The 288,358-nt window shown below is 41.7% G+C and overlaps 2 protein-coding genes, 1 long non-coding RNA gene, 2 other non-coding genes and 1 pseudogene across 9 annotated transcripts; 4 read left to right on the top strand and 2 right to left on the bottom strand.

The window, feature by feature from the left end:
• Nucleotides 1-52,464: 52,464 nt before the first annotated feature.
• Nucleotides 52,465-52,578, bottom strand: LOC116458123 (U6 spliceosomal RNA; annotated as a pseudogene).
• A 6,086-nt stretch (nucleotides 52,579-58,664) lies between these two features.
• On the bottom strand, nucleotides 58,665-58,771 carry LOC116458207 (U6 spliceosomal RNA). The gene has a single exon (XR_004245255.1). It is a non-coding gene; the product is annotated as a U6 spliceosomal RNA (small nuclear RNA).
• Nucleotides 58,772-72,174: 13,403 nt separating this feature from the next.
• Nucleotides 72,175-221,736, top strand: NR5A2 (nuclear receptor subfamily 5 group A member 2). 2 transcript variants are annotated; one of them, XM_032136512.2, is made up of 8 exons: nucleotides 72,175-72,376; nucleotides 84,185-84,322; nucleotides 88,309-88,427; nucleotides 89,981-90,122; nucleotides 92,821-93,467; nucleotides 154,749-154,868; nucleotides 164,314-164,461; nucleotides 218,290-221,736. In XM_032136512.2, exons 1-8 carry the CDS (start codon nucleotides 72,313-72,315, stop codon nucleotides 218,535-218,537), a joined length of 1,626 nt encoding a protein of 541 aa, XP_031992403.1. In that variant the 5' UTR covers nucleotides 72,175-72,312; the 3' UTR covers nucleotides 218,538-221,736. The 2 variants fall into 2 exon arrangements, with proteins under 2 accessions (XP_031992403.1, XP_031992404.1); XM_032136513.2 differs by lacking the exon at nucleotides 84,185-84,322.
• On the top strand, nucleotides 98,749-98,853 carry LOC116458130 (U6 spliceosomal RNA). The gene has a single exon (XR_004245204.1). It is a non-coding gene; the product is annotated as a U6 spliceosomal RNA (small nuclear RNA).
• Nucleotides 221,737-232,752: 11,016 nt separating the features above from the next.
• Nucleotides 232,753-239,107, top strand: LOC131381777 (uncharacterized). 3 transcript variants are annotated; one of them, XR_009210716.1, is made up of 4 exons: nucleotides 232,780-232,882; nucleotides 236,064-236,137; nucleotides 236,950-237,095; nucleotides 239,019-239,107. It is a non-coding gene; the product is annotated as an uncharacterized LOC131381777 (long non-coding RNA). The 3 variants fall into 3 exon arrangements; XR_009210715.1 differs by lacking the exon at nucleotides 236,064-236,137 and having other exon boundaries at nucleotides 232,753-232,882; XR_009210717.1 differs by lacking the exons at nucleotides 232,780-232,882; nucleotides 236,064-236,137 and adding an exon at nucleotides 232,914-233,085.
• Nucleotides 239,108-251,975: 12,868 nt separating this feature from the next.
• LOC116457527 (cyclin-Q-like) lies at nucleotides 251,976-252,930 on the top strand. 2 transcript variants are annotated; one of them, XM_032136777.2, is made up of 2 exons: nucleotides 251,976-252,632; nucleotides 252,693-252,722. In XM_032136777.2, exons 1-2 carry the CDS (start codon nucleotides 251,976-251,978, stop codon nucleotides 252,720-252,722), a joined length of 687 nt encoding a protein of 228 aa, XP_031992668.1. The 2 variants fall into 2 exon arrangements, with proteins under 2 accessions (XP_031992668.1, XP_058286872.1); XM_058430889.1 differs by having other exon boundaries at nucleotides 251,976-252,930.
• The last annotated feature ends 35,428 nt before the right edge of the window (nucleotides 252,931-288,358 follow it).

Genomic DNA, 288,358 nt, shown 5'->3' with positions numbered 1-288,358 from the left:
TGAAACGCAACAGGAATCAGCATGCCACTTGACATTATGAATGCATTCCATCAGGTGCCCAGGCATATGAAAATTAGGTGTTCCTGCTTTATTCATAAGTTAGACATCAACTAACATTACTCTGCAGCAAATTCCTCTACACAAGGAAATCTATCTAAATCCTTCCAAAATGTCCTAATACGAAAATAAGTAGAATTAAAGCTGTACTAGGCTAGGGCACATTTATATTACTGACAACTATAGATTATTTTGTAATACCTCTCAGTGCACCAGTAAGCAGAGAGCATGGAGAGCTAATAAAAGTAATGAAGTCTTCGTAGTACGTGAACTCACTGCTATTAAATCTCTTCTGAGAAATGGGATGAGCCTGCCAAGTTTGTTGGGAGGAAGGCTGAATGTGTAGGCTGTTGAAGTGAAAATAAGTAGAGCCATACGGCAACGGTGGCTGAGAGAGATAATGGGCATTAATGCCCAGAAACTGAGTGCTTTACCTAGCCTTCAACTTTATTAGGAATAAATGATGCCATAAAGCTGGATAGGGTTTATCATGTTTGTACTTGTCAGCTAAATCTACAGATAAAAATTATAGTTTTATAATAATCCAAAGCTTAAGTGTACCATATGGCTATCAATATTGAGGAGCCAATAGAGGTATAGCTACATAATATAAACGTCATATTTTTCATGTGATGGCTGACCATCATTTGCCATGACTGTTTAAGGAGAGGAAAGCCTATTGAAGCATCCTAGTTATTCAGAATCCCTGAAAGGCCATGATGATGTTGAGGTCTATAGAAAGTGCTACTCAAGCCGGGCGCGGTGGCTCACGCCTGTAATCCCAGCACTTCAGGAGGCCAAGGTGGGTGGATCACAAGGTCAGGAGTTTGAGATCAGCCTGGCCAATATGGTGAAACTCCGCCTCTACTAAAAATATACAAAATATCTTGGCGTGGTGATGAGCTGCTGTAGTCCCAGCTACTCGGAAAGCTGAGGCAGAAGAATCACTTGAACCCGGGAGGCAGAGGTTGCAGTGAGCCAAGATCACGCCACTGCACTCCAGCCTGGATGACACAGCGAGACACCATCTCAAAAAAAAAAAAAAGTGCTACTCAAGTTGTGGGTCAGTCAAGGATTAAGAAGACAACACAGCATGCCGGTACAGTATCCTGAGGTAGTAACAGTGGGGCACATCTACCACTCCTGGGACTGAAGGGTCAAGGGAAGGGAGATGTTACTGAAATCCGGAGACAGAAAAGGCTGTGCAGAAAAGATCACGCTACAGGAACTGTAACCTTCAGAAGACGGACAAAGTCAGCTACAGCCACTCTACAGGGAGGGAGATGGAGGAGTAATGCCCCAACCCCTCTTCCCTCTGCTCTCCAGCAGGGGCCGCCCATTGACTGAACCCAACCAAAAGCCAGGTGACAGCAGAGTCCTGGGAAGTGGTCTCAGGGGCACTAAGCAGGGTGGATGGAGTAGGAAGGATAAAGATCTGAAGGGGTAAATGGAAGATACCCCTACTGTCTCCCTAGTTTTGCCTAAGTAATTATTTTGTTAATAATTCCCTATATTATTTGCTTGGTTTTCTCTCCAGGAGGAACAGTTCCAACATAAGAGTGGGTGAAGGACATTAAACCCCAATAATCAACTTCCTTAAGCATTTCCAAGTAACATAATCTCCTACTTCCCTACAAAAAGAAAAAAAAAAATCAAAAATTCTCACTTAAATCCCCAGGAGATATTTATTTTCATCCTACAAAGAATGCCTGTTGTTGAGTGATGATGTTTCTTTAAAGAGAATAATTAAGGCTCTCTGTTTTTTTTCCTTTTACAAATCAGGTGAGCAATGTACTCACACTGAAAAATGACAGTGTTTTGGCTGCTTGTGAACCCTGGAAATATTGATCAGTTAAAAATATTCGGACTCTTGCATCTCTTGAATTTGCTTACTGCAGCCCTTCTTCCTGGTGGGCCGGGAGAGCACCAGCAATTTCGTTATCATGATAAATTACCCTCCCTGGTAGGTCACTCTTTTTTACCTAAAGTCACAATTTGCTCCTTCCGTTAGGTCATAACCTGATTTTTTTCAGGGTGACAGATTTATTGCTTGCTTTGTGCTCCAAAAAAACAAATCACCAACATTGCTCAAAATATAGTTCTGTCACAGTAACTTTGGATATTTCCCAGTGGGAATGAGACTCAGCATGTATATTCCAGTTTGAACATGGTAGAGTGGGCATTCCCACGTTTCCCTGGATTGAAGCTGGGAGGATAGTACTTAGGTTTAAGTCACACTGCCAGTTTGAGGAATTAATAAGCAAGTATTAATATTTGTTGACAGAGTCTTAGGGGATCTTTTCTTCTTTTTTAGGAAACTCAAAAAGCCAACCAAACAGCTATTCGGATCTCTAAAGCAAGCCTTTCTCATGGCTAGGATACTTTCCTTGGCCATTACAAAAGCGTAAATCCCCCATAAATGTCCCTAAAACCTGAGAATGAAGCTGTGATGTATTTGTGGTTCAGTAGATCATGTCGCAGAGCTCTCACAGTGCAATGTGGACTAAAGTTATGAACAACAAATAATTCCAGGCCTGGTCCATAAAAAGAAACCTACACTCGGCCCTCCATGCTTCCTTCATCAACCTGCCTGCTGAGTGTGCTGCAAGTCTCCAACCTGCATCCAGTCCCACTCCTGCACCGCACACTTTCAAATGCAGTTCTTCCAAAGAAAGTCCCAGCTCTGTCCACACTGGGGCCCCTAATTTCAACTGAGTCTTTAACACAGGCCAGCATTCTAAGGTCTATTCCTAGTCAGCTGACCACTCCTTCTTTAACCTAAACTCATCCTCCTCCCCAGAGAACTAATCCTCTCCGGATCTCAGTCAACAGCACCACAATCATCACAAAAATCCTTTAGACCCTTCCCCCTCCCTGACTCATCCACCTGAAAAGTTACATTTCCTAAATATGCCCCAGATCCTTAAGAGTGTGGTGTGATCCTACAGTGGAATACCATTCAATGGTTTTAAAAAACACTAACAATAAATGAGTAAAAAATACCTGCATGTTTCATTATAGATAAACCTCAATAACATAATATTGAATGAGAAAAGTCACAAATAAATATATATGGTATGGCCAGGCACAGTGGCTCATGCCTGTAATCCCAGCACTTTGGGAGGCCGAGGCAGGCGGATCCCCTAAGGTCAGGAGTTTGAGACCGGCCTGGCCAACATGGTGAAACATGATCTCTACTAAAAATACAAAAATTAGACGGGTTTGGTGGCAGCTGCCTGTAATCCCAGCTACTTGGGAGGCTGAGGCAGGAGAATCGCTTGAACCTGGGAAATGGAAGTTGCAGTGAGCTGAGATCACTCTAGCCTGGGCGACAGAGCCAGACTCTGTATAAAAAACAAACAAACAAACAAACAAACAAACAAAACACATATTGTATGATTCTGCTTATATATAGTGTGAAAACAGGCAAAATAAAGCTGTATTTCACCTGTCATGAATGGCATTCTATGGCAGGTTGTATGAGAAGGCCAAATATAGGTGGCCATTATCTATATGTTAGGGACTGAATGTTTGTGTCCTCCAAAAATTCGTATGTTGAAACCTAATTCCCAATGTGATGGTATTTGGACAAGGTGGAGCCTTTGGAAGGTGGTCAGGTCATAAGAGTGGAGCCCTCATGAATGGGATTAGTGCCCTTAAAAGAAGTGGCCAGCAAGCTTACTTTCTTTCTGACAGATGACAATTCAATGAGAAGACAGCAGTCTACAACCAACCATGCTGACATCCTGATCTGGGACTTTCAGGCTCCAAAGTGTGAGAAATAAGTTTCCATTGCTTATAAGACATCCAGTTTATGGAACTTTGTTATAGCAGTTCCAAATGACTGAGAAAATACTGCTTCTTCTCTATATTATTACTGGTTTCTTAAAAATAGAACCTACTTAGGTGCAGTGAGCCAAGATCGCACCGCTGCACTCCAGCCTGGGAGACAGAGCAAGATTCCGTCTAGGGAAAAAAAAAAAAAAATAGAACCTACCTAGATGGCTGACACTACTATCTACACAGGTAGATGAATGGAACACAGAAAACCTGGTCAAACTCCTTTATTTGATGCCATAAAAACTAAAAACCTCTCCAAAGTTATTACTTTACTTTCAAAATGAATTAAATTTAATGTTATGGTAGGTATACATAACTCAAGTGATTAGTATTCTCAGGCTCATTCTAGAGCATGCTTTCTGCATCATCTTTGTAAGCATTTATTAAACTCCTACTGTGTGTCAGGCACTGTGCTAGCTCTAATAATACAAATATAACAGAACCAAAAAACTTTCCATTTTCAGGGGATTCACTGCCCACTGGAAAGGGGACAAGGAAAGGAAAACAAACATTTAAAAATTACAAGACCAAGAAGAAAATGCTATACTATATATAAGTGTCTAATAATGGAAGTGCTATAATAGAGTTTCTGTGGGAAAAGAAACAAGCAGGCAAAAAAAAAAACACTTAATTCTTCCCGGAAGTAAATCTGGGAAGGCTTCACTGTGAGGACTGGTTTTGTTTTGTTTCTGTTTGGGGTTTCTTTCTGTTTTTCTTGCAGATGCATACGAGTTCACAGGTAGGAAGAAGTGGAAGGATACTTTCTAGAAGCATGCAAAGGAAAACCAGCATAACACATTTGGGAAATGAAAACATGGGAGAATCTGGCTGGGTGCAGTGGCTCACACCTGTAATCCCAGCATTTTGGGAGGCCGAGGCGGGCAGATCGCTTGAGGCCAGGAGTTTGAGACTAGCCTGGGCAACGTGGCAAAACCTCATCTCTACCAAAAAAATACAAAAAATTATCTGGGCATGGTGGCACAGGCCTGTAATCCCAGCTACTCGAGAGGCTAAGGTAGAAGATCGCTTGAACCCAGGAGGCGAAGGTTGCAGTGAGCAGAGATCCCACCACTACACTCTAGCCTGGGTGACAGAGCGAGACCCTGTGACACAAAAAAGAAAAGAAAATATAGGAGAATGAGGCCAGTTGTGGTGACTCATACCTGTAATCCCAGCACTTTGGAAGGCTGAGGCAGGTGGATCACTTGAGGCCAGGAGTTTGAGACCAGCCTGGCCAACATGGAGAATTCTTGTCTCTACTAAAAACACAGAAATTAGCTGGGCATAGTGGCAGGTGCCTGTAATCCCAGATACTCAGGGGGCTGAAGCACAGGAATCGTTTGAACCCGGGAGGCAGAGATTGCAGTGAGCTGAGATCGCACCGCTGCACTCCAGCCTGGGCGACTGTCTCAAAAAAAAAAAGAAAGAAAGTAAAAGAAAATATAGGAGAATGAAATCAGAATACGAAGGGTATAATATGACATGTCCTTTGATATTGCAGATCATTGATCTGCTAACTACAACCAGTTTTATAAATAAAGCTTTACTAGAACACAGCCATGCCATTCGTTTACATATTGCCTATGGCTGCTTTCACACTACAATGACATAGCTGAGTAGTTACAGTAGAGACCCTTGACCACAAAGCCCAGAATATTTACCATCTGGTCCTTTACAGAAAACGTTTGCCAACCCTTGAAATAATGCAGAACTACATAATGGTTGTAAGAGAGAGCACAAAGGCATAAATCCCTGTTCGCCCTGTTTTCCCTACACTATGCCATTCATTCATGGTGTCAAACATATCGTACATATTGGGCAACTTTATCCATTAAAAAAGATTACCTAATTTCTGTAGAAAAATACGGTTTCTTCATAATAGTTGCTTGAGATTTTCAAGGATCTTTCCATGTAAGTCCTGAAGGATAAACACAAGGGTTTTTGTTTGTTTGTTTATTTAAAGTAGAGGCAGAAGCCTCCCTATGTTACCCAGGCTGATAGGCATCAGCCACCACACCCAACCCACAAGTTGGTCTTAATTACCTTTATTCTTGTTTTCTTTTCTTTTTTTTTTTTTGGTGATAGTGAGAGGTGACAGCTTGCTGGCAGCCCTCACAGCCCTCGCTCGCTCTGGGCTCCTCCTCGGCCTTGGTGCCCACTCTGGCCGCGCTTGAGGAGCCCTTCAGCCCGCCGCTGCACTGTGGGAGCCCTTTTCTGGGCTGGCCAAGGCCGGAGCCGGCTCCCTCAGCTTGCGGAGAGGGGTGGCGGGAGAGGCGCGGGCGGGAACCGGGGCTGCGCGCGGCGCTTACCGGCCAGCGCGAGTTCCGGGTGGGCGTGGACTCAGCAGGCCTCACGCTCTGAGCGGCCGGCCGGCCCTGGCGGCCTCGGGCAGTGAGGGGCTTAGCACCTGGGCCAGCAGCTGCTGTGCTCAACTTCTTGCCGGGTCTTAGCTGCCTCCCCGCGGGGCAGGGCTCGGGACCTGCAGCCCACCATGCCTGAGCCTCCCCCCACCCCGCCGTGTGCTCCTGCGCGGCCTGAGCCTCCCCGACAAGCTCCGCCCCCTGCTTCACGGCGCCCAGTCCCATCGACCACCCAAGGGCTGAGGAGTGCAGGCTCATGGAGCAGGACTGGCAGGCAGCTCCACCTGTGGCCCCAGTTCGGGATCCACTGGGTGAAGCCAGCTGGGCTTCTGAGTCTGGTGGGGACTTGGAGAATTTTTATGTCTAGCTAAGGGATTGTAAATACACCAATCGGCACTCTGTATCTAGCTCAAGGTTTGTAAACACACCAATCAGCACCCTGTGTCTAGCTCAGGGTTTGTGAATGCACCAATCCACACTCTGTATCTAGCTACTCTGGTGGGGACCTGGAGAACCTTTGTGTCCACACTCTGTACCTAGCTAATCTAGTGGGGACGTGGAGAACTTTTGTGTCTAGCTCAGGGATTGTAAACGCACCAATAAGCCCCCTGTCAAAACAGACCACTCTACTCTCTGTGAAATGGACCAATCAGCAGGATGTGGGTGGGGCCAGATAAGAGAATAAAAGCAGGCTGCCCCAGCCTGCAGCGGCAACCTGCTTGGGTCCCCTTCCACACTGTGGATGGTTTGTTCTTTTGCTCTTTGCAATAAATCTTGCTGCTGCTCACTCTTTGGGTCCACACTGACTTTATGAGCTGTAACACTCACCGCGAAGGTCTGCAGCTTCACTCCTGAAGCCAGTGAGACCACGAACCCACCAGAAGGAAGAAACTCCAAACACATCCGAACATCAGAAGGAATAAACTCTGGACCCGCTGCCTTTAAGAACTGTTAACACTCACCTTGGGGGTCCGCGGCTTCATTCTTGATGTCAGTGAGACCAAGAACCCACGAAGTCCGGACACAATAGGGTCTCTGTCGCACAGGCTGGAACTCAGTGGCATGATTACTGCTCACTGCAGCCTCGAACTCCCCAGGCTCAGGTGATCCTCCCACCTCAGCCTCCCAAGTAGCTGGGACTACAGGCATGTGCCACTAAGCCCACTTAATTGCAAATTTTGTAGAGACAGGGTTTTGCCACTTTGCCCAGGTTGGTCTTGAACTCCTGGACTCAAGCAGTCTGCCCACTTCAGCCTCCCAAAGTGCTGGGATTACAGGCTTGAGCCAGCACACCTGGCCTTATTTTTTCTTTTTATAGAAACAGGCTCTCACTATGTTGCCCAGGCTGCTTTCCTGGGCTCCTGGGCTCAAGTGATCCTCCTGACTCAGCCTTCCAAGTAGCTGGGACTACACATGGGTGTCACCATGCCTGACTCCAAGTGTCACTATTCTAGTCCAAGCTGACATCCTCTGTTACCTGACATTTTGCCACAGTTTCTTAACTACTCTCCTTTCTTCCCCACCTCCTCACAATCTATTCTCTATGTTGCATCCAGAATGGGTTTTCTAAATCATAGATATAATCTAACTTTTTTAAATGGGCTTCCTGATTCCCTGTTGTCTTAAGGATAAAGATCAAATTTTTGGCCAGGCATGGTGGCTCACACCTGTAACCCCAGCACTTTGGCAGGCCAAATTGGGCAGATCACCTGAGGTTAGGAGTTTGAGACCAGCCTGGCCAACATGGTGAAAGTCAGTCTCTACTAAAATACAAAAATTAGCTGGGCATGGTGGCGGGCACCCGTAATCCCACCTACTAGGGAGGCTGAGGCAGGAGAATCGCTTGAACCCAGGAGGCAGAGGTTGCAGTGAGCCGAGATCATGCCACCATACTCCAGCCTGGGCGACAGAGCAAGATTCCCTCTCAAAAAAAAAAAAAAAAAGTACAAAAAATTTATTGCGAGGTCTGGCGCGGTGGCTCACGCTTGTAATCCTAGCACTTTGGGAGGCCGAGGCGGGCGGATCACGAGGTCAGGAGATCGAGACCACGGTGAAACCCCGTCTCTACTAAAAATACAAAAAAATTAGCTGGGCGTGGTGGCGGGCCCCTGTAGTCCCAGCTACTCGGAGAAGCTGAGGCAGGAGAATGGCGTGAACCCGGGAGGCGGAGCTTGCAGTGAGCCGAGATTGCGCCACTGCACTCCAGCCTGGGCGACAGAGCGAGACTCCGTCTCAAAAAAAAAAAAATTATTGCGGGTCAGGCACAGTGGCTCACACCTGTAATCCCAGCACTTTGGGAGGTGGGCAATCCCTTGAGACCAGGAGTTCAAGATCAGCCTGGTCAACATGGCGAAACCTCATCTCTACTAAAAATACAAAAATTAGCCCGGTGTGGTGGCATGCACCTGTAATCCCAGCTACTCAGGAGGCTGAGGCATAAGAATCACTTGAACTTGGGAGACAGAGGTTGTAGTGAGCCAAGATTGTGCCACTCTACTCCAGCCTGGGGACAGAGGGTCAATAAATAATAAATAAATAAATAAATAAATAATAAATAAATAAATAAAGTGTACTGGAGAGTAATACCTGTGAAGAAAATGGAGAAGAAGCCAGATAGGCAGAAGGAGATGTCAGGCTGAGATGTACACCTGACATTCTCTCTGCCAGCTCATCAGGGAGAATGAAACAAAGAAGTCCCGTTAAAGGAACCCCACCTTGGGGAAGAACACTGGACCACGTAGGCCTTGTTTACTCATTGTCTGGAAACCATTCCAAAAGTTTGACCCCAACTCCAAAACTGAGGCTGACTCTGACCAAGCCCACCACTGGAGCTATCAGAGAATGGAACTCCACCCCTGGCAGCTGGGTGACCAGCCTTTTCTTGAAGATGTATCTGAGCAGCACCTGTCAGAGTCTACTACACCAATGAAGCTATACAGAAGGGTTTGCCTGGAGCTTTGAAAGCAATATCAAAAAGATGGGTTCCAAAAATAGTTTGAGCACTGACAGCATCATTGCATTAAGTAAGTTTCTCCCAAGATAACCATTTTTGAGGAAAGGGTACTTATTTGAATACATTGGCCTGGCCCATTTGACTTTCAAAATTTAAGCCATATTACTTCAGAATCATTAGTGCTACATGTACAAGATGTCAAATTCTTTTTTCATTTTATCAACAGAAATTACTAGAATTCCTGAATGGACCATTTTTGACCTAATATTTGTGAGGTTTATAAGGTCTTTTTCTTTTTTTTTTTTTCTTTTTCGTTATTTCTGCACAGAAATTTTTAACATCTTGCATAAAAATAGGAATAGGTAAATTTTTATCATAATATGCTAATATAATCTAATTTGAATTCATGCCAACCAGACTGTGCAAAACATAGATTATTTAATGGTAACAGTGTGATAAACGAGTAGAATGAAGTGTCTGGGCACGGTAGCTCACGTCTGTAATCCCAGCACTTTGGGAGGCCTAGGCAAGTGGATCCCTGAGGTCAGTTCAAGACCAGCCCGGCCAACATGGTGAAACGCTGCACTGTCTCTACTAAAAACACAAAAATTAACCGGGCGTGGTGATGCATGCCTGCAGCCCCAGCTGCTCAGGAGGCTGAGACAGGATAATCGCTTGAACCCAGGAGGCAGAGGTTGCAGTAAGCGGAGATTGTGCCATTGCACTCCAGCCTGAGCAAGAGAGCAAGCCTCCATTCTCAAAAAAAAAAAAAAAAAAAAAAAAAAGTTTTACTAGAAAATTCAAGCGTTTTTGTTTTTGGCATTTTATGTATATATTCGACTTGGTAACTGAAAATGTAAAAATAAGAGTTAGCTGGGCACAGAGGCTCACACCTGTAATCCTAACACTTTGGGAGGCCAAGGCAGGAGGATAGCTTGAGCCCGGGAGTTCAAGGCTGTAGTGAGCTAGGATTGCACCGCTGCCCTACAGCCTTGGTGACAGTGCAAGACCTTATCTCTGTTTGTTTGTTGTTTATTTTTATTTTTTTGTTTTATTTTTTAAAAGCCAATAACATCTAAAATATGTTTTGCTAAATTTCTGGAAACTGTAGGTAGTAGAAATAACCACAAATATTTCAGAAAATCAATATTCTTTTTTATTTTTTTTGAGACGGAGTCTCACTCTGTCGCGAAGCTGGAGTGCAGTGGTGCGATCTCGGCTCACCACAACCGGGTTCAAGCCATTCTCCCACCTCAGCCTCCCCGGTAGCTGGGACTAGTGCGCCACCACACCCAGCTAATTTTTGTATTTTTAGTAGAGACATGATTTCATCATGTTGGCCAAGATGGTCTTGATCTCTTGACCTCGTGATCTACCCGACTCGGCCTCCCAAAGTGCTGGGATTACAGGAGTGAGCCACTGCGCCTGGCAGAAAAATCAATATTCTAAGTAAGTTGTTTCATGGGACCTACATTAGAAAATTCCATTTTAAACATTTTGTGTGGAACACACTATGTTCATATTAAGTTAGCAGTTTCACTAACCTTTAAAACTTATATAGCAAAATAGTTTAACTATTGCCAGAATTTTATTTCCACATCATTAAGTATTTTGCAGTTTCCCTCCTAAATTAATTATCTTTGTAATTGTTCAGTCCTTTTTTTTTTTTTTTTTAAATTCTTGGCTTTTTCTACTCCCTATACACATTCTCAAACCTCGTTTTCTTTTTTAATTGAGACAGGGTCTTGCTCCGTCACCCAGGCTAGAGTGCAGTGGTGCAACCATGGCTCACTTACAGCCTCAACATCCCAGGCTCAAGCAATCTTCCCAAGCAGCTGGGACTACAGGTCCATGCCACCATGCCCAGCTAATTGTTTTTATTTTTTGTAGAGACAAGGTCTCACTATGTTGCCCAGGCTGGTCTCAAGCAATCCTCTTGTTTCAGCCTCTCAAAGTGTTGGGATTACAGGTGTGAGCCACTGCACCAGATCTCAAACCTTATTTCTAAAAGAATAGATTCTACATCTTCCCTCACAAGAAAAGGGTTCTGTGGCTTGTCTATATTTGTCTTGGTTGGTTTGTTTTTTGTAGAGATGGGGTCTCACTATGTTGACCAGGCTGGTCTTGAACTCCTGAGCTCAAGAGATCCTCCTGCTTCAGCCTCCCAGAGTGCTAGGATTACAGGCAAGAGGCACTACATCTGTAATCCATCTATATTTGGAAAACAAAAATTGTCCAGGGGAGATGAGCAAAATTGATTAAGCCAAACAAGCATGTGCTGAACCTGACTCTATACAGAACTCTGAGGTATGGAATACCCGGATGCACAGACTAGCATCTGGCCTCTAGCAGCTTGCAATTTAGTGAAGGAGAGAAAGACACATATGAAACTTAAAATACACCTTTATAGAAAACTGAAAATGCCTGTGGTATAAACATGAGCCTATCAGAAAAAAGAACAGGAGATTTTAACTTTAAATATGGGCCTTTTAAAATAAATGGCCCATGCAGTGGCTATAATCATATAATCCCAGCACTTTGGGAGGCCAAGGCGGGAGGATCACCTGAAGTCAGGAGTTCAAGACCAGCCTGGCCAACATGGCAAAACCCCATCTCTACTAAAAATACAAAAAATAGCCAGGCATGGTGGCAGGCGCCTGTAATCCCAGCTACTCAGGAGGCTGAGGCAGAAGAATCGCTTGAACCCAGGAGGCAGAGGTTGCAGTGAGCCGAGATCGCGCCATTGCACTCCAGCCTGGGCAACAAGAGCAAAACTCCTTCTCAAAAAATAAATAAATAAAATAAATGGCCCTAAATTACAAAAGATAGAAAACAGATGCCTTTTGAAGGTGTGGTTGCAAAATGAATCTTATTATCATCATCATCACCATCTTCATCATCAAAAAAGGATCACTATGTGGCTATCAGTCCATGATTATTTTACAAGGTTCCCTGGGTTGTTCAGACTTTTAGAAGTCCTAGGCCTCAGAAGTCATATCATCTCTTTCAGATGTGTAAATTCACTCTAGATTAGCACATTTCAAATAGTTCTCCACGTAATGGTTGACTTCCTCCTAAAGCTGTGGTTCCTGTCTCAGGAGAACATTATTCATTCAATCACCATTTACTGAAAGCCTACTAGGCGTCAGGCCCTCAGGAAAAAAAGTCATATCAATTCTCAAGGAGTTCTTCTTTTCTTCTGGGGTACAAAGCCCAGTTTGCAATTAAATGTGTTTGTGGCCAGGCGCAGTGGCTCACGCCTGTAATCCCAGCACTTTGGAAGGCCAAGGTGGGTGGATCACCTAATGTCAGGAGTTTGAGGCCAGCCTGACCAACATGGTGAAACCCCGTCTCTACTAAAAATACAAAAATTAGCCAGGCGTGGTGGTACATGTCTGTAATCTCAGCTACTCAGAGGGCTGGGGCAGGAGAATCACTTGAACCTGGGAGGCGGAGGTTGCAGTGAGCCATAATCGTGCCATTGCACTCCAGTCTGAACAACAAGAGCAAAACTCCACCTCAAAAATTAATTAATTAATTAACTAAAACAAATATGTATTTGTGGAGTGATTATTTATTTGAAGTCTGGCTCCCTCATCACACTGTAACTACCTTGAGGCAATATACTAACTTACAGTACTGTGAAATCATACTGCGTGGGTTCAACTCCTAGCTTTGCCATTTACTTGCTCTGTGACTTTGGACAAGTTACTCAGCCTCTCAGCACTTCAGTTTCATCATCTGCAAAGTGATACTAATTCCTACCTCTTAGGGTAATTGTGAGGTTTAAACGAAATATGATCCATGGCCGAGTGCGGTGGCCCACGCCTGTAATCCCAGCACTTTGGGAGGTCGAGGCAGGTGGATCACCTGAGGTCAGGAGTTCGAGACAAGCCTAGCCAACATGGTGAAACCCTGTCTCTACTAAAAATACAAAAAGTTAGCCAGGGGTGGTGGCAGACACCTGTAATCCCAGCTACTCAGGAGGCTGAGGCAGGAGAATCACTTGAACCCGGGAGGCAGAGGTTGCAGTGAGCCAAGGTCTCACCATTGCACTCCAGCCTGGGCAACAAGAGGGAAACTCTGTCTAAAAAAAAAAAGCCTGGGCGTGGTGGCTCACACCTGTGATCCTGGCACTTTGGGAGGCCGAGGCAGATGGATCATGAGGTCAGGAGTCCGAGACCAGCCCGGCCAAGATGGTGAAACCCCGTCTCTACTAAAGATACAAAAATTAGCTCGGCGTAGTGGCTGGCACCTATAATCCCAGCTACTCAAGAGGCTGAGGCAGAAGAATCGCTTGAACCCGGGAGGCGGAGGTTGCAGTGAGCCGAGATCGCACCACTGCACTCTAGCCTGGGCAACAGAGCAAGACTCTGTCTCAAAAACAAACAAACAAAAAAACCATAAAGCCCTTAGTGTAGTGCCTGCCATATAGAAATGCTTAATAAAAGGTATTTTTAGGGCAGGAAGCTTTCATCTTTGCTTACTAGTATAGTCCTTGTGACTGGCACCCACAGGTGCTAAATGTTCATTTTGATCATGTAAGAGGACATAGAGTAGCTACAGAAATCACTGTCAAATTCCTTAATTCAGTCAACAAAAATTTGAGTGCTTACTATACACCAGGCACTGTTCCAGGCACTTGGGGTACAGCAGTCAATAAAACAGTCAAAGATCCCTGTTCTTGTGGAGCTTATAATATAATGGAAGAAACACAGTCCACAAACAATGTATATATTAGGTTGATGCAAAAGTAATAGCAGTTTCTGCCATTAAAATTTGCAAAAAACAGCCAGGCATGGTGGCTCATACCTGCAATCCCAGTACTTCGGGAGGCCGAAGTGGGTGGATCACCTGAGGTCAGAATTCGAGACCAGCCTGGTCAACATGGTGAAACCCTATCTCTATTAAGAATACAAAAATTAGCCGGGTGTGGTGATACACCTCTGTAATCCCAGCTAGTTGGGAGGCTGAGGCAGGAGAATCACTTGAACCTGGGAGGAGTTTGCAGTGAGCTGAGATCACGCCACTGCTCTCCAGCCTGGGCAACAGAGTGAGACCCCAATCTCAAAAAAAAAAAAAAAATTGCAAAAACTGCAATTACTTTTGTACCACCCTAATAGAAAAGCTATAGTTGGCTGGGCACAGTGGCTCATGCCTATAATCCCAACACTTTGGGAGGCCAAGGCAGATGGATGGCCTGAGCTCAGGAGTTCAAGACCAGCCTGAGTAACATGGTGAAACCCTGTCTCTACCAAAAATACAAAAAATTGATGGCACACACCTGTAATCCCAGCTATTTGGGAGGCGGGAGCATGAGAATCTCTTAAACCCAAGAGGCAGAGGTTGCAGTGAGCCAAGATTGCCCCACTGCACTCCAGTTTGAGCAACAGAGCAACTCTGTCTCAAAAAAAAAAGAAAGAATTAGCCAGGCATGTTCGCACCTGTAGTCCCAATTACTGGGGAGGTTGAAATGGGAGGATTGCTCGAGCCTGGGAGGTGGAGGTTGCGGTGAGCTGACATTGTGCCATCGCACTCCATACTGGATGACAGAGTGAGACTCTGTCTCAGGAAAAAAAAAAAAAAAGAAAAAGAAAGAAAGAAAGAAATGCGCCAGGACAGCGGCTCACACCTGTAATCCCAGCACTTTAGGAGGCCCAGGCAGGCGGATCACAAGGTCAGGAGTTTGAGACCAGCCTGGCCAACATGGTGAAACCCCATCTCTACCAAAAATACAAAAATTAGCTGGGTATGGCGGTATGTGCCTGTAATCCCAGCTATTCAGGAGACTTGAGGCAGGAGAATCGCTCGAATCCGAGAGGGGGAAGTTGTAGTGAGCCGAGATCGCACTGCTGCACTCCAGCCTGGGCAAAGGAGGGAGAAATAAATGCTACAGTTGTTTCTTGTTTTGTTTTGTTTTGGTTTTGTTTTTGGAGTCAGGGTCTTGCTCTGTTACTGAGGCTGGAGTGCAGTGGCGTGATTATAGCTCACTGCAGCCTCAAACTCCGAGGCTCAAGCAATGCTCCCACCTCAGCCTCCCAAAGCACAGAATTACAGGCATGAGCCACAGTGCCCAGTAAAATGCTATAGAATGTTTGACAGTGACAGATGCTAAAGTACAAAACAGCATAGGGTAAGGAGGATTGGAAGTGTAGGGGAATGGGTTGCAAGTTTAAATAGGGTGGTAATGGTAAGCCTCCTTGACAAGGTGCTATTTGAGCAAAGACTTAAAGGAGGTGAAAGTGCAAATCATGCATTCATCTAGGTAGGGAATAGCCAATGAAAGGATCTGGAGCAGGAGCATGTCCAGCCAAAGAGCAGCCAAGGGGACAGTGGCTTGAATAAGAAAGATGGCAAGGAGTACAAGATGAGATGAGACAGTTAAAGGTAGGGTGAAGGAGAGGCAAAAATCAAGTAGGTCCCTGTAGATACAGACCATTGTGAAAGCCTTGGCTTTTACGAGGTGAAATGGGAGCCCCTGCTGAGCAGAAGAATGACATGTTCTGTCATATATAGAGATGTAGATATATAGATGTATATTTAAGAATCCATCCAGTTGTATTCCTGATAATAAGTTGGTAAGGAAAGGAGACCAGTTAGGCAACTATTATTTAAAATAAAAATTTCTAAAAAACAGATGGAAAATGATGGTAATATGTACCAGAGTTGATGGTAAGTACTCAGATTCCGGGTGTATTTGGAAGGTAGAGTCATCAGGATGTCCTGACAGATTGGTGTGAGTTATAAGGGGAAGAGAATGAGAAGGATGTCACCGACTGAAAGGATGAGGTTGGCATCAACCCAAGTAGAGAAGTCTGTGAGTGGACAGAATTGAGGCTGAGGGGGTGAGTGGTCCTGAGATCAGTTTTGGGCATGTGACATGGGGGCTATTAGATATTCAAGTAGAGAAGCTGAGCAGGCGTTTTGCAGTAGAGAAGCTAAGCAGGCATTTTGCAGTATACAGGAGAGTTCACGAGGAACTTGTAAAAGTGTAGGGAAAGATGGAGGAAAAAATAAAATCGTGAATGTTATAGGATATGAGCAAAATGCTACCAGAGCTCGGAATAATAAATGAGCTCTGCCAAGGAGGGATGAGGGAGCTTTAGGATTTTGAAGAATGAGCAGGATTCCTGAGTGAAGAAGGGAGAAAGGGCGTTCCTGAAAGAGGGAAGAGCCGGGAGTCAGGAAGGGGACAGGGAATGGTGAGAAGCTTCCATGGTTGAAGCCTCGACAAGAGAAGGCAGCAAGGGCTGGGCAGAAGACATGAGTGAAGATTTTAGCCAGATTATAAAGGGATAAACCAAGTTAAGGGAGGAAAAAAATATCAAGAAACTAACATGAAGATCTGTGTTCCTGGTGCTCTGCTTTTTGCTTTATATGTCATTTAATTTTCGTTGTTTATGATCATTTAAAACAACACTTCAGACCAGGCACTGTAGCTGACACCTGTAATCCCAGCCCTTTGGGAGGCTGAGGCAGGAGGATCAATTGAGCCCAGGAGTTTGAGGCCAGCCTGGGCAGCATAGAAAGATGCTGTCTCTTAAAATTAAAAAAAAAAATAGCCAGGCACCGTGGCATATACTTATAGTCCCAGCTACTCAGGAGGCTGAGGTGGGAGGATCACTTGAGCCCAGGAGCTCAAAGCTGCAGTAAGCCATGTTCATGCCACTGCACTCCGGCCTGGGCAACAAAGTAAGACCCCTCTCAAAAATAAATAGATGAAATAAAATAATGCTTCAGTTCTTCCTGATAAAAAACAATGAAAGAAAAAAATTAAAATAATGCTAAGGATTGACATTTCTAATGAAATCAAATATCCAAGAGGGCAAACTATTTTATTCACTCCTGATTTGTTGAATTTTCACCCATAACTTAAATATAAGAACAAACATTCTTTACCACTCAGCTCACTTGTCCTTCTATAGTAAAAGTAGAAAAGAGGTTTTCTTGAAAGGAGATTTAAAAAAAGAAACAAAGAAAACATGGTCGCAGACGCCTGTAATCCCAGCTATGCAGGAGGCTGAGGCAGAGAACTGCTTGAACCCAGGAGGCAGAGGTTGCAGTGAGCCAAGATTGCGCCACTGCACCCCAGCCTGGGCGACAGAGTGAGACTCCATCTCAAAAAAAAAAAAGAAAAGAAAAAAAGGAGAAATGCAGTCTATAGTAGGCTGCCTCTTTGAGTCGGTCAGAATTCTCTCAGGGTTGTTTTTCTTGAAGGAGAAAATCACATAGAGGAGGAGTTAGAGGAAGACTGTCTTTTAGATTTTTCTACCATTAATTTATTCAGCTGATGTTTATTTTATTGAGGGCCCTTTACTGCTAGGTATTATTGAAAGTATTCATACAAATGCAAAGAAGAAAAAGTCTGCATGCACGAGGCAAATTTAAATTCTTCAACGCTATGAGTATGCAAAATGATCCATTCAAAGGCTGGAAATCTGAAGCCAGGCACGATGGCTTACGCCTGTAATCCCAACTACTCCTGAGGCTGAGACACAGGAATCGCTGGAACCCAGGAGGCAGAGGTCGGCCGCCCCGTCTGGGAAGAAGTGAGGAGCGCCTCTGCCCGGCCGCCACTCCGTCTAGGAAGTGAGGAGCGCCTCTGCCCGGCCGCCCCGTCTGGGAAGTGAGGAGCGCCTCTGACCGGCCGCCCGTCGTCTGGGATGTGAGGCGCGCGTCTGCCCGGCCGCCCCGTCTGGCAAGTGAGGAGCGCCTCCACCCGGCCGCCGTCTGGGATGTGAGGAGCACCTCTGCCTGGCCGCCCCGTCTGGGATGTGAGGAGCACCTCTACCCGGCCGCCCATCATCTGGGGTGTGAGGAGCACCTCTACCCGGCCGCCCCATCTGGGAAGTGAGGAGCGCCTCTGCCCGGCAGCCACCCCGTCTGGGAAGTGAGGAGCGTCTCTGCCCGGCCGCCCCATCTGGGAAGTGAGGAGTGCCTCTGCCTGGCCGCCCTGTCTGGGATGTGGGGAGCGCCTCTGCCCAGCCGCCCCGTCTGGGAGGTCTACCATGGAGGCCAGACACAATGTGGGGTCTGGACGTGGTGGCTCACGCCTGTAGTCCCAGCACTCTGGGAGGCCGAGGCGGGTTGATCACTTGAGGCTAGGAGTTCGAGACCAGCCTGGCCAACATGGCAAAACATGTGAAAAATACAACAAACCAACCAACCAAGCGACAACAAAACAGGTCTACCCTGGAGTCATACTCTAATTTTTTCTATTTTCCTCCCTTTCTGATCCTTTATCCCACTTGCTTTTTCTTCCTCTTCCTTCTCCTTCTTCTTTGTCAAATAGAGGATTGAGTTATTATCATTGATCCATACAAAGTCCCTCTCTCATTTATTTTCTTTAATTCCCACCCCCCATTTCTATTCCCCGTCTTCCCATGTGCAACCTTCCTAATATGTTTGATATGCAAAATAAATAAATAAATAAATAAATAAAACAAAGCCTAGAAATCTGAGCATTCCAAGGGTTAGTTAGAAATAAGTGATCTGTTTTTTTAAAAAAAAAAATCTATTTTGTAGTCCGGCGCAGTGGCTCACGCCTGTAATCCCAGCACTTTGGGAGGCTGAAGCGGATGGATAACGAGGTCAGGAGATCGAGACCATCCTGGCTAACACAATGAAACCCCATCTCTACAAAAAATACAAAAAATTAGCCAGGCGTGGCAGTATGCGCCTGTAGTACCAGCTACTAGGGAGGATGAGGTAGCAGAATCGCTTGAACCTGGGAGGCGGAGGTTGCAGTGAGCCAAGATCACGCCACTGCACTCTAGCCTGGGAGACAGAGCGAGATTCCGTCTCAAATAATAATAATAATAATAATATAAAAATAAACAAAAATTAAAATTAAAAAATCTATTTTGTTTGTTCATTAGTCCCATTTAAAATTACCCAGTGCAGAATGTGAACCACCTAGTCAATATGACTGCTTTCCTGAGCATCAACCTGTGAGAAATCAAGATAGAAGATAATTCTCATAAAAATTCCCTCTCTAGGGAACTCCCGGAAAGAAATTGTCAGAACATGAGTTTTCTAGTTAAACGGAAACAATGTTGCAACTAACTCAAATCAATAAATGACTACCTCCATCATCCCTGTAGCCACGTGTGTGGAAATATGCTGGCAGCACAGCCAGTATTTGTGCTAACATTAGCACACTCAAGGAAAATCAAACTGTGCTCCTTAAGGCTGTCAGGCCCTCTTAAAAGCTTTCCCCTCCCACCATCTCTTAGATGAGACTGGCATCTATGCAGAGTAATGGAAGAAGGCAAAGTCCTTTTTCATCTCCAAGGACTATGGCTAATATCGGCTACTCCCCAGATAATTGTATATTGTATCTGCCTAGATTAACAAACAGGAGATTGAGTAAAATCGAGGAAATCCAGTAGATGACACAGCCAACCTTTCCAGAATCAGGATCTTTACACCTGGTGTTCCCTCTGCCTGAAACCCAGTTTTCCCCACATATTTACATAGCCAGCTACTTTTCACTGAAGCTCCCTGGAGGGGCCTTCCCTGACCACTCCTTGTAAAGCAAGATCCACACGCCCCCAGACTCCGTGCCTTCCACAGTGATGTAACCTCCCATCTGATAATAACCACATGCTTCTAAAAATCTTGATTCTTTCTTTTTGCTCTCTATCCCACTTGAATATAAATCCCGTGAGAGCAAGCACCTCGTTTGCCTAGTTCCCTGTTGCAGGACCAGGTCTCAGACAGTGCCTGGGAGGAGGTGGGTGCTCAATAAATATTTATGATCTAATGAGCAAATGCAGGACCTGAGTAACCCAAGGCAGTGGGCCCACAGTGCCTGAAGTCTGAAGACCATTTCTCAATTGCTTCTTTTTTTTTTTTTTTTTGAGACGGAGTTTTGCTCTTGCTGCCCAGACAGGAGTGCAATGGCGCAATCTCAGCCCACTGCAACCTCGGCCTCCTGGGTTTGAGCAATTATCCTGCCTCAACCTCTCAAAGAGCTGGAATTACAGGTGCCCACAACCACGCCTGGCTAATTTTTTTGTATCTTTAGTAGAGACGGGACTTCACCATGTTGGCCAGGCTGATCTCAAACTCCTGCCTCAGCCTCCTAAAGTGCTGGGATTACTGGCGTGAGCCACCGCGCCCGGCTGCTCCATTTCAATGGGTTAAATCCCCCATGAGCAAGTTAAAAGCAAGTATTGTGGCAATTAACCAGAGAATTCAGATGCAAAAAAAAAAAAAAACCCACTTTGACCTCAAATATCTGTTTCAAGAGAACGTTAATCTTTCAGTTCCTTAAATTCTTGACTTTACTTTGTATGTGTAAATCTGGCTAGAAGCGGCTTCTTTTCTACTGACAGTGAGCAAAAGATTTTTTTCTCCTTCCTCAATGATTGGGGAATTTTCAAGGCCAGGCGTGGTGGCCCACACCTTTAATCCCAGCACTTTGGGAAGCCAAGGCGGGTGGATCACTTGAGGTCAGGAATTCGAGACCAGCCTGGCCAACATGGCGAAACCCCGTCTCTACTAAAAATACAAAAAATTAGCCAGGCATGGTGGCACATGCCTGTAGTCCCAGCTACTCAGGAGGCAAAGGTTGCAGTGAGCCGAGATCACTCCACTGCACTCTAGCCTGGGCAACAGAGTGAGACCCTGTCTCAAAAAAATAAAGTAAAATAATAATAATAATAATAAAAACATTGAATGTAGAGGAATGTAGAGAGAAAAAAAAAGAGCAGGAAAGAGAGAGAACTAAAAATGTAAAAATTAATCCTATCTGAATCCATTAGCTGAGTTTCCCTAAAAGTGCTAGTGTCCTTACGAGAGGTGTACAATAAACATGATAACATCATGAGATGTAGTATTCACCTTGAAACTCAACTTTAAATAATTCCTGAAAGAGCTCCTTTCTTTATGATGTCCCAGAATCTTAGAAATAAGGCATTTGATCAAAAGAAGGCATTATAGACTCCAAGTTCCAGTGGCTTAGGGGTACCACATGAAAACAATGTGTCAAGCCTCTGCAGGACAATAGGGTCCTGCTGGCCACAGGTGACGTAATTTAGCTTCAATAGCCTTTTCAGATCCGAGGCCCACAGGAGAACACTGGCCGGCAGCCCATGTGTGAGCATGCGGGCTTTTCCTCTTGAACATATTGCATGATTATGGAACAGTCCCTGGAGGATTGAGACTTTATAAACAACAAAAATAATTTTGACAGCTGGCGACAGAAATAATCATTTCTCTTTGTATTTCATTAGTATCAATGTCCACTTTGTTTGTTAATGTTCTTTCAAAACAAAATCTGCATGACTCAACTCAGCAAGTATATATTATACTTTTTTCTCTGGTTAGCAACTGACTATTCAGAGTTTGAAGGTGGACAAGATGGTCACAGTTGTCTCAAAAATACTCCACTTTCCCAGATGGAAGAAATTTGGAAAAATTCAACAGAATGTCAAAATGTTTATAAGAAGTCTGAGATGAGAGAACTTTGTGACACAGAACAGATAGACAAAATAAACAAATGTAGTCCTTTGCCACCTCTTAGGTCTCATTATAAACCCCTTGAGTCCCTGAACAGTGCGCCTGAATTTTCTCAACCAGGGAGAGAGTTGAGGTCAACCAAAAACTAACACCAAAAACGTAAGGAAAACCTCATCTTGATTGAGATCTAACCTGCTGCCTCCAGCTGTTGGGTTTCCAGGGACCTCTGCATCAGCTTGCCAAATGTTGAACTGTAAGTGCCCAGGTGGCAGGAAATAGAAGCATTGTAACTTGCTTTGCAGAGTAAAACACTGACATATGTGACTAGTTGACAAATAGAACTTGGTGAGTGAAGGACACATCATGGCTGAGATGATATATTTTAAGGTATATTTGAAAGATGACAACCCAGTTAACAAATAACAAATACAATTTCTAGGCTACCACTAGTCAAATTATTATTTTTTTTTTTTATTTTTTTTTTTTGAGACAGGGTCTCACTCTGTCGCCCAGGCTGGAGTGCAGTGGTGTGATCTCTGCTCACTGCAAGCTCCGCCTCCCGGGTTCATGCCATTCTCCTGCTTCAGCCTCCTGAGTACCTGGGACTACAGGCGCCTGCCCACACGCCTGGCTAATTTATTTTTTTTTTTTGTATTTTTAGTAGTGACGGGGTTTCACCATGTTTCGATCTCCTGACCTCGTGATCCACCCATCTCTGCCTCCCAAACTGCTGGGATTACAGGCGTGAGCCACCGCGCCCTGCCCAATCAAATTATTTCTAAGAGTACGGTTTGAAAGAAGCAGAGATGAGCTTTTAGGCCAGGCTCACATCTATAATCCCAGCATTTTGGGAGGCCGAGGCAGGCGGATCACTTGTTTCATGCGTGTCCGTGTGAAGAGACCACCAAACAGGCTTTGTGTGAGCAATAAAAACTTTTAATTACCTGGGTGCAGGCGGGCTGAGTACGAAAAGAGAGTCAGCGAAGGGAGATAGGGTTGGGGCCGTTTTATAGGATTTGGGTAGGTAAAGGAAAATTACAGTCAAAAGGGGGGTTGTTCTCTGGCGGGCAGGAGTGGGGGTCTCAAGGTGCTCAGTAGGGGAGACTTTTGAACCAGAATGAGCCAGGAAAAGGACTTTTACAAGGTAATGTCATCACTTAAGGCAAGGACCGGCCATTTTTACTGCTTTTGTGGTGGAATGTCATCAGTTAAGGCGGGGCAGGGCATTTTCACTTCTTTTGTGATTCTTCAGTTGCTTCAGGCCATCTGGGCGTATATGTGCAAGTCACCGGGGATGCGATGGCTTAGCTTGGGCTCAGAGGCCTGACAACTTGAGCCCAGGAGTTCAAGACCAGCCTGGGCAACATCATGGTAAAACCCCGTCTCTACCAAAAAAAAAAAAAAATTTGCAGGGCATGATGGCGCATGCCTGCAGGAGAATGGCTTGAAACTGGGAGGTGGAGATTGCAGTGAGCCGAGATCGTGCCACTGCACTCCAGCCTGGGCAACAGAGCAAGACCCTGTCTCAAAAAAAAAAAAAAAGAAGAAGCAGCAGAGATGAGCTTTTAAATCATAGATTAAAAAATTAGGCCACACCTGTATAGTGGCTCACACCTGTAATTCCAGCACTTTGGGAGGCCATTGTGAGAAGATCGCTTGAGGCCAGGAGTTGGAGACCAGCCTGGGCAACATGGTAAATCCCCGACTCTACACAAAAATTGTTAAACATGTAAAAATTAGCCAGGCATGGTGGCACATGCCTAAAGTCCCAGCTACTCAGGAGACAGAGGTTGCAGTGAGCCATGATCCCAGCATTGCACTCCAGCATGGGCGACAGAGCAAGACCTTGTCTCAAAAAAAAACTAAAATAAGGCCGGGCGCGGTGGCTCTTGCTTGTAATCCCAGCGCTTTGGGAGGCCGAGGCGGGCGGATCACGAGGTCAGGAGATCGAGACCACGGTGAAACCCCGTCTCTACTAAAAATACAAAAAATTAGCCGGGCGTGGTGGCAGGCGTCTGCAGTCCCAGCTACTCGGAGAGGCTGAGGCAGGAGAATGGTGTGAATCCGGGAGGCGGAGCTTGCAGTGAGCCAAGATTGTGCCACTGCACTCCAGCCTGGGTGACAGAGCGAGACTCCGTCTCCAAAAAAAAAAAAAAAAAAACTAAAATAAAATAAAAGTTCACCTTGGTTATCTCAATTTAATTTTTTTCTTTGTAAAGATATCTGGTTTATTTAAGTTGTGATCTTCCTGAGAAACAGTGGAAGTCAGTGCAGACCAGCATTGTCCAACAAACAGAACTTTCTGGCATGATGGAATAGCCCATAGCTGCACTGTCCCCTCATGTGGCTATTTGAGCACTTGAAATGTGTCTAGTGTGACGGAGAAACTGAGCCTTTTAATCTTAATTTAAATTTGTTTAAATAGCCACATGTATTTAGTGGCTACCATACTGGACAGTGCATGTCTAGACCAGTGGTTCTCAATTGAGGGCAATTTTTAGTCCTCAAAAGCAGTCCTCAAGGGTCAGAGTCACGTTGCAGGAGTAGGGGGAATCACAGCCTGTCTTCAGCTGGTGGACAACCCCTCCAGCCATCCAAGCTCCCGTTTTCCCACTACACATGGGCCTACCTGAAGAGGTTACTTCCTCAATTTAAATTTTTAAGAGAAAGAAACCTATATAGATCTATTAGTCTCTTACGTTTCTTTCTTTCTCTTTTTCTTTCTTTCTTTCTTTCTTTCTCTCTCTCTTTCTTTCTTTCTTTCTTTCCTTTCTTTCTTTCTCTCTCTCTTTCTTTCTTCCTTTCTTCTTTCTTTCTCTCTCTTCCTTCCTCCTTTGCTCTTTTCTTTTCTTTCTGACAGGGCCTCACTCTGTCACCCAGGCCAAGTGCAGTAGTGTGATCACCGCTCACTGCAGCCTCAACCTTCTGGGCTCAAGTGATCCTCCCACCTCAGCCTCCAAGTAGTGGGGACTACAGGCATAAGCCACTGCACCAGACTATTTTATTTTATTTTTTTTGTAGAGACAGAGTCTCGCTATGTTGCCCAAGCTGGTCTCGAACTCCTGGATGCAAGCAATCTGCCAGCCTCGACTTCCCAAGGTGCTGGGGTTACAGGCTATTTTTACTGTCTCTTTTAGGGCAGTGAAATTACTTTGTTAGTATATGATGTTATACAGGTGGATACCTGTCACATTCGTCCAAACCCACAGAATGTATAACACCAAGAGTGAACCCTGGTATAACCTATGTTTGTGTAATAATGATGCATCAATGTTGGTTCATCAATTGATTAAAAGGCTTTTTTTTTTTTAAAGAGCAGCTTTAGGTTCACAGCAAAATTGAGTAAGTACAGAGATTTCTCATATACCTTCTTCCCTCACACCAGCACAGCTTTCCCATTATTAATATCCCCCACCAGAGTGGTACGTTTGTTACAATCGATGAACCAGCATTGATGCATCATTATTACGCAAACATAGTTTATACCAGTGTTCACTCTTGGTGTTGTACATTTTGTGGGTTTGGACAAATGTAACAGGTATCCACCTGTATAGCATCATACACAGTAGTTTCACTGCCCTAAAAGTCCTCTGTGTTTCACCTTTCTTGTGTTCTTAAAAATCCAAATGAACCTCTCACTGTTATCCTGCTCAAGAAAAAAACAGGGCAAAATTCCAATGAATTTAAAATGGTATCTAGCTTTCAATTTCAAAGAGCTGTTGAATAAGATTAATGTGTGAATAAACAGTTTTCCTTTCGTTATTCAGGGAAAACGTCTGGTATTTAAGGCTATTTGTAGTTAGACTCAAATTTCCTCCCTCTAATCTTCTCTGCACCAGCCTGTCTTAGCTAAATTGATGCTGCTTCAGCACATTTTGTTCTTCTATGTCCCTTTATTTTCTCTATTTTTATTTTTGTAGACAGGGTCTCACTCTGTTGCCCAGGTTGGGGTGCAGTGGTGTGATCTTAGCTCACTGCAGCCTTGAACTCTTGGGCTCAAGTGATCCTCCCACCTAGGCCTCTCAAGCAGCTAGGACTACAGGTGCACACCACCACACCCAGCTAATTTTTTATTTTTATTTTTTAGAAACGGGTCCTGCTATGTTGCCCAGGCTGGTCTCAAACTCCTGGCCTCAAGTGATCACCCCACCTTGGCCTCTCAAAGCACTGGGTTTCAGGCATGAGCCACCATGCCTGGCCTCCTTTATGCTTCTTCCTTTTTTTTTGAGATGGAGTTCTGCTCTTGTTGCCCCAGGCTAGAGTGCAATGGCATGATCTCGGCTCACCGCAACCTCCACCTCTAGGGTTCAAGCAATTCTCCTGCCTCAGCCTCCCAAGTAGCTGGGATTACAGGCATGTGCCACCACGCCTGGCTAATTTTGTACTTTTAGTAGAAACGGGGTTTCATCATGTTGGTCAGGCTGGTCTCGAACTGCTCACCTCAGGTGATCCACCCGTCTCGGCCTCCCAATGCACTGGGATTACAGGCGTGAGCCACCGCACCGGGCCCTGGCTTCCTTTATGCTTCTTTAGACTACTTCTCACCTGAATGCTCTCCATTCTTCCCTCCTCCCCACTCATTTATCTTTTAAGAGCCCGTCGTGTCCAGCCTCACCTAGGAAGCTGCTACTGATTCCTCCAATCCACAGTGACGCCCCTCCCTGTGTTCTCTGAACTCTCACTGTTCCATCATTTGGTTCCAGTTTACAAACTAGTTTTTACTGCTAGTTAAATTTTCATATGTGTAAGTCTTGTCTCTCCAGCTGAACTGTAAACATCTAAAACACAGGGGCTCTGTTCTCCTCTCAAAGGAGGTCACAGTTTCATGCAAAGAGATGTAGCTCACTAAATTCTCGGCACTTTTGACTAAATGGCATCTACCTGAGAGTCCATGGTATTTCCACTATAAGAAAAGTAGGAAAGCGGCTGGGCAGAGTGGCTCATGCCTGTAATCCCAGCATGTTGGGAGGCCGAGGCAGGCGGATCACTTGAGCCTAGGAGTTCAAGACCAGCCTGGCCAACACGGCAAGACCCCATCTCTACTGAAAATACAAAAAAATTAGCCAGGTATGGTGGTAGGCACCTGTAATCCCAGCTAATCGGGAGGCTGAGGCAGGAGAATCACTTGAACACAGGAGGCAGAGGTTGCTGTGAGTCGAGATCGCACCACTGCACTCCAGCCTGGGTGACAGTGCAAGACTGTCTCAAAAAAAAAGAAAAAAAAGAAAAGTAAGTAAGCTGGACAAGTGCAGTGGTGTACACCTGTCCTCCCAGCTCCTCAGGATGCTGAAGTAGAAGAATTGCCTGAGCCCAGGAATTCGCGTACAGCCTAGGGAACATAGTGAGACCCCCATCTCTTAAAAAAAAAGAAAAAAAAGGTAGATAAGCTCAGGAGACCATGAAGACCATCCCTTTACGCTTCAGCTGAACTCGAACAGAGCCAGAATGCTGGATCACATCAATTCACTATGGCTAATCCAGACTTATTTCCAAACAAAACTTCCCAACTGAGATCTAAACACACTAATTCTACCTTCACTAGGTGATTAAATGACCTAAAGCTATCCAGGCTAGCCTTCCCTCAACAACACATCCAGCTGGTTTACCATGTTCTACAAACAGATTATTGGAACTGTATATGGAGGACAAATTATCAGCACTAGGGCAAATTTCCTCTGACACCAACCTGCCCTGACAAGCTTTAATGAAAGCCAGCTCTTGGTTGTTCTAGAAAATAAAGTATTTTTACACTATTTTACACTATTTTTGTACAAACAAAAATATATTGTTTGTATTGATTGTGCAGTGGCACAATCTCGGCAACATCCACCTCCCAGGTTCAAGTGATTCTCCTGCCTCACCCTCCTGAGTAGCTGGGATTACAGGCACCTGCTACCACACCCAGCTAATTTTTTTGTATTTTAGTAGAGACGGGGTATCATCATGTTGGCCAGGCCGGTCTCGAATTCCTGGCCTCAGGTGATCCACCCACCTCGGCCTCCCAAAGTGCTGGGATTACAGGCATGAGCCACGGCAACATGCCACAAATATATTTTTGGTATAATATCTCATGGAGCTCTATAGATGTGGAAACAATTGTAACATAAAAGGATTCAACCGAGGAAGGTGCTTGTTTAATGAAGAAAACCTGTCCGGTGACATAAGGCCACTTTCTGCTTAAAAGCTGTTTTAGTGCAGTTGTGAGAAACCCCCTCTTCTTGTTCAAGCCCATTCCTTAGAAGAAAAGAAAATATGGTTGGTGATCATTAGCCAGTTTTATTTTATTTACTAAGATAAGATTTATACCTTTCAAGTAAAACTAAACTCCTGTGCACTACCCACAATTATCTTGTGACAGAGAATAAGGATGCCAAGCTTCGCTGTAAAAGCTGGACTCTTTCAAGACAGTGAAAATTCCTGGACACCACTGGCTCTAATGACTGCAAAGAGATGTCTAAATCACAGTTCATTACTGAATATAACAGTTGCATAACAGAAGGTAGCATTTGAAAAATAAATTATCATAAAACAACAGAAAAAGGAAGATTGGGGCACATGTTCTCAGGATCTCCTGAGGGCTGTGTCATGGGCCATCATCACTCATATTTGGCTTGGAATAAATTTCTTCAAATATTTTACAGAGTTTGACTCTTTCTATAGACAACTTTAATAATCATTAGTAATTTTTAAGTTATTAATAAAATTTTTTAAATCTTCAAAACTTAATGTAGACATTTAGTCACTTTATTAGTCAGATAGGTCAAGTACTGTATCTACTAAATATTTTAAGGCCATAAACTATTACTTCTGTAATATTTCTAATAATTGTTTGGCTTGTTTATGAACATATTTTAGAGCCATTAGATTTTAGGCTCTAAACCAGGGGTGTCCAATCTTTTAGCTTCCCTGGGCTACATTGGAGGAAGAATTGTCTTGAGCCACACATAAAACACACTAACACTAACGATAGGTGATGAGCTAAAAATAAAAAAAAAATTAAAAATTGCAAAAAAATCCCATAAAATTTTAAGAAAGTTTATGAATTTGTGTTGGGCCGTATTCAAAGCCATCCTGGGCCAAATGTGGCACATGCTCTAAACACATGGCCGTGATAAGGCCTGGGGACATATGAGATCTTACCTGGCCCAGCTGTGCCTCCTGGCTGTACTAAAAGAAGTCTGATATTATCTCTACAGCTTTGTCCTTTGTCCTGGGCTCCACATCTAATAGATAATCACAATTACTTACTTCCTAGGGTTTTCACTAAAAATAAGGGTTACTGGCCAGGCATGGTGGCTCATGCCTGTAATCCCAGCACTTTGGCAAGCCAAGGCAGGCAGATCACTTGAGATCAAGAGTTCGAGAACAGCCTGGTCAACATGGCAAAACCCCCTCTAATAAAAATACAAAAATTAGCTGGGCGTGAATGGCACATGCCTGTAATCCCAGCTACTTGGGAGGCTGAGGCACGAGAATTTCTTGAGCCCGGGAGGCAGAGGTTGCAGTGAGCCAAGATCGCACCACTGCACTCCAGCCTGGGCAACAGAGTGAAACCCTGTCTCAAATAAATAAATAAAGGTGTTTGCTTTTTTAAAAAAGAAAAAGAACTATTATCTTCAAATGGCAGTAAGATAACTAGATAATTCGGTGGATAGGAGAAAAGACAATGATTTATCTTACTACAAAAAATCAGACACCAAAATAGGTTACTCAAAATAGTTTTAAATCCTTAAAAATTAGCAGAAAACCAAGCTGGGCACAGTGGCTCACACCTGTAATCCCAGCACTTTGGGAGGACAAGACGGGCAGATCACCTGATGTCAGGAGTTTGAGACCAGGCTTACCAACATAGTGAAACTCCGTTTCTACCGAAAATACAAAATTAGCCAGACATAGTGGTGGGCGCCTGTAATCCCAGTTACTGGGGAGGCTGAGGCAGAAGAATTGCTTTAACCTGGGAGGCAGAGGTTGCAGTGAACTGAGGTCATGCCACTGCACTCCAGCCTGGGCAATAGTGCAAGACTCTGTCTAAAAAAAAAAAAAAAATTAGCAGAAAACCAAACACATATGATAATAAGTTCCTTGGAGCTGATGAAATAGAAGAAAATATAAATGACAGAAAATGAAATCAAATAAAATATTTAAATTTCTAGATAATAAAAAGTTCAAAATTAGAGGAAAATCAGATAAATCTCCAACAAGGAGTGCTATCAATATCTCATCTTAATGTTTAAGAATAACAAATGTCCACTTTGGGAGGCTGAGGCAGGTGGATCACTTGAGGTCAGGAGTTCGAGACCAGCCTGGCCAACGTGGTGAAACCCTGTCTCTACTAAAACTACAAAAAATTAGCTGGGTGTAGTGGCAGGCACCAGGCTTTGAGACTCCATCTCAAAAAAAAAAAAAAAAAAAGAATAACAAATGGCCAGACATGGTGGTTCACGCCTGTAATCTCAGCACTTTGGGAAGCCAAGGTGGGTGGATCATTTGAGCTCAGGAGTTTGAGACCATCCTGGGCAACATGGCAAAACCTCGTCTCTACAGAAAATACAAAAATGAGCTGGGTGTGGTGGCATTCACTTGTAATCCCAGCTACTCAGGAGGTTGACATGAGAGGGTGGCTTGAGCCTGAGAGGCAGAGGTTGCAGTGAGCTGAGATCTCACCACTGCACTCAAGCCTGGGCAACAAAGACAGACCCTGTCTCAAGATAAAATAAAATGAAATTTAAAAAGAGTAACAAGAGTTAGCTATTGAGGAGGCTGAGGCGGGAGACTCACTTGAGCTCAAGAGTTTAAGGCTGTAGCTGGGAGTGGTGGTTCATGCCTGTGATCCCAGCACTTTGTGGGGGGAGGTGGGTGGAACACCTAAGGTCAGGAGTTCGAGACCAGCCTGACCAAAATGGTGAAACTCCGTCTCTACTAAAAATACAAAAATTAGCTGGGTGTGGTGGGGGGCGCCTGTAGTCCCAGCTACTTGGGAGGCTGAGGCAGAAGAATTGCATGAACCCGGGAGGCTGAGGTTGCAGTGAGCCAAGATCCTGCCACTGCACTCCAGTCTGGGTGACAGAGTGAGACTCCGTCTCAAAACAAAACAAAACAACAACAACAAAAAAAAAGAGTTTAAGGCTGTGGTGTGTTATGATTGTGCTTATAAATATTCACTGCAAGCTAGTCGGGGCAACATAGCAAGGCACTGTCTTTTTTTTTTTTTTTTTTTTTTTGAGACAAAGTCTCACTCTGTCACCCAGGCTGAAGTGCAGTGGCTCCATCTCAGCTCACTGCAACTTCTGCCTCCCGGGCTCAAGAGATTCTCATGTCTCAGCCTCCCGAGTAGCTGGGATTACAGGCACCCACCACCATGCCTGGCTAATTTTTGTATTTTTAGTAGAGATGAGGTTTCACCATGTTGGCCAGAAATGTCTCGATCTCTTGACCTCGTGATCCGCCCACCTTGGCCTCCCAAAGTGCTGGGATTACAGGCATGAGCCAGTGCACCCAGCCTATTTATATTTTTGAGACAGGATCTTGCTCCGTCAACCAGGCTGGATGGAGTGCAGTGGTGCGATCACGGCTCACCACAGCCTCAATTTCTGGGCTTAAGTGATCCTCCTGCCTCAGCCTTCCAGGTAGCTGGGACTATAGGCATGCACCATCATTCCTAGCTAATGTTTTATTCTTTATTTTAGTAGAGATGGGGGTCCTGCTTTGTTGCCTGGGCTGGTCTCCACTTCCTGGCCTCAAGTGATCCTCTAGCTGGCCTCCTAAAACGCTGGGATTATAGGCCTGAGCCCCCAGGCCCACCCTGCCCTACTTTAAATTTAAATAGCTAATGACTATCGTATTGGACAGTACACATTTAAAGAATTTTTATTCATTGCTAGATTGAGTACTTGTTATCTTTTTACGCTTGAGATTCTCATCTCTAGAACTAAAAAAATTATCTTTATTAAACATATACATATTAAAGCAACCTCACTGGCCGGACACAATGGCTGATATCTGTAATTTTAGCACTTTGGGAGTCCAAGGCAGGTGGATCCCTTGAGCCCAGGAGTTTAAGACCAGCCTGGGCAACATAGGGATACCCTGTCTCTACAAAAAAGTATTTTAATTTTTTAATTTATATTTTATTTATTTATTTATTTTGAGATGGAGTTTCACTCTTGTTGCCCAGGCTGGAGTGCAATGGCGCGGTCTCGGCTCACCGCAACCTCTGCCTTCCAGATTCAAGTGATTCTCCTGCCTCAGCCTCCTGAGTAGCTGGTATTACAGGCATGCGCCACCACACCCGGCTAATTTTGTATTTTTAGTAGAGACAGGGTTTCTCTGTGGTGGTCAGGCTTGTCTCAAACTCCCGACCTCAGGTGATCCACCTGCCTCGGCCTCCCAAAGTGCTGGGATTACAGGCATGAGCCACCGTGCCCAGCCCCCAAAAATTACTTTCAAAAAAATTAGCTGAACACAATGACATGCGCCTGTAGTCCCTGCCACTCAGGAAGCTGAGGTGGGAGAATGACTTGAGCCTCAGGGGGATGGGGCTGCACTGAACCATGATTGTGCCACTGCACTCCAGCCTAGATGACAGAGTGAGACCCTGTCTCAAAAAAAAAAAAAAAAAAAAGGGTAGGGCTTATCTGTCATACCCATTACTCACAGCATTTGGCACAGTGATAAACACACCAGAGGCTGGGCACAGTGGCTCACACCTGTAATCCCTGCACTTTGGGAGGCCGAGGCAGGCAGATCACCTGAGGTCAAAAGTTCAAGACCAGCCCGGCTAACATGGCAAAACTCTATCTCTACTAAAAATACAAAAATTAGCCAGGACTGGTGGTGTGTGCCTGTAATTCTAGCTACTCGGGAGGCTGAGCCAGGAGAATTGCTTGAACCCAGGAGGCGGAGGTTGCAGTGAGCCGAGATTGTGCCATTGTACTCCAGTCTGGGAGACAGAGCAAGACTCTGTCTCACAAAAACAACAACAACAACAAAAAACAAACAAACAAAAACAACAAAAAAAAAAAAACCACAGGAGACACTCTACAGAATGCTTATGGGATCAATTGGTTCTTTAAAAAAAAAACAAATTATTGGCCGGGCGCGGTGGCTCACGCCTGTAATCCCAGCACTTTGGGAGGCCAAGGCGGGTGGATCACCTGAGGTCGGGAGTTCAAGACCAGCCTGACCAACATGGAGAAACCCCATCTCTACTAAAAACACAAAATTAGCTGGGGTGGTGGCACATGCCTATAATCCCAGCTACTCAGGAGGCTGAGGCAGGAGAATCGCTTGAACCCGGGAGGCGGAGGTTGCAGTGAGCCAAGGTCACGCTATTGCACTCCAGCCTGGGCAACAACAGTGAAACTCCGTCTCAAAAAAAAAATTATTTACAGCTGGGCATGCTAGCTTATGCCTATAATTCTAGCACTTTGGAAGGCCAAGGTGGGAGGAATACTTGAGGCCAGGAGTTCAAGACCAACCTGGCCAAAATAGTGAGATCCCCTCTCTATTAAAAAAAAAAAAATTCTGTTTATAAAAAGAAAAAAAAATTTTTTTTCAGAGACAGGGTTTCACACTGTTGACCAGGCTGGAGTGCAGTAGTGCAATCATGGCTCACTGCAGCTTCAGCCTCCTGGGCTCAAGCAATCCTCCCATCAGCCTCTGGAGTAGCTGGGACTATAGGCATGGACCACTATGCCTAATTAATTTTTTTCTGGAGACAGCATCTTGCTCTGTTGCCCAGGCTGCAGTGCAGTGGCATGATCTCAGTACACTGTAATCTCTGCCTCCTGGGTTCAAGCAATTCTTCTGGCTCAGCCTCTCAAATAGCTGGGACTACAGGTGCCCACCACCACACCTGCTAATTTTTGTATTTTTAGTAGAGATGGGGTATCACCATCTTGGCCAGGCTGGTCTCAAACTCCTGACCTTAAGTGATCTGCCCACCTCAGCCTCCAACAGTGTTGGATTATAGGCATGAGCCACCATGACTGGCCTTTTTAAAAATTTTGTGTAGAGACAGGATCTCACTGTCGCCCAGGCTGGTCTCAAACTCCTGGGCTCAAGCAGTCTTCCCACCTTGGCTTCCCAGAGTGCTAGGACTGCAAGCATGAGCCATAGTACCCTGTGAAAAAACATGTTTTGAAGTATTTCACTGCTAGTATTAATTGATGCATCACTGAAATACAGCTCCTTAGCTGCCTAGTTAGCATCAAAGTAATAAAAAGTGACTTTATTTATTTATTTATTTAGATGGAGTTTCACTCTTGTTGCCCAGGCTGGAATGCAATGGCGGTGCGATCTTGGCTCACTGCAACCTCTGCCTCCCGGGTTCAAGTGATTCTCCTGCCTCAGCCTCCTGAGTAGCTGGGATTACAGGCGCCCTCCACCACGCCCAGCTAATTTTTGTATTTTTAGTAGAGTTGGAGTTTCACCATGTTGGCCAAGCTAGTCTCGAACTCCTGACATTGTGATCTACTCGCCTTGGCCGCCCAAAGTACTGAGATTACAGGCGTGAGCCACTGCGCCCCGTCAGAAAAGTGACTTTATAGTCAAGAGATGCAGGAAAACCTAGACATTTTCTCACACATCTACTGCAATGCCTGTTTCAGGAGTTAAAGAATAATTCCCACTCTTTAAAAGTCAAGGGTACAACACATGAGTTGTCATTATGATTTTAGTCTGTAGGCAAAGCTATGAAGGCAGATTTTTACTGGGTACAGACTGCCGGGAACGACCGACCAAGTCAGAGTACTCTTTATAATATTGTTATTATTACTGATAACTATGAGAGTGAATGTTTCTTGATCATCGTTCTATGCCAGACATAGTTACACAAGTGTTAAATCAAGTAATTTTCATGGCTTCACAATATTCCTGTAAGGTAAGTACAGCTAGAGCACCCCAATCCAAAAATCCAAAATGCACCCAAATTTGAAACTTTTTTTTTTTGAGACAGAGTCTTGCTCTTGTCGCCCAGGCTGAAGTGCAATGGCTGGATTTCGGCTCACTGCAACCTCTGCCTCCTGGGTTCGAGCGATTCTCCTGCCTCAACCTCCCAAGTAGCTGGGATTACACGTGCCTGCCACCATGCCCAGCTAATTTTTTTTTTTTTTTTTTTTTGAGACAGAGTTTCACTATTGTTGCCCAGGCTGGAGTACAATGGTGAGATCTCGGCTCACCACAACCTCCGCCTCCCCGGTTCAAGTGATTCTCCTGCCTCAGCCTCCTGAGTAGCTGGGACTACAGGTATGCGCCACCATGCTCGGCTATTTTGTATTTTTAGTAGAGACGGGGTTTCTCCATGTTGGCCAGGCTGGTCTCGAACTCCCGATCTCAGGTGATCTGCATGCCGTGGCCTCCCAAAGTGCTGAAATTACAGGCATGAGCCACCGCGTCCAGCCTAATTTTTGTATTTTTAGTAGAGATGGGGTTTCACCATGTTGGCCAGGCTGGTCTCAAACTCCTGACTTCAAGTGATCCACCCGCCTTGACCTCCCAAAGTGCTGGGATTACAGGCGTGAGCCACCAGGCCTGGCCAAATTTGAAATTTTTGAGTGCCAATGTCATGCTACAAGTGGAAAATTCTACAACTGACCTCATGTGATGAGGTTGTAGTCAAAACACAGACAAAATTTTGTTTAATGAATAAAATTATTTAAAATATTGTATAAAATTACTTTCAGGCTATGTGTATAAGGTGTATATGAAACATAACTACACTTTGTGTTTAGACTTTAATCTTGTCCCCAAGATATTTCACTATATATATATATATATATATACACACACACACACACACAAATATTCCAAAACTTTTTTAAAAATCTGAAATCTGAAACACTTCTGGTCCAAAGCATTTCAGATAAAGACTACTCAACCTGTATTGCTATTATGTCATTTTACATATGAGGAAACAGAAGCTCGAGATGCTAAGCAATTTACCTGAGACCACACAGCTAGTAATCAGGCAGTCTGGTTCTAGGGCCGGAGCTTCACATTCTAAAAAGCACAACATCTGAGAGAGAATGGGGGACAGAGGAAGCTGAAAGCAGAGATAAAGCTTGACCTACCCTCAACTTCCTCAGAATTTTGTTTAGGACAGAATTTTTAGTATGATATATTCCCTGAGGGTCAGCCCTAAGATAGATAAAGCCATGTGATGAGAGGAAGTCAGGTCTTTCCAGAATGTGGTATAGGTTTTTCATTTGTTTTTGTTTTCTTTTTTTTTTTTTTTTTGAGACGGAGTCTTGCTCTGTCGCCCAGGCTGGAGTGCAGTGGCGCGATCTCGGCTCACTGCAACCTCCGCCTCCCGGGTTCACGCCATTCTCCTGCCTCAGCCTCTCCGAGTAGCTGGGACTACAGGCGCCCGCCACCACGCCCGGCTAATTTTTTGTATTTTTGGTAGAGATGGGGTTTCACCGTGGTCTCGATCTCCTGACCTCGTGATCCGCCCGCCTCGGCCTCCCAAAGTGCTGGGATTACAAGCGTGAGCCACCGCGCCCGGCCTGTTTTTGTTTTCTTGAGACAGGGTCTCACTCTGTCTCCCAGGCTGGAGTACAGTGGTGCCATCATGGCTCACTGCAGCCTCAGCCTCCCAAGCTCAAGCAATCCTGTCACCTCAGCCTTCTGAGTAGCTGGGACCACAGACATGCACCACCATGCCCAACTAATTTCTGTATTTTCTGTAAAGATGGGGTTTCACCATGTTGCCCAGGCTGGTTTTGAACTCCTGGGCTCAAGTGATCTGCCTGCCTCAGCCTCCCAAAGTGTTGGGATTACAGGCATGAGCCACTCCATCCAGCCTTGTATTTTTTATTAGTAACAGTGTTTTTGCTGGTGGAAGTATGGGTTGAGTATCTCTTATCTGAAATGCTTGGGACCTGGAGTGTTTCAAATTTTGGATTTATTTCAGATTTTGGAATATTTGCATTATATACTTACCAGTTAAGCATTCCTAATCTGAAAATCTGAAATCCAAAATGCTCCAATGAGCATTTCCTTTGAGTGTCAAGTTGGCACTTACAAAGTTTCGGATTTTGGAGCATTTCGGATTTTTTATTTTTGGATTACAGATGCTCACCTATAGCAGTAAATGACCCAAAGGAGGAGATTCTGATTCCATTTCTCAACCCATAGTCCCCCCAGCAGATACAGCAGGAAAAAGACAAAATGAACTAAATGTTTAAGTAGCAAAATGTAGTCATTTCAGTTGGGGATGGAAATTCCATGTGTAGGAAGCTTAACTGAAGCAAAGTTGAAGGTAGCAGTTCATACACTCTTTACTACTGTAACTGCTCAACTTCATGTAATAATAACCAGAAAACTTGCCAAATGAATCAGATTTCTGGATATTTTTCCTTCTCTTTATTTCATTTTTCTTTTCTTATTTTTTGAGACGGAGTCTCGCTCTGTCGCCTAGGCTGGAGTGCAGCGGCGCGATCTCGGCTCACTGCAACCTCCGACTCCCTGGTTCGAGCGATTCTCCTGCCTCAGCCTCCTGAGTAGCTGGGACTACAGGCGTGTACCACCACGCCCAGCTAATTTTTGTATTTTTAGTAGAGACGGGGTTTCACCACGTTGGCCAGGATGATCTCTCTCCTGACCTCCTGATCCACTCACCTAGGCCTCCCAAAGTGCTGGGATTACAGGTGTAAGCCACTGCGCCCAGGCTTCATTTTTATTTTCTACTCCTAAACATGAAATCCACCCTGAAATGTTTAAGACAATCAGGTGAATTCATTCATCTGCTCTAAATTTTTCACTTAAAATCATACTAATTTTGGCCAGGTGTGATGGCTCATGCCTGTAATCCCAGCACTTTGGGAGGCTGAGGCAAGAGGATCACTTGAGCCCAGGACTTCAAGACCAGCCTAGGCAACATAGTGACACCCCGTCTCTATAAAAAAATTAAAAATTAGCTGAGCATGACGGTGCTGCCTATGGTTTCAGCTACTCAGAGGGCTGAGGTGGGAGGATCACTTGAGCCGAGGAAGTCGAGGTTACAGTGAGCCATGATCTCGCCACTGAACTCCAGCCTGGGTGACAAACTGGGAACTTGTCTGAAAAAAACAAACAAAAACCCAGGTTTTCCCAAACAACAAATGAGATCAGTTCAAATTTCAACACAACTGTGTATGAGGTGCTATGCATTCAAGAGGCTGCAAAGAATTACAAGCCATGGACCCTTTGCTCCTGAAATTCACAAATAGCACAGGCTTTCTTAAGGAATTCAATTTTAAATATACAAGAATAAATAACAATACAAAAGAATAACAAAATGGCACATTATATACTTAATTGCTAGATGAGAGGCACAGACAATAAAGTTGACAAAACAGTAATGAAGTATATTAAATAATTTAATCAAAAGCAGCTCATATATTTGTGAATCAGAGATTTGGCTCTGAAAACAATTACTGGGGAAAAGCCTCATGACTCAGAGATTAAAGTCAGGATTGAAACCAATAGACTGTGGCTTCTGCTAACTTCTAGATGGTGCCGAACCTATCACTTAGTCGTGCTGTGTTTCTATTTCTTGATCTGAAGACTGAGCTCAGTAGATTAAGCCAGCCTCTATAGACACTGAAAAATAATTAATGTATTAGAAAGACAGAAAAAGGCTTTTCTAACATTAAAGAAAAAAATTGACACTATGCCATGAGTTCAAGTGATTCAAAACAGGATGTGGAAATTAAACTCCATGAAAAAATAAAAATTAGTAACTATGAAAGACCCCAAACTGGCTACTATGTTAGCCACCATGCCCAGCTGACTGATAGCATTTCATAAAGCAATGCAAATAAGAGTTCACTACTCCAATGAGATAATCCTTTTATTTTACATTAAATCTTTTTTAAATTAATTAAGCACTCAGGCATTATCTAGATTGTAGAGCTTACCAGAAAGCTACTTTTTTTTCTTCTGATTGTCACTCAAATAAAAAAATGGAAGAGAAAATTCATCGAAGTAATTATGAATCTAAGTGGGCAGGGTTTCGGTGACTCTCTTTAGTCCTGTCACTTGAGAAAATAATGTATCCTTTGTAGCTTGTAACTTTCTCAAGGACCTCCAGTAAGGGTCCTGGAAATAGGTATCTAACATCAAATGATGCCTTAATAGACACTAAGTATTGAGACAGATTGAGGGATTTTCCTCAATGAGTACAAGGAATTGCCACAATCTAACTTTATTTTCAGCCAAACCGACTTAGGAATGCATTATGTTTTTCAGGGACACTGGAATGTCAACTAAACAGTGTTATCTGACATAGTCAGGTCAAGGCAAATTATCTGCTTGGTCTAGGGGCATCCTAACCATCAACTCCCAGTTCCTTAATAACTGAGTTCAACTGAGTCCTTTTCTTGTTTCCTCTAAGCAACCAGTGGAAGCCTATATAATTCTCATCTTATAAAAGAATTCATTTAAAGGCGGTTTGAAAGTTAATGGTTAAACCCATTGTTTGTGGTTCCATGAATATAGGTCACAATAGTAACAAGCCTTTAGACAGAAAGTACATAAAGAGGTAGTGAACAGTTCAGGACCTTATTACAACACGTCCATCAAGCCCAAGGGGGCAAACAATGTGTCTGATTGATTTTTTTTTTAAAGGGGGGAATCTCACAGACAGCTCTGCTCTCATTATGCCACTAGCCTGTAAACCTTGCCCCAAATATAAGACTGGAAGTTAAAGCAAAAGCTTTCTTGATTCAACTCCCCAGGACCACCTTCCTTAAGGGCAAAAGTCACAGTTACATTCAAGGTTCTCATCCTTCCTCCCATAGGTTCAGCTGCTTGAGATCTAGAAATGTCGATGCGTAAATTATCCCAAGGATAAGTAGACTTAGGGAGAATAAAACAAGACCCACCTGCTGTGCCCCCAGCAACACACTTCAATATTTATTTATTTATTTGATTTTTTTTTTTTTTTTTTGAGACCAAGTCTTGCTCTGTAGCCCAGGCTGGAGTGCAGTGGCATGATCTCGGCCCACCACAACCTCCACCTCCCTGGTTCAAGTGATTCTCCTGCCTCAGCCTCCAAAGTAGCTGGGATCATAGGCGCATGCCACTGTACCCGGCTAATTTTTTGTATTCTTAGTAGAGATAGGGTTTCACTATGTTGGCCAGGCTGGTCTTGAGCTTCCAACCTCGGGTAATCCACCCGCCTCAGCCTCCCAAAGTGCTAGGATTATAGGCGTGAACCACCGCGCCTGGTGGAAAAAGATTTTTTTTTAGAGACAGGATCTTGCTGTGTTGCTCAGGCTGGAGTACCTGGTTATTCACAGGTGTAATCATAGCTCACTGTAGCTTCAAACTCCTGGGCTCAAGCAATCCTCCCACCTCAGCCTCCTAAGTAGCTGGGACTACAGGTGCCCACCACCACCCTCAGCTAATTTTAAGAATTGCTTTGTAGAGGTCAGGTGTGGTGGCTCACTCCTGTAATTCCAGCACTTTGGGAGGCCGAGGTGGGTGGATCACGTGAGGTCAGGAGCTGGAGACCAGCCTGGCCAACATGGTGAAACCCCATCTCTACAAAAATACAAAAAGCAGAGCATGGTGGTGGACACCTGTAGTCCCAGCTACTCAGGAGGCTGAGGCAGGAGAATCGCTTAAACCCAGGGTGCAGAGGTTGCAGTGAGTCGAGATCATGCCACTGCACTCCAGCCTGGGCAACAGAGCGAGACTGTCTCAAAAAAAAAAAAAATTGTTTGGAGAGATTGGGTCCCACTATGTTGCCCAGGCTGGTCTCAAACTCCTGCCCTCAAGTGATCACCCTTCCTCAGTCTCCTGAGTAACGGCAACTATGCACTCACACAACTGTGCCTGGCTATATATTTTAAAAGAGATTAAATCCTCTCAACTTTACTCATTTTGATCATATTTTAAATTTTAAATCATATTTTAAATTTTTATTTATTTTTTCAGTTAACCATTAATCAAAGGGACTCATTCACATTTAAAGAAACAGTATAGGCCAGGCGTGGTGGCGCATGCCTGTAATTCTAGCACTTCAGGAGGCCTAGGTGGGCAGATCACTTGAGGCCAGGAGCTTGAGACCACCCTGGTCAGCATGGTAAAACCTCATCTCTACTAAAAATACAAAAATTAGCCAGGTATGGTGGCACATGCTTGTAATCTCAGCTACTCCAGAGGCTGAGGAACAAGAATCACTTGAGCCTGGGAGGCAGAGGTTGCAGTTAGCCAAGATCAAACCACTGCACTCCAGCCTGGGCGACAGAGCAAGACTCTGTCTCAAAAACAAACAAACAAACAAAAAAACAAGAATCAGTGTAACAAACATTTAGATAGGGATACTTCATAGGACTAGATGCAAGTTATATTTTTAAATATAGTAGACTGATCACTCAGCTTATCCTCTGACTAGCTGTGTCTAGCCCAGCCTGTGAGCTGTTCATCAAATGCACAGTTACTGAGCACCTCTTGTATGACACACACTGAATGTGGTGCTGAGGATAGGAAGAGCAACGGAACCCTTCATGGTTATGTGGGAGACAACAATATGATGATACAAGCCGCTATAGTATTACCAATGGGCTTCAGAGAATCCAAACGGCTGATATTGAGTGACTTTAGATGTAATATTAATTTGGGAAATACAATTACAGCATCAGGATCAGGTGTGGTGGTTTGAGGCTGTAATCCCAGCACTTTGAGAAGCCAAAGTGGGAGGATCACTTGATCCCAGAAGTTCAAGACCAGCCTGAGCAACATAGTGAGACCCCATGTGTACAAAAAATACAAAAATTAGCTGAGTGTGGTGGTGCACGCCTGTAGTCCCAAGTACTCCGGAGGCTAAGGTGGGAGGATTGCTTGAGCTGGGAGATTGAAGCTGCAGTGAGCCAAGATTGCAAAACTGCACTCCAACCTGGGCGACAGGGTAAGACCCTGTCTCAAAATCAAATAAATAAGGCTGGGCAAAAGAGCGAGACTTCGACTAAAAAAAAAAAAATTGCTTCAAACACAGACATTCTTACTGTGACACTTTGTGGTGGTGATAAACTATAAGGATTGATGGTCAGGTGAGGGTAATGCTCTCAAAGATGCTCCTGTGGCATGAGTGCATCTTGGTTTCCATTTTGCTTGCAGCATCTTGCACAAATTAAAGTACTTGGGCCAGGCACAGTGGTTTATGCCTGTAATCCCAGCACTTTGGAAGGCCGACATGGGCAGATCACCTGAGGTCAGGAGTTCAAGACCAGCCTGGCCAGCTTAGTAGCGACAGGGTTTAGCTCTGTCTCTACTAAAATACAAAAAAATAATCCGGGTGTGGTGGTGGGTGCCTGTAATCCCAGCTACTTGGGAGGCTGAGGCAGGAGAATCGCTTGAACGTGGGAGGCGGTGGTTGCAGTGAGCCAAGATCACACCACTGCACTCCAGCCTGGGTGACAGAGTGAGACTCCCGTCTCAAAAAAAAGCAAAAACAAAAAACAAACAAACAAATTACTCAATAAATACGAACAATACCAAAGAATAAATACTTAAATATCAGCAGCTTGGTTATCAAGTCTAATAAATTGAACACCTATCTTTTTTGGATTTCACCTTCTCTCTCTTCTTACTTTTGGCACTAAAATATCACAAGGCTATCAAATGCTATCATTAAAAAAAAAAAAAAAACTTGCCAGGTGCAGTGGCTCATGCCTGTAATCTCACCACTTTAGGAGGCCAAGGAGGCTGGATCACCTGAGGTTGGGAGCACGAGACCAGCCTCATCAACATGGAGAAACCCCATCTCTACTAAAAATACAAAATTAGCCGGGCATGGTGGCACATGCCTGTAATCCTAGCTATTCGGGAGGCTGAGGCAGGAGAATCACTTGAACTCAGGAGGCAGATGTTGCAGTGATCCAAGGTCGCACCACTACACTCTAGCCTAGGCGACAGAGAGGGACTCTGTCTCAGAAAATAATAATAATCAAGCCAGGCATGGTGGGTCACACCTGTAATCCCAGCACTTTGAGAGGCTGAGGTGGGTGGATCACCTGAGGAGGTCAGGAGTTCCAGACCAGCCTGACCAACACAGTGAAACCCTGTCTCTTCTAAAAATACAACAAATTATGGCTGGGTACGGTGGCTCACGCCTGTAATCCCAGCACTTTGGGAGACAAAGGGGGGTGAATCATTTGAGGTCGGGAGTTCGAGACAAGCCTGAACAACATGGAGAAACCCTGTCTCTACTAAAAATACAAAATTAGTCAGGCGTGGTGGTGCACGCCTATAATCCCAGCTACTCAGGAGGCTGAGGCAGGATAATCACTTGAACCTGGGAGGCAGAGGTTGCAGTGAGCCGAGATTGCTGCCATTGCACTCCGGCCTGGGCGACAAGAGCAATATTCTGTCTCAAAAAAAAAAAAAAATTAGCTAGGCATGGTGGCAGGCGCCTGTAATTCCAGCTACTAGGAAGGCTGAGGCAGGAGAATTGCTTGAACCCAGGAGGCAGAGGTTGCAGTGAGCCGAGATCGCGCCACTGCACTCCAGCCTGGGCAACAAGAGCAAAACTCCATCTCAAAAAGAATAAATAAATAAACCCAGAAACATGTGGAAGAGGAAAGTGCAGGGAGCTATTGATATTTTGTCAAAAATGTGAGAGAATAGTAGAGAAATTAAAGAAATTGAGGTTTTTTTTGTCTTGGATTATACTTTCTAGCCTTTCATTTTAAAATAAATCAGAAATTATAATTTTATGAGATTTTAATTAAGCCTAATATATTTTTCTGTTTCTAAAGTTACAAGAATGCTTTGATCTTAAAAAATTTTATACTACTATACCTATTTTTCTTTTTTAATTTATGATTTATTTATTCATTCATTTATTTATTTATTTATTTATTTTTGAGATGGAGTCTCACTCTGTCGCCAGGCTGGAGTGCAGTGGCACTATCTTGGCTCACTGCAGCATCTGCCTCCCGGATTCAAGCGATTCTCCTGCCTTAGCCTCCCGAATACCTGGGACTACAGGTGCCCACCACCACACCCAGCTAATTTTTGTATTTTTAGTAGAGACGGGGTTTCACCATGTTGGCCAGTATGGTCTCCATCTCTTGACCTTGTGATCCACCTGCCTTGGCCTACCAAAGTGCTGGGATTACAGGCGTGAGCCACCACGCCCGGCCTTTTATTTATTTTTTTGAGACAGAGTCTCACTCTGTCACCCAGGCTGGAGTACAGTGGCACAATTTTGGCTCATTGCAGCTTCCCTTCCTGGGTTTAAGCAATTCTTGTGCCTCAGCCTCCTGAGTAGCTGGAATTACAGTGGTGCACTCCCTCGCCCAGCTAATTTTTGTATTTTTAGTAGAGATGAGGTTTCCCTGTGTTGGCCAGGCTGCTCTCAAACTCCCGGCTCCAAGTGATCCAGCCACCTTGGCCTTGCAAATTGCTGGAATTATAGGCATGAGCCACTGCGCCCAGCCCTATGCCCATTTTTCTAAAATGCTAGGGTTTTTCTTTTTATGCACAATGGTATTTTTAGTAGAGACGGTGGCTTTAAAATTCTGGATATTTTATCTGTCAGTTTTTTGACTACTCAGGTCAAAATCAAGATATTATAGTGATTGAAACCCAGGCAGGTTGGGAGCAGTGGCTCATGCTTGTAATCCTAGGACTTTGGGAGGCTGAGATGGGAGGATCACTTGAGCCTAGGAGTTCTAGACTAGCCTGGGCAACATGGTAAAACCTCGTCTCTATAAAAAAAAATACAAAAACTAGCCTGTCATGGTGGCACACACCTGTAGTCCCAGCTACTCAGGAGACAGAGGTGGGAGGATTCATTGAGCCCTGGAGATCAAGGATGTATGCAGTGAGCCATGTTCTTGCCACTGCACTCTGGCCTGGGCAACAGAGTCTCAAGGAAAAGAAAGGAAGAAAGAAAGAAAAGAAAAAAGGAAGGGAGGGAGGGAGGAAGGAAGGAAGGAAGGAAGGGAGGGAGGGAGGGAGGGAAAAGAAAAGAAAAAAACCACAGGCAGCAGGATGTGCCATGTGATGCGCTTTCTTTCTCTTCTGGACAGGCGACAAAAATTGGGACCAACTTGGCCATATCTCAGGGAGAAAATGGGCCTCGTTGTTAACCAGTCCCAAATGCCAAAAGATTCATTCGGGTCCTGAAGACATAGGGCGGGCACAATGGTCTTCTCTTTTCTGTGGTTTCTCTTAACGATAGAAAAAGGAAAAGAAGAAATCTTAAACCCGGTGCGACTAAATGGAAAACCTTGCAAATCTCCTGATAAAATGATCTGGGGACTCTGGGACTATGAAGGTCTCTTTAACAAACCATAGTGGACTTTCCCAAAAGCCTGATACTCAGCAATATCTTGAAAAAGATTTTAGAAGATTCGAGGCAGAGATACAAACATGTTTCCACTAAGAGAAACGTTGAGCTGTTTAAATGTGTTGTTGGCGCAAGAGAATTTTGTTTTAATGTAACAGTTTTGGCATAAAAGATTTGATGGGAGTTGTTTGCTCTTTGAAAGCCATCAGCGGAGAATCTACATCTGCTGGTTTTCAGAGATAAAATGGCAAGGAATAACCAAGTTCTTAACATTAAGCCAGTGTAAAAACTCAGCCAAATCAATTTCAGGGTACCGGCTTTTCCTGCAGTGTGGAGGCGACGCCTTTGGAGAGGCCTACCCAGATGCCCGGGCAGAGATAGCTGAGCATGGCCATTCCCCTGTGGGGTCGTCACCCACGCAATCTCAGCTCTGTTGTTGATTTGTTACTCTGACTTTTACATCACCACTCATGCCTGAGTTTTTCTATTCATTAAGTGGAGGTAATAATATTTGTCTTTTCTGCATAGTACGATGAGGAGTGTAAGCAAATGGAAGGGAAGTTTTGAAATCTTGGCAATCTAAAGTATATTCTTCAGGCTCCCTAGAACACACCTCAGTAGAAAATGTGTAAAATACACATAAACAAAATCAAGTCATCCAGAGCAACATTAGGTAAGATTTTCATTCCCAAATTAAAAATAGAAAAGAAAAGCAATGATAAAAATTAAACACTAGCTATTTTTCAAAGTTATAAAACTGTAAAATTCCAAGAGAGTATATTAAATGTTTTTAACACACATGTGTGGGGGGGCACATGCTAGCCATAGAGACAGATCTTAAGGTAAGCCAAGAAGAGGAAAATATTTAATGTAGATTACAAAAGCTATAAAGAAAAATTCTCTAAAGTTATAAAGCATAATACATTTTATATTGGATGTAGGAAAGTATTAAATATTCCATAAAGGGCTTTAGAATCATTTTTCTCTATCATCCTTTCAGAGATCTGATAAGGCAGATTTATAATTGAAATCAGTTACACATGAGGTAACTGAAGTTGAATAGAGGAAAAAAATATCATCATGAAAAGAATTCAGACAAGCTTTTGAATTCTATTTCTCAGTCTCTGGGTATAACAAATGAAATTTACTTTCAAGCTTGCCAATTTATTGCAAATTCAAATAAGAGACTAGATATTTAGAACCCGGTTTAGAAATGATTTTAAACACTGTATTTTTTAAAGAAACTTCACTTGAAGAACATTATATGTAATGAAGTATTTTGAAAGTGTTAACATAATAGCAATTACCATAAAACTTTAAAAGTTGTCAGCACAATAGGTCTCTTGTGCCTCTTAGTGACTTTAGGACTAACACAGATCATTGTAGCAATTCAAAATTGTCCAACTTGGTGTGGCACGGTGGCTCACACCTGTAATCCTAGCCCTTTGGGAGGCCAAAGCAGGCGGATTACTTGAGGCCAAGAGTTCAAGACCAGCCTGGGCAACATGGCAAAATGCTGTCTCTACTAAAAATGCGAAAATTAGCCAGGCATGGTGGCATGTGTCTGTAGTCCCAGCTGCTTGGGAGGCTGAGGTGGGAGGATCACTTGAAACCGGGAAGTGGAAGTTGAAGTGAGATGAGATGGTGCCATTGCACTCCAGCCTGGGCAACAGAGTGAGACCCTGTCTCAAAAAAAAAAAATTGTCCAGCCATCTTTTAGAACAATGACAGCTATCAAACTGAGGCTTAAGATGGGTACAAAGTACTTTGAATTCCTAAATTGGGCCAACTTTTGATAATGCTTTTACTGATGTCAGATAAGATGCAGACAAAACACCTCATTTGTTACCAAACTACTTTGAAACCCACTCTTTAGGAAAATAATTTTAGTCTCCTAAGTCATTTCACATGTGCAAGCATTTCCTGCAGACAGGCTGCCTTTTGCCTTCCACTTTTACACTTAGACAAATCTCACATGCCTTCATTGATCAAATAATTAATGGATGGGTACTTTCTATAGAAAATATAACTTCAGGCTGGGCAAGCCGGGCGCAGTGGCTCACCACTGTAATCCTAGCACTTTGGGAGGCCAAGGCAGGTGGATCACAAGGTCAGGAGTTCGACACCAGCCTGGCCAACATGGTGAAATCTCATCTCTACTAAAAATACAAAAATTAGCCAGGCATGGTGGCGTGCGCCTGTAGTCCCAGCTACTCGGGAGGCTGAGGCAAGAGAATCACTTGAACCCAGGAGGCGGAGTCTGTGGTTAGCCGAGATCATGCCACTGCACTCCAGCCTGGACAACAGAGCGAGATTTCATTTCAAAAAAAAGAAAGAAAATATAACTTCAGGGCAGGCTCGGTGGCTCACATCTGTAATCCCAGCACTTTGGGAGGCTGAGGCAGGTGGATCACAAGATCAGGAGTTCAAGACCAGCCTGACCAACATGGGGAAACCCCGTCTTTACTAAAAATACAAAAATGAGCCAGACGTAGTGGCGTGGACCTGTAATCCCAACTACTTAGGAGGCTAAGGCAGGAGAATTGCTTGAACCCAGGAGGCAGAGGTTGCAGTGAGCCGAGATAGCACCACCGCACTCCAGCCTGAGCGACAGAGCGAGACTCCATCTCAAAAAAAAAAAAAAGAAAAGAAAAAGAAAATATAACTTCAGCGTTTATAGATGAGAGATACATGTGTAGCCCAGAGTACATGCAGATGCCTGCTATGCTTTGCCAACAACACCTACTTCTCACAAGCTGAGGCCAAGTCTGTGAAGTCAGTGACACTCTCCAAGACTCTAAAAAAAAATCCCAGTATACACTGTCCTCCTTCACCAGTCCACTCTCTATATTTCATTTTATGGTATATCAACTTGATATCAAGAAAAGAACTGCAAAAATGGTCTTTACCAAAATTGTCTTTTCCACGATACTTCCCAAGCAAATATTAGGGTTTTTTTTTTCCTATTAAAACATATGTTGGGCCGGGCGCGGTGGCTCACGCTTGTAATCCCAGCACTTTGGGAGGCCGAGGCGGGCGGATCACGATGTCAGGAGATCGAGACCACGGTGAAACCCCGTCTCTACTAAAAATACAAAAAATTAGCCGGGCGTGGTGGCGGGCGCCTGTAGTCCCAGCTACTCGGAGAGGCTGAGGCAGGAGAATGGCATGAACCCCGGGGGCGGAGCTTGCAGTGAGCCGAGATTGCGCCACTGCATTCCAGCCTGGGCGACAGAGCGAGACTCCGTCTCAAAAAAAAAAAAAAAAAAAAACATATGTTGGTTTAAAATAAATAAATGATTGCTTAAATCAATTTCAATCAGTAATTTTCTAGCTCTTGTAAAAAAAACTTTCACCTTAGGATACATAAGTAGTGTGCAAACAATGGGGAGAAAGTAATGACTAACATTCACTGATACTACGTGCCAGGCTTTTGATAAAATTAACTCACTTGATCCTCACAACTCTAGGACATAGGTACAATTACTATCCTTACTTTGCAAAGAAATTGAGGCACGGAGCAGTTAAGTAACTTGCCCAAGGTCATCCAACAAAGCTTAGCTTAAATCAATGCAGCAGCCCTCCAGAGCCAGCCTCCTGAACCCAGGCACTATTTGTACATACACACACACATACACACACACACACACACACACGCAGAGAGAGAGAGAGAGAGAGAGTTCTTCAACTCCAAACTAGCACTCTCTTTCCTGTTTGATGCTAGGAATGTAACTTCCTTGTGGACATGCAGGGGACAATGTGATCTAAACACACAAAACACAAGTAGAGACAAAGTTAATTAATATATACTATAGGCCTGAGTGCAGCGGCTCATGCCTATAATCCCAGCACTTTGAGAGGCCGAGGCAGGAGGATCTCTTGAGCCCAGGAAGTAGCAGCTGCAGTGAGTTATGATTACACCACTGCACTCCAGGCTGGGTGTCGGAGTGAGACCCCATCTCTAAAAAGATATAGATATAGGGCTGAGCATTGTGGTTCTTGCCTAAATCCCAGCACTTTGGGAGGCCAAGATGGGAGGATTGCTTGAGGCCAGGATTTCAAGACCAGCCTGGTCAACACAGCAAGAGCCCCATCTCTAAAAAAATTAAATTTAATTTAATTAAAATACAGACATAGATATAGAATAGCCCCAGCATTTCCTTGGTCATGAGGAACTGGCCATTTTCTCCTAGAGCAAATGTGTCTGGTTCCTGGAAGATTCCCTCATAATCTCTCCTTACTACACAGTCTTAGATTATCAAGAAGAAAACACCAGAAGGGGTGTTTACAGTCCAGTGCTCTGATTAAAGACGGGTTTATATGGCTATATGCTAATGACATACGGATGACACATCACAGCTGATGGGTAGTAATGGAGCACTCAGAACTTCAGCATCTCATTTAATCATCACCACCGTCCGTCCACTGAGCTCAGCATTATTATACTTGGTGTACAGACAGGCCATATTGTCCAGTACACAGAAAAACTGGGATTCCTATCTTCTACCTCCAAAGTAGGTTCTTCCCCTCACCACAGGACTTACTGTGACAGAAAAACGAAGAACCAAAACCATGTAACCAAACACTTGGAGCATCTATTCTGCCCATGTTTTTAATCCGTCCACATATTCCTCTTATGAATTCCATGAAAAATGACTGGTTTTCAATTCATTTGGAAGTTAGCTATATATGGCCTTGGTATACCACCTCTACTATTTTATTGCAACTTAATTTGCATATGGGTATATTATTCCTCTCTCAGTAATAAGTAACACACCATTCCTCACTTGGCTTTTTCCTGTTTTCACCCATCCCACAAGACTCAGGTCTTGCAGTACTTACTCCCAGAAGGCTTCCTTGCCTCATCCCCACCTTGAATTTGTGTTTGGTGCACTTCCTGGGCCACCACAGCCGCCTGAGTTTATCCTCGTAAGGCCAGGCACAGTGGTTCATGCCTGTAATCCCAGCACTTTGGGAGGCCAAGATGAGCCGATCATTTGAGCACAGGAGTTTGAGACCAGCCTGGCCAACATGGCAAAACTCATGTTTGTTTGTTTTCTTTTGTAAAGAATATTTTTACAGTCCTTTTTTGATATCAAGTTGACACAGCATAAAATGAAATACAGAGGGTGGTCTGGTGAAGGAGGACAGTGTATCTTGGGATTTTTTGCGGGGGGTGCCTTGGGGAGTGTCACTGATTTCGCAGACTTGGCCTCAACTTGTGACAGAAACCCGTCTCTACTAAAAATACAAAAAGTAGCTGGATGTGGTGGCACACGCCTGTAGTCCCAGCTACTTGGGAGGGTGAAGTAGGAGATCACTTGAGCCTGGGAGGTTGAGGTTGCAGTGAGCCGTGATCATGCAACCGTACTTCAGCCTGGGTGACAGAACAAGACCCTGTCTCAAAAACAAAATAGGCTGGGTGTGGTGGCTAAGACCTGTAATCCAAGCACTTTGGAAGGCCGAGGCGGGCGGATCACTTGAGGTCAGGAGTTTGAGACCAGCCTGGTGAACACGATGACACCGACCCCGTATCTACTAAAAATATGAAAACTAGCCAGACATGGTGGCGCACGCCTATAATCCCAGCTACTCTGGAGGCTGAGGTGGGAGAATCGCTTGAACCTGGGAGATGGAGGTTGCAGTGAGCCGAGATCGCATCACTGCACTCCCGCTTGGGCGACAGAGCGAGGCTCCATCTCAAAAAATAAAAATAAAAACCATAACAATTAAAAAAACAATTAAAAAAAAACCCCACTGCACTGATTTCACTTGCATCCTGTTTTCCCCAGAAGGGAAAGTCCTTACCTTTCTCCTGGAAGGCTTTTATTTCTGAACCTCCAGTACCCTACACAGTGCATGCCATGAAGCAAACGCCTAAGTATGTTCCTGTAATCAGGTAATAAATAACCATCTGAGAGTCCAGAGCTGCAGGCTCCACTCCTGGCTCTGTGACTGCATGTGGGCTTTTCAGTGAGGCCCTACACCCCTCTGGTTATCAGGTTCTTTAACTCTAAATCAAGGAGGCTGTACTGAAACTATGATGACCCTTTCAGCTCCAAAGTGCCACTGCTCTGTCATTCTGATTCTTTGTGTCTCCCACAAAACCTAGGACAATTCTGGAAGGACACAGTAGGTTCTCAATAAATGTCTATTCATTTGACTGTAGTAATACTGGATAGTGGATGACAGACTTAAAAAAAAAATCAGCCTAACGCTAAAATTTTCTGTAGCTGCTAGGAGTCCAGCTAGATATTCTGGATAACAGACACAGTGGGGACCAAATACCCTGGGAGCAAAGAAGTAAGATGTGACTGCAGAGTTGCTTCTGTTGCAATTTAAGAATTTTTTTTTTTTTTTGAGACGGAGTCTCACTCTGTCGCCCAGGCTGGAGTGCAATGGTGCAATCTCGGCTCACTGCAACCTCTGCCTCCAAGGCTCAAGGAATTCGCCTGCGTCAGCCTCCTGAGTAGCTGGGATTACAGGGATGCCCCACCGTGCCCAGCTAATTTTGCTATTTTTAGTAGAGATGGGTTTTCACCATGTTCCCCGGGCTGGTCTTGAACTCCTGACCTCAGGTTATCCACCCACCACCGCCTTCCAAAGTGCTGGGATTACAGGTGTGAGCCACCGCACCCAGCCTAATAATTTTAAAAATATGGCCCAAAGACTTCAGATGTATGGCAATCAATCTTAGGTAACTTATTTGGATATGCACTTTGTTCAAGTAAGTGAGCGAACACACAAAAAAAGTTGGAGAGGGATAGAAAATGAGAGAAGAAAAGAGGAGAAAGGATTCAACGTTGCAAACTTTAAGACACATCAATCAGAAAGTAGATATCAACACTGCAGAAGGATTTTCCATTTTACACAAGGAATACAAGCTTGCATCAAACAGTAAATAGGATGTTTTTATTTTGCTAAATTTGGCTTACATCTAAATATTTAAAAACAAATCTATCAAATAAAGCAAAGTATGTATTTAATCACATTTGCAAAAGATTATCTGAATTATTTCCAGTTGTTGAAATAGCTACCATGAGTACCATGCCATAGCTCCATTGCATTGCTAGGTCACTTAAAAATTGAGGTTGACCTTTTGTGTGTTTTGGGGAGTATTTTATTTATTTATTTTTTCAATTTGACAGTAATTTATTTATCTTTTTTTTTTTTTTTTGAGATAAGGTCTCGCTCTGTCACCCAGGTTAGAGTGGAGTGGCACAATTATAGCTCACTGCAGCCTCAAACTCCTGGGCTCAAGCAATCCTCCTGCCTCAGCCTCCTGGGTAGTTGGTACTACAGGCATGTGCCACCACACCTGGCTAATTAAAAAAATTTTTTTTTTTTTTAGAAATGGGATCTCTTTATATTACCCAGGCTGGTCTCAAACTCCTGGCTTTAAGCAATCCTCCTGCCTCAACCTCCCAAGGTGGTGGAATTACAGGTGTGAGCCACTGCTCTCTACCTATATTTTTTAATTTTTAAAAATATATATTAAAAAATTTTTAATAAATATGGGACACTTCACAGATTTGTGTGTCATCCTTGCACAGGGGCCATGCTAATCTGATCTGCTCTGTATTGTTCTAGCTTTTAGTATAGGAGAACTTTTTTTTTTTTTCTTCTGAGACAGAGTCTCACTTCACCACCCAGGCTAGAGTGCAGTGGTGGAATCTTGGCTCATTGCAACCTCCACCTCCCGAGTTCAAGTGATTCTCATGCCTCAGCCTCCCGAGTAGCTGGAATTACAGGTGTGCACCACCACACCTGGCTAATTTTTGTATTTTTAGTAGAGATGGGGTTTCACGATGTTGGCCAGGCTGGTCTTGAACTCCTGACCTCAAATGATCCAGTCTCCTTGGCCTCCCAAAGTGCTGAAATTACAGGCGTAAGCCACCACACCTGGCCTGAGCACTATTTTTTAATTGATACATATTAGAGATGCATATTTCGGAGTACATGGATAACTTGATACCTTTACACAATCAAATCAGGATAATTGGGATATTCATGACCTTAACTAGGAGCATTCAAGTTATTCTCTCCTAGCTATTTTAATTATTCTATCCTGGCCGGGTGTGACGGCTCACCCCTGTTATCCCAGCACTTTGAGAGGCCGAGGAGGGCAGATCACTTGAGCCCAGGAGTTTGAGACCAGCCTGGGCAACATGGTGAAACTCCTTCTCTACAAAAAAAAAACAGAAATTAGCCAGGCTTGGTGGTGCACACCTGTAGTCCCAGCAATTTGGGAGGCTGAGGCTGGAAAATTGCTTGAGTGCAGGAAGTTGAGGCTGCAGTGAGGCCTGATTGTGCCACTGGACTGCAGCCTGCGTGACAGAGGGAGACTCTGTCTCAAACAGAAACAAAAACAAACATAAAATGTGCAGTCAGTTAATGTTAACTGTAGTTACTGTACTGATCTATCAAACATCAGGTCTTATTTCTTTTAAGTGTATATTTGTACCCATTAATTGACCTCTCTTCATCCCCCTCTCCCTGCTACCCTTCCCAGCCTCTGGTAACCACCAATCTACTCTCTATCTTTATAAGAGCTACTTTTTTAGCTCCCTCATATGAGTGAGAACATGAGATATTTGTCTCTCTATGCCTGCCTTATTTCGCTTAACATAATGAGCTCCAGTTCCATCCATGTTGCTGCAAATAACACAACTTCACTCTTTTTTTTTTTGAAGTGGAGTCTCACTCTGTCGCCCAGGCTGGAGTGCAGTAGTGTGATCTCGGCTCACTGCAACCTCTGCCTCCTGGGTTCAAGCAATTCTCCCACCTCAGCCTCCTGAGTAGCTGGAATTACAGGTGCCCACCACTACACCTGGCTAATTTTTGTATTTTTAGTTGAGACAGGGTTTCTCCATGTTGGCCAGGCTGGTCTCGAACTCCTGACCTCAGGCGATCTGCTCACCTCAGCCTCCCAAAGTGCTGGGATCACAGGCATGGGCCACCAAGCGCAGCCGACTTCATTCTTTTTAATGGCTGGATAATATTCCATTGTGTATATAGGCCATATTTTGTTTATCCATTCATCCATTGATGAACAGACCTTTTCTAATTAAACATTTTTAGAATATAAGAATAAAAGACCCAATTGTGTGTTTAAAGGTATTCTAGAAAAACAGTGACTTGCACATTCAAATATAATTATCATTGCCTCTTAGATTATTTATTGTCACAGTAGAAAGTCTCCCTGTAACATACACACACACAAATAAACAATGTATGATTTCTAGCTCTATATTTGTCAGTGGTGTTAACCGAAGTCTTGCTTGAATTTTCTATTTAAACTTAGAGAACGTTGTAAAACACAAAACAATCATTAAAAAAAACTAGTAAGAAAACTAATGGTGAAAGAATTATTTAACATGCTCATGTAGTATAACATTCTTTACTAGAGTTAAGTGAAATAACTTGTTAAGGCAAAAGCTTATCAAACTGGCATATTTGACAGGCTCAAGTTTCCTAAAAGAAGCCATAGGGAATAGTGGCTAGGGGCAAAAAATAAATAATGGAGTCTCCGTTTCTTCCACTTACGATCTCTTCACAATCTCTCTGTGCCTCAATTCTTTTTTTTTTTTTTTTTTTTTTTGAGACAGGGTCTTGCTCTGTTGCCTAGGCTGGAGTGCAGTGGCATGATCTCAGCCCACTGCAGTCTCTGTCTCCCGGGTTCAAGTGATTCTCATGCCTCAGCCTCCCGAATAGCTGGGACCACAGGCACGCACCACCATGCTCAGCTAATTTTTGTATTTTTAGTAGAGAGAGGTTTCACAATGTTGGCCGGGCTGGTCTCGAACTCCTGACCTCTGCCCACCTTGGCCTCCCAAAGTGCTGGGATTACAGGCGTGAGCGACCACGCCTGGCTGTTCCTCAGTTCTTCCTTCTTAAAATGGGAGTGATGATAATAGTAGTACCTTACAGGGTTGTTGAACAAAGTAGTTAATATAAAGTGTGTAGGACAGCGTCAGGTCCCCAGTAATTCCTATTTAAATGTTGCTTTTTTTTTTCTTTGAGATAAAGTCTCACTCTGTCACCCAGGCTGGTATGCAATGGTGAGATCCTGACTCATTGCAACCTCCGCCTCCTGCGTTCAAGTGATTCTCCTGTCTCAGCCTCCTGAGTAGCTTGGACTACAGGCGCACACCACCACGCCCAGCTGATTTTTGTATTTTTAGTAGAGACAGGGTTTCACCATGTTGGCCAGGATGGTCTCGATCTCCTGACCTCGTGATCCACCCACCTCAGCCTCCCAAAGTGCTGGGATTATAGGCGTGAGCCACCGAGCCCGGCCAACATTTGCTATTATTATTAGTGAGACAGAAGATAGGACTGGAATATTCAAATGAGATAATATCTATATATAAGGATCACATACATTTTTATTCTACTTTCTGCCAGCTCTCTGTGAATGTTCTGACAAACCCAATTTTCTTTTATCTTTCTTTTTTTCTTTTTCTTTTTGTTTTTGAGACAAGGTCTCACCCTGTCACACAGGCAGAGTACAGTGGCCCAATCACAGCTCACTGTGCCTCCATCTCCCAGGCTCAAGCCATCCTCCCACCTCAGCCTCCCAAGTAGCTGGAACCATAGGCGATTGCCACTACACCTGGCTAATTTTTCTTCTTTTCTTTGTAGAGACAGAATCTTGTTACGTTGCCCAGGCTGGTCTTAAACTCCTGCATTCAAGTGATCCTCCTGCCTTGACTTCCCAAAGTGCTGGGATTATAGGCATGAGCCACCATACCCAGCCACCAATTTTGTTTCCTTTCTGCAATTTCTCTGTGCATTATGATAATGACTGCCCAGGTCATTATGGTGCCCTGGTCAGTTGGTGGCAGTTTTTACAGCTTCTGTATTGCTGGCATAAAATCCTAGGGAAATACAGGCTTTCTAAGGTTTTTGTAGGGCTTCAGGTTTATTTCTGGTTACCAGGGCTTTTGTCTGTTGTACATCATATTTTAACACAGTTGGTTAAGAAATGGTGGTTCGTTGATAGGTTTGAACTCAAGCTAACCCTCCTCGATGACCCACATACATTTCTCTTGCCTCATTGCATGTAAGCCTCCTTTCTGCCTCAGAATGTTAAGTCCTCCACAAACAGACTGTCCCATTCCAACTCTGCAAACTCTGTCCTGCCTACTTATGTGAAATTAATGATTGCTAAAATGTCATAGGTGTTACCGAGGGCAAGATAAAAATATTTAAGGGACATGGCACACAGTATTGATTGCTTACCCCAACCTATTCTCTTTCTTCCTTGCCAACAGACACCCAATTTTTCCTCTCGAGAAAAGTAACCCTATAAGGCCAGGCGTGGTGGCTCATGCCTGTAATCCCAGCACCTTGGGAGGCTGAGGCGGGCAGATTATCTGAGGTCAGGAGTTCGAGACCAGCCTGACCAATATGGTCTAACCCCTCTACTAAAAATACAAAAATTATCTAGGTATAGTGGCGTGTGCCTGTAGTCCCAGCTACTCACGAGGCTGAGACAGGAGAATAGCTTGAACCCAGGAGGTAGAGGCTGCAGTAAGCCAAGATTGTACCACTGCACTCCAGCCTGGGCAACAAAGCAAGACTCCATCTCGAAAAAAAAAGGAAAAGGAAAAGAAAAAGAAAACTAACCCTATAGTGAGCTCAGCTCAGGAATAAGTCCTGAATATTCTAATGGCCATTCCATTCCCCTTCCCAGTGACTGGTTTATGGGGTGGGCATATGACTAGTATCTCATCAATGATATAGAGAGGAACCTGGCTGGGCATGGTGACTCACTGCTGTAATCCTAACACTTTGGGAGGCCAAGGCAGGTGGATCACTTGAGGTCAGGAGTTTGAAACCAGCCTGGCCAACATGGTGAAACGCCCAATTCTACTAAAAACACGAAAAAATCAGCCAGGCATGGTGGCAGACACCTGTAATCCCAGCTACTCAGGAGTCTGAGGCAGGAGAATTGCTTGAACCTGGGAGGCAGAGGATGCAATGAGCCGAGATTGTGCCACTGCACTGTAGCTTGGGTGACAGAGCGAGATTCCATCTCCAAAAAAAAAAAAAAAAAAAAAAAAAAGGATCCTTCCAGGGGGTTTATTTGGAGTATTTCTTTTCTGGAATGAAAAAAGAGGGCTAGGCACGGTGGCTCACGCCTGTAATCCCAGCACTTTGGGAGGCCGAGGTGAGTGGATCACGAGGTCAGGAGATCAAGACCATCCTGGCCAACGTGGTGAAACCCCATCTCTACTAAAATACAAAAAATTAGTTAGGCATGGTGGTGCATGCCTGTAGACCCAGCTACTCAGGAGGCTGAGACAGGGGAATCGTTTGAACCTGGGAGGCAGAGCTTGCAGTGAGCCGAGATTGTGCCACTGCACTCCAGCCTGGTGACAGAGCAAGACTCTGTCTCAAAAAAAAAAAAAAAAAGAAAAGAAAGAAAGAAAGAAAAAAAGACAAAAGAGAAAACAGAATACCGAATACCCTAATTTCTTGCACTGGACATTGTTTTAGTTTTTGTTGTTGTTCCAATGTGATTCCTAGAACTGCTGCAGCCACCCCGCAACAACGAAAGCTATCAGAGGATAAGTCAACAAGTTGACAGCGGCAGCGATAGAAAGAAATAGGGCCCTGATGAGGTCACTGAGCCATGGATTAAGCAGCACTGGGGCTGCCCCACCTTTGAACCTCTTATTGAGTGAGGGAGAGTATATTTTTCTTATTGCTGAAGACAGTTGTCTGGGCTTTCTGTTACTTGAAACTTACAAAAACCAAGGGTGACTCAGCAGAGTGGCTCCTGAGGATAATCGCAGCACTTTGGGAGGCAGAGGCAGGCAGATCCTTTGAGCTCAAGAGATCAAGACCAGCCTGGGGAACATGGTGAAACTCCATCTCTACAAAAAAATACAAAAATTAGTCAGATTGGCCGGGCACGGTGGCTCACGCTTGTAATCCCAGCACTTTGGGAGGCCGAGGCAGGCGGATCACGAGGTCAGGAGATCGAGACCACGGTGAAACCCCGTCTCTACTAAAAATATAAAAAAAAAAATTAGCCGGGCATGGTGGCGGGCGCCTGTAGTCCCAGCTACTCGGAGAGGCTGAGGCAGGAGAATGGCGTGAACCCGGGAGGCGGAGCTTGCAGTGAGCCGAGATTGCGCCACTGCACTCCAGCCTGGGGGACAGAGCGAGACTCCGTCTCAAAAAAAAAAAAAAAAAAAAAAAAAAATTAGTCAGATATGGTGGTGCGTGCCTGTAGCCCAGCTACTAGGCAGGCTGAGGTGGGAGGATTACCTGAACTCAGGAGGTCAAGCCAAGATTGCACCACTGCACTCCAAACTGGGCAATAGGAGTGAGGCCCTGTCTCAAAAAGAAAACCAAAGGAAAAGTGATGTCTTCAAGAGGAAAATAACCTAACGATATGCCTGCAGATTAAGACAGGGAGAGAACATGAGCTGCTTAATGATGGATTCAGGATATATATATTTTTAATTTTAAATATACATTTTAAATTAAAAAAAGAATTAACAAAAAAAGAGAAGGGGTTTCAACATGTTGCCCAGGCTGGTCTGGAATTCCTGAGCTCAAGCAATCAGCCTGCTCCAGCCCCCCAGAGTGATGGGATTACAGGTGTGTGCCACCACACTTGGCCAGATTCAGGATATATTTTAATCCATTGGGGTTTTTGTGCATGTGTGTGTGTTTTGTTTGTTTTAATTTTTAAAATATGGAATGCTTCATGAAGTTGTATGTCATCCTTGCGCAGGAGCTATGCTGATCTTCTCTGTATTGTTCCAATTTTGGTATATGTGCTGCTGGAGCGAGCACTTAAATCTATTGTTTTAATTGAAAAAATAACCTGTCCAGGCGAGGTGGCTCACACCTGTAATCTCAGCACTTTAGGAGGCCGAGGTAGGCAGATCATTTGAGATCGGGAGTTCAATACCAGCCTGGCCAACATGGTGAAACCCCGTTTCTACTAAAAACGCAAAAAGTAGCTGGGTGTGGTGGCATGCACCTGTAATCCCAGCTACTTGGGAGGTTGAGGTGAGAGCATTGCTTGAGCCCAGGAGTTCAAGGCTGTAGTGGGCTATGATTCTGCCACTGCACTGCAGCCTGGGCGACAGAGTGAGACCCCATCAAAAGAAAGGAAGGAAAAGGAAGAAAGGAAGGAAAAGGAAGAAAGGAAGAAGGAAAGAAGGAAAGAAAAGAAGAAAGGAAGAAGCAGAAAGGAAAGGAAAAGGAAGGAAGGAAGGAAGGAAGGAAGGAAGGAAGGAAGGAAGGAAGGAAGGAAAGAAGGAAGGGAGGAGGAGAGGGAGGGAAGGAGGAGAGGGAGGGAAGGAGGAGAGGGAGGGAAGGAGGGAGGGAAGAAAGAGAGAAGGAATAACCTGGCTGAACACAGTGGCTCACGCCTGTAATCCCAGAACTTTGGGAGGCCTCGGTGGGCAGATTACCTAAGATCAGGAGTTTGAAACCAGCCTGGCCAACATGGTAAAACTCCCGTCTCTACTAAAAATACAAAAACTAGCCAGGCCTGGTGGCAGGCACCTGTAATCCCAGATACTCAGGAGGCTGAGGCAGGAGAATCGCTTGAACCCGGAAGGCGGAGATTGCACCATTGCACTCCAGCCTGAGTGACAAGAGCAAAACTCATCTCGAAAGAAAGAGAAAGAAAGAGAGAGAGAGAAAGAAAGAAAGAAAGAAAGAAAGAAAGAAAGAAAGAAAGAAAGAAGAAAGAAAGAAAGAAAGAAAGAAAGAAAGAAAGAAAGAAAGAAAGAATAACCTATCCTTTTACTTACATAAAGGCTGATTTTTAAAAATAGTCTCTCAATAAACTGTGTAAAGAATATTTAGTGCTGTGCTAAATACAAAACTAAGGACTTTATTCAAAGATGGTGTAGACCAAAGTCACATTAATTTTTTTGTTAAATGCCTCTAGTTCATCAGATAGCCAAATCAGAAGTCAAATCTGGCATCCATCCTTTATCATAAAGGTATGGAGCTTACCTTAGGCGTTACTATGAAAAGAAATTCAATGTCAACTGTTCAAACCATTAGCCCATTAACTGACACCCCAAATCTCTGATACAATGATTAGCTGCAGACAAGCCTAACTAACCACAGTACTGAGACTGGATTTGGGAAAGAACGCAAAAGTGTTTACTTTTAATGAACTAACTAAAGGGAAAGTGTTCCTTAAACCTCCCTCCAGTTGGGCAGCCACTTCATGAAAATTAAAATTTCATCATATCAGAACAAAGAACTGCAGAATCAGGGCCAGCAAGAATGTGCAGTTATTTGTCATTCTGCTCTAATTCCTCTACCAAAACGGACTACTCACGGCCATTTTACTAGAACTGTGATTAGAAAGCTTGGGCATCTCAGTTAAAAAGTGCACATTGGCCAGGTGCAGTGGCTCTCACCTGTAATCCCAGCAATCTGGGAGGCCAAGACAAGAGGATAATTTGAGGCCAAGGGTTCGAGACCAGCCTGGGCAACACAGTGAGACCCGCTCCCCCCCATCTCTACCAAACTTAAAAAAAAATTAGCCAGATATGTTGTTTGCTTGCTTGTAGTAGGAGGCTGAGGCAAGAGGATTGCTTGAGGCCAGGAACTCGAGGTTGCAGCGAGCTGCGATCATGCTACTGCACTCCAGTCTGGGTGACAAAGTGAGACCTTGCCTCTAAAAAAGAAAAAGCTCATGTCTTTAAAGTAGTTTGCTCCTGGAACTCTAGGTTGTGGTTCTCTTGAAGCCTATAAATTTGGGATTGTACAAAATATATTCTCAAGCATTTTAACTTTTAGCTTGTCAACTGTTGGAGTTTCAGGATTTATATCTCTTATTTAAAAATAACATAGGTTTCAGTGTTGTCATGTACCTGGTTAATGTCACCTGTCTGTTTAATGGACACTGTACTTCCTTTCCACCATTAATTATAGAAAATCCCACCCCTTGTCCCCTGCGTCTACTGATTGTCCTCAATTTTCTGTTCACTGATGATTCAGAAGCAAAGAGATGATGGATGTAACTCTCAGACAGCCTAAGCCTCACAACTGGGGAGGAAAAAGGGCATGACCACATTATATCTTTAGCTTGGTACACAGAAACCAGGCTCTTTCTACTGACTCTCAAAGGACATTCTGACCTTTTTGATTTGGTTTCCTACTACAGGATTTGTCTCAGATCACTGTATAGTACTATGTCAATAACCATCTGCCAAACTGTAAAAGGAGAAAAGACTAGGAGCCAAACTGGCTATGTAATTTACCACGGTGAGTGACAGGACACACTGACCTTATTTGACAAACCCTGAAGCCAGATCGGGTCCCAGCTCAATAAAGAAGAGAGTACAGCAGAGTGATGAGCACTCGAGCTCTAGGACTAGATAGACCCACGAATCTCAGCCCCAGTCCCTCCTAGCCAGTGGACCTTTGGAAAAAAATTTAACTTTACAACTCTCTGCTTTTCTTGTCCCTTTTTTTTTTTCTTTTTTTTTTTTTCTGAGATGGAGTCTCACCTCACTCTGTCACCTAGGCTAGGGTGCAGTAGCACAATCATAGCTCACTACAGCCTCGAACTCCTGGGCTCAAGCAATTCTCCCAACCTCAGCCTCCTGAGTAGCTGGGGCTACAAGTGTGCACCACCACACCTGGCTAATTTTTGTATTTTTAATAGAGACAGGGTTTCACCATGTTGGCTAGGCTGGTCTCAAACTCTTGACCTCAAATAATCTGCCCACCTTGGCCTCCCAAAGTACTGGGATTACAGGTGTGAACCAGCGTGCTCAGCCTAAAATTTCTTTAATAGAGAGGAGGTCTCTCTATGTTGCCCAGGCTGGTCTCAAACTTCTGGGCTCAAGTGATCCTCCTGGCTCGGCTTCCCAAAGTGCTAGGATTAGAGACATGAGCCATCCAACCCAGCCACGGTAACTGTTTTAAACAGCGGGATATAAAACAATATACACAATATGTTACAGTTTTGTCTATATTTAATTTGGGGTTTTGCTTTTGTTTTGAGACAACGTCTCACTCTGTCACCTAGGTTAGAATGCAGTGGAGTGAACAGGGCTCACTGCAGCCTCAACCTCCCAGGCTCAAAAAATCTTCCTGCCTTAGGCCCCTGCCTAGCTGGGACCACAGGTTCATGCCATCACACCTGGTTAATTTTTTTAGTTTTTGTAGAGATGGGGTCTCATTTTGCTGTCCGGGCTACTCTTGAATTCCTGGGTTCAAGTGATCATCCTGCTTTGGCCTCCCAGAGTGCTGGAATTACATGACCAGCCAATATTTAAATATTTAAATACATAGATATCTGCTAGAAGAAAATACTTTAAAACATGATCTCAGAATGTCAGGATTACAGGTGATTCATATATCTTTCCTTTTGCTTGTCCACTAAATTGTTTTAATCTCTCTTTTTTTGCATACAGACTTTTATATAAATGCATAAATGTGATCATATATTTATACTTTATTTTCTCCTTTTTTGCTTGATTCTTTCACTCATATAGTTGCTTGATTGCTCATGCAACAATAAATTCTTCCCATGAATACTTCACTTTTTTTCCTTCTAGAATACGAATCCTGATATTTCACTCTTTTTTTTTGTTCCAACACAAGGTCTCAATGTCCCCCAGGCGGGAGTACAGTGGCATAATCACTGTACTCACTGTAGCTCACTGTAGCCTCAAACTCTTGGGCTCAAGTGGTCCTCCCACCTCAGCCTCCCAAAGTGCTGAGATTACAGACATGAGGCACTGCGCTCAGCCTATTATTCTTTTTTTTTTTTTTAAGTGGCATTCAAAATGAAAAATATCTGGCCAGGCATGGTGGCTCACACCTGTAATCTCAGCACTTTCGGAGGCTAAGGCGGGTAGATCACCTGAGGTCAAAAGTTCGAGACCAGCCTGCCCAACGTGGTGAAAACCTGTCTCTACTAAAAATACAAAAAATTAGCTGGGTGTGGTGGCAGGAGCCTGTAATCCTAGTTACTTGTGAGGCTGAGGCAGGACAATCATTTGAACCTGGGAGGCAGAGGTTGCAGTGAGCTGAAATCGTGCCATTGCACTCCAGCCTGGGCAACAAGAGGAAGACCCCATCTCAAAAAGAAAAAAAAAAGACAAAGAATGAGTTTCATTTGGGGCATTATGCATATGTTTACTGAAGGACATATATAAGGACACAATGCATTACCAATTCTGTTTACAGTACTTTGAGTTTCTCCAGTGTATACCAGCAATATTAATATTGATAGCAAATGTATTGGCTGCCATGTGCCAGGCATACATATCATTAAATTCACAAAATAATTTGTCAAGCATTATAATAGCATTTCAGGCAATATAATAGCATTGAAGTCAGACATGGATCTGAGTCCAGCTCTATCAATCATATACCATCTGTGTAGCATTGGTCAAATTACTTAAAATTTTCAAGCATTAATTTTTCTCATGTATAAAATAGAGGTAAATAAATTTTTTTTAAACTAAGTGATAGAATGTATGTAAAGCACTTAAAAGAGTGTCTGGCATAATTATGTGCTCAATAAGTGTAGAAATGGCCAGGCACAGTGGCTCATGCCGGTAATTTTAGCACTTTGGGAGGCTGAGATGGGAGGATCACTTGAGGCCAGGAGTTCAAGACCAGCCTGGGCAACATAGTGAGACCCTCATCTCTATTTTTAAAAAAGGCAAAAAGAAAAAATGAAGATAAAAAAGTGTAGAAATAATATGTGAGGGTATAGATGTAAAGAAGGCTTAAAATGTAGTCAGAAATCACATTTCTAATAACAGAGCTGCTCCAATTCTAATGTATCCTAATATTAGTATAAGTAAAATAAAGTTTTAAGATCATTTAGTATGATCTTAAAGCTTGAGATTATACTAAATGGTCTTAAAGCAAAAAGTCACAATTTTTTTTTTTTTTTTTTTTTTTTTTTTTTTAGACAGAGTTTCACTCTTGTTTCTCAGGCTGGAGTGCAATGGCACGATCTTGGCTCACCACAACCTCTGCCTCCCGGGTTCAAGTAATTCTCCTGCCTCAGCCTCCCGAGTAGCTGGGATTACAGGCATGTGCCACCATGCCCAGCTAATTTTGTATTTTTAGCAGAGATGGGGTTTCTCCATGTTGGTCAGGCTGGTCTCAAACTCCTGACTCAGGTGATCTGCCCGCCTCAGCCTACCAAAGTGCTGGGATTACAGGCGTGAGCCACCACATAAGCCTCTTTTTTTTTTTAATTATTAGGTAAATATAGAAAAAGTGGATAGGTTGTGACCTTCTGAAAAATGCAAGCAGATCAGGAAAATCTAAAATGCTAATATTTAGTATCAAAATAATGCTTGAGGGTATAAGTTGTCAGATTCATGGAAATAAAAAAGGTAGCAAGTGAGCCTATCTTTTTGAAACTCTTTTTGTTTTTACAATTTCATATACTATAAAGTGACCTTTTTAGGTATCCTCAGTGTCTTTTAATGAACTCTTTCTTTCTTTTCCTTTTTTTTTTTTTTTTTGAGACACTTTGTCACCCAGGCTGGAGTGCAGTGGCCACATCTGCCTCCTGTGTTCAAGCAATTCTCGTGCCTCAGCCTCCCAAATGGCTGGGATTACAGGCGCACACCACCACACCTAGCTAATTTTTGTATTTTTAGTAGAGACAGGATTTCACCATGTTGGCCAGGCTGGTCTCAAACTCCTGACCTCAAGTAATCTGCCGGCCTCAGCCTCCCAAAGTGCTGGGATAATAGGCGTGAGCCAACACGCCCAGCCAATTAACTCTTTCCTTTTTGGTTTTATCCTTTCTTTCTCAAATATAATAGAACATATAACATACGTGCATTTATGCTATTATCCTATTACAGTTAGTAGATTGATATTTTGACTGATCACAGATCTACAGGTGTGTGCCACCATATAGCTAATTTTGTTTATTTTTTATAGAGATGAGGTCTCATTACGTTGTTCAGGCTGGTCTTGAACTCTTGAGCTCAAGTTGTTCTCCTGCCTAAGCCTCCCAAAGTGCTGGGATTACAGGTGTGAGCCACCATGCCCAGATACTTTATTTTTTTTATTAAAAATAATATTATTTGTATTTTCTTACTTCGCAAAAGACTGAGAGGGCAAAAAAAAAAAAAGTCGATTAAAATAACTGAGACATAAATCAAAATTGAGTTATATAGCCCCACGTAAGTTTCACCCACATAAAATATTTCAGTCTAGAGGAAAATCTATTATTTGAATGATTGTTTTATTTATGTAGTCTGCCAGACTATTAGGTAATACATAACATTCAATTTCATGAATTAAGAGTGCCTGAGATGGCTGGGTGTGGTGGCTCATGCCTGTAATCCCAGCACTTTGGGGGGCCAAGGCAGGTGGATAACCTGAGGTCAGGAGTTCGAGACCAGCTTGGCCAACATGGCAAAACCCTATCTCTACTAAAAAATACAAAAATTAGCTGGGTATAGTGACGTGTGCCTGTAGTCCCAGCTACTTGGGAAACTGAGGCAGGGGAATAGGTTGAACCCAGGAGGTGGAGGTTGCAGCGAGCCAAGATTGTGCCACTGCACTGTAGCCTGGACAACAGAACAAGACTGTCTCAAAACAAAACAAAACAAAAATATATGCCTGAGATCTATTTTGTAGCTTTGTGTTTTAATAATAATTATGCTGTGTTTCCTAGGGAAGTCACTTTGGATATGCTACAGTTTCCTCTTTTAAAAACAATTTAGATCATTTAGTTGTTTGCTTAAATGTCTTTAAAGGCCTTAAATTGAAACAAAATGATATTGAGTTTATTTCTTGTACTCTAAATAAAGATATGAACTATGAGCCATCAGACACAGATCATAGATTGTGATAAACGTGGGGAACTCAGCACAAGCCTGCAAGAGAGTAAAGTCTTAAACATTTCTTTTTTTTTTTTTTTTTTTTGAGACGGAGTCTTTCTCTGTCCCCCAGGCTGGAGTGCGGTGGCGCGATCTCGGCTCACCGCAACCTCCACCTCCTGGGTTCACGCCATTCTCCTGCCTCAGCCTCCCGAGTAGCTGGGACCACAGGCGCCCGCCAACACGCCCGGCTAATTTTTTTGTATTTTTTTAGTAGAGACGGGGTTTCACCGTGTTAGCCAGGATGGTCTCGATCTCCTGACCTCATGATCCACCCGCCTCGGCCTCCCAAAGTGCTGGGATTACAGGCTTGAGCCACCGCGCCCGGCCAAGTCTTAAACATTTCAATTGCCAAAAGATTGACTAAGGCTCTGTTTAATTATTAGTGTTATAAAAAGTGAGTAATATTTACCTGGCCATAATAGTATTGTGTAAAAGTCACTTATCTTTCCGCCAGGTGCCACATTTCTCACAGTTATTTAAAAGAATGAGAAGAAATCTTTACTTAGTCACTCCTTTCAAAATGTACCATTCCATCATCTTATATAATTTGGCAGAGGATTATTAAGAAAGTTGATTAAAAAAAAAAAGTGCCAACCCTAGCTCAGGTTCTATACAAAATCAGTGACAAATGCCTATGTTAGCAAAGGGTATAAGCAAAAATGCACTATTAAGCAATGGTTTGGCAGTAACTAACTGGTTCAGTACTTACAAGACTTCTGTTAAAAACTCCTCCATATCTGATGCAATCAGTCTATTTGAATGATGAAAATTTTAAGGTGTTTGTTCTTAATAAACACATATTATAAACATACTGAAAGGGCCTTTCTAGTTTGTTCATGCAAGGGGTTCATGATAAATCCAATTTTGCAGGAATATCACTTCCTAATAGATATGTCATAATGTCTTGGAATAGTGTTGTCAGGAAGTTTACAGTGACTGTAATTCATTAACTAAACTTTAACATCATCATGCAGTATGGGTTCAGGTGACATTGTTGAATACTTTTTGGATTTTGGCAAAGATGCCTTAGAGTCATTAGTTATCTGTCAATAATTTACGAATCCTTTCTGAAATCTGTTAGCAAATATTTTTTATCATTATAAACATATTCTTGTAAATGTGAGTCATTGTAAGTATTCTATGTTGTGGTATCGAATGAGTTCAGTGGGGTAGTGAAGGTGTTTAAAACAGAATGTTGTAATGGAAAATGCCTACACTTGCCAAATGGAAAGGGTCAGATGATACCTTGATTGAGAAAAAATAAATACAAAAACTGAGGGTGTGATTTGTTTTGTGTCCTCCCCCCAGCATGGCCAGAACATAAATTGCTTGTTAACTGTCACTGAGGCTGAGTTCCAAGCATCTATTATTTGTACCACATGTGAACATTACTCTAGCCTCACTTTCAGAAAAATATGTTCATTTCTCACAAAGTACTGAGTACCTATTTCTATTCAATCAGCCTGATGGATAAGCTTCAAAGGACCAAAGTAACTCATTAATATAATGTTTCCTCAACAAGCCAGTGAGTTTTGTAGGAAAGCAAGAGAGTGGCAAATCGCAAATAGTGTCTTTTAAAGATTCTGTTAGGAGTTATTAGGAAAGCTGGTAATACTACCACCCCCAATTTTTTGTACATTCTTAAAAATAATTATGTCTGATTAGAGGCAGACAGTATAGCATGAAATTCAATCTTTGTGCTGTTACATGCTTTGTTAACCATATACAATAAGGAGGAGAAGAAAGGCAAATCACTTTATTATTTGTATTTATTATTATTAATAAATAATTATTTATTCCTTATGCCTTATTATTTATTATTATTTCATTTATTATTTAAGAGATAGAGTGTCACTATATTGCACAGGCTGGTCTCTAACTCGTGCCCTCAAGTGATCCTCTTGTTTCAGCCTTTCAAAGTGCTAGGATTTCAGGTGTTAAGCCACTGTGCCCAGCCACAAATCACTTTATGATGCTGTTTAATTATATGAATCCTACGAGGTCTTCTATAAGGTCTCTAATAGTGTATGTGACTAGGATAGAACTGGTGTCAGAAACAAAACCCAAAAACAGAAACTTTAGTATGTCTTCTAAAATTCCACTAAGGAAGACGTGTCTTTCACTTAAGATCCCAAGTCACATAGCCCATAATCACTTTTTTTTTTCTTTTGAGATGGAGTATCACTTTGTCACCCAGGCTAGAGTGCAGTGGCATGATCTTGGCTCATTGCAACCTCCGTCTCCTGGGTTCAAGCAATTCTCCTGCCTCAGCCTCCCAAGTAGCTGGGATTACAGGCGTGTACCACCTTGCCCAGTTAATTTTTTGTATTTTTATTAGAGACAGGGTTTCACCATGTTGGCCAGGCTGGTCTTGAACTCCTGATGTCAAGTGATCCACCTGCCTCAGCCTCCCAAAGTGCTGGGATTACAGGTGTGAGCCACTGCGCCCAACCTCCATATTCACTTTTGATGACACGTTGAGTACTTTCTTTCTCTGACATGACACTGAGTATTTTATTTCTCATTTACATCTTACCACAAAAACTACTGGATTTCATCATTTTTGTCATTTTTACTTATGAGGAATTCAAGTTAAAAAAGCCAAGCATTACTTTGCCACCAAGAAGGAGGCAAAGTACAAATGGAAGACCTGAGCTTTCTGACCTCAAATCCCAGGCTCTTAATGACCCTGCTACCCTGCCTTCATTCTTACCATGATTTCATAATTTGTGCTTATATAGGCTGCATTCAGCAACCAAAACTGACTGGTTTCCTCAGGAAAACTGTTAGAGCTACAACCAGTGGATTGAGAGGATCTGATGGACAATGTAATATTATGGACTGAATGATATGAAAGGCCTCAGGAAATGTGTATCCAACACTTTGGCAGGTGTAAAAGAAGGCCTACATATTTCAAAGCAGTTACAGATGCAAAATACGTCCATAGAAATATATGTTCCACATACTTGGAAGGCCAAGGCAGGAGGATCGCTTGAGCCCAGGAGTTTGAGACCAGCCTGGGCAACATGGCGATACACTGTCCCTACAAAAAAATACAAAAATTAGCTGGGCCTGGTGGCTCACACCTGTAATCCCAGCACTTTGGGAGGTCGAGGTGGGTGGATCACCTGAGGTCAGGAGTTTGAGACCATCCTGGCCAACATGGTGAAACCCCATCTTTACTAAAAATACAAAAATTAGCTTGGCATGGTGGTGGGTGCCTGTAATCCCAGCTACTTGGGAGGCTGACACAGAAGAATCACTTGAACCCAGGAGGTGGAGGTTGCAGTGAACCGAGATCGTGCCACTGCACTCCAGTCTGGGTAACAGAGTGAGACCCTGTCAAGAAAGAAAGAAGAAAGAAAAGAGAAAGAAGGAAAGAAGGAAAGAAAGGAAGGGAGGGAGGGAGGAAGGAAGGAAGGGAGGGAGGGAGGGAGGAGGAGAGGGGAGGAGAGGAGAGGAGAGGAGAGGAGAGGAGAAGAGAGGAGAGGGAGAAAAAGAGAGAGAGAAAGAGAGAGAGAGAAGATGGAAGGTCCTTTCTGGGTTTCCATCTAAAATCAAAGTCGTCATTGGTTTCAATAATAATACTTTAAAATCCACCCTATGATTTTTTTTTCTTTAAAAGAAAAATATCAATCTAAGAAAATAATATCTAACATGGTGTTAATGAAAAGTAGGTTGGATTGGTTATGTGTACATAAGAACTTAAAGCTCAAAGGAAAAACAGCATGTATACCAGCATGTTGACCTGGCTCTGCTGACAGCCAGGATTACCAGTTATTTCACTTGGTGTGTACCAGTGCCACTTGGAAACTACCCACCTTCCATGAGCAGGTCTACTCAATAAAATTTACTTTCATGAGGCTGTGAGGATATCCAACTGGGGACATTTCTTATACTCAGAAGACCACAAGTCACAGCTGTGGCCACTTCTGATTCTGACTTCAGGGGTCACCCAGACCCCAAGCGACCCCAACCTGATAAAGGCAAGTTCGCCTTGGGCAAAGTTCAGAGCCAGCAGCACAGCTGAAAGGCAGTGGACAGCACTTTCAGATGCTGCATTCCAACATTTCAACTGACATGAAGTGAGGCAAGAGGGGAAATAACTAACAGTAATCTGAATAAAAAACAAAAGAAGAAAAAAAAGGGCCGGGTGTGGTGGCTCGTGCCTGTAATCCCAGCACTTTGGGAGGCCGAGGCGGGTGAATCACCTGAGGTCAGGAGTTCGAGACCAGCCTGGCCAACATGGTAAAATCCTGTCTCTACTAAAAATACAAAAATTAGCCAGGCATGGTGTCACGTATGTGTAATCCCAGCTACTAGGGGGGCTGAGGCAGGAGGATCGCTTGAACCTGGGAGGCGGAGGTTGCAGTGAGCCAAGATTGTGCCACTGCAGTCCAGCCTGGGCAATGGAGCAAGACTCTGCCTTAAAAAAAAAAAAAAAAAGGACTGGCCTGGGTTTACAGGTAGCTCACACGTGTAATCCCAGCACTTGGGGAGGCTGAGGCAGGAGGATTGCTTGAGCCCAGGAGACCAACCTGGGCAATACTGTCTCTACAAACACACTGTCTCTACAAAACATTTAAAAAATTAGCTAGGTGTGGTGGTACACACCTGTAGTCCTAGTTACTCAGGAGGCTGAGGCAGGAGGATTGCTTAAGTCCATGAGTCTGAGGTTGCAGTGAGCTATGACTGTGCCACTCCATTCCAGCCTGGGTGACAGAGTGAGATCCCATCTCTAAATAAATTAATAGACCATAAATTCTGTAATGTGAATCTTTAGACAAAGACCACTAAATCTATCATCTGATGCATGAAGTTTTGTTACAACAAATGTTTATATATTGAGTTAAAAATTATCTGTACCCATACACACAACCTGCATTTACTTAGTTTAAAAGGAGTGTCAATATTAAAATTGGGGGTTTTGGCCGGGTGCAGTGGCTCATGCATATAATTCCAGCACTTTGGGAGGCCGGGTAGATCACCTGAGGTCAGAAGTTTGAGATCAGGCTGGCCAACATGGTGAAACCCCATCTCGACTAAAAATGCAAAAATTAGCCGGGCATGGTGGTGTGCCCGTTAATCCCAGCTACTCGGGAGGCTGAGGCAGGAGAATTGCTTGAACCCAGGAGACGGAGGCTGCAGTGAGCCAAGATTGTGCCACTGCACTCCAGCCTGGGTGACAGAGCGAGACCCCATCTCAAAAAAAAAAAAATTGTTATTTTGTTGTTATTGTTGTTTTTGAAAACAGAGTCTCACTCTGTTGCCCAGGCTGGAGTGCAGTGGCACGATCTTGGATTGCGTTCTTCCAGGGTTGCAGAGAGAAGTGCAACAGCGTCTCAGTGCAACCTCTGCCTCCCAGGTTCAAGTAATTCTCCTGCCTCAGCCTCCCAAGTAGCTGGGATTACAGGGGTGCACCACCACACCCAGCTATTTTTTGCATTTTTAGTAGAGATGGGGTTTCACCATGTTGGCCAGGCTGTTCTTGAACTCCTGACCTCAGGTGATCTGCCTACCTTGGCTTCCCAAAGTGCTGGGATGACAGGTGTGAGCCACCATGCCCAGCCTAAGAATAATAACTTTATAACTATGAAAAATGTATTACATATTCACCATTTTGCCAGCATTAATCTCAAAGCATAAGTTTTACTTTTTGGGGATAAAGAGATAGACTGTGTTTTAGCCACATGACCAATGTAGAAACAAGCTAAGGTTAACTCCTCATCTAATGAATAGGCCCGATAAAAAAGTTGGTTGACCACAACATGAATAAATAAATGACCATAAGCTTGGAAATGCTACCTGTAGTATTTCAGAGTGTCGATCACATTTGTAGTCATCACTTTAAGAATTAATGTCTGCCAATGTTATCATCTAAAATGTATTTACAGAGGTCAGAAGAGCTATGTCTGTCCTCCTCTATGCAAAGAGGTGATGACATCAAGGGGTATGTCACAAGCCAAAGTTTAGTTAGCCTGTTAGTTAGCTGGTTTGCAGTTTTATCCACTAAGTCTGATCTTCTGACCCCTCAGTTTTACAACTTTCCACTCTCTGTGCTGCATAGCACCTCTCCACTTCTGAGTTAATCATTTCTTTGCCATTATCTGGCAAGAATTCTTATCTCTTTTGCTGTCACTTTATAACAGGGTCCTCTTATCAACCTGCATAGAGTCATGTGATGAGTCAAAGCCTATCAAAAGTTTCCATTCTTCTGATTAGAAACCATCATGAAACTGGATACATGGTTTACAGCAGGTCACTAATGTTGGAAAAAGTACAGAGTCCAGGGAAAGACTTGTTTGTAACTTTATGAATTCTGGATTTTTTTCTTTTTTTTCCTTTGCTTTTTCTTAACTTTCACTAAGGGTTACTGTAGTCTGATGTGTCCTTCCCAAGGCCACGAAATTTGACAAGCTGCACTTTTCTTTTGCTCAATGATTTCTGCTTTAAGCCAAAGAACTACCTATAATTTCACAAAGAATGTCTTCTAATTCAGATACTGGGGATTTACAAGAGTCTTTAAAGCACGGACTTACACCTATTGGTAAGTAGGAATTTCTCTATTGATCATCTATTTATTCTGCTACTACATACATATAATTTAATCTCGTTGATGGATTTTGCATTTTAAGTCATGGCTTTTCCTATTATGTTTATTAAAAGCACATAATAAGCCTAAGTATATATATCTCACATTTATCTTTCTTGCAGTTCAAAAAAAGCAAATGGATATTTCAAAATATGAATATTATTCATTATATCTAGTGTTTACTGGTGTCATTCTAATAGTCTAAACAGCCAGAAAATATTATTTATAATTTATCAATTTCAACTTTAATATTTTCTGATAATTTTTAATCAGAAATAATAAGCTAAAATTTGAACAATTTGAAACAAGTTAATCATATTGAGTGATCATTGATCAAACTCTAACAGATAGCTGTCAAGTATTTGTTACTTTTCAACCCACACAAAAGTATGGTGTCTCATTCTCTGCTTATACCGTAAAAAATTTTCATTTTATTTTCCTGGGGAATGAAAGTCATGCCCCCACCTCCAAAAAAAAAAAAAACCCCCAAAAAACTAGACCATCATTAGTAAAGGATTTGAAGTTAAGAGCTACTGTTTTTCACAACAATTAGTATATTTTGTTTTTACAAACAGAAATAATAAAGCTACTTTTCATTTAAAAAAATAGAGTTACAAACTTGTGAATTTTATAGCAAGACTACATTCAATTAATCCTAAAAGTAAAGGACTAAAGGGAAGTAATTCCCAGTGTTCTGTAATCATTTGTCTGTTGGAAGTCAAGCCCTTCTGCCTTTCCCCAGTTTTTGAAGGACCTGTGCCTTTTCTGGTAGCATTTGCCGAGGCTTTCGGACTGGAATTTCCCTCCGAATTTGCAGGGGCCTGCCATGAGCTCTGAGTCTCAGCTCCATTGTAACAAGAAAGAAAATCAAGGCTTGAGTTTTTTCTCTTTTTTCCTTCCTAGTCAGCTGACTCCACAGAATACAGTGATTGCTTTTTTTATGGGCCAACTACACCCTAAAGTATATCACTTGAGGAAATGTTTACCAAAAATGTTCTATATTTACGAAAAAGAAAACATGGGGAAGGCAAGCAGGGTGTAACACACAATCAATTGTTCTGCAGATAACACAGAAAATACAGGCACAAGAAAGATGAGAGAGAAGCACAAAACCATTTCGCATCTTTTTCGTCGGGCAGAACCCCGCGGTGCGCAGGCGAGGAGTCCTTCCCGGCAGCTCCGGGCAGCTCCGCGCAGCTCCGGCTCAGCGTCCGGGGCCGCAGCCAGAGCGCGCTCGGGCCGGAAACGCGGACTGCGCGCGCACGGGGGACGCGCGCTCGGGGGCTCGCACCCGCGCGGGCGGTCTTGGGCTCCTGCTGCGCGCAGCCCCGGCTGGTCGCTGCCAAAATAGAGTTGAGCTGGGTCGGGAGACCACACACGCCGACCCCCTGCAGTCTCCCCCAGACCCCATGGGTGAATTAAAGAGGGTAACGTAGGGGAAAGAGACGCTGTTGCACTTCTCTCTGCAACCTTGGAAGAACTGTATTTCCACCCTCCGCACGCGCAACTCACATCGCAAGGGACCGAGGCGGGTACACTCTGAGCGTAAACAGAGAACACCTGCAGCTCTGGAATCGGTCCCACCGCAGAGAGCTGGGAACCGGAGGACTGTCGGTCCAGCCCATAAGGGGCTGCTGGGGACTACACCTCAAGAAAAATACCGAAGAAGGCTCTCCCCTGGCCTCAGCGAGACTACCCCAACATCCTAAACCTGTGCAGGCACTTCCGGGCGCCGGATTCCGGGATAACAAAATTCCAGTCAATTTTCCGGTAAAAGAGACCTCTTTCAGGATCTTGTTCGCAGCCACCAGTCCCTTCCCAACCCAAGCACAGCCCCTCCGCCTCCTGGTATTGGAGCCCCGCAGGTGGTTGTGAGGTGTCCACATCTGCAACATCTTAGTGACCCCGAGGCGGCTGTGGCACCGAGAGACAATCTGTTTACCTCGTAGCCTCCACGAGGGTGCTGACGGTCGTTCCCAGGGTGAATGGCTGGACGGAGCCACCCAAAGTGCTGAGGGAGAGGAAGAGAGGGCGGTGAGGAGCCTTCGGACTGAACTGTTGGATTGAAGGGCCTGACCCGATTCCTGAGGGAGAGATGCCCCTTGAATGGGTCTTTCTGATTGCCCAGGGCAGCCCCACTGGGAAGAACCCACGGGTGCAGCTGTAGAGAGTGTCTGAGGGTCTCAAGGGTAGCTTTCAGATGGCAAATTGCAAGGTGGGCTGTGTTGAGTGGTTCACAAAACCGAGCCCGGTGTATGTAGACATCAATCAGGGTTTACAATTCTACATTTAATTCAGTTGTGTTGTACTAGGAACTGAGCCTCCTTTTGTTTGAAAAGGTGTCTCCATGGTTTTTAACTAGGGGCTACATCTTGTACGCACACTGATGGTTACATGAAAGTTTTGTATAGATGTCTGTGCTTGTATAGAAAAGCAGAATTAAGATAAAGTTGTTCCTTCTGCCTACCTGCAAGATAATCATTTATTGTAGTGTAAAAGCAGCACACTCAGGTTATAACTAGATTGTTCCCTTAAAGTTAACTAACTCTGGGACACTGGCCAGACTCTTGGTTTCTGGTCTTGGTTTACTTCTTTCTCCCAGGTGGGATGATTTTATTGAATAATATGCAGTACTAACTTTAGAGGCTTTTTATACTTACCTATATCAAGAAAAGAGCCATATCTGTGTAATAGGAAATATGTTATACATAAAACAAATATTTATTGACCACTCTCACAATGTGCCCAATATTATGCTTTGATTTATATTAAATTTCCGTAATCCTTCAAATTAACTGCATTTGCAGAATATTTTATGCACTTAGTATAATATTGCATATTATCCACAGAAGGTTATGTCTGCATACTTAGGGGTACATGATACACAGTGCAAACACTGTATTGAGTCTGTAATGTGAGTCTTGCTATCTGGTCCCCTGAACACTCAGTCTGATTTTATTTCAGTGATAACCTCCAGCAATCTCTGTGCTTATAAGGATCTCTGAAAGTAGACGTCATCAGTGGAAAGTGTGATAGCCGTTATGTCACCCTAACCTCCAGCGAGCTTTATTTAGAATGCCAGCCATCCAAGCCCATGTTCTGATTCTCATAGTTGGGGCTTAGGCTGCCAGTTTCTTCTATGAAGCTAAACTCTAGAGCCTCCCTTCTTTCCATGCCCCAGCCCATCTCCAAAACAGTGCTTCTCAGATTCCTCTTTTCTGGCCTGGATCCACAGGTAGTGACCAGAGTTAAAAGAGTTCTTGGGCCAGGCACAGTGTCTCAAACTGGTAATCCCAACACTTTGGGAGACTGAGGATGGAGGATCACTTGGGTGCAGGAGATCCAGACCAGCCTAGGCAACATAGTGAGACCCAGGCTCTACAAAAAAAAAAAAAAAAAAAAAGAAAAATTAGCTGGGTGTGGGTGTGGTGGCATGTGCCTGTAGTCCCAGTGACTAGGGCTTGGGGGTTGAGGTAGGAAGATCACTTGAGCCAGGGAGGTCGAGGATGCTGTGATTGTGCCATTGAACTCCAGCCTGGGCAACAAAGTGAGACCCTATCTCAAAAACAAAACAAAACAAAACAAAACAAAAAAACAAAAAAGGATTTCTTTTTCTTTAACACCTTTTTTTTTTTTTTTTGGAGGTGGAGTTCCGCTCTTGTTGCCCAAACTGGAGTGCAATGGCATGATCTTGGCTCACTGCAGCCTCAGCCTTCTGGGTTCAAGCCATTCTCCTGCTTCAGCCTCCCAGGCAGCTGGGATTACAGGTGCACGCCACCACGCCCGGCTAATTTTTTGTATTTTTAGTAGAAATGGGATTTCACCATGTTAGCCAGGCTGGTCCCGAACTCCTGACCTCAGGTGATCCACCCACCTCAGCCTCCCAAAGTGCTGGGATTACAGGTGTGAGCCACCGCACCCGGCATCTTTAACACCTCTTCTAACAAACCAAGAGAGATTTATAGAGGAAGGGAGAACAGAGGCTTGTTAATGCTTCTCTCCTTTACTTGACCCCTCCACCAGACACAATGTCTAGGATTATCTTGGATTCAGCCTTGAACATAAGTTGAGCTAGAGAAGGGCATATTGTCAGACTTCCACCTACAGGCCCAACCCAATCCCCACCCCCAGGGATGCACTAGGCAGGCAAGACAACTTCACTCCACAGCTCTAGAGTCTACCTTAGGATAGAACTAGTTCTTTTGAGTTGCACTTCCTCATGCTTCACCTTATTGGAACAGACTTCTCGGAAAAATCCAGTTGGCTTCAAGGAACTTCAGGAGGGCATTGTGCTCTGGGGAGGCCCTGGGGAAGAGTTGAAATATGACCAATATGATCTTGAGAGATCAAGCTTGAGAAAACCATGTGAACTGAAACTGACCAGGCAAGTTGATAAAGGTTGCCTCTTCTTTAGTGTTTTGGGAAGCTGTTATGTATGTTTTTGTGTGATTGATAAGTAAGAAAAGATATTTGGAGTTTAACTATTAAACACCAAATAACCTGAATGCAGATGACCATGAGCACTTATATGAGCAGTTTTATCTGGTCATAATGTAATTGTCCCCAAGGACTTTGTCAAGCCCTGCAAGACAATCAAGTTAGCAAGCACATCCCACTGGAAGGTGGTCCTAGAATGGTTAGTGATTCCCTTTTTAGTTTTCTTACAGAATGATGAGTTTGAGTGAAGCTAAGGGGAAAGACAGAGGGGAACTGATTATATATATATATAGATCTATCTATCTATCTATCTATCTATCTATCTATCTATCTATCTATCTATCTATCTATCCAGCATAGTATATTTCTTTCCTGGCGCTGTCTGATTTAACTATAAAGTTTACTTTGTTAACCCAATTTTACTGATTTAAAAAATGGAATCAGAGGTCAAGCAATTTACTCAGCTTGTCAAGAGAATGAACTATAAATAGAACCCAAGAAATATTCTGAAATACATACTCTTTCTCCAAAGTGGTAACCACTTGTTCTTGTTGACATAAAGGAGTTATGATTTAATACAATGTTGGTCTATGCAGACTTTCCTCCAAGAGACATTTCGAGCTTTAGAAACATATTTGTAAGTGGTTTTTTAATCTTCATTTCCATTCCACAGTAGAAATCACACTTGGATCCTTCTAGAATTCAGAAGGGTGGCATAGGGAGTGGTGTATGGAAAGCAGAGTGGAAATCACATCTGGGAGGACTGAGGTCTGAGTGGGGTGGGACGAAGACACTTCTGGTCCCCTACTCTGGAGTTTCCTGTAAAGGATCTCTGGAGTTTGGATGAAGTTTAGCTTGTGAATTTGTGGTATATGGTAGCAACTCGCAGGGCTACCAACAGATGGTGAGAAGGAACTGAGAGGAAATTCAGAGCATGTACTTGTTATAGAGTCAGTGGGTATGAGGAGGGCAGGGAAATCACTCAAACTGAGTGACCGAATTAGATAGCATTAACAAACATACTGTTGTACCATGAGAGGAGGGTATAGGGAAAGACAATTTAGGTGTCAATTAAAAAAAAAAAGCACCTTTGACAAACCCAGCTGTGCCTCTTGCAGTGAGATATGCTAGTCCCACACCCATGCTAGCATTTTTCACGGTAAGTGCTGGATTCTTTGCTCAGGGTTTGGATGCCTGCAGCCCCCGCTTCCCGGGCCCCTGCAAGCTCCACCTGCTCCCCCGGCCTCTACAGGAATGGAAAGAAAATTGGTCGGAATCCACTGCTTGGTCCTGGAATCAACTTTCCAGTTACCAGACAAGAAACTCTGGAGAAAACAAGTGAATCTCTCTCAAGCCTTGGCACACACTGTACACCAATCTCTTAATCGCGAAAGTTATCTCCATGTTGGAAAAGCCCACGCCCTTCTAATTGTGCAACCTCTGTAACTGCCCAGACCATAACACTTTCTCTAGTTCCACGCCCATGCTTGAGTGTGACGGTACCACTGTTAAGTCTTGCCTTTCCAAGCTCCCATTTTCTTTGCTGACCAAGTGAGACCCAAATTGCTGGACCCCGCATCTCTGCGGTCCCGGCACTCTTTGACCTTAAGAATCGGAAGCTCAGGCAGGGGCTTTTCTGAACGAAGAAGTTTGGTTTGGATCAATCCCCTCGCTGCAAAAGCCGAGGAATTCTGAAGCAATGCAGGACGTTACCCCTTCCATCAAGAAGTTTCCAGTATCGCCGGATACATTTAAATGGCAGCCTAGAATAATCTCGTGCTAAGGATTTTGTTCCTGACCCAGGTTGAAGCGGAGGAGAGGGTGTAAATGATGCAACTGCAAGTGTTCAGCTAGTTTCACAAGGTGCTTTGTGGCCTGCTAGCGCCGGGATCGTCGTTCTGTTGGCCCCGAGGCTGGACAGGATTGATTCCAATGGATGGAGTCTCAATAGTTTTGAACTGGAGCTGGCTCAAATTTCCATTTCAATTACAGAGAGGAAGAGATAGATTAGACTGGACCACCTACCCGAGATTATTTCCCCTGCCCCGCTCCTTTCTTAAGACCGGATCTCCCTGTTACACTCTTCTAAGGGCACCGGCTATACCCTGGCGGGGCGCTCCAGGACCCCTGGGTTGGGACAACTTGCTGCAAAGAAAATAAGTGAAAAGGTTCTTCAGTGAACTCTTTTTATACAAAGAGCCGTAGATTCTGATACCCAGGCCAAATTCTCCAAAAAGCCCTCCTTTCCTCTGGGGCAAGGGTGGGAGGTTGCCCGGGGGGGTGGGGGTAGGTTGGATTACCCAGACAATTGCTTCGGCTTTCGTTTTCCTCCGCGATAAAAACCGCGCCACGCCAGGTCGAGATACTCTCCTAGTGATTGTGAATCAATCGCCATCCTGCTCTAGGGGCTGATGTTGATGTCTTAAGTAGTTATTCACACGTGCAGCAGAAAGGCTTTTTTTCTTTTTTCTTCTTCTTTTTTTTTAACAAGGCACGACTACTCACCTATTCAGGTTTGCTTTTTTAAAGCTTCGGTCAACACAACGCTCCCTGGTAATTCCTATGCCTGTACTGAAATTTAACCCATCTCTTTCTAATACAAAGCGCTCAGAATGAGGGCGGGTGGAGCCTACGGGCGTGGGCGGGTAGCCCAGCCCTCTGAGCCGGGGAATGAAACTGGAGTTCTGGCTAAACTTTTCAGAGAAAGGCAAAAGCAGCTTCTGATGGGCTTTTCGGTTGGGAGGGGCGGAAAAATTAGGCAGACCCGGAGCTTCCGTAGGCTGAAAAACTTGCTCCTCTTCCCCTCGGGCTATCCCGGCCTAGTAATAGAGATCTGAAAAAAATCTAGACTTCTTCCGGGGTCTAAAAGGTAGATATGTGGGACGAAAAAACTAATTGTCCTGGTTTCTTAAAAAGCACCAAAAAGTGGGAATGGAAGAGAAGACGGGAGAAATTGTTTCGAAGGAGGAAGGTTTTGCAAGTTTTGTGCAAGTTTGGGTGGGTCATCTACCCAGGCGCCGAGGAAAGGTGTGTCTGTCACACCTTTTGCGAGCCCAGGAAACCTGAACCGCTCCTGAAAATCCTGATATTTTTTTCCCGCTGCAGCCGGCACGGGTCAAGCGAGCGGGGGCTGAACAACACTTTCCAGGTCAGGTCGAGCTGATTGCTCGCAGCTCACGCTCCGAAATGCGGTGCTGAACCACGGGAAGGAGGAGGTGGGGAGGAGGGCGGGCAGTTGCATCCTCGTGAGTGGGGAGTGCGAGGCCTCCTCAGCTCCAGCCAGCTGGGTGAATGGGGCGTGCACGGCCCCGTAACGCCGAGCGTGGATAAAATATGCTAGGACTGCGCTTCTCGGGCTCATCAAGGCTGCGGGAGCCTCCCCGAGCCATCATCCTTCGTAATTGCAACCGTCAATCAACACTTTAAGACAAAGTCAGAACCGGGAAGGGCGAGCCCCGGAGACCAGTCTCGTCGGAAAGAAGGAGGTGGAGGGGAGGTGGGGGAAAAGGAGAGAAGTTTGCCAGAAGTTGGCAGAGGGAGTGCAAAGAAATTGAGAACGCGCAAGGTAGTTGAGCAGAGCTGTCCCCCGGTCCCACCACCGACTCCCAGGCCTCCCGGGTTCTAGTCTCTGGTCTCCGCCACCAGTTACAATTCCCGCAGCGGTAAGTACGGGGTGGGTTCCTAAGTGTGCTTCCACTAAGAGGTACAGTGGCAGTTGCTAAGATGTCCCCGGCGGAGGATGAGATGCGTCTGTCCAACTGCGGTAGGTGTATTTATGGGTCAGTCCAGACCACCGCTGGCGCCGGCGTTTAGACCACACAGACCCCGTTCCACCTACTTACATCTCAACTGCTTTCCCTTCCCGCAGCCACTTGGCTGTCTTCATATTGCGGCCTCGGGAACCCAGAACCATTCCCAAATAACCCATCTTAGACACCGCGAACTCGGGTTCCTCCTCCCACAGCTTCCTTTAGCAGAGGGCTTTCTGGGGGACGCCCAGACCCATCCAAGGTCACTGAGCTGGCGGGTCCCCGGCTTCAATAGGGGTCCCTTGTCCAGCCGAATTGAAGGGTCAAAAGACGAGAGTGAGTGATCAGAAGGAGGAGGGAGTTCTGAGGGAGAAGAAAGGGTGTACTTGGAGGGCAGTAATGAGCTTGACGCTGGAAGCCTGGTGCCGCCGCCCCTGCCTCTGCATCTGCCTCTTGGATGGAGAACCCGCTGCTTCCTTAAATCCCTTGCGGAGCCACCTGAGGAAGGTTTGTGTGCCCTCGGGTCTCTGGCAAGAATCAATTCCAGGGGAAGATTTCCTTGCCTCGTCCACTGCTGGCGGGGATATTGACATCCTTCCAGGGGATCTGAAATAGGGCTGCCCCCAGGGAGCGTTTCCCGTCGTCGAGGTAAAGGCCTGGAGCGCCGAGGGCTTAGGCTTCTGAGCTAGGGGTTCCCTTGGTTCTTAGGAAAGGCCGTTTTCTCTCGCTCGAGACTTTCTGCTCTTTCAGTCCCCCTCCATTCGCTGCTACGCTTGGGTGTTGGCCTGGACTAGACTTTCAAAGCAGAGGAAAGGGCTTCCTTCCGTGATACAAGCTCCTCCGTTAATTTTTTTAAAGCACGGATTTTTAAAACCTAGTCCCCAGCCACTATTCCCTCCCGCACCCCTCCCATTGAGGATTTTTCTTTCCTGGAAAGTCTACCTGTGGAGAGATAAATGAGTGCCAGCTGGCCTTTTGCCACCACCACTCTCCATCTTTCGGGGATGTGGTGGGAGGGTAGACTGGCATGGACCAAGAAGTCGCTAGTGTGGCCTAAGCAAGTCCCTTCTGGCCCTGGCAGCTGGCGTTATGAGCATGGTCACAAAGCTTGCCTCACTAGGTCAGCCTCAGCCTCAGTTTCAGCCTCAAGTCAAGGCAGGGTTTCTTGATACACTACAATTTCAAGGTCCTGTCAGACCCTCTTTCAACTTCTTTCAACTCTCCTAACTTCCCCCTGCTTCACCAAGCAGAGGTGAAATCACCACCACACACTGAGGGTTGGAGGTTTCCTCTTAGGACCAAGGGTTTGGAGTCCTGCATCTTTGCCAGGCTAGGATCTGGGAAAGGTGCTGTATCATAAGTGCCTCCATAAATTCTTCGAATTGCTGTGGGAGGAGGTTCTTCTTAATTAAGGCTTTGAAACAAACTGATTTTCAAAGTTCACGAGCAAAGCAGGGCAACCACTGCAGTGAGCCCTGAAACTGACTCCCTTTCTTTATTTTCTTAGTTCTCAGTGATATTTAAAACAACTAGGAATACTGAAATGTAGTGACAGTGATACTTGATACTATCACAAAAATTGGAGCTTTTGGCAACTTCAGCCCACTTCTCCATATAAACTAATGGACAGGCCTTCATAAGTTTAAATGTTTCAATGAAACCTGAAGTTGCTACTAAAGCTGGAGTCTAAATAACTTTGATCCTGAATATATATTGAAGAGCAAAATGACAAATCAATTAAGAGAGTCGGTAGTACCTGAATTGCCAGGTGTGGGTGGGTGATGAACAACCCATTTTATATACATTATACACTGCAAAGATTGGAATAATTTCCAACTCACCAAATACCGGACTGGGCAGTTTCAATGTGTAATCTCTATACCATTCAAATAGAATAAACTTAGATCTTTTGAGATTCAAATTCACCCCCTTGTGGGTGGACTCTGATAATTACTTCGTTGCACAGCAGACCCTAAATATGAGACATTTCGCATGCAGTCAGGAGGCTGGAAAGAATGTTTTTTATCTTGTTGGGAGGAGATCTGAAAACTTTGAATATGCGGCTGGGCTGGTGGTCGAAGAGCTTGCATAACAGATGGTTCTTTAAAACATTTTTTAAATGCTGGGCCTCGGCCTCAAGTGGTTGGTCCCATCAGACAACAGAATGAAAAAGTAAAGCCTGGACTGATCCTTGTATTCTGTGTGGAAACACAGGTCACTAAAACTGGAAAGTCTGTCGCTTAGATGATCTTGGGCTCCAGTCGAGGGTCTTTTAAAAGTGAAAGAAGGGACTAGGGAGCAGGCTGGGGAAATAGGAGTCGCTGCCCCTTCCTCTAATTCTGAGTGAGCTCTTGGCTTGTGGCCCGCCTCTCATTGAGCCGGGACCCTCGGCCCCTTCAGGGCGCCGGGACCCACGTGTCGCCTCTTCAGGGTCTCAGTGCCCTGGGGAGTTGAAGCTGGAGGACCCTTGACCGCAGACCAACTCTGCATGTAAGAACGGTCAGCTGAATTTTCTCCTTTCAGTGGTTTAAATGGGTGTTTAACTCCCCTTCATCTCCTCATCCGACACACTAGCGAGGGCACACGCCCACACGCGCCCCCCATCCCTTCTTGTTTCCCCTCAGCTCGAGGAAATTGCTGCTCTGGCTGCTGCTTCTTCGCCGCCACGCTCAGACAGAGGTCGCTTCTGACTAGCTGTAAGACCCGGCTGCATTTACATCCCCCCCGCCCCGGGCCAGGGTGGGGTGGGAGGGGGTGAGGCGGGGTGAAGAGGTTGGGGCAGGCCGGGGGACTGGAGCCTGAGCCTCATCCTTATTGGCTGGCGGCTAGTGTCCGACCTGAGTCCGGAACCCGCGTCCCCATTCACTATCTTCACCCCTCAACCCAGCCTTCCCCCCACCCCCGGCCCTACTTACCTTCTTCTCCCCCTCGTCTTCCCGCCTGTCCTTCCCAGCACCGTCACCCTCGGGGCTGGGAAGGGCCGTTCTCGGACCCGCGCGGGGAGTGGACCAGGCAGGAGAGGGAGGTTGGAACTTCACAACTCCACACTTGCGATAGTGAGCGAGAGCGAGGCAGAGAGAGATAGGGGGAAGGGGCGGAGAGGAGGGGAGAGAGAAGGGAGGCGAGAGAAAGAGGAGAGAGACCCCTGCCGATCCTGAGCCAGAGGGCAGTGGAGGGAGGGGAAGGAGTCGCCCAAGACGTCCGGGAGCAGTGGCAGCGGCACAGCCGGGGAGGCAATAGCAGCCCCGCGGTAAGCCTCCGCTGCCCTCCGGGAGCTCGGCGGTTCACGGCTCCGCGCCCCGGGCAGCTGCGTCCTCGCCACCGCCTCCGCCCTTGCGGAGCCGAACCAGAGGGCTGGGACGCTGACTTCCTCGCCTCCTTTCTTAACCCTGACCTCCTCCTCGCAGCTCGGGGGCGGCTCCGGAGCTGCGAGACCGGACAGGGCTCAGAGGTCCTGCCCGGCAGCCCCGAGGAGGGGGAGGCACGCTCCGGCGAGGCGAGAGGGTTGGGTGAGCGGGCACCCCGGTCGCCCCTTCCTTCTTTTCGCCGGAGTTGAATCTGTGCTGCCCGTGTCCAGGTGCTGGGCTTCTGGACCGACACGGATCCCCCATCCCCGCCCGCGGTCGGCTTGTCATGCTGCCCAAAGTGGAGACGGAAGCCCTGGGACTGGCTCGATCGCATGGGGAACAGGGCCAGATGCCGGAAAACATGCAAGGTAAGGAGGCGCCGCGCGGCGCTCCGGCTCCGGCTGCTTCCCCACCCCCGGGCTCGCCCTGCAGGCTTCAGCCTCCCGCCCCGCGCGGGCGCGGGAGTAGCTCGGCTGAGCGCTCGCAGCCGCGGGAGTCGAGCCCCCTCCCCAGGTGCAGGCATAAAAGTTTATGGCTCTTGAACAATGCGGGGCAGAGGTTTTTCCAATCAACGTCTAATTGGCCGCTTCTAATTAAGGAAAGAGAGGCTTCCAGCTCTATGGCAACCCAAGCAGGGCAGCTTAAGGCTAAAGGTACTTTAGAATAATAAGATCATTCTAAGAAGAAATGGAATGTCTCATTGGACACCCGAACAGGTTCTCCGTCATTGGAATTGGTGTGTACTGTACTTCAACCAGTACTCTTGTGTGGAGGGAGGCGACCCAGTCTAGGAAAGTCAACTACAGAAAGAGGTGACCTCCGAAAGGATTGTCTTAGCGGTATTAGAATGTATGTGACCACACCAAAAGCCCAGGCGGACACCCGCAGCCAGCTCGGATTTGGACAATTCAAAACTGCTGGCAGAACTAAAGGGAAAAAGTTACCCCAACCCCCATCCCCTGTACGCGTAGTGCTGAGTGAGTCGGGGGGGGGGGGGGTAGCGGTTCGTTTATTGCCCCCTTTTAAAATCTGAGATCTGAAAATATGGAAGTCCCATTCGTTTTCCCAGCTCTTGATTGCCAACAAAAAAACAAATCCCGCTGGCTGTATTTTCTCCTCATTCCAAAATAACAACTCTAGATCTGGCTTGTATTAAGCCCTTCAGAAGTTTATCTCATTTGCTCTGGGCCGGGGAGGGAACAATGCTAGGAAAAGTCACCGGTGCTCTTCCATCCTCGCCCCTTCCAGGGTGCAGGATGTGCGGGCCGGCGGGCCTGTGATCCCGGAACGCTTCCTGCCATCCCCTTGCGCGAACTTGAAAGGGCTGGGAGGTGTTGAGAGCAGAGTTCAGAGCTGGTGCACTCCGCGGTGCTGAGAGTGGGCGGCGCGCGCGGGCGCTCAGGCCCGGGGACCTGTAGTCGCCCTACAGCGGAGGGGAAAATACGTAGCTGGAGGGCGTGCGCCGTGCGGCTGTGATCCGTTACCCCATCGGTCATCCTGGGGGTCTCTCCAAGCCTCTAGGTAGGGCTGTGAGAGTCCCCTAGAGCTGAGGCCCCAGAGGCTGACCTGTGGGTCTGGCTGCTATGGGAACCCGGCTGGTCCAAAGAAGCCTTTCTTCCGGGCACCTGGAATTCCAGCTTAGTGTGGGGCATTGAGGAAGTGGCGCGGGGGGGCTGGGTTGGGGGACCTCAGCCGGCAGCTCCGGAGAGGGCCTAACCTTGGGGTCGCTGGGTGAGGCCCGCACGCTTCTTGGCTCCAAAAGGAAAGTTTCTGCTTCTCGTTCTGGTGCGAGAAGCCAAAGGCTTATTTTGGGAACGGAGAGAGAAATGTTATTGGTAACATTTTCTTTGGAAAGTTCCAGGGGGGTCTTCTGGACACACTACCTAGTGCCCCCAAACCAGAGAAGTAGTTTTTCTTTGGTGCCTGGACTCAGAAGTCGCCACTCACTCAGCCCATGGTTCGAAATCAGCATGGGAAGCGCCGGGGCAAGCCTTCGTCGGAGACTAGAGGCCTGCCTGTCGGGAGGAACCCCTGGGGATGGGGACCCCATTCTCCCGCTTGCTCTGGTTCCCACCTGGGACGCCTCCGTAGGAGCCCAGAAAGACGATCCACTACATGGCCCGGGACAGCGCAGCGCGCCCAACTTTGAGGGAACTTTGTGCACCTCTCTGAGGCCCTAGCTTTCCAAGGCACCGCCGTCCGTTCTTCTTTCTCTAGACCGAAACTGGGGAAGAGTGTGGGCGCTTCTTTGCCCTGATGGTTTCGCCTCTCCAAACGCCTACTTCGGCTGCACCAGGGCATCTGGGAAACTCTGAAAGGCGCCCAGGCCTCACACAGCAGCGTCTCCCTACTCAGCCTCTGTCTTTGGGTTTTTTCAAGAGGGTCTCTACCTCATGCCTCGGTCTTTCTTCGATGTCGGGTCTCCGAGGTAGGCACGGATTCCCTCTGAAAGCAGTTGCCTATCTGTGCCCCTTTGGTGTAAAGTTAGAGTTTACTTTGTTGGGGGAAGGGGAGGTAGAAAAGATCACAGCTGGGAAAGTGCGCTTTAATCCTTGTTCCTAAAACATGCCTCAAGACTGTCATCGCGATTGTTAGGAGAGCTATCAACGTCTAGGGGCTATAAAGGAATTTCTGAACCCTCGGCCCTTCCCAAACCCCCAGGTTCCTAAAACCCTAGCGGGGGTCTCTTGGGGCTGGGATTCAGGCTGGCACCGCTGGGAAGACCGCGCCTAGCATCCCTTTATTAATATTTCACGAAGGCAGGCTCCTGCCTCCTCTGGAGCCTCTTTTCTCGGAATGTTCCCAAACTCTGGCTAACTCACTCCCCTGTAAGCGCCAGCCTAGGGCTCTGTGGCCCGGGAAGAGACGGGTCAACTCCACGGGTCTGCGCGCAGTCCTCAGTCGCGAAGTGCTGCAAGTGAGCCCCCGAGGGCCCTTTCCGACCGAAGATCTCGGGAACCAAAGAGAAAAAAAAAAACTTTATTTTCAAAAGAACAAGTATCACTGCGGCGATACTGTGGCCGAGGACTTTGGCGATGGGGTGGGGGCTATTTCTCTTTCCTTTTTGGTAAACAAATCAGAGGAAACTTCTGCCCGGCCGTGGCTTTCCCATCCCCCACCTGCCCCACCCCCTGCAAACGCCACTGATTAACTTAAAACAAACGCGGCTCCGTGTTTGTGCGCCGTTGGGTAGCAGGAGGTAGAGCCTAGGCGAGAGCCTGGTGCGCCCACGGGTTTCGCCGAACAGTGCCCGGGGGAGTGCGGGCAGGGTCCCGGCTGCGCAGACCTGCGGGTGCCCGCCCACCCGCGCCCCGCGCTCCCATACTTGTCCTGTGTGGATGTGGAGTCTCCGGGAAATACCGGATCAGGCACTTCCTGGGGTCTCCTGGTCACTGCCCTTCCTGTGCATAGTTTGTCATCTTTTTAGCTGCGAAGACGCCTTCGTGGGTCTGCGTCCGGAGCAAGGCGGTTACCCGATCCCGTCAGTGAGCCGCGCCGCGCGTCGTGGCGGCCTGATTTCTGTTTAACTTTAACAGGGCGATCTCGAGGTGTTTATATTTTGCTATGATGATCGGAAACATGTGAGGTTCATTACAGGGCTTCAATACTTTGAAACCAAAACCCTCCTGTGTGTCTTTTACTCTTCTGGTATTTTTCCCCGTACGGGCGTCCTCTATTTTCTTTTTCCTTCTTTTTATTTTCACAGATTTTCAAACGTGAGGAGATGAAAGTATCCAGAATAGAAAAGTACTGTCAATACGGAACTGAATGTTTCGATTATTCTAACAGATCTGAACGTTGGGAGCCTCAGGCTGTTTAGTTAAAGTGGGCTGCCGCTGAGAAGCGGGTTTCTGGGGCTTTAGTTTCTCTGTCGGACAGAGTTTGCAAATTGGTGCTGCTGTCCCTGTAAGCAAGGTGCACTTGCAGCAAACCACTTCAAGAGGGAGGCAATAAAGCCTGCGCTTCTCTACCTTAGGCGAAGGTGACATTTTGGAACTTAACTTCATAGGGATTTAAAAGAAATTCTAAACTGTTACCTTATGCAATTCATGTCTCTATTTGTTGCTTTGTGGAGTTATGAGACTTGTGTTTAAAAGTGGTCAGTTTAAAATGTTAACAAAAGAAGTTGGGAATTTTTTGTGGCACATGGAATTATGTGAGGTGCATGCTCATTGATGACAAAAGATGTTTTACTTGTAAAAATAATTCAGTAAGACCTTGCTAAAAATTGTTTTTATTTTATATTTTACCATGTGATATTTGCCCAGCAATCACCAAAATGCTTTTTGTTGCAGGATTAACACCTACATGTAAATTAATTGAATATATGTATACATTTCTCTTTTTGTTTTAGTGTCTCAATTTAAAATGGTGAATTACTCCTACGATGAAGATCTGGAAGAGCTTTGTCCCGTGTGTGGAGATAAAGTGTCTGGGTACCATTACGGGCTCCTCACCTGTGAAAGTTGCAAGGTTTGCTCACACATTGCTACCTGAAAAATATAATGTCCAACACCAAAATAAACCAGCGGATTACTTCTTTTAAGCTAAATTTAGGCTCCCTTTTTAAAGACTCAACTAAAAATGACAAACAGGGAGAAAGAGAGAGTCTTAGGGAGATGATTCTTAGAAGTGTGTGTCTGATTTAGTTCAAAAGGCAAAGAAATTTATGCTGTTTAGAAAACTTTGCCAGTCTCATGGTTCTAAAATACTTTATTGTAGTAAAGTGATATAGCTGTAGAAAGACTTCCATTTCTAACAGTCCTAAATATTGATTTTGCTTGACTTATATATATTTAAAGCATCGTTGCTCTTGAAAGGGAATATGACAAAGTATTCCCCAAATACATTTTAACTTCAGAGTATTTCTGTGCTATAAGTCTAAACATTTTTTATCCACAGACATAAAAGCCTAAATTCCCAACTGTGTTATTTCATCTTGATTTATTCCAAAATAATTTAAAGGATTTTTTGAAATTTATATCATAAAGACCAAGAAATCAGATTTTAGTTTTTAATATAATAATTTTTATAAATATATCATATGACCTATTTAAATGCATGGGTTTTAATATGTAAAATATGCTGTATTGTTACCAATAATATAAATTATACTTTAAGAATTTATCTCAGGACTTTTTAATATATTCCCAGTAAATTCAATATTCACTATTTTTCAAAGTTTTTTTGTTTGTTTGTTTTTGTTTTTAAGTGGAAAACTCAGTACAATTACTTAAACCACCACCAGGAAAATCCCTCCATTCTCTATAACAAAGTAAGAATGTTTCTCTTTGTGGCAAGTGGGTTAAATATGAATACTATCCTGGTAAATCTCTTATTATAAAGCTACACATTTTATTTTTGATTAATTTTTTAATATAAAATATAAGGAAAGCTCATACCGTGTGTGCTACAATTCAGCTATCTGTGATACGTGCTTTTTCCTTCCATTAGTTTTGCCTTTTTAAAAACAGTTCCCACACTTGAATGTATTCCAGTGGAATTATGAGCATTTTCCCATTTTACTCTTTAAATCCTTTTGCTTTTAACTATCCAGTGTTGACATTTGTTAAAAATTCTGAGGTGTTTTGCTATTCAGTTTTTTCCACTGGTATTTTGCAATGGTTCATCACTGAAATTATATCAGACTACTTAAAAACAATGCCAGGACTTCATGAGCACCTCTATCTGGAACACATGGGATAATAGGAAAATAGATTTAAAAAAATAATTTGATCAATATAGAGTGTATTTTTTCTGACTGTTGGGATGAAATGGTGTGTAGCCAAATCTCCCCAGGATTTGACGGATTCTTCAAGAATATAACTGATGCCAGAAAAACCTCCACCATGGCCTGGCACAGTTTGGGAAGGTTGATGTTGCTGAAATGTAAAATAAACCACAGAACCACATAAGGGCTCAAATAGTGCAATGAAAGGATTTACTGGTGATTTTCTAAAAATGAAACAATGGAAAAGACAGGTGTTAGATTTATAATACGTCTCACTATTTTCTCTGTCTTATAGGGATTTTTTAAGCGAACAGTCCAAAATAATAAAAGGTACACATGTATAGAAAACCAGAACTGCCAAATTGACAAAACACAGAGAAAGCGTTGTCCTTACTGTCGTTTTCAAAAATGTCTAAGTGTTGGAATGAAGCTAGAAGGTAAGATTCTTCTAAAGACTACTGCCTATTAAAACTCTCCAAGGACATGGACTTTAAAACAACATTGTGCTTACAGCATGGTAACATTATTTTCCCAGCATTTTAACACTACTGACAATACTGTAAGATCTTTCTATGTTTCATCTGCAGAATAGTCTGAGTCTCATTTAATCATGGTGACATCTAGTAGGAAAAAAATTTAAAATATTAGTTGTCTTTCCCCCCTCCCATCGCTTTTTTTTTAGTCTGGGGGGCAGATGCATTTGACACAAAAAAGGGAAAAATACCAGGTTATGAAAATAAGACTAAAGCAATCCAACTGAAAACAAGAATAATTTGTAAAACTATTAAAAGTAAAATATCCTTTGAGTTTTTAAATCAAGATACCCTAGGAAAAGTTTGATTTAAATTCTTTTTAAAATAGGTGTGCTTGTCATAAGTGTTAACTACTAATTTCATGATTCTTAAGCAAGAGTTAAAGCCTTTAATGGTGAAAAGGAGTTTCTCACGTAGGATATTATTTTTGATAATGTAGAAACGTATTTTTTTAGAAGATAATGACTGAGGCTGCAAAATAAAAAATTGAGAATCAGGAAACATGAAAAATAATGAACTATTAAATCATCAGCAAAGGTCTGACAAGAACAAGAAAGTGGCTCCTGAAAAGCCACACTTGAACTTTGTTGAAAGAGCAGACCCTATACTAAAATGTACAGATTGGCAGGCAGTAAAGTTAATATGTGACTGCTGTAAATAATTTGTAGTTCATGGACTACTATGGTATGTTGCTGCTTTCTAGCCTCTGACCTACTGGCTTTCCATGGATTAAATATACTGCAAATAAAGCAATAACAGGGATACAGATCACCGATGGTGCTAGATACAAGAGTGCATTTTATTTGATCAATGAGGCACAGGCTATTTTTATTTGGAATTTTCTGTTATATGGAACTCATACTTGATAGAAATACTAAAAAAAAAATCATATAAATCTGCTGAATAACTAACACACTTCTTCTGAATAGAGGTAGCCACTTTGGTTATTATGAGGACTGTTAATGTCAGTATCATTTTTAAGAGATCATGAAAGGAAATAATTGATGCTTATTAATTTTCTTGTTACCAATCACTATTATTTCCCAATAACTATTATTATATTATTATTATTATTATTATAACTACTATTATTCCCAATCACTATTATTTGGGAATCACTATTATTCCCAAATAGCAAAATATTATGGTAGATGCTTACTACAGTAAGAGACTCAGAAGATAAGTAAATGTTGTGATTTTGCATGATGCCCTTTAATTCCTTTTCAACAAAAATAATAAGGCTGCATTTCTTTACCTTAAATAATTAAACTTTCTTTTTTTTTAAATTAAGCTTTCACAATTGTAAATCACTTGTGGTACATGCTCATGCTTCCTTAGGAATGATATGAAACAGCTGAATATTCAATAAATTATCATCCAGATGAAAAACTCTTTATAATCTTGTGCAATATTCTGTATACCTAGAATTTACAATAAATTTTTAATGTGATACTAATCCTAAGATAAAAAGCTCAAAAACTTAACCTCCAGCAAGTTCAATATGTCACAAGCTATCAGAGGTCTCTAGTTTCTGTCCAATTGCCATTGGCCACTATGGACTTAGAGGGAACTGCTAACTAACTTATTAGTCATGGCTGCAGACTCCACACACCACTGTGGCAGAAGACTCTCTTGACAGCTTCTGAAATGAATTAATTTGTTTTAATTATGTCCAGTTCTACTTAAATTAAAAGCAGTAACTGGTGGTCATCTGATGTGGGCTCATCAAGTCCAGGTGAAAGTGATTTTCCAAGAAGAACATGTCCCCACCCCTTTTGTAATTGCAACAAGGTAGCCAAAATGGCTTTCAGGGAGGAAGATATCTTGTGGGAAAGTATTCACAATTTAATCCTAAATTGGGTAACTCAATTCCACACCTCGGCAAAAGAAAACCCCAGAGCAGTTTGGGTTTCCATAAGGAACTGGCATAATAAAAGCATATACTCTTAGTAGAACGACTGATACTCTTTCTTAGCAATGTGAAATATTTATTTTTATTTTATTTTATTTATTTATTTTTTTGAGACAGGAGTTTCGCTCTTGTTGCCCAGGCTGGAGTGCGGTGGTGTGATCTTGGCTCACCGCAACCTCCACCTCCTGGGTTCAAGCGATTCTCCTGTCTCAGCCTCCTGAATAGCTGGGATTACAGGCACCCACCACCACGCCTGGCTAATTTTTTGTATCTTTAGTAGAGACGGGGTTTCATCATGTTGGCCAGGCTGGTCTCGAACTCCTGACCTCAGGTGATCCACCCGCCTTGGCCTCCCAAAGTGCAGAGATTACAGGTGTGAGCCACCGCACCACGCCTATGTGAAATATTTCTACGTCTAACAAAAATTATGAACTCTTCCTCCGTCCACAAAAGGGTTAATATGTCCCTATGTGCCCAAAATATTTTTTTGATGACAACACACACTTGGAGGAAGGAATTCATAAATAAAGAGGACATGGTTTTTTGGGAAATCTTTGTGGGCTATTGTAACGAAAACAACCACACACATACCACTTCTTGTCGATTTACATTTCTAAATATCTGAAGAATGCTAATAATTTGCACCTTATTTATACCTTTCCTTCCTTCCCCCCACCCCACCCCCAACAGCTGTAAGGGCCGACCGAATGCGTGGAGGAAGGAATAAGTTTGGGCCAATGTACAAGAGAGACAGGGCCCTGAAGCAACAGAAAAAAGCCCTCATCCGAGCCAATGGACTTAAGCTAGAAGCCATGTCTCAGGTGATCCAAGCTATGCCCTCTGACCTGACCATTTCCTCTGCAATTCAAAACATCCACTCTGCCTCCAAAGGCCTACCTCTGAACCATGCTGCCTTGCCTCCTACAGACTACGACAGAAGTCCCTTTGTAACTTCCCCCATTAGCATGACAATGCCCCCTCACGGCAGCCTGCAAGGTTACCAAACATATGGCCACTTTCCTAGCCGGGCCATCAAGTCTGAGTACCCAGACCCCTATACCAGCTCACCCGAGTCCATAATGGGCTATTCGTATATGGATAGTTACCAGACGAGCTCTCCAGCAAGCATCCCACATCTGATACTGGAACTTTTGAAGTGTGAGCCAGATGAGCCTCAAGTCCAGGCTAAAATCATGGCCTACTTGCAGCAAGAGCAGGCTAACCGAAGCAAGCACGAAAAGCTGAGCACCTTTGGGCTTATGTGCAAAATGGCAGATCAAACTCTCTTCTCCATTGTCGAGTGGGCCAGGAGTAGTATCTTCTTCAGAGAACTTAAGGTATGCCACCAGCTATTACAACTTACAGTACCCCTTTTAAGAGAGACCTGTGTTCCTAATTAATACATTCTTGGTGCTGAAAGTACGTGTTCGTTAATTTTCTACTTTGTATGATTTACAGAGTAGACGTAATTTTATTACCTTGACTTCAGGACTATGGCAGCTTAACTTTACGGGGCTTTGATTTTGTGTAGTTCTTAATTGGGGGGGGATGGCATTTAACATAAAGTATAAGAAACTTGGGCTTTTTTTTTCTAAATAGTAGAATATCTGTATTCCTTTTAATTCAGATGGTTTGTGGCTTAAAACATTTCAAGTCAATGTGAAATAGCGCCTAGTAAACTATTTTTCTTGAAAATTACCAAGTGAAGAGCTATATTATAATGGTGTCATCTTGAAGGTTTCTTTTGAAGGAAAAAATGCCAACATTTAGTAGTGTTTAGACTCTAAGGAATGAAAATGATACGACTGGTTAGTAGTATCAAGTAGGTATTTACTACTGTTTGCCTTGACATTAGGTTGGTAAAGCCTTTGTTTTCGGAGCAGATTCCAATAGGATGTTTACTGTCATTGGATGGGGAATGGGCAAATGGTGAGTGCTAGTTTACTTGGTTTGGGTTGTAGTTCTCATAATCTATGTCTTGTTGATTTTAGTGGACTGGTACATTGTAAACATAGTACTTGTTTGTATAGGGATCTATGTTTAAATTCATAATTATTTTATTTCCTGAAACTTAAGTCTGAATTAATGTGGAAAGTTATTTAGAAGTTTGGAATCTAAGAGGGGCTACCAAAACACATTTGGTAGTCAGTGGTTTCATTCCTATTTTAAAAGTGAGTCTTGAGTTTGATTTCCAAGTATATTTTGTCACAAAATCAATTTCTTCCTTTTGCTGTCACGGGGAGAGATGCAGCTGCTAAATATCTGTGACTTGTGATTACCTAGGACAGGAGATTGATTGTAAAATTTCTGAGAGAAGGAAAATGCAAAGCCAACTTTTAATTTTAAGAGTTGCTGTTAAAAATCGTCTGTGTAAGTAGATGGTCTGGGGAATGTGGAAGCCACAAACAAATGGAAAATAATGCTTTCATAGCAGTCTACATCAAGCACTGTTCTTTGTAAATGGAAGCAAAAAAGTTACCTGAACAGACCTAAATAAGTTGATACGATTCCATCAGCACGCTCTTAAGACTGTGGACACATCCAGCTCTTTATTTCCACGTCCTTTATAGCTACACTTAAAAATGGCTGAACGATATCTCAGGCTGCAAAGGGCAAGCAGAATGCACTGCATTAGCACAATTAGGCCAGATATTTTCCGAGTATGTGTTAGGGTCTGTAACCACTCTATGATAATCAGAACATTTTTCATGATAAAACAAACCACGCAAACACTTTCCTGATATTCTTACATTCAAAACTGTGTCCTTAATAGAACAGGTAAAGTGTTTGAAAATGAAAATTAAAATGATAATTTTAGATACTGTCGAAAGGTTAGGTAATGTAAAAATGAGGAAAACACAGACTTTTTACAATCCAATGAACTTGATCTGAACTCTATCTTCACCGCTTAATAATTATGTCTTCATAGGCAGGTTGTTAGACTCTCTGAGCCTTGGTTTTTCTCATGTGTAACTTGCATATGTGGTGTTTGTGGAGGAGTATCGGGAGCACAGATGTAACAGTACTTATATTGGGGAGGTTTTCAAAGGAAAATGAGAATATGCAGATTAAGCACTCAGTACTGGGAGTCTGGCATATACTACATACTCAATAAAGTGTGGTGCTGTTTTAAATTGATATTATTGGGGCCGGGCGTGGTGGCTCACGCCTGTAATCCCAGCACTTTGGGAGGCCGAGGCGGGCGGATCACCTGAGGTCAGGAGTACGAGACCAGCCTGACCAATATGGAGAAACCCTGTCTCTACTAAAAATACAAAAAAATTAGCCGGGCATGGTGGCACGTGCCTGTAATCCCATCTACTAGGGAGGCTGAGACAGGAGAATCGCTTGAACCTGGGAGGCGGAGGTTGTGGTGAGCCGAGATCTTGCCATTGCACTCCAGCCTGGGTGACAAGAGTGAAACTCCATCTCAAAAATAAATAAATAAATAAATAAATAAATAAATTGATATTATCATTGTTGTTTTATGAAAAATGTGCAGAATCTACACAAGTTTTATATTTAGGATCAAAAACATGCAATTATAGTCTCTTAGTTTAACATTGGTTAAAAACTATTACGTGTTATAGAGTAGTATGATTGTATTATAATTAACAGTTATTAATCAGTACTAATTAAGGACCTAAAATTGGCCAAGTGGTAAGTTGGGTATAAGGTAAATACAATGTTGAATAAAACAAGATGTTTCCTCTCAGAGTTTATAATAAGCCAGTTTCATAAATAATTATTTTAAAAAATAAAGACAGCCGCAGAGAATAAAAATATATTTTACAAATCAACAAGGAAAGAAATAATGCATATTATTTTCATGTAAAAAAGGAAACATTATGAAGTAAATATAGCTAGTGGCTGTAAGGCATCAAGAGGGCTGGGAAAATTTGTTTTTTCCACTATTCCTCTCTTTTGCCTCCTCTGTGGATAAATTTTACAGTGAGCTTCTTTATATAGCATGAGGTTAAATATTTGGCTAAAACATAAATATCTTTGAGAATGGGGCATATAAAAGCATTTTTCAATCAATTATGGTGTTGTTTAATGCGTTTACCAGTCTTTCATAGAATACGAAACATGGAAAAGGGAAAAAAGTACAAACACGAGGGTCATCTGCAAGGGGTGGGAGATATTCTCAGAAGAGAAAGATAATTTTGACCCACTTCACAGTTTGCCTTGGGCTTACGTTGACCAGGAGTGATTCAAGTATTTTTCAGTGAACAAAGAGTAGAATTCAGAAAAACTTAAGGATAGTTTCAGTAGAGAGTTGGGAGGTGACTATTGACATTTGGAAGAAATCCTTTTCCTTTCGTTTATAAATTTACTTTGTCAGAAAGCAAACCAACTCATTTGAAGCCAGGATTGAGACATCTCTAGGGCTGTGGCTTTCAATTTTTTTAATCATGACCCGCAGTAGGAAATGTATTTTACGGCGGGACATAGTGTACCAAACACATCACATGGGCACACACACACAGAGATGCACAAACACACAAACACATACACACAACTAAAACAAAGTTTCACCAGATAGTACATAACCTACAAGCCACACACTCTGATATTTTCTATCTATTCTACTTTAGTCTAATTTATTTTATGTTTTTAAAAAAATTCTGGTCACGACTCACTAAATTGATTTCACGGCCCATTAATGGGGCGTGACCTGCAATTCAGGAAACCTTGCTGCTCTAGAGGAGGTTTCATCGGCCATCCATTGGCGTTGCCTACCTGCTACGATTAAGGATAGTAACTCCGGAAAAAGGTCTCTTCCTCCTGGCATGGCCTATAAGACATCCTTGAAACCCACAGTCTGAGTCCCCACCCTATCTTTCTGTAAAGGTTGTAATTTTAAAATATCATTTGGGAAGATAAATGCTCTTTTTTATTCAATTTGATTTTAATTATTTTTGTAGAGACAGGGGTCTCACTCTGCTGCCCAGGCTAGTCTCAAACTCCTAGGCTCAAGCAATCCTCCTACCTTGGCCTCCTAAAGTGCTGGGATTACAGACAGGAGCCATTGTGCCTGTTTTATTCATTAAATATCTGTCCTTTTCTTGGTAACTTCACAGCAAATTACCTATCAAGTGATATACTTATTGGACAGATTTTTTATACCTCTAAAACCCAAAGATGAAAAATCACATATTTGCTCCTAATTAGGCAATTTTGAAATGACCTCTTGCTCACTCTCTTTTTTTTTTTTTTTGAGACGGAGTCTTGCTCTGTCGCCCAGGCTGGAGTGCAGTGGTGCCATCTCAGTTCACTGCAAGCTCCGCCTCTTGGGTTCACGCCATTCTTCTGCCTCAGCCTCCTGAGTAGCTGGGACCACAGGTGCCCACCACCACGCCTGGCTAATTTTTTGTATTTTTAGTACAGATGGTGTTTCACCGTGTTAGCCAGGATGGTCTTGATCTCCTGACCTTGTGATCCGCCTGCCTCAGCCTCCCAAAGTGCTGGGATTATAGGCATGAGCCACCACACCCGGCCTACCTCTTGCTCACTCTCTCAGGACAAATTACACTCTCTACCACGTAGGAAAAACAGAGAATTTCATTTGTTTACTAGTTAAGGGAACAGAAGGGCCAGGAAATTTGGTAGGTTGTTTTGTTTTTCTATACATCTACAAGGTGCAAAAAAAGGTATTCTGGTTTTCACTCAAAAGATTGGAATGAAAAAGAAGAAATTACAACTCCCTAACTCTCATAGAAACCATAGAATTTCAGAGCTGGAAGATGAAAGGGAAAAGGGCTAGAGGACACATAAGTGAGTTGCTTTGTTTTTTTAACACACTTGTAAAGGACAATTCTGGTCTTCATCCAAAATAATGGCTTGAGAAAGATGAAATTAATACTCTGAAACTTGTAGCTTTTGCAACAGCAGATGTGCATCAAACGATACTCATTGCCTAGAAATCACAAGGTTTTTCAGAGCTAGAAGAGATCACTGAGATCATTTGACCCTGCCTCTTTTTACATATGAAGAAACTGAGGCAGAAGGGAATGTAATCTGCCCAAGATTATCCAGCTACTGAATGGCAGAACTGGGACTGGTAGATTCAGGTTCAAAGAAGCAGTCCTCTTGTACGCATTCCCTCATCCCCCCAGCACACACACACACACACACACACACACACACACACACACACACAGAGACAGTGTAACCTTTGACTCCAAAGAAAACAGTCCTTTGCCAGTGAAGCTAAAGCAAATCTCTAGGTTATCAGAAGCCCATCACTACCATCCAATTACCAAATCACTAATAATCAGTGAGACAGATTTTCCCTGAGTCCAGATGACCCCCTGGGAGTGAATGAGTCACTTTAAAAAGCTACAGTAATTCTTTCAGGCCACTGGGGTATCATTCAGTACAGTGGATTCAGCACTTCTGGGCCTTGAAAGAGTTTCTGAAGCATTCTCTAGTGCCCTACCCTCTGCGGATAGTTTACTCTCCGGGAGAATCTGGTTCAGTGACGGCATATGGGCTGTACTCTGCAGTTAAAGCAGCCAAACATGATTATATCCTGTGCTCTACTAGAAGCTGGGCATGTTCAGTATGGGTTTCTTGTTATGTATGCTTGTCGAGATAGCAGAAAGAGACTGCAGGGCGCTCACTTTGGCAGCATATACAATAAAATTGGAAAGATACAGAGATTAGCATGACCCCCTGCACAAAGATGACACACGCATTCATGAAACTGTCCATAAAAAAAGAGAACACAGGATTGTAACCAGGTGATAGGTGATCGACTAATTATAAAATTTTCTGATCTTTAAACCAAATCTGTTAAGTGGCCTGTGCTCTTGACTGTTTCCTTGTGTTTTTAGAAATTAAGAGCTAATTCGAGACTTTTGTATTCTGCTGAAAGAGCTGTCCTTGTGAGTCAAGAAGATTGGCTTTTTTTTCAGTTATTTTTTTTTCACCTGTGTCTTGAATATCTCACAAATACAAGAGCAGTGAGAAAATAATTCCCACTTTGTTAAACAACTAATGAATCTGGAGGATCTATTTGATCTTCTAATGAGACCAGATGTCTTAAGAGAATTCTGGGAATGGATATATAAGAACTTCCCCTAGAAGAATGATTCTGATACATGTACTTATTAAAAAAAATCTAAATTAATCCTGACTGAAACTCCCAACTAGCATTTCTGTGGAAAATAGGTCTCAGAGACTCGGGGAGTTTGTGCCAAAGGAATTTAGCCATGCTGAAGTTGGTTTTTAAGTACAGCTTTATCTAAAGCGAGGGCACAAGGGGAGGAGCAAACCTTCTTTTTTCTCTAGCCCATTATGGAAGCTATCTGAGCAGTGTTATTTATTTATTTTTAACATTCTAGATCCTTTTTCCTAAATCACAGTTACCTTTCCCAATACAGGCCTATAATCTTAGACTTTATTGAATCTGCCCCAATTTTAAGCTATATTCTTTAGTAACTTTACTTAGTCCTACTTTTTTTTTTAAGATAGGGTCTCCCTCTGTTGCCCAGGCTGGAGTGCAGTGGCATGATCATAGCTCACTGCAGCCTTGACCTTGTGGCCTCAAGCCATCTTCCCACTTTAGCTTCCCAAATAGCTGGGACCACAGGCGCATGCAACCATGCTAGCTAATTTTTTATTTTTTGTGGAGATGGGATCTTGCGATGTTGCCCAGGCTGGTCTGGAACTCCTGGATTCAAGCAATCCTCCCACCTTGGCCTCCCAAAGTGCTGGAATTACAGGCATAACCTGCTGTGCCTGGCAGCCCTACTTTTTTTTTTTTTTTTTTTTTTTTGTGTTGGAGTTTCGCTCTTGTTGCCCAGGCTGGAGTGCAGGGGCGAGATCTCGGCTCACTGCAACCTCCGCCTCCCAGGTTCAAGTGATTCTCCTGCCTCAGCCTCCCGAGTAGCTGGGATTATAGCGCCTGCCACCACGTCTGGCTTATTTTTGTATTTTTTAGTAGAGATGGGATTTCTCCATGTTGGTCAGGCTGGTCTCGAACTCCTGACCTCAGGTGATCCACTCGCCTCAGCATCCCAAAGTTTACAGGCGTGAACCACTGTGCCCGGCCAGCCCTACTTTTCTATGGGAGAGAAAGAGAAACTGAGAGAGAGGATCCTGCTTGGTGTCTACCACATTTACTTGCCATGTAGCTCTCCTTTGCCTTCTCCTGAGAGTTGGGGTCGGGAATCATGGGTCCAACACAGCACTCCTCATTGCCATGTGATGTCACAGAGCAATAGCCACTTTACTTACCTTTGTTTTCACTTCTCTGGATGCAAAGTAGCTAATCTGGGAAGCACAAGGATGACACAAAGAAAACAAACATTAAAGTTTGTTTTCCAGTCAAATTTTTCAATGAAAATTTTCCAATCAAAATTTGATCTCAAGGCACATCAAGCCATCTATTTCCAGTTCTCATACTCATCACAAAGTTGCCAGAATGAAATAAATCGAACCTGCATAGGTTTACAAGGAAATGATAAAACTGGTTTTTCTTCTGCTGAAGGTAGATATGAAAGTGTTCTTTGTGAATTTGGAGAGAATGTTGGAATCAGCAGGTTTGATTCACGGTCTCTAAGGTCTCTTCAGGTGTTAAGCGTCTGCTTTTATATCTTTTTCCAAGCAGACCTGAAACAGAAGGCTTTGGTATGGCTGGTAGTGTTGGGTGAGAATTTGTTATTTCAGCCTTTCTTGCTTATATACGTATATTGCATGTGTCTGTTGTAGACTCAGAAAGCCATTATCTTTCCTCTTGCTTTCTTCTGAGCTTTCTTCTTGCTCACAATTCACTGAAAGAATCAGCTCTTCTCAGCCAATGCCTGTTTGTGCTATGGCCAACTCACTGTGGGGCAGTGGAACATGCCCACTTACTGTGGAGATGTGTATTGTTCTTTACTGGGATATCTTGAAAGTACACCAGTCACCTCAAAACTCCCATGCATTAGTTACTTCTACTAAGATAAAATTTACTCTCCCTAAAATTTACTGTTTTTAATGTACAAATAATAAAACAGCTCTTTCACACTTTAAAATTCTCTTGTGTCCCTTTGTAATAAACTCCTCTCCCCACCCCAGTCCCTGCCAGTCCTGATCTGTTATTGTTCTTACAGTTTTTTTTGTTACTTTTAAAAAGAAGTAAATTTGCTTTATTCGTTGAGTATACATTTACAAACTGTAAACTCAGTTTAAGCTCCCTGAAACTTATGGTTTCAGCATAGTTGAGCACTAATAGTTTCCATGGAAACATATCCTCCATGGGGTGCTGGGATATTTGGTAAGAGAGTAGTGATGATCATAACTTCACACTGGGTCTGCTTGTTCACATGTTTTATGAGCTTCCTGTTCGTATTAACCTGTATGTTATCTACTGGAACCATGGGGAGAACATGAGAATAGCGAGGCACACCCAAGAAATCCATGTTTAACTAGCTTGGCCATCGTCAGGTGTCTGAATCTGAACAGTGAGAGTAGGACCACACTGCTACTGCATACCTGACTGCCTCATTCTGTGCCCCTCCAGTTCGATACAGCCTGGTTTTGCAAACTGAGGCTTAAGCCTCGGCAGCCAAGAGCAAGCCCTTGTTCCTGTTCTGATGAGGATGTACTGAATTATTTTGTATTCAGTTTCCTACGATGACCTTCTCTAATTACACAAAGGAAAACATAATGAATTTACATATCTTCGGGTCAATTTATGAAAAATCATTCTCTTCAGTGATACGAGTCCTTTAAGACCTGTTGGAAAATGGTACAGACGTGAGCATTTTCCTTGCTCTGCTCAAGGTCATATGGTAAAGGAGAAGAGAAGTAACTTTTCTTGGGTACCCACTAAGCACCTACTCTAGTGCTAGGTGCTTGCAGGCCATTTTCTGGTTTGATCTTTAGGACAGTCCAGTGATGTAAGCAGTGTATGGTCATTTGGTCAGAGTGGGAGTAAGAGGCCATCGCTCTCGTATAACATGTTCTCTGTAGAGGATAGGTCTGTCAGTCATAATGACTCAGAGAGATGTCAAGTTAATTGATTAGTAAAAGTTTGCTAAATCAATTTTTTTTTTTTTTTTTGGGACAGGCGACTCTGTCGCCCAGGCTGGAGTGCAGTGGCACAATCTTGGCTCACGGCAACCTCCGCCTCCTGCATTCAAGTAATTCGCCTTCCTCAGCCTCCTGAGTAGCTGGGATTACAGGCACGCACGACAACACCTATCTAATTTTTGTATTTTTAGTAGAGATGGGGTTTCGCCATGTTGGCCAGGTTGGTCTCGAAACTCCTGACCTCAGGGTGATCTGCCTGCCTCAGCCTCCCAAAGTGCTGGGATTATGGGCATGAGCCAGTGCGCCTGGCCGTAATTGTACTTTTTTTTTTCCTTTTTCCTTTTCTTGAGACAGAGTTTCACTCTTGTTGCCTGGGCTGGGGTGCAATGGCACAATCTCAGCTCACTGCAACCTCCGCCTCCTGGGTTCCAGCAATTCTCCTGCCTCAGCCTCCCGAGTAGCTGGGATTACAGGCATGCGCCACCATGCCCAGCTAATTTTTGTATTATTAGTAGAAACGAGGTTTCACCCAGTCAGCCAGGCTGGTCTCAAACTCCTGACCTCAGATGATCCACCCGCCTTGGCCTCCCAAAGTGCTGGGATTACAGATGTGAGCCACCATCCTCAGCCAAATTGTACTTTCAGTAAAGTACTTTACTGTTTACAAAGAACTTCCATATACATTTTTTTGGTCCTGGTCTCTGTCTTTCATTTTGGGAGCATGGATGTAACTGGCCTTTCATCAATGGTTCAGTAGTGTTGTTTTTTAAAGCCTACAACGGAACCATCTCCTATGAATTGACTATCACCTGTCTAAATGCCCTGTTTACAGCATGTTTTACCTGCAAAAGCAGGATATTTAAAGTACTTTATAATTGATAATTGCCATTATCAATATGCTCACCTCTTTACCATATTCCAACAGGTCTTAAAGGACTTGTATTATTTTTTACTGAAGAGAGTGGTTTTTCGTAAGTTTACCCAAACATACATACATTTGTTATGTTGGTTTTTTGTTTTTTTGTTTTTGTGTTTGTTTTTGAGACAGAGTCTCACTCTGTAAGCCTGAGCCCCCGGCTCCCTGTCTGCACACTGTCATACAAAGTCACAGAATGGGTTAAACACACACACACACACACACACACACACACACACACACACACACACAGAAAACATGACTCATATGTGACATCCCTCAACACACTTTTGAAGGACTTTGCCCTCTGAACCTATAAGGTAAAATAGATCTTTTTTATTTTCCAGGATAAATAAAGAATGATTTTGCTCTGACTTATTCTTCTACAGCTTGGGAAGTAGATCATACAAATCTTTGAGAGTTCAACATCCATTTGCAGAATGGCTCCATGGAAATTGGCCATTGAAACTATTCTTCACGTTAAAGACATTAAGCTCTAACCCAAGGAAACCACCCACAGCCAAGAACAACAAAAATGACATAAACCACGTCACCTAACCCAGCAGCTAGGTATTTCTTCAATATCTGATACTTAAAACTTAACTCCCCTCTACACCTGTGTCCTCTCCATACAGTAGGCTAAAATCAGGCAGCCAGTGGCATGGGTGCCCTGGCTGGCTCCATGGGGGACACTAACCTTGCACATCATTTTCTTTATCTTCTCCTCTCTCCTCCTTGTCCACTTTGCTTCTGTCCCAATTCACTTTTTCCTTTCTTACTTAATTAACTTTTTTCCCTTTCCTTCTTATATCTCGGGAAGCACCCTTAGGCATTAGCTTGTCCTCAGCTGCATCTTCATTTACCCTTCAGGTGAAATGTGGTTGAGCAAGGAAGGCAACTCATTCCCTACAAGTCTGAGAATGGGTGGAGCAGGCCAGAGAAATGGTTAACTAGACCCCAGAGATGGGCTGCAGTTAATGATAATAGGATTTCTATCTGTCCTTCCACTGTGCCAAGTGACTTCCACACAGTGGCATTTTCCAAGGGTGAGTGCAGAGGGAGTAGCTGCTCAGCTTGGATGGGTATGGGCAGGAGAGGTTACTGAGGCTACAGGCTTAGCAAGGTGAGTATGCACGGATCCCACGATGTCAATGCAAAAGCAATCTGAAAATCCCTGCTTTTCAAGTATGTGTAAGGGTTTCTGTCCATGACAAGGCTGTTCTGCTTCAGTCTTTTAACCACGTCCCCACACAGTGCCACAGATGGTCACTAGTGTCTTCCTCACCTTTAACTTCCTCCTTGGAAATAATTTTCACATGCTATGTTCTTGACCTACCAGGACAAATTCTATGAATTCTTCACGTATTGTGTCCTGGGAAGGAATAGCCAAAAGCTTTGACAAGAATAAGTCTGGGCCGGGTGCGATGGCTCATGCCTGTAATCCCAACACTTTGGGAGGCCGAGGCAGGTGGATCATGAGGTCAGGAGTTCGAGACCATCCTGGCCAAGATGGTGAAACCCCATCTCTACTAAAAAAAAAAAAAAAAAAAAAAATTAGCCTGGCATGGCGGCGGGCACCTGTAATCCCAGCTACTTGGGAGGCTGAGGCAGGAGAATTGGTTGAACCTGGGAGGCGGAAGTTGCAGTGAGCCAAGATTGCACCACTGTGCTCTAGCCTGGCCAACAGAGCAAAACTCCATCTCAAAAAAAAAAAAAAATAATAAGTCTGAAGTACCCAGGACTTGTTGAAATGCTGCCTGATCATTTCTCTGAGAAAACTAACAGAAAACCACATTATTTTGAATATTTGGAAATGTCAATGTCACTCAGAGTGTACAACATTTGGGATTAACTTTTTTTTTTTTTTTTTGGAGACAAGAGTTTTGCTCTTGTTGCCCAGGCTGGAGTGTAATGGTGCGATCTTGGCTCACTGCAACCTCTGCCTCCTGGGTTCAAGCGATTCTCCTGCTTCAGCCTCCAAAGTAGCTGGAATTACAGGCATGTACCACCATGCCTGGCTAATTTTGTATTTTTAGTAGAGACAAGGTTTCTCCATATTGGTCAGGCTGGTCTTGAACTCCCGACCTCAGGTAATCCACCCACCTCTGCCTCCCAAAGTGCTGGGATTACAGGCGTGAGCCACTGCGCCCGACCCGAGATTAACTTTACAACCAAACTTGATCCAACTTCTAATTCTGTAAGAATACCATTTCTTTACATGACAGATGGAATAATTGGCCAATAGGTCTAAAATCTGTCCTTTATTGTGCAATAAGAGCCTCACAAAGGTGGAATGCAACCTGAGATCTTAAGGTCCTGGTCTCTGTCTTTCATTTTTGGGAGCACGGATGTAACTGGCCTTTCATCAATGGTTTAGTAGTGTTCGTTATTAAATTCTATAACAGAACCATCTCCTATGAATTGACTGTCACATGTCTAAATGCCCTGTTTATAGCATGTTTTACCTGAGAGAGCAGGATAATTACTTCAATTAAATTAAAATCATATTTTTATGGGAATGACCTGTGGTAGACACTGGATACATGTTGAATTAATGTGCTCAAGACTTAAAGGATGGATACAGATTTCTCAATGGTAAAGGCAATATGTAGACATCTTTGCTTTACTTTTAAGCGACATTCCATAGATATTGTCAATAACCTGAAAATTCTCAGAATAATGTTTTAAATGACTTCTTAATTAGTGTTCCTTATTTTCATATAGGCACACTCATGTTCATTTGCTAAAAACAATTACCTGCATGCACAAGTTTGGGGTCCCAAATAATTCTCCCTGGCAGATTGTGTGTGTGTGTGTGTGTGTGTGTGTGTGTGTATCTGTGTCTGTGTTTATCACAGTGTTTTGAGTGCATATCCTGTTTTCACACACATTCTCTGAAATGTTGGCTCATTCTGAGGGCTGTTGTTTCATTTTGATCACTGTATCCTGTGGACTCTGAAACTGCTACAAATGCTTCTTTACCACGCATCTTATCATCACAGTTGTGTGCCTTTTTGATCTAAAGTTGTGATGAATAAGAGGCTTTACATGTTGCCTAATTTTTAAAAAACTTACTAAATATTACATTTCCCCTTATAAAATAATGATATAGATTAGTGTTTGTGCAGAAGTGTTGGCAACAGAATTCTTCAAAAGTTTTCCTTTGGGTGATGAAAAGCTGTTATATTATTTTGACTAGCTAATCAAACGTAATTGGGGAGCTTGAAGTGCCTTAGATTTTCCTTGTACCGTTATCAAAGCAGGAAATGTAACTCGTGGAGCTGATGAAAGGCATCTCTCATGGTATTCTTTCAATTATAGATCTTACAGAGCAAATGAAAGAAAAGCTCTACTGCTAAAAACTCAGAGGCTTGAAATGCCCCTTAATGTTAACTGCTGTATTAGCTAGTTAACACATTATTATGTACTTTAATTGATTCTTGCTCCAGCTTTGGAGAAAAAAATTATGGATCTGTTTGGCACGTAAATTAAGGTGGGGGGAAGACACCTGAGTGCAGTAACAGCAATATTGCTATTAACACTTGGTTCAAGTAACATCAGATATCTGCAGTGTAAACAATGGCCCTGGTTCACTTTTGCATTTTTTTTTTTTTTTTTTTTTTTTTTTTTGAGATGGAGTCTCGTTCTGTCACCCAGGCTGGAATGCAGTGTCGCGATCTCGGCTCACTGCAACCCTGGCCTCCCAGATTCAAGCATTTCTCCTGCCTCAGCCTCCTGAGTGTGCCACCATGCTCAGCTAATTTTTGTTTTTTTAGTGGAGATGGTGTTTCACCATGTTGGTTAGGCTGGTCTCGAGCTCCTGACCTCATGATCCGCCTTCCTCGGCCTCCCAAAGTGCTGGGATTACAGATGTGAGCCACTGCACCCAGCCTAACTTTGGTATTTTTAGTAGAGACGGGGTTTCACCATGTTGGTCAGGCTGGTCTCGAACTCCTGACCTCGTGATCCACCCACGTTGGCCTCACGAAGTGCTGTAATTACAGGTGTGAGCCACTGTGCCTGGCCTAAAAGCATTAATATGTTGCACTCATCTGTTGGTATTCCTGCTGATGAGTGTTATTGAAGGAGTTTTATTTGACCATTGAGAATTGCTTTTATGATTTTATCAATGAAGTGTTATAATCTAGTAAACATAACTTCATTTCAGTCATATTTAGAAGGGTCCAACTGAGATTTTTAGCTTTTGAAAGGATCAAACCACATTACACCTGCATTTTACTGGGGTGTAGTATTTTTCTTTATTGTTGAATCACACTCTCAAAGCTGCCCCTAACACATTTCAGCCATAAATGGGTAGTCCTGACCTAGGATCAGGCCAGATTCAAATTTTATTCACATATTCATTTATTCACTCACACATTCATCAAACATTTATCAAGTTTGTACTGTGTGTCAATCCCTATGCTAAATTGCTGGAGACATGACAGAAGCAAGTGCTGTAATCCCAGCACTTTGGGAGGCCGAGGCAGGAGGATCACCTGAGGTCAGGAGTTCAAGACCAGCCTGGCCAACATGGCAAAACCCCGTCTCTACTAAAAATACAAAAAGTAGCTGGGTATGGTGGCTCATGCCTGTAATCCCAGCAACTCAGGAGTCTGAGGCAGGAGAATTGCTTGAACCTGGGAGGTGGAGGTTACAGTGAGCCAAGATCACACCATCGCACTCCAGCCTGGGCGACAGAGTGAGACTCCATCTCAAAAAAAAAAAAAAAAGACGAGAGCCATCTTCACTTTACAAGTTAAGTCTCCACGGTAGTTTTCTCAATTAAAGTAGAACCCCTCCTGACATTGATGCGGCACTAAACACAATGGCAAACTCTGACCCTGAAATCTTGTGCAAGTACTTGGTTATGACAGCACACTAATAACCCCAGCTATGTTTATGCCAATGTTTAAGATTATGTTTGAACTGGAAGGGACAACTTAATTCCCATAGACAACAAGGTGGGAGTAAGGGAGGGTTCAGGGAGGCATCACTAGGAGAGAACAGCTCGTGTAAAAATACAGAGGCATTGACATTGCACTTCTTGGAAACTTCAAGTAATTCCTGTGGCTGGAAGGACAAGGATAGGGAAGGGGCAAGGGGTAAAGCTGGACAGGTGAGCAGGTCATTTATACATACGGTTCTAATATGGATTTTATTCAAGGCAAAGGGGAGCCACTGGAAAAACTTAAGCATCAGGGTCCAGAAGGATTGAAAGTGTACCAGGGGCATATGCCCACCACATAATGTCATGATTTCGGTCCTGGTGTAGGATTTCCCTTAATTGCCAGCATTTAGCTTAAAGTGCATTTCAATATTGTTTTGTTTTAATTTACTATCTTAACTTGTACTAAAGGAGTTGATATCTTTTATGTGCTTAGTTATTTTTGTTATTGTCTCCAACAGACCTTTTTCCTCTAGGTAAATTTTGGTGATTGATGACATGTATGTATTTGAGGTCCTGGTCCTTGTTTCATATTTAATTTTAAAAAATGTAATGTTTTAAAAATTATTTATTTATTGTAGATATGGGGCCTAGCTATGTTGCCCAGGCTGGTCTCAAACTCCTAGGCTCAAGCAATTCTTCTGCCTCAGCCTCCCAAAGTGTTGGGGTTACAGGCTTGATCCACCATGCCCAGGCTTCAGATTTCTTCAGTATAACATTCTTTTTGACTAGAAAGTTTTCTTTTTCTTTTTTAATTTTAATTTTTATTTATTGTTTTGAGACAGAGTCTCACTGTCACTCAGGCTGGAGTGCAGTGGTGTGATCTTGGCTCACTGCAACCTCTGCCTGGGTTCAAGAGATTCTCCAGCCTCAGCTTCCTGAGAAGCTGGGACTACAGGTGTGCACCACCACGCCCAGTTAACTTTTGTATTTTCAGTAGAGGCAGGGTTTCACCATATTAGCCAGGCTGGTCTCTAACTCCTGACCTCAGGTGATCCACCACTCGGCCTCCCAAAATGTTGGGATTACAGGCGTGAGCCACCATGCCCAGCCAAGTTTTTCTTTTTAACCTTGAACTGATTTATTGCTGATTATTTCATAGTTATTATTTTAATGACACCAAATAATCCTTCCAGTATATGCACACATTGAGGGGGCAGTCTAGCCCAGTGTGCCTAAAGTGATTCCACACTAGCTTTTTAAAATTATGTATTCCCAAGTTCCACCCCAGACCTGATGAATTGCTCATCCATTCATATATTTATTAATTCAACATACATTAATTAAGTATCCAGTATGTGTCAAGCCCTGTTCTAGAAGTGGGAAGAAACAAGTGAGGAGGGAGGGAGCAGTTAGAGGGGTTCAGAGAAGACCAATGTGAAGAGCTGACATTTCAGCTGAAATCCAAATAACAAGAAAGAATACAGCCTTGATAAATCTGGACACACAGCACTACAGGCACAGGAATAGCATATGCAAAAATCCTGAGGTAGAAGCTAGCTTAATATTTTCAAGAAAATAAAGGAAGGTCACTACCTAAAAAATCAATGATTGTGGGGGAAATAGGGCTCTTGAAAACGTCAAACAGTTTGACAAGGTCCAGCTCCTGGTGGGCTTGGATTTTATTGTTTGGAATAGGAAGCCATAGGAGGATTTTAAGCAATGGAGTGATTTCATCGAATTCTCAGTAGAAAAACTATTGCACTGGCTGCAGATGGGAAAAAAGTTGAAGGGAAGCAAGAGAGTATACAGGAGGTCCATCACCCCAGGGGAGAGATGGAGAGATGGTGGCTTAGATCAGGGCATGAGAATGGAGATGGGGGAGAAGTTGATGGACCCAGGATATATGTTGAGGTAAAGCTGATAGAATTTGCCAAAAGGACTTTGAGAGAAGATGAGGCAGGCAGGACTCAGGTTTTTGGCTTAAGCCTTTGGGAGCCATTTGTGGAGAAGGGGAACCAGACCATCTAGGGGAAAATCCTGCACATGTTCCAAAACTTCCCTAAACAGATAGATCCAGGTGCCAGAGCCAGTTCTCAGATGTCACCTTTGGGAACTATTCATTTATTCTAATCCTTATTTTTATTCAAGAAGGCACAGCTAGACTTCTCCACGCAGATATAAATTCAAGCTCTTCCCAAAGATTTCTCAGGGGTGGGGATCCTCTATACGTTCCCTGCCATCTATTTGATTAATTATTATTATTATTATTATTATTATTTTTGAGAGAGAGTCTCACTCTGTCACCTAGGCTGGAGTGCAATGGCACGATCTCGGCTCACCGCAACCTCTGCCTCCCAGGGTCAAGTGATCCTCCTGCCCCAGCCTCCTGAGTAGCAGGAAGTACAGGCGCCCACCACCATGCCCAGCTAATTTTTGTATTTTTAGTAGAGACAGGGTTTCACCATGTTGGTCAGGCTGGTCTCAAACTTCTGACCTCCAGTGATCTGCCTGCCTCGGCCTCGGGATTACAGGCATGAGCCACCACGCCTGGTCCCTGCCTTCTATTTTAAAGTTTGGCAGTAGTCAAGACATTCTTTTATGTACAACTTAAATCCTTCCTTCTGCACCACGTATCATTCCCTGTGGACCTGTCAATAGAGATGGGACACGTGGCTACCCCTTGCTTCATCATAACCCTTTACATGATGACTTGCTGAATTGCAGCTATGTGAAAACCTAAAAAATTTAGACATTAGGGAATCTAAATTTCTTTCAGTAGTTAAGACAGAGGGTATAACTAAGACTGATCACCTATCTATGCAGCCATAAAAAAGAACGAGATCATGTCTTTTGCAGGAACATGGGTGGGGCTGGAGGCCATTATCCTTAGCAAACGAATGCAGGAACAGAAAACCAAATACTGCATATTCTCGCTTATAAGTGGGAGCTGGCTGAGTGCGGTGGCTCACGCCTGTAATCCCACCACTTTGGGAGGCCGAGGTGGGGAGATCACTTGAGGTCGGGAGTTAGAGACCAGCCTAACCAACATGGAGAAACCCCGTCTCTACTAAAAATACAAAATTAGCCTGGCGGGGTGGTGGGTGCTTGTAATCTCAGCTACTCGGGAGGGTGAGACAGGACAATTGCTTGAACCTGGGAGGTGGAGGTTGCAGTGAGCCGTGATCGTGCCATTGCACTCCAGCCTGGGCAACAACAGTGAAACTCTGTCTCAAAAAAAAAGTGGGAGCTAAATGATGAGAACTCACAAACACAAAGAAGGGAACAACAGATACGGGTCTGCTTGGGGCTGGAGGGTGGGAGGAGGGAGACAGCAGAAAATATAACTACCGGGTGCTGGACTTAATACCTGGGTGATAAAATAATCTGTACAACAGACCCCCATGACAAGAGTTCACCTAGGTAACAAACCTTCACATGTACCCCCGAACCTAAAATAAATGTTTAAAAACACACAAAAAAGACTAAGCACCTATGCAGACACCAGTGTGCAAATTCAGTTGGCTACGTATGCAGAGAAATAATGGCTGAGAACATTTAGTGCTTCCTCCCTTGAAGTTCCTGATTCTGAGGCTGGCTCTGAGCTCAGGAAACTTTGGACTCCTTGTATTTAAAGTGTGAAATATTACCTTTAAAGGTATTTTTCCTCTTCAATATGAAACCTATAGATGAATTTCATCCGATGTTTGCATCAGTGCCTTGGCATAGACCCAATTTGTTTTCCTCTGTTGTCCTTTTTATGAGGGTAAAGTTGCTACTTATTTTACATATTTTTGTAAGCTTTATCTTCAATTCTTTAGTGATCTTTGTTGCTTTTTAAAGAACTCTTTCAACTTTCTTTTCTATAGTAGCACACGAATCCAAGCTATAGTCTTTCCAAGGCTTCTCTCCTCCTGGGGCAGAGCAGTGTCAGGGTTTGGATTAGAAAACAAATCCAGGGATTTATCTGCAAAATTACAGATGAGCATAAATATGTCATACATATCAGAATCAATAACCCTGCTAATAGCAATGAGTGTTTCATCTATTATAATTCTTCAGTCTCCCAATATTCCAACAGGACTTAGTTTCCCACTACTTCGAACCTTACTTAATTTACTTCTAGTCATTTGAAAAAAAAAAATTGATAATATTTTGTCTGATATCTTTGAAGTTGAAAAGGCTTCTTGCCAGTTTACTTATTAGCCCAAGTCAGTGGTCCCTTGCAGCAGAGATTAATCCCAGCTTTGTGGACCCTAAATTTTATACAATTTAGGAAGCTCTCAGTGAAAAAGACCACAAAAATCTCTTTTGCACATTTTACAAAAACATTAGACCTCGAGCATACACATTGCTTGAGTCCCTCAAAAAGCCATGGAATTTTCTGTGCAAGTAAAGGCTGCCGAAGCTGAAGCTCATTAGTTTCAGGTAAATCTGCTCCCGATTTGCAGTTCTGCTAAGGTATTTCTTGTGTAGAGTATCATTTGGGCTAGGAGGAGGTAGAAATAAAGATAGAAATCTACACAGATGATGATATTTTAAAATTTGATAAAATAGAATTTAAGTCTATATTACCCAAACTGACTGAAAATAAATATTAACCCCAGACATCTGTAGTGAGTTTTTCTTTCTAAAAATAATTTCTCATTGACCCAGGGACTATCAAGAAAGTCATGCTTGGAGAGTAAAGAAGTAATTTTTCTCTGAGCTAAGCTCAGCATTTATAGCCTCATTAGACACTCCGTGGTTATTCAGTCTTAAGCATTCCACCTTCTCCTAAGCTCACCTAGACTAGCTGATACCAGGCATAGTCCCATTAGTTCAATTTCACTCTCCTTACCCTGAGAAATTTCTAATATGTATATGAAACAAATTTAAATGGAAAATGCTGTAAGTTCTCTTTCAGTTCTGATGAAGAATTTATAAACAATTCATATTCTTTTTTTTTTTTTTTTTCTTTTGAGATGGAGTTTTGCTCTTGTCACCCAGGCTGGAGTGCAATGGCACGATCTCGGCTCACTGCAACCTCCGCCTCCTGAGTTCAAGCAATTCTCCGGCCTCAGCCTCCCGAGTAGCATGGATTATAGGCATGTGCCACCATGCTTGGCTAATTTTTGTATTTTTAGTAGAGACGGGGTTTCACCATATTGGTCAGGCTGGTCTCAAACTTCAAATGATCCACCCACCTCAGCCTCCCAAAGTGCTGGGATTACAGGCATGAGCCACCACACTTGGCCAAACAATTCATATTCTACAATAGCAATAGTATTGCATATAGATACAAGTTTTACTATTATCTAATTAGGAAGGTGTGGGGTTTCCTATGGTAAGATTATAAAGTATGTCATAAAGGTTTTGGAGGTCCTCATACTGCAGTAATTTAATTTTTCTATTTGTAAAAGAAATCACATTAAAAACTACTAAATTATCTTACATTTCCTATTTGATTTTATTTACCCAGTCTTGCCCTTCATGCCAAAGTAAAAAGATTAGAATTCTTAAGTGACTAATTAAGAGGAACATTGGAAAACATAATCTCTAATTATGTCTCAATATTACACGTGTCCATGAATAGTTATCTCTAAGATGAACTCTAGTTGGCTTTAAAATGGGATGTTAGAGATATTTTTATGAAAAATTTGCTCTCCAGAGCTCTAAGTTCAATATAAATTTAGAAGGCTAAGGGAAAGTTTTTTTTTTTTTAAGTAGTCTTTATTCACTTCTAATTTTGCCCGAAAAATAAAGTGACATTCTTAAGTACTTTTCATTTGTGAGGTAGTTTGACCGATATAAATTGTACAGGGTAGTAGTTTTGTACACAGTTGGTTTTAGGTAATTTTTCCCAGGCATCTACTTTCCTGTTCATAATAAGCTGTCAGTATATGTTAGTTAAATGAATGGATGGCAGAGCCCCTTTGTGCATTTGCTGTGGGCTTCGGCTTTCTCAGTCTTTTGGTTTGAGGAATAGTTAAGGCACACAGAAAGGTAGCCTAGCAAATCTTATGAGCCAGTCATATTTTGGAGTGTCTGATGATTTTTTTTTTTTATTGTACTTTAAGTTTCAGGGTACATGTGCACAATGTGCAGGTTTGTTACATATGTATCCATGTGCCATGTTGGTGTGCTGCACCCATTAACTCGTCATTTAGCATTAGGTGTATCTGATGACTTTTATTTTTAAATCATCTACAAGTCAAGCATATATATTTTAAATGAAATGATCAGCCAGGTGCCATGGCTCACACCTGTAATCCCAGCACTTTGGGATGCCAAATCAGGAGGATCACTTGAGCCTAAGACAAGGAGTTTTAGCATAGTGACCCTGTCTCTACCAAAAATTTAAAAATTAGCCAGATGTAGTTGCACGCATCTGAGGTTTTAGTTACTTGGGAGGCTGAGGCAGGATGATTGCTTGAGCTGAGGAGGTCCAGGCTACAGTAAGCCGAGATTGCACCACTGCACTCCAGTCTAGGTGACAGAGTGAGACTCTGTCTCAAAAATAAATAAATAACTCACTGTTCCTGCATAATAACATTTAATCAAAAATCTGTTCCAACCCCCCAGCCCCGCCCACCCACCCCAAATATATACACAAACCTGATTTAGAGCTGGTTTAAGTGGCTGGCTTTTGCTCTGTGGCAACGTGCCACACCTGTGTATGTACCTGAGCAGTTAGGATACATAGCAGAATTTCAGTTTATGTGTGCAGGCTCTCAGATAAAAGGGAGAATTCTGGAAGAATCTGTAGGGAATACTAGAAACATGTTGGCAATACTTTATAAGAGAGAGTAAAAATGAATTTATCTTTTGAAATGGGAGCAAAACTACCTATTTTTCCAGATATATATGTCTTTTTACAAGACGTCCTTTTTAGAGCAATTGACTTCTTTGGTTTGAAATTATTTACCCAGATGGCTGCCTAACGAGAATTTGAGATTAGGTCAAATCATTTGTAGGACTAATTTGATTAATGTTCTTTGATTTCTAAATCAAATGTACCAGACCAAACACTTTCAGAGAGAGGAATTAATATCCACAAAATATTATTTCATATGCTTTTGCTCTGGGTTTTTCCACAGTTTTCAGCCTTGTCTCATTTCACCTTACGAGGTAGAGAAAAATAGCTAACACATCAATAATTAGTTTAGACCTGAAAACACTCTGCTGCACAGATGTAATGTTTCACAATGGTTTCTGAGCTAAGAGGTGTTTATGTAGCATCAACTTTATTGAAACAAAACCCTAGGTAAAAACACATTGAAATGGCACTTAAAACAACAACAGTGCCCAAAATCTGTTGTTTCATTACACTTGAGTATAAGGCAAATCTAGAAGTTAAATTGTCCCATATTGAGAATGACTGAATAAATGTTTACATAATTGCTCCCACTTTTGCTGAATCTTTTGATTTGATCAGGTTTAGAGCAGAGGAGTAAAAAATACATTTATTAAAAGAGAGCTTTTGAGATTGAATGCTCTAATTAACTGCTAATTATTTCTCTAACTAGGCTATTTTAGATTAAAAACCTAATTGTCTCAATTCTAGTGGATTTTGAGGTTGTGATGAAGAGCAGAGCCGATATTTGGTGTGACCACAGGATCCAGCACTGCCTGTGTTACTCAGTATTTCTCTGCTCAGAGACAGAACGAATTATATTATTTAGCAGATTTTTTTTTCTGAAAGTCTTAACAATCGATCAGTTTTAAAATAGATGCACACAAACTACCTTGAGCTTTACTTTCTGATGAAAACAATCCATACTATGTGATAAAGAGCATGTTAGATATGGAATGCTGGTTCAAACTGACAAAATATGCACTTTTGTTGTCTTAGATCGAGTGAGGAAATTGATTCATGTTTGGTATGACTATCTTCACAAGGAATTGCTTATAAAGGGGTAGGGCCTAACTCATTTATATTAATTGAGGTAAAGGAATACCACGAGTAAATCTAGGAAAATTAATTTTTCTGTTTTTGGGTGTTTCTAATACTGGGAAACTCTATTGGTTTCAAAGGGAACTCCTAGGTGGGACCATTTTTAGAGAACTTGTATTCCAGCAAGCAATCTTTTATGGAGCAAACGAAACATTTTTAACTATTATATATTCTAACCGTATTATATAGCAATCAGATAAATTTAAAGTTAGAATCTGTTGATTAATAAATTCATGGTGGGTTGGCTATAATAGCAATTTTGCTTCAGTATCTAAGACAAAATTTGAATGATTTGAGAATGCATGATTTACCTCATAATGTGACACCCTTTTAATCAAAACACCTGAAGGCCAAATAATTAGATCTTGTATAAAACTTGGAAAGAAAACACAGTTGTATACCCCTACCCACCATTGAAATCTGTTTTTAGTTAATAAGGAAGTGGGAGTAAAATATTTGAGTGAGCCTATATATAGGCTCTCATGTATTAAAAGAAAAGCTATTTACAACTGATTTGTTGCTAAATAAAATCTTGGATGAACACTTTTAATTACTAAAAAGGTAAGGTTACAATAAACACAGGAAATATAAATGAATAAAGTGTGCACAGAGTCATGCTGCTTTCAGGACTATAAATAGCACCTCCATCTCTGCTACTATTATTAGCAAGTATGAACAAAAGAAGATGTCCAGAAATAGAAAGAGGAAGAGCATCTCCATGAGCCTTGTATTCCATGGCATAGGAAATGTTTCTAGCAAGCCCATGAATTTAGAGGGTTAATTGATTTTTAGAAAGGACATTTCCATGCTGTCAATTTGCCAAGGAAATTCTTTTACCAGCATGTTTGTAAAATTGGCAGGCTGATGTTTCCTCTAGGTGACACAAGATGTGATGAAGAATTTTATCTCTACTTCCTTACGAAAATCAGCATTGATTGCTTGCCTTTTTGTTAACTTATTTGGTTACTATTAGTTTGCATCTACAGAGGATCAGTTAACATAGTTGAAACTGGAAGAACTAGTGCATCGTGAACAGCCCTGAACCAAAAGTCAGGTTTCAGTTTCACCTGAGCCACTAATGTGCTCTATGACTTTGGCCAAAGCGTTTACATATATATATATATATATATATTCCCCTTTCTATATATATATATATACACACACACACACACACACACACATACCGCTGTCCCTTGGTATCTGTGGGGGATTGGTTCCAGGACCTTCCACAGATATTAACATCTGAGAATATTCAAGTCTCTGGTATAAAAATGGCACAGTATTTACATATAACCTCCCATGTACTTTAAATCATCTTAAAATTATAATACCTAAGAGAGTGTAAGTAGTTGTTACACTGTATTGTTTAGGGAATAATGACAAAAAAGTCTGTACATGTTTAGTACAGACACAATTTTTTTTCTCCAAATACTTTTGATCCATGGTTGAATCCATGGATGTAGAAGATACAGGATCACAGATATGTAGGCCCCACTGAAACACACACACACACACCCACCACACACACACATATACACACACATCTTCTCTGAGCCACAGTTTCTTGATTAATTAATATAGCAAACATATATGGAGCGCCTCAATATGCCAGGCACATTGCTAAGCAGCAGGGATACGAAGTCAGTTAAGATACCCAGTCCTTGCTCACTAGCCTGGCACTGCTGGGAGACAGACTTTTGAACTTGTAATTAGAATTGACAATGGGTGTATAACAGAGACGATAGCTGTTATAAGAACACAGGGCAGAGCTTTTCTGTCTGTGGAGGGGGCACCAGGGAAAACTTTGCAGAGATGGTGCCATTTGAATCAACTCAATCTTAAAGAATTCCTCTTGACTTTTTCTTCAGGACTGATTTGGATGAAAATGGCTATACTTGGTCCTCGTGAGGAATCAGTGATGTAATAAAAGTATGCTAAAAAGCATAAAAAACAATATAGTCTATTAGTAATGAAATGATTCATGGGCATGAATATTACAGATCTAGTTCTAATTTTTGATTACCTGTTTATTAATGTTTTTTTCCTTTTTGATAACTAATTATGAGTGCAGTTATTTGAGAACTGATTATAAGACTGTAGTTAAAAGTGGGAGAGGCCAGGCACAGTGGCTCACGCCTGAAATCCTAGCACTTTTGGAGGACAAGAAAGAGAGAAAGAAAGAAGAAAAAGGGCTGGGTGCGGTGGCTCACGCCTGTAATCCCAGCACTTTGGGAGGCCGAGGCAGGCAGGTCACAAGGTCAGGAGATCAAGACCATCCTGGCTAACACGGTGAAACCCCATCTCTACTAAAAATACAAAAAATTAGCCCGGTGTGGTGGCGGGTGCCTGTAGTCCCAGCTACTCGGGAGGCTGAGGTCAGGAGAATGGCGTGAACCCGGGAGGTGGAGCTGGCAGTGAGCCGAGATCGCACCACTTCACTCCAGCCTGGGCGACAGGGCAAGACTCTGTCTCAAAAAAAAAAAAAAAAAAAAAAAAGAAAGAAAAGAAAAAAAACGTGAGAGAAACACAAATCTCAAACACTTTAATTTTTTTTTTTTATTTTTATTTTTATTTTTTTGAGACGGAGTCTCGCTCTGTCGCCCAGGCTGGAGTGCAGTGGCGCAATCTCGGCTCACTGCAAGCTCCGCCTCCCGGGGTTCACGCCATTCTCCTGCCTCAGCCTCTCCGAGTAGCTGGGACTACAGGCGCCCGCCACCACGCCCGGCTAATTTTTTGTATTTTTAGTAGAGACGGGGTTTCACCGTGGTCTCGATCTCCTGACCTCATGATCCGCCCGCCTCGGCCTCCCAAAGTGCTGGGATTACAAGCGTGAGCCACCGCGCCCGGCCAATTTTTTTTTTTTAATCACTATGGACTGGAATTAAAAAAAAGAAAAAACTTCTCCAAATATGGATATATTTTCCCATAAGTAGTAATGATAGACCGAATGATTATTTTTAAAAGTTACATTTTTAGGGGTTTACACCATGTGAAATTATGAAGATATGGAATTTAGTAATAATTCTTTTTAAAAACATATTTATAAACTATATGTGTATTCTGGTGAAAGATCGTCCTCTAGGAAAAATAAGTCTTAGAATTATTTCTCTGCAGTAGGAATTTGTTATTGTCCAATCTTCAGCCAGACAGCTCTGTGGTAATTTGATTTGGTGATCTCTTTAACAAATATTTTTTGAGTGCCTATTTTGTGTGATGCCAAATGAAGTAAACAGTGTTTTATATAATATGTTCCAATATATAATTTTTAGAATGAACCGTTTACCAAGTATACATAAGTCAGACACTGACTGCACATCCCACTGAACATTTCCATTAATATAAGTGGAAAAAGGAAAGCCGCTTTGCAAAAAAAGGAGGCTTTTTTGCTTCAGCAATATGCAAATTAATTTGAAGCATGCCACTAGTTTTAATATAGGTTGATTTAGAATTACCATTGTGAATAACATTCACTTCTATTACTGCTTTTGTTAAAACTAAGCGCCAAAAAAGGAAGCCTCTTTGCTTCAGCAATATGCAAATTAATTTGGAGCATGCAAATAGTTGGAGCATGCAAGTAGTTTAGAATTAGACTTTCAGTAAAACTAAGTGCCACACAGAGAAGAGGTGTAAAACAGAGTAGTAATCTGTTGTGTGTACTTGAAGGGTTCTTGAAAGATGTGCATAAACCATTACCCTTATAGCACAAGTTGAGCAGCGAAGGCCAAAGTCGCACATCTGTGTCTTGTCGCCACCTCTCCACTTATCCACTCATACTGGCTTTTGTCCCAGCAGCTCTTTGCCCTCCTCCTTTTAACACTGTGGCCTGAGGTGAGGATGTTCTAGTCAAGAGTCTTTACGAGCCTTATATCGCCAGGCTTTCAGAAAATATGAAGCATGATAGTGTGAATTTAGAAAAAATAGAAGTGTATATAAAAGCTCTTCTGTTTTCTTTTCTTTTCTTTTTTTTTTTGTTAAGAAACAATAGTGTTTATTTATCATGTTTTGCTTAGAATTCCTTTGGTATTCTGTTCTCTCGATTTTAACAGAAGCTAAACTCAATAACATCTTTTAAAAACAAAACAATTTTCGGTTGAGGGTGGGTGAGGAAGTTATATGAAGATTGAGTGGGAACCTCAACCCAAGGACATAATAGACAAGAAACAGTTTTTTTCCTCCCCTTTCTTCAGAAGTAGTCTTCCGCATGGTTTAATGTGCTAACATAACCCCGGTTTCAATATTTCAAAAGATACAGAACTTCCCAGCATGATGATAAAGTTTTCCTGTGTTCCAATAATAAAACCTCAACGTACCAGTGATTTCCAGTTCCTTTGTGGCTCAGCAACTTGTGAAGACCGACTAAGTCCTAAGTACCCAGCCTGCAGTATCAGTGTGGGAGTCGGAAACAGATGTTCACGGGACAATGCCATTTGTTGTCACTGTCGATACTATGTGGCAACTTTCCCAAATGAAATTGTTTGTGGATGGAAAAGAATGTAAGCAGTGATTCATGCCCAGGAATTTTTTTTTTTTTTTTGTCTGCAGGCTAACCGTATCTTATTTGTTTTAAATCGCAGAGCGTTAGTGGATTAAAAATTTTAGGTTAACTTACTATTATAGTATCTTTTTCATTTTTTGTCCTGTACTTCTAAAAGGAGTGACTAAGTTAGGTAGCTTACTGAGAATAGTAAATATCTTACTTGATTTGAGAATTCAAAAGCAGCTGACATCTTTTCAGATTTAGTGTTTTTACTGTTGAGTAGGTACAGAATTGCCATTTAAATGAATAGCATAACTTGCTTAGCATTTTTGTTAATAATTTGGAGGTTTGGAGAATTCAAAATAAACATTAAGTAGAAACATATTTTTTGGTAATAGGTGGCATTGCATGATCTTGGTTTGAGATTTTCATAAATATTGCAAAGGAACATCCACTAACTCACTGTTAGAGATAATGGATTAATTTGTATAAATTAAATATTAATTATAGAGAAGTTTAAAATGTACTTACAAAGAATTTGATTCAACAAAGCTACTTAAAAGTTAGGCAGACCATGTCATGTGACATGTATACAAACTATCCTTTTTCAAGAAAAAACCTAACAAGCGTTTAAGACATAGTATCTACTACTTTAGTGCCGTTTTTATAAAACACAAATTTTAATTTACAAATGAAAGTCTTTTAAACATTTATTCATACCAACAGATGCCTAAGGCCAGAATTATAAAATGCTTTATGTTCTTTTAAAAACATATATATTTCTCATAATTAGGTTTCGGCATCACAGAAAAATTATTTTAAGAGTCATGCAACAAAATCTGACTTTTAAACAACAGCCAAAGGAAAGATTGGCATCATATGTAGAGGAAGACGTCCTGAATTAAGAAGCAAATTCTGGAGTTTCAGTAACTCATTTTCACTAGCTAATGTTTAATAAATTGTATTAGGTTAGTGCAAAATTAATTGCGGTTTTTGCCATTAAAACCGCAATTAGGTTGAGCTGGGTGGCTCAAGCCTGTAATCCCAGCACATTGGGAGGCCAAGGCGGGTGGATCACCTAAGGTCAGGAGTTCAAGACCAGCCTGGCCAACATAGTGAAACCTCGTCTCTACTAAAAATACAAAAATTAGCCAGGCATGGTGGTGGGTGCCTGTAATCCCAGCTACTCGGGAGGCTGAGGCAGGAGAATCACTTGAACCTGGGAGGCGGAGGTTGCAATGAGCAAAAATCGTGCTACTGCACTCCAGCCTGGGTGACAGAGCAAAACCTGGTCTCAAACAGAAACAAAAACACAAACAAACTGGCAATTAATTTTGCATCAACTTAATAGTTGTGTGGCTCCCTCTTCCTCGGACTTCTTTTTCTCATTTGCAGGATGGTACTTCAGTCTGGATGACCTTTAGGGCTCTCGCAGTTTTTGATTCTAGTTTAGGGCTTTGAATTCTGTTCTCTAGCAGTCACTGTTAACATTCTTTGAGTATCTGATGATAGCTTGTACTAATTTTCCCAGAAAAATGCATAAAACAGAAATTTTGCATGCAATCCCAGGGCTTCATGGACCCGTTGAAGCCTAGTGACAGTCCCAGGTAAAGAAGCTAGTTAAAGAAAGTTAGTATCCTCATGTTTCTGTGAAGATTCAAGCAAGCATTTCAAATTGCTCCAAACATGGGCATCAGAACTTTCTGATTATTAAACAAAGTTGATTGCTTTTATTTTGTAACATATCCACATGTTAGAAATTTGGCATTGGTATCAGCACGCTTGGAAAAGGCAAAAACACATGAGTTGGTCCACTAAAGACTGCAACAGCCCTTGGAAAGAGATACTCGTGTGTGTATGTATGGCATCTCAAGGGAAGTTACTTACATCCCAGCTACCTTGCTTTAGAACAGGAAAGAAATGAACTAAGGTGCACTTGCCTCTCTCAACCAGTGAATCAAGACTGATTGTTGTTAGTTATTTTAATTTATGAAAAAATCAAAATTTAATGCTACAGAAAAGACAAAGGGCCTAGGGAGGACTATGTTAAAGTCTTGTTCATTTTCTAGACCCAACAGAGAATACTTGAATGCACAGAACAACTGAGGAAAGTCATACTTTAAGTAACAAATACAAACTAGAAATTAATTCTTTCATAATTAAGACTGTTTCAACTGTTAATTTTCTTCCATATACCCCTCTACTTTTTTTAGCCATTCATGGGTCATTCTACATTTTCCTAAGTTCTAATATGATCTGGAGAATGTCTTGGACTTTTTTAAAGTAACTTCATGCATATGATCTCATTAGATCCTTTATTTACTACCTTACTTTAATGTTATACATAATACATAATAAACGTGAAATTCATTTTAATGAATAGTGTAAGCCTCAAAAAATTTACTTAACCACTTCTTTGACCTAGCAAATTTATAAGCGATAGTAAAACTTTCCTTTTACCTTTACAATAATAGCTTTTAAGTACTCAGGCTGACAAATTCTTCATGGACTCACTTTTATGTTTTTCGAATTCTATTAATTTCTCTGTATTAAAGTTGAATTAGATGGATTTATGTTGCCTATTCCTGGCATTCATAGCAACTATAAGGCATGATCAAGAAAACAGAAATTCTAATCCTCATGTTACAGAAATGGCCCCAATTCTACTTGACAGAAATGATTTCAATTAAAGAGTCTCTGGGCTACCTTTTCTGTTTCGCCAGAACAAATGTTATTGATATAAGGGGAAATCCTTGGATACAATATAACCTGCTCACTCTGTGGAGCAGAGTTACTTAGAGTGCTCCGAATCCCATCTTTGATCTCTGGCGATATTTTTCTCTGTTATGTCACTGAGGTCACCTGGCTCATGTGTGACAAACTGCCTGCATAAGTCACAGTGCCAGTGGCAGAGATTTGTAACCATGCCCCTGGTCCATTGCCTTTGAATTATTTCACAGGCCCGCTGCTTTACATTTACACTCTGTCGGAAGATGAACAGGGGAAGGGAGTAAAATCAAGGGCAGGGTCTCATCCTGAAGGACAAGGGGAAACAGGTGGAAGGTTAATGGCCCTGGAGCGATTCCACAAGCCTCTCAGGCTTGATATATGGGCCTCGAGCCTAAAACGGGCATTGGCTTTCAAAGATATATTATTTCATTTGAGGAGAGACATTCTGGAGTTCCTGCATTTGTCTGCTGATAGATGATCCTCTGTCCACAATTGGTTATGGCGTGTGAGTTTTCCTTGGGCCTGCTCCCGTACATAAAAATTTTGCTGAGCTCTCCAACCTTTTGCATGCCTTTAGGAATGGGACCGGTGCAAGCCCGCTGGCAGGCTGTTGGATTTTTGTTGCTGCTATTTTAGTAGTTCCTTTTGAACCATGAGGCAAGTGGGGAATGAAAGACACTTCTGTTCATTCATACATGACTTGATAAGGGTGGCCTTGTTAAAAAAAAAAAAAAAAATGGTGAAAGGGATGTTGGGAATCAAACATATGTGTCATTTTGGGAAGACAGGCTCAGTCCAAAATTTAGTCATTTGGGTTTCAAAAAAGTTGCTTACATAAAAGCCTAGATACTATCAAATAGCTTTTGACTTTATTTCTGTTCTGCACTCCCCAGGCTTTTAGCAAATGGCTTACTCTATTTTTCTTTATTGTTTCCAAAAAGTTTGAGGTGATTTGGGGAAAGAAGGAGAACAGACAGTTGGAAAAAGGTGCTTTACACAGAGATCCATGATTAATTTGCCTAACAAGAACCATCAGGCAATGCTACCAAGAAATATGTCTAATGGCTCAAATGTTACAATCGAATAGAACTGGTCACTAGATTAATGGAACCAGTCACTCGAATTAACCTTGTGTGGCCTCTCAAAAGTTGTACTATAGAGTCTAAGACTGCAAAAATCATTTGCCTCAGCCTCTTAATGTTCATAGACTTAATATTCATGAAAATATTTGGATTCTAATATGCTTTGATTTATAGTATTTTGAAATTTAATTGTTAACTCTGGTTTGATATATATATATGAAATCTTTGATTTTATAGTTCCTGGTAATTGTGATACTAGCTTTGTCAGAGAGATAATGCTTATTTTATGGCAAGCATTAAGGAAAAATGAGCTCTGTAAACTCACTGTCTAAACAAAAGGCAATTTTTCTTTCCAGTTCTTTTGTGTTCCATTACCCTTGTGTTTGAATTCTCACACCACCGTATGAAATATCAAAACCCTATTTGTGGACATTTTATCTTGAATAGCTTTGTCAAAAACAAATTCTTCACCTGGAGAAACTTTCCATTATCATCACAGATACACTGGCATTTAACTACAAGAAGTTAATATTGGACAAATGATCAGATAATATCTGAGTATCAATAGGAATTTCATTCTTGGATGAGAGGCAACAAATTGCAAATACTTTTCACATGTATTTACAAGGGATCCTTATCACAATCCCTATTCATATTGCCCTCAGTAGAAACATGCAGCATCTGGCCATTGGCCCCTGTTAATAATGATTACACAGATGTCCTTTTCTTTTCCTCTGGAATATTGCAGAGTAGAGGTTAGACCAGAAGCAAGAAGACTGGAGAGGCATGTGTAGTACCTGCAAGAAGATATTTAATAACTTTCTTAGAGGAAAGATTCAGAATCACCAATTACATTGAGTTGAATGAGGAGCATTAGCCGTCAAAAGAATCTGTTTTCCCACTTGTTGCTTCGATAAATGGATAAAAGCCTGCCACGGACTTCAGTCCACCAGCTGAGGGTACCATAGCTAAAATACTCCCAACAGAAGAGCAGGTCCCAAACCACACAGGCATGCTTTTCAATCACAGAATAAAATGTTGTTTTCCTCATTTCAGCTTATGATCTAAATGCCTCATTTTCATGTTTGAAAAGTTACCAACTTTATTTCAGTCCTATTTCCCTTCCTCTGTGGTATTTCCCAGTCAGTAGACCACAGTCCTGTGGGTTATATCAATGCCTAAAGCAGAGATCAAATCAAAGCATACCACATAACTGGTTAAAATGAAAGCTCATTCCGAATTAGTAAATAATGCCCGCCTGTCTTCCACATCTGTCAAAGTCTCCCAGCTCAGATGGACACCTCCATAAGCTGATCCATAGGAAGCCAAATACTTGCAAACAGCCTCTTAATTGCTCATGTGCAGTTGGACAAAATGCTAAATGCAGAAAGACTTCAAAGGCAATGGAATCTGCATTGAAAACAGGATCTCAATACACATAGTCGCTTATTGTTGCAAAATTAGAATAACAAATGTTCCCAGCATGAAGCCAACATAAACTTGCCTGAGTATTATTCAACCTGAAACATAGTCTACCTTTTTTTTTTTTTTTTAACAGCAATAGAAGAGGCATACTTAGCACTCTGTTTGTTATTCTATACTGTTCATTTTAATGATATATTTAGGTCTCCATAACACTTTGTATTTTTATGTGTAATTACCCATATTAAAAAAAAACACTCATTAGTGTTCTGTTCCACTGACTTAATTATGCCCCTTAATTAAATCTCAGCTAACAGGGGGTCACCGCAGTGTCAGTGGGATTTGTCACTGTTTGTCAGCAGGTGTCTGGTTGCATCTATTTCTGGTTTTCCTATGGTTTGAATCTATTTAAGATCTTGCTACAACCCCATCCTCCCTTCCACACCAACTCCAAATGCCAGAGACAGCATTCTCATTGGAGGGAAGAAGCAGTATCTATTTGACAGGCAACTGCTTCCCAAAAACTTGTTTGTAAGAGGAAATTTTTGTTTTCATTACTCTGGAAAAAATCTCCTGATTAGGGGAAAGATCCTTAAAACAGACTTGGAAAAAACAGATGCACTATTTAAAAGATGAATAGGTTTACATTCTAAAAATTATGACCATATTTTTGAAGACAATTCTAAAAGTTCCTTGAAGAACAAAAAATATATTTTATTGCTGCTGTTATGAGAAGAACATCACATTAGGTGTTTTGCATCATCTGGCCATTGGTGTCTTTGTACAGAGTACTTTGTATCAATTATTCGATTCACGTTTTTCATTTTAAGAATATAAAACAAATTACAAACATATGAGTCAAGCTGAAAAAAATATCTTTTGTGTGACTAATGTAGGGTCAATAGGAATTTAATTCTTGAATGAGAGGCAACAAATTACAAATACTTATTATTTGGAATAAGTCTTAGTATTAAGACTTGTATGTCTTCACATTTCACATTAGAATGTTTTAAACTCATGATTTTAGTATATTAATTAAGGGAGATATAATTCCCATGTTTCTGTATATAATAGGCATCTAATGTTGATCTGAATAATTGATTAGTCCAGTCGGGCTTTTATAATTAGTTGTCAGCTTTTCAATGTAAAGCCCTCAAAACACCTGCTGTGAATCTACAAAGGTCTTACATATTTATTAATGTTTTTAATCTAAAAAGGCATGCAACCTACCTGAAAAGCATCTAATTTTTTTTCTGGAACTAAGATGACCCTTCCAACATATGCCCTAAGAAACTAAGACTATATGTCTCTGAGTTTTTCAGTCTAGAAGATTTTGGACTGAAATTCTGATTTTTAAAAAATCATAACACTTATCTTTACTTAAAGACAAAAATGTCACAGTTTTTCTATGGAAGTTTTTCAGAACTCAGATTTCTAATGGTAAGGTTAAGCAAGACGATGGGTTACAGATATCAAACTATCAACATTGTAAGGCAGTTTTGTGACCTCACTGTCATTACTGTATAAGCAATTTTATTTTTCAGGGTTTATCTACAAATGTGGTAGGCACAGAATAAAAAAATAAAGAAAAATTTATAATACTCAGCTTATTTATTTCTGAAATTCAAATCAATTCATTTCATCCTAAAAGTTAACTCTAACTGGCTTTTCTTAAGTAACAAATGTCATCATTTGCTGTCCAAGTAATTTTCAATACAATGCTCATTTGACGTTGCCTCTAAATTTCTTATCACACAAGTAATAAGTAATCCATATATTACATATATGTGTACTTTTTAAAAACCATTTCAAATGGTGAGATAAGAATTTTTATGCATTTTATGGATTCCTGTACAGCCTCCTCGTTGTCATTAGATAATGAAAGGCATTAGATAATGTGTGTATCGTAAAGACACAATGTCATTAGATAATGTGTGTATTGTAAAGACCTACTAAGCAAAAAGAACTCTCCAGATTGCCTTACATTTATACAGTTGAAGTATATATATGTACAGTATTGTACAGTATTGTACAGCAATATTGTATAGCAATGTACAGTATTGCCAGGCACAGTGGCTCATGCCTGTAACCCCAACACTTTGGGAGGCTGAGGCGGGTGGATCACCTGAGGTCGGGAGGTCGAGACCAGCGTGACAAACATGGAAAAATCCCATTTCTACTAAAAATACAAAATTAGCCGGGCACGGTGGCGCATGCCTGTAATCCCAGCTACTTGGGAGGCTGAGGCAGGAGAATCGCTTGAACCCGGGAGGCGGAGGTTGCAGTGAGCTGAGATTGCGCCATTGCATCCCAGCCTGGGCAACAAGAGCGAAACTCCGTCTCAAAATAATAATAATAATAAAGTACATTTTAAATACCATAGGGTTGGTCAGATATTCTTACGATTCCTTCTTTCATTCAGTAAATACTTATCAAGTATTCGTTGTATGCCAGGTACCATTATAGGACTTAGAGATTCAACATGAAGAGCATAGACAAAATCCCTGCTTTTGAGGATCATATTTATTGTATATCTATTTTAGTGACTAACAGCATTTATTTAAGACAGTTGTACTCATGTAATTAAAAAGTACTTATAATCTGGCAAGCTAGCCTAATCTTAGCAATGGAATGTTTTTGCTCTCCTTCTGTTTAAGCCTTCAGGAGATCATACCACTTTTCCCAACCGGCATATGGTGAGTTCAACTACATTTCCCACATATGCTCAGGGATTATCTTAATTGTATTCCTTTCTGAAGCTTGGGATCAAGGGAACAAAAGAACAATAATGACTTAGGGAAAAATAATAATTTTTTAAAGGTAAAGTTATACTTAGTAACTTTATGTAGGTGAACTGATCACAGTGAAGGGTGTAAATCATCTGAATAAACAATGGATTTTAACACTTACTAGAATCTCTAAGAATAATTTTTTCCATGTTACAGCTAAATGAGACCCATTATGTATGCTTTCAGATAAACTCACAAAGCTCTTACCCGTGTAAATCTCATAGATCTGCCATTATTCGTAATGAATAACAAGTTTTATCATGCATTTTCATTAAAAATGCATTAATCCCTTTGCAGTAACCTCTCCCTAATTCATTGATTCGATAATACAAGAACAGTAAACATTTCTGGCATAACAAAAATGTGGTATCAAAGCATAGTGTATCCATAAATACAAAATGTAACAGGAAAACAAATACATTTATCAAAGGAGGATCAGGTTTTCCAGCCACTAAATAATGCTATGGTTGAATACTGCTACAGTCTAATACATTAAGAACTCGGTCATAGTGCCGCATTGTGAGCCGTTTGTACCAGATCTGATTGTTCCAGATTAAATGACTTGTTGAAACTTGAAGATGAGAGACAGGCAGAAGTATCAGGGGCTCTACCCCCAGGAGGCTCCAGGGTGGGTTACTGCCAGTGGGGGACTAATGCTTCTGTGTAGTGGGGATAGGAGGAGGAGGATCAGAAGTGACATGTACGTACCCTTTTTTACTTGTAGATTATTTACTTAGCTCATTTTAGGCTCAGTGTCTTCATCTGTAAAACATGGCATTACCTCTTTCAGGTATTTTACTGGGGATTAAATGACTTAACACAAATTAAGTCCTTGGTAGATAGTATATATTCCAGAACAGTCAATTTCCTCCTTCCTTTATTGATGTTTAAAAGCCCCTGGTGCTGTATTTGATTCATTCAGCAAATACTTGGGCTTGGCACAAGGCACTGGCTATACAGTTACTTCCCTCTTATCACCATAGAGGCCTCCTGATGTGGAAATTAGGCAGGCCTTGGAGTCATACTTGGCTTCAAATCCTCTTCCATTTGCTTCCCATGAGCTCAGCATGTTAACTTCACTGTCCTTCTCTATAAAATAGGGGTAATGTATAACTTATGTGGTATCTAAAAATTAAATATTTGTAGAGTGCAGTGTGCTAGAATATCTGGATACACAGGGATGGATTAGAGATGGTGTCTAGAGCACAACAGAATGAAGCCCTATCTCAAAAAAAGAAAGAAAAAGAAATGGTCTCTACCCTTAAAGAGGGGGATACACACGTACAAAACTATGAATCCCAATGCGATTTTTGTGGGGAATGTGTTAGAATGCTGTTCCTGAACATGTATCTCAGCATTTCCAAAGCGAGAATTACATTTCAGAAACTCAATAGAAAGAAACATCTGCAAAAGACCAACACAATTTATTGTTCAAACTAACAAATGTGTTGATCTATGTGCATTTGATATCTCTATACTTACACAGGATGCTAGGAGACAATTTTTTTAAGTCTGTGTGGCATTCATTTCCTTTAGGCCTAATGTAAGAGCTGCTTGGTCCATAGTCACCTCTGTCCATCCTAGAATAGAGGGTGGTGAGAAGGGGGTGGTGTTTTCACTCGTGAGTCGTTTGGAGATTATCAGGCTAACTACATGATAAAAGATGCTGAAACACTGGTTCAAGTTAGGGTGGAGAAAATGTGACGAACTCCAAGAGTCCAGTATGATTCACTTACTATTGTTCAGACTTTCTGCCTTCCTTTCATTACTATGTCAAACAAGCATGCCAAACAATTAAGTCTATTATTAATGGAGAGGTAAGAGGGTGGGGAGAGAATGAGTTCCAGAAACTTTTTTTTTTTATTTTGAGATGGAGTTTTGCTCTTGTCGCCCAGGCTGGAGTGCAATGGCACGATCTCGGCTCACCACAACCTCCACCTCCTGGGTTCAAGCGATTCTCCTGTCTCAGCTTCCCAAGTAGCTGGGATTACAGGCATGCGCCACCACACCCAGCTAATTTTGTATTTTTAGTAGAGACGGGGTTTCTCCATGTTGGTCAGGCTGGTCTCGAACTCCCAATTTCAGGTGATCCTCCCACCTCAGCACTCCAAAGTGCTGGGATTACAGGCGTGAGCCACCACACCGGCCTGACTTCCGGAAACTTTTTTAGAAATAAAAGGCTCAGCTAATTAGACTACAATATGTTGAGTGCAGTGATAGAAGTTCCCTAAGGAGAATAAAATCTCAACAAATGTGAGTCCTCTTTTTCTCTGCAATCCTGACCTGGGCTAAAATTGGGGACAAGGCCGGGCAAGGTGGCTCACACCTCTAATTCCAGCATTTTGGGAGGCCAAGGCGGGTGCATTAACTGAGGTAGGGAGTTCGAGACCAGCCTGACCTACATGGTGAAACCCCTTCTCTACTAAAAATACAAAAATTAGCTGGGCATTGTGGTGCATGCCTGTAATCCCAGCTACTCAGTAGGCTGAGGCAGGAAAATCACTTGAACCTGGGAGTTGGAGGTTGCCATGAGCTGAGATTGTGCCACTGCACTCCAGCCTGGGATACAGAGTGAGACTCCTCAAAAATAAAAATAAAAAACTGGGGACAATATCAGGTAGACAAATTTTAGTTTCTAAAGTAGCTGAAGGGGCTTTATTCAGGTGGTTTCTGCCTTTCAGCTTTGACCTTTATCTGCCTTGTTGCAGCCCATGCATACTCTTCCTTTTCCAATATTCATACACCCACAAATGTCCCTCTCCCTTCAACACATACACCCTTCTTCACCAACACACACACACACACCCTTCCTCTTAAAGCTTAACACACACACCCTTCCTCTTAAAGCTTATTCTGAAGAAAGGTTTAAGTTTGTCCTTTCAGTTCAATAGCAATCTTTCCTCATAGAGTTTGTCAGGTCCCTTCTTTTGTAATTCTCCTACTTGTACTCTCCATCCACTTTCCCTTTTTTTTTTTTTTTTTTTTTTTTGAGATGGAGTCTCGCTCTGTCTCCCAGGCTGGAGTGCAGTGGCGCAATCTCGGCTCACTGCAACCTCAGCCTCCTGGGTTCAGGCCATTCTCCTGCCTCAGCCTCCGAAGTAAATGGGACTACAGGCATGCACCACTATGCCCGGCTAATTTTTCTGTATTTTCAGTAGAGATGGGGTTTCACCGTGTTAGCCAGGATGGTCTCGATCTCTTGACCTCATGAGCTGCCTGCCTTGGCCTCTCAAAGTGCTGGGATTACAGGCGTGAGCCACCACGCCCGGCTTTATTTCCCTTTTATCTGCTGTTTCATCCCTTGCTAACATTTTATTTTTTTATTTTTTTATTTTTATTTTTATATATTTTTTGAGACGGAGTCTCGCTCTGTCTCCCAGGCTAGAGTGCAATGGTGTGATCTCCGATCACTGCAACCTCTGCCTCCTGGGTTCAAGCGATTCTCCCACCTCAGCCTCCTGAGTAGCTGGGACTACAGGCACCCACCATCATGCTCAGCTAATTTTTGTATTTTTATAGAGACGGAGTTTCACCATGTTGGCCAGGCCAGTCTTGAACTCCTGATCTAAGGTGATCCATCCACCTGGGCCTCCCAAAGTGCTGGGATTACACGTATGAGCCACCACGCCCGGCCCCTTCCTAACATTTTAATTTTGTTTATTGTAATTAGAGATGGAGTCTCATGTGTGGCCCAGGCTGGTCTTGAACTCCTAGCCTCAAGCAGTCCTCCCGCCTTGGCCTCCCAAAGTGTTGGCATGAGAGGCGTGAGCCATGGTGCCCAGCCCCTTGTTTTTTTTGTTTTTGTTTTTGTTTTTTTATTGAAACGGAGTTTCGCTCTTATTGCCCAGGCTGGAGTGCAGTGGCGTGATCTTGGCTCAGTACAACCTCCACCTCCCGGGTTCAAGTGATTCTCCTGCCTCCGCCTCCTGAGTAGCTGGGATTACAGGCATGCTCCACCATGCCCAGTTAATTTTGTATTTTTAGTAGAGACACTCCCCACCTCAGGTGATCTGCCCACCGCGGCCTCCCAAAGTGCTGGGATTACAGGTGTGAGCCACCACGCCCAACCACCCAGCCCCTTGTTATTTAAATCTTTCCTCTTCCACTGGCTCTCATCAGTCCACATGTATGTGCAAAGCTCCCCTCCTGAAAATAACACAGAACACCACATTACATGGGTCTCCCTGTCTGTCACCGTCCTGCCTTTTCTCATCATGACATCTTTGCCCTTTTCTCCAACTCCTCTTTTTGGCGTTAACACAGCCAACACTGTAGGACTGCAGTGCTAAAGCCAGGCAGCAGGCTCACTGCACTTGCACTTCTCCAAGGGAAATGCTTCTTGTGAATCTTAAACATCATCAAGGACTTTAGCCACATCTCCTCGGCCCTCATCCTCTCTCCCCATTTTAATCCTTGGCCATCCTTGAAATTACTTCTGGCCCAGACTTCTTGGTCACTACTCAGTACTCCTCTCTGAGTGCACCTTGCCAGGTTTCTTCGCTAGCTCCTCTCCCTCTACCCAACCTTAAACAATATTTTTTTCTAGTTTTCTGTTGTTGGTTTCCTTACCTTCTCATCCACACATTCTTAGTGATTTCTCCCACAAACACAATTATGCCATACTTTCTCTCACAAACTCCACAGCAGCATCGTGAATTGCTTGCTGAAACAAATGATCATCACCTCCAAGAAGCCTCATTTAGTTCTGCAACTTTGGGTTTGGTTTTGTTTTGTTTGTTTTGTTTTTTGAGACAGAGTCTTGCACTGTCACCCAGGCTGGAGTGCAGTGGCGCCATCTCGGCTCACTGCAACCTCCACCTCCTGGGTTCAAGAGATTCTCATGCTACAGCCTCCCGAGTAGAGACTGGGTTTCGCCACGTTGGGCAGACTGATCTTGAACTCCTGGCCTCAAGTGATCCGCCTCAGCCTCCCAAAATGCTGGGATTACAAGAATGAGCCACCACACATGGCCTGCAAATTTGTACAACTTTCTTTCTTTCTTTTGAGAAGGAATCGCACTCTGTCGCCCAGGATGGAGTGCAGTGGCACCATCTCGGCTCACTGCAGCCTCCACCCCCAGGTTCAAGCTACTCTTGTGCCTCAGCCCCCTGAGTAGCTGGGACTATAGGCATGTGCCACCATGCCCAGCTACTTCTTGTATTTTTTTAGTAGAGATGGGGTTTTGCCATGTTGCCCAGGCTGGTCTTGAACTCCTGGGCTCAAGGGATCCATCCTCCTCAGTCTCCCAAAGTGCTGGGATTACAGGGTGAGCCACTACACCCAGCCCTGTTTCTTTCTTGCACTCTCAAATAACACGTTCTCTGCAGTTATTATCCTGGGTTGTCTGGTTTGATCATATCACTCACAACTTTCTATTGCATATGCAGAAAAAGTTAGAATTCCTCAACCAGGTATCTCATCATCACTGTCTTCCTCTCCATCTCATCCCACCTGCCAAACTCAAAGTCATTGATTTGACTAGTCTAAATGTAGGCCTGGACGTATTTGAAATGGGGACTATTTGAAACGGGGACTATCTGGCAAAATCTGGGATGGGATGTATGATGATCGCAATTGCACACTTTCTCCTAGCCTGGTTTGTGTTAGTTATATGTCTACCCCCTCAACTCTTTCCAACCTCTTTCTTGTCACTGTTTCCTCTCACAAACTCTGGCACAGAGTTTTGAATTTGGTAGTTACACCACAAAATTTTTAACTTGTCAGAAATTCATTTATGATTACATGCAAATGACTTGTGTTGATTCAAAGCAGTGGTTCCCACACCTTTTGATCTCAGGACCCTTTGCACTTCTGAAAATGAGGACTATGGAGACCTTCAGTTTATATGAGTTTTAACTATTAATGTTAATGTATTGGGAGTTAAAAACAGAGAAATAGTTACAAATCAAGCATCCACAAGTACACATTCCATTTGTCACCAGAGTGATGATGTCATTATATCCTGTAGCCTCTGCGTACTCCTGAGAAGTGGAGGGCGAAAAGGGCAAATGACATCTTGGTGTAATTGGAAAAATAGTTGTAACCTCTCGACTCCCTGGACCATACTTGTAAAGCCACTGATTTAAATACTATCACTCCTGTGGGTGTCTACTCTTTCACTGGGATTAAAGATTGATGCCAAATGAATACATTTCCCAACCTTGAATTTTCAAATCGGTAAGTAAGGTCAGAGACATCCAGGGGAACAAAAACCCTTCTCACTGTCCTGGGATTTCTCTTCCAGTGGCTGTGAGGCTGTACTCCTGGAGGTAGGGCATCAGCGAGACCAGGGCCAGCTTGAGAGCAGCACAGATGTCTCTAGGTAACTAAGAAACAGACACAGGTTTCCCTGAGTGTCAGCCTCTGCCCCCTCCCTAACACACACTCACACTCACATACACAATAAATCACCCTGGAGTGCGATGGAAATTCCAAGAACTTCAGCATTGTCTTCACCTGTGTTCTGGTGCCATCCTGAGCCTTGACCACGTTGACTTGCTTTTAAAGTAGGTGCCATTGCATTCATTCTTCTGAGATCAATATCCCTCTGGGTTTCCCCAGCAGCTATGGTCTCTTTCTGCTTGGCCCCAAGACGATTAAGAGAATTAACAGGGAGACCATGTCCAAATGAAAGACTGGAGTTGTTGCTTTAACTTGCAGCAACTCCAGTATTTGCATTAAATTATTATTTGCTTTGTAATATTTGATCAATCTAGGGTTAGGGACTAGATCTGACTTTTACAGAAAAGTGATGCACCCTAACAGTGACTACTATTTATTGAGCTCAAGCCTCAAGTTCTATTCATGTATTAGCTCAATTAACCCTTACAACAAGGGGAGTGGGGAGGGTCAATATTAATTAGAATTTGACTGCAGCCAGAATAAACTAAAGCTCAGGGGGTGTAGTTATTTGCCCGAGTTCACACGGATCTGCTGGCCACTGGTGGGGCCTGTTTCTGTACCAGACCTGTGTGATTTTGCACCTCCTTACCCTTTGCCATTTTTTTTTTTTTTTTTTTTTTTTTTGAGATGGAGTCTTGCTCTGTCACTCAGGTGGGAGTGCAGTGGTGCAATCTCGGCTCACTGCAACCTCAACCTCCCGGGTTCAAGCGATTCTCCTGCCTCAGCCTCCTGAGTAGCTGGGACTACAGGTGCACACCACCATGCCCAGCTAATTTTTGTGTTTTTAATAGAGGTTTCACCATGTTGGTGAGGGTGGTCTCGATCTCCTGACCTCGTAATCCACTCGCCTCAGCCTCCCGAAGTGCTGGAATTACAGGCGTGAGCCACTGCTCCTGGCCCTCTTTGCCATCTTAGTTATTGTTCTCATCCCATATTCCTGTGTCTAACATTTTGGTGTGGGAGTGTGTGTGGGGGACTGATGTGCATATGCGGAGTGGGGAGCATTTGTTTGCTAGAATTTTCTAGAGCTTTTTATTCAAAGTGTACATGAACCACCAGCATTGGTTTCATTAGTCAGCTTGTTAGACATGTAGAATCACAGTCCCCAGACTTGCTGGATCACTGTGTATTTTAACAGGACCCCCAGGTGAACTCTAAGTGTGTTCAAGTTTGAGAAATATGGATCTTGAGCACAGATGTATCTCCCTGAACTTTTTTGAGAGAATTAAGTGAAGCCATTAATAGGGTTTCCTGCATAGACACATATTCAACACCTTTAGTAAAAAACAAACAAAAACCTGCTTCTTAAAAGAATATGCTTTACTTTGAAAGTTTGCATTTATGCTATCTTGTCCATAATTTCAGACATAGTAACTCTGCAAGACCTCCTCCCCTGTATAAAAAAATGAACTATAAGTTTTTGTAGTCATCTTTGAGGTCTGTCTGCAGTGTGCTTTATTAAAAGCGAGCAAATACTGAAGGATCCCATTTAAGTATGTGGTCTGCGGTGGAGTCTAATTTGTACCACTAGGCAAAGGTCACACAGAGGAGCTCGTTAATGCACTTACTCTGGAATGAAATCAATCTCCATACTTCACCATATTGATCTGATAGCTCATTGGCGCTTCCCTCCATGAACTGGTTAGCTCACATATGAATGGAGATAGACAGATAGCTTTCTGGGCCTGAGAATTCTAGCTGGGGTGCCATCCAGGGCAAAAGGTGGATGTTTTTACATCCTCATTTGGGTGGCCCTTTTGGTTTCTGGTGTTAGGCTCTCATGCTGGTGTATCAGTTAGTCAGAAAAAAAAGGTTTTAAAGTAAATAAGTTGCTTTTCTACCATGGGCTTATTTTTCTTCTGTAGTTTTTATGAATCATGTGTGCTCAAAAGTATGGATTACATTTATCTGAATACAGGCAGATGACTTGCTTTAAAGTGTAACATTGATGTTACTAAAAGACAGGTCTTTTTTTTTTTTTTTTTTTTTTTGAGACGGAGTCTCACTCTGTCACCCAGGCTGGAGTGCAGTGGCACAATCTTGGCTCACTGCAACCTCCGCCTCCCAGGTTCAAGTGATTCTCCTGCCTCAGCCTCCTGAGTAGCTGGGATTACAGGCACACGCCACCACGCCCAGCTAATTTTTGTATTTTGTATTTTTAGTACAATTAGACTCCCTTGTAGTTTTAGGGATTTCACCATGTTGGTCAGGCTGGTCTTGAACACCTGACCTTGTGACCCACCCACCTAGGCCTCCCAAAGTGCGGATTACAGGCGTAAGCCACCGTACTCAGCCAACATAGGTCATTTCTTAATGAAAAGATACCTGCTCCGTGCGATCTTCAGGACTCAAGAGTCTTCCCCTATGTTCCTTTTTGTCAAAACTTAGTGCTATTGATGTATATATGTGGTCATTTAATTGCAGAAACACCGAGGAAGTAGGGCTTGGTGAATCTAGCTCATAAAACACATACATGGGTACTAATTCCTTGAAGAAATGGGCCAAAATAATTCTAGAAATGAGGTGGAAACAAGCCAACAAGCCAAATATTTCCAATTTTTAAAAGATGTATAGATTCCAGATGCAAACTGAATAAAAGCAGACTCAGATCCCTTCTAACTTTCAGACACGGTTTTCCAGAGAAACTATGAATATTGAGAAAACAGCAGCCTCCAAAGCCCCCAAGACTCGATATTTTCATTATGCTTGGTTACAAGCTTGTTGAAAAGTGTTTCCTGTTCATCCTTGAATCTCTTCCAATCTAAGCACAATGCTGTGCACATGACCAGGTGGCTTTGTAGTCTATAGACTCCTCCTAGACTTCCTTTTCCTAGATTTTAAGTCAAATTTTGCCTCGAGGAAGAGTTTGAAGCTTGAGTCTGAGGCAAGTACCTAGCCCAAACTTGCACAAAATTGAATTAACCTCATTCTTTGGATGGGTATTTCTAAATTTTTAAAAATTTCTTGGCCGGGCACAGTGGCCCATGCCTGTAATCCTAGCACTTTGGGAAGCCGAGGCGGGCGGATCACGAGGTTAGGAGTTCAAGACCAGCCTGGCCAATATGGTGAAACTCCGTCTCTACTAAAAATACAAAAATAAAAATACAAAAATTAGCCAGGGGTGGTGGCACACGCCTATAGTCCCAGCTACTCAGAAGGCTGAGGCAGGAGAATCACTTGAACCCGGGAGGCGGAGGTTGCAGTGAGCAGAGATTGTGCCACTGCACTCCAGCCCAGGCAACAGAGTGAGATGCTGTCTCAAAAAAAAAAAAAAATTTTTTTTTTTTTTTTTTTTTTTGGAGACGGAGAGTTGATCTTTTGCCCAGGCTGGAGTGCAGTGACGTGATCTGCGTTCACTGCAACCTTTAAGCAAGGGGTTTAAGTGGGTCTCGTGCCTCAGCCTCCAGAGTAGCCGGGGTTACAGGTGCGGGCCACCACACCTGTCTAATTTTTGTGTTTTTAGTAGAGATGGAGTTTTGCCATGTTGCCCAGGCTGGTCTTGAACTCCTGGACTCAAGCAATCCATTTTTTTCAGCCTCCAAAAGTACTAGGATTATAGGCATGAGCCACCGCGCCCGGCCAAATGCCACTTTGAATGTCAAAATATGGCTGTTCTTCAGATGAAAAAATAGCCTTTTTAGACACCAGGCACCAAAATAACTTTCAGAAAAAGTAGTGTTCTTCTAGAGTTCTCATAGATAGAAAAGAACATAAAGGAATATGTTAAACATAACAAGAAGACTGGACATATTTGTAAGATTCCAAATCTTAGGATATAATTCTGTCCCCAGCCTTTGTGAAGGCAGATGGTCACAATGAGGAAGAGGGTGTAGTTTACCCTTCAATCAGGCTCCGTCTGACCTCCTTTTTAATAAAAAGAAAAAAAATAAAAGAAAGGATATCACTATGTTGCCCGGGCTGGAGTGCAGCGGTATACTCATAGCTCACTGCGTCCTCAAACTCCTATCCTCAAGCAACCCTCCCACATCAGCCTCCTGAGTAGCTGGGACTATAGGCATCATGCCTGGCTGAGCTCTTTTTGAGTAATTGAAATAGCAATGAGATGCCCAGAGTCCTCAATTCCAACTGTTGTGTTCAGGCCTAGAGAGAAATGCATAGGCACTTCAGATAAAGTGGCATGAGACTTCAGGGAACACATACAGAACAATGCTGCACAAATTCACCTGACCTTGAGCACCTGGCTGGATGTCCATTGGTGAATGTTGTTAGATACTTTCTCCTACGAGTGAGTTATGATTACTACTCGGTATCTTCTAAGTAAAGGTCCTTAACCATCACCAAGTAATATATTTATATCTTTTTTTTTTTTTTTGAGATGGAGTCTCGCACTCTCGCCCAGGCTGGAGTGCAATGGCTCCATCTTGGCTCACTGCAAGCTCCACCTCCTGGGTTCACGTCTTTCTCCTGCCTCAGCCTCCCGAGTAGCTGGGACTACAGGCACCCGCCACCACGCCCAGCTAATTTTTTGTATTTTTAGTAGAGACAGTGTTTCACCATGTTAGCCAGGATGGTATCCATCTCCTGACCTTGTGATCTGCCCGCCTCGGCCTCCCGAAGTGCTGGGATTACAGGCATGAGCCACCGTGCCCAGCCAGCAAGTAATATTTTTTAAAAATTTTTTTGGCAGTGAAAAGTACTAATGGGAGATAAAGAAATAGTAGGAAATGTACTACTAGATGGGCCTGGAAATGCTTTGGTTCTCTAACTTGTGTGTAATGGCCAACATCATTAAGACAAGGACATGTGACAGACTAATTTTGAAAATTTATTCTCATGTTGCTGCATTTTTGTTATTCTAGTTATTAATCTGCACACATACCACAATGCTGCTTTATTTTGTTTGTTTGTTTTTGAGGTGGAGTCTCACTCTGTCGCCCAGGCTGGAGTGCATGATCTCAGCTCATGGCAACCTCTGCCTCTGGGGTTCAAGTGATTCTCCTGCCTCAGCCTCCTGAGTAGCTAGGACTACAGGTGTGCACCACCATGCCTGACTAATTTTTGTATTTTTAATAGAAATGGGGTTTCACCATGTTGGCCAGGCTGGTCTTGAACTCCTGACCTCAGGGGCTCTACCTATGTCAGCTGCTCAAAGTGCTGAGATTACAGGCATGAGCCACCGTTCCCGGCCTGTGCTGCCTTCCTGACACTCAAACACAACAGGGTATGAGTTGTATGATCAGCTATGGAAAACAGATTGTGGTATGTATGTATGACTGATATGTGGTAACAACCCTTCTCTAGGCCTGTATGTATCTACACAAGCAGAAACTGTTGGTCAATTCAATTAAAAAATTAACTGATTTAATGAGTTGGCTGAATTACCTTCTTGTTTGACATGAGTCAACCAGCCCTCTCCAGCAAAACAGCCAACCAACTCACTCACTCTGTAGAAGCAGCGTATCATTGAACAACCAAACATACAGTGCACCGTGCACAGCATAAAAATGCTTCATAAATGATGGACTGCATATATGATGGTGGTCCCAACATATTATAATAATGTATTTTTACTGCCCATTTTCTAGTTACACAAATACTTACCATTATAAGTATTGTAGTGTAGAATAGTAACATGCTGTACAGGTTTGTAGCCCAGGAGCAATAGACTATTCCATACAGCCTAGGTTCATGGTAGGTGCTACCATCTAGGTTTGTGTAGGTTCACTCTCTGCTGTTCACACAAGGATGAAATCACCTAATGATGCATTTCTTAGAACATGTCCCCATCATTAAGCGAAGCATGACCTGCATGCATGAGTAAGCATGTGTGTGAGAAGCCATGAGAATACCTCTAGAAACACAGTTCTTCTTTCTCTGAAAAATGCTTTCCCTCAAAGAACAATGAATGCTCATGGAAAATGTAAATAATTTCTTTCTATAAATATCAAACCCATTTTCTGTGTGATTCATATTTCAAATAAAACACACACAAGATCAACACTTAAATTGGGTATTATTTCTTTTTTTAAAATAAACATTTGTCAGAATATTATTTCTTCTTTTTTTCTTTTTATTGCCGCTCCTCCTCTCCAGAATATTATTCCTATTGTGTGAAATCCAAAGGCAACGGGAAGGGATACAGTTCTTTCTCCCTTCTTACAAGGGAGAAAAAAGAACTCCCTTCGTCACTCACCTCTGTTAGAAATGCATTCGTTTAATACAAAGAGTATTTCTCCCATTTTATGATGAGAATAATTGGGAAAAAGAAATGCGATACTTTATCTTTCACTTCTCAGCCACCTTTGGGGAACTTATATTTGGTATATCAGGATGGCTGTGCTATGCATAACTTCTTACAGATCTTGATGTGCTATCTTTCATCATTACATTCAGATATAAACCCAATAGTTGTAGAGATTACTAACAGTGAGTAAAGGAAAGGCTATCTAGAAATATGGAAGACAAAGGGATTGTTTTGGGACTGACCTACAGAGTCCTTGCCTCATGGGGACAGATTCTACAGGGCAATGCTGATGTCTTAGGAAGGGAGTGTGTAGGCGGTGTGTATGTTGGGCGGGAATGGGAGAGGCAGTATAGTATCACAGCCGGCATATTCTTCTCCTTTAATCTAGAATAGGAAGAATATGAAAGTAGAGGTAATAGGAAATATGCCATAAGACACACCCTCTTCAGACAGTGCAAAAGAGCTAGGTGTGGTTTTGCTAAAAATCTAGCTAAGGTGATTCTGATTTCAAAATCATTACATTGTAGCTTGTGTAGAATGGTTTCCCCTGTTTAACCGGCCAGGACAAGGAGACTAAAATATTTGTCAAAACTTGTGCCTTACAATATTGTGAATGATGTTTGCATGTCTCTCCTTTTGAGATTCAAGCTATCTAGTGGGAGTGGTGCCTATACTCCACCCTGCCGAGCTGTAAGCCATTGTAAGAGGGGCCACTGACAACTTGACCTCTGAGTCTTCTGGGACTGAGACCCAGAATAAATGCTAGGCCTCAGTTCATCTCCCATCCAGAATCACTTTCTCTGTCTTTCCCCCAAATCGGAAGGAGCGTCTATCTAGATTTTATGTCCAGATAATTCCAAGGTTCTGTCATTTGGTATCTATGGTTTTGTATTTTGTAAACTTCCAAAGGACTTCATTTCCCAAATCACAAATTTCTTTACATTTGAAATAGAGAAATGAAATTACCATTAATGTATTTCCTTGCAGGAAAGAAACTGGGCAATATTATATTTAAAAACAAATAACTTACAGAAAAAATATAGGAAGATTGTTCTTTATTCTTATATGAAAGAGGCATAGTGAAAGAGCACTGGGCTTGGATTCAGAACACCTGGATTTCCATCCTGTTTCTGGCACCTGAGTAGCCTTATATAAACCACAGCCCACCTAGCCTGAGTTTCCTCTTCTATAAAATGATGTAGTTGAACGAAATGTAGCTATCAGATACTTTCAGCATTGATTCAGCAAATATTAATTAAGCACCTGCTGTGAGCCTAGTACCAGGGTGTGACTCAGCATGTAACAGGATGGGGGTGTCCCCAGTCCAGGTAATGAAAGGGGAGACCATTCACAGTGTCAAAGTCAGAAAATTAGATAGGACCTATTAATGTTAGCATGCTATGTTTACGGCACTGGCATAAATATTTCCCACTAAATAGTCTACACTATTAAGAAATTTTTAACAAAGCAAAAATTGTTTTGTTTACCTAGACTTAACCTTTCTGTGGTTTAGGGCGGAACTCCAACTCTTGGAGCTCCATCTTCAATTGCTACTACTTTCTATGGATCCATTTCTGGGAATCTCCAAAGGCACAGACTGACTGTACACTGAGCACTGTGACATTAAGGGGAAATTTAAATTGTGTGACGGGACAAGTCCTCTACTTGTCCCTGGGGAACTGAGCAGAGGAATTCTCCCAGGAGCCTTTGTACCCAGAGAATTCCCATCACTGAACGGTCCTTAGGGACCTCTCCTTTACCTCTGCCCTAATTTCGGTTGTACTTTTGGTGAGTAATATTTAGGCCACTCGAATTCTTTTCTCCTTTCTTTGGCCAACTGCCTGATGGAAGCAGCCAGCCAAAAAGGACCCAAGGACATTTTAGCCTCTATAAGCTTTTTTTTTTTTTTTCCTGGCTTTGTAAAGCAATCTATAAAGGAAGAAGTTGCATTAAATGACCTCAAGGGAGCCACAGAGCATGCCCTCTGGAATATCCCTCACCTTCTCCCTTTCTTCTTAACCCTACTATGCCAAGGACCTTCATTGTGCATCTATTTTACAAGCTGGAGGGCAACCAAAATCTTCCTTAATTTATGTCATAATCACTGATATCCAGATGATGGGTCTGCTGCACACCTGGAATTCTTTTATTTTATTTTTTGAGATGGAATCTTGCTCAGTCACCCAGGCTGGAGTGCAGTGGTGCTATCTCGGCTCACTGCAACCTCCGCCTCGCAGATTCAAGTGATTCTCCTGCCTCAGCCTCCCGAATAGCTGGGACTACAGGCGCGTGCCACCACGCCCGGCTAATTTTTGTATTTTTAGTAGAGACGGAGTTTCACCGTGTTAGCCAGGATGATCTTGATCTCCTGACCTCGTGATGCACCCACCTCGGCCTCCCAAAGTGTTGAGATTACAGGCGTGAGCCACCGCCCCTGGCCACACCTGGAATTCTTTTCTGGCTGGTGGCATTGTTGCCTTTAAGGTGGTGTCTGGAAAATGAGAATTACAAACATAACCTCATTATGCTATTAGAAAAATGACCATCATATTCACAACTGCCTTCTTGACATTCCAAGCAACCCAAAGGAAAATATATCAAGCTGAGAAGGATTCTGTTTTCATTACTTGAATATTATCTGCCAGGTTAGACATGTGAGAACATTGCTTTAATTATACATAAGAGATTTCTAAACTGGAGAACAGGAAACAGGTAGTGGTCATAAATGAAACAATACCCAGAAAGAGAAGGCACTGGAAAATATTTCTCATTAATCTACTTTAAAATATTTCTTTTCTAGTTCATGAACCTTTTGCATCACCTGAAATATTTTCCTTCGTACTTCATCTAGTACCTTTCATATTTTGCCTTTATTTATTTGGATTTCAGTTTAAGTATTTTTAACAGGATATCTGCTATGTGGTGTTTTTAATAGGGTGTCTGTTAAGTTTTAGTTCTTTGCCCAAAGTTACCTGGTTAGTGAGAATACTAAGATGGATGCCCAGGTCTCTGAACTCCAAAGCTATGCATTTCCTTATACTGTTTAACAGCCCTGGCATCCGCTATAATGGAGCCTAAAATATATGCCTTCTCTCCATTTCTGTATTGTCTTGGTTTATCTTTGTAATAAAACAGACCATTAGAAAGTTGTGCTCTCGGACCAAATCGTCTTGGCTCTTCTTAACATTGCCATCAGCGTACACTGAGGGCATTCAAAGGAACACTCTCTGTGAGGCTAAATATTGTATCTACTGTGGGGATATTGTTAGAGCCCTGTTCACACAATCTGGAATTCTCCGTCTTGGAAAAATCCACAAATTTTGCTCAGGAGTCCAGTAGTAGGAGAAGCTGTTTTGCAAATAACTGCTTTGATTGTTATCTCATGTACAAATAGAAGTCATGTCAGTAATGGTGCTCTAGCTGTAAGGAACCAAATTGTGGCTCATTTCCAACGACTGAAACAACCCTTATGGAGCTATTTTAGGGCTGATCCTGATCCTTGGCTTTGACTTATTTTCCTGCCTTTATTTCCCTTTATCCTCATGTCTTCATTTATCCCATTCATCTTATATGTGAGTTTATTCATCTCACATATAAACTGCTTCCAAATCTTTTCTTAAGGATGTGACATTATCCATATCTATATATGTATACATACAGATATTTACTGTTGAATTATTGGTTCCACAGAGTGTAATAGTTAGTATGCTTCCTGACGCACTAAGTATTTTGCAGGACTTTGTCTTGTTGGTCCAATTCATTTATAAGTTCTTTGAAGATAACAACTAGGTGTTATATTCATTCAAGTCTTGAGAGTCCCCAGCACTAATCTATGTTGTTTGCTTTCTTGTTGATTGGGGCATATCCACAATCTGAGGAGATAAATGATTCCCAGGTTAAACATGCCCTTGTACAAATCATCCTTTTTCATACCAGTGTCAAAAAATCAGGGGCTAGGTTGGCTATGAAGTTTGTCAATACACAAATTCCTATGTTCTTTACTTTGCAACTTCATGAAAGAGTCACCCTACCGCACTAGCTGAATCACCATGTTGAGCACAACTCTTAAGGGAAGTATGAGAAAGCTAACCCAGGAGAGGCAGAGACCTCCTTTTCCTCCTCTATCTTAACATGTGTACATGCTTTGGCTTTGAAGCAATGGAATGTGATTGATTCCATAAGCCACTTGCAAAAATAGTCCCATTACCTGTTAGTGCTCACCTTAATCAGATCATATAAATTATATGTGGCTATATATGGAAACTTAAGAAACAGAAAAGTCTACCAGGACTGCGGTGACAAAATTCCTGAGTCCCCAGATATGACGAACTTATCATTAGTTTGTAATTAATTGATATTTCAACAAAAAGCTTTTTGAAACATGGTTAAGAGGAAGAATAAAAGCTGGCCAAACTTTGTCCTTTGGTTTGACAAATTCTGAGAATGTAGCTATAATTCTATGCAAAAGCAGCAGACTAGACTAAATTACATTATATATCCTGGTGATTATGTTTCTTCACAGTGCTGTTTAACATTTACATACAGTACTGTAAACCTCAAAGATGTCTCTCACTTATGTAATTACCTCACAGTTCTATAAATGAAAAAACTGACATTTAATAAGTGACACTAGCATATCTTTATATAAAGTAGTGTTACATTTAACATCCCTAGGGACTAGGTATACCATGTATACCATGCGGATGGATGTTCTGGATAAATGAAACTTAACTTTGGAAACATTGCACTTTGAAAGAATTTTAAAAATTTTTGATAAAGACTCTCTAATACAAATCGCACCATTCCATGACTTTTTAAACAGAGGATTTGATAAGCTTGTTCCCAATGACTTGTCATGATTGCGGATGCTCACTGTTGGACCCTGGGTTACAGAGTGGTTCCTTTAGCGGTTCCTGAAGTCTAGGCCTCTGACTTCCTGTACTGAGTGACTCTGGATTGAGCTGTTCAAGAAGCAGAGGACCAGCCTGTTTTGTTTTCTGTCTCCCTCTTCTGCTGACAGCTATCGTGTTCATTTCCCAACTGCTGCTCTACTCGTTCACTTTACACCTAAACATGTGAACGTCGGGCAGGACCGAGGAGGCCCTGCTTCCCTGGAGATTAAGGATGTTAGCTGAATGACAGCCACTAACCTCCACCCCTACCTCTGCTTTACTTCCAATTTTACTTCCCTTTACTCCCATTCCCAATTTATGAAGTTCCAAAAATCTGGCCCCCAAGACAATGAAAGCTTATTTTGTACAATTTAATTTTCAGTCTACATGCACTCAAGTTTTGAACCCCTTACTCTAAGAATTTTGCACAACCCAAATCCATTAATGCAAGTTAACATATTACAAAAGGTTACATGAATGTGGGAATGATAGTATGGGATGGAGTTGATCAGGGAAGACTTCCTGAAGGAGGCGCCTTTTAGAATGGTTTCTCAATGCATTGGTGGATATTTTAGGTAAGGTATAATGCTATATGTCTTGTTGCTAGGACCATGAACTCTTCAAATATTGGCTCTGCTGCTTATTTGCTGTGTGACATTTGGAAAGTTACTTAACTTTTCTACCTCAGTTTCCTCATTGGTAAAATGAGGATTATAATAAGTTCTGCTTCATCGAGTTGTTGTGAAGATTAAATGAGTTCATGCATGTAAAACTCTGTTTTTTTTTTTTTTGAGTTGGAGTCTCACCCTGTCACCCAGTCTGGAGTGCAATGGAGTGGTCTTGGCTCACTGCAACCTCCACTTCCCAGATTCAAGCAATTCTCCTGCCTCAGCCTCCCAAGTAGCTGGGATTACAGGCAAATGCCACCACGCCGGGCTAGTTTTTTGTATTTTTGGTAGAGAGGGGATTTCACCATGTTGGCCATGCTGGTCTCAAACACCTGACCTCAGGTGATCCACCCGCCTTGGCCTCCCAAAGTGCTGGAATTAAGGTGTGAGCCACCGTGCCCAGCCTGCATGTAAAGCTTTTAGGATAGTGCCTGAGAGTACAATGTGAGGGTTTCCCAATAGTGGTAGTAGAAGTAACAAGTCATAAGCAAGATACCTACGGCAAACAGGCAATGCTTACCAAAGAACTAGGATGTAATAAGAGCCGAAGTTGACATGGGAAAGGACAGTTAAAGAAAAACTTCTCCATCTTTTTCATTATATGGCTTATATTTAAAAAATAACATTTACATGTCACACCAGTATCAACAAAGCGGGTTGCTCGCAGTCAGAGACAACTGCCCCCAGTTTCTGGCTGTCGCAGGCCAACCTGGGCTGGAGGAGAAGTAGATACACGGATGATCTATTCCTAGCATACACTGATTAGGGAGATCTGGTTTGGTGAAGATTTTCGAAGAGAAGTCTAGGGAATTTGGAAGAGGTGATTGTCCAAAGGAACAGTGTGACCAAAAGAGATAGTTGTAGTAACTGTATATAATAAAACAGACCAAGAGGGAGAAGTATGGAGACGGTGTAGGTCCAGATTCTGGGGAACTATTGGGCGTGACGTAGATGAGAGATGAAATGAACGAAAACTGGGGTTTGGTGGAAATATAAAAGAGGTAGATATGAAGTTAAACCCCTCCGCCTCCTGCTTTCCTCCTGAGAGTCCAGATCTGGCAAAAGGAGGTTAGGGGGAGGTCCTTTGTTGCTCCATTGGAGAAACATGGAAAGGGGCCAGCATAGCTCAGTTATCCAAGGAAGTGTTGATAGATAGGACTTTGTATTATGGAACAGCAGCAGCACAATTAGAAAGCACATTGGAATCACCCCCAGTTATCTCTGGGCAGGGAAGAACTTACGGTTATAAATCTATTGAGTATTGCAACAATTGACTAGGGCGTTTTAGTGGCTCTTAGTTCTCTTGTACAGTAGTGTTTTTAGTGCTTGTTTAATCATTGTTAATGTGAAATCATTTTTTTTGGACTTTGTAGCAGTTTATTATAGAGGTTGCAGATAATCATCAGTGTTTTTTATGAAAACAGTAAAGGATTAATGCAATTGTGTGTCTGTCCTTCCCAGAGCAGGTTCTCATTAAGATATGTTAAGTTGATTTTGATTTGTTTGGGTTTTAATTTTTCTCTCCCGTCTTCAGAACAAACTTCTATAAATGTCATCATTGTTACAAAAAGAGATGGAAATTCATCTTTAGGGATTTTTTTTTTTCTTTTTGCCAGAAAGAAAAATAGAAGGAATAATCGCTAGACTTAATTTGTAATGATTCTGTAGCATCTTCAAAATCATTTTCTTTCCTTTTCTATTTTTTTTGAGACAGAGTCTCACTCTGTCACCCAGGCTGGAGTGCAGTGGTGCGATCTCGGCTCACTGCAACCTCCGCCTTCCGGGTTCAAGCGATTCTCCTGTCTCAGCCTCCCGAGTAGCTGGAATTACAGGCACGTGCCACTATGTCCGGCTAATTTTTGTATTTTTAGTAGAGATGGAATTTCACCATGTTGGCCAGGCTGGTCTCGAATTCCTGACCTCAAGTCGTCTGCCCGCCTCGGCCTCCCAAAATGCTGGGATTACAGGCGTGAGCCACCATGCCTGGCCTTTTTTTTCTTTTTTGAGATAGGATTTTGCTCTGTTGCCCAGGCTGAGTGCAGTGGCATGGTCATGGCTTACTGCAATCTTTACCTCCTGGGCTCAAGTGATCCTCCAGCCTTAGCCTCCTGAGTAGCTTGAACCATATGCATGTGCCACCATGCCTGGCTAACTTTTTATTTTATTTTTTTTGTAGAGATAGGATCTTACTATGTTGCCCAGGTTGGTCTTGAATTCCTGGATGCCAGTGATCCTCCTACCTCAGCCTCCCAAACTGTTGGGATTACAGGCATGTGGGCCACCTTGCCCAGCCTCATTTTTTTTTTTTCCTACATTGTACTTCGTTCTAAGAGCATTCTAACAGGAAACCCTGAGGAAGAGAGAAAAAAAAAAGTGATTCTACAAGTTAAAACCTGCTTCAGCACATCCTTCTCTGACCCCTGGGAAGCCTCCCCAAGAAATGGAATGGTATAAACTACTCCCATTTTCCTCGTGCATATGGCATTATAATAATGGATTCACACTTCTGTCTCCTCTCATTGGAGTGTGAGTTTCATGAAGGCAGGGATTGTATTTCAATAATCTGTTTTCCCTCAAGTTTCTAACACAAGACCTGACACACCAAAATTAACCACCAGAAATAAGAAATTAGTTCATGTCTACTTAAAACTATCAGTCCATATTGTAGAATGTTTTCTTTAAAAATCTCTTTCTTAATCACTGGCCAGGCTCCAGGGCTCATACCCATAGTCCCAGCACTTTGGGACACCAAGGCAGGAGGATACCTTGAGTCCAGGAGTTCGAAACCAGGCTGGGCAACATAGTGAGACCTTGTCTCTACAAAAAAGAAAAAAAATTAGCCGGCATGGTGGTGAGTTCTGGTGGTCCTAGCTACTCAAGAGGCTGAGATGGGAGAATTGCTTGAGCCCAGGAGGTCAAGGATCTATGACGTCAATTTTAAAAAGCCTCTGCAATAAGGAAAGTAAAATAACAGCTCACTTGCTGGACTATTAAAAGGCAAATGGGAGGGGGCCACAAAAAGGTTTTGATAGGCTAAATGTGGGCTTGACAAAGAGCTACACATTTTTCTTCTAATTGTTGGCCAGATTCACTTTTTTTTTTTTTTTTTGAGACAGAGTCTTGCTCTGTGGCCCAGGCTGGAGTGCAGTGGTGCCATCTTGGCTCATTGTAACCTCTGCCTCCTGGGTTCCAGAGATTCTCCTGCCTCAACCTCCTAAATAGTTGTAATTACAGGCACCTGCCACCATGCCCAGCTAATTTTTTGTATTTTTAGTAGAGACGAGGTTTCACTATGTTAGCCAGGCTGGTCTTGAACTCCTGACCTTGTGATCCGCCCGCCTTGGCCTCCCAAAGTGCTGGGATTACAGGCGTGAGCCACCATGCCCGGCCTAGATTCACTCTTTTTATGAAAACGTACAAGTTTCTAATAATTAACTTTCTGGGTTGTGGGAAGTTGTGCTTCATAACAATATGGGACTTGTATTCCTTTTCACTCTCATCTATAATATCAATATAAATAGTTTCTCTGATAAGTAACTAGGTTTCTGAGATAAGCCCTTCCTTTTATTATAGCTGATAACACAAGATTATATGAGGTGATACTGCTAACCACTAGTGAGAGGTTTTGCTATATAATGTGGAACTTACACTTCTTTGGTCTTCTTCCTGGAACTGCCTAGATGCCACTCTAAATTGTTTATTGACAGCATTAATACCTGGAGACTTTGCTTAAAAGAAGTAGATTATTTTTCTCCCCTTCCTTCTTCTACCCACACCCCCAGAACTCTGTTTTTCTTAAAAAATAAAAAATCTTCAAAATTGTCAACATTGCTCAATTGTTGAGAACAAGGGAACAAGCCAGCCATCACATTTACCCTATTTTTTTATTCATAGAGCTGCGTAAAAACTATGTTATCCAAAGCACCGCGAAGCTGCACACTCACCAATTTCAAGATAATATAAAATATCACATAATCAATTATGGAAAATAATGAAATGGAATGTTGGCACAGAAATCCTCCTCGGAGAGTATTAAAACAAAGAATCAATTGCTCGAGTCGGGGGGTTGGGTGTTAAAATTACCATCAGTCAAGTCTTTACCAAGGGCCAGCTGTGGGTGCAGACCTGCAGGGCACGTGTGACAGGGGTCAGATGCAAGTTGCTGAGGTAGTCACTGCCCTCAGATTGTCATTAATTCTACAAACAATGAAAAAGTTGTTTGCTTATGTTGTGGGCTAGGTGCACAAGATATAGAGAAAACTGCAGAAGTAAAAGTAATTCAGTCGTTTGTTCCTTCATTTAGCAAGCATTTATTAAGTGGCTTTTTTTTGTGCCAGGCACCAGGGAAGACACTTGGGAGCTGTAGCTTCAGAATCTGTCCCTGCCCTCAGGGAAGGCAGAAAAATAAGCAAACAATCATAATACTTTGCAAAAGCAGAGAGATTATAGAAGATGCCCTGTTAGACACAAAGGAAGACAGAATAATGTGAACAGCACAGAATATAAAACAAAAATGAAGTACTAATTACAGAAAACAGGCTCAGTTTCACCTATTCCTGCAATTTTTAGAGAAGCAGAGGAACAGAGGATATGCAGATTTTTAAGTGTGTCCTCAGCATCCTAAAAGAAAAGAAATCTAGGAAAAGTCAGACTGTTTTTTGTTTGTTTTGAGACAGAATCTTGTTCTGTCACCCAGGCTGAAGTGCAGTGGCATGATCTCAGCTCACTGCAACCTCTGCCCTCTGGGTTCAGGCAATTCTCCTGTCTCAGCCTCCCGAGTAACTGGGATTACAGGCGCCTGCCACCAGACCTGGCTAGTTTTTTAAGAGACGGGGTTTCACCATGTTGGCCAGACTGGTCTCGAACTCCTGGCCTCAAGGGATCTGCCTGCCTCGGCCTCCCAAAGTGCTGGGATTACAGGCATGAGACATGGCACCCGGCCTCAGATTGTTGTCTTACAATTTTAGTATGCCTTAATTGTGGCAAGGTCTTGTTACCATAACTATTTCTGTCAAGTTACATATGAAGGACAGGAACCATCAAATGCAAATGAAGAGGAAGACCCCTTGATGAGATGGCTCTAGAAGACATACTTGTGTGTGTGTGTGTGTGTGTGTCGCTCTGTCATCCAACCTGGAATGCAGTGGCACAGTCATGCCTTACTTCAGCCTCAATCCCCTGGGCTCAAGCAGTCCTCCCACCTCAGCCTCCAGAGTAGCAGGTGTGTGCCACCACACTTGGCTAATTTTTACATTTTTTTGTAATCTCCCTATGTTGCCCAGTCTGGTCTTGAACTCCTGCACTCAAGTGATCCTCCCACCTCAGCCTCCCAAAGTATTGGGATTATGGCTGTGAGCCACCACACCTGGCTGACATAATTCTTTTAATTTTCACTCACCTTTTCTCCTTTTGTTCATGGCCAGCAGATAGTCTCAGTTCTTCCATTTTTCCACCTGCAAAATGGGAATAATAAATTTTCTTGTCGTATAAATAGGTTAAGCTGGAATCCTTTTTAGGTGTCCATAAACAGACTTTGGGGATTCTGTAGTCCCCCACCCACTTGGAAATTTGATGCAACATTAACCTGTATGGTAATTGTTTCTAGGGAGCCAATTTCAAAGTAACGTATTTTGGGCTTCCCTGAAATAAGTGCTAAATAAATAACTAATACTTCACATCACAGAAGAACAACATAACAAAACCAAATTACCATCATAGACTAATAAATCTGAAATAAGATGCTGATAGTGTATGAAAATATAATAAAACCCAGAGAGAGCAAAGTGCACCTGGCTTTGAATCACTCCTTAGCACCTGAGAGGATCAGTTCCTGGAATCTGCTGTGCGTGCAATGACATGCATATTGCTAGGACGTTAGGCCGCAGCTCCTTGGGTCAGCTGTTGGCAGGGAACATTTGGGCAGATCTGCATAAGCTGCTGCCCACCACCTGGATTGTAAAACCACACGCCATTCTGGAGACTTTCCTTCAAAGAAAAATGTGAACTCTCACTGTCAACTAAACCACTAAATACTGTTTGGGTGAACATTCTCCTGCACCAGAATCATTTTCAAAAAGGCAGTGACTGCGTTTATCTTGTCCACCCTTATATGCTAGGGCCTGGCACTTATAACCACCAAAGAATTGGCTCTCAACAATAGCTATTTACTTAATGAATGTAACTGTTTTGGTCAGAACATACTTACTGGTTTGAAACATTTCTGATGGAGATGTGCTCAGGGATGCCTTTTCCTGATCACAGAGCTTGATTATAGCTTCGATTTCTGTAAGTAATTTCTTTTTCTCTTCTATACAGCACTTACATGATCCTCCAGTTGGGAGCCTTCTGTTAGTTGTTATTTCTGCGTTTGTGTGTTGCTTTACACTTCACAAAGGGCTTTCCCATCCATTATCTCATTGCATCTTCACAAGACTTGCCCCATATATTTTTAGCTGAGAAAATATAAGGCTGGAGAATTAAGCAGCTTGGCCAAGCTCTCATAGCTAGAAAGTGTGGAACTGTGCCTCAAATCCTTGTTTTTCTCCACGTTTGGTGCTTTCTTGAGCTCACTGTGTTCCTGAACTTGTGGAAATAAAGTTAGCCAGAAACTCTTATCACTACTAATATATCAGTGACAGCTATTCAGAGTCTTATGGAATGGCCACATAAAAATGAATTTGATAAAGTAAGTGTGTTTGTTTTATAAAATTCTAGAGCCTCTTGATATAATTTGGAGACAGCCTAGATTGTGAGAGGGAGAATGAGAATTCTTATTTTGAGATGGAATCTTTCTCTGTCACCCAGGCTGGAGTGCAGTGGCGTGATCTCTGCTCACTGCAATCTCTGCCTCCCGGATTCAAGTGATTCTCCTGCCTCAGCCTCCCGAGTAGCTGGGATTACAGGTGTGCACAATGACGCCCAGCTAATTTTTGTATTTTTAGTAGAGACAGGGTTTCACCATGTTGGCCAGGCTGGTCTCAAACTCCTGACCTCAAGTCATCTGCCCGCCTCAGCCTCCTAAAGTGCTAGGATTACAGGCATGAGCCATTGTGCCTAGCCAATAAGTCTTTAGACGTACCCCTGAACCTGACACCCCTGTTTTCTCCTCTGAAAAAATGGGTACCAGTTCTGCTAACTTCAAAGGCATGTTTTGCACGTCAAATCTAAAATACACAAAAACTCTTAAAAATATTACGCAACATATAAATGTCAGCTGCTTTTTCAATAATGTGTAGTGTATGTCTAAACACGGCCATTGCATTTGGGTACACCAAGGTTTTTGTCCAGTAAACATCACAAAACAAAAAGTAAACTGATACAAATAGCTATAGAAATGGATAAATATGCTGTCCATATTTAAATATGAGGACTGGACATGAGACAGATGTGCATTTGTCATTGAAGAATGCAGTTCCCTGGAGGGGAAGGTGGAACGTGCATAAGATCCCTGTTATAATGTAGCACTTTTCATTGTAATCCTCATAGCAACCTTGTCAGGAAGATGCTTACTGTTCTTGGGCCCGTTTTTCAGATCAGAAAACTGAAGTTTAGAGAGTTTGTGGCAAAATTGTCCAAATTATAAAAGAAATTCCAGTTAGCACCGACATCGTGCTTGGTGAGTGTTCTCTTCAGTCCAGCACAATTGGACTTTCAGTTAACACTGGTTACAAAACGGGCTGTGTGTCTTTGTCTCCAAAAGTCATATGGGCTGTAATGCTAATTTTCTTTTATATGAATTCTTTTGGCTTGGCAGTTTGCTAATATCTATGTACTATTTCACCTTCACTTTAATGTACTGTATTCACTTTTAGATACATAAGCATAGGCAATCTGGGGTCATTCTAATGGGGCCTACTCAGGACAACCTGAGGCACCTGGACCTAACTCTAATAGCTCTATTAATGTTAGGTAGACCAATTTAATGGAGTGCATTCTCCTAGCAGTTCATTGATTATAAATACTTAGCTTAAGTACCTACGTGTGTCCTAAAAAATCTATTTGTCCGAATGAAAATCCTGATTTTCAGGAGCGGTGATATGAATTCTGGGCACCTGCGCTTCAGTGACCGTGGGTGGAGACTTTCTTGTTTATATGTAGTCCTCTTATGTTGAAAATTACACAAAAACAAAAAAGTAGTGAATAACAGTGTCATTTTTTGTTTTTTTGTTTGTTTCTATTTCTTTTACAGGTTGATGACCAAATGAAGCTGCTTCAGAACTGCTGGAGTGAGCTCTTAATCCTCGACCACATTTACCGACAAGTGGTACATGGAAAGGAAGGATCCATCTTCCTGGTTACTGGGCAACAAGTGAGTGTAGAGACCAAAAAAAAAAAAAAAAAGCGTCGTTTTGTTAAGCATGTTCAGAATGGCCGGAATTTAACTAGGTCAGAAGCACTCTTGTGCTTTGAAAGGGAGAGATTGGCTGCCAATAATTTAGAAAAGATGACTTGGTGCACTCTGTTCCTGCTCTTATGATTATAGTTAAACTTGTAAAAGCAAACATAATCATGAACATTCTGCTGCTTCCAGTCTGCTGGGACAGAAAGTCCTACTTACAAGGGTCCAAAGAACTGGTAAATCAAACGTAATGATTAGTACCCGGGTTTTCTTTTTCCTCGAGCTTCTGCTTTAACCCAAGACACTTGTTTGTCAGCTATTTTAAAACCTTATAACTTGTGGAGTCCTTACTATTTTGGAACAATATTGGTGAACGAGATGGATTTGGATGTCATGAATAATTGAAATAGTTGGTATAAGGGCAAATGAGAAGGGAGGGGAATTTCAATTTTCAAGATCCAGTCATTCAAATGAAAGATAGAAAAAAATTACTGTTAGGTCCTATACCTTTCTGAACAGACATTTGTTCGATCAACAAATATTTATTGAGCATCCTACTCTGTGCTAGTTACTTTTTGGGGGCTTTGGTGTATATTAGTGCACAGAACTTAATGTTGTAGCAGGGAGAAGCTGACATTAAACAATAATCCTAAGAAACAAGCCTGTAATATGTTAAAGGTCAAAGTGCTATTGAATAAAAGAAAAAAAAAAGGAAAGAATGAAAAGAAAATCAACACTCATCCACGGACGTGTGTTGCAGTGTGACCCATAAGTTGCACTGTGAAATAGGAATGGTTGGTTTGGCTTTACTGAAAATGTAACATTTGAGCAAAGTCTTAAAGGAGGAGAGACAGCTTTGTGAATGTCTTCAGAGAGAGTCTGCTTAATAGACCTAACTGCAACTTTACAGGAATTTAGGCAAGTCTCTCCAGTTTCTTAACCCGCCATTCTACAACTGATGCGCTATTTAAATAAATGTGTGGGACACAGTGATTCCTTCAATCCTTTGGGTCATACCTATTCAGGGCACCAGTGCATTGTTCAGCAGTGGTGACTTCAGTACTCAGGCACCATGATCTTTTACGTCCAGCCATAAATGTTTATGTGCTGTGAAACCACAGCAGTGCTATTTGGAAATGAAGGGCTGTCTCCACATCATTTGCTGTATTATTAATAAATCAAAATTTCCCAATCAAATTAAAAGCAAGCACTATTTCAGAGTTTTTGCAAATTGGGTGAATTCAAGCATCTCCATCACTATCTGGTCCTTGCTATCTGCACCTCTCAGGAGAAAAGCGTTGTAGAGGAGAAAATAAAGTCTCAATGGGTTTGACTTCTTGTGCTTTCAAATTTTTGTTTGGCATTTTCATTCTGGGACCCAAGTCTTTGGAGAAAATATACCCATTTTCAGAGTGTAATCATTGGGTGTGCCTCCCACCTTCACCCAACTAGGAGCTGCATTGGAAGTACAAGACTGGGCCCACAAATTAATTTGATTTCATTTCCTTCTGAGTTTCAGAAATGAAATGGGTTTGTGCCGTTCTTTTTCTCAAAGCACTTCCATTCTTGCTCTTTAGAAATATTTCTTATTTCACATTTCATTTTGCCTTAAGTGCTGCCCGTGGGTGAGGGTAATTACTATTTAAAAAGTAGAGAAAAGTGCATTTCTTGCTGTCTGATTTTCAAAACCAAGAACAATCAAGGAATGGATGGTATTATAGTTTTTCGGATCAATTACTGGTGCTTTGTGTTTTGTCATCAGAACTGAATGAGGAACTCCGTGGTGGAGAAATAGTCCTTTCCTTGTATGTTTCCTGCGGCCTGGATTCTTCCATCTCCCCTCCCCACCCTTTAAAGTGTGCCACAGGTCTGTCAGAACCCCTCCCTTCACTTTTTTCATCCAGTCCAGTGACTACCCTAGTAATGATTAATTGTAATCAGACATTCTCATTTATGGCAATTATGGTAGACGTCTTTTATATAAAGACGTCTACCATAATTTTTTTTTTTTTTTTGCGAAATATCTAGACAAAATGTTTTAAATTTATCTCTGTGCTTCTTGCATTTCATAGGATGGAAGCAAAAGTGCTACAAAGGAAGACTTCAAAAGCCTATAACCTCTCTATCAGAATGAGACAGATATCTTAAAGCAGGGTCACATACATGTACTTCTTTTATATCCTCACAGTACCTAGCACAAAGCTGAATATGTCAGGCACATGATAAATATTACCTGATTGAACTAAATGAGAACTATTGTATCTCTCCTGGTTGCTTGATTAAAACAAATTAAGTATAATTTTTTTGAGAATTATAAATACTTCTTCCGAGTGTAAAAATGGAAAAATTAGATTTTGCTACAACAACAGTACATTACTTAGTGTACACAAATTTTAAGAAGGTCGTTAAAATGATGAGTGGAAGGAAAGGAATATATTAAGTATAAGAGTAAAGCAATATGGTAGAGGAAAAGAGGATTTATAACAAAGAAAAGAGACCGGGAATAGTGGCTCACGCTTGTAATCCCAGCACTTTGGGAGGCTGAGGCAGGCGGGTCACTTGACCCGCCTGGCCAGGAGTTCGAGACCTGCCTGGCCAATATGGTGAAGCCCCATCTCCACTAAAAATAAATACAAAAAAATTAGCCAGGCATGGTGGCATGCGCCTGTGATTCCCAGCTACTTGAGAGGCTGAGGCAGGAGAATCGCTTGAACCCGGGAGGCAGAGGCTACAGTGAGCCAAGATCGTGCCACTGCACTCCAGCCTTGGCAACAGAGCGAGACTCCATCTCAAAAAAAATAAAAAATAGAAAAGAGGTAGAAGCTAGGAGATATATATATATATACACACACACACATATATCTACATATATACACATATATATATACACATATATATACACACACATATATATGACATGAAAGTAGTTGAAGGCAAAAAAAAAAAGAAAAAAAGAAAGAACTGCTTCCTGTTATTGTTTATAATCCAATAACAATTGAGCTGTGGTTAGAGAATATTTATTTTCTTTACTAGTGCAGACCATGTGCTCTCTGGTGTGTGTGTGTGTGTGTAAAATTCACACATACAAGTGTAATTTAGAATTGGAACAACTTGTTTTCGTGTCCCCATTCCAAAACTTCCTGGCTGCGTCATCTTCAGCAAGTCGCTTTACCTTTTGAGGTTCAGTGTCCTCGCCTGTCCAGTGGCAACTATGATGTTATCTACCAGACAGAATTGCAGTAGGAATTACAGGAAGCATTCTGTGAAATGCTGACACAAAAATTAGAAGTCATCAAAACTAGGCCAGGGCAAGGGTGACATTTATGGAGTCAACAACCCCACGAAGAAAGGGCTATTATCCCTCTTTGGCAGATGAGGAACCAAGGCAAAGAGAGATGAAGTGGTTGATTCAAGGTCAGGACCCATCTAGTAAGTGGTAGAACAGAACAGATGGTCAGATCGAGGCCAACTAGTACCAGAGTTTGTGTTCTTTACCAACATGCCATACTGTTTATCTGATTAACTCACAGATGCTGCAGAGCTTGCCTTCACGCCGGCATTTAATTTGGTCTTCATGTGTAATTCCAGTGCATGACAGACTCTACAGAAATTCCAAGCAAAACAAATTCATTTCCTTTTTTATTGAGACTAAATGGATATGCTTTTTTTGTGGTTTAGTTAGTAGTTTATTTGGGGGGAAATTTTCTATATGGCATTGTAGCACATTGTTACAGTACATTTAAGTTATTCACAAGCAATTTTAATGTGATTGTTGCTTAGTGTTATAAAATTATTTTAATATTAAGAAAAAACTAAAACTAAGAAAAAAATCACTCATAATGCCACCACTTGAATCAACTTTTTGTTGAATTCTCTTCCAGTCTTTGGGGGAAAACACGTATCTTAAAAGAGGATTTTTCTCATTTTTCTAAATAAAATGACTCGCCTGCCCCAGAGACATATTGACCTGCTATCATAGATTTGTGTGGAATGTGAACTTTCAAACACTGCTAGAAGTGTTTCCATGAAGCACTGTATTAAGGCCATGTTGTTGATATCTGGGAAAAAAGTAAATAGTATTACCCCAATACAGCACGCAAAATTCCGCTAAAGGCAGCTTGGTACTCACCTGTAGGAGATAAATACATTTTTTAATTTAGTTAAAACAAATGCTTCTGATGGCCTGATAAATGAAGGGAAATCAAAGATGTAAGGAAAAACATTAGACACAGCTGTGCAGCCAATAGTGATAAGAGGCGTAATTCATCCACCTAATTAATGACTGCAATGACTGCCCTTTGCATAGTGCTTTTCACTGTGTACTTTCACAGGTAAGGCCCATTACACAGGGTCAGAGAAAGTGCGGGGAAATTTCAGAGGAGGAAGTGCAAAGAGAATAAGATGGGTGTTCAAAGCTGTCCAGATGATTCAGCTTCTATAAGGAAGTGCCTTACCCCTAAAGTGAGGATATTTGATTGTACTCTCCTTTGTAAGTTGAGGAAGACACCATCGCTTAAAATCCTTCTAGGTCAGAGGAACAGTGACAAGCAATTACTAGATGAAACTTTAACTAAACTCGCCACCTTTTTCAGCCTCAGCCAGAAGAAATACAATTCACTCATTATAGATTTCCAGGTTTACTTATAGTATTTTCTCAACTGCCCTGTTGAGAAAATGATTACTTCTGGAACAAATGAAAATGTTTATACTGAGTATTTTGAGATTGGCAAATAGGGATATTAAATGTGCCTTAGTCCACAATATCAGGAATGAAGTCCCAACACAAAGGGAACACCAGATAGTGATTTTGTTTCACCTTGAAAGCATGTATGTCATGTCTACACATTGCTTTATAGTGACCCTTTGGACAGACAGAGGAATGCAAGACCCCAGGTGCTCCATAGCCCAATCTTCTGGCTTTTTCTTACTGAATACAGCTCACTGTAAATAATGTGGTGAATTTGTCATAGCAGAGGAAAAAGAAAAAGACTAGCCTGGATTTTAAAAAATGAGTGACTATCCAGGAAATTGCTCCTTGGAGCTTGAAAAGAGAAGAAAAATAAAATAGCACAGCCTTTCTCTTAAGCCCAGTGGCTCACAAGTTTGCTTAATAAATGTTTGCAGAATTGAATCTGTTCATAGTTCATTCAGAACTGGAGAAACTAAAATAGCCTCACTGCAAAGAGCAGCCCAGGACACCAGTACATTGTATATTGAAATGAGGATTCAGTGTTTCACTTAACCCTATAAGTTAGCTATTATGTTTTAATTGTGTCTTTGAATCAGGCATCTACATAAATGTATATTAAATAGCCTTATTAAGCAAAAAGGAAATTATGATTATCAATAATATTAAGCACTTCAAATGTTCTATATAGTCACAACTTACAGTTATGAAAAGAATTATTTCCTATCCAATATTTTAAAAACTATACACGCACATATGCACACATATATCTATGTATGTATAAAATAATAATGTACTTTGAAGTGGGGTCAGGTTTTAGTATTTGCATATTGTTGCTAATTAACAGCCACTGTAACATCATCCTAAGGGAAAGGTCTACTGGCAACTTATTATCTTCTATTATTGTGTATCATATTAAAATGACAGGCATCTTACACAAGTCATCAAAATTTCAGTGATTAGAATTAAAAGCAATTTAGCTAAAACTGTTTCTACTTTTTCATGATGAGTGAAATTTATCCAAAGGGGACATCAGTTTAGAGTATTTCTTCAATATCTCCCTTGAATTTAATGACACAAAGATTACATGTAAGAGAACAATAAATTAATTTTACTAAGTACATAAAAGACAAGGCCAGCTGCTCCTGAAATGAGCACAAACTCTGCATTCAACAATGAAAATATAATTATGTTTGTAATAAAATGTAAGGAAGCTGGAGATCTGAATGTTGTTTCAAGAATAAATCACCCATCCTTCTTTAGAGCTGTGCAATTTGATAAATTATCCTTCAAAGAAATGTTTTCTAAGCCCCCATTTAATAAGCATGTTTGAGCTTTCAAATTAGCATATAAATAAATGCATAGCTATAAAGTTGTTGGTAAACCAATTGATTTTTTGAGGTCCATCTCATTAAAGGTCTCTCACTAAATATATAATCCTATGAAACAAATTAGATTCCTTTCTGTTATAGTGTACTACATTTTCACGTATGAAATTCTAGTATTTGAACTTATTATTATACACCTGTTAGAACTATACACAACAATATTTAATTAACTCCATCTTAATAATGGAAAATTAATACCAACGTATTTGTGTTTCATTTTAGTATGGTCTTCCTGGTTCAGGCCTTAACTAGTGATTTTTTTTTTCTTTTCTTTTTTTTTTTGAGAGAAGTCTTGCTCTTTTCCCCCAGGCTGGAGTGCAATGGCACAATCTCAGCTCACTGCAACCTCCGCCTCCCGGGTTCAAACGATTCTCCAGCCTCAGCCTCCCAAGTAGCTGGGATTACAGGCACTTGCCACCACACCTGGCTAATTTTTGTATTTTTAGTAGAGATGGGGTTTCACCATGTTGGCCAGGCTGGTCTTAAACTCCTGACCTCAGGTGATCCACCCATCTCGGCCTCCCAAAGTGCTGGGATTACAGGCGTTTTTTTTTTTTGAGACAGTCTCACTCTGTTGCCCAGGTTGGAGTGCAGTGGTGCAATCTCAGCTCACTGCAACATCTGCCTCCTGGGTTCAAGCAATTCTCCTGCCTCAGCCTCCTGAGTAGCTGGGATTACAGGCGTGTACCACCACGCCCAGCTAATTTCTGTATTTTTAGCACAGATGGGGTTTCACCATGTTGGCCAGGCTGGTCTTGAAGTCCCGACCTCAGGTGATCCACCCACCTCGGCCTCCCAAAGCACTGGGATTATAGGAGTGAGCCACGACACCCGGATCTTAACTAGTGATATTTACTACAATATACTTTTTGTATATTAAGCTACAGCTGCAGTGCATTCCGTTGATTCCAAGCTTAAATTGATAATCTTGTCCCATCTATGATTCTTGATAATCATAGAAGTGAGAGGTACCTTATTATCATCACCTAATTTAACTGCCTTATTTAAAGATAAGGACACCAAGGGATGGAGATTTATCCATACTTGTCCAAGGCTCTTCGTTTGTAAGAGGCAGCATTGGCTCAGGTCTCTTACCTAGTCTCCGGCTTTTGCCACCATCAGGCCTTCCTGCTCTCATTCACTCATCTATCCCATTAGTCTCAGTAAAATTTGTATTATTATTATCTGAAGTAGTTGACTATGTGCAGTTTTTAAAGAATTTATAGCATAGGCACCTTTTTAAAGTAAGGACTTCCCTTGAAGTAGAAAGTTCCCCTGTAAGAGAACTGGCAAAATGATAGTTGAGACGTCACTTTGTGTGCTCTGCAAATAATCCCAATGTGCTCCACAGAGTTCAACAGCGTGTCCTGCCTCCTTCTAGCTCAGGGTTCAGGTTGCCCAGGTACTGACCCTTCTTTCACACATTCTGAAACAGAAACCACAGGAGTTCTTACAACGCTTGATGTTTAAATTTAGTGCGTAGATGCCAGCACCTGGCTAAAGCAAATAGACAGTGCTGTACATGATGCAAGAGTTTTCCTCTAACACACATTAACTGTGGCTTTTTCATGCATAGTTGACTCTATATAAACTGATTGACACCTTTGGGGGTCATCTTTCCACTGACTCATAATTTTTCTCACTCTTGAAAAAGGTTTCTGTACACCCAGTATTCTCTAGTTAAAGCTGAAAATTCAACTCATCATATTTACACAATAAAAAAAATCCATTCTGCCTTGTTTTTAATTGCAAATTCTACTCAAGGGACTAGTTCTCCTGCTTAGGAGGCAGCCCTGTGCCTTCTCCTAGAGAAGCAAGTGCAGTCAATTATGGTAATGAAATGTCAATAAATATAAAAATTTAATACAGTCTGCTCTGGGTGAGTGGCAGATGAGGACTTGCCTCCCAGACAAATTTGCTGCTGCTGCAAATATTAAATGCACCTAAAAGAGTATCTGGTTGCCTGAGAGCTCGCCAGTAAAAAAAAGGAATGGGAGCGTCAGGTACCAACTGGGCTTTCCCATTATGCTGTAATCGCAGCAGCAAAGCCAGTGCTATCACTGACAGCCATCCCAACATCTTAACTTATTATAAATTGAACTCCTTATGTCCCCATGAATAATCTAAGATTGGAGCCTAGCAACACTTTTTTTTTTTTTTTGAGACGGAGTCTCGCTTCTTCCCCCAGGCTAGAGTGCAATGGCACGATCTTGGCTCACTGCAACCTCCGCCTCCCAGGTTCAAGCAATTCTTGTGCCTCAGCCTCCCCAGTAGCTGGGATTACAGGCACATGCCACCAAGCCCAGCCAATTTTTGTATTTTTAGTAGAGATGGGGTTTCACCATGTTGGCCAGGCTGGCCTCGAACTCCTGGCCTCAAGTGATCCGCCCACCTCGGCCTCCCAAAGTGCTGGGATTACAGGCATGAGCTGCTGTGCCCGGCCCACACTTTTTTTTTTTTTTTTTTAATGAAAAGGGAAATATGCCTTTTCTTTTTTTGCTTCCAGACAATGGAATTATTCTCCTAAAGTTATTGCTGTCTTTAGAGAGAAACACATTAATCTGATGTAATCTAATGTAATCATCTGAGAATAGCAGTTTTATGTCATGCTTTTTAGGAAACAAAACTAAAGAATAATATATTTTTATTTATTTTAAATTTTTAAATTAACACTTCTGCTGTTCTATAAAGAATTTAAATGTGATTCTTTCATCATCCACAAACATGCAATCTTGAACTATGATTACTTTAAAATGTAGTCTCATAATACAAGTAGAAATGTATCTGCCTTTATTTTCCTCATGCACTAGTTAATATTGTATATACATAGAACACTCTCCTGGATTCACTTTTCAGGACAGTATGTTTTCCTTTCACCTTATTCATGAGAGTTAAAATTTTTTATCTTATGTGATGATGTAATTTCACAATATAAAAAAGGCATATATACTTGAAAAATTTAGGTAGCCAAAACCAGTTTCCTACAAAGCTTATCAAAAGTGATTATATTTATCAGACATAGTAATTCTGATGCATTTTAGAATCATGGAATGTGCCTCAAACTACTTTCATGGGGAAGATCTCTTCTGTTATCAATCTGTATTGTGGCCAGGCACAGTGGCTTAGGCCTGCAATCCCAGCACTTTGGGAGGCCAAGGCCAGCGAATCACTTCAGCTCAGGAGTTCAAGACCAGTCTGGTCAAATAGTGAGACCCCCCATCTCTATTCTATTTAAAAAACCTGTATTGCAATCTGATTTTACCCATGGTTCTTAACAATCTCAAGTGAAATATATATTGCTGATTCTGATAGTCCTTACAACTGCGATTCTGTATTGCAGGTGGACTATTCCATAATAGCATCACAAGCCGGAGCCACCCTCAACAACCTCATGAGTCATGCACAGGAGTTAGTGGCAAAACTTCGTTCTCTCCAGTTTGATCAACGAGAGTTCGTATGTCTGAAATTCTTGGTGCTCTTTAGTTTAGGTAAGAAATCCTTTTCTCATGCTGTACTCAACCAATGATTGCTAAATGATGTTGAAGTTCAAATATCTTGTGGTCCATGTATGTTTTTGTTCTATCAATATAATGCCCTTCCTGTCAAATTATGAAATCTTCAAACGTGAATATATTTTCATATATATTTCTGCATGATGCATAGCCCTTCAGTGGATAGGTTGGGGAATGGAAAACGAGTTATTCAATTGACTCGTTCAAATGAGTCCTGGTTTTTCTTCCATAATATACAGATAAGCAATAACCAAATAAAGCTATGACAAAGGTTTAAAACAGACAGCTTAGGAAAGATGTATGGTATCAAATTTTAGCCATCTTTCTCGCATTGATAATTTCTATGTGCCTTTTGTTTCAACTTGCTACTTCTGTTTTTATTCTTCTAAAATATGAATCGTAATTAAAAACCTGTATTTAAATCTCTATCGGGATAAACTAGAGAATGTTTATAACCAGATGCACCACTGTGCAAGTACAAAAGATGACAGTTGTCAAGGGGAAAGGATGCTTCTTTAGGAAAGCTTTGGAAAAGATAGATAACTAAGCAAGACAGATTAGCTAAATCAAGGTCCTCAGTGAGTCGGTTGAGAAAAATCACCACTGATTGGAATAAAAAAAGGATTAAGGAGATGGATTTTTATTGACTTCAAAGGAACAGATTTTCCTGCCTGTCCCTTACTTGATTTCTGTATTTTGTTGGCTTAATAAAGCCAACTTAAATAAACTTTTTGCCAAGTCCATTTATTACTTATTGGCAGACAGCTGAGGGAGGCAACTTCCTTTGAATGAAAAAAATGCAGAAATCAGATTCACCAACATATGTTTTTTCTTTAGTCTTCAGTTATAAGATAGTTGTGAATTCATATTCTAAGGAATAAAACAATAAAACAAACTGCAAAGTAAAACAGATGTGTCTACTCTCCAAATTTGGTACTTTATTTTTAAAATTCTTCTTGACAGGACTGCACAACTGTTGCTAATAAAGGGGTAGTTTGAAATAATAGAACCAGAGTTAATTTTTCACGTATAGTCAACATTTAAAATAAAAAGAGCATTTTCATATTTTGGAAAATGTGATAAATACAGCAAAAAGAAATGTTACTGAAAACTTAAACGGACAACAGAATTTCATGGATGTAACGTTCAAAGGTTTACAATGCCAAGACTGGATCCTGTGTGGTTTCTGTATTAACCACAATAAAAAGGAAAGTTCTGTTCAAGTAAGTCTGCATCTTTTACCCGAGAACAGTGTTTAGAATGTTAAAAAGGAAGATAGCAAGCATAGGCCTGCTTGCTGTAATCACACAAAATTATTCTGGTTTATGGTAAGATCTTAGTCTTCTAAACTAGTGCATTTGATCAGTAATTAAATGGAAAATGTGGTAATATATGAATAAGAAATCGTATAGCATCTTAGTGATAAAATATTTAGAGAGGGTCATCTCACTTCAATGGCATTTTAAATTAGTTGAAGAAATGTATTACATTTGAAGATGTACATATTAACCATGAGCCATCTTCAGTTTTCAGCACTTTTATCTTTCCTTCATCATTTTCCAAAATTATTATATTCTCCGCTAATACTATGGGGGGGGGGTTGGGCTAGATCTGAGATGCTTTCAACCTTTGAACCTCAAAAATTATCTTCCTGAACAACTGGGCCATGTATTTACCAGAACTTTAGTCATACACTCTGTTGCTTAATGAGCACTTCGATTGTTTCAGGAGCCCAGTACACCAGTGAATAGCTGGCCTAATGTCCATTAAACCCATGTCTATTTGTTGCTTAAGGAAGAAAGGAAAGCATGGCTTTCAGATCAGAGGTAAATAGAATTCTGGCTGAGAGTCTATTTCTTTAGAGAAGCAGGAGAAAAGTAACCAGCAGTAAAATTCAAGTAGTTTCTAATTTATGAGTGGAAAAACTTTTTACTCTATAGAAACAGTGGCTAATCAATTTTTAAAATTTCACCTTTATTGAGGTACATAGATAATTACCTTTAGGTGCCTCAGCTAGCCCCAAATGCTGGTTTTACCTGTGATTAAGGGTGAAATCATACCAGAGTCACTCTTGAAAGTTAAGGCCAAGTCCTAAGCTGGTACCTGCTGTCCCAGACGCTCCTCCTGAGCCTCGGGTCCCCTGAGTCTGAAGCCTGCTATGTTTTTATCTCAGCCCAGCCTTGAGACTCTTTGGTTCTGGAGAAAAATGAAGATTTTGTGGACTGGGTCAAAGGCCAGGGTCTGTTCTGAGAGATGACTGCAGCAGTATTCTCCTGTGAGAGATGAAACAGTGTTTTCCAGATAGATTTGGTGAGAGAAGGTGGGGTGTGGTCCCAAGCGGGCGCAGCATTCCAAGCTAGAAGCACCACCAGTGTGAAAGCTTAAAGGCAAGAGAGAGCAAAATAAGTTTGGGGAACTGTTAGTTGATGGATATGGCTTGAGGGAAGCAGCAGATGTGGCTGGAGACATAGACAGGAACCTGGACGTGGACATGAAAGCCACAGATGCATTCAACACATACTCATTGAGTGTTCACTATGTGTCCGGCACTGAAGAAGGCACTGGGGCTATAGTGGCAAGAAGAAGTAGGTGCTATGGTTTTCATTCTCTAGACAATTAGGAAGTATAGCAGTGTTCTTAAGGGGACAGGGATGCGGTGAATAACTTAAGTCGATTTGCCTTTCTGGCAGCGGCGTGGAAAGTGGACTGGACCAAGAACAGTGCTAGAAACCCTGTTTTCAGAGGTTTTATTTTTATTTTACTTACTTAATTTTTTTTTTTTTTTTTTTGCTTTTATTCCTGGCATGCTGTGATTTATTTTTAGAGGTGTGTTTTTTTTTTTTAAATGGAGTTTCACTCTTGGTGCCCAGGCTGGAGTGCAATGGCGTGATCTCAGCTCACCGCAACCTCCGCCTCCTGGGTTCCAGTGATTCTCCTGCCTCGGCCTCCTGAGTAGCTGGGATTACAGGTGCCTGCCACTACACCCGGCTAATTTTTTTGTATTTTTAGTAGAGACGGGGTTTCTCCATGTTGGCCAGGCTGGTCTCGAACTCCTGACCTCAGGTGATCCACCTGCCTTGGCCTCTCAAAGTGCTGGGATTACAGGCGTGAGCCACCATGCCTGGCCTAGAGGTGGTTTTAATACTCCACGTGGTTGGACTGAGATGAAGGATATAAACCAGTTACAGGTTTCAAGCCACAAGATGTGGCAGAGTTGAGAGGGAAAAGTCTAGGGTGTGTTTGGGGTTTCTGGATGTCTAGCTGGAATAGAAACATCTACAGGAACAGTAACTGATCAGTTGATTCAAAGCGCGTCCCAATAGCAGTCATCCACTTTCTAATCTAAAAGTCATTCTTCACTAAAGTTTGTTACTGCTGACACAAAAAGCTCATGACAGGACTCAAAAGAAAAGTACAGTGGACTCAAGTCCTTCTAGTTTGCTCTCTGACGTTTCCCCCCTCAGATTGTATCCATGAGCGGACATCAGTTGGGTAAGCTGGTCAAGAAAGGAAATAAGTCAAAAATGCCCTCTCAGCACATTTCTCTGTGTATAACATAATAGATTCTGTAGGACCAATCTCTGTTAGTTGTTAGTTTTAATGTTTTCTTTACATTTCTAGCACAATGCTTGGTACGTAATAGGGACTTACAAAATGTTTACTGACAAAAATAAATAAATGGGCTAGGTATGGTGGCTCACACCTGTAATCTCAGCACTTTGGAGGCCAAGGTGAGAGAACTGATTGAGCCCCAGGGGTTTGAGACCAGCCTGGGCAACACGGTGAGACCCCATCTCTACAAAATAATTAGCCAGGTGTGGTGGCAGACACCTGTGGTTTCAGCTACTTGGGAGGGTGAGCTGGGAGGATCAGCCAAGATCGTAGCACTTCACTCCAGCCTGGGTGACAGATTAGATCCTGTCTTAGAAAATTAAAAAATAAAAATAAACAAATAGTTTGAAACTTAAAACAAAGCCTTTACCGAAGCAACTCGTGATAGGTAATAGGAGGTGGTTTAGCTAAAAGCCATATTCAAATACAGGTCATTTTTCAGAGACCAGTTTTTCCAAAGAACTCTCTAATAAATATCTCCTCAAAATTAAATTATTTCTGTTACCAGTTTGCATCCTCCCAGTTTGTGAGAGGAGATGTTTATTTATAAGCTCTTTGGGAAAGCTAACGTGAAGAAAGATTAGAAAGAATATTACTGACTAAAACCAGGTGGCAAATGCATTTCTGTTCCAAGCAAATGCAAGATGATAGGCTTTCAGCCCATGTTAAGTAATAGTAGTTAAGGCAACGTTGTACAATTCTTTCTTGGCATTGATAGAATCCTGTTTCCAGCAAAATGAATGGAGAAAATATTATATTTGTTTATCACGATAGCTCTTTGCTTCATACTAAATTTCCAAATTTTGAATGTGACATTTGATTATACACAACCCAGGTAAGTTTTGTCCTCAGGGAGACAAACACCCCAGGGAAAATGGGTTGTGGTTGCCTCAGGGAATGACTCAACTGACCCAGACAGAAAAGCGACCGCCTGCTAAATGTCCTCACCAGCCTGTTACCTGATCCTCACCTGCAGAGAAGCAACGGGCATAATTCAAGAACAAAACTGATTGAAGAGTTGCTTGTTTCATCCACAGGTTCAGTTCAGGCATTCTGTAGTGTCTAGTCATGATTTCTTTATCTTAAAAAAATTAAGAACATTATCTTAAATATAAAAGGTCATCTAAGCAATTATAAAGTCTCAGAATAAACAGTATTGTTTATTAGTAAACAATGTGACTTGAACACAAGTTGAAAGGGATTTTCAAAATGGATGGGTAAGACCTTCAGGGCTTGAAAGAACTTAATTTTATTATTTATTCTTCTTAATTTTAGAGACAAGGTCCTGCTCTGTTGCCCAGGCTGGAGTGTAGTAGCATGATCATAACTTTCTGCAGCTTCTAACTCCTAGGCTCAAATGATCCTCTCGCCTCAGCCTCCTGAGTAGCTGAGGCTACAGGTCACACTCACTGCCTGGCTAATTTTTTAATTTTTTTATAGAGACAGGGTCTCACTATGTTGCCCAGGCTGGTCTCAAACTCCTGGCCTCAAGCAATCCTCCCTCCTTGGCCTCTCAAAGTGCTGGGATTGCAGCCATGAGTCACAACATCTGGCCCTCCCTTGAAAGACCTTTAAAATCATAATTTGGAAGGAAAAAAACAGTATTTCAAAGGCAGAGCAGAACATTTTTCTTTGTTGTGGCTACTTTAAACTATACAAGTCTGACCCCAAACAAAGTGGGGGGCAGGGCTCTATGGCTGTTCTGGTTTTCTTTTTTTATTCTTTTATTTTGTATTTGCTAAGTGAAATGTTCTTGTTTTGTTAGTGAAGCAAAGTTCTTTTATCTGTCAAATTAATAAACTGTAAGGTCCATGAACACAGTATATGTTTTACTCCTCATGTACTGCCCGGCTTATAGGCTTTTAATAAATATCTGTTGCATTCATGAATGAAAGAATGCCTTTCCTCCCAACTTCTAGATTAAAAAGAAAAAAACAATGGGAATTGAAAAGAATTAGTTAAAAAAATACAAGCACAAAATTTGAAGAAAGAGAGACTAGAAAACAGATTCTATGGATAACTATTAGAGGATTTGGCATCTTCTTTTCCCCCTTTAGAAAGTAGGGAGGTAAGTCTTCACATTATGAAGGGGATTTTTTTTTTTAAAATTTTTAGTACAGATGGGGTCTCGCTATGTTGCCCAGGCTGAACTCCTCAAGTGATCTGCCTGCCTAAGCCTCCCAAAGTGCTAGGATTATCGTCATGAGCCACTGTGCCTAGCCTATGAAAGGGATTAGTATAAGTAATATAGAGACTAAACTGAGTCCCTCCTCTTTGCAAATAAAATAATAAATGAAATTAATTACTGATGATCAGCATTTAGGTTCTATTTGAAGTTGTAACACTAACAGTGTCAAACACCAAAATTAGCCATAGAAGGAAGTGGTGGTAATGCTTTTCTTCGGTAATGTTAATAATAAAATGTCCTCAGGTGAATAAATCACTTAGTTTCTCTTTTACAGAATGAAGAGAACTAAGAGAACATTCTCCTCCAGTTTTGTAATTGAAAAAACAAAACTAGATGATTTATCCAACATTTTAGGTTCAGATCTGGGTCTAGAACTAATAACCCCAAATGCCAGTCAGTACTTTCTCTGATTCAGCCTACTTTCCTCTTCGGAGACATTTGATCTCATCAATGAGCATATTAAAAATACTATGTAAAGAAGACCTTTGAAGACACAGGTTTGAACCGTGTGAGTCCACTTCTGCTCAAAATTTTTTTTTCAATAAACACAGTCAGCCCTCTGTATCTGCAGGTTCTGTGTACAAATGCAAGTCCAAAATACAGTATCCAAAAGGCTGGGTGCAGTGGCTCATGCCTGTAATCCTAGTACTTTGGGAGGCCAAGGCGGGTGGATCACCTGACGTCAAGAGTTTGAAACCAGCCTGGCCAACATGGTGAAACCTCGTCTCTACTAAAAATACAAAAATTACCCAGGTGTGGTGGTGGGCACCTGTAATCCCAGCTATTTTGGAGGCTGAGGCAGGAGAATCACTTCAACCCAGGGGGCGGAGGTTGCAGTGAGCCGAGATTGTGCCATTGCACTCCAGCCTGGGCTTCAGAGAGAGACTCTGTCTCAAAAAAAAAAAAAAAATACAGTATCCATCGGATGCAAAATCCACATATACAGAGGGCTGATTTTTCAGATCTGAAGGTTTCACGGGGTAGATGGCAGGACTTGAGTATTTGCAGACTTGAGTATAGGCAGGGGTCCTGGAACTGATCTCCCTTGCATACCAAGGGAGGACTGTACTTAGTAAGACACTATTTATTTATTAAGGCAAAATGATATAAGAAATTAGGACAGTCATCTGAAGAATGTGGACAAAAAGAAAAGCAATGTCTATTGGTACAGAGAAATACTTCACCTGAATTTCCAATTTTTATTGAATATGCTAAGTAATTATATAGCTCTTAATTCACTCAATTTCTAAATACCGTCATCCCTCAGTATATGCAGGGAATCAGTTCCAGGACCCCTGTTTATACCAAAATCTGCACACACTCAAGTCCCGCAGTCAGCCCTGCAGAACCTGAGCATACAAAACATTGGTCCTCCATACAGGCAGGTTTCGTATCTGTGAATACTGTGTTCTTATCTGTGTTTGGCTGAGAAAAGTCTGCATAAGATGTGGACCCACGCAGTTCAAACCCGTGTCGTGCAAGGGTCAACTGGATATTGTAAGTTTTGTTTTTCTCTATGTGAACTCTGGGTTTCAGAGCTCCAGCAAGCTCCCGGAACGCATTTGCCTCGCAGCTTTGGTACCTCTTTCTTAAAGACTTCCTCCTTGTAGCTGATTATCACCTCTTAGGTGTGACGTTTTCTTTGGACCATTCACTAGACATTAGGAAAGCTAAATGATCACAGCTTTCATTACATATATGTCTATTTTAGGATGTATTTTAGCTGCTTGTGATGGTAAAAGGAAAAACAATAACAAAACAAACAGTCATTCTTTTCCCCTCTGGCAGTCACTGGCATTAAAAATCCTAAAGTAGCCAATTGCATCTCTAAGGTTTAAGCGGACGAGGTCCCTGGGGCGGGGTGGGGTGGGGCAGGGCAGGGTGGAGTGGGGGTGGTGGGCAGGCAGAGAGGAGTGTAGTAAGTTTGTACATTCTGTTTTCAAGTACAGCGGTCCGCTTTCCTGAAGGGTTCAACCATAACTCTGCTCTTGCGATATGACACTGACATTGTTAATAGTAAATAAAATGTTTACTAGCTGAAAGATTTGGATAAAAGTCTTTTAGATAGGGAAATTTATTTGCAGTGGTTAGGTTTCCAATAGTCTTTAGTTTCTGATATAGGAATTTTTTTCTTATTTGAATTTTGTCCATTATTTCTTCTGCTTTGACATTTAAAGAAAGATCTAATGCTTCTTTTCCCTTTACTTAAGTGTGTGCCGTTTGTCCTCTGGCATTCAATCTCAGAACCTGGCAGAGGTTTGCTGTCAAAGCTCCCTACAGAGTGGTTGGTAAGGCAAAATGCAAATAGGGAGACTGGCCCCGTACCCCAGGCCCAGTCAGGACCTCTGCACAGAGCTTACAACTCCAGCACAAGCCATCATATATGGGAACTCTGTCTCATCACTTTTGAGACTCTCTCTCTCTGAATATATACACACACACATACATGCACACACACACTTCATTTGAAAATGAAGGCTTTATAAATAAGCAAAGAATTGCAGAGCAACTACTGATCTCACATCTCACTTAAGAGACAACAGAGATTTGTAGGAATAGCAAACATTCAGCCATTAAGTGAGGCACACAAAAGGCTCCTGTGTTAACATAGCCCAGAAAACCACGGCACTTCAATCAGAACGTCTTTCTCCTTGTCTATTTTTCTTTAAAAGAGGACCGTTCCTTTTTGTCCGATAGGAAATACTATTCTGAATCTACCAGCAAGGTTGGCATGTGCTCTTCTATAAAAGGAAAAGACTTCACCTTGCATAACCTCTTCACCCTAACTGCTCAGTTGTTTGCTACCCCTGGCAAGGATATTCTAATTGTGCAGTGGAGGGTGTGAACTGGTTGCTTTAACTGCAGTTCCATTAGCTAATCGGAGTCCTGATATCAGTGTGACATTGTGGTGTAAATCATGAAGGGGTTTTTCTGCCACTTCCTGTGGAGAGAAAACAGTTTTGCAGGATCACCTGATGATTGGCCATTGTAGGGTTGTCTTTTTGAAAAAGAAAAGTTGTTCTGACCTGGGCTGTGCTCAGGATGCCTGCATTTTGCCTTTGCTAAGCAATGAACCCCCCAGAAAGGAAGTGTATGGGGGGCACTGTTGGAGTCCGAGTGCTCCCTTCCCTCAGCACTTCTGGAGAAGCCTGGAAATGTTGTAGACAGAGTTTTGGAGAAGAGAATTCAAAGGGCTTACAAAAGGACAGTACTTTTTTGTCCACTTCTCTAGAAGAGGCACAGCAACTTGTTGAGTTTGTGTTGTGTTGTGTTGTGTTGTTTTTCTGCCACCAAACTAGGTGTTCCTATCGTGTGGGAGGTGAAAAAGAGAGCACAAATCTATTAGTAAGTAAAGCAACTGAAACAAAGGGAAAAATGAATCCCCATTTTGCTTTTTTGCAACATTACATCCAGTTAATAAAAGAGGCTTACAAATCCAACAGAGAAATGTGATCACTGATTTAAATTGTGTTTGCAGTGCCTAAAGCAAGATGAATGATTCATTCACTGTAAGTCAGAAGGTGACAGTACCAAGTATACCATTTGCTATATGGCAAATCTACAGCTACTCTAGAAAGTGAAATAGCAGTGCCTGTTCTTATTCCTTAGTTGACTACCTCATCACTGGAAGTGCTGTAAGAGCTTCAGAAGGGTGGAAAACTAGTAAAAAATGTCCAATTGTGCATCAAGATTTATGCTTATTTATTAATTCTGAAATAAGCATGATAGTCTAAATGTCATAAAATTCTTTTTACTTGGTAGCTGCATAAAAGTTGGTTTTGAAACAGCAAAACCTGATTTTCCTATTATGTGGCAATTCTCCTTCCTGAAGCTGGTCACAATATTTGCTTTATTGCTGGCTTCCTTTAAATATGATTACATACTCACCCACACACACACTGCCACTGGCTGGACTGCAAAGCCTAGTGAAGCAGAACATTTACCTCACATCTTTACCCAAGAGCATTGGTTAAATTGTTCTTCATGAAGTCAGATAAGCAAAAGAAATATCCCAGGGTTCTTCGTACAATTAGCATTCATTCTCAGTTTTTACCTTTTCATGTATGATATTCTAATTTAGAAAAACACTCACTAGACACTTGTCAAATAACTGCACATATCTTCATACTAATGCCTTGCTGATATATATGCAGCTGAGGGTAATGCTGGCAAATAAGCATTTCCTAAAATTTATGTAATCGTTTGAAATTCAGAAAGGATTGATTAGCATTCAAGAGATGCCACTGTTCAATATTTAGACCATAGAGATTTGGCAGAAGCAAATAATGGCACATAAAGTTGATGCTTGTCTTAATTAAATGCAGTATAATAGGTGTTGTGGATTTTTTTTTCTTCCAGTGAGCAAAGCAGTTTAGCAATGACCAGATGTAATTCATTTTGGAGTTCTAAGTTTGAGCTTAATCAATACGAACTTACAGCCATGGAAGAAGTGATTATCATTTGTTATTTGCTGGCACAAGAATATAATTGCCTAAATAGCATTTATTTAAGCATATTTCTGAATACCTTATGCCTAAAAATATTGGTCATATTTTAGCTGTTAATGCTAATCTTGTCATTTTGCTAACTACTGCTATTTAGTGAGATGATTTTTCAGAGACATATTGGCCAGGCAAGCTAGGAATAACCAGCAAGAAAAATCAAGTAAGAATGCCATGTGCTCTTGGTTGATGTTTCTTGCTGCTTTAGCTGCGTCAACCACTCTGTTCAAATCTCAGATTAGAGTGGCTGTCTTAGTACCCTCAGAAGAGGGTAGTTGGTTAATGTGGTCAGCCCAGATGCTGCACTCTAGTGGACTCTGGACACCCCAGGGCCTCAGGTCTATTCTACAATGGACCATATCAGTGACTCACATCTGAGTCTTGCATTAGATCTTCTTTCTAGTTTACTAATAAAAATCTGATAAGTCTTATCTTGAGTTGTGGCTGTGTTTGGTTAAGAAGGTTAAATTTCAAACAGACCAATCCAAAGCCAGGAGATAAGAACAAATAGAAGTACAAGGCCTCTCATCAGTATTGAAACATTAAATCACACAAAATATATTGAGTGGCCACTATGCAGAACCATTATACTAGGCAAGCTATGAAATGACAACATAGAGTCTTTTTTTTTTTTTTTTTTTTGAGATGGAGTCTCACTGTGTCGCCCAGGCTGGAGTGCAGTGGTGCAATTTTGGCTCACCGCAACCTCCACCTCCTAGGTTTGAGTGATTCTCCTGCCTCAGCCGCCTGAGTAGCTAGGATTACAGGTGCCTGCTACCACCCCCGGCTAATTTTTGTATTTTTAGTAGAGATGGGATTTCACCATGTTGGCCAGGCTGGTCTGGAACTGCTGACCTCAAGTGATCTGCCCGCCTCGGCCTCCCAAAGTGCTGGGATTACAGGCGTGAGCCAATGCGCCCGGCAAGAACTGGCAATATATAGTCTTTCCAAAGAGAAGGAAACTCCTATGATACAGAGCTGCACTTTGGATCCCCAGGACACTGTTCTGAATGAGGCGTGGTACACCAAGCAGAGAGTCCAAAACATGCCATGCCATCAGCAACGCTGCATGCATCTCTTTCTTTCTGTTCCTTGTTTACATGCTATTCTCCTTGATTATATTTTATCAGTCAGAAAGCCTTTGTCAACCCCATGTTACATAAATCTCACAGCAATCAGAGGCTTCATGCCTCTTCAGTTTCCCAACTCCTCTGAAAGGAGATGATTTTTCAGAGACATATTGGCCAGGCAAGCTAGGAATAACCAGCAAGAAAAATCAAGTAAGAATGCCACGTGCTCTTGGTTGATGTTTCTCGCTGCTTTAGCTGTGTCAACCACTCTATTCAACTCCTCTGAAAGGAGCTGGGAAACTGCATGGGATCACCTCCAGGAGCCTTAGCAAGGGGCACTGTCCCTAACACCCACATCCCAAGTTACCCAGATTTTGGACAGCGCCAATGTGGCCTCAGCCCTGGAGGGACTGAGTCCGAGAACATCAGCATGGAAAAGAACCTATGCCGTTGCTGAGTACAAACACGTCTTATTTCTGAGTCAGAAAATTGAGGCTAATGGAGGTTAAGTGACTTGTACACAGTCATGTAGAGTCAGGATTTGAACCGAAATTTTTGAACTCCATACGCAGGAAAAGAGCACAGATATGGATTTCCGTATTACAGAAATAGTGCTTTTGCATTTGTTTCAAAATTAGACCTACTATTTCTTGGCCATCCTTTTCAACTAAATCTAAAATTTTCATTGTGAAGTGTAAAAGTGATTTCCCAGAAACGTGGGGAATGTACATTGTCTTTTGCTGCCTTAGGACTCAGCTGTGCATGCTGCATGCTGGGTACCCTGAACTTTGGAGGGCAGAGTCTCTCCTACAGTCACTCACACTTTGACTCTGTCCACTTCACTCTGGGTACATGGAGCCCTGTGCCATCCATAAAGGTCAGTGTGTCCTGAGTGGCCGTGCTGGACTCAAATTGGACAATTCTGCCTGATCCCTCAGCAGGAATGATCATATTCATTTTGTCGTATCTTGGTTATACAGTCAAGGGTTATATAATGATGTTTTGGTCACTGATGGACTATATACACACACACACACACACACACACACACGTGTATATATATATACACACACACATATATATGTATACATGTACATGTATATGTATATATGTACATGTATACATATATATATATTTATGGTCATATATATGATAGAAGACTATAATGGAGGTGAAAAATTCCTTTTGTCTAGTATTTACTCTGCTATACACTTTGAAGTTATTTTAGAGCATATTCTTTGTACCTATGTATATAAAAGAAAACTTACTATGAAGTAGCCTCAGGCAGGTCCCTCTGGAGGTATCCAGAAGAAGGCATTGTTATAGGAGATGACAGCTCTATGTGTGTTATTGCCGCTGAAGACCTTCCAATGGGACAAGATATGGAGGTGGAAGACAGTGATATTGATGATCCTGACCTTGTATAGGCTTAGAGGCTAATGTGTGTGTTTGTGTCTTCATCTTTAACAAAAAAAGTTTAAAAAGTAAATAAATTTAAAAACAGAAAAAAGCTTATCGAATAAGCATATAAAGAAAATTTTTGTACAGCTGTACAATGTATTTGTGTTTTAAGCTGTGTTATTACAAAAGAGTCAAAAAGCTTAAAGAAATTGAAAAGTTTATAAAGTAACAAAGGTATAGTAAGAAAAATATTTTTTATAAATTTAATGTAGCCTATGTGTACACTGTTTATAAAGTCTGCAGTAGTCTACAGGAATGTCCTGTACCTTCCCATTCACTCACCACTCACTCACTGACTCACCCAGAGCAACCTCCACCTATGGTAAGTGCTCCATACGGATGTGCTATTTTTTATCTCGTAGACTATATTTTTACTATACCTTGTTTTCTATGTTTAGATGCACAAATACTCACTGTGTTACAACTGCCTCTGATATTCAGTACAGTGACACACTGTATAGGTTTGTAGCCTAGGAGCAATAGGCTTTACCACATATCCTGATTGTGTAGTAAGTTTGTGTAAGTACACTCTATGATGATCGCGCAACAAAATCACCTATCAGTGCACTTCTCAGAGTGCATCCTTGTCATTAAGCAACACATGACTGTATATATAAGAATAATAGCACACCTGAAATAATCCTTTCTCCGTACTATTTATCCTAAGATAAAGTAATTATTATAGTAGCATTAATACTGCTAACATCTATGTAGGAATTTTTAAGCACAGATTTATTTTATTTTTAATTTTTTAAATTGTGATAAAATCTACATAACATGAAATTTACCATTTTAACAATTTTTAAGTATGCAGGTTAGGGGTATTAAGTCCACACACATTGCAACTGTTACCACCATTTGTCTCTAGAACTTCCTGTCTTCCAAAATTAAAACTGTGCTTATGAAACAGTAAATCCCCAATTCACCCACTGCTCAGCCCCTGCAGCCGTCATTCTGTTTTCTGTAGAGAACATTTTATTTACAAAGTACCCTATTCTTATAACATTATCCTTTACACATAACACAACATTGAAAGTTTAGTGATTTTATAATACAAAATGTGACTGGACTCAGAGAGCATGGCTAATGTGCTCATGACCACGCAGCTAGGCATCTAAGAGAGCCCGTGCTCCAAGCCACGGCCACTGATTCCAGATCTGTTATCGTCACTCACAGGCAAGGAAGTCTTTTGACTTGGGCCTGAAATAATAAAGCATGAGGCCAGGTGCGGCGGCCCACGCCTGTAATCCCAGCACTTTGGGAGGCCGAGGCAGGTGGATCACCTGAGGTCGGGAGTTCAAGACCAGCCTAGCCAACATGGTGAAACCCCGTCTCTACTAAAAATACAAAAATTAGCCGGGTATGGTGGCGTGTGCCCATAATCCCAACTACTCAGTAGGCTGAGACAGGAGAATCGCTTGAACCTGGGAGGCGGAGGTTGCGGTAAGCCAAGATTGCGCCCCTGCACTCCAGCCTAGGCAACAGAGCAAAACTTCGTCTCCAAAAAAAAAAAGAAGAAGAATGCATGAATGAGGAAAAAGGGAGGCGTTCATGACAAGTTTCTTACTATTGAGGTGATATGATATGGCCTAATGGTAATGACTGCAAACTTGAATGCAGATTCTTGTTCTATTGTATCCTTAGGAACATGTATTACCTCACTTTTTTCCATCTGTAAACTTGAAATAATAATGATCTACCTGAAGCATCATTGTGACGGTTACATGCAATAATTATTAGGAAGAACTTACCATAATGCCTGGCACATAGTACTAATAAGTGATTATTACTCAAAACATCTGTGAAAGTCATAGAAATGAAGGCTGCTTATTAGGAAATGCCTCTTTTCAGATACAATCTTTGGTATACAGATTCTATGAAAAAGATCTTTCTCACGTCAGCAATAACTGATACATTAATTCAGTACCAAGCCATAGTTTAAAATCTTTGATCTACTAACCAAAGGCATCATTATTATCCTTGATGTTTTGAAATATGTCAGTAAGCGGACTCAAGCCACTTCACTTTAATTCATCTATCATAAATCCCAAAATCAAGCCAAGGTCTAATAATAAACAATTAGGCCTCTTCCTAGGTTGGTGCAGGCCCTAGATGATGACAAAGTGGAATGGCTGGGCTCACACCTGCCCTCTGGGGAATGCCTATGCTAGGAAACTTCACTTTTTTTTCCTTTTCTTTTTTTTTTTTTGGAGACAGAATCTCACTCTGTCACCCAGGCTGGAGTGCAGTGGTGCGATCTCTGCTCACCGCAACCTCCGCTTCCTGAGTTTAGGCAATTTGAACAAGAAAGAGCACAGATAAGGATTTCACTTAACATCATGCCTGGAATGCAGTTCATATTAAAAAACAATACTCAGTATGTTCAATTATAATAGCTACATCTTATTGTCCTGTATGAGCAGAGTACATTATACCTGTTGTTTCTAATCTTCATAAGCAAGCCTTTGATGAAAGTATCATTTGCCATTCCTGTTTTACTGTCTTTCCCTAAGATCAGAGAAGTCAAACAACTATACAAAATTGCTCAGCTAGTAAGTAATAGAACTGAGATTTGCACACTTTAGACATCAAAGTCTAGTTTTTCTCCACTATTCACTGCTACTTTTCTGGTTCATTGATTAAGTATGTAGACCAGAAGGCACTATACAAGTGCTTGTCATTTATGATGAAGATAACCCATTCTAAATCTGATCCTTCTAGCTCTTACTTGAAAGTACAAGGGCTGAGTGACAATCCTACCATCTTAAATGCTTAATAATCTCCCCTCATCAACATGCCATGAGTCCAGAGCTGCTTTCTACTGATTGGTTTCAAGAAGTATCACGGCTTTGATCACCACGGTCAGAAGCACTGCTGAAATTATAGGATATTTAATCCTTTATGCTGGCCTACTGACTCTAAGCAAATTTTCTTTTCTTTCTCTTTTTTTTGAGACAGAGCCTCACTCTGTTACCCAGGCTGGAATGCAGTGGCGTGATCATGGCTCACTGCAGCCTCAACCTCCCTGATTCAAGCAATCCACCAGCGTCAGCCACCCAAAGTGCTGGGATTGCAGGCATGAGCCACTGTGCCTGGCCAGATTTTATGTTATTTATTTATTTATTTATTTATTTATTTATTTATTTATTTATTTATTTTTGAGACAGAGTCTTGCTCTGTTACCTAGGCTGGAGTGCAGTGACACAATCTCGGTTCAAGCAGTTCTCCTGCCTCAGCCTCCCAAATAGCTGATATTACAGGTGTGCACCACCACACCTGTAATTTTTTTTTTTTTTTTTTTATGTTTTTGGTAGAGATGAGGTTTCACCATGTTGGCCAAGCTGGTCTCAAAATCCTGACCTGAAGTGATCTGCCCACCTTGGCCTCCCAAAGTGCTGGGATTACAGGGGTGAGCCACCACACCTGGCCCAGATTTTACTTTTAATGTGAAAAAACATCTGTTGTCTAAATTCCTATCCTCTTACAAATATTTACTGTGAACAGAATTTGATAATTGATTGAAAATTATTACCAGATTATTAGCAGATTATCCCTTTCCTAATATTGCCAGTGTCAAACTCAATGGAGTGAAAGGAGAAGGAATGAAGATTAAAACATGAATTTGTGTATGTTTTTAAGTATTTTAAGAATACCAAAATAAAAGTGTGATATGAATTTCTTAATATGTTTCTGGTATAGACAGGATAGAGTTTAGTAATTAGCAATTTCTTCTAAATTTTTTTTTAAAAAGGTTATTGTTGTTACTTGCTACAAGATATTATGGGACAAATTGGATTACCACATGTGCTGGCATTTGTCCAGGACAGCCCATATCAAAAGGGATTGGGGTCCATGATACTGTAACAGTATCATTTCTAATTATAACTTCAAGGAAATTCCTCTCTCAAAGAGGTAGCTAAGAAACTTATTCTTATCTTACAAAAGAATAGGGTTTTTAGGATTTAAAAACAGCTTAACGTGCCATTTTTCCTCCAACTTACGTATTTTAGATTCTATTTTGATTTTCACTGATCCATGGTATTTCGTTATATAAAGTACCCCACAGTTTATTGATTCATTTCCAACTGGTGGATATTTATTACAAACAATGTTAAAAGAACATTTTTCTCCATGTCTTCCTGTAATATGTTGTTGGACAATCACTCTATCATTGGACAATTACTTGCAACTCTAGAAATTGTCAAAGTGTTCTTCAAAGTAGCTGTACCAAATTACATTTCTAGGCATAGTAAATGAGAGCTTCTATTTTTCCGTATCATCACCAGCACTATAATACAGTTGCTGTCATTATTGTGTTTTAATTTGTATTTCTGATTACCAGTGATATTGAACATCTGTTTCTTTGAAGTACCTGTTTATCAATATTTTTCCTTATAATTTTTGCTTTTTAAATTTTTTTTAAGAAATCCTTCCCAACTTTGGAGGTCTTGAAGTACATTCTCCTTTAATTTTTTTCCAAGTGTATTAAGGCTTTGCTTTTCTTATATGAATCTTTAATGTCCAGAATTTAATTTTGTGTATGGTGTGAGAGGGAGATCTAGTTTTTATTTTACTTTATTTTTCTTAAGGGTAGTCAGTTTCTCCCACACTATTGACTGAACCGCTTGTCTTTCCCACTGTTTTTAATGCCACCCGTCTTATGTATTCAAGATCTGTATATGTGTGGGTCTCTTTCTGGACTTTCTACTTTGTTCCTTTGGCCTATTTGATTATCTCAGTGCTAATCTCACGTGTTCTTAGCATTTTTATAATAAATCTTGATATCTTCTTGGGTAGTCCCTCCACCTTTTATTTCAAAATAGTCTTAATCAGTCTCAGGCTTTTGCTTTTCCATATGAATTTTAGGTTTGGCTTGCTATTGTTCCACAAAGAACCCAGTGGGGTCTTGAGTAAAACTGCATTGTATTTAGAGATTAATTTGGAGAAAAATTATTTTCTTGGAAGAATTGAGACTTTCCCATTCATGAACATAGTTTATCTTTCCTTTAGTCAGGTGTATTCTGATGCCCTTCAATAAAGTCATACAATTTTCTCCACAGAGGTATTGTACATCATTTGTTACTAATTTATTCTAGCTGTTATATAGAGTTGGTTTTTATAATGCAAACCTTTTCTGTAGTTAATATCCATGTGGCTGGATATTTTTATGTTGCATTTTTATTTAACAAACCTACTAAATGCCCTTATTATTTGAAAGGGCTTTTCTGTAATTTATCTTCAACCTTCTGTGTAGACATTCATAGTCTGAAAATAAATACAGATTTATCCTTTGCTTTTCTGGATTCCATTTCTGATCTTATTTTGTTGGTTAGACAATATTGACTTGAAGGTGTGATAACAGGTACTCTTGCCTCATTTCAGTCTTTCATAGGAATCATTCTAAAGTCGAATGACTTGATATGAAAAGTGTTGTCTATTTTAGTTAGACTTCTTATAGAAAAAAGAGAAGAAGCTATTGGTCTTGGAGAGAGATCCAACAGCTATTTTTTCTTTGCCTTTTATTTCAACAAATTATCCTCTTCTGTTATTTTATTGTTCTGGTTCTAGCTTCTTCAGTTGAAGATTTTGTTCATCTAATTTTCAGCCATACATTTTCATTGTTCTTTTGTTTTGTTTTGTTTTCTCGTTTGCTGAAAGCATTTAGTATTAGAAAGTTGCCTCTTGGCACAGCCATAGTTGTATCTGCGGAAGTTTTGATGTGGGAGACGGACATTCAGGGCTGCTGTGGGTTTATGCAAGTCACTGTACAGAACTCTAGGGGGCACCACTCACACTATAGTATGTATCAATGCATCCCTAATAGTTGTGTGGTACACAACACCGGTAGCCCTATCTGGTAGCCCTATGTCCAGTGCTAAATGTTTTGTGATCTCGATTGTGATCGAGATTTATTTCACAATGGGTTTTAAAATTTCCAAACAAATGGAGGTTTTGATTATCTTTTTATTTTTGGATTATAAGATGATTTCACTATGAGGTTATGCATATTACTAAAACTTTCTTTTGATGTGATATTTAGTTAATTTTAATAAATACGGCATATAGGACACAGTCTCTATTTTAGATGTCAATATTTATTTCTTTATATCATTATTGATAAATTTGTTGTATCTTCTGTGTAGATTATTTATTATTATCGTGTGCTTCTTATTTTCTTTCTTTTCTTTTTATAGAGACAAAGTCTCACTATGTTGCCCAGGCTGGTCTCAAACTCCTGAGCTCAAGTGATCCTCTTGCCTCAGCCTCCCAAAGTGCTGGGATCACAGGCGAGCACCACCACACCTCGCCACTTATTTTCTTTTAATGGTTTGATCTTTTAAATCTGCTTTGTCTGATATTAAGAATGTTTTATCAGCTTTTTAAAATTAAGACTGACATCTTTTTTCCCATTCTCCTTGTTTTCTCCTGTTCAGTTGATTTAGTGGGGTTTCTTGTGTTTCTGTGATTTAGGTGGTTTTCCTGTAAGCAGCAGACGGCTACATTTTATTTTGCTTTTCTTTAATCTAGCCTACAATCCCTTTAAACTTTTAAATTTGAGATCATTTTAAGTCTGCAGGACGTTGGATGTTAAAATACATATAGGGGAGTCCCAAGTACCCTTCATCCAATTTCTCCAATGGCAACATCTCACATAACTATCCTCAATATAAAAACCAGGAAAGGCAGGGCGCAGTGGCTAACACCTATAATCCCAGCACTTTGGGAGGCCGAGGTGCACGGATCACCTGAGGTCAGGAGTTCGAGACCAGCCTGACCAACATGGAGAAACCCTGTCTTTACTAAAAATACAAAAATTAGCCGGGCGTGGTGGCACATGCCTATAATCCCAGCTACTTGGGAGGCTGAGGCAGGAGAATTGCTTGACCTTGCGAGGTGGAGGTTGCAGTGATCTGAGATCATGCCATTGCACTCCAGCCTGGGCAACAAGAGATAACTCTATCTCTAAACAAACAAACAAACAAACAAAACCAGGAAAATGGCATTGGCATAGTCTGTAGAGTTTACCAATTATTCAGTTTGCATATTTCACCAGTTTAAATGCACTCATTTGTGTGTTTGTGTGTGTTAGGGGGTGGGTTCTGGCAATGTTGTCACATGTAGGTTTGTGTTACTACCAACATAATCATGATACAGAACTTTTTTTTTTTTTTTGAGACGGAGTCTCGCTCTGTTGCCCAAGCTGGAGTGCAGTGGCACAATCTTGGCTCACTGCAACCTCCACCTCCTGGGTTCAAGCAATTCTCCTGCCTCAGCCTCCCGAGTAGCTGAGATTACAGGCATGCACCACCACATCCAGCTAATTTTTGTATTTTTAGTAGAGACAGGGTTTCACCATGTTGGCCAGGCTGGTCTTGAACTCCTGACCTTGTGATCTGCCCGCCTTAGCCTCCCAACATGCAGGGATTACAGGCGTGAGCCACCACACCCGGCCTGATACAGAACTTTTTCATCACCACAAGTTTCCTTTGTGCTAGCCCTTTTATAGCACCCACCCCTCCCTTCATTCTTAACACCTGACAATCACTAATCTCTTCTCCATCTCTGTAATTTTGATATTTCAAGAATGTTATATAAGTATATAGTATGTAACCTTTTGGAATTGGCATCTTTCACTCAGCAATATTCCCCTAAGAATCATCCATAAGTGTATCAATAGTTTGTTCACTTTTATGATTGTGTAGTGTTCTTTGGCATGGATATACCACAGTTTGCTTAACCCTTCACTTACTGAAAGACATTTGAGTTGTATACATTCAGTTTTGGGGTACTATAAATAAGCTGCTATGAATATCATGTATGGGTTTTTATGTAAGTTTTCATTTCTCTTGGATAAATGCCCAAGAATGCACTTGTTGGGTCATATGGCAAACATATGTCTATAATCTATTTTTTAAGAGGTGAGTTTGGTCCATTTACTAATAAACCATCCTAGTTTTTGTATGTATGAAATGTTTTAAATTTGGCCACTTCTCGGAAGATAGTTTAGGTGAATATAAAACTTGAAGTTGACAATATAGTCTCTTAACACTTGGGAAGTCTTTTGGAAGTCTATTGTCTTTTCTTTTTGATAGTTTTTAAGGTTTTTCTTTATTGCCAATGTCTTATATACTTTTATTACAAGGCGTCTGAAAAGTTCACATCCAATTAGAGGGCACTGAAGAATTCTGCTATTCTCTTTTCATATGTCACTTCTATGCAAATCCCTCTGCTAACTCCTATCAGGCATTTGTTGGAGCCTCACAGTCTACTGTGTCTTCTAGTTTTTAAGCTTTTTTCCCCCTTTTATCTCACTGTGCTGCTTTTTGCATAATTCCCTCTTCAACTATATCCAGTCTAGCACATATACCATCAACTTCGTTTTGTATTTGAATAATTGTTTTTTGTTTTAAAGACTTGTTTTTTCTTTTTTTTTTTTTTAAAAGATGGAGCCTTGCTCTGTCGCCCAGGCTAGAGTGCAGTGACACAATCTCAGCTCACTGCAACCTCTGCCTCCCGGGTTCAAGTGATTCTCCTGCCTCAGCCTCCCGAGTAGCTGATATTACAGGTGCCTGCCACCACACCCAGCTAATTTTTGTATTTTCATAGAGATGGGGGTTTCACCATCTTGGCCAGGTTGGTCTTGAACTCCTGACCTCATGATCCACCCGCCTCGGCCTCCCAAAGTGCTGGGATTATAGGAGTGAGCCACTGCGCCCAGCTAAAGACTTCTTTTTTAAAAAAAAAATTATTATTTTCATTATTATTTTTAGAGACAGGATCTCACTCTGCCACCCAGCCTAGAATGCTATGGCACGATCATGGCTCACTGCAGCCTCAAACTTCTGGGCTCAAGCAATCCTCCCACCTCTGCCTCCCACACAGCTGGGACTGCAAGTGCATGCCACCATGTCTGGCTTGCTTTAAAGATTTCTAATACACCCGTTTTTCCATTAATGTTTAAATTGGCCTCTATTGTTTCATTATGTATCTCTTAAAATTTTTCTTCATTTTTTCCTTTCGAATTAATCAATTTATTTATTAAAATTTTTTTCTTCTTGCCTTGTCTTATGGTGCTGATATCTTTCTTTTTAGATGAATAATATCTCTATTTCTCTCTTAAACACCTCAAGCAAACTGATTTTGAGGTTTTCGTCAGATTCTCCCATAGAAATAATTTCTTCTAGAGTGAGTTGATGTTTTATTTTTGCTGACTTTTTCCTTAGCAATATATATCTTGCTGTATATGCTGTATGTAAAAAGTGTGTGTGTGTGTGTGTGTGTGTGTGTCTGTGTGTGTGGTTTTTCACATTATTAGTTGAAGACTTACTTTGAGTAAGACTTTTGGTGGCTGCTCTTGTTTCTGTCTCTTTCTCCTGTCTTGTGTTTGCTTTGCTACCCACACCGTGCTCACTCCTCCGTATTCAGCACTTCTGTATTCGCTTCTGTCTGACTCTATGAGATCCTGAGTCCAGAGGCAAGTCCTATATGGTACTTAGGCTTCGCACTGTGGTCATAGTGAAGATACTTTAGATCCGGTCACAGAGGCAGTGGGGACCCTGCTTTAGCCCCCAGTCCGGGGATATATTTTTGCCCTGCTACCTTGCCTAGTTCCACGGCTTACCAAATCTATAGCTTGGGCAGTAAATTAGGATTAGTTTTTTTTTTTTCCTTCTTTCATTCCTTCTGATAGCCTCCTTTTACAAAAGGAGTAGAAGTGTGGAACTCCTGCCCCAGCCCTGCGCCATGCTTTTCTTTAAGCAAGACCCAGCTCTGGTTGCCACATGCATGGTTGCCACACTTTAGGCCCCAACACCCTTCAGAAGCTGGACTCCAGTTACTGTTCACTGGACTCCTGATATTGTTCACCATTTTTTTTTTTTTTTTTTTTTTTGAGATGGAGTCTCACTCTGTTGCCCAGGCTGGAATGCAGTGGTGCGATCTCAGCTCCTGCAACCTCTGCCTCCTGAGTTCAAGCGATTCTCCTGTCTCAGCCTCCCGAGTAGCTGGGATTACAGGCACGCACCACCAGGCCCGGCTAATTTTTATATTTTTAGTAGAGACATCTTTCACCATGTTGGTCAGGCTAGTCTCAAACTCCTGACCTTGTGATCCACCTACCTTGGCCTCCCAAAGTGCTGGGATAACAGGCGTGAGCCACCATGCCTGGCTACTGTTCAATGTTTAAGTCCTAGCCACTGCTCTGCATTTCTGCTCTGTTTCTGACAGAGACGTTGACGTTGTTTGAGCCTAGCTGTGTCCTTTTCTCTCCCTTTGTATTTTTCTGTCATCGATATATTTGTAACAGAAAGGGTACACCAAAATGAGAATTCACCGCAATATTTTGACTAGAAGCACAGCATAACTCTTCTGTTTCCAAAGAGCCTGAAATGTTTCAATCCTCCCATCACCACCAACCACCACCACCACCACCATCCCACCACTGTTTCTCTCTCTCTCTCTCTCTCTCACACACACACACACACACTCACACACGTATACAGAACAACAACACTCACGGCCAGGATCTCCTAAAGCCCTGTGCCATTGGTCTCTGGTCTGCCTTTCCAAGTTTATGTCTCACAGTTCTCCTTGCCCATGTCAGCACACTGTTGCCCAACAAACTGAGCAATTTGATCTTCCTGGAGCCTATTCTATATCTTACTACTTTGGGGCTAGTTTGTGTTCTGCCTCTCTTCTTGAAATGCCATTCAAAACAACCCCCAGTCTTTCAAGCTCAGACAAACTCTTCCTCCATGGAAAGACTCTACCAAATCTGCCATTTGGGAAAGAATTTCCCTCTTCTATTAACCCATTACATTGTTTCCAATTTTTATTACATTTGCCATGATCAAAATACCATTTTAAAACATGTTACCCAGTCTCAAACACTTAACATAGTCTTATATTGAAGATGTTAGTTGTTTATTAAGAAACTCTTATGTACTAGATGCTGTCCAAGGCCTTTTTAGATACATTGTTATCTCATTTAATTCCTTCACCAATTATGGTATGAGGTGAAATTTGCTCATTTTACAGATAAGGAAATTGAGCGTGAGTGAGTCTTACCCAGATCCTTATGAAACTAGCAGATTCCTAAGACCTCTCTGAGACCTACTAAATAGGAATTGCTTAGGACAGGGCCCAGGAATCTGCATTTTAACCACCTCTTTATATGATTCTCTAGCACTCCTAGTGTTTAAACGTCGTTGCTCATCAGAATCACCTGGGGGTGGAGGGAGGTGGCTTAAAAATATTCAGAACTGGCCGGGCGCAGTGGCTCACACCTGTAATCCCAGCACTTTGGGAGGCTGAGGCAGGCGGATCACAAGGTCAGGAGTTCAAGACCAGCCTGACCAATATGGTGAAACCCCATCTCTACTAAAAATACAAAAATTAGCCGGGCGTGGTGGCACGTGTCTGTAGTCCTAGCTACTCAGGAGGCTGAGGCAGGAGAATCACCTGAACCTGGGAGGCGGAGGTTGAACTACGAAACTGGGATTTCCAGAGTAATGGCAATTTTTTTTAACAGTTTCTCAGATGAGTATGAAGCAGGTGGTTCACCAATTCCTGTGTGAAATATACCTAGGCAAATGTCATAAACTGGTAGGCCATTGATAAAATTTGTGTGTGTGTGTGTGTGTGTGTGTGTGTGTGTGTGATAAAGGTGACAACATTTAAAATCAAAAGAATCCACATAAAACATGAATTCCAGGTTCTTTCTAAAAAATTAGAAGGTCTGGTTACACTAGGTTCTTATGTTGCAGGTTTGTTTGATTATTTTTTAAAGGCAGGGTCTTGCTCTGTTGTCCAGGCTGGAGTGCAGTGGCAATGGCCATAGCTCACTGCAGCCTTGAACCCCTGAGCTCAGGCAATCGGCCTCAGCCTCCTGAGTAGCTGGGACTACAGGTGCATGCCACCACACCTATAGGCTATCATGTTGCAGGTTTCTAGGTGCCTTGATACTTTGATGTCTCTAATAATGAAAGTAACTGCAAGAAGGGTAGTCAGGTTATGCCTGAACATAAGGAAAAATTCATATATTAGAAGAATGCTGTACACAGATATAAGTATACCAGATAAATGAATATAAGCTTTACTAAAGATTCATTACAAAATACAGTTTTACTCTTCAAAAATTTTACTTATCAAAAATTTATTGAAGATACCTCATATATAATCTCTTCCCTTTAATAAAAATTCAAATATAAATGAAATAAAATTATAAGATTCCCAAATATTAATGACTACTAAGTACAAGAAACAAGATTAGGGCCGGGTGCGGTGGCTCACGCCTGTAATCCCAGCACTTTGGGAGGCCAAGGCAGGTGGATCACTGGAGGTCAGGAGTTCGAAACCAGCCTGGCCAACAAGATGAAACCCCGTCTCTACTAAAAATACAAAAACTTAGCCGATTGTGGTGGTGCTGAGGCAGGAGAATCGCTTGAACCCGGGAGGTGGAGGTTGCAGTGAGCCGAGATCGTGCCACTGCATCCACTCCAGCCTGGGCGACAGACTGAGACTCTGTGTCCAAAAAAAAAAAAAAAAACAAAACCAGAAACAAGATTAGTAAATATTAACAAGGTTACTAAATATCAACCATGAGATTTTTGAGTTTCTAATTTGCCATTCACTTGCAGAAGTTCACCTGTGAGTTTTGCATTGGTAGATAAATTCATCTACCTGCCACAATTGGCCTCAGATTCTAGGTGAATCTGATCTGTCTACAGCACTCCAAATATAAAGAAGAAATGATAGTTTCACTTCCTGTAACCCTACTCAGTGGATTCTGTTGCTCTACTTGTTTAGCTGTGACCACTGTCAGAAATTTTCTGTGGAGGCCAACACAGGATAGTCAGTTTTTTAACGTGATACAGTTGTGATTGTAACAGGCTGTATAAATAGCCATCAGTAGGTACCATGGAAACCACCTGGCATTCTTTATCTCTGCCCTAGAAAGTACTGGAGCTTTTGTACAGCAACTGAAGACATATTTAAAATCTTTCCAAGTAATAAAAAAGGTCTTTGTGCATTTTAAACATTAAATAAATTTAAATCAGAAATAATTATTAAATAGCATATTAACTAGGTTAGGCCCTTTCTCTAGCTCTCTGGGAATCATGGTTTTCAGACCTATGGTTCTCAAACTGGGGCTGGAAGTCAAAATTAATGAACAAATTACCCCAAATATTCTTAGTACTTTCAAAAATTTATTTGGAAATTACAGATTTGTCTGCTGTAAAGTTGCAAAGGCTAAATAAGTTTTTACTTATCAAAAATTTACATAATAATTTATGTATCAAAAAATTACATAATATGACTCATATTCCCTTGTAAGGATACATAAGGATAGACAATGGAAAATGTATCCTTATGTATGTATCCTTATCCTTGTATCCTTTTTTTTTTTTTTCTGGTTCCACTTTTATTGGTTTCAGTGAATAAAAACAAAGAGTTGAACACAACAAAACTTGGAACAACAAGGAATTAACTGGGTGGCAGCAAAGGGCACCAAAAGAAAAGATAAATTGCCCAAAATAAATAAGGGCTGGAGAGGAAAACAAAAAATGTTTCCGAAAAAAGTTGGCTGTGATGCAAAGTACTGTGAGATAAAGAAGCCATTGTTTCACGCAAAAAATAGAGGGGGCACCTCACTGAAGCCAGCGAGGCCGCTGGACCACGTGGTGTCAGGAGACCTTAGCAATGGCCCAGGTTTATTGGCTGCACCTGCTGTGCCAGGCACCTACTGTGCGTTCCTCTCCTAATCCAGCAAAGCTCGGCCTACATGGAGGTTTGCCGACTCCCCCAGGCCACCTTAGTTCCTCTCAGAGTCTGTCTGGGTCTGGGCGAGATGCAGGCAGCTTATCTGTTTACGGGGCTCCCTCCTCCAGTACACGGAGAGCTCTTTGAGGCAAGGGACAGTTTGATCGGTTTCTTCATCCTTAAAATGTCTGCTGCTTTTGCTGTTCCTGTGATTTCCTTGGTTCCTCCATTGGTGTGCTTAAAGCGATCTCTACACGAACGCTAGGGCAGAGCACATTTTCGCACAGGCAGCTCCGCAGCTTGCCCTGGATCCTGTCAATGGAGTTGAAGTCGGACACGTGGAAGACATGGGTGGACGTGGGCTCCGAGGCGATCTCCTCCAGCTCCTCCCTGAGCGCCTCTCCCACGTCCACGGTGCAGATGCGGATGCTGGCGGAGATGCCGGCGCGGGTGCCGGCGCTGTGGGCAGCCGCCGTGGCGTCCAGCACCAGGTCCTGGCTGCGGCCATCGGTGAGCAGTATGGCCACCTGCTTGCAGGCACAGTCCCCGGGGCGGCGGCCAGCGCGCGGGGAGAAGCTGCAGGCTGTGATGTGGTGCAGCGCTTCGCCGGCGTTGGTGTTGCCTGGTGGTAGGCGATGCACCTGGCGGCAGCCTTGACCTCCTCCCGCGAGCCGAAAATGCCCAGTTCCAATGCCACGTTGGGCAGGTGGCTGGAGCGCACGGCCCCCATGCAGTTGGGGCCCACTTCGAAGGTATCCACCAGGTTGGCCACCCACTGCTGCACCTTCTTAAAGTCCTCCTTGCCCACGCTGGAGGAGGTGTCCAAGAGGAAGACCAGACTGTAGTGGACGCTTTTGCAACCTGTCCGTTGGGCCTGTCAGCCGCTGCCCCCACTACACAGCAGCAGCAGCAAAGGAAGCCGGCCACAGCATTCCCTCGGAGGGCAGCCATGGCTCTCCTGTTCTTGGGGACAGGCTTTTCTTGGCCAGGAAGAGACGCAATTAGGGTCTACTGAAGGCACTCAGGGGCTGCCAGCAGGAGTCCAGTCCTTGGCCCAGGCCCACTGGAAGCAGCAGCTGGGAGAAGACACCAGCCCCAGGCAGCCCCCTCCTGGGGGTCACCTGCCAGCAATTCTCCCACTCTCCCCGCAATAATCTCACAAACTCAGACTCTAGACGAGACTTGCAGTAAGTCTGGAGGCTTTCCCCAGGCCAGGGGGCCAGAGAGGATACAGACATAAGGATATGTAGGGGAAAATTGGTCAAAAATAAAGAAGTTAAGTGAAGCACAGATTTGAGGGGAAAAAAACTTTTGAATAAAAATCTCCCTGGTAAACTTCAAATTCACTAAAATCATTTCTATGTGGATGATTTTCTCTTTTCTTTAATATATTTTAGTAGCTAAATAATCTACACAAATAAGATTTAAAAATTGATCTCCAGACAAATGGAAACTTGAAGGATCCTATGAGCATTTTCTGTCCTCATAAGGGTGGAGGTTTTTTCTTCTTCATCTTTTTGTCTCCAGCTCCTAGCCCAGTCTTTGGCATGCAGTACATTTTTTTTTTTTCTTTGAAACCAAGTCTCACTCTGTCACCACGCTGGAGTGCAGTGGCACAATCTCAACTCAAAACAACCAACAACTCTTGGGTTCAAGCAATTCTCCTGCCTCAACCTCCTGAGTAGCTGGGATTACAGGCACCTGCCACCACGCCCAACTAATTTTTGTATTTTTAGTAGAGACAGGGTTTCACCATGTTGGCCAGACTGGTCTCAAACTCCTGACCTCAGGTGATCCATCTGCCTCGGCCTCCCAAAGGGCTGGGATTACAGGCATGAGCCACCTCGCCCGGCCGCATGCAGTACGCTTCTAGACAGAGTCTACTTTGCACTTCTTGGTGCTGTTTACTGGCACACATATTCAAAAGAGGGACCATGGCTGATGAGTGTGGGTTGCAATAACTGATGTGTGGCCAAAGGTGTTTCCCACAACAGTTGGCTTTGATTCACTGTGTATCTTCAGCACTGGCTACCATGTAGTTATGCCTTGCCCTTCCTAGGTCCTGGGATTACTTGACTGCTGCTGAGGCTAACAGCCTCTTTTTTATTCTGATTGTGACCCATTATGTTAGTCTGTTGGCCACTGACTCACTAGTACTTGGAAGCAACCCACAGCTATGTTGTCACATCCACGTGTTCCCCTCAACACGCAGCAAATTGGGGTAAGACCAAGGAAAGGCCCATGCACAAAGGAGCCTGACAGCTGTCAGCAGTAGCACCTGAGGCCAATTGTAGGAGGTAATAGCACACACTCAGAAAACCATACGCCAGCAGTGTGTGTGCATCACAATGCCGGGAGTGTGCATATTGTGGGCTCCTCATCAACAGGGCACTCATCCTGCATTGCTTTTATATCCCAACTGTACTTAGCACAAGACTAACCATACAGTAGGTATCCCTGCCTATAATGATTTAACCACTATTTCTACATATGGACTACCATTCATCACTTAGGGTCTCTCTCACTAGATGTTGCTTCTTTGAAGATATTTGCTTGAATCTCCTATGGCATTTTGTAGTTACCTCCATGCAGTAATGATAATATCCAAGTCATTCGTACCAGAGTTTATATCACTTATGTAAAGTGTATAACTCCAAAGCTTTACAATAGGTGTTCAAGCAGCATATAATGGATGGATGGATGGTTGGTTGGATGGATAAACATTAATTGCTTAGAAGCCAAGTGGAGCAATTTGAAGGAGCACTCTCTCCTATACTTCTTGTTTTGTTATGTCAATTCATGAAATCCCCAGAATGACACATAAAAAGAAACCAAAATCAAATTAAAACTTATGAACCTAAACCATCTTGTTTAGTGGAGGTAGACATTTAGTGGAGGAAATATGAAATTGTACTATTCATTCAAGGAGTTAATAGGTAAACCAGTTTATCCATCACTAACTTGTTTTTATAGCATCAACGTGGTGTAAAGACAAAAACAATCTTGAACTCTAGTAACTATCATCTATATTTAATGCCTCTATGCTACAACAGTAAGACTCTGGATGATTATCAGTACCACTTAGAATTAGAGCTTCTTGTTAAATAATTCATACATTTGATGGGGAAGAGCTTCAAACAATGCTCAAAGCTCCAATAATTAATGGGCTAATTACGAGATGCTTGTAAAATGGCTTAAACACTAAAGTTCAGTGTAGGTGTAATTGTTTTAGAGTTAACCCTGTGTATTTAAATGTCAAAAAAATATTCAGTGAAGATGAGTAGAGGGTTGGGAGAGAGAGAAGGGAGATCATAAGATATCACCAGTTTGGAAGTCTTCACTATTGATTTAAGATTTCTAAAAAGTCTCTGGGAAGGCAGAATGCAGGCCTTCCTAATGCCCCAGGCATTTTCCAACCATGTCTCTAATCACATGAGAACATCACCCATAAGTCACAGGACTCTGGGTACTCTTAGAAGTCAGGGCCGGGCGCGGTGGCTCATGCTTGTAATCCCAGCACTTTGGGAGGCCGAGGCGGGCGGATCCCGAGGTCACGAGATCGAGACCACGGTGAAACCCCGTCTCTACTAAAAAAAAACACAAAAAAATTAGCCGGGCGTAGTGGCGGGCGCCTGTAGTCCCAGCTACTTGGAGAGGCTGAGGCAGGAGAATGGCGTGAACCCGGGAGGCGGAGCTTGCAGTGAGCCGAGACTGCGCCACTGCACTCCAGCCTGGGCGACAGAGCGAGACTCCGTCTCAAAAAAAAAAAAAAAAAGAAGAAGAAGTCAGAAACCGCTGCAGTGCAAGTCCTTTCAGCCTAGTCGCCTCTTCACTAGCAATGCCCGGGTTCCACAAGAGTGCTCTGTTTCATTCCAGGACCCGTGAGAGTTAAGAATTAAAGGTAGTTGATTTTTTGGTTGGTTCATTTGTTTGTTTTTCCTCCCTGTTGTTTGCTGTTCTCAGAAATGACCTGCGCTCTGAGCTTTCTTGGAGTGTAAGGCATTTCAATTCTAGAAAGGTGGGGCAGGGAGGAAAATGGTCCCCTTGACTGCAAACCATCTAGCTGAAATGTCTTCCACTCATCCCACTGGAAGGGGAAAAAAAAGCCTTCTTTAGAAGATGAAACATTGTCTTGTGTCCTTTAGCATCGTTCTGGGCAGTCAGTGTGTTAGGACATATTGGGCGATTATAGGACTGTCTTTTTAGAGAAAGCCATGGGTTTCAAGTTAGCAGGAACCATCTATCAATTCTTAAGATTATGCCATGATTTACTGTCAGAGCATCATGTATTCTCTGATTTTCTGCCCCCCATGAAACATTGTGCTTTCCTTTTCTATTGATGTATCAACTATAATAGTTACAAGCAGCTACAGAAAAATCAATAGCGAGCTTTCATTACTGTGTACGTCAAGTAAAGAGCCCCCCGCTGCAAGAGCACACCTTGTTAGATGCTCACCATGGAAGGTGCACAACACTCAACTGTTTTTTTTCCCAGACTGCATTAGAAAAATCAACTATAGAAAAATTATAAAATAGTATCATATTCTACATGGAAGCACAGAGACCCTATAAAATCTCTCAAATGGCGTGGACAGGAGACATTATCATGTTTCAAAATGAGCACAGCATTTCCAAAGTGAATATGAAGGTATTTAATGCGATTCCCACGTGGTTTTTGTTTCTGGTTTTCTTTTGCATTTGTCTTCTTAAGGTCATCAGGATAGTGGGAGGAAATACTGAATTAGTATTTACTAGATTGACTCCGTAAGCAGAAAGTCACCACTGGCGGAAGTGCATGCTACAATAGTCATGCGCTCAACACCCAGCCAAGCAATGAGGACCCTAAGAACTGTGTGAATACAGAGTAATATTACCAGGGTCTTAATCAGATCCAGGAGTCCCAGACATACATATGCAAAGTTTTATTCTCTTTCCAAGCACATGTTGGAAAAAGAAAAAGACTTAGGATTTTAAAGCAACAAATACCTTTATTTGCCTTTGGGAGCACATTAGCTACCAATTAGTGCATGTAAATTGAGACTGCTGAAAAAGAGAATGTATGCACTGATAGTCTAGGGGGGACTGTCAAGGCCTCAGAAGTTCTCTAGCATTTCAGCATCAATTTGGGCAACATAAAGAGGAGATTTCCATAGCAAATCCTAACAAGTCCTGAATCTGAACCATGTACAAATCGTAAATCTCCCATGGAATTCCCAATCTTAACATGTGCAATGAATGTATTCAGATCTATATATTTAAGTAATTAGTTCATTACTTTCTGATAGTTATGATCTACATAAAGGTTTTCCATATGTTACTGTTATGATCCAAGTCCAAACTCCAGTTATTTTTTATCTTTAGAGATAATATATTTAGCAAGAAGGCAAAAACTTGCGCCTGATAATTTTTATGTTCATATAAGAATGTTAAGAAACTACAAAAATGTGTTTTGAAATATTACAGTAACAAACAGGAAACAAACTAAAACCTTGAGTACCAGTTAACTTCCCCAAAATACCATTTTAAAATACCGATGAATTTGAACAAGTGGTTTGATTTTGGGGGTGTCTGTTTTGTTTTAGGGGGAATGGAGGAATATTTAAACGATAAAATTTTCAAATATCCCATTTTTTTCATAGTTTTCCCAACTTTTGTGGATTTTTTTTTTCTATTTCGTGGTTCTATGCACCCAAAAATTATGTGAGAATTCTGCATTTGCCTTTGACATTCTAACAACAGAATGAACTGCCATTCATCTATGGTCACTACATTGAGAGTTTAATGCTCCAAAAGATATGCTCTGCAAGGACTGTGAAAAGATTAATTAGTCTATGCTGGTTTCATCAGAGGATGCTGAGAAACTGGCAACAGGCTCTCTCCTGTACCACAGCCCAAGAGGAAGATCCCCTTTTCCCCAGCAAACCAGGTAGCAGTGACATCCGCAAGGTTAGCCTTTCTATTTACCAGTGTCCCTGACAATTAAAACAGTGAAAATAATTCATGCATTGCCAATCTTAATTACATTCTTGCTTTGATTTATTCCTTTTGCTACTTTCCTGGCTGGTGTTTTGCATGTTACTTATATGCAGCAGTACTTATCTAAAGCCTACTTTAGAGTAGTTGTCCTTACAAGAAATGGAAGTCTAAGTAGAGTGGCATAGCATTTGCATGATTACAGATTCTCTGTGAATTCCGCTAACACTTTCCTCAAGGTAGCACTCATGCTCCTGTTAAAAGTACATTCTTTCCACATGCTTTTTTTCACATAGTTAAACAGAAATCCTTCCATGACATACTGGACCCTAATACCAAATACGCTGGTGCTTCCCCTGAGCCACATAGGAGAATGTTCGCTCTGAGAATGTCGCAGCATCCCTGCACTGCTGTGATGTGCAGTCAACAGAGGGTACGAGCTCTGGCAGAAAACCCAGAACAGGATATTATGCACAGTAGGGGCTTTCCAACCCAGCTGTTCCAAGCCCTATAGGGTCAAAATAATGGGGAAATCCAGAATGACAGTAATTATGCCATCAACCTTACGGCTCCCTGCCAGAGAGGTTGCTGGTTAGACATCTATACATCTAGTAGCTGTTTAATACATTTTTAAAAACAGGCATAGTGAAAGAATGCATTTTAAGCAGGAATTGAAAATGTATTAAGAATGAGACAATAATGTATGAGCAAGTACTTAGTTTCTTAACTTTAAGTAAGAAAAAATGAAAGGAAGGAGGAAAGGTATGGAGGGGGAGATAGAGGGATGGAGGGAAAGGAAAAGGGAAGAGAAGTAGATAGAAAATCAAACACAGATGAAAGCAAAGACAATTATGATTATAATTATTTCATTCCCTAATCATGTAAGATTTGAATTTTCTAATTAAGAAAAAAGAACAAAATCAGTTCATATGTCAAAAAAAGGATTCTAGAATTGCACTGACATAAATGTTGCTCTGTGATCCAGTTGCATTCTTAAATTGGTGTGCTATTTATGCAAATTATGGTAAGAAAAATAATTTTGGATATTTTTGTTTTACAAATATATTTTTCACTTTCACCACATTATTTCCAGAAGTATCTTTCCTTCCACAGGGGTTCCCTGTCTGCTTTTGCTTCCTCCAGCTCCTCAATATATGTACCTTTCAGGGTTGTTTCAGCAGTCCTGAAGTTGTGTGTGTGTGTAAGCGTGATTAAGAGTACTTCTGTGGGGGTGTGCTATTGCCAGCCTCACAGATGGTGTTATTTCCTGTGCTAGACTTCCTACTCACTGATAGCTGGGCTCACACTTGACATCCTCTCTTAACTGCCTCTAGTCCAAAACAGGCAAAGTCTTGCAGTGTGGGAGGGAGCCTGTGGCTGTGCATTGGGTTCAATTGATAACAATAATCACCAGCCCTGATGAGTCACCAGAGAGCAATGGGGTAATATTCAAGTACCAGAGAGATGGTGGTGGTCTCTGGTGGCCCCACCACTGTCCACCACTTGCAAGTAGATAAACTGATCATTAAAGGAGCTGTGGAGAGCCAGACGCAGTGGCACATGCCTGTAGCCCCAGCTACTGCAGAGGCTGAGGCGGGAGGAACACCCAAGGCCAGGAGTTTGAATCTGACCTGGGCAACATAGTGAGACCCCTATCTCTAAAAATAAATAAATAAGTAAATTTTTAAAAAGAAAGGCCTTATGAGAGTTTCAGCAAAACAGGAAGGATCTTCTGAGAGATGATGATGGACAAGTCAGTAAGCTGCTTGTTCACACACTAATGTCCAGTTCATGCTGACTTGACTGCTATCTACCCACATGTCTCCTCTTCCGGCACCTGTCTTAGTGGCTGGAAGCTCTCTCAGAAGCTTAAAAAGATGCTTTTATTTTACCTACCCATCAAGGTTTCTATACATTCCAGCCTCCAAGGAGGGGTGGTTCCCCTTTGTGAACTGAGATTTAGGAATATCTGTGTTTACAACTCCGGGACTAAGATTCAATAAAGCTTCAGGAGGGTGGAAGTGCAGCTTGTGAGGGCAAAACTTTAGAATCCAGTGGACTTCTTAAGGTCATCTGAACAGTGAGAGTAAGTACTAGGCTCTTATCCCACTTCCACCACCAACCAATGCAGAAGTGGGATTAACATTGATAATACTGAGATAGCATTAAATGTTTTGATACAGGCATGCAATCCATAATAATCACATCAGATAAACAGTTGTTCTGTGCACACAATCTAACATTTATGCATTTTTTCTTTAAAAAACCTTTCTGCATCGAAATGGCACATTCATTAAGTTTAAAATGAAGCATAAAAGATAGAGTTGTCACTTAATTATACAGTAGACTTGGAGAAAGACATTTCAAGAATTGGTTTTTAAAGATGTGTCTCATGCCTTAAAGAAGTGTTTGCTTTAAAATCTTGAAAAAGCCTCATGTAGAAGTGAGATGTTGTAAAGTCATCATTGGCTTTGGCCACTGCCAGATCGACTACCAGTTTGCTATTTGTGATGTATTTCACTATTTTGGAAATTACAAAGCTATTCCTGATTTCCTTCTGTTAATGGAGGATTAAGGACAATGCTGAATCCACGGATAATATAAAAATTTAGACAGTCTCACTCTGTCACCCAGGCTGGAGTGCAGTGGTGCGATCTTGGCTCACTGCAACCTCTGCCTTTTGGGTTCAAGTGATTCTCCTGCCTCAGCCTCCCAAGTAGCTGGGATTGCAGGTGCCAGCCACCACACCTGGCTAATTTTTATATTTTTAGTAGAGATGGGGTTCCGCCATGTTGGCCAGGCTGGTCTCAAACTCCTGACCTCAAGTGATCCACCCGCTTAGTCTCCCCAAGTGCTGGGATTACAGAGGTGAGCCACTGCGCCTGGCCCAAAAATCAAATTTTCAACAGTTATTTAAATCCACTACTTCCCAAGATGAAAGCTTTATTACTAACTGAAACTTAGAGAATTATGAGTGGTCCTGGGCTGCCTTTGAACTTGCTGTGGGTATATTTACTAAGCCACCATGGGGCTCATGTGAAGAGTCTGGGGTTTTATTTTACATCCTTAACACAGTTTTGAAAATCACCATAAGACAGTAATAGTTGTACAGGGTAAACTCCACGGAGGGCTTCTGTAGGGGGCATAGAGAGTGGCACCCAGAGTTGTGGGAACGTCAGCAAACCTGCATCCTCCCTTAGGGGAGAGGTCAGAGCAACTCAGAATATTATGACTACTGAAACAACTTTTTGACTTCACGATGGTGCAAAGCAATCCACATCCAGTAGAAACCATACTTCAAGTACCCACATAACCATTCTGGTTTTTTTGAGATGGAGTCTCGCTCTGTCACCCAGGCTGGAGTGCAGTGGCGCGATCTCGGCTCACTGCAACCTCTGCCTCCCGGGTTCAAGCAATTCTCCTGCCTCAGCCTCCCAAGTAGCTGGGATTACAGGCGCCCCCCACCACGCCCAGCAAATTTTTGTATTTTTAGTAGAGGAGGGGTTTCACCATCTTGGCCAGGCTGGTCTTGAACTCCTGACCTCATGATCCACCCGCCTCGGCCTCCCAAAGTGCGGGGATTACAGGCGTGAGCCACCGCACCTGGCACATTCTGTTTTTTAGTTTCAGTACAGTATTCAATAAGTTACATGAGATACTCAACACTTCATTATAAAATAAGCTTTTGGTTAGATGATTTTGTCCAACTGTGGGCTAGTGTAAGTGTTCTGAGCACATTTAAGGCAGGCTGGGCTAAGCTATGATGTTCAGAAGGTTAGGTGTAGTCAATGAATTTGTGATAATATTTTCAACTTACGATGGGCTTATTGGGACATAACCCCATCATAAGTCGGAGCATCTATATTGCCGACATCTTAACATAGCCGCTCTCTGTATATACTGACTGATACACTATCTGACCTTTCCTTATAATAGCACTGGGTGGACTTCAAAGGTGGAAGAGATATTTCTTGTTCAATTAAGTCATCATTGCAGAAAGATGAAACAGATGATACTTTATAAGCCAGGCACTGTCCTACCTTGTGGAATTCCTATTAAAACACATTTAAAAGATGAGGAAACTGAGACTTAGAGCAATTTACTAATTTCAATGTCTCATGGCCAGTGCAGTGTTCATGGATTTAAAATCACTTCCTTTTTTATTCTTTGGAGCTGTGGAAATGCAAGTATCAATAATTCTGCTAAATAATCAGGAGTTGACTACAATTAAGCTGCAAAAACCAAACAATTTTCCACACTTGAATTAATGATTTCTGGGTGTGAAAGGGAATGGTGACCACACTTTTAGTTTCCTTCCATGCAAGCCTCAGAATTGAGCATAGCACTTACAAAACCAATATGATCAGAAAATAAGATCTTACTATCACTATTATCACTGTCTTAGCAAAATCTATCATTACACTGAAAAAAAAAATAGGAAAACTTCTTTTGCAAAATGTTTCAAGCTCCAAAAGTTCTTAGAATAATCTTTCTTGTTATTTTCTCTGCCACATGGTTACACAAATACAAAACAAATTGGAAATATGGATTTTCTGTCTTTCATATACAAATACATATACCTGAGCAATTGAATGAATTATTAATTTGTTTTGTCCAAAAATGGATAAGTATTTGGCTTTAATGATCTTGTTAGGTAACTAGTTTCCCTTCTCTTATAGTTCTCAACTCCAAAGACCCTCTCTTTTTATTTTTCAAGCAAATAATTCAGAATCAGTGTTGATCCACTGCATGATTTTTCCCCCTTCATTGCAACCTCCGATCTTACTGAGCAGAATTTTAATAGGCTAAGGGAAATGATGTAATAATAAGTAACAAGTATATCTAGCTCTTAAAGAGTAGCTTTAATTTAACTCTACAAACTAATAAAATATTGGATATTTAGAATGAATGTAGATAGTAACAGTTCTCACATATGGACATAAAATTGCAAGAATTTTACTGATTGTGATGTATTACTTTTAGCACAAATAGAAACAGAATGTACCAAGTACAATAAACTTCAATAATTCAGAAAATTTCAACTTGGCAACAAAAAGCTGAATTTATATATACTTAAAGAAATGCAATTTTAGTAACCTCAGTCTAATGCTTTATCTAAAGTAACATGGTTAACACAGTGGGGCACAATTAAAAAGGAGTTGGGAGCATCAGATATAATATTAAAATACTTAGTTTTTCTCCAATCCAATTAATCTATTTTGTGTGTCTGTCTCTGAAAAGATAGTACCAGACCTGCCAAAGGTGTTGGCAGAAGTGAGATAAAGTAGATGCAAGGGGTTTAATAAAAACTCAAAGAATGACATAAATATAAAGTATTATTCTCAGAAATTACAATTCACAATTAGCCTACATTTTATAAAATACCTCTAAAACATCTTCAACATTTAAAAATTGGATGTTAAAATTGGTAATACATTAATAATATTCTTCATTCCTTGAATTTCTGATTCTGTTGCTGACTTTAGATAGAATTTATTTTTCATCAGTTACCTACTCAAAGGCTAAAACAGAAAAGCATTCTTTTTTGAGACAGAGTCTCACTATGTCAACCCAGGCTGGAGTGCAGTGGTGTGATCTCAGCTCACTGCAACCTCCACAGAAAGGCATTCTTTAAGCTTATTATCCAAAATAAACCTAAATACAATTTCTGAAGTAGCATGGAGTTCAAGTTGCTGAGTCTTACTTAGTGAACCATCAACCAACACTGTAGAACATCATGGTGCTGCCATATAGTATATTTCTTGCTGTTAGGAAAGCAAAATTCCCTATCCTATTCTGCATTCTGGTATTGACCTGACCTTAATATGTTTGATTCATTTTTTTTTTTTCCTAATAGGGACAGGGTCTCTGTCACCCAGGCTAGAATGGCCCAATCACAGTTCATTGCAGCCTCAAACTCCTGGGCTTAAGCAATCCCCCCGCCTCAGACTCCTGAGAAGCTGCATGCCACCACACCCAGCTAATTTTTTTTTAATTTTTAAATTTTTTGTCAAAATCGGATCTCACTATATCAGACTGGTCTCCAACTCCTGGCCTCAAGCGATCCTCCTGCTTCAGCTTCCCAAAGTGCTAGGATTACGGCTGTAAGCCACTCACTGTGTCTGGCCATGTATTTGATTCTTTTAAAATCATGAATACTTATTCTTTCAAACGACAAATATATTATAGTCATATCTTGGTTTCCAATTTCTGTTTAAATTAACAAGATGAGAATCGAGGCCCAGGGAAGCAGAGGTTCTCCAGATGTTTCCCTTCATTCACATCTAATCCTACCCCTCCACAGGAGGTATGAAGCCAACTCATTGCAAAGATGTCACCCAGGGCCACACCACCCACGGATACTGGGGTTGGGTGAGAGCACAGTGGGGCAGTAGAGACCTCACCTGTGTCTTTCTGGCACCAGACAGTCCTATCATAACTTTGCCTTGGTGCTTGAGTACTAAGTTCAAGCAAACGTTTTATGAAGTTTCCTGCCCAGTCAACTGCTGGCATTGAGATCTGAGTAATACACGTTATACCAAATAAACTGGTTATTTTATAGATTGTTGAATGCTTTCATTCAACATTTTCATTTTGAAAAGTTTTAATTATTTGCTATTATTAATTATTATTATTATTATTATTGAGACAGAGTCTCACTCTGTCCTCTAGGCTGGAGTGCAGTGGTGCGATCTCGGCTCACTGCAACCTCCACCTCCCAGGTTTAAGTGATTCTCATGCCCTAGCCTTCCAAGTAGCTGGAATTACAGGCGTGAGCCACCAGCACCTGGCTAATTTTTGTATTTTTAGTAGAGACAGGGTTTCACCATGTTGCCCAAGCTGGTCTCGAACTCCTGACCTCAGGTAATCCTCCCGCCTCAGCCTCCCAAAGTGCTGGGAATAGAGGCGTGAGCCACCATGCCCGGTCTGAGAAGATTTTTTTTGAGAGTGTTCTGCTGCTCTTTAGTTTCACGTAAACTTATTTTCCCCATGGCACCCTCCTTGCTATCATCCATGTCCCTTTTCTGCGTGAGCTGGTATCCCTTGCTACCCTCTAAGACCTAGGGGATAGAAAACAACGGGCTCTAGCCTGCCTTCTGCAGGGAACAAAGCCTAGAAACAGGAAGCTGCTGCTGGCAATCCCAACTGCACTATGTCCATGGAGTATCATGAATAGTTTACATGAAGAGGATTTCTTTAAAATGCTGAATTATGAAGGAGTATTGATTGTGTGAGTAGAAATATCTAGAAGACTACATCTTTTGTCGTCTAGACTAATGCTGTGACATGGAGAAGTGTTTCCAGTCAACGGTTTATTCTGAAGATAGCACCTTGTCCACTAAATGCACACTTACATTCTCAGATTTACCTTTTTAAAGATTCTCTTTGAAATAATCTCTCCAAAAGTCAGTAAGAAACATGTCGAGCACTGCCAAAGCTGAGAAAGTGCAGCTGAATCGGGCTCTTAGCTTCACTCACACAAAATAATATTTTAATTGGCTAAGCTAATATTTGATCCAAGTTCATAAAAGTTTGAAATCAAATAATTAAATGCAAATACAGTCTTCATCCCAAAGACGATAAGAATGCCTTTAAGCTAATATTTTTAACAAGAAGTGTTCCACAGCGCTCTCTTGTAAATTTTATCATACCTGAGGCAGTTTTCCTCATTCGATTAGCTGGAAAGCTGAATTTATCCCGAGGCAAACCAGACATCTAGTATGGGCTAAATTCAACAACTGGAGCTTAAATTTGGCTTAATATATCCCCACTTGGATCTGCCTGTTTAATTCTCTTTCATATGATAACGTTGGTTTATTCATAGTCTTGACTTGCCACCTGAACAAACTGAACCTCATATCTTATTCTAAGAGAATAAAACTTTGCAAAAACCACCAAAGTTTCTGAATGGAAATCACATACAAAGTGATGGCTCAAAAACTGTTTTAGGACGTGAGTACAAAAAAAAAAAATAGTGAAGGGGTTTTCTCTGAGGGAGGGCTGCTGTTTACGAATGTGGATGTTTCCTATGCTTTGGGAGCAGATGGTCTTTAGCAGGATAAGGACTAAGACCTCCAAGACCAGCCAAGGCAGCTGCAGTTGTGTCTCAAGCTTGAAATTCTGCATGCTACCTGTTTCATCAAACACTGTATGTATTTGGCCTTATTGTTCAATCTATTTTAAATACAACTTTATTTGAGGTTTAGGGGCAAACTAGGAAATTGCCTCATCCTATATCCCTTTAAATTCTGTTTCCTGGCTCAGAATATCCCATTGATTTCCAGCCAGAGGCCTTATTTTTCTTTGATTTTCAGTATATTTTAACGTAGTTTCTACTATCATCTGATACGCAGAAGTTGATACAATGTACAATCTGTTTCACAAATCCCTTTATAGCATTCTGTCCTCATTTTTATCCCTAAGAATTCTAGAAAGCAAATTGCAAATGTGTATACAGAGGGAAAATGGAAGTGCTCTATGCCCGTGATGTGGTCCCCAACACAGCACACAACCCCAAAATACAGGTTTCCTGAAAATACTCAGGTTACCACTTCACAACATCAAACATATCAAATGTTTTTCCTTCTACTTATTGAGCTCAATTACTTCAATTTTGAATCAAATTACACTTTTTCTAGAGATACATTATAGGAAAAGAGCTTTGTTATATTTGAAATTGGTTAGGAATTTAACAAGGTGAGGAACTTTAAAATTGCTTAAGAGTCTAATAGCTGGGGGTATTGACACATAGAAAGTGCTCAATATATTTTTATTGAATTAATTTGCATATGCTTTGTATTCATGGGCACTGAATACAAATTAGCCAATTCAATAATAAATGCATTGGTTGTCTTTTATGTGTCTGGTGCTATACCTGTGTGGTGTGGGAAATAAGAAACGTAAGTCAGAATCTCTGTCTTCTGAGAGAATGCAATCTAGCAGGAGAGGCAAGGCATAAACCAGTAACCGGAGAATCCAGAAAAGCTTGCCTGGGAAGATGCGATTGCAAATATGTGGAAGATGTTCCACAGACAAGCAAGCGAGAAGACTGGCGTGTGAAACAAGTGAGAAAAGGGATTCTCTTATTCGACAAATATGAACTGAGCTCCTCCTTTGTCCAGACATTATGCTAGGCCTGGGAACGGTTATAATGAACAAGATAGACATATCCCTGTCCTCATAATTGACAGTGAAATTACCATGTAATACCCAATGCCCTGCATGATGGGCAAGTAGAGTGTGCTGTAGACTCACAGCAGAGAGGACTTCCGGGAGGCTTCCTGGACGTAATGATATCTGCGCCGAGGCCCAGGAGATTGGTCAAAATTATCCAAATAAAGGTTAGGGGAAGAAAGTTCCAGGTACTGGCCCAGGTACATTCAAGAAACTGAAAGAAGTTGGTGGGTGGGGTGAAATAAAATGGGATAGATAAACAGGCCAGATAAATGTCTCTAATCTTTAACCCAGGGTAGTGGGGGGCCATTGAATGATTTTAAGTAGAGGGTACTAGAGGACATAATAGGATTCACATTTAAAGTTATCACTCATACTGTTGTGAGGAAAATGCATTTGGAGGCGGGGACAATATTGGGGGAATCAGTTATAAGGAACAGAGGTGAGTTACAGTTGCAGCAATGGAGAATAAAGGACAGATGCAAGACGCAATTAGAAAGCAGAGGCAGCAACTTGGTGATGGCTGGATTGGAAAAGAAGAGGAGACAGAGAAGTCATGAATGAATCTGGGTCTCAAGCTTGAAATCCCAGGTAGATACTGGGTAACGGGATGGATTCTTAGTCCAATCATTGGTATAAGAAAAGCAGGAGAAGGAGCAGGTTTAGAAAACCAGACAGATTGAGCTACATTTTAGACACTGGGAGTTTGAGATGCCCCCTAGCTATCAGGTAGAGATATCTAGTAAATAGTAAACAGTCATATGTATAGAACCAAATAAAGTTATATTCTGCAATCTTCCATGTGGGTCACTGAGTGAGCTGGTGAAAGCATTGAACACACTGAAATAAAATGTTCAACACATGGAAAAGTCCAAAGGATTTGAGAAAAACAAGCAGGCTTGGCACTACAAACCAAAGCACCCAGCCAAAAAGTCCTCTTTGGATCCATTTCCCAAGAAAGTACAATCTATAATGGAGTTTGTGCTTTTCACTTGCTGTTATAAAACAATTCTACACAAAATAAAAATAAAGTCGGCCATGAATTTGATATGGAAGAATAGCAGCATGTCAAAGGCAAAAAAAAAAAAATGAAAAGAAAAAAAGAAAAATTTTGGTTTAGGGCAAGAATTTAAACAAACAAAAAAGTTTATTCTCATATTTCCTGAGGATCTCCTCTGTGTTGAGTACTGGCCAGGCACTAGGAATACAGCTGCACGTAAGACCAAGTCTCTGCCTGCACAGCTTGCATTCTAGCATTCTAGTGGGGGTGACGGGCAATTTTGGTTTGGTTTTTTTTTTTTTTTTTTTTGAGACAAGATATCACTGTTTCCCAGGCTGGAGTGCAGTGGCACTATCTTGCTTCACTGCAGCCCCAGCTTCCTGGAGTCAAGTGATTCTCCCACCTCAGCCTCCCAAGTAGCTGAGACTATAGGCGCAGACCACCACGCTCACTAATTTTTGTATTTTTGTAGAGGCAGGGTTTCACCATGTTGGCCAGGCTGGTCTTGAACTCCTGGGCTCAAGAGATCCCCCCAGCCTTGGCCTACCAAAGTGCTGGGATTACAAGCGTGAGCCACTGCACCCAGCTTGGCAGTTTTCAAAATTAGACAAATGTATGCATAATGTAAGGTCAGTCATGAACAAGCAATAATAAGAATACATCATTTAGGGGTATAAGAAAACAGGTGATATTGTTTGGATCTTTGTCCCTGCCCAAATCTCATGTCGAACTGTAATCCCCGATGCTGGAGGTGGGGCCTGGTAGGATGTGTTTGGATCATGGGGTCATGACCCAAAACACCAGGTCCCTCAGGGCCTGGTGTTGTCTTGGTGATAGTGAGTTCTTGCCAGATCTGGTAATTTAGAAACGTGTATCACCTCCCTACACACACTCTCTCTCTCTCTCTGGCTCCTGCTTTCACCATGTGATGTGCCCGCCCCGCCCTCACCTGCCACCATGATTTTAACCTTCTTGAGACCTCCCCAGAAGCTGAGCAGATGCCAACACCAAGCTTCCTGTAAAGCCGGCAGGTTCATGAGCCAATTAAACCTCTTTTCTTTATAAATTACCCAGTCTTAGGTATTTCTTTATAGTACTGCAAGAATGGCCTAGCGGAAATACAGAAGTCTGGATTATGATCACCTCTGGGGCATCAGGAATTCGTTCTTGCGAGGAACACACAGATAGCCTGAAGGGCTCTGACCATGTTCTGGTCTTCCTGATGAGTGGTGGATTCATAGGTATTCACTATACTATGTTTAAAAACTGACATATACATTACATTTAAAACATTAATTATAGTAAAATATGCACAATGTAAAATTTACCATCTTAACCACTTTTCCATAGATTTTAATAGACTTTTTTTTTTTTTGAGACAGAGTCTTGCTCTGTTGCCCAGGCTTGAGTGCAGTGGCACGATCTCGGCTCACTGCAACCTCCGCCTCCTGGGTTCAAGCGATTCTCCTGTCTCAGCCTCCTGAGTAGCTGGGATTACAGGTGCCAGCCACCACACCCAGCTAATTTTTGTATTTTTAGAAGAGATGGAGTTTCCACATGTTGGCCAGGCTGGTCTTAAACTCCTGACCTCAAGTGATCCACCTGCCTTGGCCTCTCCAAGTGCTAGGATTATAGGCATGAGCCACCACATCTGGCTAACTTTATTTTTTAGAGCAGTTCTTTTTTTTTTTTTTTTTTTTTTTTTTACGCAGAGTCTCACCCTTGTCACCCAGGCTGGAGTGCAATGGCATAATCTCAGCTCACTACAACCTCCGCCTCCCAGATTCAAGTGATTCTCCTGCCTCAGCCTCCCGAGTAGCTGGGATTACAGGCGTGCACCACCACACCCAGCTAATTTTTATATTTTTAGTAGAGACAACATTTCACCATGTTGGCCAGGCTGGTCTCAAACTCCTGACCTCAGGTGATCCGCCCGCCTCGGCCTCCCAGAGTGCTGGGATTACAGGCGTGAGCCACCGTGCCCAGCCCTGGAGTAGTTTTCAGTTCACCACAAAATTGAGCAGAAGGTACAGAGACTCCCCACATAACCCCTGCCCCCCTACAGTCAGCATTCCCCTACCAGCACAAGCCTCCCCTACTGTCAGCATTCCACACTGGAGTGAAACCTTTACAATGAATGCGGCTACCTTGACACATCCTTATCACCCAAAGTCTACTGTTCACATTAGGTAGGTAGGGCTCGCTTTTGGTGTTGTACATTCTATGGATTTGGACACACATAATGACATGTATCCACCATTACAGAGTAGTGTCACTGCCCTAGAAGTCCTCTGTGCTCTGCCCAGTCATCCCTCCTTCCACCAACTACTGGCAACCACCCATCTTTTTATTGTCTCCATAGTTTTGTCTTTTGCAGAATGTCACACAGTTGGAATCATACAATATAGAGCCTTTTCAAAGTGGCTTCTTTCATTTAGTAATACACATTTACGTTTCCTCCGTGTCTTTTCATGGGCCAACAGCTCGTTTCTTTTTAGCGTTGTATAATATTTCATGGTCTGGATACACCACAGTCTAACCATTCACATACTAAAGGACATTTTGGTTACTTTCAAGTTTGGGCAATTATGAATAAAGCTGCTATAAACATCCCTATGCATGTTTTTGTGCAGACATACATTTTCTTCATAACCATTTAAACGTATACAGTTCAGTAGTGTTAAGTTCATTTGCATTGTTATACAACCGATATCCAAAATTCTTATCTGACAAACTGAAACTCTATACCCATCAAACAACAACCTCTGTTCCTCATTCCCCTCATCCCTGCCAACCACCATTGTATCTTCTGTGCCTATGAATTTGAAACAAGACAAATTCATCTGACACAGGTGCCTCTAGGTACCTCTTATAAGCGGACTCATAAGTGTTTTCTTTCTCTGACTGGCTTATTTCACTTAGCATAATGTCTTCAGTGTGACAGAGACCAGAGTAGACCACCATTCCCTTTGAACATTGGTATTGTACCACAAAATCAAGTGGTTTTCAAACATTTTTGATCCGTGGAAACTTTTTTTCTAAACCATGTATACAAAAAAAGGCAAAAGTGGAGAAATTCTTATTTCTTAGCCTTGGCACCTGTACAATACAATTGGAAGGGGTTAGGGCTTGTCCAGAGAAGTCCCCACAAAGGTGACCCATGACACTAGACTGTGCTTAGTCTCCATCGTGAGACTATTATTTATAATAGTGATTTGTGGCATTTAAGATGTTAAATTTCCTTCAAAATCTCAAACATTAAGTTGTATTACACTCCAATTTAAATGTCAAATGTATATTATTTCATTCAAATTATCTGAAAACCATTCATTGGCATATCATGAGACCCTTTAGAAACGGAACTACTTGACTAACCAGCACGTCCCATTCTCCAACTCCAGCAAGTGACAGAAACTTGCAGGCGTTGACACAATAGGGGAAAAAGAATTCCAGGACTTTAAAATAATGAGCCCTGCAGGGTTCAGATTCCTGCTCCGCCAGAGGGAAGTCTTGTGGTAGAGCATACAAGGACTTTAGAGTGAGACAGGCCTGGTCATAAATTCAAGATCTTCTTACTAGCATTAAAATCCTAGATGAGTTTCTCAACCCCTCTAAGCCTCTGTTTTTTCATCGGGAAAATGATATTAATAATAACTTCCCCATAAGATTCTTAAGAGGATTAAATGAGAAAACATATGTTAAAGACACTTGTCACATTAATTGGTGTTTGGTAAATGTTATTTCCTCCCTCATTTTTACTAACTTTGAGATCTTGGGAAAGACATTTAATCCCTCTGATTCTTAATTTCATAATACCTATAACACCTTCTAGGATAGAATCCTTTACAATTTAGCTTATCCTGAATCCCATCCTAGGCCAGTTGTTTTCTACACACTCTCACTAACTCCTGGGATTTCACCCATCAGCCATCAGCTGCACACTGATAAGTCCCAAATCTATACCTCCAGCCCAAGCCTTTCTCTTGAGTTCTAGACCTTTATGTCTGGCCATTTCGTGGACATCTTCACCCAATATTCCATGTACCCCTTCAATTCAACATGGCCGTACCTAGACTCCTTAAGTATTGCTTCTCAAATCTGCTGCTCCTCTTGCCTTGGTGATGGCCACCACCTTCTTCCCTTAACAGACACCTGGAAGCCATCCAGGAACCTCACTCTCTCTGTCTCTCCTACTTTCTATTAACCCAAGGCCAACAAACCCTGTTGCATCAATCATCTTGATGCCTTTCAAGTCCCTCCCCACCTCCTTGGCTGCCATATTTCTCATCTGTGTTCCTGCAGCAGGCTCCTGGCTGGTCTCCCTCCATGAGCCTGCTCTCCCCTCACACTCCTGCATACACTAGTCCCTTCTACACACTTCTGGCAGAATGCTTTTTTTAAATCAGAAAGCTGACCATTTCCATCTTTCCTAAAACCATTCAGTGTTTCTGCCTTGCTTTCAGAACAAAATCCAGACTGTCTGACATGCAGCACTCTTCAGTCTTAAATCTTATGGCCCATCTTCATCTTGCCCACCTATTCCTTCTCCACAAAGGCTGAGCTGTTTAACAGTGTACCAAAGACCTCTCTGTTCTTTCCTTCTTTAGGGTTTGTATATAGGCCACTGTCTGCAAGGATGTGCATTATCTTCCATGTGTTGCTCAGCTCGTTCTAACTCATCTTTCAAAACTCCTCAGGTGTCACCTCCCCCAGCGACCCCTCTTTTCTCTTGAACCCTGTGTTAGCTGCCCATCCTGTAAAGGCACTGCTTATCTGTATCACATTAATTGAGCTACTGTACACAGAGACTGTGCCTTTTATTTCCATATCTCCAACACTCAGACCAGAGCTGTTAAGACTGAATGAATGAATGAATGAATGAATGTGTATACATTGTATATACACGAAGGTATGAAATAATAAATAAAGCATGTTAAGAATGTTTTGTAAACTACAAAGCACCAATCAGTTGTAAGGGCCTGTTATTTCTGTGTACATACATAGTATATACACTTTATATCTACTTTTTTTAAGAGACAGGGTCTCACTCTGTTGCCCAGGCTGGAGTGCAGTGGCACAATTACAGCCTACTGCAACCTTGAACTCCTGGGCTCAAGCGATGCTCCTACTTCAGCCTCTCAAGTAGCTGAGACTACACACCACCACATCCAGCCAACTTTTTATTTTTATTTTTAGGGGGAGACAAGGGTCTTGCTGTGGTGCCTAGGCTGGTCTTGAACTCCTGGGCTGAAGCGATCCTCCATTTTTGTAGACAGCTCCTGCCAAGGGCTGTATTTTCTTATTATTAATTTGCCTATGAAAGCACAAAATTATACATTCTAGTTGGTAAAAATAACTCTTGGGTTAGTGTGTGTGTGCATGTGTGTGTGTGTGTGTGTGTACATACCTATATTATTCTAAGGGACTTATGGGAATGAATTTAAAATCTTGAGTTTTGGATTTTGCTGGAAACTGGAAATAGAATCTAAGTTTAGGTGTCAGCACCAAAATTATCCTGCCCTCCCCTCCCCAATCCCTAAACAGCCCTGATTTCTTTTTAAACGTGAACTTTGTTCGTATGAAAAGAACAAACATGTTCTGCAACTTCCAGAAGTTCTTACAAAATTATACAGATTATCCTAATTTAGCCCTTTAAAAAATAATTTTGAACATTAGCTCCTTACAGAAAATCTATTTTCTTTCTCCTTTTCTAGAGGAAAGGGCCTTTTGAGGGCAAATCGTGTGACAGTTTATAGATTGTCATCTCTCTAAAGACCTCAAGGAAAAGAAGTATTTTCTATGTGCAAAATGGTACCTCTTTTTTCCACCTTTTTGTCCTTTAAAAGATTAGATAAGCCAGCTCGCACCTGTAATTAATCCCAGATACTCCCAGTTACTGGGACCAGGAGTAGCTGAGGCCGGAGCATCGCTCAAGCCCAGGAGTTCAAGGCTACAGTGAGCTATGATGTCACCACTGCATTCCTGCCTGGGTGACAAAACAAGACTCTGTCCCTATTTATTAAAAAAAAAAATCAGACAATAATATTAGTAATTTAAAAAAATATTTAAAATCTTTAAAAAGACAGAAAAGACTAAGGAATTTTTTCCCACTTTTGAAAAATTAACAAAGATAATTACCTTATCGGCAAAAGTCAATACACTCCATTTGAGCCTCACAGCCCCCAGCCCCCTGGCTCAGCAGAGGACCCATTTCTGAAAAAGTGTGTTGAATGACAAGGTTTATAGGCTGCACCATTATGGCAGCTACCAAGGAGGCAGAGATGAGTATCTTCCTCTTCAGAGAGAGCCTGAATGTTGTGTGTGACTGAAAAGTCAGCACTATAATATATTCAAGAAGACCTAAGGGTTTACTTTCCAATAAGGATGGAAAAAATCTGAACACCCCACTGTGAGCTTATCGTAATGCTGCCTCATATAAAAAGTTGGTAATTAGTCCCTGAGTGAATAAAGTAGAATAGATGATAAGAGATTGATACTAAGAGGAGAAGCACAAAATGCTCTTGCCAGTCATCAAAATTTAAAGGCTGTAGAGAAAGGGTTGGGGATGCCTCTGTCTGTTTACATACTATTTCCAACTCAGAATTTGTAATGATAGGGTTTATTAACTGGTGTTTTAAAATTGTATGAAAATGAAGCTTATATAAATTTCAAAGGAACACACAGAGTGCCAAATGCAGGAGCCTTTGCAATCCAGCCTAAAATGCCACAGAAGAACTGGTGGAAACTTTTATCTCATATCCATCTCTTTTCCTCCAGCTGGGGGTCTTTTGCTAAGATCCAGATGTGGGAAAATGCTATTTAATATGAGAACCAAACAGCAAATTTCAAAAACATATATTTCTGGGAACTCCAGAACATGTAATCATTTGTCTAGATTTTGTTTTTTTCATATAATTTAATGTCAATTCACTTGTATATTTCTGTTGTTAGAGACTCCTGCTATAGATGAGTTCAGACTCCCAAGTTGCCAGCTACCATTCATTACTTAATATGGAATAGGGTTTGATTTTTATTGGAGGGACATTCCAGAGAAAATGGAAATCAGGATGATTTCAGTGTTTACATCTGGACCATAGCTTTGCATTAAACATGCTTCCCCTTTCCATCCCCATGTCCTGAGAATTTAAATTTCTATTTAAATGAGATTCATGTTTTAATTTTCATGAAAAGGCATGCATTTTCATCAACACTAATTCCATGAGTACTGAGGAAACACACTTAAGTTTCTAAACTCTTCCTAAAAAGTAAATGCAAGTGAACCACATAAACGAGTGAAAATTCCAGGTCTTCTGGGAGGTGGTATCATTTGTATTTTGGCACTTAATCTTTTCCATTGCTTTTAGGTCCTTGTGAACTGTGTGAACTACCTCGATTATAGTGGGAAATCCAGGGTCTACCTGTCTGTCAGGTCCAGTCCGCAGCATCCCAGGGACTGATTCCAATCCGAATGAGAACATAGGCACGTTTCCCTTAACACAAAACTGACCAGTGAAAATCCTCATATGCAAAACATGTAAATTAGAACTTGATTATTCAGATCACAAAAGGATTCATCAGAGGACTTTTTGAATAGAAAACACTATTATATGTAAAGTACAGTATTTTATTTCAGGGAGAGATCCATTACATTTATGCCAAATTTTTGAAAATCAGTTTCTAGTTAGAAAAAGGAAATTGGCTTGTGAAATAATTTAACAGGTCAAATTCACAATTGTATCAATCTTGGACAAATGCACCAAGAATGTGAAGCAAAGAGTTACTGGTGTATTCCCTGGGGATGGCTGAACTAAAGCATGTCCCTTATCCCCAGGAGCTTACGGTCTGCATAGGGAAATGGGCAGTTAAATAGACAGAAGCCAGCACCAAGGCAGGCAGCAGAGCAATGATCCTGGAACGGCATGGTCAGTAAATGAGAGGAATTCAGTCAGAACTTCTTCAGGATCATTGCCATGTGTATAGATGTAGAAACAAAATAGACATTCAGCAAGTAAGAATCTTTGGGACAATTAGCAGCATATGTTTTATTATTTCATGATAACATTCATCAAAATAGCTTAATGGGATAATTAATTCAGGTGTGTGGATTCAATTCTGATCAGCTTTAGCAAAAAATAGTATATTTAGCCAAAATATGAGACACCTATATATTTTCCTGCCAGAAGAAAAATTGCATATATTTCCAAACTTTTAGGGGAAAAGGGTGTCAGTTTGGACCAGTATTCATAGAAATTAACCATCGAGGCTGGACACAGTAGCTCACGCTTATAATCCCAGCACTTTCGGAGGCCAAGGTGGGTGGATCACTGGAAGTCAGGAATTCCAGACCACCCTAGTCAACATGGTGAAACCCTATCTCTACTAAAAATACAAAAATTAGCTGGGCATGGTGACACAAGTCTATAATCCCAGCTACTCGGGAGGCCGAGGCAGGAGAATTGCTTGAACTCGGGAGGTGGAGGTTGCAGTGAGCCAAGATCGCACCACTGCACTACAGCCTGGCAACAGAGCAAGACTCTGCCTCAAAAAAAAAAAAAAAAAAAGAAAGAAATTAACCATCGAATGCTGAGCTGAGGACTCCAAATTATCATTCTATAATAGTAAGTGGATAGGCCGGGCGCGGTGGCTCACGCTTGTAATCCCAGCACTTTGGGAGGCCGAGGCGGGCGGATCACGAGGTCAGGAGATCGAGACCACGGTGAAACCCCGTCTCTACTAAAAATACAAAAAAATTAGCCGGGCGTGGTGGCGGGCGCCTGTAGTCCCAGCTACTCGGAGAGGCTGAGGCAGGAGAATGGCGTGAACCCGGGAGGCGGAGCTTGCAGTGAGCCGAGATGGCGCCACTGCACTCCAGCCTGGGCGACAGAGCTGCACCCTGCCTCAAAAAAAAAAAAAAAAAAAAAAAAAATAGTAAGTGGATAAACCAAAACTTATGATCTAGCCTTTGTTTTATGTTTGTTGGTAGTTTTCTTTCTTTTTGTTTTTCCTTAACAGAGCAGCATAGTTTATCACACAATGTTAAAACTGATTCTCAAAAAAATACAATTATCAAAAAAGGAAAGTGTCAAACAACTTTCTAAAAAGGGTGTTCTTCATTTTTCTTACATTTTACATTAGTTCTATGCAAATTTCTACATCCTCTCTATTAATCTCTGACTGTTACTAGCTTTGCTTGCTGGTGAGAGTATTTTTCACGGTAGCATAAAATAATACCGCATTTCAGATTTTTTAATAGTCATGTTTTAATCACTATGATGCAAAACAAATGTAGATTTTTCTGTCATGTACCAAGGTACGACACATTGAAGGTATTTCTGATTGTTTATATTTTGTAATTTTGAACCAAGTATGACTGGATACATAGTCATACTTATAAATATTTTTAAGTAACTTAAAATCATTTTTAAAATATATTAAATAAGACAGGTAGAAAATGCTTTACTAACTGTAAAGTGCCGCATGTGTAAAATGTCCAGAGCACACCAATGTGGTTGCCAACTTAAATGCCACCAGAAGACGCAGAGCTCCTTATTGTGTAGTATTTATCTGTTTATACAACTCATTAATGAATAATCAAATACGTTTGAGTCTCCCGTATCGCTTTGAAAGAGATGTGGTCCCAACTCTCTACATAGCTATTTCAGTACTAATTCCTCACTGTTTTTAATTTGGGTCAGAGACTTGGGGATGGAAAGGGGAAGCATGTTTAATAAAAAGCTATGGCCCAAATGTAAACACTGAAATTGTCCTGAACACACTTCAACAGCGAATGTATGACAGCCCAGTGTAAAGCCATTTAGAAATAACAAGATGGACATGTACACATATGTAGGTTAAGTTCAACAGCATATAATGCCAAAAACAGTATATAGTGGGTATGAATTACTTCAACCGAGTTTAGTATCTATCCTTTTAGTCCTGGTACTGTGTGGTTTTCTTCGGAATCGCTTTCTTATTTATTTTTGTCCAATTAGAAAATAAAGCAGGGCAGGGTGGCTGCATCTGTTTACTTTCTGAGCATGGGTGTATGTAAACACACACATGTATCTGTCTGTTTTTTCCAGAGGCTTCTATGTACACATCATATAAAAGTCATGCTGTTAACATAAATCAACCCCAGAAGAGAAATTCCAGCACACCATTTTCCCTTGCCTATTGTCTGTGTGTGTGTTTGTATGTCAGTCTGTCTTTTTTTATTCTGGCTTTCTCTCTTATTCAGTATTTATAAGGACCTTTAGGGCAGATGTCTAAAAACAACTGCATAGTCATCAGGAGTTAGGCGGAATGAAATGCCTTTGCTCATCTTCTCTACATGAGTGACCAGAAGAAAAAAAGAAACACCAAGTATCAGACTTTAGAAACCACATGCAGGTTAAAGGGCACCGACCATCCTGGCTTGTGTTCTGCCTAAAGGACAAGGCTCTCATTTGATAAAGATCATTAGTCACCAAGATATATATTTTAGAGAGTTCCCAGTAGCGAATATTCCGTTGGCAGTCACTGGAGTGTACCAGATGGTTCATTAGCATAGGCTAGACAAGTCAAAGACTTTCAGAATCATTTAGAAAATGTCAAACAGAAACAAGAATCCTGTCACTTTTTATTAGAATTAACTACATCATACCCTGGACACAGATTTCACCTTGGGTCAGAAAAATTAATACAGAATTATATGAATTGTGTAATATACTGGGTTAAGATAGGTCTTTCTCCAGGGACTCATTTGCTGGCAATATATTAAGATCCCTCTACTTCAGGAATCCTCAAACCTTTCTGTTGTAAGATATGAAAAGAGTTGACCTTGCTCAAAATCCATTGGTGTCTAATTGATTGAGGTATATGCAGAATTTCAACAAGACATTCTTCTAAAGCTCTTTTGTGATCCTTTTCCCAGGAAGCTTGGTGAGTGGGGTTTACTGAATATTCACCAGCATGTAAAGTATGTTTATGTCAAAAGGAAAATACATCCATTAATTGAACACATTGCTTTAGTAAACAGGAATTAAAATGATATTGAAATGTTGCTTTTTTTTTTTTTAATGCAGATGTCAAAAACCTTGAAAACTTCCAGCTGGTAGAAGGTGTCCAGGAACAAGTCAATGCCGCCCTGCTGGACTACACAATGTGTAACTACCCGCAGCAGACAGAGAAATTTGGACAGCTACTTCTTCGACTACCCGAAATCCGGGCCATCAGTATGCAGGCTGAAGAATACCTCTACTACAAGCACCTGAACGGGGATGTGCCCTATAATAACCTTCTCATTGAAATGTTGCATGCCAAAAGAGCATAAGTTACAACCCCTAGGAGCTCTGCTTTCAAAACAAAAAGAGATTGGGGGAGTGGGGAGGGGGAAGAAGAACAGGAAGAAAAAAAGTACTCTGAACTGCTCCAAGCAACACTAATTAAAAACTTGCTTTAAAGATATTGAATTTAAAAAGGCATAATAATCAAATACTTAATAGCAAATAAATGATGTATCAGGGTATTTGTATTGCAAACTGTGAATCAAAGGCTTCACATCCCCAGAGGATTCCATATAAAAGACATTGTAATGGAGTGGATTGAACTCACAGATGGATACCAACACCATCAGAATAAAAACGGACAGAACAGTTCTTGTATATTTAAACTGATCTCCGCTATGAAGAAATTTAGGAACTAATCTTATTAATTAGGCTTATACAGCGGGGGATTTGAGCTTACAGGATTCCTCCATGGTAAAGCTGAACTGAAACAGTTCTCAAGAATGCATCAGCTGTACCTACAATAGCCCCTCCCTCTTCCTTTGAAGGCCCCAGCACCTCTGCCCTGTGGTCACTGAATCTGTACTAAGACCTGTGTTCAGCCACACCCAGTAGTAGCTCCACCAAATCATGAACAGCCTAATTTTGAGTGTCTGTGTCTTAGACCTGCAAACAGCTAATAGGAAATTCTATTAATATGTTAGCTTGCCATTTTAAATATGTTCTGAGGTTTGTTTTGTCACGTGTTCATGATGTTAAGAAAATGCAGGCAGTATCCCTCTTCTATCTTATATAAGTGTTAATTAATATTAAGGGAAATGACTACAAACTTTCAAAGCAAACGCTCCATAGCTAAAGCAACTTAGACCTTATTTCTGCTACTGTTGCTGAAATGTGGCTTTGGCATTGTTGGATTTCATAAAAAATTTCTGGCAGGAAGTCTTGTTAGTATACATCAGTCTTTTTCATTATCCAAGTTTGTAGTTCATTTAAAAATAAAACATTAAACATATTTTGCTAGGATGTCAAATAGTCACAGTTCTAAGTAGTTGGAAACAAAATTGACTCATGTTAATCTCTGCAGAGAGAAAGGAAAGGATGAGGTGATGTATTGACTCAAGGTTCATTCTTGCTGCAATTGAACATCCTCAAAATTTGGGATGGAAATGCTGATTTTTACATGTGGCCAGGAAAGATATTAAAGTAATTCAAATCTTCCCCAGAGGGAAAGGAAGAGAGTGATACTGACCTTTCTAAGTCATAGACCAAAGTCTGCTGTAGAACAAATATGGGAGGACAAAGAATAGCAAATTCTTCAAATGACTATTATCAGTATTATTAACATGCGATGCCACAGGTATGAAAGTCTTGCCTTATTTCACAATTTTAAAAGGTACCTGTGCAGATGTGGATCAACATTTGTTTAAAATAAAGTATTAATACTTTAAAGTCAAATAAGATATAGTGTTTACATTCTTTAGGTCCTGAGGGGCAGGGGGATCTGTGATATAACAAAATAGCAAAAGCGGTAATTTCCTTAATGTTATTTTTCTGATTGGTAATTATTTTTAACAGTACTTAATTATTCTATGTCGTGAGACACTAAAATCAAAAACGGGAATCTCATTTAGACTTCAATTTTTTTGAGATTATCGGCGGCACAATCACTTGTAGAAACTGTAAAAAATAAAAGTATCTCCTAGTCCCTTAATTTTTTCATAAATGTTTCTGGCTTTTGAGTAGTGTATTTATATTGTATATCATACTTTCAACTGTAGACAATTATGATGCTAATTTATTGTTCCTTGGTTTCACCTTTGTATAAGATATAGCCAAGACTGAAGAAACCAAATATATGTGTTTACTGTAGCATGTCTTCAAGTTAGTGGAACTTAGTTCAGGGACATAGAAGAGTCTTAATGAATTAAAATCATTCAACTTGATTAAATGTCTGTAAATCTTCATCATTCCTACTGTAGTTTATTTAATATCTATTGTAAATTATGTGACTTGTAGCTTCCTCTGGTTTTCAAGTAAACTTAACAAGGTGGAGTCTTACCTGGTTTTCCTTTCCAAGCATTGTAAATTGTATACCAAAGATATTAGTTATTACTTTTGTGTGTACAAAGAGGATTATTTTATTACGTTTATTAATCACCTCTAATACTCATCCACATGAAGGGTACACATTAGGTAAGCTGGGCGTTGACTCATGCGCAGTCTCAGTCACCCGTGTTATCTTCATGGCTCAAAAGACAATGCAAAATCACCGATCAGAGCTCATACCCAAAGCATTACAGAGAACAGCAGCATCATTGCCCTCCCCAGCTGAAAAACAAGTTGGCCAGAAGATACATGGAGAGGAATGGTGTTGTCAACAGATAATGAAACAGTTCTATCATGCATGTGTAATGTGGGTGGAGACAATTATAATATTTGGCCATAACTATCTGGAGGGTCTTTAACATTGCCAAAAAAACAAATATGTTGATTTTTATTTTATTTTATTTTTTATTTTAAGAGGCAGGATCTTGATCTCACATGTTGCCCAGGCTGGCCTCAAATTCCTGGGCTCAAGCATTCCTCCCGCCTCAGCCTCCCTGGTAGCTGGGTCTAGGGGTGCATGCCAGCACACCTGGCTAACATTGACTCTTAAAATCTATGTTCTCTTATTTTAAAGATACAGTACTCCCCACTGAAAATTAAACCTAAAAAATGTCACATATTGGTATGTTGTTAACCTGGTAGATTAAATCATTAGAAAGATGGGCAACACAGTGGGTTACATCCACACTGCTGATCACACCAACGACAGGAGCTGATAAGCAAGAAAGCGTCACAGCCAGCGTCTGTTCACCCAAGGTTGACAAGTGAAGTTTCTCTAATGTTGATTGTTAGCCGATTTGTAACCTGGCATTTACTTAGCAACTGCCTTATCAATTACAGGATTTACCGGTAAAAGCAGACTCAAATATAAAGGTTTTTAACTTAACTTGGTTTATTATAGTTGCTCTATGTTTGTAAACAGACAATCTGTAATGTCTGATTATTTGTATCACAGATCTGCAGCTGCCTTGGACTTGAATCCATGCAATGTTTAGAGTGTGAAGTCGGTTACTTGTTGATGTTTTCTTACTGTATCAATGAAATACATATTGTCATGTCAGTTCTTGCCAGGAATTTCTCAACAAAATGGATTTTTTTTTTTCAGTATTTCAATAAATATTGATATGCCCAGCCTGATAATTTTTAAAAGTTTTTATGTTGTCCTCATTCTATTGAATACTAAAGCTTCTAAGTAAGAAACTTGACTAGGAGTGAAATCAAAAGAATCCCACAGGAATAGATACTTTTCCCTCTAGATAACTTCTAGAGTGGTTGACTGTCCTTCCATGGATACCTGAAGCATTAAATTCAATCTGTGCATCATCTCTACACATGAAACAAAGTTATTTTATATCATTTACTGTTATAATCAATGAGCAGAAAAATCTTAATAGCATCTCACTTTTTTGTAGAGCTTATGTTGTCCTGATAACTTTCCCAAGTGCTTTCTTAATTTACTCGGTCTTCAGAACAGATCCAGGAGGTATTATTATTCTCATACTAAAGCCCCTTGCACAAAAGGATTCGACACACTAGTCAGAGGAGTATCGGGAATTTGAACCTAGGCAGTTTGACTCCAGAATCAACACTCTTAAACACTACACCATTCTATCTCTAGACCAGGAGGAAACTTCAGATTTGCTTCAAAAGGCAAAGATAGGCCGGGTGCGGTGGCTCACGCCTGTAATCCCAGCACTTTGGGAGGCCGAGGTGGGCAGATCACTTGAGGTCGGGAGTTCAAGACTAGCCTGACCAATATGGAGAAACCCCGTCTCTACTAAAAATACAAAATTAGCCGGGCGTGGTGGCACATGCCTGTAGTTTCAGCTATTCAGGAGGCTGAGGCAGGAGAATCGCTTGAACCCAGGAGGTGGAGGTTGTGGTGAGCTGAGATCGCGCCATTGCACTCCAGCCTGGGCAACAAGAGCAAAACTCCATCAAAAAAAAAAAAAAGGCAAAGATATTGGAGAAAAATCAGACATCAGATCACCTCAAAGTATATAGATATTTATCAATAACCCAAACATAAAGTCTTTCTACTTGCCGGGCGCGGTGGCTCACGCTTGTAGTCCCAGCACTTTGGGAGGCCGAGGTGGGCGGATCATGAGGTCAGGAGATCGAGACCACGGTGAAACCCCGTCTCTACTAAAAATACAAAAAAATTAGCCGGGCGTGGTGGCGGGCGCCTGTAGTCCCAGCTACTCGGAGAGGCTGAGGCAGGAGAATGGCGTGAACCCGGGAGGCGGAGCTTGCAGTGAGCCGAGATTGCGCCACTGCACTCCAGCCTGGGCGACAGAGCGAGACTCCGTCTCAAAAAATAAATAAATAAATAAATAAAAATAAAGTCTTTCTACTTTATGGACGTTAAGCCTAAAAAGTAAGATGCCCACGTTCTAGAAATCAGCCTCCTTCAGTGCCATTGTGGCTTTGCAGATGTTTAAGGCAATAAAATAACTATGAAGTCCATTTTCAAAATTAATAAAACCTTTATTACAAAATAGTATAAGAACCACAAAACACTTAACAATGTTTAGGAAACATTACGGTCCAGCCTCCCACTTCACACTCCACCCTTCCCATCCCTACTTCGGGCCAAGATAAGCAGGAAGTGCTCATTCTTTCCCAAGCAGATGCCAATTTTTCTTAGGATCCTACAAAAAGATACCATGGAGTCCAACCCAAAATACTGCACTTAGAGTCTAGTGAGTATGAAACTTAAACTTACTTAATTTTTATTTTTGTTTTCGCCCAGGCTGGAGTGCAGTGGGATGATCTCAGTTCAACAACCTCTGCCTCCAAAGCTCAAGCAATCCTCCCACCTCCACCTCCCAAGTAGCTGGAACCACAGGCATGCGCCACCACACTCCAGCTAATTTTTTTATTTTTTGTAGAGATGAGGTCTTCTTATATTGCCCAGGTTGGTCTCGAACTCCTGGGCTCAAGTGATCCTTCCGCCTTGGCCTCCCAAAGTGCTGGGATGTCAGGCATGAGCCACTGTCCCCGGCCAAAACTAAGATTTTTAAGCAACTAAATAGCGGGCTACAAAACGCATCCCCCTTTTCAACCTCTAACTAGAAAGAACTTTTTACACTTCATCTTAGCCAAAAGGCCGAGAAGCGATAGAAAGAACTTTTTAAATTACTCTTGCTGACATTCCATGAAAGATGAAAATACATATTCATATTTAAATGAACTATAATTATCATACAGAACAGTGTAGAATTTGATAAATATTTACATATGTATACATCCAGGTAATCATCACACAGGTCAAGCAAGATAAAGCACATGGATTTTTAAAAATGTTTTTATAAGCGGTTTTATACTTTAAAAAAAAAAGTTGACAGAGCGTTTCTCCAAAGCCCAACCTGGCAATTGGCAGGGATCATTCTGACGAGTGCAGAGGCCTCCCTTCCACGCACTGAGATGCTAAATCCATCAGCATGAGGCAGCCTCTAAGAAAAACCGGCCCATGCTGATGTGCATTTGATTGTTATATCTGATATTCAAAATAACTTTGAAGAGGTTTGTACTTTTAACTAAGTTTGACGTTCAGTTTGAAGCCATCTCTGATGTATATTTTTATGAGAAACATGTGGAAAGTTTGTTCAACATAACGCAGGTCAAAATGCTACAATACTTAGTGATTTTGACATTTCCCTGGAATAATAAAGACCAATTTTCCTTAACACTGAACAGGAAGTGTATAGTTTAGTCACTCAAAATAAATATTCTTGCAATGCTTTATTGCTGTTTCATGTAGGCATTTGTTTTATGTTAAGTTAGGAATTAATAATTCGGTGACTAACAGACTGTGATTGTGGTTTTGTTTGTAGAAAAGCTAAGAACCAATCTAAGAAACATTGTATGTTTGTTGCTGGAAAAGAGAGAAAGGGGCAAAGGGGGATGAAATTAGACTAATTGCTGAGTATTCCCTTGAGTGAGTTTGAAACTAAACTATCAAGAAGGGAGGAGGCTTGAAAGCACTGGAGTCTCCATGCCCTTCCTGAGTTGATGGGAGCACAGATCAGACGTAAGTCGGCCCCAGGAGGCACTGGGGATCCTGGTCCAGGCTCCATAGACATTAGATCAGATCCCAGACTGTTCTTAGGATCATGCTAGTCACAGCCAAGGAGAGACAGGAGTCGTCCTTCCAAGGAGACAATGAGTAAACGCCTGATTCGTGTCTAACTCTTACTTTGCAGAGCACGCCCACTCTCTCGTCTCACCTGACCCAGCAGCAGCCCCCTGTCCTCAGTGGGCTTGAGCACCCTACCCCTCAGAGGGTGAAGCCCAGCCCAGGGAGCTATACCTGGGCTGGGGCCTCTCAGTACTTTAGTAACAGGAATTGAAGTCCCTCCAGCTCCCCTGCCACCATGGGCATCTCCTGCATGGAAGCCATCACAGGCTGTTCTTCCTCACCTCTCCTTCTTCCCATGTGGCCTCAATATCCAAGCCCCACCAGTTACTTTTCCTATTTTTCTCCCCAGTAGGTCTCCCCCTTCCTTCCCTGCGGATTTGGAGCAGGCCTTTGGCATTTCTTGCCTTGAATTATGCACTAGCCTCCGGGCTGATCTTCTATCAATCTGAAAGTACTCCAAACCTCACTCCATAGAGCACCCGGAGCCATCTCCCTAACTCAGAGCTGACCATGTCATTCTCTCACTTACAGTCCTCCAATGCCTGGTATTTTCAGGAAAAAGTCAACTCTCACCACAGCATCCAGGTCTTTCCTGGCACAGCCTCTGCCTGCCTTCCCAGCCTCCCCTTTCAGCCTCCTCTCCAGGCCCACTCGTGCATCAACCACACCATGAGCACAGCCTGCTCCTTCCTGTTCACTGTTCTCCAATGGTCTAGCCAACAAAAACCAGGCTTAGAGAAGCCAAGGCGAGGAGGCTGCCCCTCCCCATCCAGCACACCCCCATCTCTGGGGCCCCCAGACGTCTGATGTTCATTATGCTCTGGTCTCGTTGTGTTTGTTTCCCAGGGTGGCCCTTCTAAACTGTGAGTGAAAGGGCAAGAGCAGTGACTCAGTCATTTATAAACCACTGGCCCAGTGCTTGGCAGAGAGCAGGCACAGCACATGATTTCCACAAAAGAATCAAAGTTTCCCGAGTTGTGGACCACATTGCTCCACAATGGTCTCCTTGACTTCACCATGTACACACCTTCATGGGGCCCAGACTGGGATAATCCAGTGCTCATCCAATATGCTCTTCTATCCCACCCTGTATCACAAACATATTTTATGTTTGCTTCAGTGGTGATTCACATGTGTGACTGCATGTCAGCTCCCACTGTAAGTATGCTGTTCATCCAAAAACTAGGCAGTGAAAGTGGCATCATGCCATTCATATGAGGTGTTTAGCATCGTTACACAACATCAGAAGAAAGAGCTGCAAAGGGGATTAGAACTGTGCTTTGTGGCTCAGAGAGTAGAAACCTGTAGTAGTAAGGTAGGTAAGTATTTTGAAGGGGAAGATTTTGACACAATGCGGAAAAAAAAAAAAAAAGCTTAATGGTCAAAGCTGTCCAAAAATGGAACTAAGTATATTAGAGGCTGGTGACCTCCTAGGAACTGCTGCACCTAAGGCTGGACCTGACAACAGTGTTGGGAATGTGACTCCTACATGGAGTGGCTGGGTAATCTTTAATGACCCTCCAGAACTGACGGTCCAAGATTCCAGCAGGGCCAACCAAACAGACAGGTCTAAACCTTCAGGAAGGACCTCTTTCCTCACTTCTCCCCGCAGGGAAGATTTGCTTGTGCTATTAGAGTCTGCTAGAATGGCGAGATACTGAGATGCGCAGTCCAGCCAACTCCAGAGACCTAAGTATATAAGAGAGAAATTTACGAAGCTTGTTTTGGTATTTATTTATGATGCAGGAGGAAAATCACAGCCTGCCAAACATGTTAGACCAATTCATGTTTACAAACAGGCAAGAGTTAGCATTCTGAAAATGTGTCTACCTTTTGGAAAAATTGTATTCCTATCTTTGCCTCTGCTTCTCCGGTATCTGATATGTAGTGGGAAGAAGCTCATGGTCAAGGTGCTGGTTCCCACATGCACATGCCTCCTCTGTGTGAGGGTCAAAAACATTCTCTGGTTAGATGATGTCACCTAGGAACATTGCTGGTACTTGTCCTCCCAGCCCTTCCTCACAACTCACCCCACCATCTGATGAAAGAGAGCCAACTGAAAAAGTTGCACTGGGCTGGGCGCAGTGGCTCATGCCTGTAATCCTAGCACTTTGGGAGGCTGAGGAGGGTGGATTACCTAGGGTCAAGAGTTTGAGACCAGCCTGACCAATATGGTGAAACCTCATCTATACTAAAAATACAAAAATTAGCCAGGCGTGGTGGTATGCACCTGTAGTCCCAGCTACTGGAGAGGCTGAGACAGGAGAATTGCTCGAACCCAGCAGACAGAGGTTGCGGTGAGCCGAGATCGCGCCACTGCACTCCAGCCTGGGAAACAGTACAAGACTCCATCTCAAAAAAAAAAAAAAAAGAAAAAGAAAGAAAGAAAAAGAAAGAAAGAAAGAAAAGAAAAGAAAAGAAAAGAAAAGAAAAGAAAAAGTTGCACTGGAGAAACCCAGAACATCCATAAAAATGTCTTAATATTTTTATTAATTTTATTTGTATTAACTGAATAAAACAATGTATTCCATATCCAATATTTCTCACTTGAGAAATATTAATTGTTCCAGGCAATGATCTCGTTGAGGAAATGACCCAAAGAACACATACTAGAGAGAATTCATGAAAATAATAGCATCTATGTTTAAGCACTATGTGCTGAGTTTTGAGTGCTATATGCTATGACAGACAATTATCTCCCCAAAATGTATCCTCTCTTTTTTTCCTGGACAAATGGCCACCCACCTGAAGACTACATTTTCCAGCTTCCTTTGTAATGAGTCATGACCAAGTGAGTAAGATGGGGCTGTGGCAATGGGATGTGAGCTGAAGTGACAAGCATACCTTCTCAGTCTTCTCCATCGGTGAAAATGAGTCACTTTCCTTAGTCTTTGGCTCCCAGCCCTTTCCCTGGCTGCACCCAAGGTGCAGACAGCAATCCAAGAAGACCAGTGATAGAAGAGCATCAAGAGAGCTGTAACCTTGGGTCCCTGAATGGCCTGGTAGTGTCCACAGACCAGCCTCAGGTGACAGAGAAATAAACTGCTCTCTTATTTAAGCCACTATATCTTGGGGTCTCTTTATTTCCAAAGCTAAGCATTTACCTTAATACGCAAACATGATTTCATTTAATCCTCATAACAACCCCTTCTTGCAACTATGAAAACTGAAACTTACAGATGTACATAACTTGTTCAAAGTCCTGCAGCTAGAAAGTGACACAGTGAGGGTTCAAAAACAGTTCTGATTCTAAACCTCAGGAGTTTGGAACCTGAACCACTTAGCTACAGTGTCTTCCTGAAAGCACACACCAAGGTATCCTGTAGAGTCAACATTCACCCCAACAACTGAGCATTTTCTTTAGGACTGAAAAGAAGTGGGCTGGGCACGGTGGTTCACGCCTGTAATCCCAGAACTTGGGAGGCTGAGGTGGGCAGATTACCTGAGGTCAGGAGTTCGAGACCAGCCTGGCCAACATGGCAAAACCCCATCTCTACTAAAAACACAAAAATTAGCCAGGTGTGGTGGCACATGCCTGTAATCCCAGATACTTGGGAGACTAAGGCAGGAGAATCACTTGAACCCAGCAGGCGGAGGTTGCGGTGAGCCGAGATCACACCACTGCACTCCACCCTGGGCGACAGAGTGAGACTCTGTCTCAAAAAAATAATAATAACAAATTAAAAAGAAAAGAAGCAATAGTGACAGATACATTTCTAATAATTGCAACACCAAATAACTAGAAATTTTCTTGACGTTAACAAGAGCCTAGACAAGCACAGTTGTAACCACAGACATCTAAAGCAAGGGTCAGCTGCTCAGTGCCATGGGAGCACTGACAACACAGACATTCTTTGAGTCTTACATAAATAAGAATTTTGAGGTGGTGACCTTTATTTTCTATACCACCTCAAAGGGAAACATTGGCATAACCACCACTTATTAGCCCTGACTACATTGTAACTATAAGAGCTATACTAATTTTTATACCTTGGTTTGATTAGTAGTTTCCCTGTTTATTTTATCACAAAATCACTTGAACCATGTTCTCTATACATTAATTATTAGAGACTACACAAATATAAAGCAACTATGTTAGAAGAGAAAACATGTTGTGTCGATCATTTCTGCTCACATTACTTTGCCATCAGTGCAGTTAGCAAGGTACTGGCTGTTTAAAAAAAATTTGTCCCAAAGATTTTCCCCAGAAGTAAATTAAGACTGCCAAAAGGTCTCTGCCATAGAGGTGGAACAAGCTTCTATAAATAAGTGTGGAAACACGTGTTACATTCCCCCTGAGTGTTGCTGTAACAGGTTTTATTTCGCCTCTGCTCTTGCCTTGTGGCCTTGTGTTATTTGAGTGTCAAATGTTCCTGCAACTATTGTGTGGCCTGGATTCCAGCCAAGCTCCTTGGGCAATGCCCGATCAGTGCTCACTCATCCTCTCTACTTCCCTTTAAGAAGTCTTGAAGTGGCACAACCACCTGGGGAGACAGAGAAAGCCTGTCATCTCCTTTTTTTTTTTTTTTTTTTTTTTTGAGACAAGGGCTTTCTCTGCTGCCCAGACTGGAGTGCAATGGCATGATCATGGCTCACTGCAGCCTTGACCTCCCAGGCTCAAGTAATTCTCCCACCTTTGCCTCCTGAATAGATGGGACCACAGGTGTGCGCCACCATGCACAGCTGATGTTTTGTTTTGTTTTGTTTTCTGTAGAGACAGGGTCTCCCTGTGTTGCCCAGGCTGGTCTCAACCTCCTGTGCTCAAGAAATCCTCCTGCCTCAGCCTCTCAAAGTGCGAGGATTACAGGCATGTAATGGATTAATGCAGAATCTAGGAAACAAAATATGGAAGAGATGGATTATTAAACTCCACTTCTCCCTTTTCATCATCTGATTTTTAGGAAGAACCTTGTTTTCCTCAACCTCAGTAAAAGAAAAGGCAATAAAACACACCATTATCATGGGTTTATTTCACATCTTTAAAAATAATCATCTTGGCTAAACTAAGCAAAAAGTAAAAGTGGCATGACAGTGGTTTCTGCTTTTTGTGCTTCTTTTCTGTTTGTTTTTGCTTTGTTTCATTTTAATATAAAGGAAACTCAAATGAGAAGCTTGTTTGTCTTCAACACTAACATGCAGGCTCTTTATCCAGATATATTTGTGCCTGAAGTGTTATTAGCCAAAGAGAATTTTACAGAAGGTACAAGATTTAAATGTGGATGCTGCTTACAAAGGCATAAAAGGCTGAGTAACAGATGACTGCTGGGACATGAGAAGTGAGAACCAGAAAGCCAAGGGCGACCCACAGATAGAGAAAAGAAGAGACCAGAAGACAAGGGCATAGAAGGAGCAAGAGAATGAACTGAAGGCATGCAGGGCTTTAAAAAAAAAAAAAGAATGAAAGAAAGAAATGTAATGATGAGGCTGCAACATTGAAACACCCTAGCCAGGCATGGTGACTCACGCCTGTAATCCCAGCACTTTGGGAGGCCAAGGCGAGCAGATCACCTGAGGTCAGGAGTTTGAGACCAGCCTGGCCAACATGATGAAACCCCGTTTCTACTAAAAATACAAAAAGTAGCCCATTAGTCGAGATGGGCACCTGTAATCCCAGCTACTCGGGAAGCTGAGGCAGGAGAATCACTTGAACCTGGGAGGTGGAGGTTGCAGTGAGCCAGGATCGTGCCACTGCATGCCAGCCTGGATGACAAAGTGAAACTCTATCCCAAAAAAAAAAAACAAAAAAACAAAAACAACTGCAAGCTAGGATCAACCAGGGGACAACAATAAGAAATATAATTTTTTTCCTAAGATTAAAACTGTCCCTGTATTAATTACCTCATCCTGTGGAAAACTCTTTGGCTAGATAAGGTATCAGTGTGTTGGGAGCTGATATTAAATGATTACATATGCTTATATTTAACTCGACTGAAGCATCCTCAGAATGTTTGTGTTTATTTTCATAAAGTGCAATTGGAGCTTTGCACTTCAGATCCAGGTACTATTAACTACTGGAGTCAAAGGAAGGGGTTTTCCATCTACACTTTGATTTACAATCCACAGAGATGTCAATGTCCTGTGTTTCAAGCACAGCAGAAAACTTTCCCAAATACAATGTGACGTGCAACAAAGTCTCAGAGCAGAAGCAAAGATATGAGAGCGGACCTAAAACACAATGGTAGGGGCGCACTGTTGTAGTCTCAAGAAAGGGACTTCAGGCCGGGAGCGGTGACTCACGCCTGTAATCCCAGCACTTTGGGAGGCCAAGGCGGGCAGATCACCTGAAGTCAGGAGTTCAAGACCAGCCTGACCAACATGGAGAAATCCTGTCTCTACTAAAAATACAAAATTAGCCGGGGGTGGTGGCGCATGCCTGTAATCCCGATGACTCTGGAGGCTGAGGCAGGAGAGTCACTTGAACCCGGGAGGCAGACGTTGCGGTGAGCCGAGATCGCGCCACTGCACTCCAGCCTGGGCAACAAGAGCAAAACTCCATCTCAAAAAAAAAAAAAAAGAAAAAGAAAGGAACTTCAGGGGAACGTGGGACTACGAACATTTTTATATGTTTGAACACAATTCATTGTGATTACATAGGAATAGGGAAAGCCAAAAACTACTAATTTTGTTATCGGTTAGTAAAATACCCGTTATTAATAATCTGTTTGCTTCTGAGCTCTCCAAACAGAATAAAGCCATGTGCCCTTCCTTCTGTCCATCCCTCAGGTGTTTGGGAATGGAAAACAGCTCCAGTCGTCCATCCCATCAGTGCCTACATGGGGGTGGGTTGGTGGGTTGTGACATCAGCAGCTCAGGTGGTCAAGGCCTCCTTCAGCCCTTGGTTGGGAGTGTGGAAGATGGGAGTGACAGTAGCTATATAAACATGGAGGAGGGACAGCTGCCACTTGTATATCTGGAACACCCCAGAGAAACCATCAGCCTCCCAGGGATGGAGGGTGAGAGGAAGGAGAGGGCAACAGGGAAGGCTCTCCTCTTCCCCTGCCCTCCACTGTGTTGCCAGCCATCCTGAAATCAGGTTATTATGCCCCCCAAATCAAGTACCCTGCCCATTCCCAGGTTGCCAAATCCTACGCTGTATCTTCGCTTAGACAATTTCAGTTATCTACTCCTCTTGGTCAAAGGAAAGTAAACAGGTATTTACCCATCTATGGTCAGGAAATTAAGACCTGGCCCAGATGCCCAAAAGCAGTAATCCTTCCTTCCCTCTCTCACCCCTGCATTCTCCCACCTTATTTTCTAGTGAATTACTTTACTTTCAGAGAGAGAGAGAGAAAGCCAAGCTTACAAAATGTCACAAATCTCCTAGCATAAATAAGATGTACATCTCAGTAGTGTAATGTGTCAGCACATGGGAAGAATTAAAAGGGAATCAGAAGTCTACTGAACGTCCTCTGTTTCTTCCATCATGAAGTTTTAGGGAGCCAGGCGCTCTACCAGGGATCCTAAACCTGCTCCCAGCTTTAACTTATTTTAACTCGATACCTACTCATAATGGATGCTCAAAAAACATTTCTCAGATTGAGTCAAATATTTAATTGCTTTTATCCTGTTTTAATGTGTATTTGAAAGCAAATAATTTGAAAAGCAGCATTAATGACCTCTGTCACCATGAAAAAGGAAGATTCCTTTTTCGTGTCACCATGAAAAGATCTGATTCGTATTAAAATCTTCCTCTTTACCTTTCTTATAACTACTTTAAAAGAGAACGTAATCATTTAAAATTATACTTTTGCTGATAATTTATGGGCCAGTAAATTCTTGATTATCTAGGATAAAGAAGATATGACTTGAAAAATAATTCTTAAAGCCACTAAGGTCCAACACATGGAAACCTCCTTTTCATTGTCTATCTGTTCACCATGGAAGTCTATATTGCTTGAAAGATAGAGTGAGCAAGAGCCTTTGCACCTAAATCCAGACACTATTACCTTCCTCAGCCCTGGCGATTATTACATCACAGACAGCATAGTTCTTTCTTAGTTGGACATTTTGTTTGGTCACTTGTTAATCTGAAAATCCAAGTGAGAAATACCTTACTTCTTCAAATCTAAGATGCCAACAATTGTGAGACACACCATTATCTTATGCACCACTGAAAAGGAAATGTGTTTCTGATATCATTGAAAGGTATACGATATATTCTGACTTGAAGGAAGTTAAATGGTGAGAAACGTGTCTTCAGAGTGGTGAGATGACGCATCACTTCCCTGGCTACAGGTTCTTCACAGCCACATTCCGGAAGCCCGAATGCTCAGGCCATGGCAGGATCATGGCACCAATCTTTCCAACCATGAATAACAGTATCTAAAACTAACAATGGATTTCTTAGGGTGTGTCTATTTATTTCCTTATTTGACAGATATTGCTTTGTACCTAGCATACATGTTAGACACTGTCGTACCCGCAAGGGTTCTCAGTCTAGAGATGTATGACTTTGGTTTAGGCCAGGGATCAGCTAACCGTGGCCCACGTGCCAACTCCAGCAGACCTGTTTTCGTAAGCTATTGTAACAAAACCACACCCGTATGTTTAAGTAGTGCCTATGTCTGCTTTTACAGTACAATGGCAGCGCTGTCACCACAAAAACTACATGTTACCTGCAAAGCCTGAAATATTTTCGATCTGACCTTTTACAGGAGAAGTTTGCTGATCTTTGGTTTAAGCTAATAGTTTGGGACTATAGTTGGGTCACTTTAAAAACCTTCGATTTAAAATAAATATCCTATCCATTCAAAGTGGCACAGACTGTTTAAAAAGATAAACTGGGCTGGGTGTGGTGGCTCACGCCTGTAATCCCAACACTTTGGGAGGCCAAGGCTCCTGAGGTACCTCCTCACCTGAGGTCAGGAGTTCGAGACTAGCCTGGCCAACATGGTGAAACCCCATCTCTACTAAAAGTACAAAACGTAGCCAGGCATGGTGGCAGGCGCCTGTAATCCCAGCTACTGGGAAGGCTGAGGCAGGAGAATAGCTTGAACAGGGGAGGCGGAGGTTGTATTGAGCCGAGATCGTACCACTGCACTTCAGCCTAGGCGACAAGAGCAAGACTCCATCTCAAAAATAAAATAAAATAAAATAAAAAGATAAACTAGGCAGGAAAGAGAATAAACGAGGAGGATAGGACACATAGAGACTAAGCACTAGGGATTATTTAAGACCTTTTCTTTCTTTCCCTTTGTCTCTAACATATAGTCTTCTGAGTACTGTATGACATTGATAACGAGAGAAAGATCTGTTAACCTGACAATATTGCAATTTATTAGCAACTCCAGTATTCAGGTTTACAAAGAAAGAATTGAACACTTGTAGGTAACATCTGATGTAGTGACAATGGACTTGAGCCATTCTCCACTAACCTTCGTCAGCGACATCCTTTCAACACCGACCCTCTGTGCTGTCATTCATGGCTTTATTCAACCAATATTTATTAAGCAATTACTATATGCAAGGCTGTTCTGGGCACTGGGGATAAAACAGTGAATAAGACAAATCCCCTACTTTACGGAGTTTGAATTTTAGTGGAAAGATACAAAAATAGATAAAATAACTAAGTACTATATCAGATGATGCTGATAACTGCCATGATAAAATATAAAATAGGATCAAGAGATAAAAAGTGACAGTGGAGGGGTAGGTGAAAGGGGTGGCAGGAGACCAGGGATGGACTCTCTGCCATTTGAGGGAAACCTGAAGAAGGAGGAAATAGGCCATTAGGATATCTGGAACGCTTTCTGGCAGTGGAATGAATCCATGCAAAGGCCTTGAGGCAGAAGCATTGCTGGCCAGGCTTGAGAAACGCCCAGGAAGCCTGTGTGCAAGCACAAAAGTGAAAGACAGTAAAGCGGGGCCGGGCGCAGTGGCTCGTGCCTGTAATCTCAGCACTTTGGGAGGCCAAGGCGGGCAGATCACTTGAGGTCAGGAGTTCAAGACCAGCCTGCCCAACATGGTGAAACCCATCTCTATTAAAAATACAAAAATTAGCTGGGTGTGGTGGAGGGCGCCTGTAATCCCAGCTACTCGGGGGTCTGAGGTAGGAGAATCACTTGAACCCAGGAGGCAGAAGTTGCAGTGATCCGAGATTGCACTACTGCACTCCAGCCTGGGCAACAAAGCAAGACTCCATCTCGAAGGAAGGAAGGAAGGAAGGAAAACAAGGGGAAAGAAGAGGATAAAGTTGGAGGGGGTTGGAGGGCAGGCCATGGAAGACTTTGTAGTCCTCAGCAAGGGCCTCAGTGTCCTTTAGTGTAAGACAGGAAGTCATTGGATGGTTTTGGGCAGAGGAGGGCATGATCTGGCAACTGAGAGGGGAAGAGACTGTTGGGAAGTCGGGTGGAAGGAGGAAAACAAGAGGAGGCTAGTGTAATAATTCAGGCAAGAGGTAAAGGTGGCTTGGTGTAGAGTGATGATGAGAAAAATAGAAAAAAGCAGTCACATTCTGGGTACATTCCAAAGGTAATGCCTACAGGATCTGCTAATGAACCGGATGTAGAGTTTCACAGTAAAAGAGGTGAGGAAGTTAACTCATTCTTTGTTATGGGCAATTGACATTTCCTCATTTCTATATAAGATATGGATAAATTCATGTTTAGAAAAATTGTATATGAACTTGGTAACATAATCTAAGCAAAAATGCATGCTTGTCATACAGATACAACTTCAAGGCCAATTGCTCAGCCTGTTCTTCCAACCATGTGGCCTTCCCTAAGCCCCTTCTATAAGGAAATTCTGGAGATCCTGGAAATTCTGGGAATTTTGTTATTAGGCATACTTCACACATCCTCGTGGTCTTTATGTCCCTTTTATGAGCAAAAATTTCCTGTATCTGCAGTAGTATCAAATGTAAATGACAATTTGTATTTTTCATTACAAATTACTCCTAAAATTAGCATACTAGAGTTTTAATAAACTTTTAAAATTGCCTTAGACTACTTTAATACTCAGAAAAGGCATTAAAAATTGAATGACTAGGTCGGTCGCTGTGGCACACGCCTGTAATCCCAGCACTTTGGGAGGCTGAAGCAGGCAGATCACTTGAGGCCAGGACTTCAAGACCAGCCTCACCAACATGGCCGAAACCCCATCTCTACTAAAAATACAAAAATTAGCTGGTCGTGGTGGTGAGTGCCTGTAATCCTAGCCACTTGGGAGGCTGAGACAGGAGAATTGCTTGAACCCGGGAGGCAGAGGTTGCAGTGAGCAGAGATCATGCCACTGTACTCTAGCCTGGGCAATGGAATGAGAATCTGTATTAAAAAAAAAAAAAAAAAAGAATGACTGAATTATTTTATTATTTTTTATTTTTTTCGAGATGGAGTCTCGCTGCGACACCCAGGCTGGAGTGCAATGGTGCGATCTCGGCTCACTGCAACATCCACCTCCCAGGTTCAAGCCATTCTCCTGCCTCAGCCTCCCGAGTAGCTGGAACTAGAAGTGCTCGCCACCACACCTGGCTAATTTTTGTGTTTTTAGTAGAGATGGGATTTCACCATGTTGGCCAGGCTGGTCTCAAACTCCTGACCTCAAGTGATCCACCCGCCTCGGCCTCCCAAAGCGCTGGGATTACAGGTGTGAGCCACCGTGCCTGGCTAAATTATTTTAAGTGAAATAAAATTGCATTTCTTTTAGTTACCTCTAGTGGTGCTTTTCAAACCTGAAGGTGGGGACAGATCACCTGGAGACCTTATTAAGATGCAGATTCTGTTGAGCAGGTCTGCGGTGGGGCCAACATTCTGCATTTTTCACAAGTTCCCAGGTGATGCTGATGCTGCTGGTTCTCAAACTACGCTTTAACAAGCAGAGACATATAAGTGAAGGCTAAGAAGAGACACTTTTTTTTTACGAAAAAGTTTAGTAAATGGTTAAGAACCATTTATTCAAGGAATATTTATTGAATACCTGTTAAGAGTCACAACATGTGATAGATGCTGGGCTTTCTCCCTCTGAGAGAGAAACTTCATTAAAAAACAATTATAGCAGCCATGAGTGCCAGGATAGATAGGCTCTTTGGGGACCAAAGAAAGGGTGGGGCAGGATGAGGCACGTAACTAGAAAGACCATCCTGAAAAAAACGGCATTTGAGTTGTGCCTTGAAACACAGGAGGAAGAGGCCACAGAAGGCAAAGATGTTTCTTATGTAGAGAGCTGCAGGAGCACAGGCACAGCTCTGAGAGCTCATAAACCCTCTGTAATTGCAGTTTGTTCAGCCAGACTGGAAGACAAGTGCCTGGGGGGCAGGGCGGAAAATGAGGCAGATGGTGGGCAGCAAGGAGCACTGAGAGGCTGGAGGCACCTGAAGGTGGTGAAGCAACCCTGAACGATTTTTTTTCCAGAAGAGAATCAGGTTTGTATCTTGGAGAGGCCACTCTGGCCACAATCTAGGATAAGGGAGTAAAGGAGAGGGGCAGATGCTCTAAGAACCATTGAAACACCGGAGCCTTGTATCTAACTCGCGAGATGAAACACACACATTTTAAAACAAGTAAGCAGCTTATATGACCTTACTTGCATAAATAGTATACCCAGTACCTGGTATGGAATTAACATATCAATGATTTCCAAATAGTCATTTACTAGTGCTTGAGGAAAAAAGATTTATTCTATAAAGACAAAAATGTTTAACCCAATACAATTAATTTGCTTTGTAAAGCTTTAAGAGTAAAATTCAATACAATCTCTGCCCTAAAAATCGCAAATTCCAAATGGATACATCAAATCAAGCGTGGTGCAAATGATAACTTCCTGCCTGCTCTTCATACTGCTGTGTCGAGACATTGTGTGTAAGCAGGTGCTAGGGTGGATGGATGCATGGTTTGCTCTTAGCACTAAGAGCCTGCAGCTTCAGCTAGATTGCAAGCAGCTCAGGTAACTGTGGGGCCAATGAAACCATATTAACACTTATGTTACCATTTGAATTCCTGTGAACTTTCAGTGTAATGAATTTAGAGGAGGGTTAATAATTCCAAGACTGAAATTTGCTTCCCAAATTGGAAGCAATAGACAAATTCTGCCTCCTGAACCAAGAGAGAATAAAAGGAATTGGCAGACAAATGGTCAATATCCTGAGGCAGTGCAATTTGTCCGCAGCAGACAGGAGCAGCCTTGGGACAGGGGGGCCCAGAGGCTCAATCAGAAACCACTGCGTGGCCCTCGCATCAAAAAGCCTGGCCACCCTGGGCTTTAATCCAACAGGGTGAGAATCAAACTGTGGAGAGAAAATCTAAATAAACATTAGACTGATTAAAAAAATCAGACATCTAAATCAATGATAAGCAATTTTTAATATGGAAAGACCCAAGCACTACTCCACACATTCTGTTTTCCCTTGTGTTGAGGTCACGTTAAAATTCCACATTGCATTTTGATTCTATGAAAATAAGGAGAATAATAATAAAAGTAGCAACAACCATTGTAATAGCAACCATTGCTCCCATTTGCGTAGTATTTTAAACTCTTCTAATAGATTAATTTTATCAGTTAATTTGATCTATTCCTGAGAAAATTCTAGAATAATCCAGGCAGGAGTGATTCTCCACCCATTTTACAGAGAAGAAAACTGGCACTCAGGAGGCTGAAGTAGAAGGATTACTTGAGCTCAGGAGTTCGAGACCAGCTTGGACCCTGTCTCTAAAAACAAACAAACAAATAAATAATAAAAAAATTTTAAGTTGCGGTTTATAGACAAGAAATTTGCACCAAATCTATCATGCTAATAGACTTTTTTTATTCCCCACTCTCTGTGACATTTAGTTCTTGAGAAATTATAGAGCAAACCTTCATTCCTTCTAAGCAAGTTTGTGCTTTTCAAGTATAAACATTTATACCACCAAAAGTATTGGCAATTTTTACTGCTGTATTCCCACAGGTGGCAATTCCTGCTTAGATTGATTGGCTTCCACACTCCTGAAAACCATTTCCTTTCTGAATCACAGCATAGGTTGGCAAGTTAATAAACAATTTAGAATGCCATATAAAAACATAGCCGTCTGTGCTAGAAAATCAGCATTGCAGAATTATAAGTCCAGCCTAATAGACATGATGAGGGCAGTGGTAGATGGGGGGTGGCATGGCACGGGGCACTATTGATACAGACAGGAGACACGGAAATACTGGGTAGAAGAGGGTGGTTCCTTGGCAAAAGCCCCACACTCAAGCCTGGAAACCCATGGCCCTAAGTGGGAACAGGCATTCCTGTTTTGCACCCAGAAGTTGCCTTTTCCCCTGCCACATCCCCCCATCCTGTACTCATATAAACCCCAAACCCCAGGCTCCATGGGCAGACAAGCAGACGTGCAGATGAACAGAAGAGCAGAAGAGTGGCAAGACGGTGCAGCTGAGAGGAGGGAAGAGAAGGAGCATCTGAATGTTGAGAGGAGTTCTGCTGGGGACAGTCAGAGAGGAAATCAGCCGCTGGACGGCCAAACTTCAGGGGAAGATTATCTTCCCACTCCATCTCCTTTCCAGCTCCCCATCCATCCCACTGAGAGCCACCTCCACCACTCAGTAAAACCCCTGCATTCACCATCCTTCAAGTCCATGTGTGACCTGATTCTTCCTGGGTGCTGGACAAGAACCCGGGTATCAAGAGGGCACTGAGCTGGTTAACACTTAAGCCATCTGTGGACAGCAGAGCTAAAAAAGCACTGTAGCATGCCCACTAGGGAGTCACAGGGGTCCACCTCTAGACACTATCGTGGGGCCAGAGTCCAAAAAGCGCTCTCCCCAGTTCCTGCACCTGCCCATCTGCATGCTCCCTGTCCTCTAAGGGGTTTGAGCGTGCACAGAAACTGAAGAGTGAGCCACACCCCTGTTGCACATCCTTCAAAGGGGGTCAGGGAACTCTCCATTTCACTATGTCCAGAGAAGAATCCCCTGAAGACAGGCCAGACCTCAGAGAAGGCAGGCTGGACTTCAGCCCACCTGAAGGTATGAAGATGAAGTGGGGAGCCTGGACACAATTTTTTCTCCATAGCCATTGTGATGGCTTGGAATGGAGGTTCCATTGCGACCCCTTTTCCTTCCCTAGCCTTCAGTTTTCACTGAGTTCACAGATCCTTCCACTAGGCTTTCTGGAACTGTTAATCCTTACCTGGCACACTCCCTGAATCCTCAGACTTAGCAGAATGTTCTCCCCTCCCACTGGTCTTCACTGGAACCTTGAGGTCAAGAGTTCCACCTCCCCACAGCCACCACGGTTCCTGTGTTGGTTAGTTTCACGTGTCAACTTGGCTAGGCTGTAGTGTCCAGGTACTTAGTAACACTGATCTAAGTGTTTCTGTGAAGGTATTTTATAGATGTGGTAAACATCTACAATCAATTGACTTCATGTAAGGAAATTACCCTCAATCATGTGGGTGGGACTCATCAAATCAGTTGGAAGGCCTTAACAGCAAAAACGGAGGCTTCCCAGAAAAATAAGAAATTCTGCCTCAAGACTGTCATATCAACTCCTGCCTGAACTTGTTGGATTACCCTACACATTTTGGATTTGCCAGCTCCAAGTGCATGAGCAATTCCTTAAAATAAATCTTTTGGGGTGTTTGTGTGCACGTGTGTGTGTGTGTGTGTGAGTGTCTGTTCATCATGGTCACTTTCAGACCTTTATTCATCCTTTTGCCAAGCCACAAAAAGACATCAAAGACAAACACCTATTCCCCCAGGGCTAATCCTTCACCCCTGCCATGCACCTGCTTGCAGAGGAGCTGCTATCCTCTACCAGCTTCTCAGTCACTCCCCAGCTCTCAGGAAAGACGACTCTGGCTCCTGGATCACAAGCTTCTGCAGCAGCACCAATGATCTACAGGTGTATTAGCTTGGTGCAAACATAATTGTGGCTTTTGCCATTACTTTCAATGGGAAAAACTGCAATTACGTTTGCAAGCGCATGTTTTGTTCACCAGTCCTGGTCCACCACCAAATGCTTACTTGACTCCTTTCTTGAATGTTACCTCTTGAACACCTCAAATGCAGTTTGTTCAGATTCAATGGGCATAGTCTTCCCTCTACTCCCAGTTCTCTTCAAGGGTTCCCAAGTTCAACATATGGCACATCCACCTATTGAGTTATGAAAGCCCAAACATGGAAGCCTTTAAGCTTCCTCTCCCTCATCCCCTTATTTCTGACTCATCACCAAGTCTCATGGATTTGATTTCATAAATTATCTCTCAAGTATATCTAAATGGCTTCATCTCCCCACCAACAACCTAGTCTAGGCTACCATTCACTCTGACTTAGACTACTGCATTGGCCTCTCAAACTGGCACCTTTGCTACATGGGTGCCCAAATAATCTTTTCAAAATGCAAGTCTGATCATCTTCTCTAATGAACATCCTTAACAGATTTTGCTGATAGGATAAAGTGAAAAACCCCTGCCTGTGGGGTGTGGCCCTGCCTCCTCTTCCAGCTTTATTCACATCCTGCCCTCCCTCCACTCACTCCACTTCAACACACTGGCATCTCTCAGTCCCTTGAGGTCATCAGGTGCTCCTCTCTGCGTGGACTTCTCAGACCCACCTCTTTACCTGTGTAAATGCATGTGAACTAGGCCTGCTAGTTCACATCCTCTAGGAAGTGGAGGCCAAGACGGATTTAGAAGTGCAGGAGAATTAGCAGGGAAAACTTCTTTGAAGGATGAAGGGGAGGGAGCTGGCATAATCCAAGAGAGCCTTTGAGCATGATGAAGGTCTGATGCTTGGGAAAGGAAAGAAGAGAGGAAGGAAGGCTGGATACAAAGAGCAGCAAACTGCTCTGAGAAAGTCTCAGCCAGCTTGATGGCTACCAGCATCCGTGTGGCCTCGGCCTGAATGTTGTGCTGGATCCCAAAGGTGCAGCAGCTGGAGGCTGCCGGCCAACTCACTTCCCTCACCAGGTCCTCTCGTGTGACACCTCCATGCCTGCCACAAGGCCTCAGCTCAAACTTTGTGTGTATTTGAACAAAAATATTTTCCTGTGTTTAAAGTTGATTCCTTAGATTACTATAGATTATCCCACCAAGACGTAGAAGCATTTTAAAGATTCTTAATACATATTATCAAAATTCCCAATCATTGACAAAAGACTAAATTACTTTGCTCTGTCGCCCAGCCTGGAGTACAGTGATGCGATCTCGGCTCACTGCAACCTCCATCTCCCAGGTTCAAGAGATTCTCTTGCCTCAGCATCCCAAGTAGCTGGGACTACAGGCACCCACCACCACACCCAGCTAATTTTTGTATTTTTAGTAGAGACGGGGTTTCACCATATTGGCCAGGCTAGTCTTGAACTCTTAACCTCAGGTGATCTGCCTTCCTCGGCCTCCCAAAGTGCTGGGATTATAGGCGTGAGTCACCACACCCAGCCACTGGGCTACGTTTAAAATGACAGTTAAAAGAAGGGTGGGCTCACATTTGTTGGGATGGCTATTATCAAAAAGACAACAGATAACAAGTGTTGGCAAGGGTGTGGAGAAAAGGGACCCTTGCATGCTGTTGGTGGGAATGTAGACCAGTGTAGTCATTGGTGGAAATAGTGGAAAATGGTATGGATTCCTAAAGAAAGTACAAATAGAGCTACCACCTGACCCAGCAATCCTACTTCAGGGCATATTCCCAAAGGAAATGAAATCACCACCATTTCAAGGTACCTACATTCCCGTGTTCATTGCAGCTTTATTCACAGAAGCCAAAATATGGAAACAAGCAAAATGTCCATCAATGGATGAATGAATAAGAAACTGTGGGGTATGTGTGTAATATGTGTGTTTATATATGTAATATATATATATTACATATCTATAATGGAATATTATTCAGCCTTTAAAAAGGAGATCCTGCCATTTGCCAAGTGTATGAACATAGAAAACATTATGCTAAGTGAAATAAACCAGACACAGAAGGAAAAATACTGCATAATCTCACTTATATGTGGAATCTTTTTTTAAATGTTAAGTATGCAAAAACAGATTATAAAACAGTGGTTAACTGGGGTGACAGGGAGAGGGAGGAAATGGGGGAAAAGTAGGTCAAAGGATACAAAACAGTACATGTGTAGGATATGCAGGTCTAGAAATCTAATGTACAACATGAGGACTATGGATGATAACATTGTACTGTATTAAATGTTTACTAAATGAATATATTTTATCTGCTCTTCCACAAAAAAATAGGTAACCGTGAGATGACGGATATGCTGATTTGCTTCACTACAGTAGCCATTTTACTATCTTCCTGTATCTTATAACATATATTGTACAACTTAAATGTATACAATAAAATTTTATTTTTATTTTTAAAATATAATATTTTTAAATGAACGGTTGGAGAGGGGATTTTGGAGTTGAGAAAACATTCAGATTATATCCTATTTTCTAAATATTCTTAAAAAAATCTCAGTTTTATAGAAAGATGGGATTTATAAATATGTGTGCTTGCTGTTAAGCAGAACTCTTAACCCTTTCATTCACTTTGCCTTGTAACTAACAAACTTCAAACTAGAGATTGAGGTTTACTTAAGATATGATTCTCCTGCCTTTTCTAACAACTCTTACTTTAAGTCTCCGAAAAGGAAATAAAATCAAAGATGAAATCAAAGGTGAAGGGGTAAATATAATATAGTTCCTGCCCCTGAGGAGCTCAGAGCTTAGCCAGAGAAAAAGACATGTAAATAGCAAACCATACACCACAACACGAGGTGTATTATTATAAGGTGAATAAAGAGCTAATGGAACATAGATGAAAGAGGAATTCATTCAGCCAACACAGAGAGAGAGAGAGGAAGAGGAAACAGAAAGAGTCACGGAAACGACATGCAAGCTGGACTTTGAAGAATGAAAAATTCACCAGGCGGAAGGCATCACCGACCCAGAAATCAGTGTGCATAAAGGCATGGAGGAATGACAAGTGTGAAAAACCATAAGGGAGCGGCTGGAGGCAAGGTTGGAAAGGTAACTAAAGACACAGAAAGTTTTGCTCTGGTACGCTAACAAATATGCATTCTCTTCTACAAGCAATATGAGTCCTTAAAGCTTTTGAGTAGGGAAGGGACATGTTGAGAGCTGTGTTTTAGAAAGATCATGCTGGCAGCAGTATGGAGGATGGAATGAAGTGGGCTGAGACTAGAGGCAGAGAGGCCAGTTAAGCTATTGCTATTGCAATAGTCAAGGTCAAGAAGAGTTAAGAGGATTGAATTAAACCAGAGAGCAGTGATCATTGGAAAACACAAAAACAGATTCGAGAAACCTTTTCTATATGAGGTTGGGTCTTAAGAATCAACAGAAAGCATAACTCCAGTCTTTAGATTCAGTGGCCAAATCCATAAATGGACTTGCTGCACACAGCCTGTGTTTCTGGAAACAAGGCCTCGAGAATCTTTTTCCAGAGATATGGTGGAAGCATTTTATAGCTTGTCATTTGCTAGTTCAGACCCTAAGGCCTTAAAGAGTTAATGACATCTTCCTGGTTGACACCAGTATAATCTCAAATCTCACAATGGTTCATTAAACATTGGGTTTATAGTATGAAATCTTTTTAATGACTTGGGATAAGATTCATGCCATTTTTATAAGCAGAAAGTTGGCTGAAGGGTGTTATAATAGGGAGAGTTAGAGATAGACATGATCATTCCAGAATGTGGACCGTCTGGTGCTTAAAGCAGGGCCAGCAAGTTAACAACCCACTCTCTTTTCGCTCAAATAATATTTCTTTCTCATTTAGGTAAGTAATTGGGGTTTAGTTGCTTCACTACTTTCAAGAAGAACAAAATGATCTATTTATTCCAAAAAAGGGATCTGAAAATGAAATTATAGTCCAGAACCAAGTATGAATGTAGATTTCAGTTAAAGATGACCAGTTATTGGGTTCACTGGGGTCAAGTGAATTGGATGGGTGGCATGGACACTCTGTAAGAGGCAGTCTCTTAGCGCAACAAAAATCAAAGTTCTGGACAAAAGGTTTTGGTATATTGTCCACCATTGGCTTTGAGAGGCTTTTTATGGATAATCAAGAGACATGTGCCACTTTACCACACACTCATATTTGTGATGGCCTGACAGACACCTCTTCTCTGGATGTGTCACTGACCTCTCAAAGACAACACCTTATCCTATTACACCAGGGGCCAACTCTTCCTCTAACCTCCCCACGGCGATTGCTGGCCTGTCATTTGTTGCCCTCGCCCATCTTGGATTTTTCCCTTCCCCATCATACATACGAGTCAGTTACCCAGTTACTCTATGAATTCTTCCTCGTCTGTGACTCGTTTGTCTTCCTACTGTCTTCTACCTAGTTTTTATTCCTGATTCCCCTCCCCTAGCCGATAGTTCTCTAGCAAGCTCTTAACCCTTCAATCTCCTCACATTCCTATCCACTAGGCATTCTACCACAAATTAACCTTAAATTATTTTCTAATTCTCTAATTTTTATACAAAGAGCAGAGCTTTAGAAAGTTCAAAAATAGTTTTATATTTCATCTCTTCTACCAAATAAATTCTACACTCCTAACTTGGATAGTTTAAAGCCCTACAATCTGGCTCCATGTTTTGTAGGGCATTAAACTAACCAAGTCAGTGGTCTAGAATTTATGGCCCTTCCCCCTAAATGCCAGCCCAAATTGCACCACTCCTCCCAAGTCAGACCTCACAATCCTTCTGTGGCCATGATCCAGTGCAAAGTAATCTTCTGCCAAAAATATCTCTGCCCTCCCCACTCCTCAAAATCCGTGGTCTATTTCCACCATGTTACATTGAGTAAAAAAAACCCAAAAAACAAAAATGAATATGTGAGTACAATGTAGAATCCTGCTTCTTCCTTCTTGCTTTCTCCATCTATCTACCCATTTATCTATCTATCTGAAATAAAGAAAACTGGATTTTAAAAAGATATACGCCAAGTTGTTAAAAGGAGATTTCTCTTGATGCCACAATTCTGTGTCTTTTTTCATTTTATTATCTAATTCTCTAATTTTTATACAAAGAACACATTTACTTTAATAGTAAGAAAAATTCTTCCTTGTTTTGGACAAAGTGTGATAAAAAGAAAAAATTGTTAAAAAGTAAAAAAAAGAAAAATGTGTATTAAGTTTTTAAACAATTACAATTTAAATGGAAAAAAAGCGTGTTCATCCTTCAAAGTTCTACTCACATGGAGAGATCCTTTGCTAAATCTGTTTTTTTGAGATGGAGTTTCACTCTTGTTGCCCAGGCTGTAGTACAATGGCACGGTCTTGGCTCACTGCAACCTCCACCACCCGGGTTCAAGCTATTCTCCTGCCTCAGCCTCCCAAGTAGCTGGGATTACAAGCATGCGCCACCACACCCGGCTAATTTTTGTATTTTTAGTAGAGACAGGGTTTCACCATGTTGGCCAGGCTGGTCTCAAACTCCTGACCTCAGGTGATCCACTCGCCTCAGCCTCCCAAAGTGCTGGGATTACAGGCATGAGTCATCATGCCCAGCCTAAACCTTTCTTGATGATTAAAGATGTGCTTAAATTCCCTTTCCTTCAACCTCCTTAGTAGCTTTACACAAACACAAGTAGTAACTGTAATGTTGTGAAGACCACAGGCTTTGAAATCAGACACACACCATGTAAAATCACTTTTACTGTTGTTATGGGCTGAATTATGTCACCCCAAAACTCATATGTTGAAACTCTAACCTCCAAAACCTCAGAATATGACTGTATTTGGAGCTAACGGCTTTACAGAGGTAGTTAAGGTTAAATAAGGTCATTTGGCAGGCCCTAGTTCACTCTGACTGGTGTTCTTATAAGAAGAAATTTGAACACACGAGAGACATGAGGGATGTGCATGCACAGAGGGATGACCATGTGAAGAAGCAGCAAGGCGGCAGCCATCTCCGGTCCAAAGAGACAGGCCTCAGAAGGAAACCAACCCTGTCAGCACCTTGACTAAGCATTCTCTTAGGCCAAAACATTCTGCATACCCACAACTCCCAGGTCGGCTCTTTGCTGCTCTACCCCAGTCAAAAGCAGCACCCTAGGACAGTGGTGTGCACCCCCTTGCTCCATCCTCCCTGAGCCTCTGTGTTAGAAATCAGTCCTCCCCAAATACATAGTTAACATAACCCATTTTTTGCTATTATTTTCACAGAAAGTTAACTTCCGAAAGCCGGAACATTTTTATGAGTAGATACTCATAAATAATAAGCCAGTTCCAAATTGCATTTAGCTGAAATTGAAGGTACAATCCAATTTATTTAAACACAATTTCTTATGAATGTACTTGAAGAGAAGGCCAGTAAAATACGGCTGGAAGAATTTCCCTTGGATCCATTATGCTTTCGTTTGCCTACCCAGAAGTCAGGAACTTTTGAGTATTAAGGACAGAATGTTCAGCATTCTAATAATTAACTGAACATAACCTGGAAATGAAAAAGCGGGGGAAATTTTTTTTAAACTCTCTCGGAAAACAGAAATAGTGCACTTAGGTCCTTCAGCACAGATTCACAGCTGAACTGCAGTTAGCTGCATATACTTGGCTGAAAAAGAAAAAAATTAAAGATCATGTACTAAAGCATTTTCTATTAATTACAGTATTTAGAAGATACATATCCCCTATTTTAAAATTTAAACCTATTTTTCATTTTTATTAATCTATTTGGGGTTTATTGGTTTCCTAACATGGATGATGTGGCAACATGTAGCTTAACTCTTAAATTGCCAGTTATTTTTGTTTCTCTCGATTCTTTTCTTCAAAATCTTATGTCTTTTCCATCAGTTGGGAAGTTCTATCAATAACTTTATAGTTGAGCCTGGTGCGGTGGCTTACACCTATAATCCCAACACATTGGGAGGGTGAGGTGGGAGGACTGCTTTGAGCCCTGGAGTTTGAGACCAGTCTGAGTAACACAGTGAGACCCTGTCTCTAAAAAATATACAAAAATTAGCCAGGCATGGTGGCACATGCCTGTAGTCTCAGCTATTCAGGGGGCTGAGGTGGGAGGATCACTTGAGCCCAAGAAGGTTGAGGTTGCAGTGAGCTGTGATGACACCATTGCACTCCATCCTGGGAGAGAGAGACCCTGTCTCAAAACAACAATTACAATAAACAAACAACAACAAGAAAAAACAGCTATTCTTTAAATATTTTCTTAAAAACTAAATTTTGAGAAGACATAGATGTATCTAAATTATAAGCATAATAAAGAGTCTTAGTGTTTTCACAGGGAAGAAAAGCCAACGTGATAGCGTAGAGACAGTGAAGGCTGGGACCCCTGCACCTAGGGCTCCCTGGGTTAAAGCCTGTGACAGAGCAATTCTCATCTTTAAAGTTCCCTAATGATTAATGTGGATTTTAGTAATTATTTAAGGGCCCCGTAAGGAGTGTAAGAAAGATAAAACTCTAATTCCAAGACTGAAATTAAATGGATATCATTTCATGAGGAATTTGAAAAAGCTCTTTGAAAGTATGAGAATGTAATACGGAGGTATTGAATTTCTTCCCTGTGACTATTTCATTATATTAAACAATCCATAAAATCTGTAAGTAATGGCAGAGATGAGACTACTGATTTTTCTCACTTGATTTGTCCTGAGTTCACATTGACTGAGCATAAGAAACTCCCATTCCCTGAACCGGGCACTGCCGTGCAGGAAGTTTTACTGCAGCATTTGAAGAGGAGTTTAACACGTTGCACAGACGTCCAGTCTCTGGGACTGCTGAACTGTAATAAACTACACCATTAAGTGAAACATTGGATGGAGAAGCTGGCTCATTGGGTCGGCGGTTACAGTTATAAGTAGCTCCTTGGGATGCTAATAGATTAAGACAAGTGGTTTAAACTTCTAAGACAGACCTCTCACTTTAGTAAACAGCAGAGTAAAAGACTTACATAATACCTCAGGCAGTGTGCGTTCTGGTATTGGCCCAGCCTCTAATTGTGTGACCTTGGACAGCTAATTTTGCTTCCCTAGACACCCCAGTTCCTTCATCCGAAAATGAGAATGTATCATGGGATCATCTTAAGTGTATCTAGAGCTCTACCTTTCTAGGATTCAACCACTGGTAAATCTACAAATATAATATTACATGATCAGGGTTAAATGAACTCTAATGGGCAAAATGCATGATGTAGTCATCCAAATGCTAATATTGTAATGTGGATAGAAAGAACAGATTTTAAGTTCACCAAAAATGAAATCAAAATGGACCAGACTTATTAAAAGGAGCTCAACTTCATTTGTAATTTTAAAATGCAAATAAATACAATGAAATACCATTTTCACCTGTCAGATCAGCAACAATGTAAAGTTTAAAGATATCCAGTGGTGACTGAGTGTAGGGAAACTGGTACTTTTAATGCTGTTTGTATGAATGGAAATTGGTGGTCTTCTCAAAGGTCAACTTGTTAATATGTATCCAAAGTTAAAATAGTCATGCTCGCATAACAACAAGGATGTCTGAGAGATACATCGTTGTGTGATTTCATCATTGTGTGAACATCGTAGTATACTTACACAAGCCTAAATGATATAGCTTACTATATATTATATACATATAGGCTGTATTGTATAACCTATTCCTCTTAGGCTACAGACCTGTGCAGCATGTTACTGTACTAATATTGCAGGCAATTATAAGTATTTGTATATCTAAAAATAGAAAATATACAGTAAAAAATACAGTGTAAAAGATTAAAAATGGAGGCCGGGCGCGGTGGCTCATGCCTGTAATCCCAGCACTTTGGGAGGCCGAGGCAGGTGGATCACCTGAGGTCAGAACTTCAAGACCAGCCTGGCCAAAATGGTGAAACCCTGTCTCTACCAAAAATACAAAAAAAATTAGCTGGGCATGGTGTCAGGTGCCTGTAATCCCAGCTACTTGGGAGGCTGAGGCAGAAGAATCACTTGAATCCAGCAGGCGGAAGTTACAGTGAACCAAGATCGTGCCACTGCACTCCAGCCTGGGTGACAGAGTGAGACTCCATCTAAATTAAAAAAAAAAAAAAATTTAAAATGGTACGTCTGTATAGTATAGGGCACTTACCAGGAGTGGAGCTTGCCGGACTGGAAGTTGCTCTGGGTGAGTCAATGAGTGAGTAGTGAGTGAATGTGAAGGCCTAGGACATTACTGTACACTGCTGTATGTTTTATAAACACTGTATACGTAGGTTACACTAAATTGATTTTTTAAATGTTCTTTCTTCAATAATAAATTAACCTTAGCTTACTATCACTTTTTTACTTTATAAATTTTACTTTTTTTCAAACATTTGACTCTTTGTAATAACACTTAGCTTAAAACACAAACAAATCATACAGCTATACAAAAATAATTTCTCTATATCTTTATTCTATATACCTTTTTCTGTTTCTAAAAATTTTAATTATTTTTTACTTTTAAAACTTTTTGTTGTTTTGTTTTAGCTACAGGGTCTGCTCTGTCATCCAGGCTGGAATGCAAATGGCACAATCAAGGCTCACTGTAACCTCAAACTCCAAGGCTCAAGCAATCCTCTCACCTCAGCCTCCCAAGTAGCTAAGACTACAGTCATGAGCCACCATGCCTGCTGGATTTTTTTAAAAAAATTTTGTAAAGACAGAGTCTCACTTTGTTGCCCAGGCTGGTCGTGAGCTGCTGTCCTCAAGCTATCCTCCTGCCTTGGCCTCCAGAAGTGCTGGGATTACAGGCATGAGCCACCATGCCTGGCCAAATTTTTTGTTTAAAAATGAATACACCAGCACACACATTAGCCTATGCCTACACAGGGTGAGGATCATCAATATCACCGTCTTCCACCTTTATATCTTATCCTACTAGATGAATTTCAGCAGGCAGTAACACACATGGAGCTGTCGTCTCCTACCATAACAATGTCTTCTTTTGGATGCCTCCTGAAGGACCGATCTGAGGCTGTTCTTAAGGAGGTATCACTCTTTTCAGAAAGATGCTCATGGTGGTTTGTTTCTTTTTTCATGTTAGATTTGTGTGAGTCTATCATGGGCTACGGCATTATGAAGGCTGTGACTTCACCCACCGATAGGAATATTTTTAGCTCCATTACAATCTTGTGGGATCACCATTGTGTATGAGGATTGTCATTGACCAAAACATTGTTATGCAGCGCATGACGGCAACATATCCTTGAACACACAATTTCACTTCTGGGAATTTAGCTTATGGATATACTTGCAAAAGCACACTAAGCTATGTGTACATTCCTGTACATTTTCAAAAAGAAATTGTCTACAACTTTATATTATTTTGGTCATGTTAAAGACTTGGGACTGGTGGTTATATTCCTGTACACATAGCTTAGTGTGCTTTTGCAAGTATATCCATAAACTAAATTGACAGGACAGAATTGTTTGAAAAACAACCATGAATATAACATAAATGCTCATTATCAGAAAAAAATGGTTAAATAAATTATAGTACATCCATTTTACGAATTTTTTTTTTTTTTTTTTTTTTTTTGAGACAGAGTCTCGCTCTGTCACCCAGGCTGGAGTGCAGTGGCACGATCTCGGTTCATTGCAATCTCTGCCTCCCAAATTCAAGGGATTTTTGTGTCTCAGCCTCTTAAGTAGCTGGGATTACAGGCATGCACCGCAATGTCTGGCTTTTTTTTTTTTTTTTTTACGGAATCTCGCTCTGTCGCCCAGGGTGGAGTGCAGTGGGGCGATCTCGGCTCACTGCAAGCTCCGCCTCGCGGGTTCACGCCATTTTCCTGCCTCAGCCTCCCGAGTAGCCGGGACTACAGGCGCCCGCCACCACTCCCGGCTAATTTTTCCTATTTTCAGTAGAGACGGGGTTTCATCGTGTTAGCCAGAATGGTCTAGATTTTCTGACCTCATGATCCGCCCGCCTCGGCCTCCCAAAATGCTGAGATTACAGGCGTGAGCCACCGCGTCCGGCCTAATTTTTGTATTTTTAATAGAGACAGGGTTTCACCATGTTGACCAGGCTGGTCTCAAATTCCTGGCCTCAAGTGATCCACCCGCATCGGCCTCCCAGAATGCTGGGATTACAGGCGTGAGCCACTGTGCCTGGCCCATTGTATGGGATATTATGCAGCTATTTTTTTTTGTTTTTTTTGTTTTTAATTTTGTGTGCTGATAGGGAAAGATGCCAAGAATATTATTAAGTGAAAACGCATGTTGGAAAGCAATATGCATAATATGATACAACTTGTTAAAAAAAAAAAAAAAGAAAGAAAAGAAAGAAAGGAAGAAAAAGGCCAGCCTGTGCTTGGGCCTGCCTCTACTTCCGCCGGAGCCGCGGGGCCTCATGGAGGGCCCAGAGGACCGCGGAGGGAGCCCTGCAGCGCGAGTCCACGAGGGGCCGCCGGCGCCGGAAGCCAGGGTGCACTTACGCGTGGCGAGGTTCATCATGGAGGTAGGTGTCAAGCTAGGGATGCGGTCCATTCCCATTGCCACTGCTTGCACCATTTACCGTAAGTTCTTCTGCGAGACCAACCTGGACGCCTATGACCCTTTCCTGATTGCCATGTCTTCCATTTACTTGGCGGGCAAAGTGGAAGAGCAGCACCTGCGGGCTCGTGACATCATCAATGTGTCCAACAGGTACTTCAACCCAAGCAGTGGACCCCTGGAATTGGACTCCCGCTTCTGGGAGCTCCGGGACAGCATTGTGCAGTGTGAGCTTCTCATGCTGAGAGTTCTGCGCTTCCAGGTCTCCTTCCAGCATCCACACAAGTACCTGCTCCACTACCTGGTTTCCCTCAAGAACTGGCTGAACCGCAACAGCTGGCAGCGGACCCCCGTTGCCGTCACTGCTTGGGCCCTGCTGCGGGACAGCTACCACAGGGGACTGTGCCTCCGCTTCCAGGCCCAGCACATCGCCGTGGCGGTGCTCTCCCTGGCCCTGCAGGTCTACGGAGTCGAGGTGCCCGCCAAGGTCGAGGCTGAGAGGCCGTGGTGGCAGGTGTTTAGTGACGACCTTACCAAGCCAATCATTAATAATATTGTGTCTGATCTCATTCAGATTTATACCATAGACACAGAGATCCCCTAAGGCCCTGGCCCAGGCTTGCCCAGAGAGAAGCCCAGGATTGTCAGCTGCCTGGGGACATTGCCACCACAGCGCTATGATGGCTGGTCCCCAGAGGACCAGCTGGGAGGACTGGTTGTGCTGCTGGAGAAGGGCTGAAGGCGATGACATGCTGCCGCTTTGACAGTCCCTAGCAGTCGCGGTCCAGATGATAATGGGAGCTGCGCCTCCAGCGGGCAGGCCGGGAGCACACTGGGTGCAGCTGACCCAAGGCAGCCACATCTGCTTTTGTCCTTTGAGAGGACTCTGACTGCAATAGAGACATGATGCCAATAAAAGGAAAATCATGACATGATGACACTGAATCCCTAGGGATATTTTTAAGCCAGATTTATAGCAAGAATGAATGTGCAACGCGGTTGAAATCTATTTTGTGTAATAAAAGGTGATGCAAGTCAAAAAAAAAAAGAAAAGAAAAAGGCCAGGCACGGTGGCTCATGCCTGTAATCCCAGCACTTTGGGAACCAGAGGCGGGTGTATTACCGGAGGTCAGGAGTTCGAGACCACCCTAGCCAACATGGTGAAACCCTGTCTCTACTAAAAATACAAAAATTAGGGGGGCATGGTGGTGCATGTCTGTAATCCCAGCTACTAAGCGGGCTGAAGCAGGAGGATCGATGGATGGATGGATGGATGGAGGGAGGGAGGGATGGTTGGATGGATGGATAATTGTTTTCAAAGAGAAATTTTCTAGAACTATATACCATTTTGGTCATGTTAAAGACTTGGGACTGGTGGTTAGAGGATGGGGGAGACATCTTTTCTTTCTCATTTTATATTTTTATACTTTCTATTTGAATTTTTTTGCCATAATCATTTACATTTATAATTTTTTAAAAGATCTATTGAAAACATGAAACAGCCTTGAGAAATGGTAGCAGGGAAATGTTGCAGAATGACCACATGTACTCTGATGCCTTGCGGGGGGGATGTTGGCCCTGAGGCCAGTCTGGACCCTGGCTGCCGATGTGGTATACAGGAGATGGGACTCTGTGAACACAAGCACCACTGTGGTTTGAGCATGTCCCTCAGAGTTCATGTGCTGGAAATGTGGTCCCCAGTGTGGCAGTTGGAAAGGTAGGGACTTTAAGAGGTGATTAGGTCTTTAAGAGGAATTAATGCTACTCTCCAGGGAGTGTGTTATTTCTCATGAGAGTAAGTGAGCTCTCACCTTCTTTTAGGACTAGATTAGTTATCTCGAGCATGTTGTTATAAAGTGAGGTAGTCCCTATGTTTTGCCTCTGACTTCTTCCTTTCTGCCATGTGGTATGCTAATGCTGTGCTCTTGGACTTTACAGCCTCCAGAACTATAAGCCCAGTAAACTCTCCTTTATAAATGACCTAGTCTCAGGCATTCTGTTATAGCAACAGAAAACACACTAAGACCTCCCTTGTGGTGCACACCTTTTATTTTTTTCCTTCCCAGTATTTCTTTCCCCTTCTTTTGGTAACAGGACCCATTTTCCTTTCTGCAACTGCTTTTCTTCCACCCCTCAGTCCATGTTTCAGGTTGGGAATTGGACCTTGACCTCCAGTTCCAAAAGTGGGCCTTGACCTTGAGATGGCCAGGGCACCACAGAACTATCACAATGGCTTCAAGGAGGGGCACTGGCTCAAGCATGACCAATAAGAACATCCTCCAGTACTTTGGCTAGTGCTCTTAGACCAAGGCTCTCCCCTTCCCTCTAAGTGCAAGAGTACTAGAACAAATGTCTGGAACTGCTTTGACCATTGTTGCCACCACTGGGTGGAGATTTTCCTGAAAATAAAGCAAACAGAGGAAAGCAGAGCTTATGTGATGAGAGACAGATTCCTGTGGACACAGAGCACCTGGATCCAGCCATGAAGAAGCCTTCTTAATTGCTTTTCTGTTATCTTAAACTTTATATGAGCTAATAAATTCTCATTTTTCCTTGAGCTGGTTTGAATTATTCTATTAATTTCATCCGAGAGTCTCTATAAATGTGAGCACCTTAGTAATTTCTTCAACAGCCAGCAGAGCCCATAGTGCCTTTTTAAGCCTTTACCCAACAGTGTGGACTCCCAGGCAGCAGCACTTACCATAAATATTTTTCATCATTTTGCTCGTGGTTTCCTTATGCTCCCACCCAGTCCTAGTACAGGATTGAGCAGAGAGCAGAAACTCCTTGAAATGTTTGTTGCATGGGGCAATCATTCTAATTTTCAATATCCCAATATTGCCTCTGCGTAAGACACAAATATGTCTTAAATATATGTAAGACATGAATACTTTTTGTGCCCATTTTTGTTCTTACATTTTGGGTCTTTGCAGATATTAAAACTTTGGAATAGATGATGCAGAGCATAGATTCCTAAGCCTCAACTCCTTGCGAAACTTGAAGGACCAAGCTCAGCCCTCTGCAGCAGACCACACAAAGCCTTACTCAAACCTGCTACTCTAATGCTGGATGTCCATATATTTATAAATTACTATAAAAAGGCGAGAATTATAAGGACAGAAAAAACCTTTAAGTGAGGAGCCCCATTTATTTTTTCTTTTATTTCTCTCATTCTTGATTTCTTTCTAGTTTGTTACCAAATTCTTAAACAACATTAGCAATTTAAAATATGTTAGAAATGGAAAAAATTGAAAATGGCCTGTTCTCTGAAAGTTCCTAGTTCGTAGTTGTAATAGCTGTTCAACATCTTCTTGTAGCCATAAGACAACTGCAATGCCAGGCATACAAATACTGATCCTGTGTCAGTGGTCAACACTCACTAAAGTCTCTTACTACCCAAGAAACTGCTGTATGTCACAGGGAAATTCAATAACCAAGGTGCATATCAGTCCATTGCATCTGAAACAGCATATTCACTACTTATCACTCAAATGTGAATTTTTTTTCTTTTTTGGAGATGGAGTCTCACTCTGTCACTCAGGCTGGAGTGCAGTGGTGCAATCTCAGCTCACTGCAGCCTCCTCCTCCCGGGTTCAAGTGATCCTCCCACCTCACCCTCTCGAGTAGCTGGGATTACAGGCAGCCACCACCACACCTGGCTAATTTTTGTATTTTTAGTAGAGATGGGGTTTCGCCATATTGGCCAGGCTAGTCTTGAACTCCTGGCCTCAAGTGATCCACCCACCTTGGCCTCCCAGAGTGCTGGAATTACAGGCGTGAGCCACTATACCCAGCCTCAAATGTGAATTTCTAACCCATTTGCAAACACAACCATCCCAGAAACATGACTGGCAGGAGGGACCCTCATCCCTCATTGGAAGATGTTCCCATTTATCTCCTCACAGATGTCACCACCACATGCCCTACTTAGTGGCCAGGAGCTCAGTGAGACACTGCTCACCACATTAATTCACCAAGCCCAGGGTCAGCGCTGGCTCTGGGCACCCTGCACCCACTCACTGTCTCACTGTGAAAGTTCACTGCCAGCCGCCTCCTCGAACCATCCATAAATCTTGGGAGATTTGGGGGCTCTGCCTGGGGCCCACCCTAAGGAGACACCATACTTCCTTGCCACACCTACCACAGACTCAGAGTCATCCAACAAGACCTGAAACAGAAAGTGACAGTTTACAATGAGACACCTTACGAGCGGGTGTGGTGTGCGCAGTGCACGGTGAAGAGGCATTTGTTAGTTCTGGACACAGCTCTCTCATCCCTCCACTGCAGGACAGGTTGGCTGTGACCCACAGCAGATATAGTATGTAACAGCAGCCCTGACTGTTTCTGGCTGTCAAGACTTGCAGGAGTCCTGGGGACCAAAATGGCTGTAGGCTTCGCCTTTCAGTGTTCGATCTTTTAGTATCAATAAAATCAAAGGCAGACACAAAAGGGAATTGGAAAACCCAAGAGGAAAATACCACTAGTACATTTCACTCAGCTGTTCCTACGGCTCCATGCCTTGGTCCATTCAGGCTGCTGTAACAAAGTACACAGACTGAGTGGCTTATGAATAACAACAATTTATTTCTCACAGTTCTGGAGGCTGAAAATCTGAGATCAGGGTGCCTTCATGGTAGGGTTCTGGAAGGGCCATCTTCCAGGTTACAGAAAGCTGTCTTCTCATTGTATCCTCATATGGTAGTAAGAGGCTAGAGAGCTCTCCGGGATTTCTTTTAAAAGGGTACTAATCCCATTCATGAAAGCTGCACCCTCATGACAAACTACCTCCCAAAGACCCCACATCCTAATACTATCACATTGGGGGTAATATTTTAAAAAAGAAATGGGAGGGGGGACACAAACATTCAGTCCGTAACACTCCATGATACTTACGCAAGGCTAAGCCTGGCCTTGGTGGCAGCCCAGTGGATGCCAGTTGTGTGTTCCCAGTGATGGCTGGAGAAAACACTGAACCCAAGAAAAATGCTGAAATGTTGGCCATGGTGGCCTACAAGGAAAAGCCACTGGCAATTGAGCCTTGATCCTGTTTTCAGGATCAAGATTTGGGAATTTTTTGTTAATGCTATTTAGCTCAAAGCTATGCTTTTCTCAGTTCTGCTCTGTATATAGTTTCTTGAATCCACTCCTCTTTCCCTCACTTGCATTGTTGCACCTGCCCTCTGTGCTGTCAGTTCTTCCTTGCTTAGGTCCACCCTGCACACCACCACCTCTACCTGAACAGCCCCTCATCTGAATACATGGAATCAGGCAGACCTGTATTTATTCATGTTACTCTCAACACCTAATATATGTTAGCATCACAGTCAGCAGGTCACCACCTGGTGAGAGCACTTAAAAGAGTGTGTGTGTGTGTGTGTGTGTGTGTGTGTGTGTGTGTGTATGCATATATATATAGTCTGTGTGTGTATATATATATATAATAAAAAGAGTATATATTGATCATATTACGTAACTGATTCTTCAGCATCTGCAGAAAAAAATCTTGAAGTCCCTTGTCAATTCACTACCTGATTCTCCCTCATCACTCATGAAACCCCCATTCCACTGTACTGCAGCTCATACTACTCCATTTACCCAGAAAGCCTCCTGTTTTTATTTACCTCAGTACTGAACTGAAAGCACCTTGAAGGGAGGAATCATTTTATACCCATCTAACTTGATGTTTGAGAATAATAGGTGATTAATTAAATTCTTGGATTGACTGATTGATGACTTCTCTTCAGCCTTGTGATACACAACTCAGAGTCCATCGCTTCCGTAGGAGCTCATTGCCTGCCTGCCTGCCTGCCTGCAGGGATCCCTTCCTCTTTTGAATTGGCACCTACTGGCTGTGCAATCCATTCAGCAACAAACCATGAGATATCATTCTTTTGCTATTGTATTGTGCCTTTTAAATTAAAAAAAAAATTGGAAAATTTTTGTGGGTATGTTATTTCTATTTTTTATGAGTTTATGCTTAATCTCTTCAGGGACCATACAATTTTTTTTTCCCTACCACAATCTCTAAAGTCTTAAATAGGTCTCACAAAAAGTACAAACAATATTCATCCATTATAATTTGCCAGAATTAATTCTAATTATGTATATTGTTTAATTATAGGTAATTGGTATTTATTAATTAAAGCCAAATAGGTTTATTTTTGCACGCTAGAATTTTGTAATTTCACATTGTTTTACACTGGAAAGTCAAGCTTTCTCTTTATATCTTTTAGCAATTGTGAATGACACATGAAACATGACCTTTTGGTACTGAACTTAGTACTTTATAGTACTAAATTTATAATCTAATTATAGTACTATAAATAGTGCTAATTATAGTACTAATTTATTTCTAAATTGAGTACTTTATACACAATTTAGAAATTGAAGTGTAATTCCTAAGATTAGGAAAGATACGTTGTCTAATTGATCTTTGATATTTGTCCATGTGCATATGAGGATGTATTATTTTGTGTCTCACCTTCTATGGTGGCTGGCCTTCAAGATGGCCCCCAGAGATTCTTGCCTTCTGGTACTCATGCTCCAAGTAGTCCATAGTCTCTTCCCACATTAAGTAGGGCTGGCCTGCATCATCAATAAGGTATCGTACAAATGATGGAGTGTGACTTCCAAGGCCAGATCATAAAAGAAAATACATTGCAGCTTCTCCCTTGCTGTCTCTTGGGCCACTCACTCTGGGGAGCTAGGTGCCATGTCATGAGGACACGCAAATAGAGGGGTCCACAGGACAGGAAGCTGAGGCCTCTTGCCAACAGCCAGCACTGAATTGCCAACCATGTGAGTGAGCTACTTGGAAGCAGACCCTCCACATCTGTGGATGTCAGCGGCCTCAACTGTACTTGACATCACTTTTTTTTTTTTTTTTTGAGATGGAGTCTCACTCTGTCGCCCAGGCTGGAGTGCAGTGGCGTGATCTCAACTCACTATAACCTCCGCCTCCAGGGTTCAAGTGATTCTCCTGCCTCAGCCTCCCAAGTGGCTGGGATTACAGGCGTCTGCTACCACGCCCAGCTCATTTTAGTATTTTTAGTAGAGACGGGGTTTTGCCATGTTGGCCAGGCTGGTCTCAAACTCTTGACCTCAGGTGATCTGCCCGCCTCAGCCTCCCAAAGTGCTGGGGTTACAGGTATGAGCCACCATGCCTGGTCAACATCACTTTGAAAGAACTGGAGCCAGAACCATTTGTGTTCCTAACCCACAGAATTGTATATTATGCATGTTCACTGTTATTTTAAACTACTAAGTTTTGGAGTAATGTGCTATATGTTACTATATGACTAATACATATGAAGATAGAAATTTTTACTTCATATAAATAATAAATAGAGAGTTTCTATGACAAACTAGAATGCTGTAAGTACAGATCAAAAGAGTCTTGTGAAAAGACGATCAGGGAAAAATGAGTTTCTTGTAGTGAGATGGATTGAGTGAACTTATATCTGAAATATGAAGAAAATACTTCAAAACTCAAGCAAAAAAAGAAAATAATATTGACGACTTCATTATCTGAGGTCTTATTGATTTGTTTGGTTTGCGAAAAGAGTCCAGGATACACGTAATGACCATGACAGGTAACCACAAAAAGCTGAAGGGGTTGCCTGTGTCACTGCCCTAGTCCAAGCCAGTGTTGTCACCCAAACCATGATACAGTAAGAGCCTCCCTCTAGTCTCCCCACAACCTCTACCCCCACATGTCCACACTGAAGCCAGAAATGTCTTTTTAAATTTTTTTTAAAATTTTTTAGAGATGGGTTCTTGCTACGTTGACCAGGCTGCTCTCGAACTCCTGGCCTCAAGCAATCCTTCCATCTCGGCCTCCCAAAGTGCTGAGATTACAGACATGAGCCACCACGCCCAGCCCAGGTATATCTTTTTGATGTCTGCTGAATGTCACCATTCCTTCAAAAAATATTCCCTTGCCCCTCAGATGAAGCCCTTGAGTAGGGCCTCAGGACTGCATGCTGTGGCCCTGCCTTCTCCCCAAGCTTCCGTGATCTCTCTGTGCCCTCTAGCTCTACAGGCTTTCTGGAAGTCCTCCAAGTTTGTCGTGCTCTCTCCCACCTCTGGGCCTTTGCACATGCTATTCCCTCTGTCTGGTACACCCGCCAGGTCTCACCTCCAAACCACATCCTCCCTTTGAACTCTCCTCAGACTCTCATCCTGATCTCCCAAATCTCCGTGCCATGGGCAGCCTGTCAGGGAGCCCTTTGCTGACGCCCTTGTCCAGGCAAGGATCTCGGTCGTAAGCTAGTAGGGACCCTACACCTTTCCCTCCAAGCTTTGGTGAGTGAGCAATTATTTGATTTTTGTGTCTCCCACAGCTGACTGTGGGCAGAGCAAACCCTACTGGGTTTGTGCCCTGCACAAAGGTGCCCAGCCCAGGTCACTGTCCAGTAAAGTCCTGCCTGGGCTTTGCCTGCCAAGCTCTGCCTAGGTCTGTATCACACAGTTTTTGGTTTTTCTCTTGGGGAGGTGAGGGGGTGGGGATGGTAGTTTATACTGGATACTCTATGAGAACAGGGGCGGCTTCTGATTTAGGTCACTATTAAATCCCCAGCAGGTGGCATAGGGAAGACACTCAGCAAATATTGCCTTAATTAGTTCATTTAGTAATTAAGGGCCAGTTCAGTCAGGACTTATCTTAATTTGAGGACTGTCTAAATGTTTCTTGCCTCTAAGTACCACGTTGCCCTAAATTACTCGTACTCCATTGTCATCCCTCGAGTATTCCCTAACCACAAATTCCTCTGGGAAGGGAAATGCTAAATCAATAACATCTTAATGTGAGTTAATTTATCCAAGATTAAAAAGTCAATTGCTTTACAAGACCCCCAGAAAATAAGGCAAAGAACATGTGAGTTGTAAAGGGGAAGAAAGTTCTAGAAACTTCCCAATATTTTCCAGGCTTTGAGCTTTTTCTCTGAGAAGAAATAGTTATAATAAGTCATAAGCTATAATTCCTTTTCACTGTAAAATGAAACTGTTATTTAAAATTAATTAAGTTTCTACCATATAGATCGATCAAGAGGTTAGCAACCATATTCCTTTTTCCCATTCTAAACTTTCCATAACGTACTTTCAACCAGGAATGGATCTAAATTGGTGGTGGTGGTGGGGGGGGGGCTGAAACTAGTATAATTCAGGGATCTTGTTTAAGAAAAATGTATAAAAGTACAAATACAAAATGCCCATGATGGTTGTGGGTACAAAATACCCACAGCTATCCCAAATCACCCAACATGAGAAGAAGTATGAGAGTGGAGTGGTATGGTTAAAATTTCTCACCAAATGTCACACAAATATATGACCATGTGAACATAAATGTAATCACATACAACCATGTGACACACACACACCCTTTCCCCGGAGGCTCAGAATGGGCCATGCATGGAAGGAGCCCTGCAAAGTCTGCCTCGGCATTCACTAAATCCTAGTTCAGCTCTCAGTCTCTTCTAATTCCTGTGGAGAGGGCACATTTCTTATTTTATACACATGTGTCAAATGTCCTTTTCAGACTCCTTTTGTATTATTTTCGATCTCATTTTTGTTTAGCTCTGTAACACCTCATGTTTGAATCTTCCCTATGGTCAATCACACAATATACATAGAGTCTTTGGTTTTAGTCATCTTTGTTGAGCCCCTCCTATGTACCAGGCTGTGGTAGGCCCTGGGGATACAGCCAGGAACATGAGGGGCAGGGTCCAAGCTTTCCACTGGTAGTTGCAGGAGAAAGACAATAAACAGATAAACTATCAAATATTAGGTCGTGAGAAGACGAGAACAGCAGGGAATGTGGTCAAGAGTGAATAGGTGATCTGGGACAGCCTCTCTGAAAAAATGGCATTTCAGTGGCACCTGAGTGACAAGAAAGAACCACACAAAGCTGGTCAATTTCATAGATTAGTGCAAAAGTCCATTGATTTGTGCAAAAGCAAAGAGCCTGTTCAAGGAGCAGAAAGAAGACCAGTGAAGCCCCACAAGAAAGTCCAGGCCTCAGAGGCCAGGGTAATGAGTTTGGATTTTATTCTAAGTGCAGTGGGAAGTTTCTGAAAAGAACTAGGGAAAAATGATGACATGACATTTTACATTTTTAAGTAATCACTCTGGCTACTGTGTAGAGGATGGATTTGTAGTGGGAGCAAGAGTGGAAGCAAGGAAGCTAGGGAGGAGGCCTTTCAATTGAACAATAGGGGAGCTTGGGGCAAAGGTATGTTTTTGGTCACCAGCAGAGTCCCCCCTACGAGGGGCCATTCCTCCCTCAATCACAGTTCAGGCATTTAGTAGGACCCTGAGAAAAAACAAAAAACAACTGCCAAATACCTGTCTAGCATTGCCTATGTTTTTCCAGATCTACTTTTCCAAGTACCTTCTCTGCATATTGTATACCTAAAAGGATGGAGGATGAGGGAGGGTATGGGAGAAGACAGGAAGCCAGCTCACTCCCAAGTTTTTCTTTAAAGATAGAAAAAATAACTTCCTAAATTGGGGGCACAAAATTAGAATGACCCCACCCAGCCCAGCTCTAGAGTTAGGTAGAGATAGACTCAAGTCCTGGTTCCACTAGTTATCAGCTATGAGACCTCACTTTACTTCTCTGCACCTCAGCTTCCTGATCTCTAAAACTGAGTTTGTTTATAGTATTTCAGTGGGGATTTAATGAAATCATGCAAGTAAACCACATTGTTTGTTGCTAGGTAAAACATAGGCATGTTCTTCTTCCCCCGCGTGAAAACTTGGTCCCAGGCACAGGTTTCCAATATGGTCAGAGCAGATGTCTTTGTTGCCCTTCACTGCGATTCAACCCCACCATTCTTGCGCAAGACTTTGAAGCCCATCCAATCTTAACAGAACTGCTTTTGTGGGTGAGACATCTCTAAGAAGTTCAACTGTGTTTTGGACCAAAATCATTTGCCATTCTTCTGTTCCTAACACACAGGTCTCTGCGTGTTGATCTAACCAATTGGTAGTGTTTTGAGTAATACATCATGAGGCCAATGGCGCCTTAACGATGTATTACATTAATATATCATCAAAGCCATGGCATTGTTATGATATATTACTTTAATACATCATTGGAGTGCCACAGCTTTAATGATGTATTACTCAAAACCATAGCAACAGCTAGAAAGATCAAGATAAGTTTTATATTTTTAAAACGTATTCCCAGTAAATATAAATTTTTTTTAAGTTTCCACAATAAAATATGTGTTCAAACAAAATGCGAGGATGCAAGGCCTTCTGATAAGTAAGCATCGAGATGCTTCCTTGGTCATCCTCCTCCCACTGTCTACTACGTACCTGGCTTCTAAGTTCCTTTTAAACTGCTTCATCCAAATCTCCTAAAAGTAATATTGCTACTGAATTTATGATTCTATAAGTGCCCCAGGGATCTCCAATTTAATGTTACAGCTGCACGTTTATAGAGCAGTTGTTTTTCCAATGGTAGCTTCAGCATTTTCTACCCACCTTTCCAAAGGATTCTACACTGTCCAGGCCAAAATGTCCTTCAAGAAACTTTTGGGCAAGTCTGATTTTTGGTATAATAAGGTGTCTGAATCCCCTGTATCTCTAACTTCTCCTCCTTGTTGGCATATCAGTGTATGTGAGAGAGAGAGAGAGAGTGTGTGTGTGTGTGTGTGTGTGTGTGTGTGTGTGTGTGTGTGTGTGTTGTATATAACATTGTATGTCCTCTCTGAGAGATTTCCAATATGTAAGATGGATTTAGAGATAGACCTAAATCTCAACTCTTCCGTGTGACAGCCTTGAGCATTCACTAATTTTATACAATGAAAATTGACCAAGAAATTAGATTAGTGGAGTTGCATCAATTGCAACAGTATCAGTATCAATAAAAACAGGAAAATGTTTTAGTCCATATCTTCGTGACAAATCTTGACTAACAAGAGTCACTTGAAAATGAGTTGAAGAGCAATCACATGCACACACACACACACACACACACACACACACAATGGGAGAACAAGACATTGGGGCCGGAGATCTGACCCCAAAGCAAGCCTTCTTAAGAAGGCCCTAATATTCTAATACTCACACTCCCTTGAATTCAACTTTTAAAATTTAATTCTCCAGCCTGGGCACCATGGCAAAACCTCATCTCTACAAAAAATACAAAAATTAGCCAGGCATGGTGGCGCATGCCTAGTCCCAGCTACTTGGGAGGCTGACGCAGGAGGATCACCTGAGCCTGGGGAGGTCAAGGCTGCAGTGAGCCAAGATTGTGCCACTGCACTCCAGCCTGGGTGACAGAGTGAGACCTTGTCTCAAAAAAAAAAAAAAAGTTTAATTCTTCAGAAAATTCAGAATTCGTGTTATTTAGGGAGGGGTAATGCAGTTCTAAGCAGAGGTGACAGCTTACTTCTGATTTCTAAGACATAGCTTTATACTGTCAGTGTTTTTCACGTTGTGAAATTTAGAATCACCCCATCAACCACTCTGCAACACCCCGATTTCTCTATCCTGGTGTCTTTCACTCTTTTCACAGCTTTGGCTCAAATCTGTCATACCAGATTCCTCTGAACACCTCTCAGGCAGGAAAGCCTTTTCTCATTTCGAGTGCCTGACTTGGGAATTGAATTCTCTCACCCTCTTTTCTCTCTTCATCTAGGCTGAAGGACTGCAAGGGAGCCAGCTGCATGAGAATAGATTAGGCGAGAAATGATGATTCAGCACCCACAGCTTCCTGCCATGTGCTAAATGATCAGTTTAGTCTCAATCAGCAGATAAAGAAAAGGCCCAGGGAAGGGACAAGAACATTTGCCCTGGAAAAGGGAAGAATGACAAAGATCTTCGCATCAGAAATGTGAGGTTTGCAATAAGATGGGACTGAAGAAAAAAATGTGTCAAATGGTTTTTGTCGTTTGTTTTTGAAGGTAACCAGAGGCAGGAAGCCTTGTTGCTTATAAATCACAATTAACCACAGAGCTACAAGGGGCCTCTGAGATTAGACTCAATCCCTGATTTTACAAATGAGGCACAGGAAGTGCTGGGTAGCACCTGTGGTAGATTCCTGGCGCACCTTTAGAGAAGCTCACAAATTACGTTCAGTGGTGATCAAACAGGAGCATACGTTTTTCTCTGCCCAGAAGGGCCACCCCATCCTCATCATCTGCACTTGACCCAAAATGCTCAGTCTAAGTCTCACCTTCTCCAGGAAGCCTTCCTGACTCCCCCAAGCCTGTGATGACTTCCCCCTGCCTCTGATCCCCTATAGTTGACTGTCCCTTCATTTTCATTATCTGCTACTTTGTATTATCATTTTCCCTTTCTAAGATGTATTTGCCCAATAATTTCAACTTCAGAAACTTTGGAAAGGGTACATGCACCTGCCCGGGGCAGGGAGAAAAGTGGTGGGAGCAGGTGAAGACACAGCCTTTTGGTTGGAGGAGCAGGCCTGCGACATGCTGTGTGCTTCCCTTGCAAAGCACCTTCACAAAGCAGCTGTTTAATACAGGGTGTCCATAAAGTCAGGAAACAAATCATATAATACAATTCTTAGTAAAGATTGAAGATGTTCTTAATGCCATCCTGTATATTTGCCTGGGTCCAGACTATATGGACCACCTGACTATGTTGGTTATTTGTACAAATGAAGGAAGTTCTGACATAAGTCCCCGAAATCAGAGTGCAAAAGAAAACGTTTGTATCCCAGAACTTCTGGCTCCTCTTTTCACCATTCTACTATAATCATTTCTTTTTAAAGTTCTAAGTTGAAATGGTACCATATCACTTTTATATATAGTCAGGTATATGCAGATATAGTTAGATATATAGAGATATATACAAAACTGCAGTTTTATCTTTCATAAATAATAGTTTAAAATACACAGTAAAATAAAGACTACAAAATACTTGGTAATTTTCATCTGGACTCTTCATAGAAAATTAGAAATCAGTGGATTTTTCTGGAACTCTTATTAGGAAACATTTCTATATGCAGTCTCCTAAGGAGACTTGTCTTTTTGTACACACATAAACGGATAATTACTTCTAGTAAACAAAAGTTCACACTCATCAACAGAAGACTCTGCCTTAATTCCAACTTTTCCTGCAAACCATTCAGATAATCATTCAGAGTCAACTGAATTTTCACGATATAAGAAAAGGCATATTCATTGCAAAGCATTCATCTTTAAATTTGTAAAACATGTCCTTGTGAGACGACATTTTCAAAAAGAATCTGCCAGCTACTCTCTTAATGTATTGCATATATTAACAGAAGACTAAATACCATGGTTTTCCAATCTAGCAAGACTGCACAATGAATCAGTTTCACTAAACCTAATTCCATTCACCATACCGAATGTGTGCCTTCAGCCCTTGGAGCATTCCAATGCACTCAAATGCTTGACAACAACAACACGAAAATTGAGTTTCCCGTCAGGGTCAGGATGTTGCATTTTTGCTTCACATACAATGAACAGATTCTTTTCCTTTTTCACTTTCCAATGATTGTGTGTGTCAGGCAGATACAAACAATAGAACCCTGTACTTCCAAAATCTCAGCATCAGTGCATACATTAAATGGAACAAAGTGATGCCCACGTGACACTTTTCTGAGGCAAAACACTTCTCCCCAGGAAAAAAAAAAAAAAAAACGTGGTCAGGATTATATGTTTCCCCAGTTACCCTCGTCTCTTCTTGACCTTCCTTCCTGCTGGTGCTATATCCTTTGTTACCAAGATAACTTGTTTATAAAAGTGCTTGTATCAGTTACTGAAAACAAGTGACACATGATTTACCTGGGGTGTATTACAAAAGTAAATGCCAGGATCGAGCAAGAAACTAAAGACTCCCCTTTCTGAACATTGACTTCTATCATGAAGAAAATTTGAGCCTATAAAACTGTCACTAGGATACAAGAATTACCCCAGAGTAAAAGTTTGCTATGAAAACTACAAATATTTTAAATTTCTTTCCTCCTTTTATGCTCTGTAATCTCTCGTGATGATATTGTTTCTGGAATTTAAAAATGGATTCATGGGCTGGGCACGGTGGCTCATGCCTCTAATCCTGGGACTTTGGGAGACCAAGATCACTTAAGGTCAGGAGTTCGAGACCAGCCTGGCCAACATGGTGAAACCTTGCCTCTACTAAAAATGCAAAAATTAACAAGGCTTGGTGGCACACACCTTTAGTCCCAGCCACTCAAGAGGCTGAGGCACGAGAATCGCTTGAACCCAGGAGGTGGAGGTTGCAGTGAGCCAAGATGGCACCACTGCACTCCAGCCTGGGTGACTGAGTGAGGCTCTGTCTCAAAAAAATAAAACAAAACAAAAAAGGATACATGTATTACATTATTAAGTGCAATTAACACATCTTGTAAAACCCACCCCCTTTGCTCCATTCACACTGCACTATGCAATCCCCAAAATAAGTTCTGTTCTCATTCAAATCCTGACCCTGGCTTAGGTGATTCCTCACCAAAATGTTCTCTTTCCATCCTTTGCCTGGTCAATTATTACTCGTACCTCAAGTCTCAAATTAGGCTTTGCTTACCCCAGGAAGCCTTTCTCGATAGTCCAGCGCTTGATGAGGGTAGATGCTTTTCCTACAGCCCACTGCACTTGTCCTTATCATACAATCTATCACCCTTCATTGTAAATGTCTGCTTCCTTCTCAAGCCCCCTCCCCAGGCTGAGGTTTCTTGGGGACAGGGACTCCATCTTTCTTACCACTATACACTCAGCACTTAACAGTGCTGGGCACATAGCAGACACACTCACTACGTTTTTGTGGAATAAGTGAACATGATGTACTCAATTTTTAGTACATACAATGAGAGGAGTGGGGAATTATTCCTACACAAATAGCTGAACCTCGATTAAATTCTGCTCCTCGTCATCCAGCAGGTTCCAGTTCCCTGTCCTCTCTCCATTCCTTAAAGAGACATGGCTGGCCTGGCGTGGAGGCTCAACGCCTGTCATCCCAACACTTTGGGAGGCCGAGGTGGGTGGATCACCTAAGGTCAGGAGTTCGAGACCAGCCTGGACAATACGATGAAACCCTGCCTTTACTAAAAATAAAAAAATTAGCGAGGCATGGGGGCACACACCTGTAGTCCCAGCTACTCAGGAGGCTGAGGCAGAAGAATCTCTTGAACACGAGAGGCAGAGGTTGCAGTGAGCCAAGATTGTGCCACTGCACTCCAGCCTGGGAGACAGAGAAAGACTCCATCTCAAAAAAAAAAAAAAAAAAAGAAAAAGAGAAAGAAAAAGAAAAAGAGAGACATGGCTCTTTCTTGCCTAAAATTTCATCCTCCAGGGCTTCATATGGCTGGATGTTTCTTGCCATTCATATCTCAGCTTAAAGATCAGTGAGGCCTCCCCTGGCCATTCAGTCTAAATGCACTACCGAAGCATTGGGTATTGTTTCACCTGTCACACTTCTCTGCATGGCTCATATTACTACCTGATCTTTTATTTCTACATTTATTGTGTCACTCCACCATACTTAGAATGTTAGCTCAATGAGTGTGGAGGCTTCTCTGTCTTATTCACAGCCATGTCCCCAGAGCCTAAAACTTCATTGGCACATAGTAGATGCTGAAGGAAGAAAGGAAGGAAGGAAGGAAGGAAGGTAGAAAGGAAGGAAGGATGGATGGATTAAAATAGCTAAAAATTTAAACAATTAAAAATCACGACCCAGCACTGTGGGAGGCCAAGGCAGGTGGATCGCTTGAGCTCAGGAGTTTGAGACCATCGTGGGCAACATGGAGGAACCTCATCTCTATTAAAAATACAAAAAAAAAAAAAATCCCCCAGGCATGGTGGCATGCACCCGTAGTCCCAGCTACTCGGAGGCTGAGGTGGGAGATTTGCTTGAGCCCAAGTTCAAGACTGCAGTGAGCTATGACTATGCCACTGCACTCCAGTCTGGGTGACAGAGTAACACCCTGTCTCAAAAAAAAAAAAATCATGAGGCCAGGTGTGGTGGCTCATGCCTGTAATCCCAGCAGTCTGGGAGGCCAAGGCGGGAGGATCACTTGAGGCCAGGAATTTGAGACCAAGCAGGGCAATGAAGCAAGACCCCATTTCTACAAAAATTAAAATAATAAATAAAGCCATGAAAAATTCCAGACATGCTTTAAAATCAGCTAGAAAAACCACTAGGTTTACATGACACCTATTGATAATAACATTATTCACTTTGCATTCTTTTACACCCAAGTCACCCTGGAGTATACTAAGGCTGTTACACTCTGAAAGGAAGGAATAAACTCTAGGCGACATTCAGCAGCTGCCCAGGTGATGGCTGAGGAGCTGACCTGGTAGAAGGGGAGCACTCCTTGGAGAAAGGATCTTCTACCTGTACCTGAACACACAAAGAAGTGAGGGTCTACCCAAAGCAGCAAAAAGGAATCTCAATTCCTGAAAAGGATCGATGTCGAGAATGGCCAAGTTTCTTAGCAAGAAGAACTACAGAGAAGTTGAGTTCTTACAGGAGCCAAAAGGACTTGAGTTTTACCAGAATATCTCAAATCAACCAACAGGTTCAGAAATTTGTACTCCTAGGTATTTCCTGGATTTTGAGAGACATAAATGCAGTATCTAGATACATATGCCTTCCACTAGGGAGACATTAGAAATCTTTCTCCTCTTGGAACCTGTCCACAGGTTCCAAGACCTGAGCAGCACCCAGGAGACACAATGGCATGAAACTCCTGCTCTGAGGACAATCTTTGATCAAGATTACAAAACACATCACTTTTGGAGCTTAAGAGGAAACCTTCCTCTATCTCTCCAAAAGCATCCAAAACCCTTGAAAGTTACAAGGCACAGGAAAAGTCACTGTCACACCCCTGAACTAGTAATGGTACAATTACAATTACCCATCCCTAGCTGAAATGAGTGATACTGCATGGACTGACCTGGGTTTGAATCCAGACTCCTCCACTTACTGTGTGAACTTGGGCAAGTTCCTTAACCTTGCAGAGCTACTATTTTTTCCATCGGTTATAAAATAATGGAATAATACTCTTTCAGGGTTATTGGCAGGGCTAAGTGAGCCAAGGTGTATCAGGCCCTTAGCAAAGAGAAAAGGCTTAATCATTGGTGACTATTGTAATTATTGCTGTCATTTGTAAATAAAAGTGGTTGTTATAGATACAAATATTGGAGACTAGAGAATTGTGTCTCAGAACTTTTAGTTATGTGAATCCATTTACAAAAGAGCTACCAAAAAATAGTTCAAAGTCCAAAGCTCAGATTGCTACATGCTAATTCTTTGCCATACCCCTTTTTGAGAAATCTCTTTGAAATTTTGGGTATATAAGCTAATATGGCATGTTATGAACAATATGTTATTGCTTCTCTAAAAGGAATTATATTGTATATCCGCAGGATGAGACTCACCACTCTTAGGCTATAATTAGTTCATGTCCATTAAATAGCAGTTGCACAACTTCCTAGTAATTTACTGGTAGCCTAAATTATAAGGCTGCTATTTGAAAATGTTTTTGCCTGAGTCATTTTTCCCTCTCAGTCTCACTTAAGTCTGGGTCTCTTAAACTAGAATAGGAATTAGCTGCTTTTTACAGATCAGACAACAGATTCTGAAATCATCCATATTACGATGTCCTAAATTTCACCAACAAGGGAAAGAGAAAGTTTATGTGACAATCGAGAAAGAGTATGGCAAACAAATTCACATGGAATTGGCTTTAACAAACCTTTTTCATACCTCCTCAGAAACAACAGTTGTAAGAAATATCATTAGTTTGTGTGTGTAAGAAATATTATTAGTTGGTGCGTGACATTTCATGTTAAATTGATTATAAAGACATCGATTAGGTATAGTGTACACTGTTGAGCAATAAAATTTAAATCAATGACAGACACTATCCAACAATCTTTAAAGAGAGCAGCATCACTTTTTAATAAGAAGAAAAAAAGGAATGCTAGGATTGATATCACTCTCAATGCCATTGCAAGAAAATACACTTTTGAAAATCTTAAAAAGATACATTATGAGAGTGAAAAGCATAGTAATCATTTAAAAAAGAAATAGTATCATATAAAAATGAAATATATTTGCATTTATTCAGAGAATCTAAAGTAAATCAATACTACATCAATTACAGGTACTAGAAATTGAGCAGTAGCTGGTTAACAAAAGAGCATTTACACTATTCTTTAACATGGCATTGGACAACATCACCACAAGCACAACCTTAAAACTGAGTGAGAAGCAAACACACTGATTGTCCTATCTGATCTGCACCCATAAACTGTATCTGTTGAATTTTAATGACATTCAAAAAACCGATGGGTAACAATATATTAACCCATCAATGATAAGGGGCTGACTGGAGTCAAAGCCCCTGCACTTAAGGGTCAGATACCTGTTTAGAAAAATACCACTGAGATGGTCAAGAGGGGCCTTGTTCTCATTATTCTCCATCAACTCTGCCGCACTTGTACAAGTTTCATTTACGTTTTCTTATCCAATTACATCTTGCTCAATTCCTCACTACAATTTATAGCAAACTTTACAAAGCTTTTGACCTGTATCATCTTATTAAACTTTTATGAAAAATCAATGGAGTTCCATCATCTCACGAGGCTCTTCCTCACACGGTTGTCAGTGTGAGTGGAGAAGTCTGTTTATCCCCAAATCTGGAGGAGAGGTACTGATTTACAAGCTAGGCTCCGGTATGTAGGAGATTATTTCATTTTTCTAAAATACGGCATTTTAAAGAATTGCAACCTTGTAAAAATGAGCCTGAAAGGAAAACAAAAACAGCAAGTTTTTAATCTTCTGTCTTTCTTTAATGTGCTCACGGGCTCTCCCCAGAATAACGCATCATGCTCTGGACCACAGCCGACATGCCGAGACAGCTGAGTCACTTGAGAAAAAGAAAGAGACCTGCTGATCGCCTCCAAGAAGAGAAAGAAACTGTCCTGGAGCCCAAGGGACATGCCATGCTGAGGAGCTCAGACACACACGCGCTTCCCCACCTCACCCACCACTTCCTATGGAGGGCTTTTTTTAAAGGTTTGCATTTTTAAAGAAGAAATGGCAGGCGTCTCTTATCACTTTGCCAATCAACAACGTAAACTCTTCTCTTCCTCTGCTTCCTCTCCGAAAGGTGCCGTATTGGGTTCCAGAAGTTTTTAAACAGAAAATTCAAGCCAATTCAATAACTGAGTCAAGAACTAGTTTTAGAGGCCCAGCTTCTCATCCTGCCCAGATTCACTGAACGGCAAATACTCGGCACAGCACTGTTTTCCACCTGCTCCCCTGAGCCCAGGATCTGTCCACGAGGCCACCTCTGCCCAGACCCCTGCACGTGGCTGCCCTATGGGTTCCTCACACCCAGTTTGTCCAAACCTGACCTCGCTGTCATCTCCCCAGCCTCTCTCTACAGATAGTTCAGTGTTATTACTGCCATTCCCCTGGTAACTTGGGCCAGAAATCTGAAAGCCAGCCTAGAATCCTCTTACCTTCCAAATGTTGCATGAATCTGTACCCTCTCTCCCCACCCTACTCCTGATCACCAATTCCATCTTTACAATAAACACAATAGCCCCCAAAATCTCTCCTACACTATCACAAATTGCTTCCCAACTGCTCTTTCTGCCTCCCTTCTTGGCCATATAAATGCATAATAAACTCTGATGATCTGGCTAAAAAATGTAATTCTGACCATACACTCCTCTCCACTGCAATCCTTCTGAAACTCCATCAGTGTCAGTCACATTCAGCACAAGGCCCAGCTTTTGTGGGAAGCCAAACTTCTCAGTCATGGGCCTACAGCTGCCATTTCCTGAAAGCTCTGTATATACCAGGCCATGGGTTTTTGATTTTCCACATTAAATGCTTGGCAAACATAGGGAATCACAGACTCCTTGCAAAAATGCCTCCTTCTCGAATCCTGGGATTTGGAGACTTCAGTTTGGTTTCTGTTCAGACTGAAAATATAACAAATGGCAAGGAACTCTGAAACCCACACACTATCTTTCCTTTGCCAATAGTCTCTGCCTCCCCTTCAACTTTAAGAACTGTAGTGACCTATCAGAGGGAGAAGCAGAATGCCTAGAAACTCCACCAACACGTAAGCATCAACCTAAAGACCCTACAGGTGGCCAAGGCAAAGGCTCCAAGGAGATCAGAGAGTTAGGAAGACACAGCAGATCCTAAATAACGAGCTAATTTCCTCCTACAAAAATGCAGAAGAGCAGTGCTTAGGAACACATGTTGGTGGCAGTCAGACCTGGGTTCAAGTCCTCCTCTGCCATCTACTAAGTATGAGACCTTGAGCTACATACCTAATCTGTGAGCCTTAGTCTTGTCACTTGTAAATGATGGTGTTCCTAAGACTGCAAAATTCCCAAAGGTTACTGGAAAGACTAAATAAAGACTTGACATCAAACCTAGCATAGAGAGCTCAATAAATGCAGGTATTACTAATATTGTAAACACATAAGCTCAATGAATGCAGTTATTACTCATATATTAGCACATGACCCAACAGGATTTCCTATCAGTTATCATGATTCGCTGTACTCAATAATACCCTTTTTTCTCAATGACCTATTTCTTATGTTACTTTTCTTTTTTTTTTTTCTGAGACAGGATCTTGCTTTGTCACCCGTGCTAGAGCGCAGTGGCTCACTGAAGCCTCAAACTCGTGAGCTCAAGGAATCCTCCCACCTCAGCCTCCCAAGTAGATGGGACCACCGGCATGCACCACCACACCCAGCTAATTTTTTAAATTTTCTGTAGAAAAGCAGTCTTCCTGTGTTGCCCAGGCTGGTCTCCAAGTCCTGGGCTCAAGCAATCCTCCTGTTTCAACCTCCCAAAGTGCTAGGATTATGGACGTGAGCCACCTCACCCAGCCCATATGCTAATTTTCTCAACCCACTCTGTAGCATGCAAAATAACCCTGCTTGATATAACCAGAGAGTGAAACAAAAGTTAAGGTGCATTTTCCAAATGACCCAAGAATCTTTCTCCAAACACCCCTGAAGCTTGACTCTTTTCTGGATTCAGTCCTAGCCCTTCTTTTCTTCTCATGCTTCACGGTGTCTTTGGGAAGCTCATCCACTTCCACAGTATGGTGTGCCTTGTGAGTTAGCTAACTTGTTCCTTTTCCTAACAGAATGCCAGTTCTCATTCAACCGTTTATCTCTCCCTCATGTGCCTAGAACAGTGGGCCCACCCAGAGCTTGGGAGGTGGGCCTGGTCTTAGGCTAATTTGTCTTCTTTGCCAGTGACAGGTTCAGGAACCGCAGTGATCTGTTGACCCAGGAAATTGATTCAGAAATGAGCATGGGACCCATGGTCAGTGTCCTGGAAAAGCCTTCTGTGCATTGTTCTTTTAAGAGAGACATTTCAAAATATGGTCTCTTTTCTGTGGGGCATTGTTGAATGCACCCACTGATGAGGCTTGGAGCTAATGGAACCATCAGTCCTGAGCCAGAGGAGAAGGCAACATGGAGAAGGCATGCAGAGGCCAGAGGACATCAGAAAAGCAAGGCTGGAGCCCCAAGTGAAATAAGACTGACCACCACCTTACCTCTGGTGCCCTTTACTTTTTCTGAGCTGATGAATCTCTTCTGTTTTTTGAGTTGTATTTCTGCAATTACTTGCGGTCCAAAGTACTCTAACTGATGCATATGGCTTCAATTGCCACCTATAGCTGATGAGTTCAAATTATATCTCCAGCAAGAACCTTTTTCCTAAGCTTCAATCCCATATGCCAGATGCTAAGTGACAAAGCACCTACACTTCAAAGAGAAACTGAGCTCAGTATCTTTCTTCAAAAACCTGCTCCCGCTCCTATATTCTCTATCTCAGTTGATTAACACCACTACCCACCCAGAAACCCTAGCCAGAATCCTAGGAGCCAGCTGTGACCCTTCCTCTCTTGCAGTAGGTCTTCTCCCTGCCACCCCACACCATGTCCAGTGGATCACCAGATCCTGCTGCTTGTACCTTCTACATCATTAATCCATTGTTACCATCTCTTCCCATCCTCATTGCCGTTGCCTTAGTAATATCCTCATCATTTCTCCCCTGGATTAATACAAAAGGGTAGTCCATTTCCCCACACTAGCTTCTCACCATCCAATCCAGAATATAACAATAACAACAGAATTCTTGAACATGTGTGCCAGGCACTATTAAAGTATTTTACATGTATTAACTCATTTAATCCCTACACCAGCCCTTCGAGTCAGTGTTATACCCTGTATACAAGTAGGAAAACAAAAGCATTTAACGTGACAGGCAGGGATAGGATTTGAACCCACATGGTTTAATTCTTAACTACGAAACTTCCCCTATCTAATCACATCACCTGATCACCTAAAATCCTTCAGGGACTCCTTATTTTGCCGAAAGAGCCTTCATAATTCAAGCCCTGCCTTGCCGACTGAAGCCCTTTCTTCTTCTTCTCCCGCATGCATCATACTTAGTTCTTTACATTGCACTCTTACCTTCATGCTTTTGTACAGGCTGCTCCTTCCGCCAGAAATTTTTATTCCATATTGTGCACACTCACACGACTAATTTTTACTGACTCAGTCAGGTTTCATTTCCTCCCCAACTCTTCCAGGTACAGGCTGAGTATCCCTTACCTGAAATGCCTGGGATCAGAAGTGCTTCAGAATTCTGATTTCAGGATCCTATGTATTTATTTATTTATTTATTTTGGGACCAGAGTCTTGCTCTGTCATCCAGGCTGCAGTCCAGTGGCGCCATCTCAGCTCACTATAAACTCCGCCTCCTGGGTTCAAGCAATTCTGCCTTATCCTCCCGAGTAGCTGGGATTACAGGCACCCGCCACCACACCTGGCTAATTTTTGTACTTTTAGAAGAGACAGGGTTTCGCCATGTTAGCCAGGCTGGTCTCGAACTCCTGACCTCAGGTGACCCGCCTGCCTTGGCCTCCGAAAGTGCTGGAATTACAGGAGTGAGCCACCGCGCCCAGCCCAGAATGTTTTCATTACTCCAATGAGCATTTCCTTTGAGGATCATGTTGGAGATCAAAATGTTCTGGAGGGTCTCAGCCTTGGGATCTTCCAATTAGGGCTACTCAACCTGCACTAAAAGCCAGCACCTAGCACCTACTTGCTCCTCTTGCCTTCACACTGTAATGTGAATGTTGTTGCCTCCCCTAATTAAACATTAGGCTCCCAAACTGTGACTTACTCCACTGTGCACTGTGTCCCTAACGAATGGCACATAATAGGTCTAAATAACTGTTCATGGACTGAACAAATGTTCATGGCTTTCCAAAGGACAAGAAGTGTGAAGTGTCAAAAGCAAAGTTAGGAAAACTGGCCATTTCTAAGAATTGACCTGTGAACACTACAACTTACTTTACAGCTTCTAACATTTATAAGAATGATTAAAATGATTTTAAAATACTAAAAATCTGTTGAAACTGTGAGCAATGAACCAAATAAATCTTATAATAATCTTTTTAACAAGCAATTGAAAAAAGATAAATTGTAATAATAAGAGAAATATTTATTATACTCCTGCCTCCATGCTAAAGTTACTAGAAATCAAGGCTTGCTCGAGAAAAGAGTCAACAAACAGCTTGGCAGTGAGTTGGGAAAGTCAAATTTCGTTAAAATGATATTCTCATAAAAAAGAATTGGTCCAGCAGGCCAGTCTTCTGAAACTATTCAGCTCATCTTGATGTACCCTCCGAAGGGAATACAATTTTTCTCTGACTTTAACCTTGATTACCATGGGGAAAAGCCTTAAATGGGATGCCCTTTTGATGATAAAACATGTGTGCTGATGCGTCACGCAACATGAGTGTGATTCTCGAAGGATTTCAGTGTTTAGTCATTCTATGGCCAACAGAGCATCATACGCTACTTTTATGAAACAATGTTTATAAATATGGCTGATTGTGGAGTACTCATTGAGATACTGAATTTTTATTCCCTTCTAATCAATTAGCCATATAACACAGAATCATGACAATTCGTGAATAATCTTTTAGAAAAAAACAGACAGTAAGTAAGGAATACTGCCCAGTATTCTAAATGTAAATAGTTCTGAGCTGTAGATAATGGGGCAACCTTGGTACAATAAGGACTGTCAGAAAAAAAGATCTACAGATGAGCGGAGAAGTAACTTGGGGGAAGTAGCCAAATCATACAGTATTAGAACTAGAAGACCCCTTACAGACCACAAGCCTTTGATTACTAAATACATTCTCAAGGCCCAGTAACAAGAGGGTACCATAATATTCTAGCTATAAGCTTTTTAATTCCATCAAATCTTATATTTGGACTTGGATGTGTTTCAGCCCTAATAAATGAGTGTTAGAATGTGTGGGAAAAGGCAAAGTAAAAAAAAAAAAAAAATTCAAGAAAGAGAAAAAGGATAAATAGGTGTTGCATTTTTAGTTATTTACAAAGCCACTAAATCTTTGGTGGTTTTTTTTTTTTTTTTTTTTTTGCAATTATATTGGGATATACTCTCTTTTTATTACAGGTTTACCATGGTCACACCATATGTCAGGTGTGTTACAGGGAGACCTAGTGTCAGATTAATACAATCTTCCCAACTTTAATCGTGTGCTCTTTTATAAATCAGAGTGCAATGTGTTGAAAGATTTCTCCATCAATTACTACAAAGCAAAAATGTTTCTTAGTGTAATAATTAAGGCAGAAGCTGTAAACAAATATTGTGAATATCATAGAATCAAGATCATTAATAAGCAACAATCTTCAATCAGAATGTTCATTTTAGTCTGCTTTTTAATAATAGCCTATCGGCAAACATTTTATACACTTCATACGTTTTCATTCCCCAAATTTTTGAATGGCACGTGTTACCCAAAACACCCTTGGTTGGCTCATAAGAGTCAGTGAAAAGGGAAAAATTGGAAACTGGGGTGATAATTCAACTTATTGTGGTACTTTTTAAAGAGTCAATAAAATTTAAAAGAAAATGTAACATTCATAAAAATGATTTTATGTAATTCAAAAAATGTTTGAAAAGTAGTATGTTTCAGAAAGAATAAGTTAAAAAAAAATGGCAAACAAGGTACTCCTTCTTTTGAGATAGAATTAAGAAATAAGCCAGGTGAGGTGGTGCCCTCTGGTAGTCCCAGCTGCACAGGAGGACTGCTTGAGGCCAGGAGTTCAAGTTAGCCTGGGCAGCATAGGGAGACCTCATCTCTAAAAAAAACAAAATAAATTAAATAAATAAGAAATGAGGTCATCAGAAGATTTTCAGGGGGGAAAAAACAGAAACCTCAAGTGTGTAGCTTCTCACTACATAAACATATACTAAATTCTAAATCTGAATTTTTTTTTAAATGTGCCATACCATCTAATGAATGGAAGGCAATACAATGTAGACCTGGCTTTAAGGATTAATTTCAGGGGCTGATCTATGGGGGGACTGATATACAGGGGTGCTAAGAAGTTTCTGCTTACCCTCAGAAATACCTCTCCTACCAAGCAAACTAAAGCCTAAAATTTGAGAATTTTATTTTCTTAGCTTAGACTTTTGTCTTCTTTTAAAATACAAATATCCCTAGGAAAGGCTATTAAGCCAAGCGTCATTTACACTGGGGTGTGAACTAGTTTATCTTAATCTCTCCACATGTTGATGGGACGGAAATAATGAAGAACCTGGATACCTATGAGTTAGAAAGAGACAAGATGAATGGGGAGGATGCCAGGTAAATTTCAGCTAATTCAATATTTGGCCAAACCAAAGAGATTTCTACATTTTAAGCAATTGAGTAAAGATAAAGTGCCAGCATTTCTTCAAATAACTAGCCAGGTTTTAATTGCTGTTAACCCTAGGTTATATACCCAAGGGCCTGGAAGGCAATAAACTTGGCATCCGTCTTCTCTACTTCATAGACTCCCTGACCAGATTTGTTTTGCAAAGGTCACTTAATTAGTACTCTGGGTAACAATTTTAAGTTAACATTATCTTCTCCTAGATAATGATAGCATTTTGCATGTGCTAAGTAAAACAGGAATTAACAAAATTCCAATGGCTTACTTAGATGATAAATAATGAGCCATTTTAAGGAAGAGCTCTCCTGGGGTGTGCGGAAAAACCTGCCGCTGAAGGCAAGCTCGCCGGGATGTGGAACTCTGCACAGGCATAAACAGGAAATGGAGCAGCTTGCGCTGGGACTGACAGACAGGCTTGGAATGGCTTGTCTGAAGTGGGCATAGTGCTTGACCCCTGACAAAAGCTGAAGCTCTTGTTTTGTTACTTTTTATTTTCACATCTGTACGGTCCATATTTCCAAAATCCTATCGAATTGCTGTGAGACATTTGTGAAAAATACCACACATACCAACAACCAATTAAAGTATCTCCCTAATCCAAATTATAGAGGTGCACATGTTTCCATAGCTTTCATGTTGCCTCTTGACATAGTATTTAACAAAATTATTGTCAGTGAAAAGTTCCCAACTCTTAAAAGCTCTCTAGAGAGGGCTGTGCTGTTCCTTGTGTATTAGTATCATTGTGTACGCACCGTCTACTATACTAGGTTGGCTTTTTATAGACAATATATTTTTCTCTAAACTTAAGCAAGGGATCTGAAACTTTGAATCTCATGTGATTATGCAAGGAAGGAGGCCTATAACCCTATAAAAAATACAGATCCAAACCTGTTCCTTACCAAATGTATTGAAATGATCCCATTTACCAGAACGACTGTGAAGACAGAAGTTTCCCCATGGCAATAGAGATCAACCCACCTTTACTGAGCTCATAAGGAGCCCACATCAATCTTTCTTTGAGGACATACATATCATCAGTAAAATTCAGCTGTGTATCATGGCATATGACATTATTCAATATCCATCTTGATCTTAACTTAAAACAAAAGTTCATTTCTGGAGAAAATAAAGCCAACAAATCATATTTTCTTAAACGTTTGAGTTCAATCATTTATGAGATCACGTCTCTTTAAAAAGTCTTCATGGTAACAAAAAAGCATGGTAACAACAAAAATGACACAACAAATGATATACAATTATTTTGGGGGTGTGTAAAATTTAATGCAAATGTAATATAAAATTGAGTTAAAATGATGTTTATATAGAAAATAATTATTTTAATTAATGAGCTTGCATGTATGAGAGTCTTTTCTAATTTGTTATACTATGATTTGTAGAGCAAATTAATAAATAGTATTCTTTTAGTATTTACTTATTCGTTTAGCTATGTTATGCCAAGAGGAATTGGTAGTGATTAATAAAGAAGGACAGTTTTTGTAGATTCTTCTTTAACCATAAATAAGCTGGACGCCTTTTATATGAGTATTGTTATTAATGGCAACAACAAATGTTTAACAATGTAGGCAGTGTGTCTGGAATTTGTAAAAGAGATGCCATAAAGAGGTCAAAGGAAGAAGACAGAAAAAGTGTGGGTTTATCGCTCATGTATATTAATCCCCAATAAGACAGGATCTGATATCGCCGCATCTTGGAGGAAGAAAACAAAACCATTATTGCGTAAACATCCCCAGTGAGGAGCCAACGAGACTCGGAGGCCCTGTCTGCAGAAGCAGATAGCGGCCACCCATCCATCCATCCATGACACACCCCCATCAGAGAAGAGGGTCTGCTTTGTGTTTATTGGGTCCGGAGCTGAGGCTGCAATAGACGACCGATATAACAGAATGGGGGCAAATCACTTAAAATGTCTGAAATTGCATGACTAGTTGACATTATGCAATTTCCTAACTTACTATTCAACTTCACTTTCCACTAGGTGCTGAGAGCATGAGCATACAAGCAACAGTTTTTAAAAGGCCGGTCTTCAATGCAGACAGAGCTAAGCACCTCAGTAGTGACACAATATAAACTTCACTACATGAAATCCTGGAAGTTGATGTAAACAGCTTTTAATAGCAGTGAACATTTGTTCGCTTTGTTTAGACCATCTGGATGTTCCATTGTGTTCAGTTCAACACTGACTGCCGCCGGGTGACAGTTGATATATGTTAAGTACAAGCAAAGTGCCTCAGCCCACTCTGGGGACCTTAACGAGAACTTTTCAGTGTTTTGTGGATTATTCTGTCAGATCGCAGCCGAGTTGCCTGCATCCTTTATGGCTACATGCCAAAGTCCTCCGGCTTTTTTATCAAAGGATAGTTTTGCTTTTACTGTTTGAAAGGTTAGGAAAACTATGCCAAAGTTCTTCCAGGCAGCTTGGAGAGCACGAGCTGACAGGAATGATTTCCAATATGGAGGAGAGAATAAAGAGGACCTTGGATCCTGAGAGAATCCAGACTTTGCTTGTTTAATATGCAACATGTCTGACGAACAAGCCATTAAAACACCACCAAAGAAAATCTGCCCAATAAACATATAAAGTGGTTAGTTTTCTGAAGAGGAGAGATTATTCCTTAAAAGCACATTCTCCTCCACCCGCACAAACCACTGTGTGGTGTGCAATTGTGTATATGTATGTTTACTTTCTAATGCAAAGAAGCCTCTGCGTGCTCATCGTGATGTTGCACGAAGCAGAACCATTCAAGTGAAAAATGCCACTGCAAAAAGAGAGAGAACGAAACAGATCAACATTACTTTGTATAAAGATTACACAAGCACAGTTGGTGCCCTGCAGAGCAAAGAAAGGGCTTAAAAATCTGCCTGACTCACTTACCAGCCAGTTTGGCTTTATTGGAACATCTGCGAAATGCTAAATTTGCACTTCTGGAGCTCTTCGAACCCACTGCTGTTGCTGCTGCCTGGTGAAACACAGATGAGGCACGATGGAGCTGGGATCGCTTGAGATACAAATATATTTCTGGCTTCTTTTTTTTTTTACTACATCATTTAAAAATGATTTAATAAATGCAATTTTACTTCACTACAGAAAACATAGAAACTAGATAATGTCCAAGTTGAGTATCCCTTATGTGAAATATTTGGGACCAGAGGTGTTTAGGATTTCAGATTCTTTTGGATTTTGGAATATTTCATATACATAATGAGGTCTCTTGGGGATGGGACCCAAGTTTAAACACAACATTCATTTATGTTTCACATACACTTTATACAGATAGCCTGAAGATAATTTTATACAATATTTTTAATACTTTTGTGCATAAAACAAAGTTTTGATTGCAACCCGTCACATGAGGTCAGGTGTGAAATTTCCTAGTTGCAGCATCAGGTCGGTGGCTCAAAAAGTTTCGGATTTTGGAGGATTTTGAATTTCAGGTTTTCCGATTCAGAATGCTCAACCTGTATTGTAACAACTTGATCTCAGATTCTTGTTCATGCTGGAAACATAATGATACCTCTTGTGTTTGGTGTCCTGCCAGATCTCAATTAAAAGTCGAAATGAAGGGCAGAAATTTTATGTATAGGTGAAATCTATGATTGATATAACTCTGGGCACATGATTTAGATAACATTTGGTTCTAACAAGTACCACAGTCGTCACCCTTTCCTTCTTTATCTTAGGTGGCATGAAACAGGTAAGGAAAAGCCTGTAGGAAAAGGGGAAATGTTGAGAACCAGATAGACTAATCTATGAAATGGGGATACTAATATCCCATCATAGATTTCATCTAAGGATTAAACGAGACAGTGCATTGCAAAGGTGCCTGCTACAGTGAAATGTTTCAACAAATGGTTGTTGGTCAAAATTAGTCACTAGACAAAAATCTACTGAAAATTTAATTATGTAAAGTCATTATATAGGCAAATAAGGATCCATGACAATATATTTTTAAGATACATTAATAAACAGATAAATAAGTTATATTTGAGGGAGATCTCTATGTTGTATTGAACAAATTATACCAAAGATTCTTAGTTCCATTTATGGATTAATTACATATCAAGAGCAAGACAACTTTTCCAATAGTTTCTAAAGATTGCGTTTATCTCCTAATTTTTTCATGACTACAAATTAAGCAAAAAACCCTATTCAATAGTTCAAAAGAAAAAGAGCACAGAGAAGATTACTGGAAGTGTATTCTCTATTACATCTGGTAAATAAAATATATATGTGTATATGTGCATTATTGCATGTATTGTGCACTACTCTCAGGATACTTTTGAAATGCCTAGAACAGTACATCATAGAAGCACAATAAATGTTCATTGAATGAATGAAAAAACCCTTAAGGGTTCTACATCTGTAATTCTACAATGCAGCAATCTTGAGTCTTAGCAAACATCAAGCACAATTGCCACAACAAAAGAAAAAACACTATGAGTTTCTAATATAACAATAAACAACAACAACAAATGACCAAATAGTTACAATTTTCTGAAACAGAAATTTTCATCAGAACTTAACTGATTTTCCAAAGGATGGTGAAGTAGATGTGGATTAAGCAATTATTATGATTTTTTAAAAATTCATAGTCTTTATTGCCGTTGTATCTAACATAATAGATTTCAAAGTGTTTTTATACTCAAAACTTATTTAAAATGGCCTATCTTTATGCCCTTTTCTCTGAAATAAAACTTAAAGCATATAGTTTTAAAGAATAACTATAGTTAAATTATTAGAATCATGTTTGGTTTTTTTCCATTTACTTTTACCTCTCTCAAATTAAGCCATATCCAAGACAATATATGTAATATGAAGGGAGTGAACAAATAGTTTCTGTGGCAAATTGTGTCTTCAAAAGACGGCCATAACATCTCCCATTCCAGAAGCTCTTCTGACTCTCTGACCTTGGTGCTCCTCTCTGCAAGTGCTGGGGTCTGTGCCCCCTTTCTTTGAACCTGAGAAGACATTTACGATGACCTCAACCAACAATATAGTAAGAATGATGCTATGCACTTTCTAAGGCTAGATTTCTTTAAAAGCCATGTACTTTTGCTTTGTTCTGTTGGAATCCAGCCATCAGGCTGGGAGGAGACGCGAGCTGCCTCACAGATAGGCCCACATGGAAAGTCCCTGGCCCCAGCTCTGGCTTGGTTCCTAGATGACATTCAACACCAACTCACCAACCATCAGAGTGAGCCATCTTGAAAACGGATTCTCTAGCCCCGAGTCAGCTGACCCACCCATGCCACGTGGGGCAGAGATGAGCTCCAAGCTGAAGATTCATGAGCAAACTAAATAATTTCTTTCTTATAGACGACTATGTTTTGTGGTGGCTTGCTATGCAGACATACAAAGCACATATAGTTTCTAAGATTAGAATTCTGAGATTCTACAAAGTTGTATGTATATTATTTGTAATATTTTGCTTAAGTGGTTGGTAGAGCACAATTACTATTTGTGGGACTTGTTAGAAATAGTAAATGAGATTTTAGTACTAGAAAATTGGATTGAAGCTCTATCTGAACTTTATATTTCACCTACAAAACATAAATAACCTTCACCTATAAGATAGAAATAACAATTTAGGGTTTATGCTTTCTAGAAGCTATCCATAATAGCAGCTATGAAACAACAATGTAACATCAAATAATTTGATTACATAAATATTTCTAAGTCAGTTGGGTAAACTGAGCCAGAGTTTCATTTAAAAAATTATAAGATATTTCCTGAGATGTAAAACTTGGTTATTAATCAAATGAAAGAATATAAATGGAAAAACACTTTGTAAACCATAAATCATTCTACTAGAAGAAGTCAATATTTTAAAACACACACATACAACTTATTATTTCAAAATCTAACAGCTCCAGTTAGACATACATGATCAGAACATTGTAAATAATACATTTATAAATTCATTAATCCTTTTTAAAATTCTAGACTAATGAAAAATAGTGCATTTTTAAACAGCTACTTTGGCAGCAGGGGATTGGATTAGATGACCTCTTAAAGTTCTCTTCAGGCCCTATGAATCTGAGAAATACAAGCTGTCTTGCTATCTATAGACACCAGTTCACAGAGGATTTTAAATCTAATTCCAATTATCTAAATTCTTTGCATTATACAAAAATGAAAAAAAGTCCATTTCAATGCCCATATTAATGAAGTAATAATTAAATCATCTTCCATAATAAATGGCATCAATGTAAAGATTATTCATTTCTCAAAAACTGAATATCATTTGCTTCTGATTTTATAAATTATCCTTTAAGTATTTTTGATTTTTCAAATGCAACAATCTTTTAATAGCCACAAAAAAAGTTCTATTATAAATCAACAGACTGCAGTCTTCAAGAGAGCATATTTCTAAATAATCATATTTTATACAGGTCCCAAAAATAAGTAGTAAAAGATTTTTAAAAATCACATAGAGGCTATCTTACTGAGGGGATTTAAGTGTTAAATGAACCACATTAATATTCATGACTTCATCTGCATAAGCAGTGAAAGAGCTTTATTTGATTCCTCAATTTTCTGTATAAATAAGTGTTTAAATATTTTCTACCTCAGAACCAACAACAGCAACTCATTAGATACTCAAAAAATTAAAGCAAAACATAAAAAGCAAATTTTGATCAAATGTAGTGGTAGGAATGAGCCAATGATTCAACAGCATCTGTACTATAAAATGTAATGTCACCTAGTTTTTTAAAAAGTGAAGATGCTAATTCTGCTGATGAAGATATTGTTTTTCCCCTCTTGTGCCCTATTCATTATGCAAGGCTGCAGAATATGAAGTGGAGATGTGTGATCCGGGCGATCTAATGATCTCCCACACCTGCTCATCTGGTACGATTTTAATTAACACTCCAAGGAGGTTTGTCAAGAGTAATCAAAAACATTGTCGCTTATAAAGCTGTGGCAAGAAATCAATAGTTTTCATCAGAAAAGGTAAGGTCTGGCATAACTGAACCATTTAATTGCTTCATTCCAATAAACAAAAACTGCACATTTTAATGACTTGATTCGGGAGATCAATATCTAACCACATATTGCATTAAACAGCAACATGTGGTGGGATATTCGTAGTCATTTCCATTCCGAAAGCAGCATTCCTCTTTTTTATTTCATCCCAAGTGGCAATAGGTTGCCGCGCCTATGCGGTGCTATGATTTATATCAAATGAGTGACCTCTAGGGCTGTACGACTAGAACGGGTGACTAGCTCTCAATGGTAAGCTACTGGCACTTGACAAAGTGCCTGAAGCAGAATGAATTTACTTCTCTTTTCCTCAATCATCAACAGGCTCTGCCCTGACCCCCGTTCTGACTCCTATAACAAGATCTCCTGTCGCTGCCTGAAAAATTTACAGTCGCGTCGGCTTCTCATTGAGTTCGAGTGAGTACTTCTGTCACCTTCAGTGAACTGAGTCCGCAGGAGATTTAACTAAACACCAGTCCTAGTTTAAAAACTAAATAAGTGTGTTTCCTGTAAAGCAGGCGGCGTCCAAAGGCATCTGTTTCCAAACCATATGATATTCTAAAAAGTCAAATTTTTCTTTGCACCACATTTAATTCAAAGCAATATTTGGGTCCCGAAACTCACTTATTCATGTGGTGCCATGAATGTGAAACTCTCCTTAGCACTACAGACCTTAAGAACTATCTGTTTGCTATTGGTTCCCACCAGAAGACTGATGTCCACAGGGCACTTAAGTCATTGTGATGGTTACTTGAAAATTGAAATTCTTATTAACCTTCAGGAAATACTGTATGTAATATGCATATACCGAATACCCTCATGTTCAGCTGTAATAAATACACAGGTATGCAAGAGGAAATAAAGACATCAGATTAAATAACTAAGCAGCCTAATGCATTTGATGCATCTTACTTTAGAAAGATATTTTAAAATATATCGTCAATAAGGACTTTAAAACAATGACTTGAAGAAATTTAGATATTAAATATCAGGATATTATAACATTCACTAGTAAAACATACACAATAAAGCAAAAACCCACATTTATGTAATATACATGACTTTTAACAGTCGACTTAAAATAAGCAATCAAAATGAACATTTGCAAACCCCTGTGTCAACAACAAGGCAATTAAAAGATTGACGTTTGATGGTTTATTCCATCTCACTAAAGCCTTACGCAAAATTTCCACTCCCTCTTTAATTTTCAATTCTTCTACCCTCCCTGCTTCACAGCTCCTGGCTATTGGCTTTTACAATCTGTCCCTAGGGAGTGAGGAGTTATTACCCCTGTCGATGGAAGAGAAAGGGATGTTATTCCCTTGTCACCCTCTTCGGCTCCAGCAGATTCCAGGTGCTGATGTATAGCCTTCATTGGAGAAAGGCGGCTGAGACGCTGTTAGTCCTCAGGGCTGTCAGATCCATCTACCTGTGCCATTGGCATTACTTACTGGAGTCAGAGTGACACTCGGTGTCCCCAAAGTCAACCAAAAAACTCCAGGAGCAAATACCACACCAGGCATTCTGCTACTATGGAATAAATACCATGACAAATGTCCAAGCCCCTTAGCAGAAAGTATTTTGCATCCTGCTGGCCACAAAGGCAAAATGCAAAAGTTTGTAGGCAAAATCCTTCAGAATTGCACCAAGTTTCTTTTGTTAGGCACTGAATATAAAATAAACATTGTGATGACTTATGAAAAAGCTGAGGAAGTCTCCTTAAAAACACTTTTGAGACCGGGCGCTGTGGCTCACGCCTGTAATCCCAACACTTTGGGAGGCCAAGGAAAGTGGATCACAAGGTCAGGAGATCGAGACCATCCCGGGTAACACAGTGAAACGCCGTCTCTACTAAAAAAAAAAAAAAAACAAAAAAATTAGCTGGTCATGGTGGCGGGCGCCTGTAGTCCCAGCTACTCAGGAGGCTGAGGCAGGAGAATATCGTGAACCCTGAGCCGAGATCACGCCACTGCACTCCAGCCTGGGCAACAGAGCGAGACTCCATCTCAAAAAAAAAACAAAAAACAAAAAACAAAAAACAAAACCATTTTTGAGATACTGTACCAATTGTTCACATTGCTTTAAATCATTCAATTCCTCTTGTTACTATGATTTCATCATTACATTATGAGAGTTAAGAAACTGGAAATTTCTACTTAATTCATAATTTACAAACCTATATTCTTGTTCTCTCTCTCTGTCTCTCTCTCTCTCATTCAAAATATAAACAATTGCTTCCATTAATTGTCCAAAGATATCACAATATTTTGCATGGGTAGAAAACAGATCTTAATTTCTAGAATTCAGCCATGAGTTCCCCATCCTAAGAAATGTCTTGTCAGACTCTAGGCCATGAGACTCTTCCAACAAAGATACGTAGAACCTTTCATTCTTTTTGTCTTTGGTTTTCACAGCACATCTGTCCTTCTCCCACCTGCCTTTAACCAAGGTGGGTAAGCAAAGGGCGCTCAG

This window comes from Hylobates moloch, unplaced genomic scaffold (assembly GCF_009828535.3).
Source record: "Hylobates moloch isolate HMO894 unplaced genomic scaffold, HMol_V3 SCAFFOLD_18, whole genome shotgun sequence".
Lineage (NCBI taxonomy): Eukaryota > Metazoa > Chordata > Mammalia > Primates > Hylobatidae > Hylobates > Hylobates moloch.
Note: the sequence above shows the minus strand (reverse complement) of the source record. Positions and strands in the feature narration are given on the sequence as shown.

Excerpts from the sequence above, each read along its gene's own strand:
- NR5A2 (XM_032136512.2), top strand. The coding sequence starts at position 72,313 with ATGTCTTCTAATTCAGATACTGGGGATTTACAAGAGTCTTTAAAGCAC. Across the intron at positions 90,123-92,820 it reads TGTTGGAATGAAGCTAGAAG|CTGTAAGGGCCGACCGAATG; the intron begins GTAAGATTCTTC and ends CACCCCCAACAG. Across the intron at positions 154,869-164,313 it reads TCCTGGTTACTGGGCAACAA|GTGGACTATTCCATAATAGC; the intron begins GTGAGTGTAGAG and ends TCTGTATTGCAG.
- LOC116457527 (XM_058430889.1), top strand. The coding sequence starts at position 251,976 with ATGGAGGGCCCAGAGGACCGCGGAGGGAGCCCTGCAGCGCGAGTCCAC.